Source organism: Strix aluco, chromosome 15, assembly GCF_031877795.1.
Source record: "Strix aluco isolate bStrAlu1 chromosome 15, bStrAlu1.hap1, whole genome shotgun sequence".
NCBI lineage: Eukaryota > Metazoa > Chordata > Aves > Strigiformes > Strigidae > Strix > Strix aluco.
In genome coordinates this window covers 8,148,773-8,372,118 of record NC_133945.1, presented here as the reverse complement: position 1 = coordinate 8,372,118, position 223,346 = coordinate 8,148,773, and the positions used below count along the sequence as shown (strand labels likewise).

The window sequence follows — 223,346 nt, the reverse complement described above, 5'->3', positions numbered from 1 at the left end:
CTGAGAAGAGCCATTGAGATAGTTTATGTGGGTTTAAGGGGAAAGACTTAAGCATGAAGAGTTGGGTATCTCAGGGCTAGATTTCTTCATGCCTTCCCCTTGATACCTCTGATACAAATATCACTTGGTCCCTTCTATTTCTAGCTGTCACCTTACACTTCAGTTACTTGACCTCGTCATTTCCTTTCCAAGACTCCCCATGTCTCCTCCAAGCTCAGCACTGGTCTGTTTGACAGCTGCATGCCTTGGAAATGTTATCTCATCATTCTGGCCATGATATGTCCATGATAAGTCTTTTGGCTTGTTGCTATCTTCTGCAGTGAGCTAAAAAACTTTATCTACAGGGTCCTTGCAGGAGTCTCTCTTTTCTCACGCTCCACAACTACATCCCTCCATCCTCCTCTGACAGTTTACTGTCATGGGTCTCTTCCATTTCCATGCCATGCTGGAGCATTTTTCAGCCATTTCAACCTAAGTCCCACCAGTCTGAGCCCTGGGGAAGCCACTTCTCAACTCCACTTGGCCAAACCAGTGCCAATCACATTGGTCTGAAGAGACCCACCACTGCCTTGTTTGAAGTAGCAACGGAAGCCGTTGTCACCTTCATGGACAAGGAAAGACTGGAGCTTTGCAGACATAGGGCTACAAGGATGCACTGGATCACCATCTCTTGATTTCAAGACATCGTGGATACAACATGATCCTCCCCTGAGGCTGATGGGCACATTTGCACCCCATGTACTGCCCTGTTGGGCAGAGTTCAGGTTGAGCAGCAGGAGCCCAGCTGGATGGCATCAGTGCAGGGGTGCTGTATGTCCTGCCTAAGCTCAGCAGTCACAAGAGAGGACTGATGACAGAGCAATCAGGTGTTAAAAATCGACCAGAAAAAAAAAAAAAAAGTTAAAAAAAGTGGCAGAATTGCTGTTGACAAGTGTTGGTGTAATTAACACAAACAAGTGCATCCACAGAGATTAGATGCATTAAACCACAGACACATGCCCACAGAGAGGAGATGCTACCTTCAATTAGTGTCAGAAACTCTGGAAAACAGAGATCAGAGAAGTCTGATTTCCTTCACTGTGGTAGAAATCTGCTGAAACCTGAAATCTGCTGAAAATCCCCAGAAATCCATTGACTTGCAGCCACAGGGAAACACAGTGCATGTTGTCTTTGTTTTGGTTCCTATTATTTGAATATTTTGGTACCTCTCAAGGAGTAAATTATGAAAATAATGTATAAAGGGGGAAAAAAAAATCAGCAATGAAAGGCAAGCAACAGAGTCTTTGAAACTAGCAATTTGGAGTCTTAGTCTGGGGCCTTAAATACAAATGAGAACAAAAAACTCCACATAAATCAGGGGCATTCAAGGGAGAACAGCTTTTCTCCCTGAATTTACCCAGTCTCCCTTTTTTCTCAGCCTTTCGGATGGACAGACCTACTCCTGGACACCGCGGATTCATGCTGAGCTACAGGAGGGGAGTGAGTGCCTCAGGAAAAGAAACCCTGTGGAAATGCAAAGTTTCCTTCTCCTGTTTCCTTTGTTTTTTCCATTCCAGCATTCCTGGGAGTCTGGATTGTTCAGAGAGAGAATAGCAGAGTATTCCTGCTCCAGAGAGCCATCTCTCCAACCCTCCCTGGGAATCATGCAAAGCCACCATGCTTTCACCTTTCCCTCCAGCATGATGATTAACAAATTGCTCCCAAGAACAATATAAATACGGGTCCTTTGGGACAACCTGAATGCTCAGGACCTGAGGGCTTCAGTTAAAATCCTTTCCTGGGAATTCTGATAGAATTGACTGCATGGAATGTTTTCCTGAGACCCTCGTATAAATTGTTCATAAGGATGAGTCAGTGGAAACAAGAGATCTGAGTGTCGGTTTCATCAAAGGCAAGAAAAATGACCCTAATTTTTGTGGATTGGGTATCACTAGATGGGAGGGAATCTGTTGCGGAGACCACTGATACGGTCTGGAAACATGCCCACCCTTCCTATCCTCAGCTCACAACACTTTCTGCTACCACCTCTGCTCCACAGGCTCCTAAATACAGGAAACCCTCTTCCAGACCATCCTCCTCTCAAGGCTGCAGGGGTGCATCCCCCACCCCAGCCCTGGTGGCAGGAACAGCTCTTCCCCCCACCTCCACGGCTGCCCACCCGTCAGGACAGAGGTGCAGCAGGAGGGGGGAGCGGGAGCCAGGAGGGGACATGTCCCCATTCCCCCGCACTCACGTCCCCTGTTATGTGAGTGATCAGCATCTGGAGTCCTCAGTGAGAGGAATATGATGCTCATGGTGATGGTTTCTTCTTCCTTACTTCAGGATCCACTTGGGGTCATTTTTAGATATTTGCTAACAGTTTTACACCTTGCGTTTTCTCCACTGGTCTTCTGCTCCACGTTAAATCTGAATTAAATATATGCTGTGCCATTTATGTATGTCAGATACCATTTCTTCGTTCTCCTTGTTACCCCTAAAAACAGTTCTGCATGTCCTTCACTGACCACTGAGTTGTTTACAGCCACGGGGTCTCCACTGCTCATCCTGGGACCCCAGGTCTCACCATCCCATGTCTGTGCTCCTCTACGCCACATCCCACATCCCCATTTCTCACATCTCTACTTTCATACCAGGTCTGTATTTCTCTATCCCACATCATTATATTAATCAAAAAAAAATCTCATTCTACATGGAATAACTGCTTGCTACTGTTATGTGTAGAAAACCAGGGCTGTACCACAGAAACAGAAGTAAAATGAATCAGCCATAGCTACCTGCTCAATTAGAAAAAACACTGTTACAGCTAAACCAGGTAAAAAAGCTGTGGGAGCTCAAGAAAAGTTCGTACAGAGGAGGTCCACCAGGCCTCATTCCTGAGGCCTTGCAAACTCAGCGCAAGGCTTATGGCCTCGTACAATGGCAGCACCGTATTACAGGGCTGCAACTACCAGGGGTTGCATTGTGGACCCCCACCCTGTCACCTCCAAATACCCCAGGGGAGCAGCACTGGCACACTGGGGTGGGGACAGACACACTGGGGTGGGGACAGATGTGTCTCTCCACTGGTTCATTGAAGAAGTTGAGGTCAGGGTGGAGGATTATTGTTTTCCCCCCAGTCTGGGGGATAACCGCCCGGTGTCTCAGGCAAGGGAGCACAGCCCCGCTCGGGATCTTCACTGCTGTGTCCAGGCTGCTGCCGGGGGCCGGGGGATGGAGCACAGGCTGCTGGCTCACTCTTCTCTGCCTGCTTCATTACCTCCAAAATTACACACACAATAAACGCCCAATTAAACACTTACTGACAGAAAGGCATCTGGAGCAGGGGGCAGCATAGCTCTACAAGGAATATTCCTCCCCCTATCCCAGGGGCTGCGCTTCCAGTTGAATTCATGTAGATCACACATGAATACCCATAATTAATCGCTGCCGACCCCAGCTGCGCACGTGCTGGTGCGAGCGAGAGCAGACGGGGCGGGCGCACAGGGGAGATGGAGAGCTGAGCCCACAGCCACGCACAGACACCAGCTGGGTCAGGATGAGGCCAAGCCGGGTACCACGTGTGCCAGAGCAGCAGCAGTGGGGAATGCTGAAGATGCTCCCCAAAAGCCCCTGGCTGCAGTGAGATGGAGTCACCTTGGGCCTTTGCCAAGCAAATCGGCTTTTTTTCAACCAGAAACAACACAACCTGTCTGGTTAAGTCCCCATTGAGACATGCAATAAATTCACCTAACCCCAAAACGTGATCTGGCCCCAGGGTGGATGGAGCTTCTCTGGTGTCTCATAAAGACCAAGCAGCATCAGCACAAGCACACAAGTCCCCATCTCGCCTCCCTCCTCCACCAGCCCTGACTCCATGTCACCCATGGGAATCTGATTATCAGCAAGATCTCTGCCACCGTCAGATGGGATCAAAACCACAATTCAATTAAATTTGATTGGATTGAAAGCTGAGGGTTTCGAGGAGACAAGCACGTACGCCCAGAGCGGGATGCCGTTCCCTGGGGAAAGTGGGCTGAGACCTGCAGGATGGTCACTCCTAGGTGAAGGAAAAGCCAGGACGTGGCTCTGGCCCCAGGATGAACTCCATCCCTTGGGACCAGGAGCCTTTGTCAGTTCATGCATCCACCTTCTGGAGGATCCCAGATAGAGTAAGGTGAGCCCAGCCTCCCGGAGATGCTTTTAATTCTGTCTCATCTTTTGAAATCAAATAAAATTCTGAAGGAGAGACTTTGTCATCTGAGCAACAGAAGGGGGGAAAAAAAAGCCATGTCTGGAGATGAAAGGGAATTCTAGATGGGTATTTCATCTCTTGCTCTTGTAACGAATGTGAAAACAAAAAAGAAAGAAACAAACAAAAAATCCCAGACACGGTTAATGAGCTTTGCATTTAAATGTGGCACCAATGTCACCGCGCAGACTGTTCCTTCAAGGTCCCGCGTACCTGCTCACACTGGGCGACGGGCACGGCACAGCCCGTCGGAGCAAATATTGGATCAGATTAAATTTCACTAGTGTTTACTAAATAAAACATGCATTTCTAGAAATCAAGAAAAAGTTTGTTAAATATTTTAGTACATCTGGTCTCCTCTACCCCACCCATATACGGACTTACAAAATGCTTTGCATATTTATTTTCGCATGCACTAGATTTATTTAAAAATAGCATCACCAGCACTGGAAACAGCCCACTTGCTTTTCATCTAGATCTTTGCATTGAATCAATGAATCCAAAATTAAACAAGGTTGGGTGAACTAAATCTATACAAGGACCTATTTGCTGATCAATACAGAAATGGATGCCTGGGCTCTCTTTACTGTGTGAAATATGAGGACTTAGGAAAGAGATATTGCTTTTGTTATTATATTAAAAAAATCAGATTTAATCTCCCCACATAAAAAAATTATTTATTGGAGAGATGCTTTCTCCTAAATAATTCATGCTGGTTGTATAGTACCCAGAAGAAAGAAGACTCCCGTCTTACATTCCTAATGAAAAAGACCTCCAATATTTTTCTTGGATTCAGTTTTATCACCGCAAGAAACTGAAACTATCCTCAGCTTCAAGAGGGTGTCCTCCCCCACCACCACGGGCGAGCTGGCTCCCCCAAAACACAAAGAGAAACCCCAACACACTGCATATGGAGGGAGCAGAGCTTCAGACACATCTGGAGGCCAAACTCAGATCACCAGTAAGAGGCACCTGGCTTTGGCGTTGAGGTTCAAGGGAAGACGATGGTGACCAAGAAGGCAGAACTCATCTGACAGAGGGAAGAAGGGTCTCCTCAAGAAGCCACCTCAATATGGCCAAAAAAATAAATCCAGCCTCCTGTCTGTCTGTGGCTGGATGTGTTCCTCCAAAATAGGGGGGAGGCGAAGCCACGCCAGGCTGCACCAAGCACTGACCTCCCCAGCAAAGGAGGGCTGAAAGAAGACCAAAAGTCAACCCAGGACACTCCATATGAAGTACATGGGAGAACAAGCCACAAAAGTCAGTGGAAATCTCTCCTGGCCCAGAACAGGAACAGAATCAGGGCTGAAGTGCATGGATTTGAGAAAGAAAGATGACTGGCCTTTTAGCTCATCTTGGGGACAAATTCTGGGGCTGGCTTTGGGAACTGCCTTGCACGGCCGTGTGCTCAGCCACATCCCTTTCTTCTAAGCATGCTGCAATAATTGATCCATTGAGGGCTGTACCTGCTCTGCTCTGAATAAATCTGCATATCAGCCGCTTCCATGAATGAAAAATGCATGCACCAGTAAATTGGAGGTGAAATAATACATCTGTTGTCAGCACTCTTTTTTTCTCTTCCACAAGTTTCATTATGGAGAGACATATTATCTCTGATAAAGTTAACACCACGGGTTCACTAATTGTTCCTGACACTTCCCTGTTGCTTTGATGATGGATCGCTGCAGAAACACCAGCCCCAGGCAGGGAGAGATAAAGTCACCTCTTTGGGCTATTTCTGGAAGAAAATGTAATGAAGCTGCAGAGCCCATGCCAGGGAACGGCCCTGAGCTGTGGCGATGCTGGGGACATGGGGGCAGCAGGGGTGTCCCAGGAGCCCTGAGAGGTGCCAGCACTGGATTTGCATCCTGCAGTGTTCCAGCCGGCTCCCGACTGCTTCCTCTGAACAAGCAAGTGCATGAATGAGAAGAGGAATGAGAAATAGCTGACCCTGGCCGGACACATCATGGATCCTGGGGGCAAACTGAGTTCAAGGGACAATCACAGCCCCAGCTGCCCTGATCACCTTCATCCACCTGCATCTTTCAGCCTTTCTCCAGTCCCGGAGCTGGGCAAACCCAAAATGACTGGTTTTGAGCCCAGTGTCGTCTCCACAGGGTGCTGGAGCTCCAGCCCTTTGCATCCCTGTGGGGAGGGACTCAGCAATGTGAAGGACACAGAGGGGCCAGGTGCTCAGTTCCCACTCACACCTCAGATGATTTCAGCCCACCCATGGGCAAGGCAAGGGTGGTTGTAGCAGCCAGCTCCACTCAGCATCACCTCGGGGTGCCTGGAGAAGCCAGGTGGGACAGCAACAACACCAGTGACCCCCACCTGTGCGTGAACCCTGTCCCGTCCCCACACTGTCCCTCGTCCTGTCCCTGTGTGGCCAGTAATCAGGTTAGCAGCTTGCAACGCACTCGAGCACGCAGCAGAGAGGCAACAGCTGCTTCCCACTGGCCCAGATCAAGGATTTTAATTAAGGAGAAGATTTGGGGGAATAAAGGGGAAGATCCCTCCCAAAGCTGTAATTAAAGACACTCAGGGTGAGGCAGGACAGCAGGAAAGGACACATGCTGCTGCCAATGGTGCTCAGCTCAAGAGGGCAGTGGAGACCCCCACCATGGCCCCGTGGTGCTGGCACAGCTCCCCCCCTGAGCGGGGGTATCCCCCCACATGCAGGTTGCAGAGGCTACTCTGCACCCACAGAAACAACCTTTCAATCTTTGCTGAGGTCCCCCAGACCTCCAGCAAGTTTCACTGAACACAGAGCAAGCCACAACTCCAGCTTACATCAAACCCAAATTCCTGTTAATTCGGCTCCGAGTTATGGCAAAGGTTTGCCAGGTTGGCAAGGCAGGAGGGTTCTCATAGCACACGATCACGGCCCTGATTCACCCCCTCCAAGCTGAAAGGGGCCAAGTCTGAGTCTGGGAGGCCACCATGGCCTTTGGGAAGTGGATGCCACCGCCACCAGGACCCGCAGAGCCCTTCTGGGCTATTTGGAGAAGTTCCTGAAAAGCAGCACAGCTTGTGATTTGGCGTGCGCCGGCGCTCCAGGAAAAACACAGTTTCAATATGGTGCTGCTGAGAGCAGCATCGCCAGCCAGGGTGGGTGGCCAAGGGCACCAGACCTCCCACCCCATCTCCAGCGGGACGGGGGTGCCTGGCTGGGGAGGGTCTGAGAGCTGCGCCGGTTCCTGGTGTCTCTCCAGCAGCTGCTGAGCCAGGCACAACCGTGCCACCAGCCCAGAGTCAGCGCTGGAAACAGGTGATTTTCCCAAACATCTGGTGAACACTTTATTCAGCTCTTGGTGTGTCTCATCAGTTCTGGAGGAGCAGCTCAACCCCATGGGCAACATCTGCTCCCCAAAACCACCTTGTGCTGGAAGAAGAGACTGCGTGGCCTCCTCCAACACTCAAAAACCTTCCAGACTTCAGCAAGAAGGCACAAATCCAGCCCCAAACAGGGCAGAAGTGTCTGTCCTGGCCCTGTCCACTGCTTGGAGGGGTCTTGAGCCCCAGACCTGCACATGGGACAGACTTTGGAGATGGCTCTCATGGCTCAGGCAACCCCAAACCTGCTCAGGAGTCTCCCTGCTCCCATCACTACACAGGACCGCAGTGACAGTCCCTCCTGGCCACCTGCAAGGAGAAAAAGACAATGGGGCTTCACAAGCCCTGATGCTGCACATTCCTGCAGGGCTCTTGTGCAAACCAGCCCCTTTCCCAGCCCCATGCCTGCTCCCTCATGGTAGTACCATTAAAAACCACTTTCCTCTAGTCCCTTTTAACCTGAACTTTTGCTTTACATCTTTAGTAGACAGGAAAGAGAAGAGTAATGCAGTCACCCTGCCGGGCCAGTCAGCAGCAAGCCAGGTACTCGCCACAAAACATCTCTCTGGCACCAGATGCCGACTGTCCACAGAGGTGGAGGCTCAGCACAAGGCAGCGGGCAGGGAGGGGAGGTGGGGTGAGACTTTGATAGTGGGACGACCCCATAAAACATCTTTCCAAATGACCACAGACAACCCTTCATTAGTGGTGATGGCCACAGGAGCTGGGTGGGACCCCAGTCCCGGGACCCAGAAGCGCTGCAGGAACCAGAGTCACATCCTCAGATGTGCGAGTAGATGCAGCTGTGCCCAGGGCTGCGGGTCCCCCATCACATTAGGGGCCAGGAAAGGAGGTTTTGAGGAGAAAGGTGCAGAAATGGTCCCTTGTAAGAGGAAAGAGCTCCTGCATGAGGTGTGGAGTAAAGCAACAGACCCTGGCACATGACAGCCACAGCATATGTCTTCAAAAAAACCCCAACAGCCCTAAAAAAAACTATGGGGTGGGAAGACAAGCTGGAGGCACAATTCCCCCAGAAGCCCCACTGCCACCCCCACACCCTGCACTGGCAGTGCCCTGAGAGCCACCAGCACCCCTACATCCTCCTGGCTTACCCCAGACTCCCAAAATTGCACCCAACAACGTTGCCCATAGCTCCAGCCTGGCTTTGCCAGGTCACTCCCTGTCCCCAGAGCTGTGCAGCACCAGCCCATATCGATTCCAGTGAAGTAGCACCGGATTCACATGGCAGCTGCTGTGTATTTACACAGCGATTGTGAGGCCTGCGAGGGGGGAGAGGCAAAGAGCACCCCTGGGGCTCCCGTTCCCGGGGTTGGGTGAGCTGCACACAAACTAAACACCCTGCCACCAGCAAGGGCTCACCAGGCACAGTTTCCATTGCACAGTCACATCCCAGGGTAGCCTCAAGCTCATTCAACAGTTTCTCGTTGCTGACACTGAATGGGACCTGTTGCAGGCAGTGATATTCTGCAGGGCCTTTGCAGAGGGTCAGGACGACCTAGGAAATAATTAACTGCCTCGCTGAGCCAGAGCGGTGATGCTCAGAGAAGCCACGCACACAATGCACGCTTCATGGCATCAGGGCAGCTTCAGACCCAAGCTGGCGCTTTTGTCTGAAACCTTGGGTTTTATTTATGAAATCTCAGCTTCCATAAGAAGAAAAGAGCATATCACTCTAGAAGAGACATAAGCGGCCCTGAGCAGGGAATGACACCAAGGAAAACGCAGCTGATATCAAGGTAACTGCTTCGGTTTATCAAGGTTCCTGTCTCCTCCACTCCAAGCTGCTCCAAGATGTAAATCAAGTGCAAAAGCCACCCTGGCTCGCCAGGCTTCTCTGCAGCCCTCTGCCCACATGCCTGCAGCGCTCGCTGCCGCTCTCGGCGTCTGGAAATAAACAGCCTGTTCCAGCACCGCCTGGTATTTCGAGAAAGGTTAACGCAGCATGTGAGGGGCCAGAGCCACCACTCATAGGGGCTGGAAAGCCTCCAGGCCAACCTGCCAGAGGACTGGGGCTCCCTGTGTGGGAGGTGACCTCCTCAGCCCCCCCCCAAAGCGTTTGCTTCAAGCTTCAATATTTTCAGGCTTTACACTGCTCAGGCTTCCTTCTCCCACCCCCACGTTTCCCCACCTCTGAAAAATCAACAGGAATTTCAAACAGAGAGGGAAGCCAGGAGGTCTGCGTTCGCTGGGCAAGCCAGGAGTTTTCCCCCTGCTTTGGGGCCCCTGCTGAAGACAATAGAAAATCACCCCAGTTTTCCAGCACCACGTCAACAGGGAGTTGCCGTTGGGCCCTGGTGCAAGTCCTGGGGGAAGGCAGCAGCAAAGCGGCTGCACCTGGACCAGTCCCATCACTCACTCTATAAATACACACACACTGGGGCTGGATTTGCAAACCAGGCTGCTAGGATGGACAGAAAAGGTTTGGAGATGCTTTATCCCAGCCAGTGGTCAAAAGAGAGCAAATCTTAGAAACTCATATCCAGGGATGACCAATTATCAGGGAAAAAAGGGGGGGCAGCAAAGTACCTGGATGCTCATGATTAAAGCAGAGCCTGAGCTCTCCTCACCCCAAAACAAGCCACCTACCCTTCTGCTGGAGAGAAGAGCTGGGAGGCACCAGCAGCAGCTCAAAGACCTTCTCCACCCAAGTGCACCTCACTTAACCCCTTCCCTCTCCGAGGGGCTGCAGCCGTCCCTCTAGGTGCCAGCTGAAGTGATTTTAAAGCCTCTGGCCAGCCTGGCTGGGCCTGGGGAGGCTGCTCCTTATCCCTGAGGTCTCATTGGTATTCTGCAGCTTCAGCTCATTAGCACTTAGGTGCTACAAGAGTTGGAAGTTTCTGGGCGAGACAGCTATTAGGGGAGGATTGAACACATCTCGCACAAACCAATGGCCTGCGTGAACTCCCTAATTTAAGCTATCGATCTAGAAGGTGCCCAAGGGCCACCTGAACCGAAAAAAAAAACCAACACCCCGCCCTAGATACAGTCTCAGCCACCTTCAGAAAAAGAAGAAAAATTAAGCAAAATAAATAACCCGCAGCCCCAGAAAACTGGCTGCATCATCACACCCCCTGCTAATGCTATTAGCCAGCCCTCCTCCGCAAACGGCTCTTCAGGAACGACGTGAGCTCCAGCTCAGCAGCTCCTGGAGAGACCCGCCAGCCCACCATAGGGCCAGTATGACCAGTACAAACACCCACGCTGTACTGGGAGAGCTCATTTGGGGGTCTGCCCTCCCAGAGAGACCGCTCCCAACACATGCTGCGCAGCAAAGGGCTGGGAAAGCTGTTGGTCCTTAAAGCGAGGGGGGCTGAGCTGCTGCAGCCCTGAGGGTCCCCGTGTCCTCTCCCTGTGTTGGATGTGCTGAGTTTTCCCTTCTCTGCAGCAAGAGCTGTCCCCTCCTCACCCAGGTTTGGGCACTGCCTGTTTACACCTCGTGATAGACCCACGGGGAAGTCTCCAGGCAGAAATAACCTCTTTTTGCCTGTATTTGAGACAAACGGGGGGGAAAACCACCATTTCTCATAATAAGGGAACTCAAAAGTGATGAATTTTCCAATTCTCCTGAAGTTCTTTCCTCGGAGGCGCTGATGCATTTTTAATGGGTCTCGATGGTTAATTAAGCTGGAAATTGAAACGGAGAGCCCTCCTGCTCGTTCCTGGCCCCACGGCAGGTCGGGCCCCCTCCAACGCCTTCCCCACACCCCACGGGTGAGCCGGTGGGTTTTTCTGAGGTCCCTGCTCCCCCCCAGCACCACTGACCCCGCTTGGTCCCATCTCCAGGCAGAGCATCACCACCCAGTTCCCAGTGCTTGAGGGACCCAGTGTCTCCGGCCTGATCCTGCCTGGCGGGGGCTGACAGGGAAAATATTGGGGGGGGGGGGGGGGGGAGAAATTCCCCTTCTCCCTGTCCCAATGGGGGAAGTGTGTGTGAAATAACACCCCCCCCCCCGCTAAACCTGTGCTCCACCGCCCGTGCGGCCGATGCCCAGGCGTCGGCGGCCCCCCCGCGGCCCTAATCCCGGCCACGCACCCCCGAGGGGCGGCTGGAAGGTGCTGGGGAGAGGGGGCACAGCAGGTTCAGGGGTACGCGGGGAGGGGGCGAACCCCGCCGCGTCCCGCCGCCGGTGGAAGCGCATCCCCGAGCGCTGCCTCCCTCTCGCGGCCGCGGGCAGCCCCTGCCGCCCCCGGGACCCCCCCTCGGGGTGGGGGGGGAACCCCGCTGCCCTCCTGCCCCATGCAGCCAGACCCCGGCACACCCCCCGTCCCTGTTCCGGGGGGAAGCAGAGCCCTGGGCGGCCCTTGGTAGCAGTCCCGGGGGTGGGGGGGCTGCTCCTGGGGGGGGTTGCTCCCCCAAAACCCCCCCAATTGGGACCAGCGTTACCCCACGGAACGAGGTTGGGGGGGGGGGGTGTGCTCAGGATCCTGAACCGCTGCTCAAAGAGCAACACAAGAAGCGACAAGAAGCAGGTTTGAGGGTGAATTTTATTGAAAACGACGACTGGGTTTAAGGGGTACAGACCGTTCTCGAAAATACACGGCTAGAGGGGCTTCTGCTGCGAGTCAAAATCCTTGTTCACCTTAAAGCCAAGCTGGCTCCCCCCAGGGCTGCCGTTGCCCCCCCCTGCCACAGCCAAGGGGCCGCAGCAGGACAGGGAAGCGTGGGAAGAGGGACAGGTAAGGCCTGTGTCGATGAAGCAGATGGCACAGGGAGGTGGTGTGTTCGCCTCTTCAGCAAAGCCCTGCTTCATGCACAGGGGCCCAAGCCCACCCCAGAGGCATCTCCCCAGTGTTTGAAAAGGGCAGATACTCCCTTTCCCCAAAATACAGGAATCGGGACTTTCTCCAGGTGGAGAAATTCAGAAAAAAAAAAAATGCAAAAAAAAAAAAAATATCACCATTCCCCAAAGCACCAAAAAAGGGTGAGATAAAGAAAGGGAAAAAAACAAAAGCTCAACATCAAAACAAAAAACAATCCAAAGTAACCAACTATGAAAAAAAAAAAAAATACAATTGGTACATCTCAGCTGCAAAGTGTCGGAGCATCGGGTGGTTTGCAGAGCAGGACCGCAGAGGGAGACGTGGAGAACATCAATCACTTTCTTATTTTACATCAAGAGGTGAGGTGTGGGGTCAGGGTCGAACTGAAGCCCAACAGGGTTTGTCCAGCTCAGGCTGGGCTGGTTCTCTCGGGGTTTGTTGACTCAGGGAAGGGGATCAGAGCGGTGCCGGGAGGGAAAGCGCCGCTGCATGATGCCCTAGCACGGGGCACGGAGGGCTGAAAACCATCCGCCCTGAAGCAGCTTCCCTGGGAGCAGCTTGCAGGAATAGGTGGTGTCAAGCAGCCCCGCTCCCAGGCAGACGGTCCCCAGCGCCGCTTCAAAAACCCCAGGCTGTAGGAGGGGGGAGTGAGGAATTTCAGGGGACATCGTTCTTCATTGAGTGGGGGACGCCGAATGCTGGAAATGCACCCTGAAATCCAGACCTCCAGGGCACGAATTTCAGGAAAAAGGTCTTTAAAAGATTCAGTTAAAAAATAGATGCTTTTTTTTTTCTAAAAAAAAAAAAAAAGTCTTAGGCTAGGGTGTCTTCTAGTGACCCCTTCCCCACCACCCCAAATTTAGCCAGAAAAATGCTAGCCATTTCACCAAATTTGCTGGCCACATAGACATTCACACATTCATCACTGATTTAAAAATATATAATATATATACTGCGCACACACATACACACACAAATATATATTAGAAAAGGAAAAAAAAAAATCCCTCTGAAAACTCAATCTATTAAAAAAACCACAAAATCCACAGCTGGTGCGTTTATCCCGCGATCAGATACAGTAGAAGACAGAAATCCTTTTTGCTCCCGTAGCTCCTTGCAGAGCGCTCAGGCTGGGAGAGTGGGGAAACACATCAGGTTTTCACAGTGGATTTGTTAGCGGAGAAGGAACTGCTTCTCCCTCCTCCCACAGAGAAGGGCTTTAATTTATAGCAAGTTAGATTAAAACTAGGAAACGTTACAAAGTCCATTATATATAGACATAAAATGTACAACTGTCGGCAGCCCCCGTGCGAGTCACGGGGGTTTCGATCTCGGCTGACACCTCGGCGAGCAGCTGGAGGGTTTGAAGGCAGTTTGGGACACGAAGGGTGCAAGTACAGCCTCCAAAACGAGCGGGTGTCACAGTGCGAGGTCTTACACGAGCTCCAGGTTGGAAGGGAGATGGAGCAACATCTTCTCCAGGAGCCAGGGAAGGCAGAGGCGGGGGCTGCGAAAGGCCTTAGATGCCCGGAGCGGGGCTGCATCCTCCCAGCCCAGGGCTGGAGGGGAGAGAGGCAGCGCCCGGGGACCTGCTTGTCTCTCCACCACCTTGTGCCCTGTGTGCTGGATGAAGTCCCGTGGGCAGGCGTGGGGACAGCGTGGGTCACAGCTTGCGTCAAGGTGAGCCCATCGAAAAAAAATGTTTGGGGTTCTTTTCCCCCCTCCCAAGGGAGCAGCGTATCGATTGAGGGGACGCCTGGTCTGGTGCTGCCTTGAAGGGTCACTAAAACGTCAAGCCAGGCATTAAAACAGTCTGTGGTGTGAACAGCGGCGTGCCCAGGGAGCCCCACAGCCCCCTAAAAAGCTGCATAGGCTCCTGGGGGCAGAGCCAGGCACAAAGGGAAGGCGAGTGAGACCACACTGTGGGGCTTTGTGCAGGCAGTGGAGAAAAGTAGGGCAAGCACAGCAGCATTTTTTCCTTCTGCCTTCCCCAGGCAGCAAAGAAACACACCCCCCCTGTGCTGTGCACCAGGGTGCTGGGGAGGGGAGATGCCCTCTGCCACATTCTGCCCCGGCGCTGCTCAGGCACCACGGGCACGGTCCTCTCCCTGGGAGGGGTACACTGGCATCAGCGGGGAACTCCAGAGCCTTCGGTCTCCGTGGCTTAATTGGAAGGGTGTTGGCTTCAAAAGGCTCATCCTGGGGGATTTTGTTTACAGGGCAAAGAGAAAAGAGATTGCAAGGCCGAAAGGGGCCAGAGATGCCCACGGGTTGGGGAAGTGCGATTTGTGCAAACCACCGTTAACTCGAGTCCTCATTCGCTCTTCTGCGGGGAAGCCAGGATGGAGGGGACTGCACGAAGCGGTGAGGTTTGAGTTAGGAGTCTTCCCCGAGGATCTCTGTCACGAAGGAAGCCATGTCAGTCTCTTTGGTGTCGTGCAAGGTAAAGAAAGGGTGTTCCTGCCAACAAGACCAAAGACAACATCAGCTGACACCCACGGACAGGCAAGCCCAAGAGCAGTCCCTGGGGATGTCACGCATCAGGCAAGGTGCTGGGGGTGAGATGGACACCGATCTCCTCCCCAGACTCCCAGGGACACCATCCGTTAGCTTGAAGATTAACTAACACTTTCAGGTTTGGTGTTTCTAGGTTCAACCTCAGCGGGACAGCCCACCTTGGCAGATGTACTACCATCATTTGAAATCTAAACTCACCAAGAGCAGGTAGGACAGAGGGAGAAAACACCTAGAAACCCTGACCTTAACACCCATGAAACCAACACACCCTTCCACCTTAGACACGCTACACCCATCCCACTCCGTGCCTGAAAATCACCCACATGTCCTGTTGTCCCATTTCCCTAGAACCCGCTGGACCATTTGTTTGACTTTCAAAATTCATTGGGATAAAGACAAGTAGAAATGGCTCCACACTTACCATAAGTTCTAAATAGTTCATTCGTTCAGCAGGGTTCTTCCTTAAGCTGGAAGAAAAAAAAAAAAATAGGAGAGAAAGGCTATAGGACCTTTTCCTTTTGCTGTATGTGGTCTGTCACAGGGGATCTCCCCTTCCCAACCAACTCGCCATCCTTCTTGTGGGCAGCACCCACTCCTCTCCCTCCTTGGCTGAGCAGGTTTGAACCACCAGTGAAGTAGCCAGGCAGGTAACTGGGAAAGGACAACTCATAGCGTTTTGCCACAAAAAACACAAGCCAAGCAACTCCCTGCAGTCTGCCCCGCACAGCCTTGCTTGTCCGCACAGACCGGAATAAATGGGGAGGAGAGGAGATGGTTTCGCACCACCCGTAGGGCGAGCCTTGCCTTGGTGGGCTCACCCCCGTCTGGCAGCTCCAAGCAGTGCACAGGGAGCAGAGGAACACCCCGAGGGGAGCAGCTACCCACAAAACCACAAATCAGCTTTCACCCAGAGGCACCCAGACACTGCCAGGAGTTTGTTCTCATTTTATTGCCGCTTTGCCAGAAACCACCAAAATTTCAGCAGCGGTGGAGGCAAAAGGGGAAGGGAAACCTCTGCGCCTTCCAACCAGCCTGGGTGAGTCAGGCCGAGAGCAAAACCAGTTTGGGCAGAGAACCAGCCTCGGTACGGCGAGGTGGGGAGAAATGGGCTCCAAAAGGACGACAAACCCAGCCCCACGCTTTGCTCCAACCCCCACGGATCAGGGCTCCTCTTCAGCCAGGCTGGGAGAAGCCACCAGTCCCCACCAGAGACTCACCACTGTGCCGTGAAGTCCACAAACTCCTTGGAGAAGCGATCAGCAGGCAGCTGGGGCGAGGGCTCCTCCACCACTTGCTTGAGCTGTTGGAAGGGGGTCCCCCAGGACTCGTACGGGAAGCGAAGAATGGCCAGTTCGATCTGAGGATGGAGGCAGGCTGACGTGAGACACCGCGACGGGCACGACCCCACACAGCCTGCCTACCTCAGCCAGCTCAGACTCAAACTGAAAAACCTCTTTCCTTACAAACCATTTTCAATTTGGGTCACACCACTTTTTTTTTTTTTTAAATACAAAAACCCAGAGGCCAAAAATACTTCCTTTTGAGGTTGGCTCAGCATATTAATGCATTTACAGGAAGCCACCAAAGATATGTAAAATGGGATTATTTAAAAAGGTAATAATAACAGCACACCGTTTCTGTACTGGCTCCCAAAGTGCTTTGCTCGCCATAAGGCAGCCTCTGGGCTTCAGGCTAGTACTGTATGAGCTAGACACAAAAAAAAAAAAAAAAAAAAAAATCCACAAACCCAAGAAAAACCAAGTGCTAGAACATCACTTATGAAGATCTTTGCCAAAACCACCTCAATTATTGGGTCCTTCAAGTCACCTCTGCTCCATCACCCGTTCAAGCACGAAAAAGCCCATCCCAGCCCTTGGGCCATCGTCTCCTCGTGCCAAGGGCTGGCTCCCGTCTCAAAACGGGCAACATAACCTCCAGACCCGCCTGGTAGTGGGGGACAGGATGGGAGGAATGAGAAACCTGAAAGGACATGGGGCAGAGCCAGGTGACCCCACCTGCCTCTGTCTCAGGTCAGGGGAGCTCAGCTCCTGCTGCTGGAAGACTGAATGAAGTCACCAGGCCAGAAAGGCCTGGATTAGCCCTGCAACTCAACGGCCCTAAAACCAGCCAGTCTGAAATCAATCAAACCCCTTCAGAAATAAAAAAAAACAGGAAGCCAGCCCAGGAGGAAAACATTAGAGGGAATCAGACAGGTCGGGGCTCCGTTCAGCTGCAGGCTGGCAGGCTTTCAGTAAGGTCCCCTCTCCAGCTTTGGAAAGGTTCAGAGATTTCGTCATTCACGCAGTCTCCCATCCCACAGCTTCCTGCATCTCGGGAAGAAAGCCGGAGCTGATTACATTTCCAGCCAGCCAGCCCAGCTTTGCTCTGCACTGGCACAGGGACACCAAGGAGAGGGGTTTGGGTTTTGCACTGTGGACAAGACCAGCTGGGGAAGAGGGAATATTTACCAAGAGATCTGCCCAGTGCACACAAGTGCAGGGATGCAGCACCCAAAACAAAGGCCACGGCTAATAGGGCGCAGGAGAAATTCATAAAAATAATCTACCCGCAGAGAGACAGTCTCCTGGAAAGCGAGAGACACGTTCCCAGGCGGTATCCCCTTCGAGCCAACAGCTGGGATTTCCTTTGTCCTCTGGCGCCAGAAGATTTCAGTTGCTTTCTGCAAGATCCGTTTCTTGCAGGAGGTAGATAAACCATCCTGAGCAGCTGCGATTTTGGAACTGAAAGTATTTCCCCTTCCTGTTGGCTGCTCTGAGCTACCCTGCAGGCGGGACTTGCTGCAAACCATGCACAGCCTCCCGTCGCTGCAGCAGGGTGAGATAATTCACCCCGATATTCCTGCGAGGCTTTGCTGCCACAGGTGTGGGGTGCATGCAGGAAGGCTGTGACCCAGCTGCAGCAAACCCTGCTCCACTGACTACCTCTCCAATCGGCGCATGGGGAACTGCAGAGCAATTAAAAGCCAGACTCTTGGATGCCCAGCTAAGCTCACTGTCATCCAGATATTGCCCCCTGGGAGTCTGCCATCCGCACCGACATAGTTCAGAACTAACTGGAGCTATTTGGAGCTGGCATTGTACACAAGTAGCTCTGTGAAAACAAGCGGAAGGCTACAAGGGAACCACATGGAAATAACAGGCCTTTATGTATCCCCCAGGATCCATCAGGAACATGCAAAAGGGAGTGGAGGAAAGAAAAGGGGCAGAAATTATCTCCTGGCCAGCTTGCCAGCCGACTCAGTAAGAGCCACAGCAGTGGTGGCAACACTGGCTGCACGCCCCAGCTCACAGCTACCTGCCCCGGGGTGAAGAACCCCTACGTGCACAGAGCAGCACCAGCACCCTGTGCCCCGGGTAATTCATCTCGTGTTCTGAGCTATCTTGCTCCAAATTTAGTCCTGTTTGGTGGGCATCCACCCACAGGTGAAGTCACCAGCTCACAGCAGGGGTAGAGCCCTGGCAGCACAGACCCCATCCCAACCCCAGGACCAGTCCCAGCCCTTGGTGTTACCATTGTGATCCCCAGACTCCAGACATCCGACTTCACGTTGTAGCCCTTCTGGTTCAGCTCAGGGTTTATTCTTTCTGGCTGTAACAGCAAAATGGAAGATATTACAACTCTATCTCATTTTCCCAGTGCGAACCCCACACAGCAAATTTCTGGCTCCAAAAGCCAGGTTGGGTGGATCCCCCCGGCTCACACCCCCATGAAGGCAGAGTCTGAGGTTAAATCTAGCACTGATGAAAGCCACGTCTTGCTCCACACAACCCACATAAACTCTCCCCTCCAGCTCCTGAGTGAGACTTGTACTATCCCTGCAGCATGATCCCTGCCCCAGGAGCACAAGCTACCCACACAGATGCCACAGATGGTAGAAGGTAATTCATACTGTCTTAAGGATGAAATGAAATGATGCTGCCAAGAAAACCCTCAGCATTTTCTAACCAACAAGGAGCAGCCCTTCCAACTACCACAACCAGCACCAGCCAGTCTTTTACCCTACTGCTAATGGAAGGTGGCAGAGGAGGAGTCTGCTGCGGGATTAACACACACAGCAGGGTTTACAGGGAGGGTAATCCCCTCCTTGGAGGACTCTGCTGAGTCAGGAAGCCCAGAGCACTCCGAAGTGTCCCAGGACGGAGGTGAACCAAGACTGATTTCTAAGCAGCAGCCTCTTCGAGTCAAGGCTGAAGGCAGCTGAAGGCAGCTGAAGGCTGCCGGCTCCCATCCCACATGAGCACACTTACAGCCATGTAGGGTTTGCAGCCTGCGTCCATGGTCTTCGCAACCGAGTCCACCAAGTAGCCGCTGATCCCGAAGTCACACATTTTCACGTGTCCCTCCTTGTTGATCAGCACATTGGAAGGTTTCACGTCTAAGAGAGAGAACATGAGAGAGCAGATTGGGCCTCTGCAGAGGTATCACAGAGCCTGAGACAAGATGGCACAACTCGCCACCAACCTGGGAAGAGACCAGGCAGGCCCTAACACAAGGGAAGGGAGATAAAACCCCACTGGTCTTTTATTTCAATAAAAGTTGTTCACAGGTAAAACTATAACAATGCCCTCTGGGCAGGACAGGCCTCCTCTCTAACAAGGCAGGTCAAAAGGTTGAAATCAAATGTTGAGGAGTTAATGCCCAGTTCCTTAGGAGAGGTTTATGCACCCAACACAACCTTAAAAGCCCAACTCTACCGAATTCCCAGGATACCTTGTCTCATGCCCATCATGATCTATCCACAACTACACAAGGAACTATACCAGGATGAAGAGCAGGACCTGGGTGTTACAATTCCCAACTGTGATTTTCTAAGGTCTCCTTTAGCCCTCACCTGGCTAGAACTACCCAGATAGGAAGGCTTGAGGATTTTGTCCCCAAGAACTGCCTCAGGCACCTCTGTCTCTCTGAGTACATAAAAATACTGGTAGTGAGGAATTCAGTTATATTCAACCCTTCATCTGGAAAGGAGGAAGAGAACATCATGCAAGCAGATGCATAAGGAATCTCAGGAAGAAGTCTTGGGCATCTAGATCTGTCCACCACGAGCCTAAGTACCATCAGATCCCACTGTAGGGACACACCACACATTTCCTCACATAACTTATTTCAGGGCTACATCTCCACATCATGCTAACCCCATCCAGCACCTACCTCTATGGATTACGGACAGTTTACTGTGCAGATGCTCCAGAGCTCGTACAATCTGAGGACAAACAGAGCGAAAGAGCACCTGTTAGTCACACACAGCACCAGCCTTCCACTGCAAACACACCACCCATTTCCACACTGCAGGCCTCAGAGACCTTCAACAGGCTCAGGGGATGCACAAAACCACTTAAGAACCCAAGAGGCACTCACAGACACAGCCATTTTCCCCAAAATGTCTTCAGGGATGGTTTTCTTCTTCTCCAGTACTTTCTTGTAAAATTTATCTAGGGAGGTGTCCATGAGCTCCATGCAGATCCACACGTCACCCTGCAGATGGAGAGAAAGTAGTTGAGAGGGAATTCCCTGGAAATCCCCACGAGCTGAAGGGAACAGTGGGGATGGACAGACAAATGGACACGGCCACTTCCACACAGGGCAGGCCAAGGTCCCTGCCATGCAGCCACCATTGGCCACACCACCAGCACACAGGCTCCACACTTGATAGCGATGGGCACAGATGTCCAGGTACCACCAAGACTACCTGCACTGGCCTCCCTTTGAGGGTCTACCCCAAAGTCAGTCCAGGCCATGGACAATGTGCTTGGACATCTGCCATGAAAGTGAGGAACAGGACCTGGTCAACACTGGCTGAAGGAGACAAGCCTTTGACTTTAACTCATGGAAGCATCTTAAACAGCCCAGCTGTGCTGAAGAAAGCAGAAGTGGCTTGGGACAGTTTAGTGCCTTCAGGGCAACCACACGAGCCCCAGGTGCTGTGCAGCCCACCAGCCATCCACCAGCTCAGTACCTCACGGAAGAGGGCTCCATAGAAGGTGACGGTGTAGAAGCAATCAACTGTCCTCATGGAGATGTCCAAGTCCATCAACAACCTCTTCTGCTCCTGAGTGTTCACAGTTGCTCGAATCCTCTGAGTCAAATATGAAAGAAAAGGGGTTTGATGTAGGTGAGATAACACCATTATTTCTCAGCCTGACTCAGAGGACCTGTGGTTCTGAGGCCAGGGTAAGCGTTTTATGCTTATTTTGCAGCCAGTAGCACCCAGGAGATGCACAGATTCCCCCTTCCAGACAGCACCGTACTGAATGACAAACCTTTGGCAAGCTCTACAGCGGATGCAGGATCAGGCCAGCAGCCTGGACAGGCACTCTGACATCCAAACCTCACACTATGGAACTGCAGGCACCAAGCCTGGATTTTAAAGCCTGTTTATCAACCCCACAGTGCCCAGCCCGCATCAGCACAGAAGCACAGACCCTTCAACAGCCAAACCACACCAGGAATACAGGAGGCTGCCAAACCATGACAAGCCTGTCCCCATTTTGCCACGGCCACTGGAGCTCAGCAGGGTCTCTCCACTCCCTTGGAGCTGCACATCCTGATCTCCACCCGCCTCAGCAAGCAGCTGTCCTCACCTTCACGGCCATGATGGTGCCGCTCTGTGCGTGTCGGACTTTCTCCACCACGCCATAGGCCCCACGGCCCAGCTCTGAAATTGCCACCAGGTCATCAGCTTCCACCTCGAAGTTCTTTAGGGAGAGAGACAAAAAAAATCAGATACAAGCACACTTAACAAGGACATCAGTGTAGGTCAAATGCTTGCAGCACACTCATTCAAAGCATTTCCAAACGCGGTACCTACAGGACTCCACCAGCTCCTACACATACCAGAGGCACCACGCTTAGAGAAGGTGGGTATATTTTTTTGCTCTGTTGAACCAGAGCCCAAACCCTCTCACCCCATACTCACCGGAGCTCATTTAATTCCCCATCTGCAGCTACAGATCAGGACTTTCATCCTTTAAGCCAGGGCATGCTGCCACTGGAAAGGGCACCAATGGTTGGTGCCTCTCTGCCTGCTCGGGATTACCCACACAAGGGTATTTCTGCGGTTGCTGAATGACTTTCAGGATTTTAACAGCTCCTGTGCCAACATGGGCAGCAGTCAGGAGCCTCTGCCACAGCTCCAAATCCCTGTGTGCAGCCAGGGATCCCCCACCTCATCCCGAAACCCAGGAGATCATCGGTCACAGACACACCTACGTGTCTGGTAACACCTCCACCTGTGCAAAGCCTCTCTTAGATGGGATGGTGCACGCAGCAACCCAATTCCTAATTATCAGGGAGTTCAAAAGGGTTGTACCTGCTTTCAATACTTTCTCCCACCATCAGAAAGCAGGCAGCAAGGTAAAACGTGAGTTAGCGCCAACTAAGGAGCTCAGAAGAGTGCAACTATGTAAGTCTCGCTTCAAGATTGAAAAAACCCGTGGCCATCACTCAGACAAGTGAGTGCCCCATGCAGCAGGGAGCCAGCGGGCTCCTGCATAACCCACAAACAAGTTTCCCTAAAGACACGTTACCCTGTAATTGCCTGCTCTGCTGGGCAGGGCACAAACTGTTTGAGTGAGACACGGGCTATTTTTGGGCGCTGCGTTCATCACTCCTAATAAGTCACAGGCCTTCTTTTAGCCAGGCTTTATCCAGCCTCCAGTTTTCCTCCGGTCTCAGGGAACAAAAATAATACCAGGATGCCAAATTGCCCCAGTAGCCACAAAGGCAGTGAGGGTGGGAAACATGCACGGCACAGCGCCGGATACCGTGCCTGTGAGCTACGCCCAGAGCAGAGAGGAAACAGCCTTTGGCGTTAAGAAGCCAAGCTGGGAGATGTGGCTGCTGGGCTCCTGGCCAGCAACCTCCCCTCGGTGCTGGCCACAGCACGGACAGCAGTGACCAGCTCCGCCGGACCTTCCCGCCAGCCCCGGCTCTGTTTATTCGAGCCAGATGTGCCTGGCAGGCGGCCGAGGCAGGGAGCAAGGGAGGTCTGTGCTTGAGCTCAGCGCTGAGCTATGCACTGCCCAGCACAGGAAGGTGCCGGCCCTTTCCTGGGCAGGATGGTGGATCCAGAGATGAGGAAAGCAGGGCTAAGAGGGACATGTCCAACCCCCCACCCTGCCACCCCGGGCAGCAGGCAGAGGAGAAGGGCAGGCTTGCAGCTCCTGCTGGGGCCTCCAGGAAAGATCTGGTGGTGCTTCTCAGGACACGTGTTCTGCAGTTGTTCCAGGTTATTGTTTTGGGTTTTTTTTTCCTGGCATTTACCCTAAGGCTTCTCCAGAAGCTGGCGGTTCCCAGCACACTCCAGGAACCAGCATCACCCTGCCCAGCAACGAGAGGTGACACAGCAACAGAGCCAGCGCTCCCCTCGCCTGGTAACAGGACACACAGCATCCCCTGCACAGATCTGATGGACCTGAGGTCACCATCCACCCCCATGACCTAAAGCTGGCCTTTGGCCCAAGCCCTCTTCCTCCATCAGGTCATTCCAGAACACCTGGACCAGATCCCTCCTTCAAACACTGGAGTAGGCAGAGCAGGGAAGGAAGAGTGTCTAGAGAGCTCTCCTCAAGCTACAGCACTCTCCCCTTGCACACACCATGCCCAGGCTGTTAGAGAGCATCTCTCCCCAAACTATTAATACGCACAACACAATGGCCAGAAAACAGCACAGGCAGCAGGATTGTTCCTTGGACCCAGCCAAAGCTTCCACTCCTCTCCCCTAACCCTAAAACCTTGCACCGAGGCTGAAGGGCCCAGATCCCATCAGCCAAGCCACCTCCCAGCCTGGGAGGTAAGCAGCTAGATATAGGGCTGATCCAATGCATGGTATTTTTAGCGCACTTGCAAACAGCCTTCTGCAGCCCCATGAGAGCCCGTAACAAGAGAATGAAATAAAAGAGAGACAGTGGCTATTTCTAGCAGTGTTTTTCATCAGGTCACTAGGAAAGGCTTTGGAGAGCTGGAGAGAAGCTTTGTGCCCAGCTTCTCCTGGGCCACAGGGCAGTAACACAGCCCTGAGGGTAGGCAGGACAAAGGGGATTTTAGGGCAGCTGGAGAGCACGGTGAGGCCACACTGACTTAGGTCCATCCATTCAGACCGAGGTGGCTGGTGGGGCTGCCAACAGACTGCTGTGATTTCCCACTACAGACAAAACTGCACACCTAGCCTTTGATGCCACCCAGCTGCCTTGCAGGGACTGCCCACAGGCAGGAGAGACCAGTCAGCGAGTGCATGGGCTCAGAGACGAGCCATCTTGCAGGCGGGGTGACATGTTCAGCTCCCCAAGAGTCACTGCTTGAAATACAGACAGACACCCCATTGCTCCACAGGGGAAAGGTCCTGCTGTGGGATGTCTCATCCCTGCAAAGATGCATCCCATAAGGCAGCACCAAGAGGGCACCGTCTGAAATCTCAAGATCTGACCTGACAGGTTGTCAGGCATGATCCATAAAACTCTTCGTGCATGGGGCAAACAAAATTGGAAGCAATCATAAAAGAAACCACATTGACACGTACTTTATCTCCGATGGTAATGAACGCTCTGGAGTCCAAGTTCCTTGGGGGCCTGAAAGAAAAGAGAGAGAGTCAGGAGAAAGGCTCAGCTTCATTAACCCTCTTGGCCAGAGCCAGGTTTCACGTTCCTTCGAGCACTTTCAGCTGCATCTTTCCACCATGCCTTGTTGTCATGGGTTCAAACCAGCCCCCTCCAAACACTCACAAATGCTTTAATCATGCCAGTAACATCTCAACCCACACCCACCAGGCACTCGCTGCACGCAGGCAGTGAGAACCCCAGAGAGTCAGCTAGGTGAGACATGCATCAAAGCAACAGGCTATGAGACCATCCCTGCTCAGGAGATGAGCCCGAGGAGCAGAGACTGACAGGATGAGACGTTTCTGTGGCAGAGCAGCTCAGCTGTCATGTTTTGACAGGCAGGTGTTGTCACAGGACAGCCACGTAGCCCAAAACGCACGCCGAGAGAACAACAGGTAATTCCTCACCCGTGAGTCATTTGTGTACACTCGCAGGCCCGTTTCAGGCAGCGTGGCAGGCAGAGCAGGCAGCACTTCAGTGTCACGCTTTGCACAACACCACGCAGGCAGAAGTCTTCCTTTATGGCTTTTTTCCCTCATTGCTGCCCACTTCCCATTACGGGCAGCACGGTACTTTTAGAGCCAACACGAGTGTTTTGTCCCTCGCGCCTCGCTTCTCTGCTTCCCCCTTCCCCTGGAACCTTCTAAGAGTGAAGATTGCCCAACTGGTTTAACCTCTCCATTGACTTCAGAGCAATAAGACAACCTCTGGCTTCAAGGAAGTACTTCAGGCTCACAGCAAAAGCCTTGCACTGCGCAAATATTTGCACTGCAGCTTGAAAAGCACGGAGGAAAGGAGTTGTGGCTAGCTTACACCAGCCTCTGGGCACACAAGCACCCCACAAGATGCCTTCTCCAGGGGAAATTCTAACAGCGATAGGAGCAGAGAGAGATGCACCCATGGGGGAAGGAGGTGGCTGTTGCATGCAGGGCTCAGTGTGTGCATGCTAGGCTGCACAGCATTAGTGGGGGAGTTCCCCTGGTTCCCCCTCCGGCAGATCTGCCCTATCTACCTGGGGGTTTCGGTAGTGATATTTCCCCTTCGGGGATTTCACTGCTCTCCTGGAGCTGGGAGGGTCTCTAGAAAAGGTTTCTGGAGCAAACAAGGCTCACCAGTGGAGATGCAGCCCAAGGTGTTTTGGAAGAGCACCACGGAAAAGGAATTTAAGTGGTCTGCTCTTTGTCAAACCAAGCACCGCTACCCTGGGCTCTCCCCCACAGCATAACAAGGATCAGCTGCACAAAACAAACAGGGCAGAGAGAAATTCCAGTGCCCTGAGATATAGTCGGGCATCGGCCCCTGGCACTGAGCGGTGTGCGGCACAGCAATGCAAGACACCCATGTCCTCCTCGCACCAAGGCTGGGAGCTGCAAACAACTCAAACCAGCCCTGACACACAGGTCAAGGGGAAGATGTCCTGCCATGCAGAGCATCCCCCAACCCTCATCTCCCTGCTCCTGCCATGGTCCAGCTGCCACCAATTCTTCTCTTTGTTGCATTAAGAACCTTTCCCTCTTCCTCCCTCAGGCAGATTTGCCCCCTGGCATTGGCACAGCCATGGCAGGAAGACTGAAGAAAGTCTCCCAGCAGTCTCCTAGCCTTTGTCTTTTGGCCATTTCAAGTCAAACAGGCACCTCCCAGAGAGACACACGCTGTGTATGTGTGCATGCACATGTGCATACAGGTGTAATTCCTTTTCACCACCTGCAAGCCAGAACTTAGGAGAAAAAATTAACTATCCTGATTCTGTAAAGTCTACACAGGCCATTCCCCTTGACACAGCGTTGAATCCAGCTCCGGAGAACCACTGGCTGGCTTTAAGTAACAGAGACACTTACGTTGTGTTGGCAACGGGCTGTTTGATGGGGACACATGTTATCCTCAGCTCCCGTTTCTTCTTGCTTTTCACTGGAAGAGAAGATGCACACGTGAGCAACTGGCATTTTTGCTTTTCTTCCTTCATGCATCATCCTGCCTGCAGCCACCAGGTAGGGAAGGCAGGGCCTGGATCCCCTACACTGTGCAGCTACGGCAAGATGACAAGAAGGTCACAGTGCTCATGACCATTTGGCCAAAATTTCAGGCAAAGACACAAGTGAGTCTCAATGTCCCTGTTGAGCACTTGCCTCCAGAAATACCCAGGGGTGCACTGACAAAGACCAATTTCAAAGTCTTGCAGCCAAGCACCGCCTTGCAGTGCTCCTCAGACACCCCAAAAGTGCTCTTTACCCTTCATGGCCATTAACAGTCCCCTATCTTTGGGGATTTTAATTGCTGATGTTCAGGAAATGGGTTAAAGCTGCGATTTCTGCTGGGCGCTTACCTGGTTTGTGTGGTTCCAAGGATCCTTTGGAATCTGAAAGAGAGAAGGAAGACACCAGCTCAGCCTTCATGCTCCAGACCCATCGGGTACCCACCCTGCATCCCTCACGGTCCCACGCATGCCCCAGGGAGAGCTCTCCTGGCTGGACTGCAGGCAGAGGGAGGCAGACGGGCTGCCAGAGCCCAGCCCAGCCAAGCCTGGCCTGATCCCCGTTTCTCCAGCCACAAGAGGTCCCCATGCCATTAGCGATGCACAGGGCTCCCGAAAACACTCCCAGTCCAGCTCCTTCTGGCCCCACAGCCCCCGCCCCGGCCCCCACTCAGGTCTTCTTGGGAAGAGCCAGACCTGTTCTGCAGTGTGGGTCGGATCTGGTGTAGAGGATGACGGACACTGGGGCTCAAACAAAACCAAGGAGTCACTCCCAGCAGGAGAGGGGACACCCCACACCCAACAAAGGGAAACCAGGGCAAAACCAGACCAGAGCTGACTAGAACCAGTAGCGAACTGACCACAAACCCAGGCTTGCAGAGGCCGAGACTCTGCCAGGCAAGGCACGACCCCATCAGGAGTGACCGGTGAGAGGATGCTTTCTTCTCGCTCCTCCCCAACTCCAAACAGCACAGAAATAACACAACCCACTGCTGAAGAGGGAAACAGGGTTCAGGCAGATCCAGGGAAGGCCAAACACTTGCAGATGAAACTGCAGGAACAAGAGATAACCAGCAAGGGGGTCCAGCGGGCAGCAATGGGCAGAGGGGACCTGTGCAGGGCTGAGAACAAGCTCCCTGCGGTGCCGCGGACCCCAGGCTGCTCAGCAAAGCCCCAGCCGCTCCTCCATCAGCAAACAGCTCACCCACCTACCCCAGCTCGCTGGGAAAATGACCAGACCATGAGGGGCTGGGATGGGGGCTGAAGCAATACAGCTGAGAGCATTGAAGTCCTGATCCCCCCAAGAGAGACAAGGGAGCAGCTGCACTTCGCAGCCAAAGGTGCTTCTGGCTGCACAGACCTGGGAAATACATTAAAAAGCAGGAACAGCGAGGTGTGCTCCAGGTACTGGGCTGGGAACAGAGAGCTCGGTGTGGCCTTGGGCAGCCCTTTAAAACAGCTCCTACCTGCCCGGCTCCCAGGAACAGGTGTGTGGACAAAGTCCAGCACTCCCAAGGCTGCTGGGGAAGGGAGGGGAGAGGCGAGGAGCTGGGATTTCAGCAGGAGATGCAGCACCACGCGAGAGCTCCCGCGGCAGCAGTGAGACAGAAGGATGATACATGTCCAGCATGTGCCCAGCACAGACAGCCCCTGTCCCCATCCCTGTCTCCCACCAGCTCCAGATGCCTCAGCTAAGGCAGGTGCCCAAAACATACTTTTCCAGTCCTGTCCTGCCCCAAATGCAAACCTCGCTGCGGCTGCAGGTGAAAGCTGGTCTGCAAGATACTGTAAAGGACCCAGCAGCAGGACCAGCAGCATCCCTCCCTGCTGAGGGAATCAGCATGGAGCAGTCCATATCCCCATCTTATCTGTCACCTTTCCTGCATCAGAGCCAGCCCATAAGGTCTGGGACCAGTGCAGTTTCCATGAGCTACAGGAGCAATGTGAACTTCCAGCTTAATGAAACCAGAGAACCACTCCAGCCCAAACTGATCCTGCTTGGCTAGAAACCATCTCTGAAGAGCTGACCATGGCAATCACTGAAGCTTCCAATTCATGAGCCTGCAAAGTTTCCCTTCCCCATCGCCCACCCAGCAGGGCTGGAAGAAAGACTATCAATAGCCCAGCATGTCCACTGATGACACTTTGCAAAATACCTGGTTGAACAACGACAAGCGCAAACGCAAAACAGAGCCAAAAGTGCCATGTGCGGGTTCAGAAATGCCTTCCCTTCCCGCAGCCAGCCTCTCACTACTTAGCGAGGGGGGCCAACAACAGAACCTAAAACTGGGGTCCCCAGAGTCCTTCTGCAGCCAGGCAGTTGGTGAGCTCACCATGGGCACACATCTCATCCCATCCACAGGGATGGATTTAACTCACTGCTGAGCGGGAGCCTTGCACCAAGCATTTCTCCCCTGTGACCTGCTCCGAAACGCAGACAGCCCCCCCCGGCAGTTACCAGCCAGACCTCTACACGAAGCCCTGAAATGCCCCCCCATCCCAGCTGGTATTTTGCTTAATCCATTTGCTCTCCCTCTCCCCAATTGCCATAGTAACCCTGCAGAGCCGGCACAAAGCGCCTTCTGTGCCGCCAGCTCCCCTGGCAGCGCCGGCCGAAGCGCGGTGACTCACGGGGCAGGAGCAGGGTCCACACGCTCCCCGAGCCAGGCGTCCCGCAGGCTGCGGTGTCAGCCCTTCTTCAGCCCTGGCTGCAAAAGCGAGGCCGGAGGGAGCTGGGAGCACCCAGTCTCGGGTCAGGAATCAATGGGGTGCGTTGTTTGGTGGAGCCCAAGCTCGCAGGCAGGAGGATTTGCAAGCATGGGTTAGAGAGGCAGCAAGGGACACAGAGATTCCCTGTTACAAACCCCCTGCACCGTACGCAAGTCATTTAATGCCTCTGTGCACTGGCCATTCCCCACAAACTCTGCTATAACAGGGGCCCTGCACATCAGCCCACTTCCCTGTACCCCCAAACTGCTGCCCTTGACCTCCCAGCATTGCACCACCCCAGTCAGCGACAATCCCCTTCCCACCCTGTCCTGCCTAGCCCAGGAAAGTATTTCCTAGCTCCAACCTGGAAAAGCACTGATTAAACCGGAGGTATTCTGCCACCACTCCCAAGCTTTGGCTGGGCCACCTACGCTGGTGGAAAACCCAGCTCAGCCCATGCCTGCAGGAATAAAATCACCCGCAATGCTACCCTGCAGCTGGGGGAGCCAAGGCAGAGATTGGATTTGCCTGTTACAGCTCTCCCAAAATTTGCCATGAGCTTGCCAGCACCCTGCAGGCTGACCCAAAAATCATGCTTCTTGTTGCAAGTTTCTTCCGCTGCGTGTGGCAGGGCTGCGGGTCCAGCTGGGCAGAGGTGGAGTGGGCAGACACCACTTCCCCTTGAGCACAGTCCAGTAGAAAAAGGAAAAAAAAAAAAAAAAAAAAAGATAAGCAGTCCTGAAGCTCTGTACAGCCAGCTCGGGGCAGGCAGAGCCCCAACACAGGAGACAGGGGCATGGCACAGTCTCCCCACTATCGTGCTGCCCAGCAATCACCCCATGGCTGCTGGGCTGCCTGCTGCAAGCCCCAGAGCTGGATGTGTCACCTCCAGGAGGTGACCTTGTTCCTGAGCCTCTGCAGCCCCCCAGGGAAAGCCCACGCACTGTTTCAGGGTGAATGAGGGTGGAGGAAGGACTTGGGGGGGGGGGGGGGGAGGGGGGGGAGAAAACTAAAATGGAAGGAACAAAAAGGCAGTGGGATGGGCATGACAAGACCTTGCAATTCAAGCCCTTCTGTCCCAAGTGCATCCCAGGGCAGGATTTGCTTTTAGCCCCCGCAGGCAGCTGCTCTCAGCTCCTTCTCACCAGCGAGGCCTCAGCACTGTCTGTCCCACGTTTGGGATCCTGGTAGGGTCTGTACAGGAGGAATTGCTATAATGTGCAGAATGGTTTACATCACCTGAAAAATCCTGGAAACACGCTAGTTTCCCAGGGCACCAGGCTCTTGCAAGAGCAGCAGCTGCAAGCACAGAGCAACACAGCTCCCCTCTAGGGAGATCCCTCCACATGGGCAAAAAGTGGGACAAGGCAATGTGGGGACACATCCCGGTTGCCCCTGCGAGCCCCAGGGCTCTGCTGCCAGCCCCGAGCACACGGGACAGCTGGGTGCTGCCGGTGCAGTGCTCGGGCAGCGGAAGGGGCTGCCAGCAGCGGGGGCACATGGCACAGCGCCATGCACCCGGGCAGGGGAAAATTAGCTGACAGAAGTTCCTGGTGCGGACGAGATTGTAACCCACGTGATGCTGCAGGCACATAACTGCATCCTTTATGCTAAGAAAGGAACCATTTCCTCCTAAAGAAGAAAAAAAAAAAAGCCTAACCGTTTTTTTTTCTCATGCTATAACCTCCACCCGCTAAAAACTGACACAGACATTTCCTGGAACTGCTTCATTCAACATCTGAATCCTCGTCTTCCCCACCACCGACTTCAGTCCTATTAAGCTGCACCTCTCCCTGGGAGGTTTATCCTTCCCACTCCACTGGCGTGGGTGGAGAGAAACGAACAGGACAATCTAAAGAACTGCAAATAAAACTATTTGCCTGAGACGACCTTTGAAATTAAACCTCTCCGCTGCCTCGCCAAGGCTCTGGTTCCAGCCCCAGGTGAAGTCCTGGGGATGGCTGCGGCACAGGAGACTGTTTCTAGAGCCACACCGCTTTGTTAGTGCTGGGGAAAACACTCCGGATGCATCCTGGCTCTCCTCGATCCGAGGAAAGTTAAATGCCATGGATGGGGCAGAAGGCTGGAGGGTGGCTCCCTGCCCTGCTGCAAAGAAAGAGCTGGAACAAAAAAAGCATCAAGAAAAAATCGAAAAAAATAAATTAGGGGCAGGGTGCAAAGCAGAGAGGGGAATTTGGTTGCTTTGGTCATGAGAGCCAGCTCCTCACAGGCACACTTTGTGCTATTTTCCACTGTTGAGAGTGGAAAAAGCTATCTGTGGAAGTGGAAAAAAGGGCTCTCAACCCGCCGAAAGCCGTCACTCATCAGCCCACCAAGGTCCCGCTGCAGAGAGGGGCTCCTGCGGGTCATCGCTGCCCCACACTCACCACTTCTGCAAAAAAAGCGGGCAAGGAGGAGGCAAAAAAACACACTTCAGAAAAAGCCCCTTGCAGCCCCAAAACAACCTGTCAGCTTGCGCTGAATCAGAGCTCCTGACTGCCGCGGGTGCCCGCCTTTCCAACGCAACAGGCTTTTGAGCAGGGGACGACCATGCAAGAGCTGCTGAAAACCCCTGCCTCCATCCTAGGAATGCAACCAAAACCGGAGCCAGGAGCTAGCTTTACCCACCGAATATTTTCCTTTAGCCATGATAGATTTTTTTTTCTTTGCAATTAAGATGCCAGTGTTTCAATCCCACACAAAACATGCAAGTTTCCAGCTCTTTAAAAATAGATCCCCAGCTGCAAACACCAACCCTCCACCCAAGCAAGGAGAAAGAAGTAAAACTGCATGGATCAACCCAAAAAAGTTACACGGCCCCTTTTAGCACCAGAATCAGCCCTTCACTCTCCCCCACCACGTGTTTTGGAAATTGCAACATCTACCTTGCTTCTTGTCCATGGTTTCCCAGAAATGAAGAACAGCACCAGCAAGCCTGGCAGAAGAGAGGGATGGGGGCGGACTGGAGGAGGGAGGGGAAAAAAAAAATAAACCCTGCAGAATCCAGCGCACGGCACTTCTTGCAAGCACCAAGGACTATTTCTCAGTGGGAATGCATGGCCCAAAGCACTCGCTGGCTTCACGCAGCTCTCCTGGCCCAGTGTCCCCGGCTCCCGGGGGTCCGTGAGGCTGGGAGCTGCAGGGAAGGCAAGCGAGGGGAGACGGGGAAGGTAGCACCGCGTTCCCTCATCGGCAGCTGCCGAGGTTGGCCGGTCTCGTCTCTGATTACCCTTGAAAGCTCAACAGTTGTAAAAACTGCAGCAGCGAAATAGCAGATGACGTCAACAGGAAACTGGGGGGGAGCCAGCTCCATCCAGCTCCAGGAGCCATTGAAGCACTGGACTGCTACAGCGCATCCCGGTGGGACGCGTTTTCTTCCGACAAATTAAATCATTCAAACCCAGCATGCGGGCAGAGAGGCAGAGCCCGCTCCTGCCTCTTCCATCCCCTTCATCCCACCAGAGCAACCCTTGCTCGAGGACAGCCCTGCCACCACCCAGCATCAGCCGGTCATCAGAGCAGAGGAAAGCCCACGCTCGATGGTTTGGGCACCGAGGGGGTGCCGCTATAGAGAGAGGTCACATTTCTTTGTGCTGCAGGTGACACACTAATTGCTTTGCCACTAACAACTATTACCACAACAAATAGTAGAAATATTGTTCCATGACAATACCGGCAAGGAGCTTAGCAGCTATTCCAGGGTGACAACCGAGACGGTATCTCTGGTGGCAAAATATAAATCGCTGCATGGATTTGGCTGGTAAAACAGCAAGGGAGGGAGACGAAGGCATGGAAAAAAAAAAAAATCATTAATTTCTCTGCAAACCTGTGCAAGAAAAGCCATGGCAAAGTATCACTGCTCTTCCCCTTTCCCTCAAAACCAGCCTGGCAGAAGCCAGCACTGATGTTCCTGATCAAAGCCAGACTTGGCTTTGACAGGCTGCAGTTTTGTTTTCGATTTCCCTGTCAGCCTGGAGGGAAGATACTGTACCAGCTTTTTTACCTTAAACTAATTATAGAAAATATGCCTTTGGTTTGCTCCTGAGATATTCTCTAACTTGCAGGCTGTGCTGGGCCATACACATTTGCAGGCAGAAAAGTCAGAGGTCAAGGTAAATGCACATACCAACATAATGAGTGACTCTAATTTTAAATAGTGTTTATATAAGCCCCAGAAGGACTGCGGAAGATATTTTCTCAGGCACATTTCCACTCCCAGGGTATAGTTTCAGGCACAGATCATCAGCACATAAAGGATGCTGACGCAGGAGCTGCTATCACAGATGGCACCGAGAGCCACCGGCACCCGTCCCCGCACTCCTGGAGAGAACGATGCTGCCTTGTCCTCTGGCTTGACCACTAATTCCCTGACCCAGACATAAAACACTCCAAGGGTCTTTACAGACACCCACAAAGTCAGTGCTGCTTCAGAGCAGAAAGTCCCTAACCCCGCAGGTGGGACAGGAAACACAATTTCCTTTGAATCAGTCCTGTGGGGTTTCAGTGCCTGAGGACCAGGGGTGGTGTAAAGCAGAGCCTCCCAACATCTTTAAAGCATCCTTAAAAAAAAAAAAAAGCCAAAACAAACCCAAGCATCCTTTCAAGCCTCACGGTTGGCACCTCTTTCAAAAGTTTGCTGACGTAGTAGGAACAGCCCAGCCTTGAAAGTCACACACCATTTGCTATTAATCATCCAGGCCTTTACATGCTACAGGTAATCCCAGAGGAACAAAAGGCATCGAGTGTTTCACTGGTGTTAATGAAGCCTCCCCATGCTGCCTCAGAGCTGGGATGTCACCCCATGACAGGCAAGGGAAACCGGGGGAGCAAGTTCTGCCATGGGGAGAAGTCAAGGCCCTCACTGCAGGTCCAGGTTTGCCGGGGCAGAGCCAGAGACAAGGACGGCTCCCATCACTCCCATCAGCCTCCCGGCAGTGGGCTAGCTTGAATAAGTTTAAGAGCACACCCTTAAAAACAGCGATGAGCTCAAACAGTGCCCTGCCAACGCCAGGCCCCTCTCCCCACCCTTCCCCTGCGGACAGGCAGCACCCCCGAGGCCAGTTTGGTTAAGGCTGGGTCACTGTCGCAGCTGGCGACCAGGGAAGAGTCCCTTTGCCGTGAGCAGTGAAAGAGGAATCCCAAATTTAGGGTCACCAAGGAGCTTTTTATAGGTGTGTGTTTGGGACTGAGAACAAAATTAATGGCTTTACCTACCCCGAAAGTGTCATCACTGCCTAACCAGGAGGAGGGTGCAATTTTTACAGGATACCCCTTTCCCTCTGATCAGAGAAAAGTTCCATGCACCAGCCGGCCACGCCATCCCAGTGCCACACTGGCCAGTGCCCACTGTACCTCGTCGTCCAACTGGGAATTGCACCAGTTCCCTTAGCCAAGGCGGTAATGCAGCCACGGCCCCAAGCCCAGGATGCACTTGCCTTTCCATGAACGAGGTGCACGTGCCCGAGCCACGCACGGGACCTGCAGCCTGGAAACTCTGTGGCAGCTCTATTTTTAAACAAAGCCTTTGAACCAAATCCAGTCGGAAAGGGAACAGGGTCATCTTTCTCATTCCCTCAGATGGTGCTTGGGAACAATCAATCACCGATACGCGTAGGGCTCGTCTCCTCCAGCGGAGGGGGGTGTCACACCGACAGCGCCACCGGGGCTGGGTGATGGGGAGACGGATGCAAGGGAGAAGGGTGCAACCTCCTGGTACCCAGCGAGGGATTTGGAGACGGGCACATGAGCCAAAGCTACTGCCAGCCAGAGGCTGACGTTCAGCTGCCACCTCTGCTCCGAGCCACACCCGGCCTTCGTGCACTGGCCAGATAACGCCGCCGCGAGCTGCACCAGCTCTGCCGGCAGCTCCGGGAGGATGTCACCGCCCAGTTACATTCCAGTTGTATTTTTAGGTTACCTGCATAACCCCAAGGGCTGGAAAAAAAAGTTTGATTTTGTGTTTTGTTTCCAGGTGGCAGCTTGCTATCCTGCAGCCCCGTGATGATGGAGTACACAGGCTCCTCTCCGAGAAACCACACATGAGCAGCCTCACTTTACAAAGCTGAAAAGCACTGGCTAGCTAGCATTTGCACTATGTCATTATAGGACATGAGACATACGTGCCGTGAGTTGTGCTGCTTTGCACCAGAGCTTGTGCAAAACCCCGGTGCAAAGGTGGTTACGGCCATAGGGGCACCTCTTTAGAGCAGGCACGGAGCCAGGGTGCAGGCAGAGCATCCTCTGGAGTGGTGCCACAGGGCTGGCCACTGCCTCCTTTGCATCCATCTCTCCAACTGGATTTTCTCCCAAAAAAAGCAAGTGTCAGAGACCACAACTCCTCAAAGCTCAGCTGCAGCACAATGGACCCACCAAGGGTAGGCTAGGGGGGTGGTGGGAAAATGCTTGAGATGGGTCATTAACCCAACCCACAGCTCGTCAGAAACCATGGAGCTGGGGGGTACATGGGCCTGGCCAGCTCGCAGCATACGTGGCCAGCATGAAACCCACGGCCACGAGCCATCTCATGGGACTGGCACAGGCTGCACACACTGGTGTGCCACCATGAGACAAACATCTGGAAGCAATCCCAGCCCCAACACCTTAATTGTTAGGAGAAGGCAAAGGAGACAGTGCTTAGAGAAAAGCAAAGAGCATGCTAAAAAAGAAAAAAAAAAAAAATAACAAAAACAGAGAAAAAGGAAGAGGCAGAACCACCATCACTGTGCCTATCTCCCTGCCAGCAGGTACCCAGCCCTCCCCAGAGCAACACTCCCCCCTTTGATTTCTCAGCCCATAGGTGAAGCCATGAAAAAAATAAAATGTTTGGAATTGATGTGACCAGCTGGTGACAGTTTCCTGAGGGGAGAGAAAACTCAAACCGTTTTTTGGAATAGATCAGCTTGACATAAGGCATATGGTTAGTTAGTGGGAAAGGAAAGAGTCATTTGACTTTTTAAATTGTCAGCTGTAACTCAACTCCAGAGTCAACAGACACTCTTTTTCTATCCAAATTGGTGCAATTCAAGTACTTCCAGGTGTCCCCAAAACTCTGTAAACTTGGCAAGAGAGCAAAGTATTCCCTCTCTGCTTCTAATGCAAGTCTTAAAAAAAAAAAAATATTAGCTTTCTACCATCCTGCCTCCAATTTATTCTGGGCAGGGACAGAGTGATTTCATCTCTGCAAATGATGTAAGACAGAGCAGGCACCTGATCTGAAAACAAAATTTATGGAGGGGGGAAAAAAAAAAAAAGGAAGGCCTTGATGCTCGATGTCCGCAGCCACCTGCTGCAGGAGAGGGGCAGAAACAAGGGACCAACCCAACCCAGGTGCTTCCTTGGCCCAGTGACTTCAGGCAGGACTTTCTCAAGAGCAGCATCTGCGCTGGAGAATGGGGCAGGCAGGGATGGTTCACAGTGACATTACCCTCTGGGACCTGGAGTGCTTCCCCACTCCCAGGATGCCCCAGTGATGCAGCCGCAGCTCAGGCGGACAAAGCCTGTGCATCTTCAGAGGAAAACCTCTGATCTCCAGCACCCAGCACTGCATCTCCGGGGTGCAGGAGCGATGAAAACCTTCAGTTATTTCTTTTGGAGCTAGGTGCTGATTTGACAGCTTACATAAAGCAGCAGGCGAGCACTGTGGTACTCTCCCTTACGTCTCCTGCTGTCCCACACCAATTCTTTGCTCTTTTTGGTGCATCTTCAGTGCCATCCCTCCTCCCTGCCTCTCTCACCCTGTCCCCTCCCCACTCCAGGGAACCAGGCAGAAGACACAAGTGCAAAGGGCTCATCACACCTGAGAGCTGGTGCAAAGCAGACACAGCCAGTTGGAGTCTCCAGTTTCTCCACTGAGTTTTTCCAAGAGAAAAATCCACCCCATCACAAGGTGAAGGGGGAGCCGGGATGCCTCCCCAGGCTCAGATCAAGCAAAGGAAAACTGCAGGTTGAGAGTAGCCAGGGAATACAGACACTGCTCAATTCCTCTCAGGCCACCACTCAGCCTTATCTCCATGTAACCACACTCAAATCTCAGTGCCCAGCCAAAAAGCATCAGTCTTAACTCCTAATGATGCTCCCAAATCAAGAGAGGCAGCAGGTGACCTATTTGGTCCCCATAACCTGCTTGCAACACAGCTGGAAGTAAGGGCTGATGTAGCGAGGGGAGAGCTGGCTCCTGAAAGCCCCAGAATAGCTCAGCCGCAGCGAGCCGGACCTGCAGCCTCTTTTCCTGGCATTAACCACACCGTTGCTCTGACCCACACCGCGTACCTCTTGCTCTCCCATCGCTCCTCCTCTGCCCCAGAGGACAGACTACATCCACATTCCCAGAAAAAGTCCCACATCCAGGTGGTCTGTGAGATCAGCTCCTGCCACTCACTGGTTTAGGAAGTTAAAGATAGATCTATCTGTCTTATAAAGATGATAGATAAGAGAAGCACCACATACTTGCTAAGCTCCACATTTTGCAGAAATCGCCAGCAAACGTTTCTCCTTTGTTCCTCCAAACACCCTGCTGCAAAGCTTAAAAATCTCCCCCAATTAAAGGCTGCACCACCAGCACACTGAAAGCCACTGCCAGCCCCACTGCCCAGCATCACCCTGACCACCCCCTCCCACAGGCTCTTATCTGAGGCTGCAACAGCTCTGCGTGGGGAAAACACCTATTTTGTGGCAGATCTGCTCAGTACCCACAGGGCAGCTTTGATTCATGCCCGGGAAAGGCAGGGGCTCCGTGGGTGACGAGCCCGCAGCTCAGCGGAGTTTTGCCACCGCCGTCCCACGTGGCCGCCGGCAGGAAGGACACAGCCTCGCTCCGCTGCTGCCCTTTGGGTGGGCTTTATTATTTTCCCCCCTTTTTTTACTCCTCGCCTGCCTCTCTCGAATCCACCCACTGCACTGCAATTTTTCTGACGTTCAGGGGAAGTAAGCATCGCAGGCTTTTCCTAGTAAAGCCGGATTAAAGAGCCATCACTCTGTCCCAGGAAGCCAGCGGTCTCCGCAGAGGGGCCAGTCCCAACGCATCCGGCTCACGTACCGGCTCAAGAGCTCGCCGGCTGTGACTCAGGGCAGTTCAGCCTGCAGCTCCTCATGGGGCACACTTAAGGCTTCCAAGAACTGTTTCCATTTAAATAAGAAACAATAAATTTCTAAAAATCCCCTTTACCCCTGAAGAGCAAGCCTCACATCAGCGTTTTGGGGAAAGGAACAGAGAGGCGTGCGAAACGGCAAGGAGACGTGTCAAACATCAAACCTGTTTGAGATAAAGGGAAACGCAGGCTGGCTCCCTTCCCTGTGATGGTTACGCACCGTTTCCCTCACTGAGCTGCGACTGTAAAGCCCCATGGGGAAATCCACAGTTACCAAACAAGAAATTCTTTGTGGATCCAAAATTAAGGGTAAACTCTTGCAGCAACCTGGAATGTACACAAAGAAGTCACACGTACAGGAGAGTTGCTGGAGGAAAAGCTGATTCTTTTTCTAGCACCTTAACAAAGCACACGCAAGGCTGATAAGAGTTTCAATTAAAATTCACCCACAGTTTCTGCCTGGTGATTTCTGGAGGCGCAACCTCCAGCCTTCGCTTTACCCTCGTCACTCAGGCATCCTTCAACAAACCAGGCAGCGGCAGCTGTAATTAATACCTGCGAAAACCTTCTCTTGGGCAAGAGAGCAGCGCCTGCAGAGCACAAGAGGCAGCTGGACCACGGCACAGCCCCACAGGTATCCTGGGCTCAGAGGACAACCCCAGCTCTGGCCGATGCCAGCCATCCTCCAGCACCTGGTGCTCACCACTGATGCTCGAGACACCGCTGCTCACAGCCCAGCAATCGCAGGGATCGACCAAAAATCTGGAGGAAATGGGCTGCAGATGCTAACGAAGAGCGAACACAGGGGGCTGTAGAAGCAGCAGATCTAAAACACCCACCGCATCCTCCTTTTTTGGCAGCCTTAAGGCAGCATGCAGCTGCTGCCAGCCTGAAAGAAAACGGGTGCTGCCAGAGAGAGACAGCTGGAGCACAGCACCGAGGCTGATGCGGTTCCATGCCGGTCCCCCGGCAGCATCACCACCCACCTCCCACCCTGCCGGCACCCGCATCCTCCTTTCTGCACCATTTTTTCCTATATCATTTTTTTCCGAGCACCGAGCTCTTGCCCAAGCGGTTGGCAGGGAGCATCGCATGTGAGCTGGGTGCGGATTCGGCACAGGGTGGATGATTTTAGTTGCGGGGAGACCAGGGAAACCTCGAAAGCCAGCTGAGCACACGTGCACACACACAAAAATGTCTTGTGCTGCCCTGCCCGGTGCCGGCAGGGATTTTCTGGGTGCAGGCACAGGGTTTTACAAACAGGCACGTGGGGCTGGGCCTGCCACCTACCCCCGAGCACCTTTTAAAAGTGCTTGGAAGATGACAAAGAGCAGCCGAAGCAACATATCAGCACAAGATCGTTTTGTCTTTGGCTGAGGTGCAACTTGGCAGCACGTCAGGACAGAAACCACGCGGTCCACAGCAGCAGGGGATTTTTAACTATGCAGAGCAGCTTTCTTAAAAAGCCTTGATGGTGAGCACATCTGGCTCTCAGAAAAAGAGCCACGTCATTTTTAGTGACGAGCTGCAAAGACATCCTCATGTCTTCAGGACAACACACCCCCCTGCAGCCATGGGGGCCACATGTTCAGGACTGACTCAGAGGGACGGTCCTCAGGGCTGCACACTCTGCTGCTCCATCATCTCCCTCTCGAGCCTCAGCTTTCCCACTCCGACACCAAGTAAACCAAGATCTCCATCCTCCAGCAAAATACCCCCACCATGCTGTGTATTTATCCTTCACTACCTTTAATAGGGAACAGTCTCCTGCAGGAAGAGATGCCTGCAGCAGGAGATGACATCTGCTCCAGCTATGGCAAATGCCCTCCAGCAAGTTGGCCCAGGATGCTGCTACCTCCAAGGGCTGCTGTTAACACACACCAGTAAAGACAAAGACAGCCAGGGCAGGCTGCAGCCCTGCGGGGCCACAGCACCAGACGCACCATAGCCAACTCCTACAGCACAGGCAGGCTGCTTTGTCAGCCATCCCTGCGAGATTCAGGCTAGGAGGGAATTTATATACACACACCACAGAGCAGTATCTAACTGGCCTGCAAGCCCAGACAAGCTGACACTCCCTAGATAACCCTGTCATCCTCCCCTAAACCACCCCCAGCCCATCCACGTAACCAGCCCTGCGTGTTTATGATCTGTCAGACACATGACTGTCACCTGCCAAGCCCTGCAGACCAGCTTCTTCCCATCCCTCTGCCCTGCACCGCAGGGCCCACCCACACCCGTCACCGGCAGACAGCAAGGGAAGACGCAGCTCTCGGCACCCCCAAACAGATGCTGGCAGGACCGGCACACATTCCTTATTAGAAATCTCCGAGACCTTTATGGGAATGAAATACAATCATTAAAAGCTGCTTTTAAGTTTCCAGGCGATAAGACAGGCACTATCAAGGCAGGAGATGAGGCAGCACTCAGTGGCCAACAGGCAGCTCCTGGGAAGGAGAAGGTCTAAGCACCCCTGTCATCCTCAGAGAGGTTCCTCAGACACAAGCAGTCAGGCTGATGCCAGTGCCAAACCACAGCTAAGGTTAGAAGCCTCTGATGGGAAATTACTTGTATCAAGCACTCTGGAGGTTTCTTCCTTTCCAAAACTACATTTTTCTTTGGTGGTGGTGGTGTGAGGGGAGGAAGGGTGGATGCTCTACAAACAACTTCTGGTAAGTTTTGTCTCCTCCTCATCCTGCCTCCTCTTCCACTCAAATTATGCTTTTAACAGAAATTTATCTTTTCTTTTTAAAAAAAAAATAAATGAGCATTTCACTTGAAATGATGAACTTAAGGCTCAGAGCATGGGTCAGCAGTGACACTCCCAGAGCACAGTGCAGGCAGCAGGATGGAGGCTGTGACAGCCCGGTGGGTGTCAGACCCTCCCCAGCTCCTCGTCCACCCTGTCAGCTCCCAGAGGAGGCGGCGACAGCCAGGCCATCACCTTCACGCTTCTCCTTCCCTCACTTCCAGGCGAGTAGGGCTATAAAGCCGCTGCTCCCAGGGACACGAGGGAGCCAGGGGCAGGGCAGAGACATCCCGCTGCACCACACCCCAGCACACCAAACAGCTCCCCAGGGTCACAACACTCACATTTCAGAGAAACCAAGTTCCAGCACTGGATGTCTTTAAAAACAAGATCGGGTGTCTTTTTACACAATCTGACTTAATTTGCCCAAAAGCTGTTGGACCGGCTGCAGTAATTCCTGGAAGCAACGTCCTGACCTCCAGCCGAGCACGATGCTCGCCATTGTCCCTTCTGATCTTAAAACCAAAAAATTCAAGAGTTTCCCCATTTCCCCACATTAGATCCAGCAGCACATAAGGGCAATCATGTCACACACAAAAGCCCACCAGCCTCCGGGGCTTGAAAGGGATGTGTTCTTCCAAAGTGCTGCCCACCTTCTCTTGGAAGAGGTCGATAGAGCAGACAGTGCACAAAGGAGCCCTGTGGTATTACACCCGTGGATTAATTAAACCATGTGGACAATGCAGCACAGGATTAGTGGAGGAAATGATGCTGGAAAGGGTCCATCTCTCCCCACCTTCATCCCACTGCAGGTCCAGAACCTCCCGCAGCATTAGGCAGCAATTCCCTCCCTCCCCTACCCACTGGGACCACGAGACCCCCAAATCCTGCCCTTCCCCTTAGCCACAGCATAACCCACCACATCCTGCATGGGCAGCAACTCCGCTCCAGCCTTTTGCTGGACAGAGAAGCAGCTACAAGAGAAAGGTGCAGGCAGGGAGCCCTGTTCCAGCTCCAGAAAAGGGAGCAGAGACTCGGACCCACTGCAAACCGAGGCCAGCTGGGGCCACAAGACACTACCGTGGTATCGGAGATAGCTGCAGTTGTGCCCAGTAATTATGGTATTCCTCGGGGCGATGAACATTTAGACTCACAATGCTGCCACAGAATCAGTGCAGCATCGTTGTCACACAGATAAGGGGCTGTGGGGAGATGGGGTATCTCCCAGGCTGAAAAAAACCCAAAAATTTCTGGTTCCCACCATAAAAAAATCCTCTCAGCCCTCTCCCCCACTCAAAATCCCTGCCTAACCCTCGACCTGTGCTACAGAGTTCTGTCAGCAAGAGGCGGTGGGTAGATCTAGCTCCATATGTACCCACGAGCAATCCTGAGTCATGCCAGTAAAACCCCAAACTTTTTTGCTGGTAGAGTAAAATCACCTCCCCAGCCAGCACAAGTTCCTCTCCCAGCTCCTTCCCCAGCAAACAGCCTGCCTGGGCAGTGTTTTATTAACACCAGTGAAAACCATTTTCCATCCAAAAACCCACAGAGCCCCATGTCTGCAGCGGTGGCTTCTCAGGTCACAAAATCACCAGGACCAGAAACCCGCACCCATTCTCAAGCACCCAAAGGGAAGTTCTACAAAGCACATACGAGTTTCCTGCAGCAACGACCACCTCTGCAAATTACGGGGGCAAAGCAAACTCTGACTCAGCCCTGGACTGCAGCCCAGAGCTGGAAAATAAAAGCAGCAACCTTCAGGGAGAAGCATTATCCACTGAAAAAAAGCAGGGGAGCATCCCTCCAGAGAGGGAAACGGATTGCTGAAGCACAGCTAAATATTTATCACATCCAACATGATATTTTCCAGGCGCCCACCATTATGCTAGCAGAAAGCAGCACGAGGAGGAGGGCAGGAGCAAAGCGCTGTGTGCTCTCTCTCTCTGATTGTTTTAATTAATTGGATGCAAGCTCTGTGATGCTTCAACTAGAATTAAAATAAAAACCTGGCTCCGTGGGATCAGAGCTCCTACCCCTGCCACCCCCTGCCCACACACACCCAGGGGATACCAGGCTGGTGGCTGCTCTGCCCGGACACAACGGGAGCCCAAAGCTAAAGTCCTGCTTTCTGCAGGTCACGGCCCCATGTGTATTTTCAGCAGAATTGCCTTTTTTTGGGGTGGCGGCAGGAAAAGCGTGAATGGCACATGAGACAGTACAGGATTCACAGATGACTGAATTGCATAACGGTGGTGCGCTGCCGCGGAGGGCACGGCCAGGGCGCAGGACGGACACATCCCCACCGCTTATTTACCTACCCAGAATAGATGCACCACCAGAACAAATACCAGTTTATCCCCAGGTTCTGGCATTTCTCACCACTGATTTTTCCAAGCCTCAGTGTCAAAGAAGAGCTGCCTCCCCAGAAACACAGCCTGGCTTAGCTGGATCCTGCTCCCTCTCCCCAACAGCACCTCTTTGGGGAAGAGATCTTCCCACAGGAAGACAGAAGGACTTGATTTTGAATTACTCTGGCATCGGCACTGGGTGAGCCCAGGGGAGGCCACGGAGGTCTTCTCCCACCAGACCCCTCCCTCTCCACAGATGCATGGCTGCTTTCTCCAGCAAACTCCCCAGTTTTGGGAGACACGTACCTCCCCGCTGACACGCTCCTGCCTGTCCCTCCAGAAAGGGCTTCCCAAGTCACAGCCAACAGCCACGGTGACAGGCGCATGGATCTTCACACGGGCTGCACACGCAGGCAGAAAATATGCCACGAGCCCCAGGGGAAAGGGATCAGCAGGCACAGCCTAACACAAACCCTGCACCCTCCACCATGTCTCTGCACACACCCAGAGGCTGCAAACTCCCCGAGGTTCCATCCCCTCCTGCTTTAACCTCTTGGATACAACACCTCTCACTTCACAGCATCCACTTCACCAAAAAGGGGCAGACTTTGCTGGAAAATCATGCCCAGGACTAGCCACAGCAGCAGCTCCAGAGCTTTGTGCACAATTCCTTCCCTCGGTGGCACCCATTCGGTGAAAGGGAGCTTTGGTGACCTGAGACAACAGGGAGCTTTTTCATATTTTAGTAAACATCAGACTTGACAGTGCAAGATAACACTGAAACCAAGCGACATTTTCCTACACACCTGATCCTGCAAGATAATTTCGATCAAGCAGATACAAGCAATGGGAAGAGGAAGAAAGCCGAAATCCTTCCTAAGTAAGCTTCACATAATCCCCAGAAGGTGTTTATCTCACAAGCTATGTTTAGTGCAGAGCGAGGCAAAGCTCTCGCCCAGCACCATTCCTATCGCCCAGCACCATTCCTATCGCGCGTGTCACAGCCAGCCACGCGCATCCCCAAAAACTCCCGAGGCAGGAGACAACCCCGTGACTAAGCCAAAATGTTGGCAGGCAAGTTTTGGTACGCATCTATCATGGAAACAGCCAACCTGAGAGCTTCAACACAAGGGCCTCCATTTACGACCCTGATCAACTCAAGCCTGAGAAGGGAAAGCAACCAGCAAAAGGAAACGTGAGACTGCTCACTGAATTTCACTAAGGAAAATTAGAGAAATTTAGCTTAAATTCAGGCCGCCCAAAAGGAGAGGCAGAAAGAGCTGCCACGAGTGCTGCCAGCAGCGTCTGCAGTCCCAGCAGCATCCACACACACTCGGACCCGCGAGCATCCCTACACGGCAGCGGGCAGCCAGCAAACCTGCTCGGAGGGCTGGCACTGCGAAGGCAGACACAAAACCAAGGAGAGGCACGGTGGACAGCTAGCAGTATGAGAGGAGAGGGTTTTGAAGAAGCAGATGCATTACACACGCTCAGGATTGATCCCCGTGCTGAATGCTACCCCATGGGAGGCAAAGGAGCTCGGGTCAGATGAGGACCTGGAACTGCGGGTGCCAGCAGAGACCAGGCACACACATGCAACACCTCCAGCGAAGGGTATTAGGAGTAATCATCTGAATGAACCAGTTCAGTACAACCAACAGCCCCGTGCAACCAGAAACCTGCAGACACAGAAGGGTTCCAAATTTCCTCCGAGGAAAGCACCATGGTCCCAGGTGCTCCCGCAGGCATCGCCTTTTGCTGTCAGCTGGGCTGCTTCCCCCAAAATCCTTCCAGGCCCACCTCAGGCCTCATCTCCCATGGGGCACGAGTGGTCGCTTGGCCAGGCTCACCTTTTCCCTCCATCCACACATCCACACGTTGCCCACGGCACCCACGAGCCGAGCGAGAAGTCTGGGCTCGGGTATCCTGGTGAAAGCCTTTTTAAGAAGCCCAGTTGATTCCTTTCAACACGGGACGGCAGCCGGAGGCATGTGCTCCTACCTGTGAGTCAGCAGCTCCGCTCAGCAGCACCGTAAATCGCTGCTGATTCACACCCTGCTTACACAGCAAACAGGAAACTCAGGTCCACATTCCCTCCGGTTAAGACAAGGATCATTTAAAAGGGGGGGGGGAAAAAAAAGTCACGCCGAGGTGCGTTCATCTGCTCACATGGCTCCTGACTTCAAGTTTCCAGTGCATCACTCCCGAACAAGGAAAACCCCTCAAATTTTATTCCGGTGATAAGAGAGAGGCAGCAGCCGTACTCCGTGTGCTCCCTCCTCCTCCGTCCGGTCTGCGCTCACGGCGCTGATGCAACCGGCTCCCCGGAGCACCAAGACACCAGCGAAGCCATTTCCCCGTCTTCCTCAACGCCGGCACGCTGACGGTGTCATCCTGGGCCGATGGCTCCTGCCAGCCGGCGCTCACCTTGGGACAGCGACCCGGCCACCTCAGCCACGGCAACGCTCTATAAATAACACCCGCGACACACGGTGACGGCTGCCAGCCGCGTACGTCGGACACAACGGGGAAACTCCGCCGCGACGCTCCCGCCACACGCGCCGGCATCGGGTGGTGGCTCGGCCCCAGCCACCGACGCCGGGACACGGGGACCGGGAGCCTCGGCCCCGTCCTTCCCGCCTCACTAGGCCGAGACGAAGGCTCTGCTCATCCTCGGCGCGCGCTGCTCCACGCCAGCCACGACGCTTGCTGAGCTGCCACGGGTGGTTTCTCCGAGGGGGAAGAGACTCCAGCAGCAGTGGGTGAAACTCGCCTTTTTTTTTTTTTTTTTTTTTTTTTTTACCGCTTCCCACGCCAACAGGAGCTTCACCCCCTCCCTCCCCCGTAGGCCCCGCCGGCCGCCCGCTCCCTTCCCCTCACCCCGGGGCTCTGCAGCTCGGGGGGGGCGCGGGAGCCCCAGCCAGCGATGCCGGGCTGCGGGCGCGGGGGAGCAGCCGGGACCGGGGCCCACGCAGAGGAAGCCCGGCGGGAGCCCACGCCCGGCGGGTTGGGCAACAGCTCCGTCCCCGCGGGTTACGCCAGATCCGAGGACGCGGTTCCAATCCGCCTCCCGCCTCCCCCCTCCCCACACCGGTACACGGAACCCGGAGCCCCCGGGCGCATCCCCCAGTCCTACCTCTGGGCAGGGACATGGCTGGCAGCGGCACCGCGGCGCCCGGGCAGAGCGCGGCGCCCGGCGGAGTGCGGCCCAGTGCGGCGGCCGCCGGGGAACAGCCGTGGGGGCGGGGCGACGGCCGGTAGACCCCGCCCCACCACCCCCTTCGCGCGTCGCGATTGGTCATCGGCAGGGGGGAGGGGGCGTGGTTACTGCCTCCGAGGGAAGCTTCGCGGTTCTCCGGCACGGCTGTGAGGGTGAAACGAGGCGGGCGGGCGGTGCTCCTATGCGGCCGGGCTGGCCCCTCTGTCCCGGCCACCGGCGTGACCCCGGCGCGGCACCCGCAGGGCTGAGGTGGCTTTTGGGGCGCGGAGAGGGCCCCCGTGCTGCGCCATGCCTCACCCCACATGCCTAGCATGGAGGCACAGAGCATGGACTGGGATGCTGGTGCTGAGACCGACCGAGCTCATCACATCTTCCATGGGTCTGATCCTGCACACCGTGGGTCCCACTGGCGGGTCTGGTGGAAAAATCGATGGGGATTTATTCCTCTCCGAGTCCCTGAGGAATCAATCCCTCCTAGCCCAGCAATGTGCCGTGGCACATCCCAGGGCGAGGATGCTCTCCCAAACACCCGGGCTGGGCTGCAGACAGAAGCGGCTGAACAGGACATCAGTGATGCAGTTGAACAAGGAAAAAGGAGATTACAAGTGCCATTTTCTGGCTGAAATTCCTAGCATGATCCATACAGATACAAAGGAGGGGTTGGAGGGGTGGCAACTGCAGACAGCCCTGGTGAAATCACATCTAGTCTGTCCCAGCCAGTTTTCAGCTTTGCATTTTGCAGAGTATTTTGGATCAGTTTGAGGGCTGGAAAACCCGCCTCAAAACCAGACAGCTCAAGGGAATCACTGCAGGAGGGAAGGAGCTGGGCAGACTGGGGTCTGTGTCTGCCTGCAGAGGAGTGGTGCCTCAAACGGACCTGGAATCCAGCAGCGATGGCATAAGATCCAGCAGCTGCAAACTGAAGCTAGAAAAGTTCAAATGGGAAATAAATTACAGGCTTTTTGTAGGGAGAGCAATTACCCTCCTGAGAGACGTAGTAGATTCACCACCTTTCAGGTCTTTCAACACAGGCGAGGAGTCTTTCTAAAAAAACTCCTCTCCAGTTCAACCGCAGGGTTATTAGCTCTGATGCAAGAGCTGCAGATGTCACTGCCTGGGCTGGGCAAGTAGGAGGTGGGAGCAGAGTGGACCTTTCTGGCGTTTAGCCATACAAATCTCTGAATCAACAAAGGGGTTTGAACTCCAGCCCGGCTGATCCAAATGGGTTTGGGCTGGGCCAGGGTTTGGGTGCGAGATCTGGAGGGTGCTGCTGCAGAGCAGAGCATCGTTAGCACCTTCACAAACATGCAGCTGGACATGGGCCTGCGAGGACCGGTGGGACCGGCTTCGACACTTGGCCTTGATGCTGGCAGCACCTGGGGTGTCATTGCAAGCGCAGGGCACGACCCTGCTGTCCCCAAGTATGTTGCATGCTACACCATTCCTCCGCCTGCATCCCCAGGCATGGCTGGAGATCGCCGCCAGCCCTGCCTGCAATTACAGGGGTGGATGAAACAGCTGCCCGGCTTTTATTCACCCATCTTGAATCGCCGGGCACTTCACAAGTGGGTGTTTGTCTCCTGCTCCGAGGCCTTCCAGCACAGGAGCGCTGCAGAAGCACGAATGGAAACTGGGGTATGCTCTGCATCAAAATCCAACAGGGTGGGAAGGCGTGGGGCTGGGGAGGGAGCCCATGGACCCCTGTGGGCTGTGAGGAAGGGCCCAGAGGCAGCATATGGTCACCTTCTCGTCGGTGGCAGGGCATGAGGACCTCTTGGGAGCACCTCTCATTTTCTTCTGCAACCTCTCAGTGCCTGCACCAGGCTCTTTTTGCCTGCACCTCCTTCATCTGCCTGAGCCGCTGTCATCCGACCCGACAGACTCTGCTGGAGAAGTGTATCTGAAAGATGAGAGGCGGCTGTAACTGCTGGCCTGAGGCAGAGGGAATCATTGTGGGCAAAAGCACAGCAAAGCATCCCAGTGGAGCCTGAGCACTCTCAGAAATTTCAGCAAGGGTACTGGATTTTTGGCACTCCTGGAAAGCCTCTCTGTGTTTCCAGGCTGTCAGTAAACCTACAGGTTTGCAGGCTCTGAAAGGAAAGCGTGACAGAGGGAGAGGGAGGGAGGCGCAGGTGCATCCCGGGACCAGATCTCACCAGACACGCTGGGACTTCTGCCACTGGCACTCGATGCTTGATTCTTCCGCACTGGCCCCTTGCTGCGGGGCTGCACCAGGCCTGGTTTGGAAATGCACCCACAGCAGGACGGGGCATCCCCAGTGTCCCCAGCACGGCAATCAGGGGGATCGATCGCCGAGAGAGCCAACAAGGAGCCCCTCGCCTTTGTCTGTTCAAAGCCTGCTTCTCCTTTCCCCTCTCTCCTAAGGTTTCCCAGTGAAGTGTCAAACTTTCTCCTGAGCATCCCTGTTGTCCTAGAGGGCATCAGCACACCCTCGCAGCTCCAAGCAGGGTGCAGGATTGTGCCCCTCTCTCCACCTTGCCCCCTTTTGCCCTTGGGCTTGTGCCACTCATTTTCCTCCCTGCAAAATCACAGCAGTACTTGGCCCGGCTGTTTGCAGCGTGTTTGCTTTCCCCTGCATTCCCCTGCTCCTGGTGTTTTGCTGTTTTTTTCTTCCTGCACCACCATGCGGCGTGGGAGCACAGGCAGAGTGAAGGCTGCTGGGGGGAGGATGAGGAGGACAACATCTCACCACCAACATTTTCTAGCCTTTCACGGAGGAGGAGGGTAACAAAGCTAGCAGACACCCATTTCTACAGGCTGGTGGGTGCTGCAGGTGCCTGTGCTGGATGGGAGCGGGAAAGCATGATCCCAATGGGCACAACGCCAGCACCCAGCACTGGCACTGGCCGATGGAGCGGCACAAACCAAACAAATCAAGTGGGCTGATGAATTAATCAGCTGATGGACTCTAACTCAGGGAGCAGGAGCCAAAGAGATGAGTAAACAAAGGCCGAGCTACATGAGATGGTATTTAGGTGCAGAGTAGCTGCCAGTGAACTATTACAAGTTGCAGATTAATTCTAGGTGTTGCTGCTTTTCCTGTTGCACAGGCAGCCAACAGCCTGCCCCGCTGCACAGCTGGTGTGCAGACACCTCGGTCAGGCTCAGCTCCTACCTCTGAGAGCTTTCGGTTCAAATATATCAAGGTGTTGCTTCTACAGCTTCATGGACATGGAGACAAACACCCCTATTTCCTCCCCCAGTTTTGCACATGGTGGATACACCAGGGTTGTTGAGCAGACCCTGAGGTATACAGTGTGGTGTGTGGAATCACAGAATCACAGAATGGTTTGGGTTGAAGGGGCCTTAAAGATCATCCAGTCCCAACCCCCTGCCATGGGCAGGGACATCTTCCACTAGCCCAGGTTGCCCAAAGCCCTGTCCAACCTGACCTTGAACCCTTCCAGGGAGGGGGCAGCTTCTCTGGGCAACTTCTCTGGGCAACCTGTGCTAGGGCCTCACCACCGTCACAGGGAAGAATTTCTTCCTTATATCTAACCTAAATCTCCCCTCTGTCAGTTTAAAGCCATTACCCCTTGTCCTATCCCTACACTCCCTGATAAAGAGTCCCTCCCCAGCTTTCTTGTAGGCCCTTGTTAAATACTGGAAGGCTGCTATAAGACCTCCCCAGAGCCTTCTCTTCTCTAGGCTCAAGTGCTTCTGTTTTTGAGGGTGCACTTAGTGCAACCATCCCACAAACAGTGATTATGGCATGTCCCCCCCCCAGCCATCCGTGGTTTCCCTTGCTTTTAGGAACGCTGGGACCTCAAAGCCGGCTGTTCACACAGCAGTGTGGCCACCCTGATGAGCCTCCTGGTGCTTTCCAGGCTTTTCTGTGCTGCAGGGTGACAGGATATAGTGATGGGATGTGGTGACGGGATGTGGCATCGCCTCACAGTGAGGCACTGCTGGCCCCCTCCTGTCCTGGGAAAGGGCCTGCTCTGGGGTGGGGGGCAGAGCACGACATGGGGGCTGTGACCTGGGGCTGCGACCTCAGTGTCAGTGCAGGCCACCAGCACAGCACCAGTGCACCAGTCCCGTGTGCTGGTTCAATACAGAATCACAGAATCATCAAGGTTGGAAAAGACCTTGAAGAACATCCAGTCCAACCATGAACCTCACACTGACCGTTCCCAACTCCACCAGATCCCTCAGCGCTGGGTCAACCTGACTCTTCAACCCCTCCAGGGATGGGGACTCCCCCCCTGCCCTGGGCAGCCCATTCCAACGCCCAACAACCCCTTCTGCAAAGAAATCCTTCCTAAGAGCCAGTCTGACCCTGCCCTGGCGCAGCTTGAGGCCATTCCCTCTTGGCCTGGCGCTGGTTCCTTGGTTCAAGAGACTCATCCCCCCCTCTCTGCACCCTCCTTTCAGGGAGTTGTAGAGGGCGATGAGGTCTCCCCTCAGCCTCCTCTTCTCCAGACTAAACCCCCCCAGTTCCCTCAGCCGCTCCCCATCAGACCTGTGCTCCAGACCCTGCACCAGCTCCGTTGCCCTTCTCTGGACACGCTCGAGTCATTCAATGGCCATTTTGGAGTGAGGGGCCCAAAACTGAACCCGGTAATCGAGGTGCGGCCTCACCAGTGCCGAGTACAGGGGTAAGATCCCTTCCCTGTCCCTGCTGGCCACACTAGTGCTGATACAAGCCAGAATGCCATTGGCCTTCTAATACCATTGGCAGTACCAGTGCGCCCCAGTGCAGGACCAGTAAGCCAGTACAGGATCAGCACACCAGTGCAGCACCAGTACAGGACACTAGGCCCACACGGGCACCAGGTGAGCCCGTGGCCGCCCGCGCGGGGGCGCCGGGGCCCGCCGCTGAGGCCGGGCGGGGTGGGGGGTGTCGGTGGTGCGCGGCCCCTTTAAGAGCCGGGCGGCCGTACCAAAACAAAACGGCGGCGCAGCCATTGGCTGCCGCGCGGGCACGTGGCGCCCAGCTGGTTTCCTGCGGCCGCGCGCCGGTGCCCTCCCCGCGGCACCCGCCGCCCCGGCCCGGCCCCGCCGCCGCTGCTTCCGCCTCCCCTCACGCCGCTTCCACGTACAACCCACCCCCGGTGCCGCCGCCCTCGGGATTCCGGGGTGGGAACTCGGGGCTCCGTGTGGCCTCCGGCCCGGCCATGGCGCACTCGGCACCGCTCGGCCTCCTGGAGCAGGGCTGCCCCATCCAGGTGGAGCACGATCGGAAGCGGCGGCAGTTCACCGTGCGGCTGAACGGTAAGGGACGGGGCCTGACACCCTCCTCGGTACCTCCCCTGCTCCGCCCTCCCCACGGTTCTACCTTCCAGGGGGGTCCCAGCCCCCTTCTCCCCCGTTTCTCCCCGTGCCGCTGCCCCCCCCTACGCTAGCACCGTCCCCTGTACGTTCCGCCCTGCCACCATGTCCGTGTTTGTCCGTCGTCGTCCCCCCCCCCCGGTACTCTCTGACCCCCTCCGTACCTTCCCCAGTACCCCTAGTTCCTGCTGCTGCCCCCCCATCCATCCTGCCCCTCTCTAAAAGCTTGGCCCAGGAGGTCTTGGAGCCCCATGCTGGCATGGGCAGGTTTGGGAGGGGGGGGCTAGCTTGCCCCCCCCAGGAGCAGGTGCCTTTGGACAATGTGGAGGTGCTGCGCCAGGTCGGTGTTGGGGACATGGCTCAGTGTGGGAGCTGCTCAGTGGCTCTTCTGGGGGGATTCCGGCAGGGGAGCCCCTTGGGGGGTGTGAGCGGCCCACCCGGGTGCTGTGGGTGCTTGGCACCTGATTCAGGAGCACCCACAGCACGGAGCCAAGCTGCCACCGGTCTGGTGATGTGGTGACCCCCCGACAGATCTGTTACGTATTGGGTGGAGCGAACAAAAATGTAGGTGCTGCTAAAATTCCTCTATGGCATACTGATTCTTTTCCAGCCATCCTCTTCAGTTAATCCCAAATATTCAGTGATCCAAATGTCTCTTCTTTGTCTGTCTTGCTGAGAACAACTCTGGGGAAAACAGGCTGCCTCGCTGCCCTACAGAAATTGAAGGGTACATGCCTCTTTAAAAAAATGAATAAAATGGGTAGTTCAGAAATTACACAGACTGTAGGAGGCATCCTCAGTAAAACAACAGGAATAGTCTGGATTTTATTTTAGATTCTTCTTCCCCCCCACCCCATTTTCATTTCAACCACTAATTACAAAGTGCAAGCTGGAGGCTCAGCAGTGGTGGAGCAAGGAAGGAGGAGACGTGCGTGCTGGGTGTGGAGAAAACAATTTCACCAACTGCTTATTTCAAACAGAGAGAGATCAAACAAGGTTCCAGGTGACGGGTCCCTACTACCATCACGAGAGCTGTAACGCAATGTTGTCGCCGTCGGCAAAGTTTGTACACACACAGAAGAGAGGGGAGAGCTAAGGACCAACGGTTATTAGGGAAATGTAATCTTTTTATCGTGGTTTGCTGAATAAAACCTCTGCCACCCACATCGTGAGCCAGGTAGCGTTTGGCGGCTGAGTGGGGATGAGTTGGGTCTGGAGAGGGTGAACTTCGAGGGTGGGAGTCGTGTGTGAATCAGCACAGAACCTCCTGCTGCAAGAGGGGACCGCCATGGCTCAGGGAAGCCTCCCTGGCATTGTAGGTGGATCCCCGTGATCAGGGTTGGATTTTTTTCTGGGAGTTCAGGAAGACTGAACCCTCTTTTGTGAGTTCAGCACCAGCCACATAAGGAAGCTGAGCTGAGCAGCATCCTGGTTTGATGGTATTCCTGCTGCTGGGCTGACTAACGTCCATGCGGAGCGGATGATCCGTCTCTCCTTCTTGTTAGGCCTGTGATGATAACAGCCAAGCCCTGGAAGGTGGTCAGAAGATAACCATCTCTGTGGGAGTGCGTGGCAGGGTGTTTATTTCCTGGGCTGCTCTCTTCATCACTCCCACTCCTGGCACGATGAGCATCAGTGGTGCTGAATGCTTCAGCAGATTTTCCCTGCTGCACGCAAGTGAACGTCAAGAAACGGGTCAGGCACAGATTTTAGCATCAATGTGACCTGTGTGTCCCTCTGAGAGCACTTTTGTCCTGTGTTACTGCACTGTGGGGGCAATGAACAGCAGCCTGCGGGGTAAACCAGCAGCTTGCCAGTGAGCTCCAGGGTCAGCTTGTCTCTGGTGTCTGGGTCCTGATTTCAGCTAGATGTTGAGTGTGGGTGATGCTCTGGGAGAACACAGGTGCATTTGGCTCATGGACCAAGGAGCCAGGCTTTGCTCATCTCTAGTAACAGCTGGTCTCTGGGCTGATGGCTTGGTGGTTTATGGTAGCATGATGCTGGGTGGAAAACTTTCTGTGGTGATATTTTTATGGAAATCCCCGTAGCAAGAGGCCTGAGACTCTATGAAAGCTGTGAACTAGTTGTGAAAGTGTGTGTTTTCAGCATCATCCTGTGTTTGCCTCTGTGCACCCGCGTAACCTGTGTTGGGACTCCCCCTCGTACACAGGAAAGATGAATTGCATTTGGTATTTTCTGGGTTGCTCTTTCCCTTCTCTGCCCTCATTGCTGCACATGGCTGCTAAAACTCTGATAGAATGAGATGCTTCACTTTAACACATTCCCTTTTCCCTTGTATCCCAAATGCAGAAGCATTGTGAAGCTGAAAGTAAGGCTGATTATAACCAGAGCTCACCAAGCTTCATTATCCCTCTGAGAGGAGGGTAGAAAGAAGCCCAACTGGATTCATAATGGGTTAAGATGTGACTAACAGCACGAGCCAGCCAGAAGCCTCCTCATTCAGCGACTGTGTTGGAAAACAACTGTTTGTCAAAGCTAAAAACTTCCATGGGAATCATATAGGCCGGTTTCGTCAGGAATACTTGGGGTTTTTCTTTTGGATCGGAGATAAAATTTCTGGTCAAAACAAGAAACCCAAAGAGACCCTCCACCCCAAAGTAGTCGGCCCATCAGTCCAGCTGCTGGCACAACTGCTTGGGGCAGGGGGACAACACTTTTAGCAGTGGCCTCTTTGACTTCTTGATGGCCATCAAACACCTCAGGCTCTGTGGTTGGGAGATGGGCTCACCGCACACACCGAGCAGCTCCGGTTCCTTGGGGATGCACAGGCTTCTTGCACACCTGTGCTCCCATTCATTTGACGCATGGGTGCAGCAAGCCACACTTCCCAAACCTCCTGCTCCTCCCAGCTGGGTTTGGGCAGGATCCAGTCGCTGGAAGCTCTTGCTTTGCCCGTGCTGATCTGAGTCTCAGCAGCTCCTTGGCAGGAGTCCAGGCTCAGGTTTATTAGGAAAACTGGAGCAGGTTGTGCCTTGGTGCTTTCCTCCCTGCTCTCCAGGATGGGCAGATGTTCTTCAGGAGGGGAAAGCTGCCAAGTTTGCACTGGGGAGGAAGGGATCTGGTCGCTGGACTCTGCATCAAGATGTCCCCGCTCTTCCCCCGCGCCGCGGTCGTTTTGAGAGAGCTCCTAAACAGGAAACTGCTTCAGACCAGAGTGTCCCCCCCTGCTGCCGCTCCCACAAGCAAGGGCCCCTCCGTGATGGTTGCGCCGTCTCCGCTCGGCTCCGTCTGTTGTACTCTGTTGTGTTTTCTCTCCGTAGTAACCTGCCAGTGGCTCTCTGGGGAGCCAGGCCAGCCCGTGGCACGCAGCAAGCTCCGGCCTGGGATGCACGAGCAACTCGGGGCGTCTCGTCCTCTTGGCTCACCCCACGCACAGCTTTCGGTAGCCACCTTTTGGCTCAGCAGCCAGAAGAGCCGAGCTGCTGCCTGCCTCAGCTTTCCTGGGTCTGAGAGCAGGAAGTGCGGCTGGAGTCTGTTCTTTTCCCCCTTGCTCTCAGGGAATGGCTTTGCAGCAGTGCCCCAAGGAAGCTGGAGCTCAGGGGCTGCCTCCAAAGGCTGATGAGTGTAGAAATTGGCCTGCAGGCAGCCAGCCAGCCCTCGCCAGGCCCCTGCCCTGCTCCGGACCCGGGTGCACAATGGTGTATTGTGGGCTAGGGCCGACACAGAGGAACAGGGAAAAGGCCTCGGGCTGGAGGGACGGGTCCTGCTGTGCTGCCAGTGCTGCAGCATCCCCTCACCAGGCAGTGCATGCCCTGGGAGAGGGGGTCAGCGAAGGATGAAGTGGAGCAGAGTGCCTGAGTCTTCCCGGATGCCTGCCCTGTCCCTTCCTCAGCTCAGGGCTGGGGCTGGACTTGCTGCTTGTTCCCCCAAGGCTTATGGGTTGCCTGGCCTGGGGATCTGTGTCTGGCGGTGCAACTGAGCCTGTGGTGCCGAGACCTCATCTGCTGCCCAAAGCCGTCTGCCCTGCTTAGGTGGAAGCTCCGTGCCACTGGTCCTGGTGGAAACCCTCCATGGAGAGCAAGTCTAGACATGGTCCCTCACCCACCTCCTGGCAAAGCTTCCCCTTCTGCGTGCACCCTGCGATTCGAGGGAGGGAGGGCTGGGGACCAGCTGTGCTGCCATTGCTGCCATTTTTATCGCGGAGCCTCCTCTTGCTCCTCTTTCTTGTTGTGCTGATTTGCATTGACTCAGACTTCCTCGCTCGCCATGGCCTCGAAGCCGAGGCACAGTGCAGGGGAGTGTTTGCGAGTCAAACACCACAATCAGGCTCATGGGGCACTGCTCAGTCTGGCCGAGACCTGAGCATGTTTTGCCAAGCTCTGCCTGTGCAGGCTGGTAAAATCCCTGCCCCAAAGTCTAAAGGGATGAGACAGGCGGGAAGCCGGCTTGCGGTGTCCCTCTTATGCCATGTTTTGGTGTGGTTTCTGCTTGTGTGCCCTCTCTTTGCGGGGGATTGCAACAAGCTGAGGTTGGGCTGCTCCTGTGAGGGGTCAACACTGCTTCCAGCACCCCCAGCTTTGTCATGTTTCCTTTGCTGAGAGCAGCCCCCCATGTCCAAGGTATCACGTAGCAGCAAGGCTGTTTACTTCCAGCGAGGTGTCTCTGCTCCCCCATCTCCTCCTTCCAGCCCCAGAGAGGCTTTTTAGTGGGAAAATGAGGGTTACACCTGGAGCTGCTCATGGAGACCCCAGGAACAGTCCTGATTTGGGGGTACAGCATGCTTCACCCTGCTTTTCCCAGAGGCTCTGGGCCCTGTGAGGATGGTGTGGGGAGGATGCGCAGAGCAGCTGGTTTTGAAGGAAACAGGCTTTCTGCTGCCTGGTCCTTCCCCTCCCTTTGAGCCGTTGGCCACCTTCAGCCTTGCTCAGCCAAGGAAGGGGGATCTTGATCGCCAGGAGAGGCTGTTCCTGCAGGACCTGTGCTGTGAGCTGGCGTTGCTGTGGATGCCGGGCTGCCACCAGGACACAGTCCGACAGTGTGAGAATCCGGGTGGGATACCGTCTGAAATCCTTCGGATACCGGCTTGTTTCTCCTTTGTTGATCAGGGCTTTTTCCCACCTCCAGCCCCCATGCCAGTGCAGTCCTGTGTCCAGCCGTGCCCAGTGTACGGGTTTGATTTGGCACGTTCTTGCCCAGAGGGGCTGCAGGGGATGTTTGTGGTGACCTTTAAGTGTCACCACTCAGCTCTGGCTGTCCCCTGTCATCAGCTCCTCTTGCAGTCCAGGTGCTTGGTTTGTGGCTCTGCATCACCCACCATCCCGCAGCAGGGAGCTGGAGACAAGGGACTGGGAGATGCTCAGTGTAGCCCAGTCCAGCCCCGGGGCTGTGCGGGAGTGGGGACGCAACAGCGATCTCCTCCTGAGCCATCGAAAACCAAACCCTGTGGCATGAGTGTCCCTGATTTCATGTGCTGGGTGGCTCAGAGTCCTGTCACCAAGGTGGGCACATACAGATGCATTTATGTACTTGGCTGAACCAGGATGTTTTTCTGAACTGGGACTGGTTTCCCACAGCACTGGCTCTCTCTGCAGAGTTGGTTGTAAAATCCTTTGGGTTCTGCATGTGTTCGTCTGTACACTGGCAGCACCCTGCAGCTCCCGTCCTGGCTGGGGTTTTGTGGTGCTGCTGTGACACAGCCAGTAACAAGGGAAAGTCTGTCTAGGGCAGATCTGAGATTCTTCAAACACTGCATCATCTTCTGCTTTAAAATGTGTTTTTGTGGGTGATACTTCTATACTGATCATATACATATAAATATAATGTATAAAAGTGTGTTTTAAAAAAAACTACAAACTTTTGCTCTGTCATCACTTGGAGAAGGATTTAATTTTGAACTTATCAAAGCTTCAGGCAGAGTCTATGGAAAGTTTTGGCCTGGGAGGAGAGCAGAGTGGAAGGGCTGGCACAAAGCCACTGTTACAAGAGCGTTTTACAGCCTTCAGTGCTGCCAGCTCTGCCGACAGCACCTCTAAGAGAGCTGCCACCGAATGTGTCACTTCTGATGCGAGGGTGAGGGCACCCAGCTTTGCCTGTGCCCCAACCTGGTCAGACTGTCTCTGGAGTGAGACAGGTCTGTGCTGCTGGGGAAGAGCTGGGCTTGCAGCTGCTCTCTTGGCTTTTTTTGGATGCCTGGATCCACACAGGGAAATGCTGCAGTTCTTCCTTTTTTTCCCGCAAAGATTTGCAGCTGTAAAATGGGGCTATATGTTCTCATCTGCACTGGTCTTGGTAATGGGGAAGAGGCAAGCACCCCTTCAGCTCCTTCCCCACCCCGTTACCTCTGCCCGTCCCAGTGGTTCACCCCAAACCCTCTGTCCTGAGACGGAGGGGGGGATCTGGGATCTGTAGGGAGACTAAAAGAGCTTGGCTTTTTGGTGAACAAGAGGCTGACAGGGGTGGGACTGATGCCTGTAATACTCAGGGGGGATGGCAGGGAGGGAAATTATTTATGTCCACCCAAGAATAATGTTGGCACAAGAACAAGCGGGTAGAAACCAGCAGGAATAAGCTCGGGCTGGAAATGTGAAGGTTTCCATCCAATGTAGGAAGACTGAGTCTCTGCTTAAAAGGAGCAGGAACAAAAACTTGAGCTGCTTCTCTTGAAACACAAAATTCAAATGGGCTCATTTCTAGTGTCTCTCAAATACAGGGTTAAGGCAAACTGGGCTGTTGTCAGCTGAAATGCAATAAAATAAAGCGTATTGAGCTCAGCTATAAAGTATATAGTAAATGCAGGTGAACCTTGGGGCCCTTCACCCTCCAATAACCGTTGGAGGGAAAGGAAGGGTTTCCATTGTTTTAATTGAGTTTGTCTCTTTGATTGGAAGCTTGCATTTCTGAAACTCCCTTTTAAATACAGAAACCCTCTAGAAATGAAATGTTTGCTTTTGCATTGAAGTCAGAAGCTCAGGTTCTGCAGATGAAGCCAGAGGGGTGTTATTAGCTCTCCTCTGATTTACACGTGTGCTGAAACTTCTTTTTTTCTTGTAACTGAACCACTGTGAAAAAGGTCAGGGTGTTGCAACAGGAAGCCTGTGTGTGTGTGTGCATGTAAATGTATGTGCACAAACTGCCTCGCACACCTGTATGCACTTTCCTGTGTGTTTGTGGGATTTCTCTCTCCCAGCATCTTCCCCCAAAATGTGTCTATCCAAATGCTGCAGCACCAGGCCAAGGAGTCTTGTCCTGTTTTATATGCCACGACAAAAACTCTGTGCTGTAGAGAGCAAGGAATTGGCTGTTACCTGGGTCAGCTTAGTCCTGTTTTCCCCTCTCCTTTTTGCTCTCTCCCCCTCCATCAACACATGTCACCCCTCCTGCCAGCTGCTTTCCTACCCTAAACGTGTTGTGTTGGCATATCAGCGATTCAGGTCTGGGTAGAAAACTTGCCCCTGGTCCAGGAGCTTGGAAAGGACAAGCAGACCTGCCTCTGCTCACACCTTGGGAGGAAGCACAAGGACATCCAAGTGTCACCAAAAGCAAAGTCTCCCACCCAGCACCACAGCCGTTCCCATGGGCGCGAGGGCTGTCGTAGCAGTCCCAAAGCTGCCCGTTGCCCATCCCCTTCTGAGGGCTCCCCAGTGAACGGCTCCATCCCACAGCAGGTCGGGAGCCCAGGACTCCCCAGGGTTGTCCCAAGCCTCACCCTTCTCTCACATCCCCCAGGTTGCCATGACAAGGCGGTGCTGCTCTACGAGTATGTGGGGAAGCGGATCGTGGACTTGCAGCACACGGAAGTACCAGATGCCTATCGAGGGAGAGGAATAGCCAAGCACCTCGCGAAGGTACGGCCCCAGCCACCCCGGCTCCCCTGGGCAGAAGCTGTCGCTGTCCCAGCTGCAGCTGGAGACCCTGGCTGAAGCAAGGCTGCGTTGCACTGGTGTTGCACACGTTCCCCACGGGAACCGTCCCTGCTCCGATGGGAGATAGGGGCGGCTGGCGGGGCAGATGGAAATCCGTGTTCAGATATTCCTATTTCTGGCAGCGAGAGGGGCTGGGTGAGTGCCAGCATGTCCAGCCACTCGCCCAGGCTCGGCCCTTCCCTCTTCACAGCGAACAGCCTTCGTGTCACCTTGCAGGGTCTGATGCTCTGCCTCTCCTGGGGGCTGGACCCCCTCATCTCAAAGCTTCAAGGTTCTCGTGAGCCCTTCTCCTGCCTTGGGCCCTGCTTTTGAGGCCCACAGCCAGGCAGGGAGAGCTGAGGAGCTGCGAGCATAGTGGTGGTGGGGACTGCGGGGTGACGCTTTGGGGTTACAGCTGCTCCCTGGCCCTGTAAGCCAGGGCAAATGGGTGACAAAAGTGGCCTTCACATGATGTGGCTGGGTCACCTGTGGTGCAGCATCCACCAGGCTGGATGTGTTGAGTGTTACCCAGGGCGGTGGGGGGATCCCTGCACACCTCTGGTTAAACTGGGGATGCTGCAGCAGGATGGCTGTGGTCTCCCCCCAGCCCCCTCCCTCCTCTGCCTCGCACAGGGCAACTTGCTCTGTCCCCCAGCTGCATGTGGGGTATGGGAGTCTGGATCCCTGTGAGGCTTCAGAGAGGATTTTAGACTGGGGGTGCTGGTTGTAACCCATCTGTCCTCTCCGGTTGGTTGCAGGCAGCCCTGGACTTCGTGGTGGAGGAGGACCTGAAAGCTCACCTGACATGCTGGTACATTCAGAAATACGTCAAGGAGAACCCGCTGCCGCAGTACCTGGAACACTTGCAGCCTTAAGGCAGGACTGCTCTGACACCAGCGCGCCTGTCCCTGACTGTTCATCGCGGCCTTCGCTTCTCTGCGGTCTCAGGAAACCCCCCTCCTACACTCACAATTCCCATTTTTTTTTAAAGCGCGTCCATGTGGTGTGTGAGTGTGGGCACGACCTCCTCCTCTCTGCCCATGTGTGAGCATGGCTATGGCCCTTGGGCCGGGCTGGCTCTGGGCACATGTGGTGCTCCCTCAGTGCTCTTCCCAAGCCAGGGGTTGGAAGAGGATGATTTTTCCACCAAACTCCATCACAAGACCAGGGGATGACTCGCTCTGCACCTCATCCTCTCCCCTCCGCTTGGCGACAGCTGTGAACTTGCTGGGGGATGTTGGTTAGGGGTGGTCGCGGGGTACCAGCCCCCCTTTCCTCCCAGCAGCTTGGGGAGATGCTGTGGATTAAGCCTTGTGGGACAGAGGGAAGTGCTGGAGGAGCCCCAGCTCTGTGGCAGGTTCATCCCCTGCAGCATCTGTTGGGCACCGAGCCGTGCCCAAGCCCACGCAGGGCTCAGACGAGAACGTGTGGGCCGTGGTGGCACGTCGGGGGCTTTGCTGCACTGGCTGTGGAGACACTGGGACGGTGACAGCTTCGAGCCTAGAGACAGGAGCCTTGTGAGGAGCAGGCTGCAGCCAAGCGTGTGCAGCATGAGTGCGCAGAGGAAAAAAGGCAGCCGAGTTGCAGACGCTGCTCCCTGGAGAATCCAGCTCCTGCCCAGCCTCTGTACGTAGCCCCAGCGTGGCATTCCTGTCTCCGCTCCCTGCTATCGGTGTTGACTGTGCTGGAGTGGACACAGCCTGCCCAGGAGGAGAGCGCCAGCCCCCACAGCCAGCCCTGGCCTAAGCGATGAGGGGACATCCCCTGCTTTTGCAGGCACCGGGGTGGTTTCCTGCAGCTGAAGAGGAAGGCTCCCCTCCATCTCCCTTGACTCCAGCTCTGCGACCTGGATCATGAGGCCTGAGCCATCATCGCATCCTGAGAGCAACGGGGGTGAGGCCTGTGGGACCTGCTCCTGGCCTGTTGCCAGGGCTCCATGCTAGAGCCTTTGCGTGGATGCTGATCGCTTCTCCTGACAGCCTTTGGAAAGGAGCCCTGGCTCAGGGCATTACCCGTCTGCTCACTGGCCTCCTCGCAGCTCCCAGCCCAGGGTGCTGGCAGCATCGTGGGGTCCTCAGCCAGCAGCAGGAACACCCTCGTGGCGTGCTGTTACCTCCACGGATGATGACCCTGTAACCCAGCTCAGCGTTACCACAGTTGGATGTAGAGGTAACACCATGATGGCAGAGCACTGCTTAGTTCTGGCTTGCTGCCTGTCCTGCCTTGCCCAGGCTTTTCTAGGCCTGAGTTTAGATCCCAGAGCATCTTTCCCCATGCTCTTGGGATTTTGCAGTGTCCTAGGCGTGGGGGAGCCGGTGCTGCCAGCACACCAGCCCTGAGCAGCTGCTGGGGGCTGCAGTCAGGCAGAACAAGATAAAGAGCCTTTCACCTGGAGGCCAAATCCAGACCTAGCTTATCTCTCAGCAGGGACTAAAGTTTACAATCTGTGCCACGGACCGAATGAAGCCCCGGTCAAGAGGCAGCTCAGCCCTCTCCCAGAGCCCTGTGCAAAGTCCATGGCGGCAAAGGCAAAAGCTCCTACAACCTTCTCTCCTGGTTGGGTTGGTCAGAGATGGAGACCATGTGCCTGAGCTCAGCCGGGGAGGCCCTGAGCTGTTCCTCCTGGCCACTGGCTCAAGGCGAAGCCCTGCAGCCTGCCTGTCCTTTTGGGCTGCCCACCGCTGACATAACACAGCCCTCTGCCTGCAGGCTTGAGTAAAATCTCCCAAACTCCATCCCTGCCCTGCCACACCGCAGGCTGTGACACGCCTGCCTGTGTCCTCCAGCTTGTGCTGCTCAGGAAAGGCATCGGGCTCAGCCCTGCCACTGCCTCACGTTTCTGCCCTCTTGCTGCTTATTTCAGCCTGACTGCGACCTTCAGGATGGCTTAGAGGGACTGGGAAAGGGTCACAGGTAACGAACTAAAGAAAAAGGGCTGGAGAAGAAATCTGGGCTGCTAAATGTTCACTTTTTAACATGCAAAACACACTTCAACATCTAGTTACAGGAGCAAGGCTGGCTCTGTTACTGCCAAGTGATGACACAACTGTCCCTGCTCTTGATCCCAAGATGAAGCTGAACTGTCTCCTCTCTTGCAAGCCAAGACACCGTCATATCTTTGTCACAGCAGATCTGGGTGCTTGGAAGAGATGTGTGCCTGGTTGCCTCGTGGGAGCAATAGCGTGAGCGCAGCTCTGCAAGCCTCTGCCCTGGTTCTGTGCTCATTTCCGCTGTGTGACAGTTCCCAGAAGTACCTCGTCATGTCCGCTGCATGAGTGGCTTACTGGAGGGTGTGCTCCAGCAGTGTCCCAGCGTCCAAGCCTGGCTCTGGAGCCCTTTGTGCTGCTCTGGCAGGAACCTCGTGCTTCCCGGCACTGGATCACAAGTGGCGATTGCTGCCTTAAATCAGGCACAGCACACGGTTTTGCTGCTGCTTCCCTTCGAGGTGCTACAATCCCTCTGGTGTCTGACCTGACAGAGACATATGCCAGTGTCTGTGCCAACTGTTTCACTGCTGTACCCATCCTCTGCCCGGCCTTCCCCTTCCCTGTGGTCTTTGATGTCAGCCAATAGCAATACCCACAGGTCACCAGCGATGCCACGGTCCACGGTGCTCCTGTCATCTGGCACTGCCGGGCAGGAGATGGCTTGGGGTCCCTTGGTGTTGGGCAGCCCTTCCTCCTGCCTCTCCACCAGCTGCCCTTTCCCACCTGGTTTCTGCAGGAAGGAACTTTGAGTCCGGTGCTGCCCCTTGGTGCTGACTAAGCCTGGAGGAGTTGGGAATCCTGGACTCTCTCTGGCAGCAGGACTGTGGAAGTGGTTTGATTGAACATTGAGGTCCTCAGACCCATTTGAACTACAGACCTTGGCGGGTGGGGAAATGCAGATTGCTGTCAAACCTGCTTCCACATCACCCAACTTGAAACACCCCCTCCCTTGTCCACTTTCCAGCGTTGTCTTCCTCTGTCCAAGGTTTCCATTCTGTTGAATTCGGTGGTTACGATGTGCCTTTCCTTCTCAGGACCTGTTACAAATGACCTTTCTGCTTTTGTTTATGTCTAACATTTATCTTTATCCCTCCCTCTGTCATACTATAAAACATGAACATAATGCATGGAATACAATACAATAAAAAGTGTGGCATAACTGCCCCGCAGTGGTTTGCTGTGCCGTGCTTGGTGGGAGACAGGAGGAGGTGCCTGCAGAACCAGGAGACCTTGGCCATCCCCAGCTCTGGCACTGCTGGGCTGGGTTGCTTCAACAGGGAGCCCGTTTCATGGGTCCTGTCAAACAACTCTGCTCTCTGTTCCACGTCCAGGGTATGATTTTTTGCTGTCTTGTTGCTGCATATTCATTTTCTACATAAATGTAAACAGTCACCTTCTCATCCCCAAAAAACACATCCTCTAACACATCTCTTGAACAGTAACTACCATGTATCTGTCAGCATCTTGGAGAAGGTGAGAGAGAAGGCAGAAGCTGGCAGATCTGCACGTTGGTGTACTTAGCATCTGCTTTCCTACTGCCTAACCTTCCCTTCCAAAAAATGGAGAAAATACTACTTCTCTCCCTCATGAGGAAGAGGATCCTGTGCAAGAAGAAGCCCATTCAGGTGCTGAGGATGATGGAGGGTCTGTAAGACCCTCACTGGGTTCAGGAGTTGGTGCCAGGCCTGGTGTTGGCCATGGCTCCCTGTGACTTGCAGACAGCCACTCATGTCTTTTCATCACCTAACCTGCACTCCACCTGCATCACCCTTCTCCCATCATGGAGCACCTCGGAGCCAGATCCCAAGTGAAATCAATAGGGAGCCATGGGCTGAAGCTACTGAATTTTCTTTGAGGTCATCAGGCTGGCTGAGCTTGTGATGAGTGCGCAGAGCTTGGGGTGAGTGGGATCACACCTGGTTCCTCTCCTTTGCCGGCTGAGCTGCCCCTGCTCATGCTCACCAGTCCTGCCCTGAGATTTCAGGCCAAACAGTCTTCAGGAGTTGTCCTACAAATGCAGCTTCTCATGAGCAGGCACTTAATGCTTATGTTTGTTGGTTTAAGTTGTTTGAAGACATTAAGGCATGAAAATGTTTAAATAGCCAGCCGGTGGAGTTGTTCCCTGCTGTGCTTGTCCAGAGCAAGGCGGGCAGGCAGGTGACTCAGAGGAACACAAGCTGCTTCCCTCCTGGAGCCAGCGCTCCTCAGCCTTGGGAGCACAGCCCCAGCCTTCAAGCTCCCAGCACAGCATTTATGTCGTTTCCTGAAGCTGGGTGCAAGCTCCAGAGGGTGAGTCCGGAGTTTCAATAGCTGAAAATGCCAGGGCTGGGAGGGGGTGGGGGTGGTGGGGAGAAGGGGCACAGCTTATTTACAGTTATGATTTGATCCAACATGACAAGTGACAAATGGCCCCTGGGCTGCAATTTGAGCAGGCAGGAGCGTGGGTTTTGCTGCTCCCGAGAGACAGCACGTTAGGTTTGGGTTATAGCACGAAGCCAGGCTGTTGCTGGTAACACGCTCTGTTTACATTCCACATTCCAGACAGTCCAATGCTCCGGCCCGTCCCAGCAATGCCGCCGCTCAGCCACACTCTGCCAGGCTGGGCACGCTTCCCAAACGCCTCCTGTTCATGCAAATGCACCGTTTACCTCCACTGAAACAGCTGACCCCCAAATTATGGCTGAAAAAGCGGGGTACATGAGGGCCCTGCAGTCTGGAAGAGCAGCCTCGCAATGCCTGGGAAGGCAGAGGCAGTCATGGGTTTGTCCTCTTTAGTTACATTACATCACTTGGAAATAACGTTGTCAAAAAGAGGCTTTTTCTAGGAATGGGAGTTGCAAAAACAACAGCCACGCTCTTCTGACATGCACTGCCAGGCTGGAGGAGGGCTAGTGGTACTCTCTGATGGGTACTGGAAGCCAAGGACAGCTGACAGCGCAGTGCATCTCCAAGAGAGGGGGGCTGCTGAGCAGGGAGCTGCTGTTTCTTAAGGGAAAACTAATTCCTGAGAAAAAGGCTCCTCTCCTGGGAGGAGCCAGAACTGGGAACTGGAGAGGGCCCTGGAGAGGCACAACGATACCGGATATAGGCCATCCAAGCACCCTGGCACAGGTCCCCTTAGGTGACCCTGCTGTGCTGGGGGGTGGCCCCGGCGCTGGAAGCAGAGGACTGGGTGGGTCCTGGGACACCCCCACAAACCCTTCAGCATCGCCTGCTGCTGGATCTCCAGGAGCTGGGAAACCTGTGACAGCAGCAAACCTGCATTTCGTTTCTTAGTGAAGCGTTTGGCTATAAACTGTTATTCCTTCTCAGAGATGCAGCAGTGGTGGAGCATCCCATGCCCTGCTCCTCTTTCAGAGCCGATTAAAGGGGCTAAATTTACCCCAACAGAGCCCAGTCTCTCTTCCCCAGGGAGGTGCTGCTCTGAGGAGGTCCTCCATTCCTCCTCTGCCTGCGAAGGGAAATCATATATTTCGTTCCGAGTAGGAAAATAAGGCAACGCTCAGGCTCTGGAGGACTGTTGAACCTCAGCAAGGGCTGACTCCGCTCCTCTCCACAGCCGCTTCCACAGCCCAAACCAGGGCGCTTCGCCCGCGGCGGAGGCCGCACCCCCCCCTCATGGCGGGGCCGCGGGGCAGGCCGGGACTCACGGCCACGCTCCTCCCACGGCCGGCCCGCTCCCGTCGGAAGAGACCGGGAGCAGGGGCCGAGCCAAGGGCTGCGGGGCTGCTCTGCCCGCCGCTGGTGACAGGAGGCCGTGGCTGAGACCGCATCGGCGCTCCCGCCCTGCTCCTCACCCGGCCCCACACCCGCCGAGGGGACTACGCGTCCCAGAGGCACCCGCGGCCGAGTCCTGGCGCGGGGCACTCTGGGATTTGTAGTCCGCGCATGGGGCGGCCCCCGCACACGAGGTGGTCCCGGCGGCCCTCGCGCACTACATTTCCCGTCAGGCACCGCGGCGGGCCCGGGATGCGCTGGCGAAGACATTTGCGAGTCGAGAGTCTCCAAGATGGCGGCGTGGGGAAGGAGGCGCGCTGGCCCCGGTAGCACCAACAGCGGTGGCGGCCGGGAGAGGTGAGATGCGGCTGGGGTGGGGGGTGTGGGGTTACCGGGACACCTCAGATGGGGAGGGAGCAGGAGGAAGTGGGCTGCAGCCGCCCGGGACTCTCCGCGACCCTAGGGCAAGGGCGGGGGCCCCACTGAGGGGAGCGTGGCCAGGCAGGGCGGGTGAGGGGACGCGGCCCCGCTGAGGTGGGGCTGGGGCGGAGGGGCTCGCCGGCACCGGCGGTCTCCCGCTGTGGGCGGGCGCGGGGAGGGGGCCGTGCGGCGGGCTGGGGCCGGGGAAGGTCAGCGCGGCCCGCAGGGTGGCGGAGGCGGCGGCCGCAGCTCTTCCCGCCGCGGGGATGCGGCGCTCGGGGTTGGGGTGGAGGAGGGCCAGCCCTGGGGAGGCTCCTTCCACGGCTATTTATAAAGGTGGTAAGGGCAGCGGCGAGTCCTCCAGGGTGACCTCCTTCTGCGGGCGGCCGCGGCGGCCCCGGCCGCTCCGGGGGTCAGCGCGGAGCCGCTGCGCTCCCCCGATCCGCGGGGCCGGGGCGGGCGGGGGTTGCCGCCTCGGTGCTCGCAGAGAGCTCTGTAACGCGCTCTCTTTGCCTCTGTCAGGACGGAGGAGCAGCTAGGACGTGCTGGAGGTATCCACAGAGTAGCTGTAGAAGTTTGGGAATCGTAACTTTAAAACAGGAAAAAGAGACAGAGGAAAATCTTGTTGAGCGACTTCAAAATCTGTATGCACAGTTCTTTACCTACTTCAAATGTCTAGTTAAATCCTGTATTTCCTTACGTTGGCATTTTCCCTGTTTTGCCCCGGGGCTGACTGATGTAACCAGCAGCTGCTGAAAGTGGCTCCATTTTTATTGTGAGGAGTTTTCTTTTGTCCTGCTGCCTTACCTAAAGACTCTTAATATCTGTCTTAGTTTTTGCTGTGCCTTTTGCTTCATTTTGTTCCCTTGCTGCAATTCAACAATATTCTTTTTGGTGGTGTTGAATCTACATAGCCAAGGAGAACGAGCCACAAGTAGCCCTTAAAATTCTGGCGCTAATGTGAGTTGCAGGAATGCTGTCTGTGTTCAGGGAATTTAAAAGTAATTGAACTGGAAGAGCCGATGGAATTACTGCATCAGTGTAGTTTATATAAACAACTAAGAATACCACAGAGCTCAGTGGCATAGTGGTAAAGCTGTCTGCCCCCAGTGCTGGCATCTACCCCAGTGTTGAGCACATGAGGTGTGGAGTTTTCATGCGGTAGACCTGTCCTCCCAGCAGAAGTGAAGAAAAAAAAAAAATGCAAAAGATCACTTAACTTCAATGAAAATTATTCTGCCAGGGTGGAAACTGATGCAGACTTGAAAGTGAGTTGTTACCTTGTAATGTAATCTGTGAACAATACAATAATCTAATTGTAGTTTGCAGTGATTTTTTTAAAATTATGATTAATCTTACAATCAAAAATACTTATTCATAAACACGAGTTACTTCATGAACCTGCTGCGTGTATTATTTTTCCTTTGCTGATGAGAAGTATATAACTAAGTGTAAGAAAGCACAGAAGTGACATAGCAGAACAGATACACCATTGACCAGCATTTCACAATCTCTATCGAAAGATGGTGGTTCTCCCAGGTGTCATCCCGTATGAACGTGACAAAAGATCATACTTCTGATAGGTGTCGGGTGATGTCAGCTAGGTACTGCTTCTTCCTTGCAATTCTGGAGCTGGAGATATGCATGACTGGGCCTCGGCCTTCCCGTCGGTGTGTAATTCTAAATCACACCAACTGATCTTGTTTGGCTGCCAGCAATGCAAGTTGTGTAAAAGGCAGTGCTGGCAGACCTGACATCATCAAATGATGACATATATGCTTTTTATACAGTGAGTACAGTTTTCTTACACTGGGCAGGATTCTTGTCCAAAGACACATTCCTTTGAACTGAATTTGCTAATCCAGTTTTCCTCATAAATGAACTACTTGAAGGAGTTTTTACAGTTGTCAGCCAGCTAGTCTAAAAGGCATCTGTGTGTTGAGAGGTGATGCGAGGAGACTCAGTAGTGAATAAAATACTGTTTGCTAAGAGACTAGACCAGCTTTCATTTAAAAAAAAAAAAAAGTCCAGCAACTCTTATGTGGAGATTGTATCCCTTCATAAATGACTTTGTTGATACAGAGAAGTCTGTAATTGGTCAAAAAGTGGTTTCCTCAGTAGAACTAAATGTAAGGACATGAATTTCAAAGGATGTTGGCTGTGAACTCCAGCTGGCGCTCTGGTGGTAAAATAATAAGGTTAAACAAAATAACCCAAACCACTGAAGAGACCCAACTAAATATTTGTTTTTCTTCATTCTGGATAGACTCTTTAATGGAGACTGTCTAAAGAGAATTGTTAATCTGTAGACCAAAACAACTTTTTTATACAGAACAGACAGTGAATTGTACTTAGTGTTTTTGTATAAAATTCAGCACGATGACCGCCAGAACACAAGACAGAATGCCATTTGTTCCCCCGGGAGATGTTCTAACAAACTCTAGAAAGAACAGCTTTAATGTCATCACCACTGCTTGTATTGGTTTCTCTGTGCCCTTAAAGAGGTCTCTCCTTTCCCTACCTGCACTGCTCAGATTTCTGGTACTCTGTTTGCTTACAGCAATGATTGACCTGTTTCCATTAGTCTGGCTAATCATTAGTTGACTTAAAATTGACACCTCATTTTGCTCTGGTGGCTGGAGTTTTTTGTAATGGTCGGGTGCTGTTTTTCTTTGTGTTGTCTTCCCTTCCCGAGGCTACTTGAAGCTTTTTACCTGTGTTCTCGTGTTCTCTTTCCTATTTGCATTTAAGGTATATCTTTTGAATGGAAGTCTTGCTTTATTGCTACAACTTCCCTGTTCTTCCTCTGATTTAATGCATCCACTCACAACCTGTTGAGAACGGCCTTTAAGAAGCCATAGGCTTGACAGCTGTGACTGATGGGCTGAGATGGTAGATTGTGTGGATGTTCAGCAGAGAATCAAGTCGTCGGGTGCTTAAGCTCGGATCTGTTAGTACTTTCTGTACGTGATATCCTGGAGCTTTCCTGAGTAAAAGACACTGTTGAATATGACTGAGGTGGAGTATTTCCACTGAGAATGAAAGCCAGGCCCCAGCTAATCATGCCTTAATCTTGAAATTAAATTAAATTTCAAGGAGGATTTATGTTGGGGGAGGGAAGTTTAGTTGTTTAATTTGTTATGCCTTGGCTTTACTGACTTGCTCAAGCTTAGTTAGATGCTAATAATGACCCCAGACACTCTGCTTTGGCCATCTGTAATGTCCTTTTCCTGAAGTTCACTTGTGCAGCCAGCATGAAGTCCCTCTGCACTGCTAAACTAGATTTTGTGTGTGTGTGTGCTGCTTGTGACAGGTGTTACCACACTGCTGCAAGCCTCTCTTTTTTTTTTTTTTTTAATTAATAATCAGACTGGTCTTCATTTACAGTTCATCTGAATGTAGGTTTGGTGCTCCAAGCAATACTGTTGTCCAGGAACATTCTTCTTTAAGAAACAAAACCAAAACCCAAACCAAAAAACAACACTAAACTTGACCTACATGTTATGGGAGGGGTTTTGAAAGAACTTTTTTTGCACAGAACTCTACCTGTGCTTTGTGCAACTTGAGATTGTTTCTAATTGTGATTCTGAACGTTTTGCAGAACTGAGATAGTTGGATGACTTGAAACCCTCGCCAAAAGTCTATCTGGCAGATTGAGGAACACCTTTAGGCTGAGGGCAGCATGCTCGTGAGGCTCAGATGTTCTCCCCTGCAAGTGGACAGTGGTGGAAGGATGCTGGGGTTTCTTCCAGGATGTTGTCATCTGCCCTGTTTTCAGGACTCTGTTCATTTGTTTCTCTCTTTGCCAGTTGGCACCTGACAAAACTTAAGGTCTTTTCACGTTGAGTGGCATTGTACCTCCTCCTTAGGAGAGTATTTATTTGTTCATCCATACAGACTATCCAGTTGAAATTTAGATTTAACAGGCAGGCTGCTGTTTTCAGGAGGCAGCTCAGAGACTGCTTCCAAGCTGGAGGCAGAGAAATGGAGCGGCTTTGAGGGCTGTGACTGGGAAACCGCTGGAGTTGCTATTGTTCAGCCCTGCAGCACCCCTCTCCTGGTGCTCTCTGATATTCCCATGTTAGGAAGATAATCCAAATGTAATTTGAAGCTGCCCTATAGCTAAGACAGTCACTTCTGCCCCTCCTGCTGGTGGTAGCTCTGTTAACAACTGATTCCTTATTTATAACTTCAGCAATACCCAAATTTTACACCAGTGATTTTACATTATTTTCATCTTGCTGTGTTGAATAGTTGAGAGTACTGTCACATTCCCCCATCTGTGCATGCAATTGTCACCAGGAATCGGACATTTAAAAATTCTCAGGTATAGAATGCATGAAGCTCCAATAGAATAAACTATTTGGCTATAAGGCCCAGAACTATTCTTACAGAACAGCTGTACGACTTTTTAACTTAGTCCTTTTTTGGGGGGTGGGGAGACAGGTCCTGGAAAATCATTTGACTGAATAATATTTACAACTGCTTTTAGGTTCTGGGCTGTCCAGCAATTAGCATGCTGGGCTTCTGAACATGTGGCAGCGGTTTATGGCTTTTGGAACTGGATCCCCTCTGACACTGGTTATTTACTATTCTTTTAAGTAAAATGGAATTTATATAAAATCACCACACTTGATACCCAGTGGATGCCAGCTTGGAGTTGATTGCACAGCTCTGCATTTTTGTTTGTCATTGCTGGGGCGTGGGGGACGAGCTCCAAAAGGCAAGCTCCATAGCCTCCAGTGTTTGAGCAAATCCAGTTGCTTTGACGGGGTTTGTTCATGTGCAGCTGCTGTGTTCAATTGAAAGGCTGCGTCAGGAGAGATTGCCTCTGTGGATTGAGGTCCTCGGGCCTACTCTGCATGCCAGCAAGATCTAAAACATTCTCAAGCCCACGTATCTCATCTGTGTCTCTTTCTATATCGTCTGAAAACAAACCAGTTTTCAGCTTTCCATCCTCCAGAGGCAGCCAGTTCTTGCGTGAAAATAATATGTGATAAACCCCACTTCCTCTGTACGAGAACCGGAGGCTTTCTGCTTGCGTTGCTGACTCTTCATGTGTCCTATTGTTTGAGCAGCTAATTTTTTATTCTTTGTCCTTTGTTTTTGGATTGCCCATTTTGCCATTTGCAGCTTCAGCACTGATAGAGATTTATTCCCATATTAGAGGACTAATTGGGAGAAATGGCGTAGTTAAGGGGCCAGACTCTATCAGGAATTAAGCCTTTGTGCAGTTTATTTCCCAGTGAGGTTTTTCAACAGAACGTATTTTAAGATCTGCTTGTTTTGGCTTAGGAGGATTGTGCTTTTCTTGACTTCATTGTTATAAAACCCCAGAGCCTGGCAAGCCAAGAGATTCCAGAAGAGATGGACAGTACTGCCTCTGGCCAGAGTCTGCTGGATTCCTGCTCTCTGACAGGCAGCTGTTGCTTGTGGTACGGCTCAGTGTGTGTAAGTTATGGTGAAAGGAAAAACAGGATATCCAGAGTTAAGAACAGGCAGGATCAGAGTGAGGAGAAATGTGTCTGATAGGTTAGTGCCACCTGTCCTGATGCTGAGCCTGGAGAAATCCCCTGTAATGTAGTTACTTGGCTTAATTTCTAGAGTGAGAAGCCCAGTTCCCCATGGCTCTGGTACAGGCGGAGAAGAAATGGGCTTGCTTCACCCTTGTTTTCCTGGCGATGGCAGGGAGGTCCTAGGGTGACTAGGCTATTGTGCTGTTCCTAAGCCTCTGCAGAGTTCTTAGTTGAATTTGGATTCTCCTTCTCTGTTTTGCAGACTGATGCTGCATGCTCCTAGGTGTTTCAGAACTCTGAAAATGCTCCTTGGTAGGAAATACTAATTTTATCTGGAGGATTGTGTTAGCACTGGGTCAGCTTCCAGCTTGGAAATGCCTTTCAGCAATAGCTTATCCCTGAAGTCATTATGCCTTAGCAAGTGGTTTCACATAGTCATTGGTGGTGTTTTACAGAGTTACCTTAAGTCTCGGCATGTCTTCTGTCATGAAATTGGAATTTTTGATTTGGAAGAAGCTACACTTGGTACAGTTGTCATCAGGAAAAAAATTCTTGGCAGAAGTTGTTACCAGCTGTGTCTTTAATGTATCGGTGTAACACCTGGTTAACTGGCTCTGTTAGAAACTCCTTAATGTTAGCTGATACTTAGTTATATTAGAGATGTAGTGCTCTGTAACATTTTTATATAGGTGCTGTCCTTCAAAATTTTTCTTTAGATACTTGCCAATTCACTACAGAATGTCAGAGCCCACCACAACTGTGCTGAAAGAGTTAATTGTAACTTTCCAAACAACCTCTGACAAGAAGGTGGCCTTAAAGATGCCCCTGGCGTACACAACATTCAGGTGGATTTTTATTTTTCTTTCTACCTGTGAACAGGCCAAGGGGGAAATGAACTGCTGAGAACTCAGTAACTAGCTTGTAAGTTGAGTTTTCCTTGTAGTTTATATAAATTCTGGCTAGACTTTTAATGAAACTGCTTATTACTCTGCTTTGAGAAAGGCTGGTGCGTCTCGGGTCCTGCTGTTTGATACGTTTGCTGCTGTTCACAAAAACAGCTACTTCTGGCAACAGCTTGTAATTTAACAATATTCTTGATTACAGATGGCCACTGCACGATACCCTTTGCAGCGTGAATGGAGCTGCACATTAAGGGTAATGTCTGGTAACACAGCAGCTTGCGAATGTGTATTTTTCTCCCTTATTTTCCAGTGCACGCACATAAGTACCATTGTACTCATGGAGCAAAAAGTGCTAGTTTCATTCTCCATCTCAGCAGTGTCTTGCCTCCCAACGTCAGGAGGGTCTAAATGCTGTTGGGATGAGGTGGTTTTGTCTGCTGTGATTAGGTCAAATATGTGTGCAATTTGTTCTCTTTCTGCTAAAGGAATCTGCTAGATATTTTTATCCTTGAGAGGCCACATGCTCAGTTTTGCTCTGGTTAAGCACAAGTATGTCAGAAACAGTTATTTCTTCTCCTTAGAAGGGAGGATTTTGCCTTGTTCTAATGAATAGGTTTTTTTTATTCTTCGTAAACTCAGGTAAATGGTCAGAATCCTATTTTTTGGCAGTCTTACATTAATGGAGCTGCCGCGAAGGTGATGTGTGTGAAGAGGGTGGGGAGGATGTGGAAATTGATGTGACTTCAGGCAACTAAAATCTGCTCCTCAAATGGGGGATGTACCAGTCTTGTGAACCCCCTGTCAGTAGGGAGCGTGCTCCAAGGTAAAGCCAGCAGCTCTTTCCTCACTGTTAGAGCCTGCCTGGGTTAAAAAAATGTTCCTTTCTTGCTTTGCTGCATCCTATTTCAGAAGATGGAGTGAACCATTCTGTAACAGAGTGCTCTGCCACCTTTTTCACCTTCATGAACCATTCTGTAACAGAGTGCTCTGCCACCTTTTTCACCTTCATGAACCATTCTGTAACAGAGTGCTCTGCCACCTTTTTCACCTTCATTTCTGTGGATTTACTAGGTTGGGTTTACTATGGAGGACTAAACAGCAAGCTACATCAGTGGCGAGGAGGTAGTTATTGTGGGGAGAAGGCAAACGTTCATCTGAAAATGCTTCCTCTCTTAAAACCTTCCAGTGCAACTTGCCCTCTTGATGGATGAGCTGCCAGTTTTATTTTCTGTGCAAGCTCCTGAAGTCTGTGTGGTTCATTCACTGATGCGGTGCGGCCGCACAGGTGTGACACCTCCAGTGTCCCTAGAGAAACTGCTTGGGTATCAGGGTGAGGAAACAGTCTGGGATTGTTAACAAGATCTTATTTTCTCAAAATGTTCTAGCTCCTCCAAGTTAGGAAGAGGCAAGGAAAAAGACGTTGCCTTATTTTGGGATGATTTCATGTACGGCAGGTATAATTAGCTGATCTGAAATGAATCTTGAATTCAAAAAGCTGCTTGTTGTTGAACAGAGGCAGTGACTGACCTTGAGGGGTTGCCCTCACTTCGGACGTTTTTCTCTCCTGTTCTCACAGCTTGGGTGGGTGAAAAGTCTGTTTTTAAGCTCTGTAGTTTTAATTCTGTGTTTCCTCTTAACAGGGTCACCTTGTCCTCCACGGACTGTTACATCGTGCATGAGATCTACAATGGAGAGAATGCTCAGGACCAGTTTGAGTACGAGCTGGAGCAGGCCCTGGAAGCGCAGTACAAATACATAGTGATAGAGCCCACTCGCATTGGGGACGAGACGGCCCGCTGGATCACTGTTGGGAACTGCCTGCACAAGACGGCCGTGCTAGCGGGCACCACCTGTCTCTTCACCCCTCTGGCACTTCCAGTAGATTATTCTCACTACATCTCCCTGCCTGCTGGTGTGCTGAGCGTGGCTTGCTGCACCCTCTATGGTATCTCTTGGCAATTTGATCCCTGTTGCAAGTACCAAGTAGAGTACGATGCCTATAAACTTTCCCGCCTGCCCCTGCATACGCTCACCTCCTCCACTCCGGTGGTGCTGGTGAGGAAGGACGACCTGCACAGAAAGAGACTGCACAACACGATAGCACTCGCGGCCCTGGTGTACTGTGTAAAGAAGATCTATGAACTCTATGCTGTATGACTTCAGCAGGGAAGAGAGAAACCCACAAAGACAAGTGTATTAAGACTCCCACAGTAACATTTTGTTTTTCCTCTTTGAGAAGCAGTGGAGACTGGGAAGGAGTTGGTTTAATAGAGCTGTTATTTTTAAAATAACACATCACTGGTGCACCAAGGTTTTTCAGTTCTTCGTTACACTTAAGATGTGGATGTGTGGTGACTTGAGAGGTGTATGTTAGGCCATGGGAGTCCTATCCAGCAGTGGAATGTCGATGAAAGAAAGCTATAGAAAGAGGGGGTGTGAGAGCTTCTTTTTTTTTTTTTTTTGGAAACATTTAAGTATGTTTAATTGTATTACACAGAACCAGCCAGAAGTTATCATTGACCATTAAAGGATGAGAATTTCAAATGCTTTTGCTCTCTTGTTACTGTTATCATAGTCCCCTTTTATAGTGTGATTCCAGGGGATGGAGGCTTTGCGATGAGAACTCCAGCAGTGTGATAACTATTTATGCAGGCTCACACACAGCCCTTGTATTCCTCTTGTCCATTGCACAGCACCCATGTTACTTCACAGCAGCCGTCTGTTGAAGGAGTAGCTGTAGAGTGTTGCTTTCCCTCTTGCTTGACTAGTTGTGTTTCTTGGAAGAGGCTTACTTGTTACCTCACTGTTTATATCTTTTTGGTAATTAAACATTGATGGTTGGGGCTAAAGGTGTGCGAATCCTCTGCTGCCCTGCCACCTCCTGCCATTACTTCTCTGCACAATGGAGGGAACACTCTTTAAGTTTCCAGCTACAAACACATTCTGCTCAGTTCGCATATGAGTTTTCTGATGTGGATGCCCCTCCACGGAAGGGCGTTGTGCCACGTGCAGCCGAGCGCTGCCGAGGTGGGAGTCCTGCTGTCTTTCTTACCTTCGTGTTTTGTTGCTGCTGCTCGACGGCTGTGCCCTGATGGCGCAATTCCACTGCTCTTGCTCGGAACACGCGTTTCTGGAGCTGCCGGCTACTGCTGTGAGGCGTCCGCGTGATTGTGTCTTGTAACTGTGTTATCTGAAATTCTAGAATTCGGTCTTGCGCATTAATTCATCTTTTAGCTCAGAACTGTCAAAATCTTGTTCTTAGAATGGGAATTATTTACTGTTTTGCAAGATCTGCCAGTTACTTCTAAAAGATGGGGGCTTGCTTTCCATAATCTCCTCCTACCAGATGGAAAATAGGTGTGGTTTGCATTTACAAAGCCAGCTTGGCACAGCTTCAAGCCTTACGATCTGAACACAAGAGCAAAGCCCTGTAATAAAAACTGCCTGCATGCAGGTGTACTGCTTGCTTCTGTGGTAGCTGCAGCCTGACCTCCACAGCTGAAGCACTGACCTTGGAAGGGAGTCTCATGAGGTCAGAAACCAAATTCAGTAGTTCTATCTTTATCTTTCCAAATTGCAACAGCAGGCACCAAGAACTCCTCCTCGCCTCCAGACTGCAGCAGGCTTTTTTCTGGCCACGGTTCCAACTTGCGCTTTTCTGCTGATGCAGCTTTTGGGTTAGCGGAGCGTGCATCCCAGTGCTGTGCGTGCTGGGCAGACAGGGTTTGCTGGGAGCTCTAAGCAAGGACTTTTACCACCTGAGCGGGCACATGGGCTGGAGGGAAATTCTAGTGCCATCGAGACATTTCTAGGTGGCAACAGCCCTTTGCCTCTTTCGCTGGTACAGTGGCCGAGTTCTCTCCCTCCAAGGTTAAAAGAAGCTCCAGTGTGTCTCTATTTATAGCAACAATGTACAGTTGCCTTGGCAGAGAGGAGGGGAAGAAATGCAACTACTTCATCTTTCTGCGGTTAGGCCAGGACTGCTGGGCGGGCTGCCTCTCCAGTCCTGGCACTGTTTGTTTCTAAACTCCCGTCTACTGGATGAATTTTAAACTAGCAGCAGATCTGTCATAGCTAAGACATACTTTACTGTTGCAGAAGGCCCTGAGATACCCTTGTGCTAGCCACACAAAAGACATTCCTACTCTTTTTTTTTTATCACTGCAGAATAACTGTCAGGGCTGTTTGTTAGTTCCTTTTCTTGACCAAACCTCTGTGGTCCTGGTGCTTTTTGTGTTAAACTTTCCCTTGCCTGGAGTGATCGCTACGGCAGAACAACTATCCCTGGGTAGGCTCCTTAAACGCACGGCTTGCATCAAAGAGTCGAGTTAAAAGTGTTTCCTGTGGCCTCTTACTGCAGGAGGAAAGGTGAAAAGTCAGCTTAGCTGTCACAACAGGTGGGTCTGTTTTTAAAACACACCCTTCACTCCATTCTGAGGTGGAGAGGACATAGATGGGGGGCAGGGGGGCCTGTTTTCCAAGATATATTAGTAATAATCTAGCTAAAATGCTTGTTTATATCCTGGCTGTTACTAAGTCAGTGCTGGAACTGCGCAAGGTGACCCGGGAGAATGAATGGGGTCTGGAGGGGTCAGGGCACTGCAGGAGATGTTGGCTGTATCTGCCGTGTCCCCGTGCTGGCAGCTGTGGGTTACAGGGGCTGGGGACAAGCCTCCCTTTGCTGCCCATCCTGACCGGTATGGAGGCACTCCAAAACAGAGCGTGCTGCATTCCTCTCCTCACAGGGAGAGAATTTAATTTCAAAGGGGAGCGTGCACACTCTCACTAACCCCTGACTTGGAGCTGTAGTTCAGTCACTACAGTAACTCCCCACATGTCATGTTTTTTTTTTTTTTTCTTCAGGCTTGATGTTACACCCCTCAGCACCCTGGATGGGAACACAGAAAGGCAAAGCAGCCCTCTGGTCCTTCCTGGGTAGCCATGACCTGAAACACAGAGCAGCTGGCAAGACTGGCAGGAGCACCGTATTTTGCCAAGAAATGGAGGACCTGAACGTGCAAAATGCGAAAGGAAAAGCACAACTAATGCTTAAACTCCCCTTGTGGAGAGGGAGAGAAGGTAATGCCTTGGTTTCCTATCTTAACAGGGAAAAAAGATACAACTTGAAGCTTTCAGGTGTATGTAATTTCAACCCCAGGCCTTTATGGAATAAATCTTCAACCTCAGCCACAATGAAAATGGTAGAAGGTGTCCTGAGCCGCAGCGCTGTGATCGTTAAACATGTCCTGGTCATCAGCTGGGGTGGATTCTTAGAGATCACTTACAAATCTGTAGTGGTCAAGAAAAGGCTTTTTGAAGGAGAAGGTCCTGCTGAACCTGCACACCTGTATCAGTTTTAGTGTGACTAATCCTCTGTGTAGATTCACACTATGTCTACTGTAAGCAGGTGATGTGAAGAGGGCTGGGGATGAGTTATGTTGTCCTGCAGCGACTACTGGTACAAAAGAAAAGAAAAACAAACGCCTCCTGCTTTCCCTTCCTCTAATGTTACCTGCTGTGAGGAGCTGAAGTAGAACAAAAGGATTGATTTCATAGCACTGTAATTTATTTGTCATCAGATGTGCACTCACCGGCAGGACATACAAGGCAGTGGAAGATGCTGATAAGTGCATGGAGACGGCAGCAGGGGTCTGGACCTTGGCTCCTACTAGGCGGCTTTATTTCAGTTATAAGTTAAAAGAGATTATTTCTGTCCTTGCTTAACTATCTCTGTGCAGCCACTCCTTTTTTCCTGGTGGTGCTGGTACCCCTCCTGTGAGGAGAAGGGGTGAAGAACGCACCATGGTGCTCCTGCAATACATGAGCAGCTGCGTATCGTTCCCCAGCTGGATGTGATCCTAACGAGCATCTGTGATTGCTTTAAAAGAGATGGGAACTGAGGGTCTTGTCTCCTATACTGTCCACCCTATGTGCACAGATTCTCCTCTGCTTGCCAGGCAACGGTGTGGCTGATATCTACAGAATCACACCTACTCTGTGCCCCGGGACCCAGTGTGCTGCTACCAGCCGCACAGTATTCACATGAGCAACGTACCTTGCTGTGCTTTTTTTAATATTTTGTTATCTATATGTGCTTTTGTGTTTATCTGTTCAGTGCTTCCCCTCATTAACTTGTGCTGGGGTTAATGCTGTACTGTCAGGTAGCGCAGAGTTAAATGTCCCTGTACATCCGTAAGGCGTGATTCAGACAGACAAATTGCCAAATAAAACTTAAATTTTACATCTGTTACTTTAAAAGTGGCACCGGACTTGACTTTAGCTTAACATACCGGATCATTTGGCATGTTGACAAACAGAGGCTCTGTGAAGTTTCCCACTTCAAGCAACATGTTCTAGATCAGATTGGAAGGAGTGGGAAGGAGATGCTGATCACAACAGCTCCCGGCTGAGGACTGTATTTCACAGGGGCCGCGGGGTGGGGAAAACTAAAATCTGCTTTATGTGTGGGCAGAACAGGTGAGTTTTATTTGTAGCAGTGCTGAGCACGCCTGGAGTGAGGTGAGGTAAGGTGCTGTCTTCCAGCACATGGGCCTCCCCTGCTGCAAACCGTGTTCCCTTGAGCTCCCCCCACTTTCTCCAAGCACCCTTCTTCAGGCGAGGTTTAGGCGCTGTTTTCAAGCGAGTGGGCCTGCCCTCACGTGGGGGAAGCCGTCTCCACACAATGGTAAATGAGAGTATTTTGAGAAAAGTTTTTCCTGCAGGAGCACCTCCACTCGTGTCCCAGAACAAACTGCAGGGGGTTAGCCTCTCCCTACAGTTACTACTCGAAGGACCTGAGCTCTATGAGTCCTTTGCTTTTCTCTCCTTTTTTGCTCTAGTGGCCATTAAGGTGAAGAAGAGCCTGGGGAAGAGGTTTCGCAGGTAGACAGCCAGGGAGGGTGTCAGGCCAGCTACAAGCACTTCCTTCTTCTTCTGTCCCACTGCACTGAGAACCACCTGAGCGACCTCTGCGGCTGTCTGTCCTTCGGTGGTGTTCTTGTCCATCACTGCCAAAGGAAAGCCGAGTCAGCATCAACACCAGCAGGTAAGCCCACACTTCAGCACCTTTCCTAGGAATGCTCTGTTCTAACTGTACATGGCTGCTGGTATGGGTTTGGTTTTTACACTATGGGAGCACATGGTTGGGCTAGAAGTCAGTAGTTGGTGTCTAGAAAGGCTAAATTTTGGGGGTTGCTGTTCCTACCCTGCATTCAAAGTTGTCTTCCGATACTTGAGAGCTAATCTGTGACCCCACCCAAGGCCACATCTTGCAAAGCACACTCTGGAGTATCTCATGAGGTCGAGATGCTTTAGATACAGGGCACAAAATCAAATCTTACCTCCATAGCGAGATCCATCTGCTGTTATAGCATTGAGAGAGAGGTTTGTCTGAATGTACCCGGGGCTTATAACTGTCACATCGATGTTGTACTGCTTGACCTCTGCTCGTAGACAATCAAAGAAGGCCTGGGTAGCATGCTTAGAGGCAGCATCTGGAAAACAGGAAAACAACTATGCACTAAGGAGAAGGAGCAGGGCTGAAGATTCACTCCTCTGAATGGGTTTTTCACTGCAATGAAGCCACTTCTCCACAAGAACCCAGCAGCTGTTCTCTAACTTCTAGGTTGGGTTTGTTGTGGGTTTGGTTTTTTTTTTTTTTAGTGAATGGCAGCAACAGGTAGTGGGAGTGAGAGGCAATTTAGGAAGGCAAAATGTAAATACTCAAGTTGGAAGCTGGCTAGGATCCTGAGCTTAATATCACAGCCATGCCAAAGCACTATGGAGTGAACCCAAGCTGCCTCCCACTTGCGAGAAAGGAGCCGTGCAGCCTGGCTGGGAAGCATTTGCCAAGAGGGGCTGGGGGAGCGTGATGCCAGTGCAGGAGGGCAGAGCTGACAGCCCTGTGCCCTGCGGCCCTACGTGCGCCGAGCGGCGCAGATGTGTGGAGCAGCTTCAGAACTTGGCTGCACACAACTCAAAACCTGATCACACAAGCAGACGGACGGAGAAGTGTGGCCTAGGGCAGGATTTCCCTCTGTTAAATGGCTGAGCGAGTCCTCCTGCTCGCTCCCTTTCCAGGGATACTTGGTCACTGCCACCGTGACTGTCGTCACCTCAGCACGGCTGCAGGGTGGACCTCGGCAGCACGGAGCTCAGCGCAGGCTGCGTCCCTGCCCGAGGAGCGAGGCAAGAGCCAAGCTCCACGCTGTCAGGCTCGCACGGCTCCGGTTGCTGTTCTGAAGAGCTTCAGAACACACTGCTTGGTGCAGTCATACCCACATCATCTGCAAGATCAGGTGGCCCTGACGTTCCAGGCTCTCCTTCACTCAGCATCATGCCCTACTGCTCTTCTGCCATCACCACTGTATTTTTCCATTTTTATGTTTATTTTCAGTGATTTACAGATGCTTGTATGCTGAACGCTCTTCTGTTAGTTCCTCCATCTTTTATAAGGCTTTTTCCAGTAATCTCACCAATATTTCTTGTCACAGCTGATTTATCATGAAGAGTTTGCTGGATCAAGATAACGGTTTAGGCTTTTACTTTGGCATTGGCTGTACTATGGAACTTCATAACTTATTAAAACAAAGAGTTCCTACTTTCTTATAGGAGATTAACCAGGCAAACAGCACAGATAAAATGCAATAATATTATGGAATTAATCAGAAAACTTATAGGGACTCTCAAGTGTTGAGACAGGAATATCAAGCTGTTTTCAAAACACTGAAAACATATTCTCCTTTCCCATCCCTTAACAACTTTGGGACAGGGCTAAGACTTTTGTATTTGTGAGTTGAGTGCCTTCCTCAACAGCTGTCAGTGATTTGTGACCGCACTGAGAATGATGCACAGCTCTGCCTTCCCTGCATGCAGCCAGCTCTACAGAGAGCTAAATGTGGAAGCAGCAGCCAAGTATTCATTCAGTCTGGTGCCCCAAATATGTCTTCCCCATCTTCTGTGGAGGTACTTACATGCGGATCTGAAAGGAATGCTTATTTTGCCTTGGATGCTGCTGATGGCCACAATGTGGCCTTGTCTCCTCTTGATCATGGAGGGGAGAAGTGCTGGCAAAAGACAGAAAAGACCCATTCAGAATAACAGTCCTGCCATTACTGCTGTCAAGAATCAATGCTGTCAGAGCATTCAAAGATGCCTGAGTGAATTACAAGACCCTTGTTCAGTGCAGGGGTTGGGCAAGGGATAGTGCTTCGCATGCCTCTAACTGAAGCTGCAGTCTGGCTGGGACGTTCACCTGTGAGGAGACTCTTTGTGCCAGCCAGGCTGCACACAGGCTGTTAAGAGTTGCTGTGGTCTCCCACAGGCATGATGAGCAGGACTTGCTCTTTTCTGCCACCAGTATATCTTTCCATTTCCTGAAGCTGACACCCTTCAGGCCAAACTTTCTGTGTAACCAAAGAAGCTTCCTAGGAAAGCTACTGCTTCACCTAGAACCCCTACTGTGTTCTCTAGTGTTTTATCAGTGCAGACAGGCTAACCATATCTCTCTTCATCAGTTCCTGCCGGGCTAGAGTCAGGAGGTGTTTTAAACAAGATGGTATCTCTCACTGGCTACTTCCCACACAGTCATGCCCAAGCATCTCCTTTAGGCCTGACCATAAACCAAACCCTTCCTCCCCTCTTATACTGTACCAAATACAATTACAAAAATACAATTAAAAACAGAAATTAAGCTGTGTTTAGTTGTGTTGGCCTGCAGAAGGTATCAGACAAATCCACCACACCCCTGTAATCTGGATCATGGGTACCTTTGGTGAGGGCTATAGGACCAAAATAATTTGTTTCCATCACTTTCTTATCCACGTCCAGTCCTGTGTCCACAATTGTGCCTCGGAAACTGATGCCTGCATTGTTGATCAGTATGTCCACGTGACCCAAGTACCTCAGGATCTCTTCAGCAGCATTTAGGACAGTTCTAGTATCCGAGAGGTCAAAAACCACAGTGTGAGGTTTGTGTGTCTGTGAATAAACAAAAATTAGCAAAAGACCAGTTCAGGCTGTGCTGAATGTGCTGTATTTTCACACTCATGATGGGATTTCCCAGCTCTGGAAGCACAGAAGCAGGGCCATCCAAACCTCGTGCCATTACAGTGCAGCAGTTCCCTCTGGCAGGAATACGTGACAGAAGCAGGTTGTGCTCCTGTAGCCTGTTCCTATACTAGAGTCTAGGAAAGGGGCAAGTGAGATCCTCCTCAAGTACTAAAGTTTCCTATTGTCTTATTAAAGAAAATGCATCTGAAAAAGTCAAAAACTTAACCCATGTGTCTTCTACAGAAGCCAGCAATACCTTTCTTAGCCACTGTCAGCAGAACTAGACATCAAAAATAAAAGCCAAGAGAGGAAAGTCACTTCTCCAGGTTCAGTATATGACTGGGCAAGGGGTCTGGGCACTCTGCACTCGCATGCCTTCACTGCCATTACAAGGCAAGGAGTCCTTCATAGGGCTTATTTTTGTAGGGTTTTTACAAGATACGACATGTCAGCTCAATGTACTCCTATAGCAATATCTATCCCTAACCACAGAGTTGCATTTTTCCTATTGCTCAACAGAACAACCCACAAGCAATTCTGTAACTTCTGTAATAACATGAACAGAAATCCCAGCCAGACAACAAGCTTCTCCTCCTCCCGCACTTACGTTCTTTCGGTGGTTGGTCATGGTAGAAAGCTGCTGCACCAGGTCTTTGAGCTTCTCGCTGTCTCTGCCACAGAGCACCAGCTTGGAGCCAGCTGCATGGAAGGCTTTTGCACATTCTTTGGAGGAACCAAGGAAGAGAGAAAAGTCGACATTTGAATGATGGAGACAAACAGCAGATCCACACCATGCCTGGTGCTAGGCTAAAACTTCTTGTAGCTGCCAAGGGTCTAAGATGGCCTTATTACTCCTGAGTGATAGGCTGAGTTATAGATGCTGTTTTCCTGTGACTTTGGCAGATGTGACAGAGGTGAGGCAGCTGCTGTGCTCACTGTGCTGGTTATGCAGTTATTGTGCTGTTCATGCATCCTCCCCCATCAGCTGGTCAAATTTGCCTGTGCCTCTTAATTTTTGACTACATGCTCCTCTTAAGAGGGACTACAGTTACCTTGTGTATGTCATCGAATGCAGCGGGGCCTGGTCTTATGAGTTTCAGTTTTAGCGAACATCTCCAAAGGTTTTGGAAGTCTCTGGAGATAGAGGTTTCATCAAGATGATCCTCTTCATCAGGAAACGGCTGAAGAGGGGATGCCATGCTACTGTCCTCCTCTCAGTGCTACCAGCTGCTGAGGCAATCGCCTGTTCTACCCTACCCCTCTGTGATCCAGTGAGAGAAATTGCTCATTTGCACAAGAGATGACAGTGGAGCATAACAAAGGGTGTTTAAGAACACACAGTAATTAGAGGTGGTCTAGTATATTAATAACTGGGACTGAAGGGAATAGTGTAAGATCTTGGCAGTGAGTCAGTAAGTGGTGGAACTTCACTGTACAGTGGTGGAACTCTGTAGAGCCAACACCTCACAGTGCTTCATCTGCCCAGCCTGTCACAGCCAGAAGGTCCCTCCTGCAATACCAGTTCCATCTCTTCTTGATGTGAAATACAAATTCTTTTACCACTCCCAGCAGAGGACCATTTCATCTCCTTTGGTCGTTCGGTTACTGAACACCCCTATTCTTAAGGACAAACTCGCATGCAAAGACAGCATCTGTTTAGGCTTTATTTGTTCTATAAATGTACTTATCCTCATGAAAGGCCTTGAGAGCAGGGAGCACCTTGTCTTCTCTTCAAGAAGCTTTTAAAGCAATTACAGCAAACAGAATTGGAGAACCTATCCACTCAAAGAATAAATTTTATTTGGAAAAAAGCACACTCACTGGTGTTAATATTGCCAAGAGTTTGAATTTAGAATGGATGGATTTGTACCACAAGAGAAAAGGTACTTTAACATGAGGGTGAGGGGCAAGGAGAAGGAGTGGAAAATATGGCAGGGTATCTGGAAATATAACAAACATGAATGCAAAACACCAATTTTGGGAAGTTTTAGAGAAACAATTTGACTTTCTGGCTTTTTCAGGATTTAGACAAAAGACCCCTGACAGCACAAGAACGGCATAACTTGTTCCTTGCTTTGATGAGTTCCAATTTATACAGGATGACTAAAATCTTCCTTAACAAATTTTGAGACTTTCTTGCATCAAAATTTGCACTGGCTATAGTTGTAACTGATATGGCTATGCAAGCTGTGTCTCTCAAAATTCAGAGCAGTAGGAACTTTCCGCTTGTTCCTGCTTTATTCCAGGAGGTGCCCCTTCCACAAACCTCTGCCTGTCCTGCCTCTGGTGCCCTTTCAGTACCGACCTTTTCCCAGGCCCGAGGTAGCCCCCGTGATCACGACCACAGCTTCCTGGAGGTAAGCCCGCATCCGCATCCACTGCAGTAGCCGAAAAAGGGCGAAGATCCCCAAGCTGCCAAAAAGCAGCGGGATGATGACTGTGCTTGTGAGATCCATGAGTTTTCCTTTCTGAACAGTCTTCCTAGAGCCACAAGATGAAAAAAAACCAGACCATTTCACCATCAAGAAAATTAGCAGAGGCTTGAAAACTAGGGAGGTTCTTTTTCTTCACCCTGCTTTAACCACCAGTAAACCAAATCCCATACAGAGGTATCTTCAGCAGATTTCCTCATCCCTTCATTTAGACTTTCAAAAGTTCACATCAGTACCCAATTTTAAGCATTTAAATACTAATCTGAACATCCCAGCAGGACACTTGGCATTGGATCTTGTCAGCTGTCATGTAAAGAACTTGGGTTCAGAGACCCTGTTCCCACATTTTGCTCTAGATTCACTCTCTTGTACAAAGTGTATTTAGAGTGAAAACTCCTCAGGGCTGGGATATGTCGCTGCGTTTTTCTGATTGTAATAAAACCTCTTAGATTTCTCTAGAACAGCCCGTACCACAGGATCTGCATGCCAGAGACCAGTTACTGTGTATTATTCCAGATGGATATAAGCCAGTGTATCTTCTGGAGGCTCAGAGTAGATTTTCTCTCTGAGCATGTTATTTGCTTAATGCACTGAAACCTGCGCTTCCATTTCCAGTGTCTTTCACCACCTGTTGGTAGAGGCAAGTTACCTGATTTAAACGAACCGCACGTCCAATCTAGTAAGCTAAAGCCTACATTCGTGTTGTTTACTTTTATACCAATGTTAATTGTGCAGTTTAACAGCATGACCCTGTGTTCTAATATACTTAAATTAAACCTGTTAATGAAACCCAAGCTAAAGGTATCTGTGAGACCTAGCTCATCCTGGAATTGGATTCTGATACCAATGCACAGCCCTAATCTCTTTGCTAAGCCGTTGCCTTCAAGGGAGTAGTTTATGTTACAGCTTATTACATGGCCAAAGATTAAGTGATACTTCTGCTGTAAAAAAGATCACTAATTTTCTCACTGTATATACCTCCAAGCTCTTACGACAGTTACAACCCCTTCGTGGAATCTCTACAACTTTTGGGTCGCACATAAGGTCAAAACCAAATATTAGTATATCTTCCCTGTTGGGCAGACAGAGTTTGAACTCTTGCAGTTTGACCTGCAAGAGAGGCCTTTACCAGGAAGATGTTGGAGAAGTCTGGGCGCACAACTCATAGACTACTTCAAACAAAAAGACAGCATGAGTAGCAGAAAACAAGAGGTAACTAATAATGCTAAGCCAGAATTCAGTGTCATGAAGTAGGCTGAGCTTGTGTGGAGCTGAAGGGATGACAGAGGCTCTACGTGCCATGGAACAGAGCTAATGTGGAAAATGTCAGGTGCTTGCAGATTTCCATCGGGGGCTTGGACAGAATTCCTCAAGTAGCTGGTCGGTGAACAGCCTAGCTTGTTGAACCAGTAGTGAACTGTATAAAACAAGTATTTCTGGAGGTATAGCTAGAACACAACAAAATAACACATAAAGATAGCTGAGCCAGTTCTAAATAAGCTTGACAAGGTCTAAAAATAAAGCCATCAAGTTAGTACACCTCTCTTCTCAAGGTACTGTGGAGCTTCCCCTTCCTGAGCTAACTCATGTATCTACAAAGTACTTCACTGTGCTTAATGCAGCTGGATGTCCAGGCCCTGAGCTCCCCTGGGCACAGGGACTATGCCCAAAGTGGGAAATCAGAAACCCAAAAGGAGGATTAAACTCACTCCGTGGCGAAGCAGTGTGTGAGCACAGCACCCAGCTGCTCAGAGCAGTGTCTTACTGCTCCACCTCTCTGTGCTGAGTGCACACAGAGGGTGCGTTTTGTACTGATTTACAGCAGAGGCCTGGTAGAGTTGGTTTAACATAAGAGTGTGTATCACTCCTAAAATAATTCCTGGGAAAGAGCTGTTTAGACACAAGGCCACTGGCCTTTAGGCTGGATAAGCAGGAGGTTCTCCTTACTGGTTCATGTTCAGCTAGTCATTTAAAGCAGCTGCCCTCTTTATGTTGTCCTTTTTTTTTTTTTTTACTCTCAAAGGTCTCTTGAGATTCAGAAGATGAGATGTGGGCAGGGACAACAGGTGCTGTGCTGACATTGAGCAGCATGGCATACAGGACATTTTGGAATCAAAAATCTTCAGCTCCCATTTAGGACCTTTTGTTATTTCCAAAGTGGGAGCTGACAGGTGGAGCGGCACTTCCTTTATGAACCTGTCTTGAAGCTGAGGCATTTTAAAAATCTGGCCCTGACCAGCTTTGCTTCTGATTTCACTAAAATGCAGATAAATGTGTAAAGCAGATGAAAAGGTAACTGGGAAAAGGGGGCTCTTCTGACACCTTTTCTAACTAAACCACACTAGGAGATGGGAGGCAGTCCCATGTTTGATTACAGCAAGTTCTTTCACGTTCTTTGGCAAAAATAAAGGTTGAGTTTGCAAGGACTGAACTATCTGCCACAGGGACTGGTGGAAAACAGCCCCTGTCTTACCAACTAAAGCTAACTGTGTTTAGGTGAGACTTCCATTGCTCATCAATATGAATCAGTTATGCCTGCTTAACTTATTCCTTCATCATATCACTTGTTCATCTACTTTCTATACAAAGAAAGTCTGCCTTTAATTCTTTTTCACTTGAAAAATCTCTCCTAGCCTTTCACTGTTTTTCTTTCTCTTCCCTGCCCCCCCATATTACATACAGGGACTGGGCAAATTACCCAATCTCTGCCCTAAGGCTGCAGCAAGCCAATTTTGCAGCTTCCAGGCTAGGGTTTGAATCAACAGGTAACCACCTCTGATATATGGGGAGGGGAAATATGGGATGGGAAAGAGAAAAACTGGATGAAGGAGGAGAGCAAGAAAGAGGACTAGCTGGTCAGAGATGTAGATCCTTTTGTAGGGCATACGGTTGCAGTACCTTCTTCCAAGGAAGGTATTCAAATGGCCCCTTCAGAAGAGCCCCAGAACAAAGAAAATCTCAGTTCAGTCAGGCTTGAGAAGGAGGACAACCTAGCTGAACCAAATCGTTTTGGAAAGACAGAGTTCCTGTAGTACTTCAGACCTACAGCAACAAGATTTTCTTTGATTTCATAAGTAGCTTATATCACAAACCCATGAGTCCTTACTTTCACTTGTCATATTGAACATGCTTTAAAAAATCATTGATAAAATAAATATCAGTGGAAGAGAAGAACATGGAAATCATCTCAAGCCATAGAGCCACACTGCAGTATGTACAACAATATCGATCTTACAGAGCCCAGTGCCAGGCTACTGACACAACAGGGTGGCAGTTACATTCTGTTCAGTTTTCAGGGTTATTTGGTGGAAAGACCAAACGAAAGAATTACTGCAACCTGAAGGAGAAGTCATATTCTGTTCAGTATTAGGATTATTTGCTTCAAAAGCCAGAGGAAAAAACTGGTGCAGTCTGAAGGAGAATGAGATCCTAGATACAAAAGGCATCATTCACATCAACAAAAATGAGAGGTTGAAAGACAAAGGCTGGGAGAAGAAGATAAAAAGCATAAACCCCAACTTAAGATAGATAACACTTGGCAGTACCTAAAGACATCCCAGGGCAGATAACACCATGTCACATTAAAAACATGAGGGAGGGTGGGGAACACATGGGTTTTCACACCAAATTTGAGATGAACTGGATATCCTCAGACCCCTTACTCAAAGGTCTGAGACCCCACTAATCACCTTTGTTCAAAAATTTGGTATTCATGCCAAAAAACCCTGTTATTAATTCTTAACAGATAATGTTTATGACACCAGGTTATTGGCAGGAGAGAAGCCACTGCTCATAACTGGTTCAGATAAAGTCCTGTAATTCTCGGTTCTTCATCCCAAAAGGCAGGATTGGAACATGCAAGTTATTAGAGAGCAGAAATAAGAACACCAATAATGTGAGCAAATACAAGTGACTGGAAACTTTTTGAAAGGCTTGTCATAAAATAAATTACATATACTCAGTTATAAAAAAACTTTCCCCTTAAAGCAAAATCTGGATGTTATCCTGTAAAATCCAGGACAATGATTTCTGAAGGAACAAGGATCTTAGTTAATAAGGTCAAGAGTGCACTAAAGGCAGCAAAGATGAGATCAAGTCCTAAAAGAAACTAAACCCAAGATAGTTTCCCTAAACAACACCTATTCTCCTTTAGCTTCAGCCACCTAGAATCACATTATCCTTTATATGACAAATGGCAGCAACTGGGAGGCTATTTTCAGAAATCAAAAGGTGTCATTTAAAAGGTGGGGGGATAAAAGGAAGGAAAAAAATATTTTTTTTCTAAGGAAGCCCTCACCCAGAAACACAGCAGCTCTAAGCTTCACTAGCTACCGACTTTCGTTTGAAGAAAGCACAATATCCTACCTTTGAAAAGAACTCACTTGCCAGTGACTCTGTGAGATGGTGTCTCCCTCTGGTCTTTCAGCAGGACAGACCTTAACTTAAATTTGGAACTGGCAGCAGTCCAAGCAAAGGCGCTCTGTCCAATGCTAGCACAGCCAAGGACTGCCTCTAAAAACAAACCTCAGGAATATGGGCCGTGACCTTTGAAATGGGGGGGTAATTTAACCCCCAGATTGAAAAGACAGACATGAATTCAAAATGCTACACAATTTATGATGACCCTCTGATTATTTCTAGTACTAAACAAATAATTTCTAGTACTGAATCCACAGCATCCATGAAGACCAATCCTACTCTTTCCTTGCTCTAGATGGAAAAAAAAAAAAAAGGAAACTTGTGAATCAGTTGCAATTCTCTATTACTGTAATTAGTTTTGGGGTGTATGCTGTTATAGTGCATGCTCTAAAATAGGTTTCATGCTAATTAAAACAGACTTTTAATTTCTTCCCTTAGGATTCTTGAGAACTTTGAGCCCAACTGAACAGACAGATGAGTTTCTCATCACACTCTGCATCAACACCTGGTATTTACTGGGGAAATGAGCATTCTTTCCAGCAGACCAAAGTCACTAAATCCTGTATAAACCACGTTTGACAGGGAGAAAAGTGAGCATTGCTTTCATTTTATATCAGCTAAACAGTTGTACTGACCCAACAGCTTTAGAAAGAAACTGAAATCAGACATCTAAGCCAGAAAAAAAGTCATATAGCATTCCCTGTTAAATCAGTGACTTAATATAAGCCAATGGGAAGTTTGCTGACAATTTCTCTGATGCACGAGATCCCCATAAATGGTAAGTTAAACTTCAAAAAACTCATTCAAAACCCAATGAGAAAAAACAGTGATTACATTAATTCAAACAACTGAATTACTGAAATGCCAGTGCACTTACATGCTTACATAATCAGCTTTCATTCCAAACTTTATAAGCAGAAAATAATGTCAAAAATACACTGAGGTCATCAGAAACCAGTAAAACTCCTAAGAAGGAACAAAGGAACTAGACAGAGCTCCTCACTACAATACAACCATTTCAAACAGAAAACAGAGATGGGGTTCAGGAGAAGGAATACAATAGCCCAACTGGAATTCTCAAAAGAAATGATGGCAACTGGAGTGCCACAGAAGTGCTCTGCACTGGTAGCAGCTGGCAATAACGAACAAATATTTGAGCTTTGCTGAGGGGCATCAGCTGTAGTATTCTGAATTAACTTTTTCTAGTGCGATTTGAACAAGCTACCATCTCACAAGCATTACTTGAAGCAATGCCTAAGGAAACCATAGGTTGTGTTTCAGTAGTCATTCCCACAGCGACCTGCTTATGTATTTATGTAACTGTTATCCAGAACAGCCACCTCACCCCATGGTACGGGGCGGGTGTGGAAAATATGCTTCTAGCACTCAAAAACCATCTAATTAAAAGGACCTGAGAAATCATCTTCTCATAAATCTTCCTGCCACTTTTATTCAGTTACAAACTTCATTTCCAACCCTCCCGCTCGAAAATCCTGTTGGTGTGTTTGGGACACAAAGGTAAATCAAAGTGGCACGATTAGAAATTTAAAATGCTGTGCCAGAGAAAGTATTTTGTAGACGCTTACCAAATCAAAAATCGCCTAAAACACAGTGAGAGAATGAGAGTTGGCTTAATGCCTCGCCCCGCCCTGATTTATATGTAGATATGTATTTAACAGCTGTAACGGTGATGAACTATGTACTGGGGAGCCCAGGGTTTCCCCGCACACAGGTCAGGGCCACGTTCACCCAACCTCTCCCCCATTTGCCAGACCTCGATCTCCCGGAGGACCCGCAGTCCCCTCAGCACCTCCCCGGGGGGAGGTCACCGGCGGGGGTTGGCAGAGCCCAGGGCGGCCGCCGGTGGGAAGGGGCTGAGGGGAAGGGGAGGCCGCGGGACCCTACCTGGCTACCGCCGTCACCATGGCCACCGCCGGAAGTGCCGTGAGCGCGCATGCGTCTGAGGCGCCGCCGGGGAGAGGCGGGATTTCCTCCAGGGAGACCAATGACAGGCAGCTCCTCCGTGACGCCACCGGAAGTAGCTTCCGGAGGGCGGCCTGCCCTCGCCGGTCCGCCCCTCGGTGTCGTCCGGCCGGGGAGCGGCGCTCCCGGCCCGGGGTTCCCCTAGGGGGGTGCCTTTCCCACCCGCAGCGCTGAGGCCGAGGGTTTTCACCGTGAGCGGGGGGCTCCAGCCCTTCGCGTGGGTATCGCTTATCCCGTGTCTCCTTCCGGGGTCGCCTCCGGCCGAGCTGCTGGCGGGGTTTGCAGGATGGGGCGGGGAGCACCCAAACTGCCGTCGCTTGGGCGAGGGAAGGCCAGAAGTGGGTAGAGAAGGGAAAACGGGTAGGTAAGTGCAGCTTGGCTTCACCAGACACCTGCGGTTGAGGCTAATTTTGACCATCAGATTCAAAGCACAGAAATTGGGCTGTTCCTGAGCAGCTCAGTTGGGCAGACTTTGTCTGTGTTTTGATTTAGGGGAGTCTTCTCTAATTAGCAATTTGACCTCCAAACAGAATCTCTGATGAGGTTGGAAGACTTCCCATTTGCAATGGTCATTATTTTATGTGCACATTGCTGATTACACTGACCTAAATTCTGTTCTCTCCTTTGATATCTCTGCATGAAAGTTGAAGATGGAGAAACTGCACGCAACGGGACTGTAATGCGTGACTGTGAGGAACGATGAGTGAATTCCTGTAGAAGGAGAAAAAGAGACATTTATGCAGAGTTCCTTTCAAAGCCATGATCAGGGGAAATCTGATCTCTCCGTTTTAAAATGAGCTCTGTGCGGAGGTGCTCACAGACTGCAGCAGTGGTATGGAAGCGTTTCAGTTTGTGATGAAATGGGGCATGAATGTGCTACAAGTTCTGTAGCTTTAAATCTCCTCATCGAGGTAATGGCACTGTCAAGGGGCAATAGAGCGATGCCAAGCTTTAGCACAAATCTGACCAGGGCTTTGGAAACGTGAGGCCCCTGTGATCCCAAAGTCCCAATGGACTCAGTGGCATAAGGAGCTTTTGCCCTGAGGAAGGAAAGGGTGCATGGCTTCATCCCAGGACAGGGAGATTTTCCACCTACTTGTTACGGTGTGCGTGAGCAGAAGATAGATACGCTTACAGAGGCAGTTGGAAATACTTTAGCATTATCCAGAGACAAAGGCAGTTAACCCCAGATGTCTCTCCCTGTGAACAGCAGGAAGATAAAGGACAGCTTTTTATGACAGCTATTTGAAAGTCAGTTTTATCATAAGTTTTTATGATAACAGTGTTCGGCGCCTCTCTTCTAATAAGGAAAATAAACTGAAGCTGTGAATTCATTTCAATAAGTTTGCCATTAGTAAAGGATCGGTATTTCAGGAAAATGAAAATTCAAGATCTTCCAAAAAAATCACATTCTGGAAGGTCTGATGGTAATGTATTTTCTGGCTTCAGCACCAATGCAAAATGAAAGGAAAGAATCAATTTTATTTACACAAATGATACTGAAAAACAAACAGAAGAAGGTAATTTATGTTATGACAACCTTACTGGAAGCTGTAGTCAGTTCAGTCTTCTGAAAATCAGAAATGGAAAAAGCCATTTCAGACCATCTTTCCCACCAAAGTGGGGCAAGATGAGCTGTAGTCTAATGCATTCTCTTTCTTACAGGACAGTAGTTACCCGAGAGCTCTGTACAAGCTCCTGTGGTCATTTACCTGGTATCTGCCAGCCTATTTTTTTTATCAGGGAATAGTCTGTCACCAGACTGGCAAAGTTGATTGAAACAAAGTGCCCCGCAGTGATTGTACGAGTGGCGAGTCATATAGCAAAGGGTTAGATGAGTTGCAATTAGAGAAGGAAATTCATTGAATTAAGGCTTTGATGAGGATTCTATTTTCTTAGGTTAACCTAGTATAATTAGCAACAAATTCACCGTTGATTTAAACCTGCTGATTCACACATTGCACATTGGATGGCAGTTAGGTGACTTATGTCCACATGCCTTTGTTTGCGGAAACATTAGAGGGGAGTCTATCCTGAATCGAGGACTTCTGTTTTGGAGACCATACAGGCCTGACTGGTAAATGTTGGTATAGTCTTCTAAAACTATGCCTGTTGTTTTAATTAGCACTCAGTCTCCTCTTTTCTTTCTCTCTGTGTCAGACCAGAACTGCAAAGGGCTGGAATCCTTTTAGCATTTTAACACTTCCTTGACAAACATCCTGCTGTTTTATAGCTGCCCTCCTGAAGTGTAAGAGCTCTTTTTTTGTGGAGAAAAGAAATCTCCAAACTCAAGGAATTGTTTGCACTTGTGTTTGGTGACATCTGCTTTACTGCAAGCATCACTGAATGCAGATCTACAGCCTTTTAACCCTATTCTCTAGGGCAACAATTTTGTGCTCTAGTTCTTCCAGGCTCTTATTTGTCACCTTTTTTCAAGGAGTATAAGATGTAGCTTCTCTCTTAAGAAAAGCTTTGCTCTTACCCTAAGAGCAAAGATCTGTGCAGAAATCCCTACAGGGTAACAAAAACCTTCCCCAGGGACAACATCCTTGAACTAGTTTGAACTGAAAGCTCCCAATTTCACAGTGCCTTTGGCTGGAAAATGTAAAATGTTCAAAGGGCTGTGGCATGATTAAAGATTTTCTTGTCTCAGTCTCTGATGCAGGAGTGCGGACCCTTCTTCTCCCTGCTTGGATAGATTGGGTTTATAGGAGTGAATGAAAACAGACTAGGCTGTTAGGGGAAAAAACAGAGACCAAAGGTAGAAAACAGAGAAGGAAGGGCTTCTTGGGGCTTTTCCATCCTTTGCCACTGCAGCTCTGTGCTGATCAGTTGCCTTTGTCCCTTCCAGGCCGTGGACCCAAGAAGATGGTCATGATTTTTGTGCCAGTTGGAACAGGGCTCTGACTCAAGGACATCAGACTCCTTTCGGAGATCTCTTGCTGGACACCTGGTCACTAGTCTCTCATCTCTTCTCTCTGGGAGAATTTTGCTCTTGGTTCAGTTCACTGCACTCACAGGTTTTTGCACCACCCAAGTCCTTTTTTTTTTAAGTTAGTTTCTATGAGGTTTGGTTCCAGTTGTTTATAATTACTCTCTTCTCCAGACCCTGCACTGCAGCATTTCCAAGCTCAGTATGAAAACAGTGTAGACTTAGTGAGACTGCGTTTCTGATGTATTATCGTGCTGAAAATCCCTGATCTTTGCAGCTAACCCAAAAGCAGGAGAAGAGGGAGCAATATCCACTCCTCCTGCAGCTAAAGATCCTCAGACATACACCACAACCCTTTTAACTGTGTTGAACGCCTTCAGGGCAGATAGCGGTGTTTTGTCACACGCAGAAATAGAGACATGGCAAAGATGAGGTACCATTTCTGTTGCCTTAATTGCTGAGGGGACAGCTCAGGCACAGTGTATAGAAATATCTCCTACCTGCAGCTTTGCTGATCTCAGGATATCCAACCCCATCTTTCCCTGCTGCCTTCTCTCTTCGGTTTAGGGTGGTAAAAGCAGGTAAGGTGTGAGGGGCTGGGCCCCCAAGGGCTGTAAGGCAGCAGGCACATATGCAGAGAAGTGTATAGCTTACCCCTCTTCTGCTTTTTGGTGGGTTAGGAAAGAGTTAAATGACAACAGAGGGAGAGGCTGTGCTATTGTTCAGGCATCCCTGGGTCCAGGGTGGCTGGTCTCTATTCCCGGATCTGCCTCTGGCTTCCTGCATGACCTTGGACTGGTCACTTACCTTTTCTTTTCCTTAGCTCCCAAGTTATAACATGGAAATCATTCTTTTCCTGTGGTGCCTCATTCCCTGCGGGTTTCAGGGTGGCTGAGATTCTCTGGTGGGAGATGATGGGAGGAGGAGAAAACATTTGCAGTGGAGAAATATTTACACGGAGGGTAGCAATTTTGGGATGTGTTCTTGTTCACTCAGATACAGCGCGGGCTGTGCATATGGTGATATTTGGTTTTTTTAGTAGGCAAACCTGTGGTGAAAGTCAAATTCCATTTGCCGTTGATGCAGCTGCCCGAGAGCAATGCCAGCTGCAGTGATCCTTTCCTTCACTAGATGGTGCTTTTGATCAAAGATTTTAATAACGGCAGTTCTTTTCTGCACAGAATTTCCTAATTTTTCTTCCCCGGTCTCCATTCCTTCCCCTCTTCTTTCTGTGCTTTAACACTACGGGGGACACTTAATGATGCTGGATATAGAACAAGGCTAATCTGGTGGTAACAGAGGCTCCAAGCCACCCGCACCCACCAGCCAGCTTGTCTTCTGGGCTTTGGTTTTTGAAGCGTGTATCAGTGCTGCTGGGCTGTGGCAGAGAATTGAATTCTTTCCGTGTTTTCTATTCCCATAAGGAAAAGGCTTCAAAGAGCAGGTCCCCTCCCCCTCTCTGCTGGTGAAGGGCATTTAGGGAAGCTGGGAAAAAAAATCCAGCTCTGACAGATGCATTTATTTAACAAACCCCTGCCTTTCCCTACCTTAGCAGAAGATTGGTTGTTTCTTAAAAAGGGAATTGCTGCTTTTATATCCATCTTTGTATTCAGGAGATGGTTACCTAGCCAAGGTCATTGCTGCTGCATGCCAGTATCAAGCAGCGAGCCAGCTTCCTCTTCCTTGAACCAGCACTGATTTCAGTAAGGCTTCCCCAGGTAAAGAATGGGAACAGGCTTGAATCTGCCAGTGCAAGGTCCCAAGCCACTGCCGGGTAGAGGAAGCCACAAGAACAGCCTTTCCTTTTATAAAGGCAGCAGAGGAGATGAATGAAATTGTAATCAAACATTTCCTGTGCAGACATGCACGGGGATCGGTTAGGAGCTCGTACAGTATGAGGCACAGCAGGGTGTGTGGCAGTGTCCTGTCATCATCCACGACAGCGGGTGCGGGGCAAATCAGGCTGCCTGCCCCCAGCACCCCAGTCCAGCACCCGCAGACGAAAACCCTCCTGTGCTGGGCCCCTTACGAGCCTGCCCCGAGGCTCTCGCCCCTCGGGTCGCATTCCTGGGCTGGCAGGGCTACCTGCAGGGCTACCTGCAGCCCGCGCCTTCGTGCCAGACTGCCTCGCACCCCGCGAGCGTGCATCCGGACACTCCCATCGGGGAGGCTGCAAGGTTACATCACATACAGCTCCCTCCCCGGTGGAATTTTACAAACATTAATGAATGGGGCTGGATCGCTGCTATGACGCCAATCACCCATGCACAGATTTATAGTCTGAGGCCAGGAGAGATTATGCTTCTGCCCCTGGCACTGCACCAACCACAGCAATTTCGTGTGTGTGCTGACAAGCCCACAAGGCCGGTGCCTGCAGCGGCCCTGTCCTCACGTGCTGGATGTTATGCTTATGGCAGTGACGTCCCCGCAGCAGGGACACGAGCTATGCTAAACTGCAGTCTGACACAAAACTCCTCTCGGGACTGGGAGCTGACAGTGATTTCTTTGTCATTCCCCTGTTGTCATCTTCCCATTGCACATACATTTGTTCATCGTTAGTAAGATATTGCTGATGACTAAACTCTGGGTCTGCATCACAGAGAAACCGTTTGAAGGAGCAGCCCAGAACTGCAGGGTTCAAACTCATAAGAGGAGTGAGAAGTGGGGACAGCGCACTTCCTCGCATCTATTAGATCTGGAGAGCAAACCGCTCTCCCAGTCCCTCCTGGTTGACAGGGAATTGCATCACTGGCGTGTGCAGATTATTTTTTTTTCTGAAATGTGTTTGTTTTATTGTTTTCCTCTGATGGAATTTGCCAGCATGTTCCAAGTTATGTGGTTCTGAAATTGAAAAGCAACATACCTGTGTGGGGGAGAGAAAGAGTGGTTTTCACTTTGCAATCTGGCTCTTCCCTCCCTCCTCCCTTTTCCCCACATCCCCATGTGTTATGGAACCAGCTGCTCCCGGAATAGTTTGGGAATGAAATGTCACCGTTTGAAACTGGTGAGTCACACTTTTTGAGGGGAGGGGGGAGAATATTAAATCTTGCGGTGTGGCAGAGCGTCTCCTGGTGAGTACAGAGAGATTTTTAAAACCACAGACTCCCCAATGATGGAGTTGAGGGGCTTTGAATAAAGGCTGCTGGGTGTGTCCGTGCTGCTTTTTGCAGGAGGATCTCAAAACCCTCTGCAAACTTTAATTGTCTTCCTTAACATGCCCACTGCAGCTGGATCCTAGTGCCTCCTCCAGCAGGACTAGGCTGTGTCTGTCTGACAACACACCTACAGTGACTCTCTTAATTAAGTCTCCCCGCACTGCTGTGAGGTATGTAATTACAGTGAGACCTGACTTAAGCAACCACTCGAGGGACTAACAAAAAAAAAATTCTTTACCAGAGCAAGGAGGAACAGAATTTTAGTTAATACATTTTTTTAAAAAATATTTTAGAGGAAGTTTATTAAGCAGAGGGGGTTAATTATTCTGGTTTCTTCTCAGTTTATCCCAATATTAGGATGATTCCTTTAATATACTGGCTGTTTACATAATCAGGGGTTTTTTCCTTCCAAAAGGATACTTGAGATCTTTTGTCTTTTAACAGAGATTGCTATAAAAAAGTGTCAATTAGTGCAAATGGTGGCAATGGTCTTGCAAAATGAACTATTGTTTACCAGAAACTGAGCAGTTGTCCCTGCCTGCCCAATCCCTGTCTAGTGGTAAAAACTTTCAGCCAAAGGGCAAAATTCAGGATTCCTGCTCTAGGGCACTCTAACCACCTGTTTTCGTGACTCTATGAGGCAGCTCTGCCTAGTAGGTACCACGAATCATCTATCTTGAACTAAAGTCGTGTACTAAAGTGGTATCTCCCAGAGAGCTTTAGCAGTTCCAGGCGGACTGATTTTCGGTGTCGCTGCCCCAAGCCGCTGTCAGAGGTCTCTGCCCGGTACTCGCGGTGTTAGGCTGGACTGTGCGTCACCATTCACAGCCCAGCGTATTAATCTAAACTGCCAACTATTTCAGGTTGCATTACTATTCCAAGCACTGAACTGTGGTGGCCACAGAGAAGATATGCCACCCATTTTGCAGCCTCTGCTTCAACAGTAATGATCTCCAGCTGAAGGACAGGAAGAAGCTGGAAATAGTAATATCATAAATAGTCCCGGTATGGGCTGGCAGCCCTCCCCTTGAGTCTCACCTTCAGTGGCATTCTGACTACATGCTGTGAGTAAAACTCCCAAATTGCAAGCCAAGCTATGCAGCTAACTTGGTGAGGATTTTGCAAGCATAAGCCCTAGGGGGTTTGATGCCATCTCTATTTTATTGGGAAGACTGAGCTAGTAGCAAGATTTTATGAAGTGTGCATTTCTATCTCAAATTTTAGATAGCGTTAACTAGAAACCCACATACTCTATCGTCACTGGATTTGACAAAAATAATCTCTGGCTGCAGAAATTTGCTGCAGAGCCTAAGCTTTTGCTTAATACAAAATAAAACAACCTCAGAGAGAACCTTGAGAAGTCAAATCTGGGTGCCATTCCACATGCCTTTTTCTCAGCAGCAAAGCTTACTTATCTGCCCCACTCTTTTCTCTTTTGCGTATCATTGTTGCCCTTTTTTTCTTAACTCAGACTGTTTCAGTGATTTGGCTTACGCTGCGGGTCTGCAAAGAGTCGAAGCAGCCACACTGCAGGCAGGAGCTGTACGTTGCGGCAGCGACGTAGGAGTGAGCCAAGGAACCAGGTAAGAAAAAGATACTCCTATGGGTCTGCTACGCCATCAAGTTTGAACTTTCAGATATTCCAAACCAGTAAGAGATAGAAATGCCAGTGGATCATCAGTTTCGAAGCATCATGACAGTATTTTAGTGCTTGATATTGTTTTCTGAGCCTCTGTTTCTTCTAGCATAGGTTTCTGCCTGTTTATGGTATGTTTACCTCTCCAGATCCCTAATGGGGATTCCCTTTAGCTTGCAGTTTCCTGCAGATAACTCCCAAGATAACGCTGGGCGCGATCAGTACAAATACTCCCTATTGAAAAGTAGCTTTTTTCTTAAAATGAGGTTAGTGTAATTTCAAATTGAGTAACCAACGATGAATTTACTGAGTGTACAACTCACTGAAGTACTGAATTCAGTAAACATTTGAAGTCTCAAAGATAGGTGGTAATTTCTTTAAAACTGAATGGTTTTTTGCCCAAATCAAAGGATTTTGCCTCATCACCTACAATGGGATTTCCCAGGGTGCCTGAGTCCACACGTCCTCAGCCTCTTAGACCTTGGCAAAACTGATACATAATGTGTGGAAGTCTTCCTAACATGAACAGACATTTCAGTTCATTCTGAAAGGCCAAGATTACTACTGATTTGTTTTGGGGGAGAAAAAAAAAGGACAACTGAAATGACGTTGGACATTCATTAGCAAAGCATTGTCAGAACACAATAGAAGAACAGACAAAAGCCAGTCCAGATTCTGTGGTATTTCCTAAAGGGCTCCCTCTGGCACATGGCTATTCCCTGCCAATCCTTTTGTATTGTTTTTGATAATGAATAGAAGCTGAACAGATGATTGTTGCATTGTCCACTAAGTGATTCATTTACATTAAATAGTGCTCCAAAAGTAGGCTTTGGGTGGACTTTTTTAGTCACTTCAGTTATTTATTTGTACAGTTTAATTACCGTCTTTTAACTCTCCACTGTACATAATTGTTTCCTGATTGCTTCAGCTCCTCTGAAGTCAGTGGTCCAACAAGCCCTGACATAAGAAGCAGCATCTCTGCATTTTCAAAGATGCTGAGTTTTGAATGGTCACCTCTAGAAAACTGCTCCTGAGTTGGGAAGGTGCTGAGGTTCTTAAGCATCTGCAGGTCCCTAGTGTCCTTGGTCCCTGTCTCTGAAAGTTGGGCTATGAAGCACAAACCTTGCTGCATAAGCCATCACAGTTCCATTGATTTCCTCATTAATCTCTCAACTCCTGCTGCATGTCTGCACCAAGGTTTCTTTATTAACCTAGGGCTTCCATTACAATTTCAAGCTTTTCTTACAGAGGTCAAAAGTTTTGTTTTGTTGTGTTTTATTTTGTTTTGTTTTGCTTTGCTTTGCTTTGTTTTGCAGGGTGTGACAGATGTTATGTGCTTGAGGGCGTATTGACAGTATTGCAGTTAGAAGAGCTTCAGTGTCTGAAGCTATTTAGCCCCAAATCCACATCCAGAACTGCAGGTCCACTAATTTGGATGTACTAATGGGTGGGGGAGAATGACACGGTAGTGAAGGGCTTTTTGATGGTTGAAGAATCTAAGGAAATCAACACTCCAGGCCATCTCCTGTTGTCTGAGAAGCTGCATGACTTTGCATTTGTTGAATAGCTGCAGTTACATCTCAAAAGCCCTGATTTCCTAGTTATTCTCTGTTCCCCATTCCATGTACCGCAGAGGGGTTCAGTGGGGGCTTTTGTTCTGTCTGGGTGAAAAAGTAGAGTCTGGGACAAGGCAGCAAAATAGTGATGCAGAGAGGGGAAGGAACGGACCTAATAGTGTTGAGCTGTTCATGTAATATGGCTTCGGTTTCAATCTCCCAGGGCAGAGCAAAGCAGCCCTTGCAGTCTTTTCTGACATTTTTCTCAGTCCCTTCTCCATCCATTTAGGAAAAATGAAATCACCCATCCTCTGCCTAGATATAAAAGAAAGAAGTTTGAAGAGTTTATATGCCTGTACCCGCCAAGATGAGGCAAGAAAAAGATTGACTTTTTGCAACTGGTTTCCTAACAACTCATAAGCCAAATGAACAGGGAGAACAAATACGCTCCAGTACCACTGTAGCCTTCCAGCTGTGAAAGACATGGTGCTACAGCTCTGTGCCATTCTCTACTGCTTGAGCTACAGAACCTGGGCAGAAGCTGCTGCGTGGCTACCTGAGGTTTAGGCTTCTGTGTGTTACGCTTCTGTTACCCTGCTTCAGAAACTGGCTTTGCCTGCTCTGTGATTAAAGCAAACTATCCCCCCCTTAGGATCTCCTGGCACTTCAGCTTTCTTTGGGGTTATATGGCATCTTCATAAACCCAGATGAAACTCAGCAGACAACACAAATAAAACCAGCCCTTCCTCTGCAGAAAACCACGAAGTATGGCTAGGGTTTCCCCCACTGCCTTCCACTTTAACCCTCCAGCATTGCTATCCTTGTACTCTTGCTCTCCCAGGAGCCCACATCGCTCTGTGTTTAGTGGCAGGCGATGAAATCAAACCGTGCATTAGCAGCTCCATAATAGCTTTGCTCAGTGGAACCCAGCTTCCTTCATTAATCCAGAAAATGAGAGTTGTTTTCCTACATTTGAGGAGCTAATTATTTAAGTGCTGGGAATTAAGGCTCATCAGATACTAGAGACTGATTTTGGTTTTGCTTCCCAGGGGATGGAATGAGATGGAAGGAAGCTGGTTTTGCACAGGTGTGCAGTACACTAACTCACCAGTACTTGGAGCAGGGAACAACAGCGTGCAGATCCTTGTCTACCGTAAGCATAAAAGCCCCTCTCTTTGTACATCCCTTTTCTTCCAGACATCATCTGATGATTTTTCCCATTCAAATAGATTTTTTAAGTCACCACTGATGAAATAACTCTATAGCTTTTCTGCTATGAAAAGATGCACCCCACTTGTGGTTCACCTAACCTGAATATTTTGCAATAAAACAACAATGCCTTGTCTCAGCTGGGTTTTTAAGAGGGAAACCAGCTCACATCAGTTGTCCTTCTATAATCACTTATCCTTCAGCCTTACCTTTGCTCACCACACTCAGAGAGGGGTTTAGATAGATCAGCTGCAGTCTAACCTTGCAAGGGACCTTCCAGTGGCTTGGGAAACAGAAGATGAATTGGGTGAAAACCCCCCATGTCTGTGGGAAACCACAGACAAGGACAGATCTGTTGTTATAAACAAAGTTTTTACAACAAAATAACTTTCAACAGTAGATGGATGCTTTTGACATTCTTCCCGGAAAATGACAGAGAATTCATTGATGCTGTTGCCAATAACTATATGCTAAAGAAGGGGGATTTGGTTCTGATAGTGTCACTGGACGCATCCACTCTTTATTACAAGCAGCTTGCCAAGAACAAATTTTTCATTTTTATTGAGATAGCCAATGTCCTGTGTTGTCTTCAGAGACTGAGGGAGTGAACTTTTCTGTGTGTTCAGTTGAAGCCAGATGTTAAAGTATTGTCTGGATGTAATTGACTTGACAAATAGCAGGAGTGACATTTTAGCTCCATTTAAGTCAGTGGCAAAATTCCTGTTGAGTTCAACTGGGGCCAAGATTTCATCCTATGACAGTGCTGATGGGAAATCTAACAAATGATCTTCAGAAAAATAAGCGCAGGCATTCTGTTTTTCTGGGACTCTTTTCAACCTATGGGCCATGAATCCTTGGAATTCTATGCACTGCTTTGAAGAGGTCTGCAAAAGATCACAAAGACAAGAAAGCTTATTGTCAGTAGATTTAAGTTAGCTATACAGCATCCACGATTCCAAGGGAAAACTCAAGGAATCGATTACAAATTTCTAAGTCAGCTCGAGCCATTGAAATCCACCTATCTTTGTACTCCTTGGACTAACGAGCATCCTTCTGGCAGGACCTGTGCAGTTGAACTAACACTTTGTCATTGAATACTGTGGATTCAAGAAGCCGCTCTGTCCCCTACACTAGGACTGAGCCATGTGGAAGCCTCTAATCTGGCACCTACCAGGTGCTGTTACCAAAGGATTGGGTTGAAAACCCAAACTTTGTTTTAGAGAAGCTGGTGTAGCTGGGACTATACAACCAATTCAGTTTTGTAGCAAGGTCAGTATTTTGTCCCTGAGATAAATGAGCAGGTACACAGTGTTCTCCCTACAGACTGTGAGGTGTCTGAAGTATCTCAGATGAACTTTATTGGGAATTAAAGGCAATCAGCTTCAGGCAGAATCATGCAACAGAGACTATCTATGGTATCTCCAGAGGTTTAAGCCCGGTGGTCAGACATACAGCCTGATGTGCTTTAAAGGCTTTGGAGTAAGTTATGGTAGTATTGCTTGGATGGAAGTTCATAATGCTTAGATGAAAAAAGGCTTGAGCTAGGAAAAAAAAAATCACTAGAGATTTAAAAATAGAGTAATTTGAAAATGTTAGAAGTGCTCTGTTTAAGGTTTCATAAATTTTTCCATGTGGGTTTTGGTAAGCAGAGTTGTTCTGTAAGTTCTTTCCTATTAGATTGTGGGAGAATTTGTCTTTTTTAGAGTGCCTGAAAAAATGCAGGACAGGTACTGAGGAATCTTCATATATTATGTGTCGGTTATTAGCATGAAGAGTCCTTGTGCTGGCGGGAGCAAATAGACTCACTGTGACGAGAACAAGATGCCATAACTGGATGTAGCATTTTAGCCATATGCACACGAGCTAACTTCTCCATCTCTTACTAGAAGATGAAATGGTGTTCGCTTCTGGAGACCTGGGCCCAGGGGAAGGCAAAAAGGAGTGAGTGCTAGAGTCCAGCATCTATCACAGAATACCCAAGCTGTGCATCTCTCCTCTTTATATGGAGAAGTGCCTACTTAGGCATCTGCTTCGATTGCTCTACCAGAAGCAGGATGACACTTAACAAGTACTACTTTATGGCAACATATTCCTGAGTTCCTTTTTCACTTCTATCAAGTATGTGCAGAATCCACAACTTTGCAAGCTCTTCAGTCCTTGAGTTTCAAACCAGCAAGCAATGCAAGCTCCTGCATAGCCCCCTTCAAATCCACTTTTGGAGCGAGGGTCTTCAGCCTCTTGTAGGTTCAGATTTAAGACAGATTCACTTGTAATCCAAGTTTATGTGAGGAATCCTAGCTAAATCCTTGACGTTGCTCACACATCTGTTGAAGGGAAAGGTTCATGTTTACCTGAGAACTAAATTTTAACACATATTATGTGGAAAAGCATGCCCAAGTGATAAAGTAACAATTGATTCATGGCTATCCAGCAGAGTCTAGAAGTGCCACCTTGGGATGACATGGATCGAAGATAGAGTTGCTTTGCTTTTCCATGTGAAGAACGCTGCTTCTTCCCAGCTGAGTTATCGTGTAACGTAGATGACTCTCTGGAGGAAGAGTCTGCTGCACATTTGCGGTATGTTTTAGCTACTATCAACATTTATATTCCATTGGCATTTGAGGGTAAGCACTAATTAGCATAATCATCAATGCTTTAAAATTAAAAATTCCTCCAAGAGACACAGGAGGGATTGAAACTGTTTCCTGCCCCCAGAGGCAAATCCTTTCCCAAGCTATCTGCTGCACCAAAAGATTTTATTCTAGAAACATTCCCAAGCTATGCCCAAGAGTAAATTAAACTACAGCAAACTTGTAAACTCTCGTGTGTGTCTGTGTGTGTGTGGCAAGCAGGCCTTGATTTGACAATTACTAAGTGACAAAATGTTGTCACTATTTTTCACTCCTATTTTGTTTTGACTGTTGCTCTGTGCTGCTGTGTCACCTTTACTGTGTGGGCTGGAACAATCAAGAAGCATTTGTAGAGTCGGAAGTTTACTTCACAGGAAAGATTCTGGTGTCTTCACAAGACTGAAAGCAAGCAGTTTAATGACCCTGCCCCCTTCCAGAGCTTGTCCATCTCCCCAAGTCGGGAGCTGGCCTCAAAAAATCTCAAGAGCCATTCTTTTCTACACTATTTTAGAGTGAATTTTTACTCTGGCTCCAAAATGATTCATTGACAAGAACCTCAGATTGGATTTCTGGCTTAAAGAGACAAATATTGGTGGAGAATAAGGTGCCAGGAAAACCTTGGGGGAACTTTAAGTTTGAAAGGTAATGTTCGTACCTTGGAAATGTCCTCTAAGAGTCAATCTTTACATTTCTACATTTCTGCCTTTGGGAGGTGACGGTGGGCCTCAGCTCCCATTGACAGCGGGTGTGGTCAAGGATGGGTGTCCTGCATGTGGGTCCCTTTTGTCTCAAAAAATGCTTCTCACACCCTCAAGCAGGTCTGCAAGTGATGGTCCATGAAACCTCAGGGAGCAGGAATAGTTAAATGTTATCATTGTTCTTGAACTGGCCAGAGAGAAAAATTAGTGTTTTTCCAAAGGAAATATTTCTTTGAGAGGGAAACCCTAACAGATGCAGGTGTTTCTTAAAAGAAAACAATTGTGTTTCTAAACTCACAGTTCTTGTTATTTCTGCATAAGACAAACACCACCACACCCTACACTGAGTAAACATGGGGACTCTGCAAAAAAGAGTGGCACAGAAATCTCCGTGAGAATTTCAGAATCTGCAGGGCATTGAACATATGTATTGTCTTTTGGGTATCCTATTTTTTCAGAGAGATGGACTTAAATTTCATTGGCAGAAATTCTCTCTTTTATCTTTATCTCCTGTTTTGATGTGGTAGCCATGGAGAAAAGCCCAAGATTAGTAACAGTAGGTTGTTGCAGAATAAGAATAACTCTCTACTTGGATTTAGACTGTAGTAATATCAGGGGGTTTGTTTAGCTGGAAATACTCAGATTGCATAGAATAAACACTAGACGCTGTTAGGACATTAATCACCCATCCCATTCACTTCTATCCACCTTGAACTAAACACTGGTAATCCTTAACTTCTGTTTGTCTGAGGGATGCTTTTCACAGGGTAGGGGGTGGCTCTCCACAACTACTGCTTTTGAAAACAATGGTTAGTTGTCCTGAAGGTCAATGTGTTTATACTTTTGCCTTCCTACAGACATCTGGGTACCTGGACCCTTGGAACTTGACTCAGTTTGGCTGATAATGAATGAAATGGGCCATGTTCTGGAGCTGAGATGCCTTGAGCTTCACAAGAAAGCCAAATTCAAAAGTACTATTTTAACAGCAGTGTCTGGCAATGAGTTTCCAGCTTCCCTCTGGAAGCCCATAGTGAGAAACTTTAGAGAAAGGAAGGGGGTGGTGAGTCTTTTCTCAGAGAGCCTAGTTTGGTGGTGCTGTGGGCTAAGAAAGCGGGACAGCAGTAGGAACAAAGACACCACACCTTGCTCTTGGCAAAGCAGGGAATGCTTGACCATAAAGGTTTAGTTTCCCTAACACAGCTGATACCCGTGCTGTCTGGTATATGACTTGATTTGCCTCTCCTCAGCATCTCAGCACGTAGCCTCATGCACGTTTTGCAACTTTTCTTCAGAAAACTATTTTGCACTTTACAGCAACATACAAACCAGAGCTCTTGCAGCATACTTAGGAAGAAAGGAATTTACACTGCTTTTGCTGGGATGACATTCTAGGATGAGAGAGACACATAGTGACACACAGAGATACTATCACGTTAAGTTCTACCAGTTCAGCGTGCTTTTACAACATATATCTTGTTTCCAAAGGATCACAGCTAATGTCTTTGTTTGATTCATGGTGATGGAAACTAGGCGTGGATGACTAGCTAATTTTAAGGCCCAGAGAAAAGGCAGATTGTCAGAGACCAGGGTCTGCTTGAAGACTGGCTTCTGAGTTAAAACTAATCAGTCACTTCCTTTGATGGCCCTTTTGTATCTGGATGAGAAAGATCCAAGAGAACTCATTTTTATTACTTATTTCCCTCCTTAAGTCTAGCAGAGAATGTCAGAATGCCATCATGACTTAAGTACATTTTTTTGAGAAGATAAAATAGTTGTTTGATTAGTAAATATAAAAGATCTGTATTTTCTGCTGGTTTTTCTTTGCTAAAGATCTGGTAGATCTTAAGATCAATGTTATTAAAAACAGTTTATGACATTTCGTAGGTGAGACTCTTTTGAATATGTCTACAGTAGGTTTGGTGTTAAAACCAGAGTGATATTAAAGGGTATGTCTGATCATGGCATGTAAGAAATTTCTTTGGTATTGTCTTTGTGAAGAGATGACAAGTGTGCAGCATGTAGAGTACAATTCTGTTAAAACTGAAGTCAATAAGGAATATTAACATTGACTTAGTGGAAGTAGAAGGATCACTGAATCTGTGAGGCTGGTTTTTAACACCAGGAGAGTCTTCTCACATCTAAAAAGGTTTCACTTTAGCTCAGTTGTAACACCTCATAACCCCCACCAATCCTTCCTGGACAAATGCGGGAAAAAAAAAAAATATCTCTGCTCCAAACAGCTTAGGAGCTAAGACAAAATAAGACAGAGATTTTGAGAGCAGCAGAGTTCAGGGCAACAACCTACTAATCATCAGGTAGACGTTGGTATTGATATGCAAGTAGTTTAGTGAGCCTCGGCTTCTTTGTGCACACTGCAAGCAAAGGGTCCTGATGAGGGTTCAAAGGAAGGAAAGAGGAAGCTACACAGGTATCATCAGGGAGCTTGTCCCAAGCATGGGAGAAAATATGGCTTAATTGGTTCATACTGTTTCTTATGTTTATAAAAGAGCCATTCAGGCTGGGGAGAATGACTGTCTTAGCAAGACGTCCAGCCGTTCCTTGATGTGGGAAACGCTCAGCACTGGGGTCATTAAACTGTGTTCATTAGCATCAGGAAGGCGTCACGCATGTGCAACAGTCTTCTCATGCAGAAAGGACGAGGGCTTAGAAGTCCTGTTATGGCTCATAGTCTCTCTGATGCATTGGGGCGAGTAGGTGGTGTCAGAGCTGCAACACTCGAGTGTGGTTGGAAGCGTTATGCTGCGGTGTCACAGGTAACGATGCCTCTGAGGGTGACGGGTTAACACGTGGGAAGTATGTGCAGCACCAGTTCTTGTCACCTTTTCAAGAAGAGGTGTAGGTTGCCCACTTGCCATGATGACTTCATAGGTCTAATGATTATGTAGCATCAAAGAGAGGGTATAGCCTCACTCCGGATTTCACACATAATTTGCTGAAACATTCAGTGCAACTAGCAATACTAGCAGCGCAACAAGCAACCTCTACCAGCTTGTGTACACAGCAGGATAATCGGGCCCTTTCCTGCCTCTTGGCATCTTTTTTTTTTCTCCTGTGGGGTAATTCTAGTTCTATTGCTGGAGCTGTCATCCCCAAACTGCATGGAAGAGGGATTTCAGGGAGAGGCTAACAAGCCGCACGAGCCAGGCAGACTGAACAATCCGCGTTACTGTTACAGGAGGTCTCCCATATGGCACACAGCTACGCTGGCAGGACAGCGTGGCCTGCTGCTGCTTCGCAATCTGAGGGTATAAACTCAGGTCTTTTGCTAGCCCTGCATTCCCTAGCTGCTTTGCCACCAAACCTTATGGTTATACACAAATCGTGAAAAAACATCTCTTACTACCAGATCCCCCTGCTTTCTTTCTAAAATGGCAGCACCTCTAAAGAAAACGGAAGTGGTTCTGTCCTCAGGCGATAGTTGCAATTGTCTTTGATTTCTGCAAGTTGTAGGCCAGAGAACTGGACAGGGCCTCATAAAAATCTGCCAGGTAAAGACGTCAAGATTATAGCTGAGAAAGAATGTAAATAGGATGTATCCAAAAATGGCTTGAGAAAATAATGCAGTGGTATTTAACCACTGCCTTTCTTCTCGCAGTCCTTCCAGGGCCTGTGTAAGAACCCAGTCTCTGCAAAGCCTCATGCCTCTCTTTTCACAAATCATGGCAGAATTCCCATCCTTTTCCTCTTGCCTCACTCCACCATTATGTAACTCTGTAGTGTGTGTGGCACATAAGCTAAGAACTACAAACAGATTCAGAATTTTTTCACTGTCTTCTCATTTGTATAGTCATTTATAGGAAAAACCTGAAATAACACCAGTTCTGGCTATACACTACTTGTGTTTCTTCCCTGTGGAAGCATCAGGAGAGGGACCATATATGGTCCTCGGGGCAAATCGGAGCATTGCACAGATCTCCCCAGACCCCAACAATCTCGATGCTCGGCGAGGCCTGTTACACCCAGACCTGCCCCCACAGAGCCGAACTCGGCTTTTTGAACCTGCGAACGACCAGGATGGGGAAGGGCCTGCCTCTCCTGTTGATTTTGTCCCGCAATACCGGCTGACCAAACCGGAGGCCGCTGTGGCATTACCGGAGGCGCTCCCGGGCAGGAGCCCTGAGCCGTTACGGAGGCCGTTAACAGCTGCCCGGCGCGGAGGCCAAGGCTGCCGGGCAGAGCCTCTGCCAAGCACACAGGGGCACAGGCGGGGAGGCAGCCCTGCCCCAGGAGCGGGAGCCCTGCCCCGGGGAGCGGCCCGGCCGCCGCCGCCCCTCTCCCCCTCAGGAAATCACTGAGGGAGCAGCGAAACAGCCGGGACCAGCGGATGTGACAGCAGCGCTGCCCCCACAGCGCAGGCTGCTGCTGGGAGGGACCGCCCCCTCAGCCGGCCATCGCCAATCCCCTCTCGCTTCGGAACGTGACCGACGGCCCTTTTGACCAATCCCGCTGCAACATTCGCCACACAGTCCCCGCCCCTTCTTCCGTTGGCTGGCTGTCCTATCAATCGGTCGAGCCTTTCCCGCCCCTTTCCGGCAGGGGGAAATGCTAGGTAGGAAGGGTGGAGGGGGGAGAAGAAAGGGAAAGAAACCAATGAGACGCTAGAGACGGACACCTCCGCGGCGGAGTGACAGGCGGGGGGACCAATTGCCGCGCTCCTTCCCCCTCCGGCTCCCTCCCTGAAGGGTGGCGGGGCAGAGGGGGCGCACCTACCGCCCCTTCCCCGTTGGTCTGTCCCACTCCGGGCCTGGCGGGCTAGGTTGAGTTAGCGGCTCGGACCATTGCTCACGGCGGGCGGAGGGGGGTGCGGGCGAGGAGGAGGAGGAGGAAGGAGACGACGAAGGAGGCGGGGGGGACGGTTTAAAGAGACAAGAGCCGAGCGGGCGGCCGGCTGGGGGAGCAGGAGCGGCGGCGGGCGGAGACTCGCCCCCTTCCCCACACACGCTCGCTCACACCGCGGCCAGGGTCGCCGCCGCCAGCGCCCCCCCTCCCCTTCCCCTCCGCCCGCCGCTTCCACAGCGGCCTCTATGAGGTAGAAGGGAGCGGCGGCCACTCCGGGGGCGGCAGCGGCCGCTACAGCCGCCGCCTCCTCCTCCTCCTCGCCTCAGAGAGCCCCATCTTTGTGTGTGAGGGAGAGGGCGGGCGAGAGGGAGTGCGCGCTGCCCGCCCGTCGCCGCGCTTTGTTCGGAGCCGGGGGGCCGTGGCGGCGCGGAGCCCCGGCTCTATGTGCCAGCCGCTCCCCGCGCCCCCACAGCAGCCCCGGGGGGGCGGCGGAGGCCGCGCGGCAGGCGGCGGCGTGAGGGGCCGGAGCCCCTGAGGGCGGGCGCGCGGCGGCGGCGGCGGCGGGGGGGGGGGGGGTGGGGGGGGCGGGCGGCCGGGCGCGCGGCCGCCCCGGCCCGTGCCCGCGTCCGTGTCCGTGCGGTTGCTGCGGAGGGGGGGAAGGGGCCGGCTCGCTGCCCGCCGGCCCGGCCCGTTTGCGGGCGGATTGATGTGGGGGGGTCTGACATGAGTCCGCCGGCGGCCGGGTGCTGCCATGTGACCGGCTTCAAGGTGGAGAACTGGAAGCAGAACCTGCGGGCGATTTACCAGTGCTTCGTGTGGAGCGGCTCGGCCGAGACCAGGAAGCGCAAGGTACCGGGGGCGGCTCGCACCCCCCCCTCCTCCTCCTCCTCCTCCCCCCTTCCCTTCCCCTCCCTCCACCGACCCACCCGCCCGCCCTCCCTCCGCCGCTCACACGCACTCCGCCGCCTCGGCCTGCCCGCGGGCGCGGGGAGGGGACGGGCCCCCGCCCGCCCTCTCTCCTTCCCTCCCTCCCTCCCTCCTTCCCTCCCCACGGGGCAGGTGGGCCCGAGCCTGCCCCAGCCCCGTGTCCCCGCCCGCCGGTTGGGAAGGGGCCCGGGCTCCGGCATGCGGTCGTGGGGGGAAGGAGGGAGGAGGAAGCGGTCGGTGTCTCCGGGAGGAGGAGGCGGGCGGGAGGGGGGGGGGGGTGGGGGGGAAGTACAGCGGGGCCGGTCACCGGGATGAAGGAGCCAGCCAGCCAGCCCCGGCGCCCGCCGGTGGGGCCTCCCTCCCTGCCACCTGCCCCGGCGGCGGGGCTGGCTTTCCGCAGCGCGGTCGCCTCCTCCCGGGAGGTGCGGGAGGCAGCGAGGGTTTCCCGGAATACGGCCGGGGGGGGAGGGGAGGCCCGGGGCAACGGGCACGTCCGGCCTGCGGCGAAGCCTTCTGCCGCCGGGGCGCGGCGGGGAGCCCCGCGGGGGCGCGCCCGAGCCCGGGGGGCTGCGGCGGGGCCGCCCGGAGGCCGGCGGCGTGTGCGTGGGGGAAGCGGGGAGGCACAATGGCTGGGAGCGTGTCTGCGGGTCCCGCAGGCGGCGAGGGGGGGAAGGACTGGATTATTTATTTATTTATTTTTTCCCCTTAAAAAAAGAAAAGCTGCTCGTTCTGGTAATCCACTTGGAAAAGGGAATTCCTGCTGTGGTGGGGCGGGGGGAGAAAAGGAACCGGCTCGGTCTGGAGTACACGGAAGGGGAGAGGGGAGTTTGCTCTCGGAGCGTGTTGGTGCTTGGGGCATGCACCGAGCAGGCAAACACCAGGAAAAAACCCTGTTAAGGAGGCAAAATGCGAGAGGAAGAGCACTTTTTCCCACGTCTTCTAAAATTCCATCCCTACCCCATGCGTGTTTCTAGAGGACTTCTCTCTTAACTATGCACCTAATTACTGTTTTTTCCCCTAGAATCAACTAATTTTTACTTCAAAGTGACTTGGCAGATTTCTATCAGTCATTATATTCGTGGCTGAGGAGGGGAGCGCAACAGCTACACGTAGCAAAACTTGGGGTTTGGGACAGCACGGATTGTGTTTATGTTGAAGCAACCCATTGAAAACTTCCTGAATCCAGTTGCTTTGCATGAAGCTGCTCAGTTCGTTATTCATGATAGAACTAGAGTATGAAATATGTACTTCAGGGGTGAGGTGGCTAATCATTTTTCTGTGTTCTGTTCATGTTCTCGGGACAATCCAGTTTTCCAGTTTTTTACTTAGAGGCAAAAATGGAATCTGAGAATAAACATCTTTTAAATGTACGTAGTTACTTGATAGCCCTGCAAAATGTAGTCAAACTTGTTTTTGGTATTTGTAGTCCCCCACAAGTCAATATTATGATGAAGTATATTAGTCAAAATCTGGTTTTATTTAGCCTTTAGTGTCAAAATACAAATTGGTAGATAATACATGGTACTTAAAGCTTAAATGGAGGAAAATATTACATGTGTGCTGTGGAAGAAAAAAAATTACAAGTGAGATGTCTCAGAGAAGTATAAATCAAGTGTTACGTGAAAGAATGAAAATAAAATTTCATTAGCAAAATTACCACTTTAGCTTTTTTTTTTTTAAAAAATGTGGAGCATCCTTTGTAACCTGCATACCATTTGTATGCTGCAACAGTTTGGGCTTTTTCTTCTGAAATCTAATGGTAGTGATGGGTTCATCATTGCTTGAAAAAACATCTGGAAATAAATTATATTCCATTGTAATCAATCTGTTTGCACTTCCTCTTCGCACAGCCGGGCTCATAAAGCAGAACAGGATTGTTTCAGAATTATCTATCATCTCATGGAAAACATCAGTTTTCCAAATATGTGCTAAAAATGTTTTGGGTTTTTTTTTCCCCCCTTTTTTAAGCAGGTTACCAGTCTGAAAATAGTTGGATTCCTCAATTTATCCAACCTGAAGTATGTGGGAGTACATGATCACATATAGGGAAACATTTTGGCTAGCCGAATTTGGGGTTCAATTCCCAGAGTATATTCATAAAGATTGAAGAAAGTATGTAAAGGACAGTTACTACATTTACCTCTCCTGCATATGGACATGAGACCTTCCATGGAATTTTTCTTTACTAAAATTCTCTGTCCATATGTGTGCCTTACAGTTTTACATGTAAAATTTGATAAATGGTATTTTCTGTTTGGAGGCATGTTTATTGCCTAATAACTAGAAAACAGTCCTTTGTCCTTTAATATTTTATATACACATATATTATGTATGTGTGTATATATATTTTAGGAGCATAGCTCTGACTGCTTAAGAGTACCCGTTTATTGGTGAGGATTCTTGTTCTTAGTCCTAATCAAAATGATGAGGTCAAATTAAGGGTTTGGTAAAAGGTGATTTTCTTTTCTGTTGCAAAATCAAGGACAGTCACATCATTCATTTATCACAGAAAACATTCGACATATGTAGTTGATCGTTAATGGGAAGCATTGGTCGATTCAACTGTTAGTCAGACGAACCTAGCTGTGAAAAATGTCTTGGCTGTCTGGTGATAGCCAGATGTAAATTGTTAGGTTTCTAGAATGGCAACATACTATCCCTCCTAAGGCTGTTTTAAAAATCTAGATAGCAATGGGAACTGCAGGGGGCAGAAAGTGTCCATTCCTCCTCCTTTACTTACACTGCCTACTGCATTATGCTTTGGAAGACCATTTTAATGCTGCTTGCTATTCGTTTTTAATACGTACCTTTTCTGCGAATAAGCTTTTACAAGCTTCAGCTCTCGGTTCAGTATGCTTTACAGCCAGCGTTTTGAATAGAATGGCTGTAAAGCACAGTTTATAGTTGTAAAGCTATCTCCTGAACGTATATTTGAATTCTCAGTCAGAAGGAAGAGGTAATTATGTCTATATCTTATAGATAGTGGAATTCTGGTGAAGGTTTTAGGAGTATATTTCCTTCTGAAGCGTTGTCTGATTTAGCAGTCGTCATGGTGCATCGCTGTATCTACGTGAAGAAGCGAGGCTGTAGCTTGCCTCACCTCACTGCATCTTGGCCAAAGTAGTAAAGTGCAGCAGTCGTAGTACATGCTGTTCTAGGCAAAGGCTTTGCCGTGGTGTAAATGCGTGGTTGATGGTAAAACCTAAGCGAAGACAAAACCTGTCTCTCGCGCTGTTTGAAGAGTGGAACAGGAAAAGGGATAGAGGAAGAAATCTGAAGAGTGGTTCTTGAAATTGTAATAATTGTCATTAAAATTTGGCACCAGGTTTCAGGGCTCAAGCTATGTGTAAAGTGGCACAAAATCGGGATTGACTGTCTCGGCTTTAGGACTTTGACCTGTAACTCTTGATTTTTAATTTGTGATAGTTAGAATCTGTTTAATAAGCTGATGGCAAAGCTTATGTTTCTGTAGGTCATGGACTTTACCTTGAATATTTTGATGTGGAAATTACCTCACACTTAATTAAGTAACAGTGTGTGAGAGGTCCTTAGTTTGACACCACTACCCCCCATTCAGGAATTATGAAACAGACAGAGGATGCTAAAGAGACTTATGCAAGCCCTTCGTGTCAGCTTTTTCCATTTTTCTGTAGGGTCACGCTTCAAATGCTTTGCTTATTCCTTTGGAATTACAGATGAGAAAGTTCTGGTTTGCAGTGCTGAATGGAGTTTTTGGTCCCCATCAGTGAGCAATTAGACATGTAGATGCATCTTTGTGTCTAGGAGTTGGTAAATAATGGTGTTTCAGTGCTTGAAGGGCAGCTGAATTTACAATTAAATTCTGTGTTACTGGACTATACACCTTGGAGGAAAACTGTCTTTCTTGTTCTGAATGGTTCTTATTATCACTGCTCTGAAAAGGCTCTTGATGATAAAAGTAAACTGCTCATCATGACCACAGTCATGATCTGCACAAGGTCCTATCTGGAATTTCAGAATGTTTGTTCTGTGCTTCTGCCAATAGATCAAAGAATAATTGCCTGTCAGGGGTTGTACACTCTCATTGACAGCGGGTGCGTTCTAGCATATTTCTTCCTGTTGGAGAGCTTCTGTTGTTTTTTCCATTACTCTCTCTTTACATGGACCCTCCGGACTGATTGATGCTTTTGGATATGAAGAATCATTTTCTTTTATAGGTGATGACCTTTCCTCAGGTATCCTTCTCCCCATGTACTTGCGACTTCAGTCCTTTTTTCCTTATAATATTTGACAGATAATTTTAGAGGTACTTAAAACTCAAATGACTTCGGTTCATTTCCTGACTTTCAAAGTAGAAAAAGCTTAATAATATCCTAGCAAATAAATGCCATGTCATGTTTTCAGTAGCAAGTACTGTGGTTCACAGTCTAAAACCAACATGTGAAGTTCCTGCTAAAATGACCTTGCAGTCACAGGGTAAGCTAATGGTGGAACTTTTTCATCTCATGCCTGTTGAGGCATGCTTGCTCACTTGCTTTCTCCCTTACAGCCTTGCCTCATCTACCTGTCCAGGAACAGGGAAGTGTTGCTTAGGCTGTGCCACCTTCTCAGGCTTGGTGTTTTGATTGCTTAAATTAATAAGGAAACCTTAGCTTGTTTTTCTTTAACGTTTTTAGCATATGCACCAAACTTCTGGATTACAAATCCTGTGGAGAATTTGAAAGAGGAGTCCAGGATTCAAGAAGCATGTCTCTTTTTCAGCTGCATACTCTACTTTGGCTGCCTCTGTGAACTGTCTGATTCGCTCAGGAAGGATGTTCTTCTTTGCCGTGTGTTGTGGGGACTACCTTCTCCCTGAAAGCCTGTAAGAAGTATCAGAATCAACCGCAAGCTTCATTGTTCAGGAGGTCTCCAGTTTCATACCTGAACAATCTTCCTTAGTTCTTAACCTCTAAGGAGCAAAAAGGTCCTTAGACCTGCTGAAGGTAATGTTCTCTTTCCTCTTGGTGTGAAGACACGATCTTCGGTGTGAGAGATACCCAGACTTTAGCTCCATATTTTACCATTTATTACCCTGACTTTAGCTCCATACACAGCAGAGCCTTGCGTATGTGGAACAAGCCAGATTGAGAATGCTCCACTGAGCTTATGTCTCTGGCGCCGAAGGAAAATATAATACAAGATGTTCCTCTTCCTAGTGGTGTTAATCCCTGTTTTGTATCCTCTACCATGTTTTTAAATAAATGGTTGGTTTCTGGGCCAAAGGTTAGGAATTAGTCTTGCACCATGAACTCTAAGGTGGTGAACAGCAATTCTTGAGTTGTGGGGTCTGGATTGTTAGGACTTAACCAAACGCTTGCTCATATCTCTCAGGTCAGCACTTACAGTCTGATTTAAAGGTTATACAGATCTCTGTCATTGAAGCTGACTTGTGAATAGTAGTTGTATTGGAATCATTTCCTTCTCTATTTTCTTAATATGGATGGAAAGACAAACAAGCACAATAAATGCAACTTTCCCCATACTTTTGGTTGTTCCCTGTCGCAGAGAAGATGAATCTGCACAAGCTGATGAAGGGGAAAAAAGGGATATGCTGGACAAGAAGGCTTCTTTTTTTCTGTAGTCTTATCAGCAGTCAAGGTTTGCTAATAGCCAGGCTGTTTGTTGGGAGCAGTTGTAGCATCTCTTTAATTTTGTCTGCAGTCAACGGTCCTATTTGTTTGATGTTGAAAATGTTGAAAGCTTTCAAACTAGAATGACAGCTGGTAGTGTGAAGGTGAGCAGAGTGGAATGGCTTTGTCTGATTTGTTGGACTATCTGTTGAGCTTTATTTTAAGCCATCAAAGCTTTAAACCCCAAACAAAGGTTAGCTGATATCCTCATTTTTGTTTCAGGCCTTAATCTGTAGCGTTAACATGAAACCGGAGCTGCAAATCAGTTTCAAACCTTCTACTCTCCTTCTTTCATTTGAGGATTTTCCGTCTTAGTAACTGGAGTAACAAATCAACGGGCAAATGGTACTGACTGATAGTGGAGGCTGTCTGCTTGTGAATTGCTGACTCCCCTTCTCCTGACTTACTACTACTTGAGTCTGGGCAAAAAAAAGTATGTTTTTCTTTTGGATGTACTCTGGGGATCCTGCTTTGTAACAAATGCTGTTAGCTTGATTCCCAACGGTGGCTGTGGTAGCTGATTTGTTTTAAACTGGAGGAAGATTAACTCAGTTTAAAAGCTTGCATTTCTCACATTAAACATAGCTCCCATAGTTTTTCATGTTTATGTGTGATTGACTTGGTACTGTGGTTTCCTGACATCTTTTTCCTGGTACATGAAGGGCTTTTTTCATCGGCCAATCATTTCCATTTCATTGACTGATAGTTACTTGAAAACATTGGGTTTGGTTTTTTAATTCCTGTATTCTCATGGTTCTCCAAGTCTTTATAATGTGTCTGTAGCATGTGGCAGCATCTAAGGTGAGGAGATACATACGTAGTCTTGCTTATATATCAGTTATAGTGGTATCACAAGAAAGGCAGTCTGAAGGTGACCTATGCATTTTGCTGGATTTACTAGAGCTATATTATAAAAAAGTAATCTTTTTTTTTTTTCTTAACCATGCAAAGAGCCATCATTGTTAGAGCCTTTCTAGACTCGGACAGAAAGAGCTGCCTAGAGAAGCTATCAGATCTCTTGTTAACCTATGGGCAATGGAGCTAAGTGAGTGAAATGCCATGATGACATTACAGTTTATTATATTATCCTGGACTGTGTTGTCAGCAAGCAGTGCTGGAGCGTCGGGAGAGCCATATGTTATCCGAGAGGCCTGAACTGGGAACCTTTTCTTAGTGGAAGCGGTTCTAGAAGCTGATAGATCTGTCCTGACTGGATGAAGGCTCTGTCTTGGTTAGTTGTATTCTTTTACGTATTGATTTGGGAGTCCTTTATGTACGTTCTGCTTAATTCAAGAAAACAACTTTGCTGCACTAGCTAGTAATATAATCAATGTTGTAAAGAGTTACTCATTGCAAAATTAACCTGCATTCTGTTTGGTTCAAAACATGTTTTTTTCCAAGCAGTGGTACCACATTAATGCAACTTGCATAGCAGTTCCAGAATGATCTGTGGCTTGCTTCAGTGCTAGGACGGCTTCCACCATGCTGATCTCTCATTTAAGAAAAAGAATCATTTTATCTATTTCAAGACCTATTTGATGATCAGTAAAGCGAACTGTTACCAGACACCAGCTGACTCAAAAGTAACCTGAGATTCACTTTATCAGCTGGTAACTGATTAGCAGCAAGCAGTCTATCTTGTCACATTCTTTTGTGTGTGAAATACAGCAAATACTTGACTCTTTTCAGTTGTCTACTTTGGTAGAATGTTACTGAAGTTGGGTTTGTTTAAAATCTCTGTTAAATCTAACACTAATTTAAAATTCTTACATTTTTTTCTGTTCGTGTCTGCTGCTTTTCCAAGTTGGGAAGGATAACTTTTACCCCCCCCCCCTTCTCATTCTTCCTCTCCTGTGTTTAATGGAGCTTGAAATTAACGTGGCTGCTCTTGTCTACCTTTTGCATAGTATCACAGGTGATGTCAGCATCTCCCTGGGAATTATTTCTGTGAAGGTCTACAGCGTACTAAATTTGTCATTGAATAAAAAGAAATGGGTATTAGACAAGGTGAAACTAAAAAAAAAAAAGGTGGACAAAGTAACAAAAGTTGTTTTTAACACAGTTAAAATGTAGCATAAATATTTTGTATTTATAATATAAATAAATATCTTAGCATAAATATTGGGGCTAGTGCAAGTTCTCATGTCCTGTAACAAATTCGGACATTAAACATGTCAAATATCTTCATATTAAAAGTAGTAGTGAGGAGCAGCTTACTAAATGTGACATTGCCTTGGTATTAAGTCTGCAAAGAGAACGGTTTAACTACGCTGACACGGTCTTGTTCTTACCCCATTCTGCTTTTGCAGTGTGGCAGTTGGTTTGTGTGCACAGCTGAGTTCTGTGTGTACACGTAAAAATATAACTATTCATAAATTCAGTGAGTTGTATTTATGTAGAATTAAATTGTAGAGCTGATTAATCTAATTTCAGTTAAGAGATTATTAGAATATATCTCCTTTTTCATTAATGTCTTAATCTGGAGTTCTGTGTTGCAACTCTTGCCCTAGTATATTAAACCAAGTTTTCGTGTGTGTGTGTATATATGTATGCTAATCCACAGTTTAAAAAGTAGTATGTATAAGTCAAAAATGTAAAAGTTACAAAATCAGTAGTAACTTTATTTTTGCCTGAACACCTGAGAGAGCCTGCAGTATTTGAACATAGTTAAGTGATGGGGATGATGGAGTATCAAACACTGATGTGACACCGAGTTCCATTTGTGGCGATTGCCTCGCTTGTCACTCAGAAGTTCATGCATCCAAGTAGACTTTTTTAAATAGGATTTGGCTTTGGATTCATCTTACTGAATTTACTGCCAGGGCTTTTATATAAATGTTTTGCTTCTGTTTTTAAAGGGCTTTTGTTTTGCATAAAGTACAGACTAGAACTGTATTACTTCAGTGTGTGTTAGCACAAGGAGAGAAAACAGCAGCTTATAGCCTTTATTTTTGCCTCCCCCCTGCCCCAATTTTTGGTTTGTTTTTTTTTTTCTTTTTTAAAAAGATGAATCTTCCCCTCCTTGTGTCACAAAGTTTGTCTAATTATAATTTGTGCTTCTGTCCTGTGCATTCAGACCCGCTATTGCATGCAAGTCAGATTTTAAGGGACCCTCTTTAGAATATACTTGGTAAATAAAGGTAAGATTTATTGCACAGCAGATGTATGAGGACTTCATAAGTGAAGACAGCTGAGATAACTGACTGATTTCAGTACCTCATTTATGTTAGGTGAGCTTTTGTGACCCTGTGCTATCCAGTGACAGATGCAAAATTTGTCTTAAGGTTTTATGTTTTTCTTTGCTGTGCTTTGTTATCTTCATATTACTTCCCAGTTTTGTTCTCAAACTGGATCACTGTCGTTCTTGGCAGCTAGTGGCCAGGGTGAAATTCTCATATAATCTTGTTTTCTGTACATTTCTGACTTCTGTCATGCTCTCTTAGCAAGCATTCCCCCTCTAAAGCTTATTATTGGATATGTTTATCTGAATGATTAACACTCAATTCTTTGGTCATTTGTGATTACATTTTGTGGTTTTGGTTGTGGGATGACCTTAACGGTGATGCGGAGAACAGAATGAGGAAAGCAGGGAAAACAGTTTCAAGAGTAATTGCAGTTATGTGCGTAAAGAGGAACAAGGCGCTCTTCTGTCATTATGAGGCTGTTCCCGAAGGAAATTGATCTTACGCTTTGTCCAGCGTAATTTTATAGTACTCCTTTAGTGATGTGTTTCCTTGTCACTTAGTAATTCTGCTGCATAGAACTAAGTTCCAGAGTTACCCCAATAAATTCAATTTCTTTTCTGCATCTCTTTGCAATTTTTCTGCATTGATGCAGTTACCAGAAATGATTCAAACTTGCACATGCAGTAGAGTTGCTCTCAACCACTTGTTTGCTAATTGAAGGGGCCTAAATCACAAAGTGCAGTGGAGTGGTACCAGAGTTCATAATTATATGGAGTATATCACTGTATAACTGTGAAACAGTGCCAAGTGTGAAAATGAAAAATATACATGGATCATTAGAGGAATTGCTTTACGACGCTAAGTAAATCTTTTGTTCATCCATGTGGTTAAGTATTTTATGAAAAGGAAACTTGAGAGGAGAGATCCTGGTATGTTTGAGGTCACAGGGACATCTCATAATTGGAATGCAAGTTTTCAGGGACTTATTGAAAGATTTCAGGCAGTAGGGGGGGGGGGGGTGTTTGTCTGTGTTAGGCTGCATACTGCAAAAGTCTGACTGTAGGAAAACAGGACTCCAGATTAGTGGTGACTTGAAGAATTACTTTATTATAGCAATTCTTTATAAAGTAAGCAATTTAATTTTGTAAGCACGTTGTACTTGTAGGTTGAAACTGTTTTGCAGACAAGTTGTTTTAAGCAGTGGTATAAAGAACATAAGAAAACAACATTAAGGAGAAGGCGGTGAGTTAGCAAATCTGACAAAATTTAAAAGCTTGAATTCAAATTTAAAAACGAGTTATATATGTGGGTATTAGCGAGACAGAAGTATGTGATGGAATTGGCAAATGGTTTGGATGACAAAAATGCCGTTCAGAGAGGGGATAGGGCAATATTTGATTTACCAGAGGAGAGCAAGAGATGTGAAATCTGGACCTTTCTGTCCATCACCACCAAAGATTAGAGAGTGGGGAACATGAAATCCAACTCTTCAGCTGTGGGTGTGTGTGTCTTTCCTTAACTGTCAAAGGAATTACCAGCTCTTGGCTCCATGTTCTTGCTGTTGTACTGCATTGTGTTGGTGCGATTGTGCTGTGAACCAGAAAGAACAGATAAAGATGAAAAAGATTTCTTTCCCCTCTTAATAATATTTCACCTGAATTGGCTCTATGTTACGTGTCAACGTAGGGTTGAACAAACAACTGTAGTGTTGTAGTGCTGGTAGCTTGAGGGGAGGAGTTCCCCGGGTGATGGGAGAGGACCTGAGTGGTGACGCTTGGAGGCTGCACATGGCAGTTTGAGTAACAACTGCTGCCTTCCTCTGGACTTTGCCACTGACAGATTGACTGTGTTTGAATGTTCTCCACGTACTAATGGTTTCTTCTGTAAAGTGGGGCTAATACTGACTTTATTTGAAAGGTTCCATGGAGTAACCTCTGTATCTGTTACAGCTGTGTGATTGTACCTGCTATTTTACCGCAGGCTTTCACAGGTGCACTAGTGTGTGCTCAGCCTGATACGTGAAACTTGTCTTATGTTTGCAGTCATTAGAACTTATTCCTGTATGCAAATAATTGGCTTCTACTCCAGTTTCCTTGTGAAAAATAAATGAACCAGGGAGTGTAGAATGCCTGTAATCTGTGATCAGCTATTACAGAAAATCCCCTTTTCATATTGTGTTTAATTTAATGAAACGAATAGTGTTTTTCAAAGTAATCAAGTTATGAGCCACTTGTTTCCCTCTTTAGACAGGCCTATCTATGTTAAGATTTCTGTCTTTTATAATCAAACTCTCTTAAGATGTTTTAACTTTTTTTGAATTTTGGTTTAAAGCATCTGGTCACAGGGCATGTGTAGCTCATGATCATGCTGCATATAGTTGAGGATGATGGGATAATGGGATTGTAAATTAGCTCTTTATGGTGCTGGCTTTCCTCTGGCCTACTCCCTTGTGTAGTCTAGAGCGGCCCCAAGGCTGTTCCGAGCTGTGCCAGCTGGCTGTAGCCCTGCAGGACTGGTGTGCCAGATGGAGACAGCAGGAGAATAGCAGCACTCCAGTAAAACCCTAAATGCTTCCTAGGGTCGAGGAGAGGTGCTCGCTCAGCAGCCCCATCAGGGCATCCTTGGGCAAGCGCTTGTACTGGTGCAGCCATGGAAAGAACTGGACTAGGGGGTCTGCGGATCTTTTTTTTTTTGAGGAGATGCATAATACAGGATTCCGCTTTTGAAACATTTTGAATGTGTTAGCATCTCTTTTTTTTTCCTGGTTTTATGCTTCTGTACTGCATCTGTGAAATGTTAAATTCCTTAGCTTGTATGGATAATCAAATAGAAAAATATCTTAATGTTGACCAAGTGTGGTGTTTCCTGATGTGTTGTCCTGTTTTTGTCCTGATGACTGAAAAATGCTGTTATTCTAGAAGATAGCCAGTCAAGAAAAAGGTGCTTAATGCTTAGGGGGTTTTTTATTAAAACAAACCCCCAAACCCTTCATTTTACTATCAGAGAATGACAACTTTAAACATGCTTAAAATGGAAGGTATCAGAAGCTTTAATCCCTTCATTTGGTGAGTTGACTTTGTAGTTTTAACTGAAAGAAATTTATTTCTTAGAATACCAGTGAAGTCTGTTGGTATTACTGCGTTACATTCAGGTAGGCCTGCTGATCTACCGTAACTGTGTGTCCTTCTTTGTATTCAAGACCAAGCTTAGAGTAGTCTTCCAGCAGCAGCAGAATAGCCTCATCTGCAAAAGTACCACCCCACAAAAACCATGCGTGTGAAAATTTCCATCTTGTGGAGATAAGGACAGCAAATGGGTGAAACTTCTTGAAGAATTGTATTACCTGAATGGCTGCTCCAACAGTAGATATTTTCTAGAGGAGCTGAGATATGCCGATTTACCCAGTGTTTTATCACTCTTTTGCCACAGAAGACTTTGTTCTCATTGCCCCATTAATGCAGTTAACACTTCTAATCCAGCAGCCCAAAATAGCTGTCAAGCCTGGATTTTACTCTGGTGGCATTTGCTGCACAGATAGTTGATATAACCTCACATGCTGAACTCGAGCTGAAAAAAAAAAACCGCCCAACTGAGGCGCATAAGCCTATTTTGGTCAGATATTTCAAGTGTCTGATTTAAATGAGCTAATAAACTCAACATGATAGTATGTAAAAAGACCCTTTTCAGAAGAATAATTCACTTTCTTTGAGACAAAAAACCCCTCTGTCAACCTCCAGAACTGTATGGAAACTAGTGGGAATAGGCCAGGAAGGATGTGCCCTGTAGCTTCCTTGCTGCAATTATTATCTGTGCTGGAGGACTGAGCTAGAAGGAGAATGGACCACAGGACATGGTGGCTATCATATTCCAACCTAAATAATATTTATCTGTGCTCTTGAAGACAGAATGCTGGTATTTTTGTGATCCCACAGGACATTACACAGATTTGGAAGTCATCATTTTGTCATTGTTAGTAAAGATGAGTGATTTAAGGCTATGGCTGTCATGAAAGATATGCTAGCTTGAAGTAACAAACTACTGGGAAGAAAAGTATGGTGAGAAATAATTTACAAGCTGCTCTAGGGGAATTAAAACCAGAACTTTGTACTTGAGCCCTCTTGTAATTTCATGGGAGTCAGGGGATAATATGTTTTTGTTAGGATAGATTTGATTTGGTTTTTTGTTTTCCTGAGTGATCAACCATAGACAGCAGCAGTAAGTGTGATCTCTGTGAATAGGGTGGATTAATTAGTGTTTCAGAGCAGTCCAGTGGGGCTTATGTGGTAGCACTCTGCTCCAGAAGACTGGAGTCCAGTCTGTGGACACTTCACACTAAACTGTGCCCCTTGGGTGAAGGTTGGTGTTCCCAGGCAATGCAGCATTCATTTCATCATTGCAAGCCAGTGTTAAAACCTTTAGATGCACTTCCCTGATTTCTTTACAAAGTAGATTTTTCCAAACTGACTTCAGTTACAGCATCTGCTTCAACTCAGTGTTTACTCTTCTTTGCTAGACGTTTTTGCTACCTTTTTATTTAGAGTAGCTTCTAGTCTGAGGCAATTGGAGCTAATTTCCTAGCAAGATAGTAGATGAGTTGTAATCACTTCCTTAAAAAAATTCTCAACCCATGCTGTTCTTCTAATTCTCATGCTGTCATATTTGAGAGTTTAGAGGTATGTTATATCTAGTTACAGGTATGTGTTTGAAATAAAGCTTTTCAAGGAAATTGTACAATTTTCCTTTTGTCACACAGAAAGCTGTGTTCTATGTAAAACCATGGTGCTTGTGATGCCCACTAGACTGTTCCTGTCATTTTAACATAATTTTATATTCAGCTACTACTAATAGTTCATAAATTAGATTTTTTTTTTTTTCTCCTTAGGAGATGAAATCAGTTTGTCCTGCTTTTCCTCAGTGCTGAATCCCTTAACCTCACCTATTCATATGCTTCAACTCACACTGCTTAACTTCTTAAAGTATTTCCTTCAAGTTAAGATCTTGGACGTACAATGTGTAATCTGCGAAATCAATTCTATCAGCATTAATACTATACATTTCTTTTGGTTCATGAAGTAAAGCTGCATTAGAGGTGAAGCTGACGATGGATGGAATCTCCTGTGCTCATAGAAAAGTTTCTAGCAAACCAGATCAAAGAGCAGAAGTCATGCTTTATAATTCTATTAATTCTGCAAAGCAAAAGAAAGTCTATGGTGAGTGCTAAAGCAGGAAGGCGATTCCACCATGTTTTCTTCAGCTTCGTGGCTTTCTTCACTTCCCTCTACAGTTTTTATTTTAAGAAACTTGTGGTAAGGAGCTCTGTTTTCAGGTTTCTTCTTTTTGTGGTCAGTTAGCTGGAAAAGTGGAATGGGTGACCGTGAATCTGTCAAACAGAACTCCTCAGTAGAGTTGGTTTTGATGTAATGCCATCTCTGACCTTCCGGTGAGGCCAAAGCTGTTTTTGAATCTGCGCTTAACTCACAGCTAATGGCATGTACTATTGTGGAACACAAAAGACTTGACAGACTCTGTAACTCAGCACGACTAGCGTCCTAAGTTGGACTCGGTGGTAGCTTTTTTTCTACAATTTGCACCTAGCTTTGAGTAGCTTATTTCATGTCAGGTTGATCTGACTGGATACTTTAATGTTTCTGTGTTAAACATGGGAAATTTAGTGGACTGTTTTCTAATTTTTGTTCTTGTTCTGTACCTGTTCTTTGGAGCATGTCCTCTACAACAGGCAGCACCTTGTTTTCAGTGGCTGCTGCTTCTTTTTTTTTCTTCTTCCATACCTTGAGTTTCCCTTGGTGTTCCTACTTCTTTGGCTGTACATTGCCTTTTTCCCTAGAAATTATCTGTTTGTTTACAGTTTAGGCAAATGTCTGCATTTCTGTGCTCTTAATTTCTTAACGTGAACCCACCCTTTCGAGTCTGATCATGGAGCACTACTCCTGACACACTAGCTGAGCAGACTGCTCTTCATGCCAAGGTTGTAAGTGTTAATCTTGCTGCAGACTGGGGTGATAATTCATTGCTGTCACAGCAACACATGCTTAAAGTTGCTTCTTGCCAGATTTGTTGGCTATATGCTACACTAGAGAAAATTATTTCAAGAGTCTTATTGCATAGCCAGATGCTGTAGAACTAGTGCAATCAACTTCCCCTCCCCCTTTTTTATGACTGTTCTGACTTCAGGGAGGAAAAACTATTATATAGTGAAACACATTCCTCTGGAGCACTAGTAAAGAGGTAGAGGAACTTCTGATCGTGGCTAATTTTTCTGGTTTTGCTTGTAGGGAAGTTCTATTTTGTGTTCAGGTTAAAAAGGAAGAAAGGCTTTTAAGGGAGGGTGAGGGGAATTTAAAAAGGAATTAAACAGTGTCCTCCTTGCTGATTTGGTTGTGTTCTCTGCAGTAGTTGGGTGCTGTGGAGGTTTTATGTTTTCTTTAAGAACATGTGCTAATGACTAGGTCGACTTGGTTCTGAAGAACTGTAGCTTCTGCCATCTGTGTCTTTAGCGATCTTTCAAGAGGAGAAACTTTGTGAACTCTTGTTTGATAATGGCCAGCATATCTAGGCACTGGCCTGTAAGATGCTACAACTACTTTAGGTAGGTCAGGTGGTTATAATTTTATCTCACTTGGAATTTTTATTCTATGCTGCTCTAAATGCCCAAGGATACATATCCTGTTCCTGGAATTTATGGCTGTAACTTACAAACTCCTTGTTGTTTGGGCTCACTGGAAGATGATACTGGAAGCTAGATCACAGAGTATAGGTCACCACTGTTACTTGGTCACATCTATCCCTTGTAAGGCTTCTACAAACCCTTTACATCAGTAGCTGTTCTGTGTCTAAGATGTTGCAGAACTCTAAAGAGTGACTTTTTGGTACTGCATCTGGGGTCCCCAGAGCAAGTTAACATTTGCCCTCATATACATGCTGTAGAAAAGTGAAAGTTAGGTAATGGAAAGCTTCGGAAAAAACTACATTTTGTACACAGTGGTGTTTGATTACCAGGGAAGTGAGATTTACCGATTGTTTAGTCAGACATAAACTTGCATAAATCCAGCATAAATCTTGTAACGTCTAGTGGCTAGGCAATGCGTCACCAATAACTTTAGCCTCTCTTATATTTCAAGAGGAGTTGCCATAGAAGCTACATTATTATGAGTGTGTTCCCATAGGTCAAGACCCAGGCAAAAATGTGGTATCGGAAAGTTCGCTCTAGTTTCACCCAAAATGTGTGTCATGTAGCCCTTTCCTACTTTTCATTCTTTGTGTCTCAATTATTTGCACTACCGGATTATAGGAAATACTATCTTGAAAATCAGAACTAGAAAGGACTTTTTAGACCTGAGTAAACCGCCTCTTTATTTGGTAGGGACAGTTTTTAAGCAACTTGAGGTACTTTCAAGAAGGCCTGAGGCAGTACTCTCAAATTCTTTTTTTAATCCTGCTGTAAAGAGTAAAGACCATGTGTTTGTCCGCAAAACACTGCACATGTTTATAACCATAGAAACGGAGCAAGAGATCAGAACTAGAAATCTGTATGGGATCTCATGTAATACTTCTGCTTTACCGCTGAGATTACTGCTGATTTGCAATTGTAATACTTTCCTCAAGAATCCCCTAGTTTTGCTTCAAGCTCTTTAACTGGTTTTTCAAGTGACGTATGCCAAGGCAGTTCTGGTTTTTGCTCAGGTAGAAGTCTTGGTAATTCACATTCTCTCTCACTCCCATGTTTTCCTTTGCCACCCCCATCCCAAAGCTGTGGTTTGTGCATACATATTAGCCTTCCATTTTTCTGTGTAGAGGGACGTTAAGAGTCCAGACAACTTTATCCTGCTGCTGGGGTAGCCTGCACAGCTCTTTGGGGCAGACTAGAGAAAGGTTGGGTTCTACAGCTGAGTGAATGGTAGATTGAGGCTGAATCTGTCTTGCTGTTTGCGTTATAGATGTTGAATTTATTACTGGTACCACTTCTGTGAGTGCAGGAACAGGGATTTGTTTAGAACAAATGGCAAGACGTGTTCTCTGTTCTTACTAAAATGCAGATTGCACTGTGGTTATTTTTAATAGCAAATAGAACAACTTTTTTTTTTTTTTTTTTTGAACAATGCCAAGCATGCACAAACTTCTGCTATTATGTTAATTTTGATAAGGGGTCTGGAGCTTTAATGAGCTGTTAGTATCCTAGCTAATGCCCTAACCAGCAGAAAGTGTTGGTAAGTCTATCTTAGCTTTGGAAACAGGGACGAGATAGATCAATGGAAGTGTACTAAAAAGTATGTCTCATCTGCCAAAGAATATTTGTTAGTATGTTGGGAGCAATAAATTATGAGTTTTTAGAAACTGTTGTGTTCCTGTAGTATGGGGAGGAACAAGGGAAGCAAATAATGATAAATACCCTAGTTCTCTCTTTCCCAGTGAGACTGCAGTTTCGGATCTTCAAAAGCAGCTGTTCCGCCCTCCCAAATCCAATTGTTCAGTTGGGAGACAAGAAGCATTAAGCTTATCTTTATTATTTGCTTGAACTGATTGATTTCAGGCCTCGGTCATTTGCAGCTCTGGGGCAGAGCTTGTAGAGTCCTACCTTTTGATGATGTTTCCCTGTTGGAATGCAATGTGGTAACTTTTGAGATTGCATCAGATGAATTCTCTACTTAAGGGGAAGCTGTGGATACCAGCAGACCATCCATGTTGATTCGGGGAGAGAACTGAAATTCAGAAGAGAAGGCAGGACACACAGAACCCATGCCATCTGTCCTTTGGCTTGTTCAGGCTTCCCTGCAATTCAGTCTTCCACTTATATCCACTTGATATAAATTATTACCTTCTAGCACAACAAAAGACCTTTCAGTTTCTGTATGGAAAGTAAGTAAACTGAAAAAAATGAGAGATGGAAGCCCATACAACATGTAATACACAGTGAGGGAAGGTAGAATAGTTGGAAGCAAAGTCTCTTGTTTTGGGTGGGGAGATGATGAGGGAAGAGAGTGTTCAGGAGTACATGGACGGTTCAGGGAACCCCTGGTGTAAGCAGCGAGGATGCACCAGGGAAGTAACTCTAGTGACTAGCTACTCAAGCAGCGTAGAACAAGCCAGAGTGCTGTTCAGGTGTAACTATCCCTCTGTATCTCAAAGGTGTGAAATACAACTTCGGCTTGGTTCTGTCAGGATGGGTTTTGGTGGTATAGCTGATTCCGTCCATCCCAGCAGTGTGTTCTCTCATACACAATTGCAAACGTGAGGCCTTGGCACAGACACTGCTGGCCAAGTTTCATTTCCCTGAAGGACATTATGTCAGCAGAAATTATTGCATAAACTTAGCCTCCCTGTTTGCATGAACACAGCTTTTTCATATGGATGCACCTTCTTGCTTTTTTGTTTTTCTTTTAAATGCTTAAATTCTGTGTGAAGTCTGTGTAGTCGCATGTTAAACATAACTGATGACTTTCTCTGTTGGTGCATGCATGTCTTGAAATTCAAATTTAAACCCACTTAACAAAAGCAAATTTTTCTATCAGTCTGAAAACCAAGAACCTGTCACTTTCGTGCTGTGGTAGCACGTAAGATTTCTTGATTCTACTTCTTGTAGTAAGATTATATTGGCTGATGGGAAGCCAGTTGGAAATGATAACTTTTTTTTTAAATTGCAAAACCAAATGAGTATACTCTTAAGTCCCTCAAAAGCACTGCTTATGGTATCAAATGTCTGTTAATAATTTCTTAGAAGAAATTATGGAGATACTACTCAATGCCTAATTTTCTACAGCTTTTCTAATTACTCCATTGATTTTTGAAGCATAGATTTGTGCCAAGGTACACTAGGGTATATTTGAACAAAATACAGAGCAATAAAACTGTAATTGTAATTCATGTATGATCAACAAACAAAGCATTAATTTTATCAGTTTTGCTAGCAGTCTCTATGTTAGAAGTGTGTGGTTGGTTCTTAAGCCTGCGCTTCATTAAACTTTTTGCACCGTTCTGTCTCATCTGTCAGGCAGTGTCCCACATTGAATTGGTGCTTTATATGTAGAGGTATGTGTATCTGTAGGTAACTAATTAAAAAAAAAAAAGTCAAAGTGTATGTAAAGGCTGATTTAATGGTTACTTTTGGTAGAGCTTTTCCCTTCTCTATAGTATTATCTTAACCATAAAAGAAGAAAAATGTCACCTGGGTTGTTTCAGTCTACATTCAGTTCTTAAGTATTGCTCCACTGAACAGTCACTGTTCCATTATATTCTGTTATATAATCATACAGTGACCTCATCTATATTGTTTTACTAAAAATGCAAATGATTATTGTAAACAGTTTTAGAATTTATTTCTCATTTCGATCCCAGTGTGTCATGGAAGACTCTATTGAACATTATCTCATATCACGAGAGACCAGAACTGTGTGATAAGAAAATGTGTTTTGTTATTTAGAAGCCTGTAAGAACACTTACTTATTTTTTTGTGATGTTGCTGTTGGGTGGAGCTCAGGGGTGGTTTTGGCCAATATAAATGTGTTTCCAAATATTAACTCTTTAAAGTCTCAATTTGAATTTTGAGGTTTTAATACTTCATTTAATTGCATAGAATATCATTACTGTAGATTTTTTATTTTAATTAATTTTCCTCTGTGTATGTATATATATTAAAAAACCACACATATATAGTCAGTGATAATTTGCTTAACCTTGGGAAGGAAAAGTAGAGAATGGCAATATGAGATACTTCAAGGTGTGTGGTATCCAGTAGAGTAGAGAATCTGTTTCTTCTCTGCCTTTTTAAGGATCAGGTTCACTAATTTAACGATCAATTAAAGAGGATTCAAGGTCTGCTGTGTTTTGTCAGAGCAGCACAGCTAGACCATGTGCATAACTTTTTTTTTCCCTTTTATCTTCTTTGGTAATTTCTGTATGACTATCAGCGTTCCTGTCTGCTCTTGTTTGATTAAAAGAAGAATTTAGTATTTTTATAAATTAGGTACAATACTAATGGTTACTCTGATTTCCCCCCCCCCCCCCCCGGGTTTTCTAAGAGAATACTTGGCAGCCAAAGAGCTGCATAAAACCTTTGGAATAAAGAACTGCTATCCCTTGAAATAGCTGCTGTTTCTGACTCTTTTTTTCTTCAGTAGAAGCAGAATCTAGCCCAAGGAGAGAGAGTATCTTCTTTTGCTGTAAAGGTGGAAAGATGAAACTGCTACAAAGAACAGGTGAATGGAGACGGTAGTGTTCTTGTAAATGCATACACCATTCTCTGCTTTCTCCCCAAGAGGCTTGTTGAAGAATGATGGAAATAGTGGCCATTTTTGAAAGATTGTCACTACTATACAGTGCTGCTGTTTAGTCTCTTTCAAAAACATGTTAGGAGAAAAACCAAAGGAGGTGAGCAATCTTTCCAGGCCTGCTCTTTGTAATATTTTGGTCAACTTTAAGTTTGCAAAATCATTATTATGTTGACTGTTAGAGGTGAAGTCTGACCAATATGTCAGATATGAAAGGACCCACTTCTTTAGTTAATTTGAGACTAAAATAATGGAGGATTTGTTGTAAATTCTCCAAACCCCTATTTATACTGTCTGTGCATTGCAATGGCTGTGAGGATAGACTGTATTTTGAATGATTATCAAACATAACAAATCTGTATTTTAAGGTATTGCAGCTGACCAGCTTGTAATGCTTGCAAATCCTGAGTGGTAATCCTTTTTCTGAAGAACTGCAGAATGATTTCTTATCTCTAAATGGACTTCTGTTTATTTCAAACCATTATCTGCTTGCCCAGCAGTCTTGGGTAGCTGGGAGTCATCTGTATAGGACTGCTTTTTCTTCCTGCTTCTCTTTACCTAGCACCCCCCACCATCTCCCTTGCAAAGAAACAGGATTTCATTTACCTCTTTTGTTTACATACTGACCTGTGAGTTTGAACTTCTCCCTAAGGTGTAGCCCTTTGAACATCAGAAATGTTGAGCTAGTCCAGGAATAATTTTTGTATGAACTGTAAAAGCCCTTCTGTTTCAGATAACCACCTTACATTCTAAACCAAATAACAGAACAGCTTGTTTGCACAGTGGATTGTGAGACTTTACAGCTACTGTCTTTTTTTTCCAGTAATGCTTTTTGGGTTTGGTGGGGTTTTTTGTTTTGGTTTGGTTTTAGAATTTGTCTAGCTTTGTCTTTAGTTTTCAATTAAATCTTTTAATCTCATACTGCAGGCAGTTTTACATTGGTACACAGAATAGTTACACTGATACTGGTGTAACTATCTCCACATGTGCACAAGCATCATATTTTAGGATTATCATCAAGATGTCAGTATTTTCTACCATAGGCATGACAGTAATCTTTGTTCAAGTACGTGCATACTGGAGCCTTCTTTTCCCATCTGTTTTGGAGCATTGCGTCAAATCTGAAGCTGTACTTGGAAGGCTGCTTGGGTATTGTGTTCCTGTCCTGTTTTCACACTAAGCAGGTATTTCCCTCACAGCTCTGAGTAAGCTCTGCTGTCCTCGAGCAAGTGTCCTGAGGAACGGTAGGCTCTACTTCAACATTAGACAGACTATGGGAGTTCAGCTGGTGAAGAGGAGTCTTCCTTTTCTTGTAGCTTGTTTGAATTGTGGCAGCCATGTTAAAATGAGATTCCATTGAACAGATTTACAAGGTCACTGACTACAGCCCAGTCTGGTTTTGTAGATGCCAGAGACACCCAATCTCTGTTTGGATGATCAAAAAAGATTATTTGATTTTGTCATAATTGCTGTCTGCAAATAGCTCAATCCTGTTTGCCATAGGACTTAAAAAGCAATTTGTTCCCCCAATGCATGTTCCAATTTTAAGTTGTGTCTGTCTTTTTCAGTTGGGAATCCTCAGATCTATTATTTTTCTTTCCAAATAGATTATTTAAATCACAGTATTACATTTATACAACTGAAGTTGTCTCGTCTGTGTTCTGCTTTACATGAAAATGCATGTGTGCCCAAGTACCCTTAAACTTTTCTGATAAGATAAACTGTAAATTATATCTGAGTAGTTTTTTTCTGAAAGCATTCTGCAGCTTTACAGATGTTCTCTTGGTAAATGAAACACTACTTATCTTAATTATTAGTGTTAATGGACATGCTGCAGGCCCAGTACTTGCTAATGCCAGGTAGAATCTGTTACATCTTTTTATGCTTGACAAATGTGACAGTAACTGTAGTTCTGACTGTCTTGTCTGAATGAATCAATGGCATGTGCATGAGTAGTTGCTGGCAATCACCTGTAATGTGTAAGCAGACTATCTTCTTCCCTCCTTTCAAGTATCTTCTGCAGGCACTATTATTACTAGAATACCACATGCTACTAATTTGTCAGGTGCATGTGCTTCAGAAGACTCTGACTGATGAATGTCTTGTAGTTTCTCCTTGTGCTTTTCTCTCTCTTTAAAGGTCTCTGCTCTTACAGAAACCAGTATGCTCCTGTCCAGGTGTGATGCTAACTACTGAATGTCTATGGCATAAGTAGACATAAACAGAGCAAGGCCTCCACAAAAAGCCCTATCTTTTCCCATCACACAAACCGTACCTGTGTTCAGATAGTATTTTTGAACTGAAAATTTGCAGTGGCTTCCTGGGATCTCAGTTGTACTCAGTGTACGTAAAGTACATCCTGAAACCATCTTTACAGGAAATTGAGATTCAAATTCCCTTTTCTTCTAAGTAGAATGGTTACACTTTTTTAACATGTGTGTGTATATATGTACATAAGTTGTGTTTTCAATTGACAAGGAAGGTTCATATATATGGGATACTTCTTTTCAAAATGCAAAGTTTCCCAAGAGCCAGTGAAGGAAAAGGGAGACATGAATGAAGTGGGCTGCAACAGTTTTGATCTTATTTGCAATGCTCCTGTTTTGCAAGATATAGAGAGGAAAATGATGATTTTTTTTTTTCTTGAAACAAAAAATGAGCTGGCTTACAGAATTTGAAGGGATAGGTACAAATAGGTATTCCTGCTTACTTGTTATCATGGATGTTATTTGGTGGGTTACTGTCTTTGTTTTCTTGAAATAGTTTAAAGTTTGGAGGACAAACTGTATGTCTTACATAAAACTGAAGATGAATCTTTACATGAATGGTGAAATGAACTTTAAGCTGCATGAAATGCTCGTATATTTAAATTTTCTAGTAGTTGGACGCAGCACAGAACAGCATTTGTATGTACTTCGTGTTTCTTGTACCACCAGGTGCTGAAGGAGCTGCCTGCAATAGTGATACCTGAGGAGTTGTCACATTCACTAGAGTTTGGGTTTTCCCCTTTCTTTGTAGCGTTCCTGACCCATCCATTATGTGATTTTTTTTTTTTTTCCCCTCCTGTCTCTCTTCAATGTCATCATTTGACTTTTCTCTAGCGAAACTATAGTGATGAGTTTGCTGTGCAAAAACACTTGTCCAAAGGGTCATGTGGAGTATGAATATATTTGATAAATCTTTTAATTCATTTTTCTTAGGAGATAAGTTTTACCTGGGATTGGAGAACTGGGGAGTCCTAATGCAGATCTTGGGCTAAACACATGCAGGTAGTACTGTTCCCCCATTTCCCTCATCAGTTACCACTGCCATCACTTGATTATCAGAAATGGGATGTCAGGAAATTCTGCTCTGATTAAGTCTTTTGGAACTTTTATTCCACGAATTATTTCATTACTGAGAAAGAAATGCCTGGGCACAGATTCACAGTACTGATGAAAAACACTTGAACTTGCCTGCAAACTTTCTGAAAAATTTCCCCTCTCTTAGAGAACCTTTTCTCTGCATTCTTAATTTCTGTGTGATTAATCAAAGAATAACTGGAGTAGTTTATTAACTTTGACAGGCAAATTGTCTTCTACATCAGAGTACTGTTCTGGTTCTCTGGCAGTGGACAAAATTGAACCTTTAATAGAAATCTTAATGTCATCACCAAAAAAGAAGTGGAAAATGTTATGCATTATGTAGCATGTTACTTGCTTACAGGGCACAGACGTAATGGCTAGTAGAGCATCTGAAAGGGGAGAGTATTGTGTTTTGAATACTTCCACTGATCTGACATGTATAATGGCAGTAGTTTAAACTGCTGAAGGTGAATCTATTTGCGTTTCTTTTTAAAATCAGGTCTTTGTCTTTTGCTGAGATTTATAAGCTTTTTTTGGGCGGTATAGCTTTAAGATGTTCTTCAGCACCTTTAAAAGTTTTTCTTTGCTGTCTCGTAACTTGAGTTCCAGTATTTTAATTTAAAGAGTGTTCTGTTGTGAGAATGTGAAGCAACGTGTATATTATGTGTTCTGAAGTATTGTCAAAAAGATGCATTGTGGAATGAAACAATGGCGTTGTGTTGAAAGCATTCTGTCTTGACAGTTCCTGTTCTGCAGAACTCTGAATAGTTCCAAGAACTGGAATAGTTTTAGGACTTTTTAAAAAGTTGTTAGCCTCAGCTTTTCAATTACTTAAGAAGTAAAAACTGTGTCCCTTTCAAAAGGTTGCTAACAATTTTTTGGAGCTGGCTGCCAGGTACGGTTCTCAGAACTTCCCAAACGCTTTGTAAGATAAGTCTTTACCCCATAAAGTGTTGTGGTGATATTATGGTTTTTTGTTTGTTTGGGGTGTGTCCTCGTGTTTTGTTGTTAGTTGGGGGTTTTTTGTTTGTTTGGGTTTTTTTAACTTTTCACTCTCTTCTGAAGGTACTTAAAAGGCAGCTTATCATTTGCTGTATTTGGTAGCATGAGGGTGGATTGGTTTTTGTCTTGGCAGGATTGGGTAACACTTTGGCTGAAATGTCTTCTTCCTTTCATCTTTCGTATTTTAATAGGGGTATTAGAATTTTATGAAACCTAATTAATTCAGAAAGAAACTGGTGTTTACACAGACAGATTGTATAATGCTTATGACTCTGGATATGCTTTCATGCTTGATACCAAGGAAGGATGGGATGTTTTAGGTCCTGAAAGTAATGTTGTCTGCACTTAATTATATTTTCACCCTTTCTTCTGCAGCCCTTCCAACATCTTCCTTTGGAACAGTAGAGGGTAGGTGAAGCTTTTCTAGAGAGACAGGCTTCTCTTTAAAACATGGCTAGCAAAATGGCAAAAATGGAGGTGCCTTGTTTTTGTTTTGTTTTGTCCTTGAAAGAGCAGGGAAAATAGGAAGAAAGATCTGTTGTTGATATTATGAAACAGGCCTTCACTGTAATTAACAGCCTGGGAATTTTTCTGCTTGCTTTTCTTATCCCTGTGTTGCGAAAGCTTGCTGTCCTGCTGGGATTTCTTTTTGGAATGCAGAGGTGTGTTCTAGCTAAAAGCATGTGCTTTGCCTAATAAGCTTTCGTAGCCATTGAGCCCAGCTGGCTGCTGCAGTCTGTATTTGTTTGTCTTAACTAATTTTTATATCCATGCTTTAAATTAAACTAACACTTTTTGCATTAAGTGACAAACCAAGCACAATGTCCATAAATGAAACCAAACACTATAATCTACTAATTTTTGTTTTCAGTGTGCAGCATTATGTAATCAAGCAGCCTACTAAAAAGGAAGACGTGGAAATAATACTGGTGGCATGTAAATGGTGCTAAACTAAAGTGATCAGCTTGTATTGAAGGGAATGTTTATAAGAGTTAAGGGTTTAGCACTTCCTCTCCTAAATACAGAAGAACAGTGGAGAGAGCAGGGTCTGGCTGGTCAGCACAAAATGTTCTTGTTAAATCTTTGTATCTTTTGCTGTAGGAGATTATGTATGCCATCAACATGTAGCACCTAGCTGGGGTCTACTGATGGGTTAATTTTCAGGGATGCTGCAGTCTTGCAGCTACCTCTGAAGTTGATAAAAGTTCCAGGTACTCAAATTGTCTGAAATTCAGCCTCCTGTCTTTCTGGTTTGGTCCAAATTATGAATGACCAGAATAAATATTAGAAGATGAAACATGGAATAGAAATTCTATTTCAAAACAATAATGAATTGCTATTTACGAGTCTACAACAGTGACACTGGAATTGTTGGTGCAAGATTGTTCTTCATCTGTTTGTGGAAATTACAGATGTTTTGGTTTTTATGCCCCCTTTTCTTGTCAGTTTTTGTATTTGTGAGTGATGTGACATGTTTTCTTGTTAGGAAAACATTTGCCAATGGGAAAAGGAATACTTCTTTATATCTTCTGTGATTGCTCACAGGTTTTGAGACTGTTGGATCAAACGTCCTTAGCTGTAGACAAAGACCAGACTTACTGTGGCTGATACCTATAATTGATGCATTTTTGTAATGTGGGCTTCAGCCTCAAGAGACACAGAGCCTTAGCCACGAGGCCAATGCTAAATCATCTTCAGTGCTCTTTAGGTAGTGCTGTGTCTCTGCTTCTGCTCTCTGGCCTTGTGGGTGACAGCAGCTGGGTTCTGGCAGAGTGCCCCTCACCTCCTCAGCCCCTTTCACTGTCAGTTTGGGCTGTGCACCTTCCTTTCCTCTCCAGACTGTTCATGCCTGGCCCTACCAGCTGCAGTTTCCACACTCGGTGCAGTCGTTAAGTATGGATGAGAGGTGTAGGCTTGCCTCTTCTCTGGCTTTATTGCTGAATATGAGAACTTTTCATAGCGTACCACTCATGTATACAAATCTCTAGGTGCCAGAGGAGTTTTTTTATTAAGGTGGAGCAACTGCTTGGAAGTTAAATAAAAAAACCCCACCACCACCAATAATAATAAACAATAACGATGACAATACCTATCTTTAACCTTGTTTGGATATTTATTCTCGCAGTAGTAAGGACAGACTTTTCTTCTAGTGAATTCATGTAGTTTAAAGCTCTTATAAGTAGAAGTTTCTCCCTTTGCTGCTAGGGTGAGTGGCATCTGACCTGCACATAAATGCTCTCCTGTTTTCCTGTTCATTGTAGGCAAGCAGTCTGAGCTGGGTCAAGATGAGGATTTGAATTTATTTGATGGTTCTCCATGTTGCTCTTTGGAGAATTGCATTGCAGTGAGGCTCGAGACCTTTTTTTTTTCTTAACACAAATGTCAGTGGACAGATTTAGGGCCTGGATGTCAACTTCATTTGCTTACAGGTTTGCGTCATGTTTATTAAACTGTGACTGATCAGAATCAAAGTAAATTTTCTGAAGTCAAAACTACTGATGATGACACCTCAAAAAGATATAAGCAAATGCATTTGTAGTTACATTAATAAAGAAGGTCAAACTTTTGCATGTGGCTGAATAATTATTTATTTATTTATTATTTTCCCAATAGCACTCTTTTTAGTAATGTACAGAATAGACTATTAAAAATACCAGGGTGAATGTCTCTACACAGTTTAAAAATCTTAATTCAGAAATCTGTCTGTTTAGATCTGAACAAAGCAGTGACACTAATACATGAAATGTAATCTGTTAATGGCTTACAGGCATCTGTGAGAAGGGAATATATGGATTTTTACTTAATGCTATTGTTTGGTACATTAAAAAAAATTGTCGAGTGGTTGGATATTGTTGGAAAAAAGAGTATGAGAAGGAGATCTCTTTAGCTGTAGTCAACAAACTAAAAGGAAGAAAGAAATGAGAACTTCTGCGAGGTTGTCATCCTACACTTCTCAGGGGAATGTTTCAGCATTATAACTGGAACTTTGTTAAAATAATAAAGTAGTGTCTTTAACAGTCCTGACATCAGTGATGGAAATTCAGAAAGTGCTTCATAGCCACTGTGACCTTCACAGTATTAAACCTGTCCAAGGATTGCTATCCCAGCGTCTCAGTAGCACTCTGAAACCATCAAGAAGTGGTGGCCTTGCTTTTTTGAACTTGCTGCCAGGGTATACTTGAATTTCTATAGTATAGGAGGAATAGAGATTTCAATCACAAAATACAAAGATTGTATATTATACTAGATGTTCAGTTTAAACACAACTAGGTAAGGTTAGAGATGCTTCAAATGTAACAAACTTAAAATGCTCTTTTCTGTCTCAATGGAAGGTTGGCTTTGAGATAACTGACAAAGTGCTTGGTAGTGTGCTGGAGGTGGGGGAAAGGAGCAGACAGCTGAAACTTTGTAGTTCCCTGTTTCTACAAAAAAAGCAAGTATTTGTTACAGCAGCATTTTTTTTCTTAAAGTGTGGACAAGATGCTCTAAGAACTGAATCTTATTAGTGAAGTGCCAAACTGAAGATGTATTGTGATGTATTTTTGTTTTGTGTTGGGTTTTGGGGGGTCTTTGTTTTGGTGGGGTGGGGGGGAACAGGTTGAAGGGGTTTTTGGTTGCTTTTTGATTCCATTGAGGGGATTCTGAATTTTTCTACTTGGAAACCACCCCCTCCCCAAGCCCTTATGAAAACCAGGAGCTAGAGTTTCATGTGCCCTGATCTTGAGAGGCAGTAACAATTCCGCTGCACTCTTCCCAGTTCATTCTTTTGAGAGACAGGTAACGAGCTTATTTTGCAAAAGAAGTTAATGTTCCAAATGCAGCATGAAGTGTTAAAATGTAATAATTGGCTGGACATCCCATGTAAAAAGACAGCTCTTCACTAAGAAACTATCACCCACCTTTCTACACACATTGTCATTAATAATTATTCTATGGGACCGTAGCAATTTGCAAACTCTTTAAATGGATAAAGGAATAAATTTTTGTCATGAGAATGCTTATTTCCCAGGCTTTTTTTTCTGAAGATGCTTTCACTCATCTTGCCAATTTTAGTGTGAGAAATCCAAACTCCTTTTCTCTTCCAAAAGGTATTTTGTGTTCATATTGCTTTAATAACAGTTTTTCTAAGCTAACTTGCATGTCTGTAGAGTTCAGAATATCCATCTGTCTAAATCTTAAATCTTCGAAAGGGTGAATTGCAGTTCTGCCCTCTCTCTTATCTCCAGAACTTGAGGTTTGCAAGTTTGCATGAAAGTTTTTTAGTGAATGAAAGACCTCCTAATTTGCTCTAGTAAAATGAATTATTAATTTGTTTTGTACTGAGGTAGGAGGAAATTGTAAGCTCCATACTAGATATCAAAGCATGTTCTGTGTAAGCATATTGAGAATTTGCTTTCATTCTCTGGATGTTCCTAGGCAGTAATGCTAGTTGGCTTAGAGTATTCCTGTACACATCCAGCTAGATGAACATAAATGTGTCCTCAGATACTGATGTCTTAATATCATAAGCGGAACTAGACAAGCAAAATTTCTGGTTTGTCTATTATAGTTCCATTTTATGCTTCATGCTCATGAAAGCACTGTTGTTTGAGACCCTGTGAATGTTCTGTCTTATTTTCTCCGAAAGACTTGCTGTGTAATTTTAGAGGATGCACTTGTTCTGTGACGAAGACTATTTAGTGTGTATGGGTTAATGGTCGTTTCTGTGTCAGCACATTTTTCTGGCATGTTTTTAAGGGGGAATGTGCTGCTTGGGAAGTGGTTTGTGGTGCTTTGGGCAAATGGATCTTTGGAAGGAGAATCAGCAAATGTTCTGTATAGCTCTTGTAAAACCAAAAGGGAAGTTTATTTTATTGTTTTATAATGGTTTTTCTTGTAGGCACTGTGAGGGGACTAGAACTTGTCTTCAGCTCCTGTTAGACAAAGAGGAAGTTTTATTCTTATGGCACGAAGAGAGTTTGGCTTGCACGCCTTATTTGTTTGTTATATGTATCATCATTGAAACCCACAATTGTCAGAAAAGTTGTAAGCAATGGGGTTAATTTCTGTACTACCAGTTGGCTTCCTTTGCCCCAATAAATATAAAAATGTCATGTATAATAACTCTTAAAGTCTTGACAGAATGGTGCATAACTCGTAGGAAGCTTTTAAAAGCAGAAATGTTTCCTACCAGACCAATGCTTTTTGGTTAGGCTCAACAATGGATCTCTACCCTATTTAGTGTGGCATTGTGTTTTTTCAATTTTTTTAAATAAAACAAATAGTCACTAATAGATGCACTCTGTCACTATTGCTGCTCATTTTCTACTAGTCTCCTTTTTTGTTAGGAGTATTTGTCCCATAAATAAGTATTGCCAGGAGAATCTGTGCTGTAGCATCCTCCCATCCATCTTTCCTACTAGCAGAATTGCTTTGACTTTGATGTGGACTAATTAAGTTCACATATTTTTATGGACATCTTAGAGTAGTTAAAGAAAAGATAGCTGAAATATCTGTGCTTTTCTAAATGAGGCTGTAGGACTCGTTAAGGCTTTGATCCTACATATCCTGAAGTTTCTTTTTTCTTTCTGAAAGGATGCTGTCTAGAGTATTTCCATCAAAGCAGTATGGCAAACTTCCCAAGAGCATACCTGTTTTCATACGAAGAATCCAATTTCTTAGTTTTATGCAGAGCAAAATACAATCTCTGCAGCATGGGCAGGGTCTAATAAGACTGTACAGCATCAGGCAGGTTTGTCAGCTTAGCTTGCTCCTTGAATTGCTTCCCGAGTCACGTGTTCACAGATTAGATCAATACATTACCTAATAGGATGTTTAAAAACATTTCCACGATTTGCTGACGTGGGGGAATGGTGAGGTAGAGTAATAGATTTTGTACTAGATCTTAGAATACACTACTGCGGTCTTGGCAAGCCCCTTGTTCTTATGTGAAATTCGCTACTGCAGTGGTGCATTGCAGGAAATAGATAAAAATCAACACACAGAACACATCCATGCATCATATATATTTGGGGAAAGAAGCTGCTCAAGGTTCAAATGCATGTCTACATGTTTTCACAAGGCAAACATGCTTTCCACTTTTAAAAGAATCTTAATATAGAAGGACATGCGATTTAATTTGAACAAGTTCCATTATTTAAATGGTTTAAAAACACAATAGGCTCTTAAATGCATCTTTTATAGAGTACTTGAGAAATCATTTAGATTTGTAAATGCTAGTGGTGGGGATGAGCACCTACCAAAGGAGAAGCAAATAAGCAATTTCAGCGTAGTCATTTGAATTCTGGAGAATTGCTTTGTTCTTGTTGAAATACAGCTTTTTACTACTGTGACTGTATATGGGAAAACCAAAATTACATCTTTAGAGCATCTTCCTATTTTCTCCTCTAGCTTGTGCTGTCTGTCTTTTAAATTATGCAACACTTTTTTTTCCTCCCAAGTTTCAATTTAGCCTTGTACCTGCTGTGGAATTTGTGTGAAACAAGAATTAGAAAAGGTTAGTTTAAAAAACCAGTAATTTAATGTCCAGCTCTTGGCATGATACATCATGCAGAGTAAGGAGAGCAGGAAAAAATCTGTACGTAGAGGTTAAATGGTAACTAGTCAGAGATCTGTTTCACCCCCAAATATAATTCTTAATTTCATCAGAGTTTTCTAGTTTTAGATTGACTTGCACTGCTCTTTTGAGAAGAGCCATTGAACCAAAGCTGTGGTTTTTGTAGCTTGGATAGACTTTGGCTACAACATTGTTCTCATTTAAGAACATGTCTTCATTGCAGAGTTGATTCAGAAAAATGCGTTGTCTCTCTTCTGAGTATTGTCCATACCCCCTTAATTTTATTGTGTTGGAGCTTTGACTGTAATTCCCTTCAGGGTATGTACACTCCAAACTTAAGATAGCACAGATTGTCAATAGAAGTGTCTGTCCAGCTGCATAGTCTAATTGTTTTAGAGCAGGAAGGTGTGATTACTGCACAAACAGCTGCAAAGGCCCTAAATGTGTGTGTCTGACCCTCCTTTGGAGATGGTTCCACCTACAGTTGAGCCAGTGGAACAAATAACGTGGGTGCTGCTTGTCAGCATGAAGTGACCTGTCTTAGTTTAGAAAAATACATGTTAGGTGCAAATTGTATGAAATGAAGCAGAACAGTTTAAACCAGGCCCTTCTGGTAAGAAGGAGACAAATAAGATGAGTTTACTGCTGTTTAGAGCAGTATTGACAGACCATATTGACAGCAAGTCATTTTTGTTGTTCTGAATCCTTAGGAAAAAAGGACTTACTTGAAGTAGCTCACTTAAGAATGGGACAGGTTGCTTTAAGATATGATTCGAGTGTATAATAGCATATAATGTTATAAACTACTAGATCAGGTTTAATAGATGAGAACTAAAATATCTGTCCTCAAGAGTTCTGGTTCTTTCTGGAAGAAGGGCTCTAGGAAGGCTTTTCTGGCTCCTGTAGATCAATATTTGTATGTATTAATCCAGTATTTGTGGTTAAGGAAGGGAGGAAAAGGAGGTTGTCTTTTCAGAAATGACTTTCAGTGATTTTTTTTTTTTTTTAAATTTTTTTTTCTTTCTTCTCTCTCTACTAGTCTCAAAGCAGCTGTAGTATGTTTGGGCACAGTGGAAAATGGTCTTTAACACTATTCTCTAATGTAATGCACTTAAGAATTCAGAAAAGCATGTGGTGTCATAAAAAACCTACTATATTATCTGACACCTAGTATGTATAGAAGCATTTTTAAAGCTTTTTATGTGGAACCAGTTTGCTGTCTGTGTCTTCCTTTTTTTTTTTTTTTAATGGACTGGGCTATTTCAAACTTGCTTCTTCCAGTTCAGATCAGTGAGTCGTCTTATTTTATACTGCACCTTTTTCCAATGGCTCCTTAGTGAAAAGTTACTCATGTTTTCCTTAACAGTGATGGGGAATGAACCCCTGCCAATTTAGGGCTGGAACAGTACTTCCATGCAAATGAGGTATTAACATAACTACTCACTGTGCTCTAAAACTGCTCAGTAATATCCATTCCCATTTTGTGGTAGTTTGGAGGAGGAAAAGGAATGCTCTGGCTATTGATTCATAAATCAGTGGATGCTGGGATATTACCTGCTTTGTGAAAGTTTCTGGGATAGCTTAATCCAGATTTTTCATCCTTTAGCAGGATAGATAGTGTTATTTCAAGAGATGTTTGAGGTCCTTTCAGGTTTATTCTGAATGTCGTTGCTTCCAGCTGATACGTCTAGAAGATGTTTTTATAGATGACCTCTTTTCTCACGTTATGAAACAACCCCTCTGTATTGCTTATGCCCTATGAACTTGAAGGGTTTACCTGTGTGTTCCTCTTGTGTCTTGTCTATGGATCAGTGGTTTTAGTCTGTTACTGACAAATCACTCTTGTATAGAGTATTTTTCTGGTGTTCAGCTAACTCTTGAAAGCATGATACCTCTCTTGTCATCTTCCCACCCTTCAAGCAGAGCATAAAAATAATTGTTTACTATGTCCAAAGGCACAAGACAAAATACCATCAGGCTTCCACAGTCATTTTTGTGGTTAATTTTACACTTCAGAAAACCTGTTCAGGAACTGGAAAAAACCTAATTGGTCTCTTTTTTTTTCTTTTTTTAAAAACTCAATTCTACCATTATTATTTCTCTGGACGGGGATCCTGGTCCAATCAAAATATTTGGCCAACTGTGCTTTGGTTCCTGGTGGGTTAGCCACACTGCTGTTGTGGCAAGCCGTCACTCCTGCAGAAGGCAGCTCAGGCTGCTTTATTAATTAGGATAAACTCCCATTCTCCCCAGCCTCCAGAGAATTTGTCAGCCTGGCATCAGAGCACCACAGAACACTTAGCAGAGGCTTGTCGTTGCCAGATGAGGAAATTGAGATAATTTGTCAAAACAAAAAAATACAACTGAAAAAGCTTTTAAAACTTTTAGACCAAAAAGTACTAATTAAGCAGATCATTCAAAATATTCTGATATTGGCCTCAAAAACTGCAAGTCCTGTTTCTCTTCTGTGGTTGCCAGTGTGTCTTCCATGAAGATAAGAGGAGGGGGGGGGGGGGGAAATAAATACGGGGGGGGGGAAATTGCCTTGAGAATTTGAATTGCAGAAAATACTTAATTATTCTTTTCTGGCAGTAGCTACTGTGCAACTAATGCTTTTTCAAAATCAGGGTTAAATTCAGAGAAAACGATTCCGAGGTTCGAACAGGTGAGCTTAACGTACATGTTGTTTTGCCTTGTCGAAAGACAGGTAGTTTGTGCCTTTGTTGGGATGCAGCATCTTGAATAAGGTGTAATGAAAAGTTTTATCAGTTTGGAAGCAAAAAAAAGTTTCTTCAAGTTACTTTCTGGCATCTTTTGTAGCATGTTCAGTACTTTCATTTTTCCCTCCTTCACAGTTTTTTCACTTGTCGGCAGAAGTAGGATTCGTTGGAATTAGCCATGGGTTAATCTAATCTACAGAAGGACAGCAAGCTGCTCAGATGGTCATAATGGTATATTTTTATTTACACTCTGAGAACTGTGATGTTATTTAACAACTTAGGCTATTTCATCTTTAATTATGAATCGTGATATTGTTGTCTTCAAACTTGTGCTCAGATGGTCAGAGCTAAAGGTCCTGTTCACAGACTGGGAAAGCTGTGTAGACATCTCTGCTGCACCCCATGGCAAAGTGTGGGAGCCAGCAAATACACCAGTGCAGAGCAGGGGCCTTGGATTTAATGTTTGCTGTTGAACAGAGCTGAAATACTTAACTGTCTTTTTCTGCTGCTGTCTAAACAAACATTTAGAATAACCCAGTTTAAGTAGTTACTTGTACTTGGCTTGCTTTTTTAAGGTGCCTTTCTGAACCCTTACCAAACCACAAAATTCTCTAACTAGTCCACAGTTTTTCTAGTGCTAATAAAATCTTTACTAGTACCCCTGACCTTAGTGAGGCTGGAAACAAAATTAACAGTATTGATGACATATTCTTTTAAAAAAAATAATAGACATTTTTAATTGTCCAATATCATAATTAAGACTTGGTTGAAGGAAATGAGTGAACAATACTGAAGTTGATTTTTTTTTTTAAAGCTGATGTGTCAGAAATGTGCGCTGACTCAGAGTGACTCTGAATCATCCTATCAGCATGTGGAGGAGTTGATTTATATGCCATACCATGGAGAACTGTAGAATCAATTCCCTCTTTTTGTTTCTTGAAACCTAAGAACATGGCTTTGAGGTTTTAAGTATTTAAATTTATGAAATATGCCAGCCACTATACTAGTGGTGATGGGTCTGTGGCATGTCTCCCGTAGGAAAGCAGTACAGTGAATCTGGAAGTAAATGCAGACTAAGCGACAGAAACGTTGTAAGGCAGATTTGACCTAAATTTGTTACTCTTGAGGTGCAAAGAGTACTCGAGAGTAATAAATCTTGTCAGCTGTGGTTTAATATTGGCTTTCTCCTCCCACAAGGCAGATGAAATGCTGCTATTGGAATAGCCATAGGGTCTCTGTCTTCAGGGAAGAAAGAAGCAGTGGTCGGTTATATGACCTTTTGTGATTATCTGTCCTTTTCTCTTTCAAAAAAACAGGCTAAGAGAAGCATGCTGTTTGTCACTCAACATGTGCTGCTGTGTCTACATTACATTTGGACAAGAATTGCTTGCAACACAGATGGATAAGAACAAAAATAAATGTCTGTGCCTAGGCTGTGGTCTAGACATGGCAAGGTGAATAGGAGAGGCAAAAATTGACAAAGAGGCTTGACTGTACCTAAGATGTGCCTATTAAGACCAAGAACTCTGAATATGTGAAGAAATGTTTAAATTTCCCTTAAATGTCTTGATCTATGGCCCAGTTTGTACTTCATATCTGAAAAGTTTGTTGAAAGTCTCTGATTTTTCTGTTTTGTGTTTTTTTTTCCCCCCTATTCTGATGTTAAACTAATGAACACTGCAAACTTTAAAATCAGTCTCTTCACTTTTGTTCATGTTTCTGTAAGGGATTAAGAATTCAAGAAAGAGTTATTGGAGGAGCTGTTGCAGGTTCCTCAGGCTCTGTGCAAGTGGATCCTCATTTGTTCCTTTCTCCTTCTTGCCTCTCCCACCAGCGTGTGGAAGCATTACCACCAGGAAAAGGGGATGGGAATTGAAAGGATAAATACCTAGTTTTAACTCAAAGCAAGTTTAAGCATAAAAACATAAAATCGTAACAGGAGGGAGAGTATTGAGAATTACAGATGCGCTGCTTCTAGGCATCTCATAGCATTGCCAATTTTTGCCTCTTGACTTCAGGGCTAGCAGCTTCTGCCTAAACTGCTGTGGTGGCTGTACCAAGGTTAATTTTGGAATAGGTTTCCCAATTTATCACAGAAATCCTACTTAAATTCAACAGCCACGAGTGGGACTCTTCAGTATCCCCTTGTGCCTGGAGTTCCCCTTCTTTCAAATCCACTTAAGTACTACCTTGTAAGGAATAGTTTGAGCTAAAGTAACGTTTCTGGAGCATAAGTGCTGCTTCTTGGGAACCAGCAGATTATGGTGACGAATTTATGCACAGAGGGAGAATTTCCACATACACCTGTATTCTGTAGGTAGACATATTTAGAGCTGCGCAACAAACACCTTAATCTGTGTAGACTGAGATTAAAGTTCTTTCTGAAGAATTAGACTTGGTTTTGGGCTGGGAAGGGAAGCATACCCCTCCAGAGACTTTCAATAATGATGATAATGTATTAGAAAATGAAAAACTTTCTCCTCTTGTTTCTGATGTGTCTAAATTGTATGTCTGTTTTACCCAAAATCTTACTTTAAAAGGTGGGGAAATAGACTTGTATTGAGAAACTTTTACTTTCCTAATGCTAAGAATTTGTATGTGATCAAAACACTTGCAGGGATCCATAGCTAGTGTATCTGCTTTAAGAGTACCTTAAGAATCTGCTGCTTTGAGTTACTTGTGAACACGTACACTGCAGCAACACCTTCTTTATGATCTTTTAACCTCCCAAGCCTCCCACTGGCTTACTAGTGTTACCTAGTTCATCTTTTTCCGTGAACCTTTGTGGTGAATATGGTTTGCAGACTGTGAAAGGTAGGAGGTCTTTGGCTTATAAGCTTGTAACTGACAACAGCTCTGTTCTGAAAGTGCTTTGATATATTTAGTGTGAGGATAAGAGGCAAGACTCCTTAAGTACCCTAGTGGAAAACTTCTTTAAAAAGATGTTTTCCTCTCATGTACAATTAAATAAAAAATGAGCTTCTGAAGCTCCTTCTGAAATAGCTGGAAATACGGAGGATGGTTTGCAGTAGCTGAGGTCTATTGTATACCTCTCTGCACAGTTTGCTTTGCAGGGATAGTGTCTTGCCACTCAAAACTGCTCTTCATTGATTTGAGGAGCCAATATTATATGAAGTTGAAACAGGTTTGTAGGGTTTTTTGGAACAACTGATGCTATGTGCCCAGTGTGACCTTCTTGCTTTGGGTGGAGCCTGGGCTGAACCTGGAAAGGAGAACGGGAATGGGAGCTGTTGGACAGAGAACTGCTAGGGCAAAGCAATGCCAGCTGGATGCATTAATTTTCTCCACTGCTGTTTTGATGGTAGGATGGTAAACTAATAATAAGCTATTCTGACATTCTGGGAAGACTTGAAGTGTCAGCAGTCTGGTTTATTTGACCTACTGATGCCTGCTACTTTCTTTTTAACTCACTTCACATCATACCTATTAACAATATCAAGAGCAGGTGGCATTTTAGAGATGGACTCAATTGACCTGTGTTACAGGTGATTACAGCCAGTTCCCTTTTGTGTGTTGTGCACTAGTTTTTACATCCTCATTTTCTAGGTAGGCTGTTTAAAGTTCCTTTAAAGAAGGTACAGAACCAATGCTGAGGGTCTGGGTGTGTGAGTTACCACTGTCCTAGTAACAATAAAGGAGATTAGTAGAAGGAAGAACACTGAAGAGGGAACTGGGATACGTAATGTTGCTCACTCCTGCAGCTTTGTCAGAAATGTTGTCAGTTACTGTGTATGTGTGTGCGCATACATCATTTATATTGTGTAGGACCATTCTTTCCAATTTTCTATCTTGTAAAAAAACAATTATAATCTTCCGGAAAGAAAATGCTCAGGGCCTCTTCTGGTTTCTGTGTGCAGTTTGTTAGAATATCAAAGCAAAATTAAAGAGGATAAATAGACAGAGGTTCAGTGTGGACTGAAAGAAGACTGACTGGGGACATGAGGGAGTGAGTGTGTGGGGAGAGAGAATAGGGTTAAGGATAGAGAGTGGAGTACTTGAGGGTGAGGGGAATAAAGGAGATAAGCAAGTAGGGAGAAGAATAAAATGATGGGGGAAGCAGAATAATAATGGGAGAGGGTACGGAGGAAGGGCTTGACTCTATGTCTAGGAGGACATACCAGAGAAAAGGAGAAGGGACAGGTTGATTCTGCAGCTGAAGTACTGGTTGATTTCCGTAAAGCATCTGGACCATAAGCAAGACCCGACTTGCTTTTTAAAAAAGTTGGGTTGTGTTTTAAAGCAAGCTTGTGACTTGATGGATCCAACTGATTTTGATTACTCATTTGCAGTATTCTGTTTCATCTTAGACTGTAGCCTCAAGAGACGTGAGCAGGGGTGGGAGTATTATGAAACAAAGTAATTTGATTATTTGGGGTGGGGTGGGAGGGTGGCAGCTTTGTTTTATCTTAGCAAATTGTTTAAAAGCACAGACAGATGAAAAGGAGACAGCTAATCTAGTTAAGAATAGCCACTATGGTTTTTGATATTGATTTCTTTCCTCACTCTGTTGTCTTTTAACCTTGTTTTCTTACAATTTTAGAAAAACTATCATGCGCTATACTGAACAAATAGAGGATATGGATAAAATAGCTTCCTTTAAATAAATGATTGAACTTCTCTTTTAACTTACCACTAACTTTTTTTACATCCTTAGATTTCTCTTACTTTCATTGAAATAGATACTTGTGAGGAATGAATTTTTCTGCCTTTTAACCTAAAATAATCGATATTTACATGCTTGTTATGTCATCTGTTTACAATACATTTAATGCTAAAAGATCTATTTTTAGCTGGCTAAGTAAAATAGCTAGTTGCTGGAGTTGTTGTCATAGCAGCAATCTTAACAGATACGCTGATCCTATTTAGCTTTTGCAGCCAGAGAGCAACCGTTAGGCAACAGTTTGACAGTTCTGCAGTATTTTTCTAAAGATGGAAATTGTGCTGGTGGTGGTGAATTTTTTTGGTCCTACTTTAAAATATTTTTTTCTGTAGGTGTGTGGAGTTTGATTCAACCCATCTATTTTCATCGAACAGAACTTAGGAGAACTTCGAATACACAACATGTGAGATTCAGGATTTAAGTCTTATTTTGTAGAAGCTTGAAAATAAATTACATAGTGCAGCATATTGCAAGCTTCTTTCTTGATTATTTTTTTAACAGCCATAAGTATTCTGAAAGAAAAATGCCAGACTAGAGAACAGGATCATGCATCATTTATTCAGCACTAATTTTAAGTTGTGGCAGACTGGGCAAATATTACTGAAGAACTTTGGGGGTTATTTTTGATGAAATGCATTGCCTTGGTTAGAGGATAGCTTAGTATTTTAGAAAATCTGATTTTTTTTTTTTTTAATATGAAGAAGAAAAAGTCCTTCTATATTGACAAGCAAAGGAATAGTATTTTCAGATTAGTCTGTAAAATGAGATGTACCTCTAAGTGATCTCTAGCTCTGAGCTGTAACAGAAGTTCAGTTACTCTTAAACATATGTCTGAGTGCAGTTCCTGTTGTCTGAGGTGAAAAGTGAATTTCCTGGAAGGAATTTCTCCTGTCTGTATCTTCTAATCAGATGGTATTGGACCCAAATTGTTCTCGGTGTTGTTGAGCAAAAGACTTACCCCTCAAGCTCTCTTAAGTCTCTTACTAGACGGAGTAATTTTCAAAAGATTAGTTGAAGTACCTGAGCTTAATGCTAGAAGAAAGTTTTGGGTGTTGTTGGCTTAAAGAGTGCTTCAAATATGACTGAGAGTCAAAAAGTCTACTTAACTTTCTAATTGCCTTTTTTTTTTCTCCAGGCCTGCTTGTTAAAATATGTTGTTATCTTAGGAATGCAAATCATCATGTCAGGCTTACATGCTTATTAATTTCCAGTGAATCATGGTAACTTTCATCACATACCTCCCCGTTCTGGGTCTCTTCAGGGCACAGCACATCACTTTCCAAACTTGATTCGAAGCCAGTCTGAGAGTGGCAGAAGTGACTTCTGTAACTCTTTGACTGGTATGGATTTGATGTGGTGCTGCTATTTTGTGGGCTGGCATAAAGAAATCTCATCAATAAATCTGGCAGAATTTCCCAGCAGAGAAATGAAATGCCATGTACCCACAAATATTTTAATGTTCAAGTTATATTACAGCTTTTGAGTGGGTCGAGGAGTTCAGTGCTGTGGAAAAGCAGAGTTCTTGCTGTGGTCCCACTACCCGAAACTCCTGCTGGTCACCTGCTTTCCCTGAGCTCTGATGTTCATGGGTCTACTCCATCTCCTCCCAACCTCCCAAACTTACTAACCCAACAAAAGCTTAGTTTTAGTCTAGCTTCAACTTCCAGGTTAGCAAGCTGAACCGGCTCAGTGAAGGGGCTGTTGAGCAGCAGAGCCCATTGCTTCAAGGTAGGGACTGTAGGTGGGGGGTGATTCTGAAGAACTGAGCAAGAACAGATGCATCAAGACCTCGCTCCCCTGGTAATTGGCATCTGTGCTGCTGTAATGTTAAGTCTGTGCTGTGCTAGCCGTAACACCCAGAGGTTTTGCACCAGTGACGAATGTTTGTGTGGCTCATGGTGAGCTGGATGGAGGAGCTGATGCAGGTTAATCTCGGGGGGAGTGGCAGGTTCATCACACACATCTTTCTCCTGGCTTACACATGGCTGTGCAGGTCATTCTGCTGGTACACGGTTGGTATGGGAACAGAAATGCCCAGGTGGAGTGAAGGAATGGTGGGATGGATTGTGTATTTTAGCAGCAGTGCCTGCTTACCCCTGCTTGATGTGTTCATTAAACTACAGGCTGAGAGCTGTAAATGGGTTGACTATCATCTGCTCTTAGATGAGACCTGCTCCCTATCAAGACTTGGAAGTGTATTGGATGAACGGAAGAGTTTTCTCTGATAATATGCCTAATTGATGGTTTTGTTATGTGGGGGCAGAACTGTTTCCCCTGCTCATCTGTAGCGTTCAGAATGCACCGAGTAAAAGGGAAAGCTAGCAGTTAGATCTACGTCGTTTAGCTGGACTTGGAGATTTGTTTCTGTCATTCACATTCTGTGTCTGTTTCTCTATTTTAGGCAAAGTCGTGCATTTGTCATATGTGTGGTGCCCACCTGAACAGACTCCACTCTTGCCTCTACTGTGTCTTCTTTGGCTGTTTTACAAAGAAACATATTCACGAGCACGCAAAGACAAAGCGACACAATTTAGGTAAGCTGTCATCCTGATACACTCACTGGTGCTTTTTAACTCGCTGTATTGTCCCTGTCAATTCCAGGCCAGTAAGGTGTTTTTTTTCTTTTTTTGTAGCTACCTCATTAGAAAGGGAGATCAATTTTATTTGTGTTTTGTGTTAGTTTAGTGACATTATTTTAAACTTGGTGCTTAAGCTTCCACTTCATCAGAGATAAGTTTTTGTTCATAACTTAAAATTTGAATTATTACTGTTTAGTATCTCAGTATTTATGAATTAATGTCATATTTATGGAAAAATAATAAAAATGTGTGTAGACAGTGAAAAATGATGAGTTTAGTGCCTTGAACCAGAGCAGTTGAAGAGCCTTGAATTAGGAAGTCACATTCACTTTTTCTGTTCTTGCAAAGGGAAAACACATCATTCCCATCAGAAAGACTAATCAAGTAACAAATCAGAATTATTTAAACTTTTAAAGTTTTGTGGGTTTTTTTTCCTCTGTCTTGGCTTCTTGTTTTCAGTGGGGTCAATAACCTAAGAAATAAGAAAACAGTTTAACTGATATGGAGTACCTGTCCCTCAGCTGCCTTAAAATTCAGTTTTGGTTTAAATTACTTACTGCTTATAGTTTAGAACACTTTAGAGTTATAATGCAAAATCCTGATCGTTTTATATTAAAATTCTGGTTGTGTCAAAATGGATATATAAAATTTTGCTTAGTGTACAACACATTTAACTTTTCTTCAAATGAAAATACATTCTTGGTGGAGTGATATGAGAAACAGGGAAAAAGGCATTATTTCATGGAATAAATTTTCTCTTGACCAGTGTGGCCAGCATTCTCATTTAATTTATCCTAAGTGCTTATGGAACAAACTGTCTTTATTTTCCATGAAAACAAAGATGCTCCAGAAGGCCAACAGTGCTGTGTACTCCTGTGCTTAAGAAACTGGTGTGTAAGTTCTGCTATTTATGGAAAAGACTATTTAAAGCAAATCGTTACCGTTTCTTCCTCCATATGTGTCAAGAAATAAAAAATTTAGGTTCCATAGTGGTATAGCTTAAGTCTGTAAATGCTTTGAAAAGTAGAATACTGGAAAATAGAACTGAATATCCGTAATGTTTTATAAGTTGCTAGCCTTTGAGAGTGACGTGATCATAATTCTTGATGTCAAGGTGGGCTGCAATATTCAGTATGAACTGAAGCACAGATAGCTGTACTTTAAATGATAAGTTCAGGAGAAAAAAATATAATGTACTAGTATGAGAAGACATCTGAAATTGGTAAGTGCTGATAAGGCCACATCTGGAATCCCGTGTCCAGTTCTGGGCTACCCAGTAAGAGAGAGATTGGAGCTACTGGAGAGAATCCAGCAAAGGGCCATAAAGACGATGGAGGTACTAGAACACCTCGTGTGAGGAAAGGCCGAGAACACTGTGACTGTTCAGCTTGCCAGAGAGGTGGCTCAGGGGGGATCTCACCAGCGTGCATAAATATCTGAAAGAATGGTCAAAAAAGGTGGAGCCAGGCTCTTTTCAGTGGTGTCCAGTGATTGTACAATAGGCAGTGAGCATAAAATGAATCACAGGAGGTTCTCTCTGCTCATCAGGGAACACATTTTTACTGTGAGGGTGATGGAGGACTGGAACAGGCTGCCCCGAGAGGTTGTGGAGTGTCTATCCTTGGAGATATTTAAAAGCTGTCTGGACACGTTTCTGGGCAACCTGCTCCAGGTGGCCGTGCTTGAGCAGGAGGGTTGGACAAGGTGACCTCCAGAGGCCTCTGCCAACCTCAACCGTTCTCTGAAAATGGGAAAAAACAAACCAACACTGTATGACTATTGCTTTTTACAGGGTGTATTCTCAAAGAGCTTTTGAAGTCAATTCATTAGGTGAAATTATTTGGGAATCTTTACCAATGCAGAAGTACAAATTACTCTAGGTAAACTCTATCTAAGGATTTCTGGTAAAGCATATATATGTATAAAAAACGCTTTTGTGCCAATATAAGTTTATGGCCAGGTTTAAGGCTTAAAAAACTACAGTGCTAAATTGAGACCGTAACAATATTTGCCTGTTTATCTGTGGTACTGTGTAAACGCTGCAGTATTTTTACCACTAAGCTTACCATATTTATGGACAACCTTTTAAAAGAGCATTAATAATTGCACATGTTGTGAGCTACTGTTTATCTACGTATTTGGAAAGCCTAAATTCTTCAAGTTATTTTTTGTGCAAGGTAGAATTTGCTCATGTCTGCTGCAGTGAAATATCTTGTTTCCTTAAAGGAAAAACAAAACTGAACAGAGGAGGGAGGTTCTTTGAAGATGTTTAAAGACTGTTGTAATTATTGTCATGGTAGTAGACAATTAAGAACATGTCAGATAAGGTACTGCCCAAAAGGAATAGCCTTTAGATAAAAAGGGCAAGAGTTAAATATACAAGCCAAAGTACAGAATACAGTATTGTATCATCCCAAAAAGGATTCTTTTGCAGCTAAATATAATGTACTCAGTGCACAAATATACGTAACGCGAAGATTGTACAACTGACTACTTGATTTCTAGTTTTGGAGATTCCTTTTCTCTTTTTTTCTTTTTTAAAATGTATGTTTTGGTGTTTTATTTCCAGCTGCATGTGAAATGAGCTGTAAAAATATTTTTGTAGTTTTGCTAGTGCTTTTGGTTGCTTTTACTGCTGCAATTTTCGTTGGGGAAATAACATCTGATAGGCAAAAACAAGTTAAGTGCTTTGAAATTTCAAAACGACCAGGAATTATTTTAAAACACTTGGTGACTTTTTGCTGAGCCAACATCAGTCTCCATGGAGACTAGCAGGAACTGCACACTTAATCACAGTTCTAAGAAATAGCATAGATTTCAGCTGTAACAGCTGTCTGAGCACTGGAAGCGATGTTTTTGCAGCTCACTGCTGTATGTTTCAGGAGGCTTCAGGATCATAGTCCAGAGTGTTCTTAAAATACATCCCTTGTTATCTCTGCTTCCCTGAGCAATATAAATTAGACACGTGCCCTCTGACCTTACAGTGATACCTGTGCTCCTGCATCTGCTTGCCCTATTCAGTGTATATTAGTGATACTGTACTTATTTTAATACATTTCTTGAGTTGTGGGTGATGGGTAGGTGCAGTAAGATCCAGCTGTATGAGCTCTTTTTTTAATCTCTGCATTGCACAGTCTCTGTTAGTTGATCACCATGATAGGCTGACATTTCCACTTGGTAGGAAACTGTTAATGCAATGTAAAATTTTTATACAGGTGTGAAAACCTTTAGAAAGAGGTAGATAAGACTGACCTTTCCAGGACTTTGAAGACTTGGGACTATTCAAACTAGCCTTTTCCTGTTCTGTTTCAGTGCTGTTTTCTTACTGTGTAGGCATCCCTCATTACCCCCCCGCAAATACGTGAAAATGGTATCAGTTCTAAACACCTATGGGTATGTTCTAGCACTGCTCAGAGATGATCTGTGTCAAAATATGTAGTATGCAAAGGAGTTGTCAGGAACAGATAAGGTAGGGCTGTCTGTCCAGGCCCTCCTTGAGAATTGGAAGGTACTTAATCAGTCACTGCAATAGACATCTGGTTATAGATGCTATAGATCCGAAATCCAGCAGCCTAAGCTAAGTGATATCTTGGTCTGTGGGCGTTGTTACTTCAGGAAATAGTTTGTGCTGTTGCAATTTTAATAATGTAGAATCCTTAATTTTTCCTTTTTCCTCTCCTCCCAATTTCATAAAACATGTTTTGCTTCCCTGAAGTGGTTGTACTGGCTGAAGCTGTGTCAGAAATAGCCAGCCTTCTACCTGGTAATGGTCAACAGGGATAGCTTGGAGAAAGGCAGCAGTACAGTTATTAAGCATACTTTCCTTTGTTCTACTCTCCCTTTTTCTACTACTCAGCTCTTCAAAAACTTTCTGAACAGGAGACTGCTTCTAGGTGCTTGTGTTCCAGTAGCCTGTGCAATGTTAAAGCCTGGTTCCCTTTTGGCACCCACAACATGCAAAGGCAGCGAGTTCCATGGTTTTTCTGAGCTATATGAAAAATCATGTGTTTTTCTGGTTTGCTTTATAATGGACCTTGTAACTTTGCTCTGTATTTCTTTTGTGAGGAATTAAGAAACAGTGAGTAAAAAGTCCGTATTGATCTCTTCTGGGATTCTTGATCTCTTTGATATTGTCAGATGTTTGCTTTTCCCAACCTGTAGGATCCTGAACTATTTTTAGCTTGTCTTACTGAAACTGTTGTATGTTCTTCACCATACTCTTTTTTCTTTTTTTTTTTTTTAGTTCTAATGTGTCCATCTGTGGTGACAACTCTTTGGATTAATACAGTTTACTATGCTAATGACTTGTATTCTTAGTTAATACTTCCATGACTTCTATTTTGTGTTTCTTAATATGTTGTTTAGCAGTGAGTTGATGTTATTTGGGAGTTATACTCAATAACTCCAAAATGTCTTTCTTGGGTGGTAATTGTTACTCGTCTGCTACCTTGTTGGTAGTGATTAGAGCTTCACTCCTTATGGTATTGCCTGTTTGCTAACTATCTTGAAATCCTCTGGAGCTTTTGCAAACTTCAGATTTGGTTATCCTAAATTAATATGGCATCAGCACACTTTGTCATCTTCCTATATGATCTTTTCAAATGGGATTCAAGCACCTGGGGAATCTGCTGGTGGTTTCTGTCCTTGTAAAAACTCATGGTCCCTTCCTTATCTCTTCTACAGTTGGTCAGTGAAGGAAAATACATAGTAACTTAGTCCCGGAGTAGCAAGAACAGGAAGATGAGTGTGAACAGTAGCTGTAAAAGAGAGCTTAGTGCTGTAGGAAGAGTTCATCTCGAAACTGGAGCAGTGATTCTTTTACCAGTTTCCTGGTTGGGACTGAGGAATCCTAGGCAGCCACCAAATTAAGTTTTACTATTCTCTCTGAGTGAGTCTCTGTTTTTATTACATAATGAGTCTAAGTTTTTCAGGGGGATATCATATGAGAAAACAAAATTGATGGTTTTGAGTGTGGAATATTTATGTGACCTTGCTTGGTAGTTTCCCCCACATGCTTTTAATATATATCTATTTTTATCTTTTTCTTAAAGATATACATATATATATACACGCACATACACGCTTTACTTAGCTGCAAGAAAAATCACTGGTATGAGGCTTAGGAAAGTCTGTTACAGATAACCATTCTGAGTTAGGTTAGTTCAATTATGGTAGCAAAGCTCAGTGTAGACCTATTTAAACTCCTTGGTAAGGAGCCAACTCATGCATTTCAATGCTATGCCTCTGTCTGTTAGAGATGCACTCTTAACACATCAATAGTATCTGCAATAGCACGTAATGCAGTATTTGGTTGAAGTCTTGGTCTGCTCTGAGGCCCTGTTCTGGAGGTAAAGAATAGAGGTGGGTGAAATAGCAGGTCTGAGGTTCAGCAGTTAAAAGACTAAACAAGAAACAAACATCTGAAAGACTGAAGTGCAGTTCAATTTCTAAGGTGACTGGCAAACAGTTCATTTCAGAATTAGTTCTCTTAGAGCACATTTGTTAATTACTAGATCACAAACTGTTAGTTGAGGAACTGTGTTTTCTAAGTATATGCTGATGTAAGGTTCAGTCTCATACATTTGTGGTGAGAGGAACTGGGTGAGTGAGCATAATAATAATGCTCATAGAATAAGTTAGGAATTTTTGGTAGAAATCAAAAAGCTTCTACCTTCCCTAGGAAAAAAAACCCTAACTTTTTTCATCTAATTCAGAGGAAACAAAACGCTAAAGCTGGTTTCTGTACTTGAAGTTTGTCAGAGGAAAGAATCTAGTTACTCCTGTTAATGCATACCTGTCTGAAATTTAATAACAGAACACTTATGTAAGGGAATGACAGTAAAAGTTGTTTAATTTTCATTTGAGATGGAAGGTATCGACTGCAGTGTTAATTCTGCATGATGGCAGTAGAGTCGAGTTCTGCTGTAAACAGCGAAGTCTTTCATTATACTCTGTGTGGAAGGGGCAATTAAAGCGGTTCCCAGCACAGTGTACTGCAGTGCTAGAGTAGCAGTTTGGTTTTTCCTTTTGCATCTAGGCTCAGAAAGGGGTAGAAAAGGTCATCTGGGCATTTTACCAGCCTCTTGATTTGACTTCCAATGTTTTGCTTGGTGATGGTGTGGAGAAAAGGCTGTTAAGGAGATGAAGGCAAATGGAAAGCAGCATACAGTGTTTTATAGTTATGTCAGAGATGGATCGTGTCAGACTAATATGTCTTTTTGATAATATAACTGATATTCTTAGAGAAAGGAAATACACTGGACCTAATTTGTCTAGATCAAGTGAAGAATTTGACATTTTACCCCCTTGGAAATTATTACTTTAGGTAGAAGTGAAGGGATTAATATAAGAATTGTGGTGTATATGGGGCAGGATGAAGGGAGACTGATGATGAAAGCAGAGAAACTGAAAGCAGAGTAGAAGGCACGGACTTTGCTAGCAGAACCAGTCCTGGTTTACTGCTCTTTTCTAGTAATCGAAGAGAAGGAATTATATCTACATATGAAATTCATGACGATCGCAAAGTTCAGAGGTATTGCTTATACTGAGGAAGGCTAGGTAGTCCTGTGATAAGAATTAAATAACTTCATTGACTACAGTTATAAAAGTGAGATGAAGTTTGATAGTAGAAAGTACAAACTGTTTGTACTTAAACATAAATATCCTTGGGATGTCAACCAGATGATGACTGGTTTGAAGCGGAAGAAGAGGAGGAAAGTATTTTAGATATACAGGTCAGTTGTAGGGTATGGCTTTGAACCACCAATATTCCTCATAGCCATTAAAAATATCTGCTGTTCAAGGATGTATTATGCAAAGTATTGCAGGCAAATTCTCATTTGCTTATACGGTGCACGTTCCAGTGTGGCATTCCTATAGGTTGGCTCAAACTTTGAGCCAGATTGAACTCGTAAGAAGGCAGCAGGCATTTGTTCATCACAATTGTCGTCTTCTAGGAGCTGCTCACATAAGTGCAGGTAGTTATGAGCAAGCCATCTCTTAAAAGCTCCTCTTCGTATCAGAAATGACTCCTGAAGAGTTCCCTGTACACCCGAAATATTCTTAGCCCTCAGAAAGCCAACCTCCTGAATATTTACCTCCATATTGCCAACTCTGCATGCATCTGCTTGCCTCAGACCCAACTACTAACTTCTAGGCAGTTCTGGATCTTACTACTGCTTTTATTGAAAACAGTGTTTTGAGGTAAGTCTCCATTGCTGATCAAACGAGAATATGCAGATGAGTATAAGCAGTTTGCATCATACCATATGAAGCAGCACAAAACTTGGGGGCTGTGACTTGGGGATTCTTCCCCCAAATTTCTGAAAAAAAACCCAAGATTAAGTAGGTAGTGTTTAGCAGTTTCTCTCCTTTAAACCTGAATAATATTTTGTGGGATCAAGAAAAGGTGCTTTAGGCAGGAGGATTTCATTCTTTTCAGTTTTCAAAGGTTTGCTGCAAACAGGGGAACTGTTGAAGGTTGTAGGGTCAGAGAAGGACAGGGAGAAGACTGACAAAAGGCAAAATACAATTTATAATAGGAAGTGCAGCACAATGTAAGTATAGGCATGCTTCAGACTCCTCTAGTATTACTGGGTGCATGCACACATGTTTAAGTTGTGTGTGTATGACACTTGTATTTCTGAATGAGGTCAAGGAGCTGGAGCTAATATTCTGCTCATAATAATCTAACATAAAATGTTTTGACAGACCATGGTTTATCTAAATTAACAGTTAAAAACATTTCTGGTATCTAGATTCCATAGGGATACTAGGACATTTTTCCTTCATCTTACCTTTCCTGGCTTGAATTCACATGCTGATATAGGATGATACTCTAAACTAGCACAGAGGCAAGTGTATAGCATAGAGGCTGGCCATTTGGCTCCTAGTTTTATTGAAGTGGTTTGCAGGATAGTATTGGGTACTTGCTGTGTTTGAATTGCAGGCAGATCAGTCCCTTTAAACATTACAATTCTGGATCAGTATGGGGTCAGCAAGCATCTTGGAGACTTTAGAGCGCAACCTACAAAACCAGGATAGTGCTCTGGCTGCTGGTTTAAAAACAGTAGTAGTACTTAAAACCATTCTATTCTTTATCTCAAGTATTAGGAGAAGAAAATACCCTTTCTTTTAAATATTGAATGTGAGAGGGAAGGATAATGCGTAACTGTGGCTATCATTTTTAACATGTATTAAAGGATTGGGTATCTGATGCTGCATTTTTGACAACAAAAGAAGTTTGGTTTTGTTGTTTGGTTGTTGTCCGTCCCCCCCCCCCCCCCCCCCCCCCCCCCGAAAGTAAGTACCTGTAATTCTCAGTGGTTTCAATGGAAGCTAGGTTGGGTCACCATTTAGCAGGACTAGCCTTTTTTTTTCTTTCGATCTGTGACTAGGAGACTTGATAAGGCTGTGATCACCTTGATAGAGACTGAGAGGGTAAGAGAAAAGAATGAATAGCCTTTAATGTGCCTGCTCAGTAGTTTCTGGCAAAAACTAAGTTGATTGATGCATCAGATGAGTCTGCTAGTATGTTTGGCCTCTTTTTTAGGGGGCGGGTGTGTTTTTTATGTTCTGGGTTTTTGGGAGGAGTTTGGGTTTTTTGTTTCTTTCTTACTGAGATTAGTGTGATTTTCTTACTTGTATCAGTAAACCTTTATCTTACTAGTTTAGGAATTCTGACCCGTGATGCAGGTTCCAGGTGCCAGGAAAACAGGAGGAAGGCAATCAGATACTTGTTGTGTGCTAATAGATACAAGAACAACTGGAGAGCTGGCTGAAGCTTGGCAAATCACTTCTTGTGAACTTGAGACTATTATCTGAAACTGGTTTAATCATTAACGCTTAAAGTGAGAAATTAGGGAGTATAAATTAGCTTAGGATGTTGACTTAGAATACTGTCTAAAAGAATTACCAATTTGGTCTCCTTTGTTAGAGAAGTTGAACAAAATGTAGGTGACTTGCATAGAATATGAGTGTGTGTTATTTCAGGTTGATACCATGCCATGATTGAGTCACAGAAATTCACAGTGCAGTTAATTTCAGTAAAGGTAAAAATTAATCTGAATTCTGAGTTGCTGTGTGTTTTGTTCTACCTGAATGCAACCAGTGTTCCAAGGATGATGATACCAAAATAATGACTCACAAATAAGCCATGTCTGATGGAAGGCTGTCATATATTATGGTGAAATATCCCATTTTCAACTGAGCAATGTTAGTTCTGTTCACCTGGGTCTTTTGAAAGCCAAACCTACAGGTTTCTTAACTGGATGAGACGTGCGCGCACGCACATGCACGCTTTGGACGTGGCACGGTTCCCTGCTTTTTTACATATTGTTGTTATGTTCCCATCATCTCTGGTCTCTTAACATTTTCACAAGGACGTCAGTGGATATATTTGGCAAAGTAAAGCACTTGGGCTTAAACAAAACACTTAACTTGGCTCCCAGATGGAGAGTTTGAAGACCTTTTGCTGCTTAAATTTAAACTTTCACCCCTGAGCTGTTGTGTTTTGAAACTTATTGTCACTTGCACCAGTTGATAAAAGTTGCTCTGATTCCCACATGATCATCTGTGATGCCTCATTGTTTCTCCAGGCTGATACCTTATTTTTCATTTAAAAATAAGGTATTGTTTGACTTTCTCTCTTGTGTTGCAGCTGCATAGAATTTTGTATATGAAGGGGTATGAGGAGATCTGACTTTGAAATAAGGGTAGTCTATTGTCAGCATAGAAGGTATAAAAGCAAAGAAAAATGTTGCATTCCAAGAGGCCTTTTCATTCTTAAATTACTTTGCCTGTGATCCACAAGTAGGTATTTTGAATTACTAAACCAGGAAACTAGATTAATCAAATTTAATAAAATGACATTATGATTCTTTTAAATTTCTTCTGATTCTTCCCAATGAAAGAAAAAAAAGTATTTCTACTGAATACATGTTTTATTTTTTCAGTGCAATCAATTCTGTATATATATTAAGATAAAACTGAAGTAAAAGACACTGATTTTGCCCCCTCCGGAGAGGGGTAGTAGTAGTGTTAGGAAAAGCAGATACTGGAAGGTAGGAGTAGCAGCCATTCTGGAGGAGCCTCCTAAAAGATTTGTTCATTGTGAGGAATGTGGGGCATCACGGCAGAGTTGGCAGTGGATTAATGTGAAACATCTAGGCATTGTTTCTAGGTTAGTAGTTCCCAAACATTTTATGAATGAGGCCTGCTTGTGTTAGTTTTGTGATCCCAAATATTAATGCAAAAGATGAAATTCATTATATGTGCATTCTCATACTTTACTGTTGTGGTTTTTAATTAATTTTATGGTCACGTGTGTCATTTTGGGGTAGAGCTTTGCAGCAATTTATTTAAAAAAAAAAAAGTTTTAGCCTTTTGGTAACAGTGAGGTGAAATTTGTGTTTGAAATCCTTTGAGGGAGAAAGTTTTGTATGGACTTTGTCCTTTTGATGTGCTGTAAGTTCAGTTAGTGCTCATGAATTTCTTGCTTTGGAAGAACTTCTGTAAGGAAGACAGTCCCATCAGTGGTTCCTCGGTTGGGAACCCTCTGCCCAGTGCCTGCCAGGCCCTGCAGACCGGCTCTGCAAGCACAGTGGCTCACCAGAGTGACTTGGTAGTGGATATTTTACACTTTGCCCTAAAGAAAACATTCTTTTTGAGCTCAAGATGATGAGAATAAGAAAGTTAAAGTATATTTCAAGGGCAAAATTCAAATTATACTAATTTGAAACAATTAATTTACAAGCTGTACTAGTGGACTCTTTTTTTCCTAGGATCCTGAAATTGAGCAGCCGTGTTTTGGCTTTCATGAGAAACTCCTGCCCTTCCTTTGTGCTGTAACCAGGCCTTTATGGCCTCCTTGTCACTGGTGCTTGAGGTAATTTGTCCAAAACCTGTTGCAGTCTTTTTAATGACATTGAAAGTGTTGGCATATATACAACTGTATTGTTCACATAAGTGTGCTGGAGAGAGGACATTTTCTCAAGAGTCCTTAATCAGGCGCTGGACAATTATGGCTTTTACTCCACCAGTGTTTCTGTTAAACTTTCTGATTCTTTACACCAGAAATTCATTCTGCTCTGAATAAGTGGTTTGTGTAAGGTGGTCTCTTGTTGGTTTTGATCTTGACATCTATACTTCATCCCTCATGCATGTAAATCCAGAAAACTAAGAAAAGTAAAGAATCCTCTGAGCGAAACAGATGCCTACCCATTCCAATGGGAGATTGAAAGTATCAGCACTCAGTCCTATTTATTTAATATTCTGCCAGCCGTGTTCTATTATTTGGAGGGGAGGGAGGCTGTTTGTCAGATATTTTAAAAAATACATGGAGAACAAGATTTGATTTTGTTTTTTGAAACCAATACTTTGGATTTTCAACAATTCTGTGTTGAAAACTGTGCATAACTGGTAGTGAAATAAATAATGGAGTAAATATGGTGTAATTCTACTACTCTGTAGCTTGTGATTCCTCCCCGCCAATTACATAGTGTTTTATAGCTCCACAGCGACTAAGATTCTTATCCCCTTCTGTGATATTCTGCTAAAGGAGTTTATTAAGTCCTCCAGGCACCTGGGTGAAAATTCTGGTGTTGGGACATTACATAAGGTAACGCAAGAGTCCTTACCCTCTTCTGCAAACCGATTGTGGCCCAAATAGTCAAGATAGAAGAATGAAGCATGTAAGCAAGATGACAGCCAATAGACGTTATGTGAACTTGTTTAAAGTAATTGTTCTCTTTATTACATCATAGGAGAAGTGACAAACTTTGACATAATCATTGAAAAAAGTGATTTTGAAAGAGGAGGAGGAGGAAAAAAGGGTGCATAGGACTAAAGGAGAAGGGGTAGAGGCTGTGAAGGATGGATGAGCTGTGGTTAGGAAGAAACCTTGCCAAGTTTACCAACCTTACTGAGAAACCTTACCATGAGCAGTGGCCCGCTACCAGGGAGCACAAAGGCTTTACCTTTGTTGGCCTGCTGAGACCGACAGCAGAATTCCTGCTGCGTGGCATACGGCTTGGTTTATTTATGACTTCAGAGTAATCCAGTGCTGTTTCTTGCTGGCCACCTAATGTGGTAATGGTTTCCATTGTTTAAAACAAGTTCCCACTGTACTGAGACTATTTTAATAATGCTACTTATCTGGAAATAAAAATAATTTGGAAGTAAAATAAATGGAGGATATACTCTTGAGGGAGACTGGTGATGTGTTTCTCAGCTGTCAGCTAGATGCAGATTGTATTTTAGTAGCTGGCTAAGAATTTGTTAGTGCCCACTGATTTTTTTTTTTCCCTTTTGTGGCTTTTTTCCATATCTGTGTACTGAAAATCAGCAATTTGCTGTGATTAGTTTGCACTTCTTCCTCAGTATATGTTGAAGCAAAATGTCATTTCCCAGTTAGTTGATTTATTTAATTTCTTGGCTTTGTTTTGTTTAGGGTTGTGTAAGAAAAATATTTTTAACATTGCTCAGTGTTTATATGTCCATTCTAAAAGGGCGTGTGGAAGGAGAGAAATTGAGACACGTGTCACCTGTGGAATAAGCTACTCCAGAAAACCATTCCCCTGGACAAGTATCTTTTGAGTTTTCAGTGCTGTCCTCTGTTTGAGCCTTCACTTGGATTTTAAATAGGTGCTTTCTGATTATTTTAATGGCTTTAAATAGAAGTTCCTGAAGTCTTAGAAAAAGACAGTTCAAACTTAAATACAAAATCTTACAGTACTTGTTCTGCATGTATTCTAGTCAGTCACTGTAATTATGCCTTTTGGTTACTTATGTCTTTGAAAGGTATATTGTGAATTACAAATAACTTCAAGGCACCTAATGCTTTGTTGTCTTGCACAGTTTTCTTGCTGTGCCAGAAGCAACTGAATAACTCATATTGTACTGGAAAAATTTCTGGTTTTTTCTCTCTTTTTTTTTTTTTTTTTTTTTTCCCCTCCAGATTCTAAGGTACAGATTTTACTTTTTGTGGACTGCTGAGAAGAAAGAGTGCCTGACTTGGAAGCCTGCTTTAAAATGTCTTCTAGTTTATGAACTCACATCTTTTTTTCCTCCTCCCCAACTTCCCTTCTGTTTTGCAGCCATAGACCTTTTGTATGGGGGTATATACTGCTTTATGTGTCAAGATTACATATACGACAAAGACATGGAACAAATTGCCAAAGAAGAACAACGAAAAGCTTGGAAATTACAAGGTTTGGTTTTCCTGCCTGAATTTCTTGTTTCTGTTTTTAATCATACCTGTCCCTACCATTTGTCAATGGCAAAAAACAGTAAGGGGAAGAAAGAGGTCTTTAGAGATAGTAGTGCAGGCCGTGGGAGAGAGAGAGATGTCTAGCTATTACTTTCTAGGAGTTAGACTGTTAGTTTAACATGTGCGCCACACCTAATTGTAGCAAAAATATTTTATTTTTAATTGCAAAACAATATAAAAATATCTAACATTAATCCTGCAAAACTTGCATAATATCAGTCAGATTTGTATTAGGTAGAAAATGTAACAGTCTGCTCCTTTAGGCTAATTTAGGTGATACAGGCAATAAATCTGTTCCCCTCACATGAAATGCCACCTTTGTGTGTGATTTTTTTTTTTTAATAGAACGTGCCAGCTTGCTTACACACCTGTGCTTTCATGGTACACGCACAGTATCTATGTAGAAATATTTACACACAAATATATGTACACACATTTGTTTTATTCAGTTTGCTTTCCCTAATTTTTTCTTTTTTAGCCTTCACCCCAACAGTGGTTTCTCACTACCAGTGTACAATGACAGGTAAGAGGCGTGGGCTGGCGACGCACTTCACTAACAAGCGTCCCTTTGCTGATTATCCTGCCATTTTAGACATGAATCACAGTTAAGAATGCCAGTTTTATCGTGCAAATTGTTTTCCTCTTGTTTGGATATGTTCCAATGATTGAATAATTACAGCAGACTTGATTTCATATGCCCTTTCCTTGATAGAACTACTTCAAAACAAACCTTTTCTCTTTTTTTTTTTTTTTTGAAAGGAAAGGAAGTAGCATTTATCTTTAACTGAATAGTTTTTAAGCATCTGTTTTAAAAGCTTGCCATCTTCCATTTCCAGTGGCCTCTAGGGGGTATGTTTTCTTAAAGTGGGAAAGTCTGTATTTGAAGACAGACAACTTCTGTCTAGTAATGTCTCTTACTGAATCCATGGCATCCTGTTTCAATGTGACAGCCTTAGTCAGGGCTGATATGACTTCAAACCATTCTTAACCTCATTTCCAATTTTAAAAATAGCAGCTAACATTGTATTAACTAGAGCTTTTCTGATGGCGTTTCAAAAGTATGGCTGCTTTTACTTCGTTCCTACTGCAGATCCCATTCTATTTTCTGCTTACTGCCGATTTTATGGGAGTTGAGTCAGAGGAAAAGGAGGATAGTGAGATTGCCAGTGAGCCTTAGAACAAGAAAATAAAGTTTAGAATGCTTAACACAAAGCGCTGGTTTTCAAAGCGAGAGAAAATGGAAACGTTTTTAAACCTTTCATTTAGGTTTATGCATGTCTTCTGAAAACTCCTTCAAACCCTTATAAACCCTGTTGTTTTGGGCACCAGATTAACTACAAAAACATAACACTTCTTCATGATGCTATAGAAGAGGAAGGCACTCCAGTTCCTTATTTTTGAATATGTGAATTCAAGAGCAATTTCTTAACTGTTGTCCTTAGCAAAGATATGTTTGTGCTTTCTGGACTGAGATGCAGCCAGTTTGTTCTCCAGTGGACATCAGGCCTCTGTAGTTTATATTCTAGGGTAATTGCCACTACAAGATTGTTCATCTTGTTATCTTGGACCACAGAGTTGTGCGGTGAAGGGAAGAGTCACCGAGAGGAACTGCCAGGCGGAAAACCTTCTCTGTACTGGTTAACTGACTAATGAATGGCACATTAAACACATAAATATACATATAAAATTGCATATTTATATGCATATGCACATTGCAACTTCTTTCCCCAGAGAACAAATCTGTAGTGAGCAATGAAGATATAAAATGAAGGAATAGACAATAATACACTTTAAATTACTGCAGTACACAGTACAGAAATTTTTTTTTTACAGTCATGGCATAGGAGCTTGTGTTCTATGGCTTTGCTCTGTGAAACCACGTGTGTTTCCCTGCATGCTTATCTAAGGAGTGAGAAAGGGAGGTACAGGGGAGAAATAATGGAGAGCTATGCCTTCTTTTTTCCTTCTTTCTCCATTGCTTCAATCCATCCCCTCCTTTCCATAGAGACTCATGTGAACGATTATAAAGGGGGAGGGAACCCTTCTTCCTCCAAACTGAAGGTCAAGATGAGTACAAACCCCAAACTCAGTGTCTTGGTTCATTATTTCTACCACAGAGTGAGTTTACCTCAGATAGTGTTGCCAACTTAAAGAACTTAAGAATCCAGTCTGCAAAAACTGAGATTGGCTTAAAAATTGGAAGTGTCAATGTTGTATATTCTCAAACTTCTATCCACAGTGCTTGAAGGGTATTAGTATAGACTTCAGTAGATGCTCACATAACAACATGATGCCTGGAGAAAAAACTTTAAGAAAAACCCCAAATATCATGAGATTCATTTCATACTCTTGTAATATTAACTCTTAGTGTGATGAGTTCCCGTGTCCAGCTGTAGTTCAGGGTTGTATGATATAACTCTGAACAAGTTGCAACTCCACCATTTTTTTTCCTCTGGTATTGAATATTCTTTAATAATGAGGGAGGTGAGAATACACGGAGCCCTTCATTCCAATTAATGTTTGGCTTTTTGGGAGGGAGGAAAAAGGGGGATCTGGTAAAGTATAGCAAAATAAACAATCTATATTAATGATTACTTGCAAAATTGTGACTTTTATAAACCAGAGCCTTCATCGCCTTTTCCTTCACTCATCTATATATGCCTGATTGATAAATTCTCTGAAAAATGAAAATTTGTGTATTTGACCTAATAAAACTAATTCTTGGATGGAGATTTCACATGCTGACTTGAATCTCTGGCTATTTTATAGCATCATTTTTAAAATGATGAATTTTCACTCCTATAACGCTACTTTCCTTTAACTGTAAATTATAACCTGTGCATGTTTTGCAAATCTTTTGTTTAAGGTACTTTATATTGGAGTTTTTGGCATGTTTGTGGGTGTTATTAAACCTTTTATTAAACCTTTTTCCTTCTTTGTTGTTTGTTTTTTTAAACTCTTAAACACCGAACCATTCCTAATAAATGGTTCTGTCTTTTTTTCCCAAATTTTCAAGAGTAATAAAACCTCAGTATTCTTGTTAAATTATATAGCCGGAACAGAACACTTTTTAATTTCTGTTTCTGACTTAACTTGTGCTCTTTCTAGTGAAAGGCTTCTGTAAGAAAGTTTTCTGTCTGTTTTGCTGTGTTTGTTGTGGCATTAACTGTACGTGGTTTTCTGTCTGGTTTAATTTCTTTTTAATTGAACAATATTTGATTCACCCAGAATTGTGCAAAGTAATCCAGTCTGTCATGTTTAACTTGACGTCAAGAGTTACTCTTGTGAAATGCTTTGGTCCCCATCCTCTATAAGCATTTAAGCTATATAATTATATATAGATATATATAAATATATATGAATAGCCCCGCTGACATTATGTGGAACTATTGCATGCCTAAGTTGAGCGCACATGTGTTTCCAGGTGTGAAGTTTGTTATATTTGATTTAAACCAGGATTTAAACATATCCAAGGTTTTTTTTTATTATGAAACTTCATCCCATTGTCAGATTATACTAACTGTGTTTGGCCATGTCTAAAACTACAGTGAACCCAAATGCAGGAGTTCAAGTTTACAGCTGGCCAGTGCAATAGCTGGTACTAACACCGTGGTGAAAATTATTTCGAGCTTTTTTTACAAAGCAATTCATACAAATTTCTAAGGGAGTATTACAAATACAAAAAGGGTTGCTGAAGACATGTAATATAAAACTTGTTGCAAGCCAATGTTCTGTCATATGTGAACTGTCCATATGTGCGTCTCTAAAGTTGCTTCATCCGTTTGCCTATGCGTACTGTATAGTGTATTCAAAGCATTGCAGCTGTTTTATCTCATCAATCTGTTACACAGTAATTAGTTTCCTTTTCTGTTTTCCTGGGTGTGTAGCTTGATGCTGAACCTTGGATAAAGGAAAGGGACTATATGATTCTGGTATTCTTTCTTATGCTTCTTGCATAATCTATTGTTGAATCAAATAAAGCGAGAGATGGGTGCATCCATGTAAATAAGAATTTTCTAGTCCTCAATCTGAAAATGAGACCTTTTATTACTAGAACCTGGAGGGTCAGTAGTAACTATGACTTGAACATTTTTGGGTGGGTAGCTTCTGACAAGCATAGCTATTTCTGAAAATGAAGATCAAAGAGCTATTAAAATTTAATGTATATTATGCAGAATGTGTAAGCCTCTAGCTATATTTTCTACTCTCCTTTTCATATGTATGATTTATAATTTATTTTCTGTAGCACAGCACTGTTTCTGCTTCTCGCATTCTGTGAAAAATAACTCTTAATTGACTTTAATCCTCAGTTTTAGAATAGATTGCTTGTCATCTTATTATTCTTTATTTTTAATGCCAAGATGCTTTTGTGACTCACTGTAACTGACCTTGCATAGTAATTTCTCTGTGCTACATAGAATGCTGCAGCAGTGCATAGCTGGTCAGCACAAGTCGTCACTGTTGTGTTTCTCTTGTATCAGATTTACACTGAACACAACTCTGTGCTTACTTCAGATCTATTCTCTGTACTACTTACCTGACTCATTTCTACTGTGCTTTCCTTTGAACAAAAGAAATGTATTGGAAATACAGTGTTGATGTTTAAAGAGAATAATGATAGATTTTAGCTGCAGCTCATGAGAAGGGGTAGTTAAGTATTTGGAGAGTTTTGGTTGGTTGGTGGGGGGAGGGTTATGTTTAAACCTACTACTAATTGTATTTTTAGGTATTGTTAGATATGTCAGTAAAGTGAGTCTCAAGTATTAGAACTTGATAATATCCAGTCCTATGTCAGTGGTTATAAGGAGAGCTCATATTCTGTAGTAGTATATCCTAAGACATATAGTAACTGTTTAGTATATTGAATTACTAATTCTGCTGCTCGTCTGTAAAGATTAAGTCTGTATCTGTCCATTAAGTTGGGTCAGTTTTGATTTATTCAATAACTTGTCAAAGTTCAGTGATGAGACTGTTATCCCATATCTTCTCCTAAAATCACATGGTGGTTCTGTCATTGACCTCTGAGCACAAAGAAATGCATTTTTGAGTAATAGCGGATTTATTCTTGTGCTGGAATTCTTTTTGACTGAACGGAGGATTATAATCCAACAATGGAAAATTTATTTGGGCTAGGTATTCTTTATAAGTAAAGAAGTACTTTTCTTTTTTTCTTTTAGCTCTTATTTGTTGGAAGATTGGTTGATATCTTTCTGAACGTTATTTGTTGGGGGGTGTAAAAAGAAATCAGTCTCTTGTAGTTGTACGTAGATTGAATCTAACTTAATGGACAGCATGTTAAAAGTTTTTACTTGAACAGAGTTTTTAATCCTTTTACTAAACAACTTCCTGAAACTTTCTTTTCGTCTGCTTAGGCATTGGAGAGAAGTATTCAACATGGGAGCCAACCAAACGAGAGTTAGAATTGCTACGACACAACCCCAAGCGGAGAAAAATAACCACGAACTGCACCATAGGTAAGTTCTAGAAATCCTTTCCAAAGCCAATTCTCAGCCTCTTGTATGTTCAAATTTCTGTGTTGGTTTTCCATAAATGTTTTTACCCTGAGGCAATTCTAGAGGATTTCCTTAACCATTAGGATTACAAAATAAGTTTATTTTACACTTTCTTTCTCACTGTAGAAGGATATCTGCTCTGTCATGTCAGGTACTGATGATGTTTCATCTATTCAACAGCTACAAAACAGAACTTTTTTTGACAATCTGCATTTAGAGACTTTAATAGAAATCAGTGAGGGTTATCTCAATTCAGTCTTCATCAGATATCCCATGCAGGTGTATGAAGGGAAATCCTGTAGTTGGGATGTATCCTTAACTATTGCAGTCTATTGGCAAATCTGGTTTTAGCAGACAGAATGAGCACAGTGATGTCTTTCTGCTTCATTTTCTAAACTCTAAATGGGGTCTCTTCAATTTCATATTGACTCTGAAAAAATGCAATTTGTTCTCCAGTGTATGTCAAATAGCAGTTTTGAAATGCATATCAAATGTTGAACGTTTAGAGTTCAGTAGTCTGGAGCAAAGAATTCTCTGAAATGCGGGCATATCTACTTACAGCTGGAGAGTATTTGGGTAAGGGTGATGGAAATGAACAGCATTTTCCAATTTTTTTCTGTTGTTTTTAGGTTGGGGGAGTAGGGGGTTAAAACCAGCTTCCGGCCAAGCTCTAATGAAGATTATTGGGCATTTTCCTATACTGTTAAATACACAGTAACATTTTAATGGTGAAGATACAAGGTTGGAGATGTAGCTGTAGAGAGTGGAAGTAGGAAACTGTCTGGAAAGTTTTTTCCTGATTTTTAAGCTACTTACTGTTTTGAGTGCGTCACGCTTTCAGCACATTTGCTTTTGTCAAAATACGCTGAACATAATTGTTAAAACTTTCTAATGTCGTGTTTCTAATACAGTAAGTCATATTTAATCCAAAATATGTGTATATTTATTTTGAAAAATGGACTGAGAAGCACAGAGTAAGTTGTAGTAAGTTGAAAATGTGTATAGAATGGTAATTCCAAAGGAGGGACCTATGCATTTGCAATAATGGAACAGAAAAGACAGTCGGAAAACATCTGGACTTTGGAAACTTCAAGCAGCCTAGGAAAAAAATAACCAGGCAAAGATTGCTTGCATCATGCACACTGGGATTTTGTGTTTTATGAAACTCCAGTATATTTTGTAAAGACTCTTACAAATTACTTAAGATAATAGAACTGCGCAGGGAAAGAAAAGTTTGTTAGAATTTTGAAGGTGAATGTGACCTTTCTGAGGAATTGAAGCACATTTCTGTGTTTCTTTTTCCAATTTGAAGGAATGCCATGCCTGCTCTTAAAGGATTTTAAATTTTTCAGTCTGTTTAAAAAGGACATGTCTGGTTGCATGAAATCTCATACAACACTGCATGGGCGGGGGAGTGCTCATGAAACACAGGGGATAAGGGAAATGACTGATCTCTTTACTTCTGCAGGCATGCTTTTAATAATTTCTCCTACCGAGCCCTGGAGCTGTCTATGTGCTGAGATTTAGAAAGAGAAAAAAAAAAATCAAAGCACCCAGGAGACATAATGCAGTTTTGGGCTACAGTTAAAAGCAAAAGACTAGCTTTCTTTCACAAAAATACATTGGGGGTTTAGCTGAAGGAAGAAAAGACCTGCCATTGTCCTTGAGCCTTTTCTCTCCATCTAACCTGCTGCTAAATATATATCTGCTTCAGAGTCTTTTTCCCTTCACTTTCCTCACGTTGACTTGTCTGTTTGCAGTTTCAGATCAGTGAAGAGCCTATATGCAGACTGAAATGCTGCAATTATCTGGACATTCCCATTTCTCTTTTTTTGTAATACTCAATTCTTTTGACATCAACTTTTTATCAATCCCATAGCAGATATTAGTGAATCCAGTTTATCTTCTGAGGTAGGTAAATGGCTCAGAGAATAGGCATAATGTCCAGTTTTTATTGGTTCTGAAAATGAAGATGATGTTGATAACCGTCTGTAATAAGCATTGCACATCTGTTGATCAGTTCTGTTTACAAAAGAGTCTGTTAAAGCATAACCATCTGCCATTTATGTATAAAATGCTCTCTGCAAAGCTGTTTTAAGAGGAAGGCCAGGGGTGTTTGCTGCTCTCTGTCTTACCTCCAGAGATACACTGATGTCAGTTGGGAGACAGCATGTTTAACTGCTCTGCGATGACCTTCTGAAAGGGTTATGTGCCAATGCCTGTTTCAGCATTTGTGCAAGACAAGTGCATTAGTATTTATAACTAAAAGTAGGTGGGACAATACTCTGAAACCTTGACAGGCATGGCCTTGAAAGGATACTTAACTTGTATGTGAAGGGCTCACATATGATTGAGTGCTAATAATAAAATACGTTAAACCTGATTTTATTCATATCTAGAACACACTTAAGTGGTAAAATATGTTTTATAGTTTTCTGTACATCTGTATTATTTGCATGACACTCATTTAGGTGAATGTTTTACTCTGACAGATCTTTCTTTGTACATAAAGGGATTTTTTTTTATTCCAGATTTGTAGCAATCTCATGATGCTTCTCAAACAGCTGGATGTATCTGGTACTTTTTGAGCTGTTTGAACTTTTATACAGCTGCGGGATCCTTTGTCTTTCATTGGCACCATAAATTAAATCTGAAGAATACTCAGTCATGAAATGAATGTGTTATAATGGAGGATTGAACTGGTAGTTCATTAGAGGAAGTACTGTGCAAAACTCCTAGCTTTTGATTTAGTGAAATGAAATTATGTTTCCACTTACGCGACAATTTGAAACCCATTGAAGAAGGAACTTCTTGTTCACATTCTCAGAAAAAAAACCCCAAAAACTCAACAAAAAACCAACAACAAAACCCCATGAATTTTGCTTGGTTCTCTTTTAAAATGGTGTGTGTTTCCATCTCATAGATATTTTTCCAGCTAGTAAGAAGATAGAGTAGGTAGCTTTGCTTGAATCACTATTTAGTCATTGAGCAAATTGCTTTTAAATGAGAACTCGATCGGGCACTGCTACAGGCTATAGAAACTGTGCTGATTCCTGCCTGTCGGGATATACACTAAGGGCTGTTCCCAGCGTTGCACATAAGTGTCTTCAGAGTGACTCTGAACACACTGTTAACCTCGTGGAAATGTTGAGCTATCTACATGCAAGAAGTCATGATGAAAAATCCTCGCATAGTGTGAATTTTGTGGGGCATTTCATATTCTGATTTTCTATCAGACTTGAAAAGTTGATGGAGTTTCTGTACTTCAGGACATTCGAGAAGAGTGTGTAGTCTACTCAGACCCTAAACATATGCTCGTTGGTAGCAGTATCAGGTCAAGACATTCTCAGACCTTGTGCCCCAGGTGCTATAGCATGCTGCCTTTTTCATTGTGCTGGCATGGTTGTTTTCAGCTGAACTAGATCAGGCTGAAGGGATGGCATGTTCTGGGGAATGCAGAGGGTGAATGGAAAGTAAAAAATTCCTAAATTATTGTATGTTCTCAGCACCAGTACTGAATCATGGCCTCGACTATTCAATTCATAGAATATTTGAATTCACAGAAATGCTCATCTTGATTTTGGGTTGAAGCTGGTGTTTCAACCATCCTATAAACACCAAAACTTTTATATGGATAATTAGATAAGACTTAACAATTATTAAATTAGATTCTAACAGTGTAAAAGGAAAATCTATTTTTTTCAGTCTCTTCTTGCCTGTGAAGAGGCTGCCCCTCAGCAAGTGAGGGTAGTGACCCAGCTCTAAGTTCACAAGCAAATTTTTTATTATGGGGTTGGACTAGAAGCGAAAGTGATACAGTGTCTTTCGGGAACTGTTTTCCAAAGCTTGTCTTGCTCTGCTATCATTAATACCCCCAGCAGATCAGTTCTCCTGAGTACGTGAAGTATTAGCTTGGGATCAGCTGGTCTCTGATTAGCATATGAAGTGACTTTGTGGCTAAAGATTGGTATATTAACAATAGGAAGAATTAGACTCCCAAGGCACATGGGTAATTAGCAGGAGCCACCTGGGATTCCCATTTGCAGTGTTGCAAAAAGGCAGAGGGGATAGCCTTTATAGGAGACTGAGCAAATCCTTTTCAGAAAGAATGATGAGGTGTGGGGGAGGTGGCAAAAACAATAGCTACATGGGAGTAGCAGGTGGTTTTTGCAGCTGTGCAACGCTAAGCAGTGTGATGTGACAAAGAGCAGCATGAGTGGAATAAATATTGCAGCAAAGCTCCCATGTAAAGGTGGCAAGGGAAGAGGAACAGTGGCCTGGAAAATATTTCTGTTCTCTAGACAAGCTACAGGAGCATTTCCGCTTCTGTAGAAGTAGCGGTAACTTGAAGGTATTGAAGACTGCATTAGTACTTGGAAGATTTTTGTGAAGGTACCAGCTTTCTGGTGTACTTTCTCTAGTTTAATGCTACTGAAGATGGAAAAGTGGAATGAAAAACATGGTTTGGTACAGCACCAAATTTTTAGCTGTAACAAATTTAGAAGTTACTGATTTGGAAGCAGTAATACTTTTATATTTGAAATTATGACCAAGTGCACCTTGAATAGAAGTCTCCCTGATTCTTAGATTTTTTTTTTTAGTCTGCTGTGTGGTGAAGAAAAGGGAAACCACCTTTAAGACTACTCAGGTGAATGTTTCCTCTGTAACTATTTTTTTCATCATAATTAGAATGATAAGTTGGTTGGAAAACTGTTTCCTGGAAGGTTGGATTATTAAAATCAGAAAATGCCACCCTTCTATCAGGTGTTCTGTTCCTGTTTTACCTTCTCATGAGCTCTGACCACTGGACTGAGTTGTGTAATATTTTTTTCTAGGTCTAAAATTGATAAACCTGAGAGTAAAAATAAATTTAAAAAAACCCTTTCCTCTCAAAGCTCCCAGGGAATTTTAAGAAAAATTAAAGGGGCATGAATCATTTAAGAATTCTAAAACATAAGCTGTGACTTACTTGCTGAAGCTTGTAGAGATTTGCTTTTAGAAAGTCTTGCTATAGACGTTCAAATCTTACCTCTTTAGCAATATAAAATATAAAGATTTCCTCTGCAACAGACTTTTCAAAAGGAAATTCCACTTTTGATATTTCAGTAGCCTTTTTGTGTATTTTTGTTGTCTGAGAGCATGTCACCTAGTTTTCTAAAGCTGGGGCCAGAAAGCAGTTTGCATCACTGCTGTCATGTCACTTTGTATGGTTTATCTTCACAGCAGTCATTGATTGAGTTATCTATCTATGATTTAATTAGTCCTGGGTAAACTTAGGGAAGATCGTATTATCATCGAAGTCCCTACATGTTTACCTGTTTGGAGTGAGTAAACTTTTGTTATAGAAACTTTTGTTGTGGAGAAGTCAGTCATCTTACCTTCACATTTGGAGAGTTTACTAATTAACAGCACGTCCTCAGAATGCTTATTTGATTGACTTTTAGGCCCCCTCGCAGAAAGGACATGAGCTGATGTCTTTCGGTATGAGTTGTCCTGTTCATGTTTTCATTTCATGTCATAGTTTCGCAGAAGCATACTCTTTAATGAACATTAAGAGAACTGAACTCTAAAATGCATTTCTGATGAAAGCAATATGACTTTATTATCTTTCCCTCTCTCCTCCTTCCATGCTGGTGCTATGCTTTAAGCAAAAGGGTGAGCAGTATACTTCTCTCTAATACCTGCTGAGGCTGAAGACATATGCTACAACTGAGGTAGACAGCTTTCTTCTGTCAGGGGACAGTCCTTTTTTTTCTCTCCACCCTTGTGTACGCTTCTCCTTAATTCCAGCCACATGGTCCCACCCTCTCCTGGGCATTCACTCTTGTGCTGTCAAGCTGATTGCAGAGTCTGTTCAGTTCATTAACCTGGCAGAAAACATTGTGCTTTTTGGTGGTGGTGGTTTTACAAGAGCAATGTTCTCCTGTGTTACCGCACTCCACAGCTTGGCAAAGGTTCTGACACATGCACAAAGCTGGCGTGAGGAGGGGACGGCACGGGAACGGGGTGTCTGGCTGGGAGTAAGGGGGAACCTCCTTTTGCTGACAGCAAGCCACGCTGCATCTAAGCTGTAGTTTTGTTTATCTGCAGCAAAGCCAGCAAAGGTTAACTACTCCTGGATTGTCACCTTAGTAAGGCTTGAAATTAGAGTAAGCCAGGAAGTAAATTTTAAGCAGAAAACAAACTTTTCAGGCTTTTTTGGACCCCACATGAAGACGACAGATTCTTTGAGAAGCTGGCATCAGTGATAACGTGGCCTATATTGTTGCCTATTTAGCTTAATATGTTTTTAAGTAAATATTACATAATTACATTAATTCCTTCTTGTCTTCAGAGATTCTAAAATCAGTCTGTTATCTCATTTATCAATTTACTTTTTTAAAATCAATCAGTAGTAAGGCTGAAATCAAAATTACTTTTTTGGTTTATGCCATTTACTGTTCCTGCTGTATATGGATAACCTCAAAGTTTATGGTTTTCCTTTTCAACCTTTATACACAGCCCCCCTCCCCAAGTGAAAAAAAAGCTCTTTGGAAGTAACTAATATAAAATGTTTGCCTATCTTTTGCTTGATGATTGAAGAATAGTTGAAACTTGCAGGGCATGTTTTTCAGCTTGTAAAGATTAATGAAAGAAGGATACTGATTCCCTTTACAAAGAACTTTTTTTCCCCAAGGGTTTAGTCCTGCTTTCAAGTTAAAATACAGTAACAAGTTGAAGTATAAACCAGTTAACATCTCTTCTCCAGGGAGTAACAGGCGATAGTAGTGGGATAGCTTGGAAAATAAAATTATATATTCAAGGAAATCGTGGCTAGTTTTGGCCCTTGTTAGGCTTCACTGTATTTTTAAGTTGATCATCTTGTAGTAGTGTGTGGATTGTTGAAGAAACCACCAGCCTAACTTCTGTAGATCAGGAATATTCTTAGCAGCTTTCAGAAATATGGTACTTTAGGGTTTTTTGCAATATCTGTATACAGAATAAATCCCATGCCTTTGCTTTGTTTCCAGTACAAATTAACAAAATGTCAAAAAACAATTTTGAGAAGAAGTTACCTTGAAGCTTGAGCTTGGTGGTAGGTTGGCATTGGAAACAGCTTTTGCAGTGATGCGCTAAATGTGTTCTGGAGGAGATTCTCAGGTTCAGGGGTCTGCTTGCAGGCTTTAATTTGTGTGGCTTTATGTGGGAGCAGTTTAGTTTAAAACAGAATAGCAAGCTGAGTAGAACCTTTGGGTGTATTTGCTGTCTGAGGAGTAGTGTGTTTTCATAGAGGTTTTAGAAATCTTTAAAAAAATACATAAAAAAAATGTGAACGGTTTGTCTTTTTTCCTTCCCTGTAAAGCTTGTTTTGTGTGTTTTATTAGTGTGGAAATAAGAGCAGAGAGAGACACGAATGTATAGACGTGTGTGTGGCTGCAGTAATAAGCATCAAAGTTTATAAAGCTGGAATTCTAATCTCCAGGGATATTTACCTCAAATACAGCCTCTGCAGACTGTATGAAGTTAAAACTACTTGTATGTGAAATAAGCAAATTGCAGTCGGGGTTGAATTTTTCTGTTATCTTGTCTTGGAAAATTGCCATTCATATTACTTGCATAAAAAATACTTAAATTTTGTAACTCTAGGTGGCTCTTGGGGATTTGAGACAAAGGAAGGTACAGTGTCTGTGTTCACAATGTGAAATTCCTTAGAAGACAGGGTTCTTAATCCAAGGCTTGGATCGTGTTCCAGACTTCTAACTCAAACCTTATTTTTTTCCTCTGAACAGTGGATCTATGGTTGTTAATGATCCATATGCGTAATTTTTAGTTTACAGGTAGTGTTTCAATTTGACTTTTCTAAAATTGTGTTCTGCACTTCTTCAGGTGAAACTTCATCATTTGGATCCAGCCAGGTAGCAGCACAAAAAAAGCCTTTTTTTTTTTTTATTTCCCTCCTAGATGCTGATTCAACTTCCAAGTGTAAAATGTTTGCTGACTCAATTATTTGTCTTACCTATCTCTCTAATGGTAGTTAATTTTTTTCCTGTGCTGTGCTTTCTTCACTAAGTCATTATATAACTTCAATATGCAGTCAAAACATTAGGCTTTTAACATGAAAAATATAGTAAATGTTAGTCACTTGTCATCATCTGCTTGAACAGGTTTTTATGGGAACGGGAGGTTTCTTATCAAGAAAAACCCAACAGCAATATATAGCCAGAATTTGATTCTGGCCCTCTGAGCGAGATACCTTTATTTAGATAAAGTATTTTTTGTTTGTTTAAAATTCAAGAAAATTTATCAGGGCATTTCTTTAAGTAGTGGTTAACTGGCTTAAAAAATAATCAAAACAGTGGATGCTTACAGAAAAACAGATATGTTAAGTGCTTGGCTTTCTGGAATCTGTCAGAACAAAGAGCAGACCTTACCCTTCTTTGACAGCAAACCCTGAGGTCAGCAGGTATGTCTCTTCTTTTCTTGACCACACTACACCAAGCTACAGACTCTTGCTCTTTTTGTCGATATCGTGCAGTGATCCTCTAAAAACCAAAGCCTTTCTTGAAATGGAGGGTATATTTCTCTCTGTACAGTGGTGCAGTCAATGCAAAGATACTTTCATAATCTCTAAATCAAGAGGCAGATAAGGAAGTTCAGAATTAGCCTGTGTAGCTACACTGAGTACAGTCTTAACTTGTGCCTGTTGTATTGTCATGGGCAGAGACGCACCCTTAGCCTGAGAAGGTTCTTTTTCCTACTATTAATAAAACCCAGCCCAAATCAAAGAAACAAACTTTGGTTTACCGCTGTATTTTAACCTGATTAACTCCGTGTCATTATGGAGAGCATGGTATTTTCAACAAGGCCAGTAATCTCCATCTCAGTTTTGTTCTTTTGTGGATTGCTTTTGGAGTATATTTACTATGACCTTCCATTCTGCTCTTTCATATCTGCTTTCTAGGGTTGGGCTTTGTATGGACAGAAGGTAGATACAGTATATACTGAAACTAGGGATATGCATAAACAGCATGTGGCATGGTTTGTGTGTTGTGGATTGTTGGAATAGCTCTGTGCCAATTCATCAACAATAATTTGTGCATATTAATATATTTGGATGCATTTAATTTCATTGGCAGTTAGCCGGCTCCTTAAGTTATTAATTTGTGAAATCTGTTTTGAGGAAGGGTAAAAACTTGTAGGCAGCATATGGTGTGATATTGGGGGGAAAGGACGGCTGCGGGTGTGAATTTTATTTTGTCAGTTTAGTGGGAGTACCTCTTGTTCTTTAAAGATGCCATCTGCACAGGATTCTCACTGTAAGTCTTATGCTTCTGTGCAGATCATGCAAGATCTCACTGAGCTTTTAAGTTTGGCTGCTTTGGGGGAGGGCAAAGAGAATATTTTATTCTGTGCCACCTTTTGAAGTATTTTATTTTGTATAAAGGCTTTTTTCTTTGCCATCAAGTTGCCATATAAAAATACCTTGAAGGGTCTCCAACTTAACTAGCTTTTAAAGGCTACTTGTCATAATACCCTGTATCGACCATTCAGTCGTTTTGACAAACACAGTTCCTGTTCTTTGCCTACTACTGTTCTTTTCTTGGCGCTGAGTGTCTTCTATCTCTTCTCCTTGACCTTCCTGTAATTATCACATTAATCATTATTTTCATGCTCTGGTTCCTAGGACTTTAATGCCTTGAACTTTGCTTTGTAGGGTGTGTGAGACAGGGCAGCTTCTGTTTCAGTTATGTGGTTGCTGTAGGAGCTTCTCCATGCCTTTATTCAGCTTCTTTAAATTCATTCAGCTCTGTAGATCTGAGTGTACAACGAGTACCACAGTTGTAAGGGTCTGGCTTCATTGCTGAACTAAGGCATTTTGTGCAATGCATATACCTATATGTGGTATTTCATGTCACGTTTTCTGCTGTGAAGAAATAGGTGCCTTTTTGTTTCTCTAGCTCATGATGTGATGTGTGCTTGGAGTGCATCGTGTTTCATCTTTCTCCTCCAGAGAGATGTGTTACAGGCATCAGATAATCAAATCTTATTACTACGTATCAAAGCATTATGTGATTATTTCCAGTGCCATATATGAAAGATGTTTTCTTCTCTTGCGTGTTCTGAAAATTTGAGATCCAGATTGTATGTATGCATTCCCCAATGTGTTCGCTCACTGCTAAGAGATCCTGACAGAGACTGGATCAGGTTGAGGCACAACAGACAAAATTTGTTCAGTGGGTCTTGATATGCCAAGATAAGAATTCGGAGAAGTTTGGTACAAGTTCTGCTGCAGAACTTAATGTCTCTTTCAGTCTTACTCATTTCAGCTGAGAGAATCAAATAGAGATAAATGATTGCCATTGATACACACGCTGTAGAGCTTTCTGGTTTTGAGAATGTGATGCACTGGTTTCTTCTTGAGACACCTGAGAGAGAAAAACAATTCTGCAATGCAGATGGTCAGTAAAAATACAGAAGATAAGAAATTGTGGTTATAAGAATTTATATTTTCCATTTTCTTGAAGAAAAAAGAGGCCTTTATTTGCAGAGTGCTCATGGGTCCTCTCCCTGCTAGGTGACTTACCAAGAGGTTCAAAACTAATCTTGCATATTGCAGAGATCCTTGGCTTTAGTTCCCTTTTCCCCTCCTGCCCCACATTTATTTTAAACTTAAGCTTAGCTATGGGAGACAGTAAATTCATATAGATGCCTATTACATTTATATTTTAAAATCAGTTTTCCAACTTCACCTCCTGGCCAGGAGAAACTGCTTCTGGAATATTTTTTTACTCTACCTAGATGAAAACCCAACCCTTGTTGAACTTGTCACATGGAACTTTGTGTGGTTGTATCAGGATTGTTGCCATGCTCTGCAGCTACAAGACAGCAAAATATTTAAAGGGAAGTATTTTTATTCCAATTGTGATCAATTTGGGGACACATTGGCTAGGTTTTGCCCACAGAAGGCTTCTGTCTAGCCATTATCTTTTCCTCCTTGTGGGGAAGCATATGGAGAAGTAAAATGACTCATGCCACTCAGGTGCACAGAAATTTCTAGTGGAGAAAAACAGTGATACCACAGCATCTTGGACAAGTTGTCTCCTCCCTCATTTTAGGAGCTTTTGTAAAGCTATTGCTATTTGAAGTATTAACTACAGGTATTCTATTTCAGAAGCTCTAATACTACTAGTAGAGGAGCGTATGTATAGATTTCATAGTGTATGTATATCTTCCATATTAATGTTGTTGCAATTCTTAAACTCTGCATTAATTTATTGACTGAGATGACACTGAAACACTTCAGAATACAAGTGCATCAGGGCATATTGCAGGATCTCGTCACTGAAGAGTTTTAAGAACAATTCAGGGAAACATTTGTCAAGAATACTTTAGTAGTGTTAATTCTGCCTTGATGTAGCAGGATAGACCAGGTGACTTCTCAAGATCTTCTACAGCTATGTTTCCTGTGATTTTAGTGGAAGATTGAATGCGCTTTTCAGTGGCCTGGTAAAAAACACTCACTTTGTTTTGTTTGGAAGCATGTTTCTTAATTTAAATTCACAGGGAAGAAATAATTGCAGTCCCTTGTCTTGCTTGAAACAGCTTCCCTATTTACAGAGACTATATGAAAAATTAACTTTAAGAGGTTTGTTTGTTTGTATTGCCAGATATTTTAGGAATGCTGACTCACTTTACCAGGCCAAGGGTGTGCATACATGAGCCAATTGCCATCAAATCAGAAGGATGAGAACTAAAGGACATCTAGTGCTCCTCCCTCGTCTGTGTGCTTGGTCTTAACCCAAGCATAGAGTTACTGCAAAGTAAATGACAGGCTGTAACCTCACAGCCTGGCTTACCATGGCCACACCATTAAAAGAGATCACTTGCCTTGTTTGAAGTGCTTTAAGCCTGGAGAGACAGAAATAAAAATAAGCATAATTGGTCAGTTCTATTCTGGAGAATCAGAGGCACACAGTGCTTGCACACTGCTGAACTCTCAAAGTATCTACAGGTAAATGAAACCGCAGAGAGCGTGCCCTAAGGCAAAGAATGGAAACTCCTGTAGGCTGTGAAATGGTTCGTTGTTTTGGCACATTAGTTTGTGAATTGGTTCAAAGATGGACATATTGTAAGTATAGTTTAGAGAGCACTTTGTGTCTGGCACACTGTGTACACTCAGGAATCATTGTCTGGCTTGGGGGTTTTGTTTCATCTGTGCAATCATAATATAAAATGCTACACTTTTTGTGTTTGATCATGCTCTTGGTAACTTGTTTGATCCGTTTGCCCCAAGGATGTCGCTTGCCCTTAGGTTCTTCCAACAATACATGTCTGAGTAGCATGTGTGGAAAGGCTGATCTGTTGCTCCGAGGAAGAATCTATAGTGAAGCCGCCTTTGGTAGTCATTGCTTAGAGATGTGCATTTTTCTCACAAATCTGGCAAAGTTCAGGTAGCCTTTCTTGAATCTCATCTCTGTTTGTTGCTGATTATTTCTGTATCTCTACTAGAAATTATTTATTTAAATAAGCTACAAACATGTATCTCATGCTGAGTCGTTAGTCCAGTGTTGTTTAAAAGTTATGCGATTGCTTTTAATTGAAGGTACGGCATGATAACGATACAGGGACACTGCAGAGCTCCTCCAGAATTGATTTATAGCACTGCTGATAGCTGCAAACTTAAATTTTTGACACACACTAGCAGGTATGACACAAAGGAAATGAACTGAAATACCAGATCCAGACGATCTCTTTGCATTATCGTGTGACTCTTTTTTTGCATTACTAAAGTGAATGAATGATGCATTGAGCCACAAATACAAAAGCTCATATGCAGAATATATATGAAGTCTAAAAATGACATTGGACATAGTTAGCAGCCCTAATTGTAGCAGCAGCTGTTACCTGTTCTCCATCCCTTCCTGAGAGGCAGCAGGGCAGTTAGTTTTGGTTTTCAGAGCGGTGTGGTAGGAATAGGGATACAGGCATCAGGGCTATGGCTGTTTTGCTACCCAACCTATGGCTTTTAGACAACTGCCTGTGCTGGAAGGTTGTTACAGTAGAGGGGATATGAGGGCTGGCTGTCTCTGAGACACCCAACAGTTCCTGCATCCCTCTCATTCTGGCACTGGCCTTCTGTGCTGACCCACAGTGAGCTGTGTGAACCTGCTCAAACGGGTCAAAGACTCATCACTGTTTGCAGGTGATGAGTTCATCCCCTCAAGGTGAGACTACTTTTTCTGTCAGATGGGCAAGGTGAACCGTATCATGGTGGATTCAAGCAGATGCCAGCTCAGTGCAAGGGTAACATCCCTTTTGGCGTCAGTGAGCTGTTAGATGGGCTTAGCTGTCATATGAAAATGCCCTCACCTTCTCCATCCCTGTCAAAGCTGTTTCCTGTGTTTTGTATCACGCTGTAGTATTAATCTGGATGTGTGAACAGTCATGGGATGAAAAAGTGGAGGGGACGTTACACACGTCTTCAGAGTCAGGGTTAGTGGACTGGGCTGTTCCTGATGGCTGACAGAGCTGCTTTTGGAACCACTCCAACAACTGGAAGTCCCAAACTCCCTTGTTGCAGTGTTTTCTAACTGTGAGAATTATTTTAAATATCTAATTAAATTAAACTTCTTGTGAGCTCAGTCTTTTTTTATTATAGCTTTGGTAGGCCACAAGAGTTAATTACAGTCCTCTTTGCAGTGGCCTGTAACATACTTGAAAATTGTCAGCCTGGCTGTTCCTCCATCAGTACTATCTTTTTTAATTAACTCAACCAGTGGGTTATTCAGTTGTTTCTCCAGTCTCAAATATTAATTTCATGCAAATTTTCACTCATGTTCTTTGCTTCTTCTCAGTTTGCATAGATCTCTTTTTAAAATGGGTGCTCAATTCTAGACATCATCCAGCTGAGGTTTCCCTGTCACCAGGGCAGAATAATTACCTTCCAGGCCTTTTCATATTCCTGCTAAGTTTCAAAATGCTGTTTGTCTCAGAACTGCAGCACGGTATTAAGTCATTTAGGTTGAGTTGCAGTAGCCATTGCTCCTTATTTTGTGTTTGTCCACTTAATTTTTCTTGTTTCCTGCTTCACAATTGTTTTTATTGAATTTAATTGATTTCAGATAGTTTCTCACATTAAACAAGTTGCTCTTGAATTATTGTTCTGTCTTCCAATTACGTTTGCACTATCTTGATGTAGTTCGTCCTTTCTCTAAGTATATATTATGTGATGTCCCCAAAGCTATTGAATAAAAATAGTGAGTGCAATCAATTCCCCATTAACTAAGAGGGGTGGGGACAAACTAAATGCTGGAAAAACATTATTGGTGTCTCAATCCACACTAAGTCAATGCAAATTGAGCTTAGGCTCAGAGCAGCATGAATGTGCGCAGTGTCAGCGTGGGTCTGTAAACAGTATGAACATGTTCACATGGCGCTGTGCCCAAGGTAATGAGCCTTCCAAGAAGTACTGGGGAATGCAGTGCAGAGGCACTAAATCTGGTTGCATAAAGAATGTAACCACATTTGCTTGGTCTGGGCTACTTAATCTTGCCCGTACAGAACGAGTGCTGTTGTTTTTACATTGTAGTATGGGTGAACTAGATCATCCTCGTAGACATGCTAGAAAATATGTTCAGCTTTACTGCTGAACAGATGCTACAAACATTGCCATGCGTATATCCTGACAATTTAATGTAGGTAGGTTGTTACCTATTGGTAACTTTTCATGGGTGTTTTTTGGTGTTTTAAGGGAGAAAAAGAGTAAAAACAATGACTTTTGAACAGCAATCCTAACACAGCATAAAAAAGAATAAATCTGGAAAGTCTCCTGTGAAGTTGAGGTCACTCCAGCACTGCCCAGTTGCACACAAATATGCCAGAAATTACTGAAAAAGACTTCAAGTTGCCATGTGAGCCTGAATGAAGTTTGGGAGTGTTTAAGTGTTGCATTTAAGTCATAACACTTAACATGAGATTTTTCTTACTGACAGCAAAAGTGGGAAATATGAACTGACATGTTCTGGGGTTTTTTTGAACCAGTTGGTAATCTGAAAGGTGGGGATTTGATGCTCTTTTCTAAAAGTAAAACCACCCTTGACCAGGAATGAGTACCTTAAGAAAAATAAGTAAATGGCAGAGCATCTAGTTAAGGTTGCAACTTGCATTCAGTGCATGGGATGTATTTCCTGGGGTTTTTCAGTTGCTCTGCTGTAGAGCAAATTGTGTCTAACTGACCCATCTTTGTCTCTGGGTAAAGTTGTCTTAACAGGTAAACAGATCAGTAATGAGATTGAATTCCACTTACTCTGTACAGCAGTGACATACCTAAACGAAGAACTTTCTGGGTTTGGGTGATTCATCTGTCTTTGTCTTCTGGTGCTGGTGATACATCCGAGGAAGGATACTTACTATACTCTGTTTCTTTCAACAGTTCATGATTTTGCTATACACGTGCCATTCATGGCATATAGTTCTTTCCTCTGATGTTCCATCTTCTGTAGCTGGACTCCAGGATTTTCAACTAGAAACAAACTCAAGGACAGTTTCCTTTTGTACACATAAGCAAACTTTTCTCTATTGAGCAATCTGTTATTTCAATAGGAATGGAAAAAATGCAGTGATCCAGAATCCTTTTGCCAGAAATTGGAAGGTTAAAGATGGATTTTCGTTTAGAATGCAAATACTTCTTTTTCCTAAGATACTTTTTTTTTTTTCCTTCCAGAAAGCCTTTTCTGATGTAATTGCCTTTTTGTCTGTGTAGGTGTGGGTAAACTTGTAGTTTATGGTGCAGTGCATAATGCAGTGTATCTAAAATAGTCCTATAATTTATTTTCTCTTTATTAACAGGAGTTGTTTTTCATAGTCTTATACCGACTGGTTCTGTTTTCAGTGTCTTCTATGCTTTAAATTAGGTTTTTTTAATGCACCTTGGTTCTTATGTTAGAGTTTCCCGGAAGGGGAGGAGGGGGAACATGCCAACATTAGGTCAGTATGTATAAGGAAAAAACCCACCTCATTCTTGTGTGTTTGGATAGGGTAAGTGGTGGCAATAAATACAGATAAATTTACTTTCTATTCTAATCTCAGTACTCTACAGAACAGACTTAATTTATGGTTCCCCCAAATGATGTGTGCGCAGATCAAATATTTAAATTGAAGAATGTGTCTTCCAGCTGCACCAGAATGCATGTGTGTGTCTATTAGGACTTCTGGATGAAAGGGGCTGGCTTTTTGTTTGACTCCTGTCAGTGTCACATGAAAATATTTGTACTTAAAGCAGGAAAAAGAAATCCAAATTTTTATAATTATGTTATCTAAATACTATGTAGTCTGTCATCCTCCCAAAACTTCAGGATTCAGTGTGGCCTGTGAATCTTGATGTACACACACATATATACACATGATATTTAATAGGTATTTTTAGATAATGGCATAATATAATATCAGGAAAATATTAAAATATATAACATACATAGAAAAAGTGAAAACATGTATCACATGTTTTTATATTGTTCAGAAATGCTGCTCTAGAACTCACTTCTTACTTGTGATTTAAAAGGCTTCGCTTAAAAGTCAGGTAGAGCAGAAGAGTGAATGAAGTTCTCCAGGTTGTGCCTCTTGGTGACTGAATAGCTTGAGGGGGCAGGGAGAGTGGGTGGGTGGTGGTAGTGGTACAGCTCAGGAAAGGTGGTGTGTTTCGGAAGGGATTTATAATGATTCAAAATGGGCAATGACTAACCCAGCAACCTTGAATAACTGGAGAAAAGGAACCAAGTTAGAAAAATAAACATGGGGAACTTCAGCACATTTTCACCTGGTTCAGCAGTAACCCAAAGAGGAAAGATTATTGCCCTGAGTGTTCATCTTAATTTCTATGTTCTGCCATGTAATCCCTTGCTAACTGTTTTTGTCAAAAATACTCTGTTTAAAAAAGATTCACTGATTAACCAGTCTGAATCAGTGAGTCAGTTTGGAGAGCACTTACTCAAGCAGTGGCCCCAGCTTACTGCTGGGGATCCTTAAGTACCGAGGAAGAGGGTGGTAATAAGCAGTCTGGTTTGTAACCGCTGTGTACTGCTCAGCTGCAGGACAGAGCAGGATGCATTTGGTGAGGAAGAGCCTGTGGTGACTCCGGAAGGTGGTTTTGGTGGGAAGTCGGGGTGATAAGCCTGCTAGACAAGAGAGGGTCAGGGCAATGAGGAGCTGCAGCCTTAGATCAGTGTCCCTGATCTTACCGCTCAGAGCGGGTGGTCTCCTCATCTTTGTGGTGTTCTCTAATGTTACTGGGTTTGCTCTCATTAGGGGAGATTCTAGAACATTTGTGGAGTTCATTTATTATTTTTTTATGTATCTGGATTGCACCAGATCTTTTTCATTCGTTCAAGTGAATTGTTTTAATCTAGTCTTCCAAAGCTACGTAACCATTTTCCCTTCCTAGTACCATTTCTGTTTAGCGAGGGGTTTTTTTCTGTAGCTTGGTGATTATATAAAACTGAGAAAGTTTCAGTGTAGGGATACACAGTGTTTTCAAGCTTATCCTCTTGCAAATGTCTGTTTTCTTGCTTGCAACTCAGCAGTTTATAACTGCTCAGCATCTTGAGTGGTTCATTTTAGCATTATGCGTTTTCTTTAACAAGTTTCTTCTGTGTTTTGTATCTCCTGAATTTTTACTCTTTTTGGAAAATCTTTTGGAATGACAGAATAGTTTTGTCATTTTGCAGACTTTTTCTTGAACATAAGCTACTTTAACCAGCACCGTAGTAGCTTACTCCTATTGTAGGTATTTGGCAGGCCCACTATTAACTGATTTGGGGCAGGGGAAAGAGGTGGAGGTGGTGCCAAAAATGTATCATAAAAAAAACCACTGACAAAGATGACTACTGACTTATTGAACGAACTCTGTCCAGATTTTAATGTCTGTGTCTGTTGAAGTATCCTCTCACCAGCAGTAAGACTGCAAGGCCACCTCTGACTGCCTATGGGACTCACCACGAAGTTGAAACTTCTGCGTTGCTGTTGCTGACTCTATGGTCTTAGACCTGCAGTCATGAGAGACCACCTTCATTCCTCTTCGACAGCAAATTGTGTGCAAGTATGTAACTTGCCGCAAAACCATTGCTCTGTGGATATTGCCTTTAACTTGCTTCTAGGCAGAGCATATTCGTTTCAGGGTTATTTTTAGTAGGTTTTGTCCATATTCTGAATTTTATAGATGTTTCAAAGTTTGTACTTGCAGAACTTTTTGCTTAAATTCTTTTCTCAAACTCACTACATCTTCCTCAAGTGGTACTGCTGACGTGGCCTAAAAACCAACAGAATATTCTAGGGGCGTTTTTAACTCTTCAAATGTATGCAAAAGGGGGTGGGGAAATCCCCAAACATTTCATACAATTCTGTTCTATATACACTCCTCTAACAGGCACTGGAACCAAAGCCCGTAGCAAAGCCCTCCCAGTTGCTGCAGGCTTCCTCCTAGCAAAGCATTACAGTGGAGTCGCTGACGGGTGTTTCAGCTCAGCCATGTCCCAGGTCACGTAAATGTTTTCCATCCTTCTATGTTCTTCATCAAAGCCCTTTGGGATCTGTGTTATTTTTGAATATTATTTTTGCAGTGTTTAAAAACCCACCAAGCAAAACCCTCAGTTTCTCTCTTGATACTTCTCTGCAATATAAAGATGGCATAATACCTAAATATGGTGGCTTGTTATGGGAGGAATAAATTCATACTTTTGTATGTATGTATGGCTTGTATCTTAGAAATAGTGGAAAAAGGACAAGATGTGGCTGACAGAACTCAGGTTAATTTCAAGGTAACTTTATGTCAAAATTTTCCTATTAAAATATGAACTTAATATGATCAAACTGTTGTGCCCTTTAGGAATAAACAAAGGAGAAGAAATTTAATTCTTTACAAATTCTAAAGCAAAGCTATAAAATTTGAATTTAAAGAATGCAACTTATTCTTTTTTGGAAACTCGGGTTGTGCTCAAACACCTCTTCTTTTTTTTGTTCCCCCCCCCGATTATTTTTTTCTTATATGGTAGATTGCACGCCATGCAGCTGCTGGAGGTAGAGGTGTTGAATTGTTATGTTAGTTTTTAGCATCATGTGGTTGAAACTTTTTCATTTAACTTAGCTGCGGCAAAAGTTGATGTAGCTTTTTCTTAAAGTGTTGTCAAAATAGTTTAATAATGGAGTGTGTCATTGGTAAGTTTGTAAAAAATGTTCTGTAAAAACCTCTGAAAAAACCTTTTCTAATACATTTGGCTCAGTGTTCCTGCTTCTGCAGTTACCTGTGGGTTTCCTGCAGCCACTGAGAAGGGATGCTTCAGCTGAAGTGGTGTGGAATAAATTCACCAAAACAGCATGGTTATTTTTTTGATAACTCACGTGATAAATAGTTCCCCAGAATGTCATGCATTTTCCTGTGTAGACTTGTAATTTCATTTCAAAAAGCAGCAGTATGCAGATACATAAGGGATTTTTTAATTATTATTTCAAAAGGGATTATCTTTTGAGAACAATTGCTGTAAGTAACCCCATTAGCAAAACTATGCTGCTTCTGGCATGCAAGTGGAACAATAGTGTATTGGCCTGGCTGGGGCTGGTGTTTGTAACAGATACATTCTGGTAATTTGTGGTATGGTCTGCGCCTGAAACTTGAGAGCTGAGAGAGAATTTGGTTTTAGTTTTAGGTGTTAAGAAATAGGGCAGTTCTCCCTTGAAATACATTTTCCGAAAGATGCTCTTAAATGATGTTGCAATTCCTGTTGTATGAACATAGGATGAAAACCCAAAGTTGTTCTAGAAATTTTCATTGCCATGCTACACTGTTTGTTTCCAAGGGTTATGTTGAACTCTCTTTAAATATTTCAGTGAGCACTTCCTCAGCTTGCACTGACTTCTGATACTGTCTGATGGAGCTTCAGGGAAACATCAACACCAGATGGGAAACTGGGAGGGCTGGGAGTAGAGGACAAAAAATTGCTCTAAGGTGTTGCTAACCTGTGTTTAATGTAAAAAGGATCTCAAGCTGGCTATGCTTTAGTGCATCTGAATGATTTCCTGATTGGCTCACAAAGTTGAATTATATAGTCACCTACGTTCTTGCTTCCAGAACCTTCATTCAAATAAATCACAGGTTTCTTTGTGGTAATATTTGTGCAGCCTGGTTCGTTTGCTGTCTTTCCTATCCCAGCATGACGCCCAGGTTTTAGAGAAAAACAGAACCTCTTCCAGGAGAGCAAAATAGACACCTGATTGTTTTTTCTGTATTTTTGTATTCATGTGTGGTCCTCTCATTTCCCGCTTCCCCACCTCTAATAGCTGTGCAGTTGCATTTCACAGAGAAGTGGAATTTCCTTATCTTGTTTTGGTCTTTTCATCTCGCCTGCGTGGGTGGACTTGCAGAACCAGTGTTCTAGATCTCCCTGCATCACAACAAGTGTTGTTACCCAGTATTGCAGATCTATTACTCTGAGCATTTGAAAAAACAAAACCCGTTACTGGAAGAAGATTGAAGAACTGAAGCTGACAAAGGTAAGCCAGCTGCTTAGAACCTAGTTTTGAGACCAAATATACAAAGAATTTCCCAGATGGGTTTACCTGTGTTCAAGGCATTGCAGAAGTAGATTTCTTGCTTCTCTGCATACACCCTGCCTGTCCAGCATGTGACAGAATGAGAATAGTGGTCATACACGATGCATGATGGTTAAAGGGTGTTTTCTTCTTTACATGACAATTTTGTCTTGACAGAAATATTAATTTATTCCAATATTTACATTTACATCAGCAAGTAAACCAGTGCTTTTCTCCTAACTATACTACCACAAGAGCACACATCTGTGTATAGAATATATACATATCTCACTAATTACTCTTCCTTATTTCAGAAGCAGTTCATAAAAAACAGAAATAAAGATAATACTATGAAGCACAGCAGAAATGTGCCAAGTACCACAGCTTTATTACTAGAGATTGGATCCTGTCGGCAGTCCTTAGAGAGTTAGCCCACTCCTCTGTACAAATACTGTCCACTGATTAGATGCTAGTGGAGACAACTGTTGATGCTAGCAAAAGGGAACTGCTGCATTTGAGATTTTGGCACATTATTTTTCTGTTAATTTATGACCCACGTGTCACAATGCTGACTATTGCCATTAAATATTGCCGGGCTTTGTTAGTGGGGAGGGAATAGGTGTGGCAGGCACAAGTCTTTTACGTTCTTAATATTTTATTGACCAGGATGCTGTATAGGCTTTAATTTTTAGCTATTTTTCTTTCCAACAAAACTCATTTTTTCCTATAAGCACAAGAGGATGTGTTGTTCTGAGTTGTTGTCAGCTCTTTAGTTTATGTACATCAAGTTTTTATGTTTTCCAAGATGCTGCGATTAGTTACGCAGTATCTTAGCTGTAGTTCAGTGCATCATCCCTGTTTCATTTCAAACATCAGTTTAAGAGGCAGTATAGCAGCTGCAGTCATTGCCCCCGCGAGGATAAGCTTAATGTATGCTCCTTTATGTTTTTCCCTTTTCAGCCAAGTAAATTCTTATGTCTTGCTACATTCACCATTTTCTGATTTTTTTTTTTTTTTTTTTTATTAGGGTTTGGAGTATTCACGTTTCAGCCTTGTCTGTTTTGCAGGTTACTTTGTCTCGGTTCATTCAAGTGAAGTCATAGCGTATGAAGCACTCTGTTTAGACCCATGAAAAACTGACACCAAGAGACCAAGCAAGTAGAGTAAAGCAAGAGAACCTTCTGAGTCTGATGCCTGTAACTAGTCTTCTGGTGGCAACTTTGAAGAAGATTTGATTCTTGTGGTCACAGGGAAAGAAGGTCCAGCCACAGGCATGTAATAAATGATGCTTAATAAATGATTCCAAAAAGCTGCCTTTATGTGTTTGCTTTTACTTGTGATTGCTCAATTAGATATCAAAAAGTGATAGGCTGAGTCTCTAGATGTATTACCAGTTTTCCACTAGTCCTCTGTGCAGTGCAGGCTGACTTTGAATTCTGACGCTAACCAGAGGGACTGAGTTTTCTAGAAGAAACAGGGAGACTCTTCTTAGAATACGCTGGTGCATCTCAGGCGTGTCCAGGAAGCCTTACAGGCTTTTGTTTGCACTGTCTGATTTAAATAAAACCAGTAAGTTTTAAATGGACAATACGGGGGAGAGGTAGGCAAGAGGGACTGACCAAACATTTCTCCACTTGCACAGCATGAACACTTTCTGTTGTGATATTGTTTGCAGAGACATGTAGACTGGGGATTGAAATAGATAGGATTGTGTACAAAGTTGAAGCATCACACCGTATTTCAAGCTGCTACAACAAATTAACTATTTAACACTTCGCTAATGTTGTGCGTATACTTGTGGCCTCCTAGCATGAAAATAAAGCAAATAATTGCAGTAAGCTTCCTGCCCAGTAGAAGTTACTATAATATAATGAGAAACTCTGTCCTGCACTTTGAGTAAACAGAAGCAACCAGAAGCTGTCGGAAGGAGGATGGTGTTGCATTAGATACAGGGGGGGGAAAAAAAAACTTTTAAGAGGGCTCTGTGTCCATCGCCTACAGCCCAGTATGCAGTTCAAGCTGATGTAGTGCCGTTTCTCTCTGGTAACGTAGCAACTGGACCACACCTCCTCCTGCTGAAAGATGCTAAAGAGCCCTTTGAGCACTATCTGGTGTACTGCAAGGGAACTGCACCATTTTTAATTACCGCAGCATTGCCAGCTGATACTTTTTTTTTCCCCATGGAACGGCAAGGAAATTCTTCGTTCTCTGTCAAGTAATCCTGGTTTTTCGTTCACTGTTTGTGTAGTAATCCCATTTATGTTGCAGAAGAGGACTATGTTAATTTTAAATTAATACCAGAATTGTATCTATCAGTGCATTTTTATCTTGTTTCAAAGTAAGTTTTTGATTAAAAATAAGCATTCTTGTCCACCTGATGCTCTTCTCGTTTAGCACTCCTGTATGGTGGTATTATGTTAACATTTTGGAAGAATACTCAAGGATTTGAGCATGTTTTTCTTCTCGCTTAGACTTTGCAAATGACTGAAAAGCTTTCCCCACTCCTAACCTCTCTTCTGTTGTGCAACAAAAGAGCTTTCCTTTAAGCATCTTGGTTTCCAAGCACAAGAAATCGTCTCTGGGCATTACTGAACGTTTGACTTAAGGTGTGATGAATCCTCTTATGCCAAGTTGAATTTTTTGATGTATACTGTAGATTAATGTCTAACTTAGCTAAAACAAGTGTGAAGCTAGTATTGTTCAGAGTTTCTCCTTTAAGGTTTTGTTCGGACCTCGGGTTTTGTACAAAAAAAAGAATATGCTAAGTCTGCATTGGATGTCACAGCCTGACTTTGTTTTGTCAAGGCTGTTTCCTTTGCTTCTTGTCTTAGAAAGATGATCGTTGCATTACAACAATACAAAAACCTTATTCTGGCTTCGTGACCTGCATGAGGGAAAGCCTTTTAAACTATCTGAAAACTTATTTATTGATTTATTTAAATGTATTGGTTTCTTACTGTAGTGACTTACCAGTTGTTGTCATTGCACTTTGGTATCAGCCTGGGGAGGGGGCATGTTTTGGTGACGTATGGCAAAACAGCCATTGCAAAATAATGCTATTGGTGTTGCTGTACTTTGAGGTTTCTTTTTTCCTGAGAATTTAAAAACCAAATCCCATTGTAGTTCAGAAAGCTTATGGCAGCTTGTGACTTCAGTACATCAAAACCAATAGCGTACCTAAAACAATATAAAACTGTGTACTTGGAGCTGTGCATATACAGTAAATCTGTGGCAATATTGTGAAAACTATATAAAAATGCAAATATACCATTTTGTTAACTTGATAATGCTTATGCATCCCCTCCCCCTTCTGTCTTTATAGGTCTACGAGGGCTAATCAATCTTGGGAACACATGTTTTATGAACTGTATTGTCCAGGCACTTACCCACACTCCACTGCTGCGAGATTTCTTCCTCTCCGACAGGCACAAATGTGAAATGCAAAGCCCCAGCTCATGTCTGGTCTGTGAAATGTCTACGCTTTTTCAGGAGGTGAGTGCAGTCTGCCACAATCGCATTGCCTTTCCACAGATGCTGGCTCTTTCTTACCCCAAAAGGGGTTGTGTGCTATTTGCAGATGTAAAGGGAATGCAAATTACATTTCCCCTCAAGGTGTGGCAAAACAAAGCAGTAAAGTGAGACCCTACTCTCAAAAATAACCAACTGCTGAAAAGGAAATTATTGCCCTTTTAAGTCCTATTCTTAAGTCACCCTTGTTTAGGCAAAGCTGGTATTGGAAATAATTACAGTGCTGCCTGCTCTTCTGAGACTGATCTGCAAGTCTTTAGTCTTAAAAGCTGAATGTGTGCTTTAATTAAAGGTGCAAGTTGTAACTGGAAAATATGTCACAGACTCTTTAGGTGATAATGGGAGTGAGAATAAAGCAATAGTATACAGCCTTGTGATTTAAGGCCCTGGATTATGTAGGTCTGTATAAATATTTTAAAGATCTCGATTCAGTGCTTTCTAACAAGGAGAAACATCTTTGCTATCATCTCTTATGTGGAAACCCATTAATGGCCAGAAGGATGTAGAAAAATTAATGTGTTGGTACAGTTTGTACCTTCTATGTACAAGCTCTTCTTTCCCTTTCTCACTCAGGTGAAGGGCTTTGCAATGTACCTTTCTCTGTAGGTCTGGTCTGTGCTGTGTGACACAGGCACAGTCTTTTCCTTAATAAATAATCAAAGAGCTTCATTAACTATCTTAGTTCCACATCAGTAATGTAAGGACTATGGCTAGACACAGGCTTCTAGCTTTAAGATGAGTCTTTAAAAACAAACAAATAAATCCAGTTCTGTGCCTTTCCCTCAGTGATAGATCTGCTCTCTTGGTAAGGAAAAAAAAAAAACCAACCACCACCAAAACCCCCCCAAAAAGCTATAGAACATGCTGTCACAGAGCATTTAAGATAGCTGGAGATGTCTGTACACAGAGCATGTCTTGTGTACATGCTGTCATGGAAATTTGCTCAAACTGAGGCCAACCTAAAATGGCTTTACTTTTATCTTGTGATTTTTTTCAATTTGACTTCTGTGCCTTTCTCACCAGAGATGATTCCTTTTGGTCATTGCAGGTGAGTTAAACATATATGGAAGGTATAGTCCCCCTTAGCTATTCCAGTACAAAGTTGCTTTCTGCTCATACTTAGCACTAATACGAATTTGCAGCCTTTCATGCTGCTTATCAGTCATTAGTTGTATGTTATACTTCTTATTTTTTTATTTATTTTTCAATTATTCCCGAGTCTGTCAAGAAAGGAGGTAAAAACAAAAGACAGGCATACCAATAGGTAGCAGCTGCAGGATTATTGAAACCAGATGTGCAGTTAAATGGAGAAATACCACTCTGCCTAGATAAAAAAAATCAGTCATGGTATACAAATACCAGTTTCTGTATGCTGTTAATATAGAAACCTATTTATTTAAAAAGAAGGTACTATTATAATCTTGCCATCCTTTCATCAAATTGTGGTATAAAGTCTCATTCCAATGAATATCACTGCATTCTGTTTACACACATGCATTTTTCAAAAAATCCCTTGGGAAAGGGAAAATGAGTATTACATTACAGATTGAGGGGCTGGGGGAAAGTTCAAGACTGTCTAGGTAATTATTTTTATTTCCATTCTTGTATGTGGAGCCCTGTTGATGGCCTAGGAAGCCTTTTGCTAGACTGTGTACAAGCACGTAACAAAGAACAGGCTGTTATCCAAAATAGGGCTGAAATGCAGCATTCACATTAGTTTCAATTGTAATCAAGTTTAATTTCACATACAACTTTGGGAATCTCAGCCTTCATTTTCCCCAATCAAAATTCATGCTTGTGCTTGCATTAGTTCTAATAATTAATGTTCTGTGACATGAGAGTATATGAATGAGGGAGGAGCCGTATCTGTGATACAGACTGTGAAGATAGCAGCTACAGTAGTCTCTGTCCTTATTTCATGTTGAAATACTGCAGCGATGTGCTGTGGGAGGACAACAAAAAGTCTTGACCACCTTGAACTAAAACTAGAGCTTAGTCCTCCACAAGCAAAACTGTAGTGTCTGTAACCAACTCAGTATATTTTAACTTGCAAGCAGTAAATACCATGTTATATTTATAGCTCTGTCAGCACTCATTGTAAAATTCTGTTTCCCAGTGACTTTTAATTTCTCTACATTCAGAATTTAAACCAAAATCTTGCGTTTTTGGACCAGACTGGTTATCTTTTATGTCCCAACTACATGCAGTGGCTATGATGAAGATTCCTATGCTGTCTTTGCAGGCATGAGGTCTGAATGAAGGAAAGCTAACCAGTGGAGATTTTAGTGCTACGGTTAAGAATTCCTTTGTAATTGAATTACTGAGGAAACTTTGGTTCAGGTTCTGTCTTGTTTTTATGTAGCTTTCCCACCAGGATTAACTGATGTAGTTATCCCAAGGCATCTTACCCAGTGACAAATGATCAGGGCAAGGGTTAACTTCATCTCCCCTCCACCCTTCTTTTCTGAAGTTGTGATCTTAGGCAAATGGAATGCCAGGGGAGCCGGTGAATGCAAGCCAGTAAGAACTCTCCGGGAGAAAAAGAGACTGTTTTGAACATTAAATGAAACTTAATATACAACATAAATAAGCAAGTTTTGCTATTTTGCTCCTTAAACAGAAAATACTTGTCCCTTTTTTTGTCTTGCTTAAGATCGTTTAGTTATGTAGGTTGTGTGATTTCTCTGTGATAAATAGGAAGCTACAAAGTTCTTCCACCTTGAAGTAGGTTGGTGGTGAGTAACAAGTATCAGATGGTTCTCAGAATTGAGTTTTTTTCCTGGTAGCTTTTCTTGCAAATATGCCAAGCATTGATTTCTGTTTGTTTTAAAAATATCTGACTGCATCAATTAACATTCTCATTTGTGCTACTTGAAACCTATTTCTCAATAGAATCATGACATGAATTACACTGCATAAGAAAAGGAATGAAAAGGATTTGGGAATTACAGATAGTGGTGAAACTGGATGGAGGGAAGATAGAACACACAGAATCCGTTCATTGAGCCTTTTGGCTGAAAGGGTTTGTGCACTACTTTTTACCTACTGGTATTTGTGTTTTAGTTTTGCTTCGCCAATGAAAATTAATTTCAAGATGGTCCACACCCTAAGGTTTATCTAAATCCTTCACAGAATGACATTCAGGATGGTAGAATTAGCAGATCTGTATCTCTGTGTACTCTGTGACTGGAATAGCAAGAATACCTGGGAATATAGCAGAAAGCAGTGCATCCACTCAGAGATATAAAGAATAAAGCCTTCTTTATTCCCATCATTACTCATCCTCAGGAGCCTATCAAGGTGCACAGCACAACTATGTGGAGAGTTGAGAAGTGAGGACAAAAAGCAAAAAGAAAGAGATGACTTACGACTTACGTATCTTAAGATGGTACACTGTTGAAATGGCTTATGTATAAAATAAGTTCCAACAAAGGTACAAGAGGAGAAAGTAGTTAAGGCTCTTTACATGGTCAGAGGCCTTGCATTTTGTCACGGAAGACACAGAGTTTGTGCCAATTTAGTAAAATCTTCTCCCTGAAATAAGTATAGAATATAGAGTGCGTGCAAGCAAGATGGTTTTTCTGACTCCTTGAACCATCGCTGTTTGGTGGGAAACCTCTGGTAGGTGTTCTCTTACTCTGAAAGGCACATATTACCCACTCCCTTTATTCAGGGTAAACTTTCAGAATGTTTTAATTGAGAACCAATTTCTAAGTGGAGGTTTTAGCTTCTCAAATTAGACTGGAGCCTGGTACAGGATTTATGCCTGTAAATTCTTGATTACAAAGGTCGGAGACTGTTTAGTTGATACATATGCAGGATAGATCAAATATATCTGTTCACTTAATGGGGAAACTTCTGTGCATGTGTTTCTGGCAGGAGGAGGAGAAAGTAGTACAGATGTGTGTGGCAGTGATGTTTGTATGTTTGTTTTTTAAACCTGACTGGTATCTGTAATGATGATGCAAAATACAAAGCCTAGAATCCTCTAAATCCCCTATAGATTCTTCTTTTTTAGAATCCAAGAGCAAGTGTTTTAAGTGCAAAAAAATAAAGTTACTGTTACTTGAGTTGTGTGTAAGAACGGAGGCTTTGAATCCTAGTTTGGTGGTTTTTTTCTTTCTTTTTTTTTTATTTTATTTTTCCTGGAACAGCAATTAAACAGTGTATTACCAAGCATTTTCAAACTGCTTGAACCTAGTTCTCTCCAACACAAACAACTGATACTGCTGAATTGAAAACAAATTTAAATAAAAATTGTTTTAAATTATGTTTGGAGGAATTGTGCCATTGAAGTGTTTTAAAGGTGACTTGGAAATACATCATTATTTATATTTGCACACTTTAATGAAAAGGTTTGTATAATAGTGATTGAATAAGACTTTGCATGGACTTTTTTCCTTTTTGTGGATTTGGAACAGCTCTGATAGGCTGCTCTTCCCAGCAACAAGGAAATGACAGAGATGGGATGAATGCTTTATACAGTCCAGTTAAAATATTGCTATTGAATGCACTCAGATACTTCTGTTCCATTTTTGATCTATTAGATTAGTGAAGCTTTCCTTCACCCCCACATGTATTCAACAGCGTTTTAACTAGGTGTGTTTCTCGTTTCTGTGTGATAATAGCTAATAATTTGATAAAGCTTCTTGTTAGAGTCTTCTAATCCTAATGAAGCACTAGAGAATGTAAAATCTGCTGGCAAGTCTAGTGCCTGCAGTGGAGTAATTATGGAGAGTGCTGTTGGTTAAAATGACCGGAGAGCTCAGGGACTAATTGTAAGGAGTGACAGAACAGAGAAGTTTTATTGCTGCAGTTCCCTGAATTATGTTGAGCAGCAGCTGCGTCAGCAGATTTCAATTACCATACTACTGCTCCAGTCCCTTGGTGTCATTCTCGTTGGCATCAGAGTTAACTATTGATCTTCTTATTTATAGAAGCATTTTGTGTTGTTTGGCTGCAGAGGTATATCTTCTTGTTTGGAAAAAGCAGAGCTTGCAATGAAGAAATTTTTGCAAGGAAATAAAACCATTTAGAAAACCCTACAAATACGAGGACTAGATGAGATGGTTGTACTACCTCTTGCCTACGTGTCCCTTAAAATACTGTGTTTTATCTAGGCAGGTCTGTAGCACAATTGCCTGTGCTTGCACTGATATAAAATACTCACAGACTGACCAGGGAGAAACTTGGGGCTGAGGAAGGAAGCCTGCTTTTCCAGTGAGAGTGAGAAATGATATACTGCTAGGGTTTTAAGTCTTATTTTTGTTCTGTGTATTTGCTGCTTATTGTCTTGTGTTTGGGAAGAGTAACTGAAAATAAACCGCCGTAGATTTGATAGGATCTTGGCAAAACATGATTGCGGTGTTGCAGTCACCCTTTACTGGCAAATACCTTTTTCCAAACATTAGGGAAGGCAAAAGGACTTACAAATCTTTACTTATTTAACAAAGTAACATTTTATTTTTAATACAACCTGAAGGCCAAGTGAATAAACTCTTCTGGGCCTTTTCTGGCTCCCTGCAGGGACACCACAAGCATCTCTGCTTTGCTTTTGGAGCTGGTATCATGGTGCACAGTGAACAGACACAGAAGTCAGCTTGCTCAAGGAGGGGCTGTTAGCTTTAGTCTCAGACTGTGGATGCCAGAATTGGCAGCAGCAGAAGTGAGGACCCAGGAAGATGAAAGTAGAAGCGTTGGAGCAGTACCACTTGGATAGAAATGGAGAGGGTGAAGGAAGGAGCTGAACCTCAACCCAGGGAAACACAGACCCTTAGTATGGGGTGTTTTTTTGGCGTGGGTCTCTTGTTTGGGTGGTTGTGGTGTGGGTTTTTTTTTTAGTGGGACCTGGCTGTTTTTTAATTTTTAAAAAAAAGGCATGATTTTCTGTAGGCAGTAATCTGTCCTCCTCTTCTGTGCTGTTACCTCCCTAGCTGTGTGTCACCACTCAGGAGTGGTGTTTCACATCACAGTTTTGCTGACTGAATAATTTGTCCGTGCACTTTCTAATATGCTTCTGGCAAAATCACCTGGAGCGATTTCAGTCACTACTGTAGCCAGCTCATCAGATTCTGACTGAAGCAGATTAAGAAGCAGATGCAGGAGCTGGTCCAGGACCAGATCTCTGGGCAGTGACACCCTGCAGGAGCAGTAACAGGCAGCTGGCTTTGGGGATAGGTGAATGAAGTGGTACCTTTGGCTCTGCAAACAGCTGTGCTGAAAAAAGCCTTTTCTAAAGCCTTGTGCTGTCATAGCTATACAGTGAAAGGCCATTACTGGCATGAGGCTGCTATCGTGCTTATAAATTTTTCCATAAGATAGGACTGTGCACAGCCATCGGGTGCAGAGTGTTACCATGGCTTGGTTCAGGGGCTGGCTGACAGTTAGCATCTAATATTCTCATCTTCAGTGTTTGTCCTGATTTTGGAGGGCATGTAATTTGTGAACAAAGTTGCTGATCTCTTGCAATTGTAGGATTTCCACGCCTCCCCCCGCCCCAGCTATTTTAATAAAAGCCAGTGGTACCAATAAGGTGTTTAAGCGTTGTTTGCCCCCCCCCACCCCCCCCTTTTTTTTTTTTATTTTGGGCTAATCCATCACAAAATGAAGGAACTTCAAGGGGGAAACTCGAGGTGCTCAGTTCTGAGATCACTTCAGTAGTCTGTGATAAAAAGCTGTCTCTGTATTTTCTTAAGACCATCAGAATTAAATGGTTTAAATTTATTTGACTAATTGCGCTCATTTAAGTTTTTAATAATTAAATGCACTGAGGCTGTGTAACTTGTTAACAGTCATGTCCTTTTCTTTGCTTTGAGCAGTTTTACTCTGGGCACCGATCTCCTCACATTCCATATAGGTTATTGCACCTGGTATGGACTCATGCACGGCATTTAGCAGGGTACGAGCAACAAGATGCACACGAGTTCCTCATTGCTGCATTAGATGTGCTACACAGACACTGCAAAGGTAAGGCTTGTACTGAGTCTTCAATCAACAAGGAATATTGGATCAAAAGGAGGTAGAACAATCTCTTCTTAAATCAAGTGTAGTGTCTTCCAGTACAGCAGTCTTAACACCTTTTAAAACGTTTGGTAGACTTAAGGGAAAAGATTTATAAATAAATAAACTGTTCCCACTGTCAAAAGTTACCTAGGGTTAGAAGCAGACAAACCTGTACATTGGTTTGAATCACCATCATGTTCTTCTCTTATTGGTTGTGAGTCACTGTCTTTTCTTTTAAATTGCCATTTTACTTCTATTTATACTTGAGGCAGTTAGAAATCTTACTCAGTGTGTCATGGGACTGATGAAAATAACGTAGAGGAGTCTATGGCTGTTCTGCTTGCATACTATTCCACTGTATTTATGATACCAAACTCCTTACAGAAATGTGAATAAGAAAAGAGAGTATTGGTTTTTTGTATCTTGTTTTATTTGTAGATAAAAATACATAATTGTACAATACAGTAAAAATATTCAGTGACATGTTTTTAGAGATGAAGTATCTAAGTCTTGAACTGATTTGGTAAGATGATACGAAATTATGTATTTCATGTCAGCTGAACAAAAGCTGAACCGAAAATTTCACAGTCTGCCAATGTTTGATCTAGCTTGATTCACTTAAGCACAGAAATTTTTACTGTTCTTGTAAGGGGAAAAGTAGTAGGGTTGATACGAGCAAAACAAACAAAATCCTTAGTTACTAAAAATAAGGTTTAAAGCACTCAACTTTCCTTTAGTGCTCTTAGAAGAAGCACTTAGAGGTTAGTTTTTTGGCTTATCAGGACTATCAAAGGGAAGGCTGCTACTGCTTCTTTGAAACATTTTGAAGTCTTGCTTTTATCTTTGAGATTGTCTTACAAGGTAGATGTGCTTGTTCAGATTCATAATAGGTGTCCTCCAAAAGAGTCTTCTCCAAAAAGAGTACTTCTAAGGACAGGAGTACATAGAACAGTTCTTTTGTAATTATTATTTGTCATTTGACAGTCACTAACTGAAATTCAATAAGCTTAACAAAACTAGTGTTGAAGTACTGTACGGAACAGTGTCTGCCCGAATACTGACCTCTCACTTCTTAACACTGAATAAACTCCGCTGCAAACAGAAATACTTTCTGGTTCCTGTAAAGTTTCTGAACTGTTGATCTAATGAATCTTGATGCTTTTTCATCATCTTTGATATAAAATGATGTTTGTATTTCTTCTATGCTTCCCAGTTAGTTCATGAAGAAGCAGTATTTTCAGAATTATAAAGAACGAGCTTGCAATAATAAAGGTCCCCATGCTCTTTTCAACTGATAAAGAATCTGAAAAGAGTGGGTTGGTTTTTTTAAAAAAAAGTGTTGTTTGGCTTTAAATGAAGAATCTGTTTGTATCTTCTGGAATTACCAACAAAATCAAGCTTTCTCAACTTTTTTTTTTACTCTTGTGTTCAGCCTCTCCATCCTGAACAAAAATGAAACTGTGATCCATCCTAAAACCTTGAAAAAAATCATATGTTGGACTTTCTTTGTTGGAAAGGGTGTGTGCATGTGTATGGATTCTTTTACTGCTTGGTGGATATCACAGATGTGTTGCAAACAGACTGCTGAATTGGTATCAAGTTTCATAATGGTTTCAGCCAGCTTGAATTGAATTAGGAAGTTTTGCACCTTTAGTACTGAGCTTTTTTGGGTTGTGGGAAATGTACCGTTTACATTCAATACAAGGACTAAAATTCAGTTATTTAATGGGTATCCTTAAGTTTGAGTCTGCACGGACATAACTAAGCTGTTACAGTGCTACCGGTGGGAAGGCATTAGCAGTAGATCCTTGACATCTGTGCACCCAGGTTTTTAACTTTCTGTTTCTGAAGAAATTAAGAGACTTTTATTATAGAACTATGGTAAATAATCTATACCACATCAAGGTAATTTTAAAGAAGTGGTTGAGCAGTTGTGTGGGAACCAAACAAGTTAATCTACACCAGAATTTCAAGTACGGTCATGATAAACCACTTTTGGAATGAACTAGTCTGCGATGTAATGAGAAAGTTTTCCCACTTACATACTTATGTATGCACACACACATATGCATGTGAAGTATACATATGTAAAAATACTGTAACGAATAATGAGAATATGTCCTAAAGCTACAATAAGCAAATAATGCCTCCCCTGCCAATATTAAATATTTGTTTTTACTGAATCAAAAAAGCTTTTAAAGCTTCCAGTCAATAGTAATCAAGTTCTACAATTAACACACAGTGAAGTAAAATAAAGTCATGGGGAAAATGATCACCAAATCTTCAGGCACCAAAGTAAATGAAAGTGTTCCTTATGCTAAGAACTGTATAAATACCCAGTGATATTTGTGTGGCTGACTTTGGTCGTTTATCCGCTTTCCATTCCAGTTACCCAGCTTTCTAGGAAGTGTCCTAATGCAAGTCAGAGAAAGCTGTGAACGCTTGTAACTGATACCTGTCTTGGCCTAAATAAAGAAAAATACATGATTTTGATGTGCATTTAAAGATAAGTTTTGTAATACTACATCCTATGAAGCATAAATTTAACTGCCCTGTGAGACTATCATATGGGCTGGCTGGCCCAGGTAGTTGTTTGGTTTGGTTGGTTTTTTTAATGCTGGTTGAATATATACTTTGTTTTGTGGAGTTTTGGAAGCTCAGGATACCTGTATGATCACCCATGTAAATCATGTCTCAGGGGTGATGGCTCTCCTTGTGCTAGCACTGTTGTGTTGAGCTGTGACATCTGTGCAGGGCATATTCTGAACACTTAGCAGGGCTCCTTCTGTGCTGCTGGAGTAATAGGAAATGTTTTGGAATAAAAGGGATCGAGTCTGTCATGCCTATGCATCACTATTCATCCCAACAGCTGGAGAAAGATGGTCTAACTGGAAAGTAGTATTTTGGTGGGGGGGTGAGGAGGAAAAGCTAAGCTATTATTTACCAGTGTCTCTCTACCATGCACCCAAAGTGTGCGCAAGGTCTGTCCTCAAATGCATACTCCAACTAAAAAAGCGAGAGCTTTCTTAAACCTGAATTCTTTTTCCGACATTGCTGCTATAAATGACATTTAAAATTGTACCTGCATTTTGTGCTGTTCTGGTCTCTCTTGCTGGGTTGATAGTGCTCACGGTTCTGCAGTGTCATTGGTATTTGTGGTCCTTCTCACCACAGAAGCTTCCAAATGAGACTCAGTTTACTCTACGTCGGGTAGTAGCTTCTTCACCAGAGTAATGCTATAAGCAGCCTTGCTGTGTAGGGAATGGCCACCTTCTTTGTACTAGTGTGGAACCATTTGCTTGGACTTCGGCATGTATTGCCTTTGGTCTTTAAAATGCACAAGAAGTTCGATTTTTGGTCTCCGAATATGTTTGGATCATAGAAGATGCTGAAAATGATCAGACACTGATCTGTTGCTGCTTGCGTGTTTTCTTAGGATCTTCTACGAAGAACAAGTACAAAGTATACCCCACTCTTCATGTGGGATCCTTCAGGAGTTCCAGGGCTCTTCATTTGTTAGAGGAATACAAATAGGTGTTTCTGCCCAGTCTGTAACACATTAGTTCAGCTTTTAGTCAACCTGAGAGATACATCTTAATTATCAGTGCTCTAAAAGAAATTCAGAGTTCTAATTCTGCAAACTCCCATGACAGTGAGGTTCCAAGAAACTTTGTAGTTTACTCACTTTGTCTCAGACATATTCAAACTTAGACCAGAATTATAATTTTCTTGTATGGAGCAAGACTGCAATTCAAAAGTTAACGTTCAGCCTGTAATGTTAGTTTTTTATTTATTGCAAGAGCAACAACAGTCAAGCAGCAGGGAGTGGCAGAGATGGGCATATGTACACAAAGGGACAAAAAGCAGGATAAAAAAAATTGAAGTGATCCTATATTTTTAACCCAAACTTTATTCAGTGAATGTTACTCAGTTGTCTAACAAAAGAAGAGTAGTACTTTAAAGCTGATTGTTCCTCATTTATCTGGTTTTCATGAAGCATTTTGCATTCATCTTTAACAAGGACTGCTACAAAGCAAATTTGAAGCCTGGTGCTTCATGACAGAAAAAGAATGCTGTGCTGAGATTTGGGAGTAAAACACTACCCTGCTCTGTGAATTCTGCATGATATTCTTAGGAACAGATAAAGCATATGCTTGTGAAACATGTCATCTGCTATGATCCATATAAATTTGTGTGTACACTGCTTTGTCATAAAGAATAACAAGCACGTGTTCAGAACACTGGGGGCCAAAGTAAAGCAGAAAAGTTAACATTAATGTCTTGTTTTGATAAATGCCCCTTTTAAAATCAGTCAATTTTTTAATTCCTTTTTCTTATTTAAAATGCATAATGGAAGTTGAAGGCAAAACTTCTTTATTTTTATTTCAAAACCAAAAGGAATGTTAAAAAGTAATCTGCTCTTAAAGTTGCTATGTATGATTTACCTTTAGTAGTATATTAAATGCCTAGTTACTATGCTTAATTATTGCACAGATGCAGTAGTAACTTATGGGGTTTTTTTAAAGAGAATTGCATTTAATTTGAATCCAAACTTTTAAACTCAATCTTCTGCCATTCTCATAATTACATTAGTGTATACATAAATGTATTTTCAAGTTTGGTTTTAGCTTTGTGCTGACAGCCTCTTACAAGAAGCTGCTGATTTCCCCAGTAGGAATTATGACCAGCTTTAAAAACAAAAATGTATGAAACTAAAACCTACTTGGTAAGACAGAAATGTTGAAGGGAACCTTAACTTGAGCACAACAATCTAGCAGCTTCTAGTTCTCAGCTGCATAATATACCTCCTCTCAGCATCTGTTACATATTGACAAGTGTGAGTAGGTGGTAATCTTACTTTTTTTTTCCCCTTCCTCTCCAACCAAATGTCATGGGAAATAATGTTGAGTGGGTAATGCCATTCTGTTTTGCTGGGAACAAGCTCACAGAATATTCTTTTGAGACCCTCTCGTCACTGATCCTAATTGACTTGTATAATTGAAAAGGGAGTATGCGTTCTCTCCCGTAGGCGGAAATGGCTGTCTATTAAAGCTGTCCAACAGGGATGTTACCTGTGGCCCAGTGAAAATCTCTTAGACACTGTTCTCTGCTTCTGCCCCCCCCCCCCCAAACCAAGGGGAGATAATGATTCAAATGGTGAGATTACAAGGATGTGGCAGTTGCATGTTGTTCCTTTAAAAAGGAAAAGTGGACTTTTAAAAACAAGGATAAAAACCATTAAATTCTTTTTTGAAAATCCACATGTAGTCTTTAAGGTTTATAAGTGATCTTTTTTTAAAGGTGAAGAAAGTCTTGTACAGTCTCTGTACTGTATGCTCTATTCATTAGCTTAGCATAATTGAGACCTTAGAAAGATCTTAAGTTCAATAAGATTTAGCTGAAATTCCCATCAAGAAGTGCCTCAGACTGGGTCTGATAACCCCCAACTTGAACCTCGTACATTTGAAATCTAATTTTAAAGCGTTTTGTTCAAGAGCCATTTCAAGGAAACAATATGCTTTTCTTGACAATTCAGACAAAAGTTTCCAAAGCAGGCAGCTGAGTGAGAGCTTTTCTGAGGCATTTAGGATCTAATTAACTGAAGTGGCCCATTGCAGCTTAGTAGGTATCACCTATGTCTGCTTTTCCCCACTTAGTATAAAGTGGAACATTTGTCAGTTTATATAGTATTTTTCAACAAATTTACAAAGCTTAATTGGAAAAAAGTCTTATTCCTTCCTGCTGCAAGAAGACTCCAGCTGGAGCACCTTAGACATAAGAAAAGTGGTGGGGTTTTGTCCTCTACTTCTAGATACTTCAGGTGTTTTGGTTTTTTTTACATACTTAACTAGAAATTAATTGGTTTTAAGTAATAGCTGTGACTTGAGGAGTCAGTTTCAGAAATTAAATACTTCCTAGTAAGTTAAAGATACTAGGAAACCTGGCAAAACTTAATTATGTCTTAGCAGTTTGTTGTAGGAGATTGGAAGACATCTTCAGATGCACTTTACGAAATAATTAGCTAGTGCTGTGAAATAGTTTGTGTGTGCATCTCTGTTTACAAAGCAAAACCACGTGCATCTATCCTACCCAAGGAGAATAAGCAGCACAATCTTGGAAATCAAAGCAAAAGTGTATCACTCCTAGTTCACCTATGAGGAATGGAAGGAGAATGCCTCAAAGCTGAGAGCTGCGTCAAGAAATTTTTGGCTATTTAACGCTCTGGTTAGTCTAAGAAGGCTGAATTGGCCTAATCGCAGCACTCAAATCACACAAAATCGCTGTGCTCCTGAGACCTGCAGTGGCAGTTGATAATGCCTAGAAGATGGGTACGGGCTCATTGTGCCCTTTGGGAATTTAGAGGATTGCCATGCCTCTGGAGAAGGTGGAGGAAGGCACAGCACTTACCTTCCCACTTCAGATAAGGGCATCTTTCATTTTCTCACTGGTGAAAACTTTGAACAGAAAGTACATGTTTATGTGGAAAGGACAGGATGCAGACAGGAGGCTGGAGGTTAATGGGTCTTAACAAACCTCCTCCCCTCACTCTCGTCTCAGAAGTTGACTGGCGTAGAATTAAAAAGTAGCGTTTGCTGACGTTTCTCCTCTGTTCATTTAGGAAAATAATGTGCTACTGAATACTCTGCCTAAGCAGAAACTAGTGCTTCTGTGGTGAAGAACTGGCCATTTGTTTAGGTACAAATGTTGCACAGCGGTGCTTCAAGTGAAGTTTAAATATTAATTTTCATGAACCACCTTGGCCACTCCTTCATCTTGGGAGCTGATCTTTATACCAGATAGTGCAAAGGGAGATAGGGCAATAGATACCCTGAGAAAGGGTTTGGCTAACAGCCGATACGCCTTTAAAGCTTCAGCTCTACAGAAGTCGACTGCATTTAGTCACCTTCTGATTACCTTTTATATTTTTCCAGAGTTCTGTTCTTGTTTTCTTGTTCTTTCTTCAGTGCACAGCATTTTCAGGGTTCTGTAGTGTTTATGTGAACTTGCAGTATGTTTATAAGTTCGCGTTATAAAGAGTTACTGGAGACACAGTCCAAGACAAACCACTTGGAGGATTTTTGACTTCTGAGTCTGTGTTTGCATTCCTCCAGGTGATGATAATGGGAAGAAGGCCAACAATCCCAACCACTGTAACTGCATCATAGACCAAATCTTCACAGGCGGACTGCAGTCTGATGTTACCTGTCAAGTCTGCCAGTAAGTAACTTTTTTTTCTGATTCTGAACTCTGATTTGAATCTCAACACTTCCCAGTGCAACAGCGTACTGAATCTTTTCTTTCTTGAATACCAATAAAATACCAGCAAAACTCCAGCAAGGCAAGAACTAAATGCAATCAATTACCAGTTAACTGTTGTATATTAAGACATATCAAAAATGTTACCTGGAAAGTACCACAGGCTTATGGGCACAAACTTTTTACTAGTCTGTAAAAGGTTGTTCTTTTCCAAGTTCATGAGGAAAAGACTTCCAAGATCTCTCTGGTTTTGAAAGTATGTTAATCATCAGGAGAGGTTTCAAAGAGGCTGATACCTAATGTAATCTCAGGTACTAGCAAGTAAATGTTTTACAAGAGTAAGCAAAAATGTATTTGTTGCTCTACACTTTGTACTGGAGCAAGTTGACTTCTCTTTCAAGATGTTTGGTGTTGCCATAGTGCAGAAGTCAGAGTTCTTGTTTTTTGTTCTGTCCTGCATTCTTTATAATTACGCACACTGTCCTGCAGATGGACTGTTGTGCTGTGCTTGTTTGAATCTGCTTTTATTTCCAGTTTCCTGGAGAGATTTGCAGAAGGTTTACTGTAAGGAAAACACATGAAATTTTATTCTTTGCCTGGTAGAGCCACAGAATCCTTATATGATAATGAAAAGCTCGATGCGTTATGACACAATACTAGCATTGATGAAACTTTAACAAAAGTTTTCTTTTGAAAATTGACAACTTTTGCACAAACAAATCTGAAAAAAAAGTAGAATATTGTAGGCTTAATTAGATTGCAGGGTGAGATGCTAGTTTTACAAAAAGAGAGAACTCAAAAAATAAGCATGAGTACAAACAGAAAATGCTTCCAAACTAGGAGCTTAGACCCCTGGAGTTCTGGATTTCTCTTAAAAATGTAAATGCTGAAAGAAAATATTTCAGTCAATACAAGTTAAAATTTTGAGAAGCTTTTTCTGTAGTCTAGCTGTTGGCTTGTCTTCAGCTGTCTTGTAGAGAAATCTGATTGAGAACATACGCTACTTCTTGATGCAGTTGTTCTTTGGCCTCTTAAATTCCAAATGGTGTAGGAGATGCATTATAATATGAACTGCAAAGCTTAATTCAGTGCACTGCTGTATAGAAAAAGTATTTGGAGCTCTCTTTATCGAAGTACCCTTAAGCACCATCTTCCGTGTCTTGACCAGAGAACCACGCTTCTAAACTAGTTGGATTGCATGTAGCTATGGTAGAGGTTAGCTGGTTTATACTGGTCGGTAGTATGGTCAGTACCTCTATCTCTGAGTAACTCTACTTGTTCACTTTGAGTTACAGGGCTCCAGTGAGTGGGAGAATGTGTTAAACATATTTTGCATTTAGTACATCACATACATTTCCTAAAACACAGGGCTTTTAAATACACAAAAAAACAATCGGTTGTGGGAAAACACTCTGGAGCAACAGTATTTTCTGTCATCTTTGAGTGCCCTCTAGGGGTGATGTAGATCCCATAGTTCTTAAAAGTAATATCTGATGTGCATCCTAAAGTGAGCAAGACTTAACAATACTTCCTTTAAATGTGTATTAAACTGCTTTCTTTTTCATAGTGGCGTTTCCACAACGATAGACCCATTTTGGGACATCAGTTTGGATTTGCCAGGCTCCTCCACCCCGTTCTGGCCACTGAGTCCGGGGAGTGATGGCAGTGTCGTAAATGGGGAAAGCCATGTATCAGGCACCACCACTCTCACAGACTGCTTGCGAAGGTATGAAACGAGACAAATATCATTTTGGTGGGGTAAAAAGAATTTGGCTTCATTCTGTTCTCCAGGTGGCACTGAACAATGGGAGTAAGTGATGCTTTTTCATGGCGTTATCCCCAAACAGGATTTTTATACATATTTTAATTTTTTGCATAAGAGAAAGCGAGAAGGCAAAGAAGGCTCAGAGCAACAGTAGGCCTAACAATAAGCAATCAAAACCAGTTGCCACGCGATGCAAAAGGGAAACAAATTTTACATTGGCTGCTTCCAGGCAGTGTGGATTTAAATGATTTAAACCACTAGTGTCTGTCTCCATGTTCTTGGTTGTGTCAGCTAAGCAAGCACATAAAAAGAGTTCACAATGCATTTAATATTTGTCTAAATTAGACACCAAGTATCATCTTGATTTTGCTGTAAACAGCCGAGGGTCGGCTACTGCCAGCTTAGTTGCGGGGATGGCATTAAGAATTAAAGGAATGGAGCTTTCAAGAAGAAAAGATAATTCTGAGCAGGAAACTTAGGCATCTTGGAAACAGGTAACTGGAGAGAATGTTATGGCTTCGCATACAGTTAACTTGGATTTTTCAGCAGATCTGAAAGTCATTCTTTTGTGGCAAATGCAGATATTTGTCAAAGATATTTGAGGAAGAGGTTACCTGTAGCCTGGGGCAAAGCTAATCCTCCTGAAATAGAAATTCATAGCCTCTGACATCTGATTTCTAACTTTCTTGATACTTTTAAGATCAATAATTTTAAGAAAACAAGGGAATTAGTACAAATGAGAAATTGCTAATGCAGGGGTGCATCGAGAGGCAAATCTGGTCACATTTTGGTGATTTTTGTTCAACATAGGGATTAGTAGAATCAGAGAGAGATGATGATAGGGAAGGAAAAACATCCAGGTTCAAAGATGCTCTCAAAGAGTATGGATTTTGGAAAGAAGTTGAACTCTAATGGATAAAGAGGATGGGTCTACATTTTTACCCAAAAGTTAGCAAGCAGGTTGAATATTAAATTCAAACAAGGAAGGTGTGTGACTTCCTATCAACTCGTATGGCCATGTGACTTAAAGTTGGCTTCAAGAAGGAAGGATTGAGCAGCAATATGACAAAAACCAGAAGAACATAGGCACTCCTGACAACAATAACAACAAATTTATAAGCCTTTTTACAGTCTTGAGAGAAGAAAAAAAAAAATCAAAAAACAAAATCAAAAACATAGGCTAGGTAAAGAAAATCTTATTAATCAAACAAGAGGGGAAACCAAGGGCTGTGATGATTAATTAATGCTGGAGGCTGCATTGGCCGTAAACAGAATGAGGCCAGGTAGGGTGAGTGACGAGCTGATACCACGTTGCCCTCACGTGCTTAGTGTGTGCATTAATATCAAATGTTCAATTATATTTCAAAATATTTAATCTCAAAAATCCTAGTTGTAAAGCAGCTTCTGGGGAGATTATTTATTTGCCCCATGGAAGCCTAAACTTGGAGGGAAAGACTTAGCAGTCCATCCTCCTAGCCTTCTCTGTGCTGACAGTTTCTGAAAAAGTGAGAGAGATTTTGCTTTAGTGTGTTGTGAGAACACAGAGGTAGTATATTTTCTCTAAGCAGTCCCCTGTTCTGTAACAGTCTCTTCCTATAGCTCCCTTGAGCAGTTCTGTCTGAAAATTTTGAAAGAGATTTTTCTAGTTGTCAACACTTGGGTTTTCTTGGAAGATGTCTGTATTTTGAAAAGGACTTTGTGTTTACAGCCCTTTCCATCTCAGAGCTTTGATCCTAGCCCTGGAGGGCTACAAGCTTGAAGACTGTCCTGCAGATAGCATGCAGCCGAGCACAGAAGTCATGTCATCTTGCTTCAGAACATCCATATCAATGTTTTTGTTTTTTGAAAACAAAAGATCTTTGCTTTCTGAATGAAAATTAGCTGTTCTGTTGTAGGAGATGAACTAACATTTAGCTCCTTTCTCAGACACTGCTGTATTTCAGTGCAATGTTCCCAAGTAGAGCGATGATAAATGTCAGATTTGGATACCTGAACCATAGCAGTTTACATTATTGTAAGTGTTGGGTTTTTCAAAATGACACTTAAAAGCCATAAACTCTGTCTCTTGTGGTGCCAGTGACCCACAAGGAAGGGAAGTGTTTTCAGCATGTGTGGAAAAGGGTCTGATCGTTTTGTGCATCCCTTTGCTTTTTAATATTTTTTTCAGGTTTACAAGGCCAGAACATCTAGGAAGCAGTGCCAAAATCAAATGTAGTGGTTGCCATAGCTACCAGGAATCTACCAAACAACTCACTATGAAGAAGTTACCCATTGTGGCCTGTTTTCATCTCAAAGTAAGTTCACAGGGGGCAGACAGAGCAGAGGACATGTATTTCTCTCTGCGAGGATGAGCTAAATTCCTGGACATGCTTCTGGCTTTCACTGGCTTATCTTTTAGTGATACAAATTAATATAAAGAACAGCTTGCATGCCCAGATCGATTTCCTATTAAGATAGTATTACATTATCTATAATGTAGCTTTGCGGTATGTCTGCCGGAACCTAACTAATCAGAATCTAGAAACAAAAGGGAAGGCTGGTACAATACCCGAACCAATCTCCAGTAACACCCATCCTGCATGGTAAAATTTTTACCTTACATTTTTCCTGGAAGAATGCCACACAGGAACTCTGTGTTGAAGGAAAAGCATGAAACAGTTATGGGTTGCAGTGGAGAAGGTTTCTTGTATCTTCCCAACTGTGATGCAGTTTTAAACACTTCCAATCCAGATTGTCAGATGCAACGATGGGAGATAATGTCACAGTTGGTGCCCTCAGATAGTTTAGTCCTGTACAACTTGTCTTAAATATAAAGAGTATGACTGTGGTGCAAGGTAGGGAGCTATTGGAGATGATGAAGGTCATTCTGTGTCAAGAGGCAAAGGGTCCTTGAAAAGTGATCCCCAGGCCTTTGTAGAAGCAGCCACCAAAGTAATTTAACTGCATCTGTGGTCTGCTTGCTTAAGCTTTTCAGCTGCAGACCTCTAAGGTCTTGAGTATCTCCTGGGACATAACAACAAAATCCTCTCACTGCTGGGCAGCAAATGATGATCACTGGCCTCACCTCTTCCGATGACCAGTGTTTCAAGAAACTGCTTATCTGATCATGATACTAATGTCACTTAAGCTACATAAAGAAAAGCAGCATTTTACCTACCACTATGGTAACTGGAAACAGATCTTAAAACAGCAGCCTGTATGCTGTGTATACAAACGAAGGCTGTATTGTTTCTCCTTCCAGCTGGAGAATGGTGAATTGAAAGAACACACTCTCCAGCCTTTTGCTTCAGAGGCTTCCATCCATTGTTCAATTCTTAGATGGTTTCTAGGCTTTGAACTTTGGTAAAACACCTGGGTAACTTTAATGTTGGAATTAGACTTTTATCTTGTCATGGCAAAGTGAATGCTGAACTTTGCTGTAGCATGCAGGCAGTTTTTCTGGTTTATTTTCCAGTAGCCCTCTAAGCTAGGTCAGTACATTCATAGTGGAAAATCTAATCTGTGTAACTATAGTGTCATGGTCTCACGGAGCAAGTCATGGACTGTGTTCAGAAATTATTGTCGTTTGAAATTGTTAAATTACATAGCAACTCTGTATCCAGCGTAGCAGCAATTTAAAATTTATTTTCAAAATCTGGCTTGTAGAGAGAAGCTTGTTAATGAAATGCAGAGGTCTTAACATGAAAACAGAATGCCATAGGAAGGTCTGTATTCATGAGAAAAGATCAGTTCTGCTTTCTACTGGAAAAAGGTGTTACAGGCGGAAGGATTTCCCTCTTGTAATTTACAGGCCTTTTCAGACAGTCTGGGACAATCATGCCTTCAGTTGTTCACCATATACCAGCAGTTCTTCAGTTGCATCTTGAGTATTAACCAAGATGATAAGCGATGTTATACGCCAAAGATATTCACCTGCCTGGAATAGATAGTAGCACAGTTCCTTTGCTGTTCTTTGGCTGGTTTTGGTCTTCCTAAAGAGCATTTTTGCATGACTGACTTCAGGTTTCAGGAGTGCTTGGCTGGCTGCTTGGCTTCTGGGGGGAGTTTTGGGGATGTTGGGCTCTTGGTTTTTATTTTTGTTTTTATTTTATTAATGCAGAGTAGTTGGCAAGATATACCTAGGTGATTCTGCTCTTTGGGCAAGGCAATGTAAATGTGCTCAACCCTTTTTCTACACTCAGTTCAGTGTTTGTGTTATCCAGAATGGCTGAAGATTTTTTTGAAAATAAATTACTTTTCCTAAGCAATTGTGTTGTCCTGTCCATGCAAAATGCAGATTTCATTTCATGTGTTAGAGCAAAAAAAGAAACACAAAAGATAAGAATTACAGAAGTCTCAGCTCTTCACGTCTGGATCTGTTGCTAGGGAATTGTTATGGCACCACGATTGGAAAATAATTAACTTGAAGTGTAAATAGAGCAGAATTTCTGAGAAATGGGGAGAGAAGCTGCCTTTAAATAGAAACTCATTCATCTCTTTCTGGTATTTGTTCTTGTTTCCATTTAATGTTCAGTCGAGAAGATGAGGAAAGGATGGTGGGTATTGCAGGCTCCTCTTTTGGTGGAGGGACAAGGCTTTTTTATTATCATATTCCATTTTTGCCTTAATTTGAATTCGTATTCCTGTGTAGGCTTGACTCCTGTCACTTGAGATGATTGGATGGGTGGGTTAGTGTGTGAATCTGATGGCAAGCTCTCATTGTCACCAGTTCGGTGTGCTAGTGTAGGCAGCAGCCGTGTATTTGAATAGTGCGTAGTACAAATTCACACTGGTTTGGGTAAAGGCTGTGTGTGCTCTCTCTGTTTAATATATCTTTTTTCCTTAATGTCAGTTGGGAATAAGTTTCAGTGTATAGATATTAAGGTAAACAATCTAATTAATACTGTATTTTTCCCCTGCAAATTGCTGTTTATTTTCCTGGTAGAAATGTGTTAGTGTTTACGCAGGGGTTCCCAGCCCAGATAGTTGGTAGAAAAAAATCTGGAGATGTCCCTGGATACTGACTGCTAATATGCTTTCATGTTACTGTTCCTAAGCTTAGGACATTTATAAAAGACAGAAAACTTAGTCTTTCTCTAAAGAAAAAAAAAATTCTTCCACTTTGTCTCCAGCGGTTTGAACACTCAGCCAAACTGAGGCGAAAGATCACTACGTATGTCTCATTTCCGCTGGAGCTGGACATGACACCATTCATGGCTTCCAGGTGTGTACCAAGTTCAAAATCCCCCAAAGACCTGGACAGAACTGTTTACCAGTTCATACATGTGCATCATGAAACATGGAACATCCTTGAATCAAGGTTATAGAACAGTATGTATAATGATACTTCTGCTGTAAGCTTCTCCTTGAAATGTGCGTCTTTTCTAAACTAATTTTTAGATAAACTGTTGGGTTTTGTGTGCCACAAAAGACTTTTAAACGTTAATTTTTTTTTTTTATTAATGTGTGTTATGTTTCTGGTTGCATGTTAAATTTATAGACTCAGATCCACCGTGCCTTCAGATCTCTGCTTTGGTCCCATCACCTGAGTCCCCACCCACGAGTCATCTTGTGTAATTAGGCAGACTAGACACAACCCAATGCCTAACCTACTATTTCTGAAGTTATAAAAATCCTTCCGCTTTATTCCTGCATACATGCAAATCTGGGTTTTCAACAACTTCTTTAGAGAACGCTGCAAGAACTAAAAACATAGTCCAGATTAAATACCAATTAGAAATACCTATTTTAAACAGAAACAATTAAGACTTCTCCCACCTCCCAGGTTTGTGAAAGACGTGACATTTATATAAATATACCTTTATAAAAGGAGTTTAATCAGCTCAGTTAACGAGTATTTGTCAGGTATTCCATTCAAATATACAAGAGGATATTCAGATTTAATTTATATCTGAAGCAATGCAGAAAGCCCCAAAAGGTGGCATCTCTTAACACAGGGCTCTATTTGATGTTAAAATTTTACTAGTAATTTCAAGCTTCACCCACCCCACCCCCCCTGGAGAAAAGTGGATGCTTCTGCCAGGAGAGAAAGGAGAGCCCTGAAGCTCTGTTAAATAGTGTTATATTAAGAATATATGGTTTATTCCAGTATATTCTGGAGATTTTGAGACTTCCCTGTTCTATCCGGGGAGAATTCACCACAGAGGAACAGGCTCTGCTGATGAAAGGTATCAAGCATAATGGAATAGAGATGGGATAATCAGCAGGCATAACTCAGTAATCTGAATTTCATCGGCTATGAAATCAACAGCATAATCCTGTTGCTGCTGTCAAAACACAAAATGAATTTACAAGTCAGAGCCAGGATGATTGACCCATCACAGGATAAAGGATTGATGTAATTAGATATTTTTCCAGGTTTAAAATACAAATCTTTTCTTAACCTGCTTTTAAGCTTTTTTGGATAGGATATTTGACACAAACAGATCTGTATTTGCAGCACTGAAGCCTTGACCAGGAGGAGGAAATGTTGTTTCTTATGTAGCATTGCTGTGAGAACAAATAAAGCATCTTTAGCATCCTAATCAGCAGCCCTTCGCTGCTGCTAAGCAGCATTGTGCTTTTGAATAAGGACCTGCATTTGGCAAACAGGCTGTGTCATGTAAAACCTATTTCCTCACTTTGGGAAGCCACTGCTTTAAGTGACTGGATTTTTGTGTGTGTGTGTGTTGCAGTAAAGAGAGCAGAATGAACGGGCAATACCAGCAGCCGACGGATAGTCTAAACAATGATAATAAGTAAGTGGTACATTCCATGACTCCTATTGTGAAAGGTAGTTGGCTTCTAGAAGGAGATATACAGTCTGCTGTATATCCTGCAGTGCGAAGTGCATTACCATATTTGACAGCACAGTAGGTCTGAACTGTTGCAAAATAAAGCTTCATTCACCACAACTGCCTTACCCTTCCGTGGGTTTGTGGCAGCTGACATTCAGAGCTGAAGGTGATAACCCCAGCAGTCATTCTATAAGCAAAATTAAAAAGTATGGTTACAGTATTAAAAGGGATGGGGGTTTCCTTTACATAATTGTATTTCTGTTGCAATAGCAAAGGGACTTCCAGAGGACCAAAAGAAAGTTTATAGAACACTGACACTCAAAGTCCCAAGTAGGTGACCCCAGTAATTCTGGGGGCTCTTAGTCAGGTGTTGATTCCAGTCAGAATAAATGACAGGCTGATACGGGACTTGCTCAAGAATGTAAAGGGAGTGTAACTGAAAGCAATATCTGTAGCTTCATGGGCAAAGAGGTGGTCACACAAACCTTACTTTTTTTTTAAATAAGTTTACAAGTTTGGTTGCTACAGTCGTGCTGATGTTGTGTATTTAAATTCTTCAAAGCACTTTATTTGGCACGAAAAGTTTCATTAAGAAACTGGAATTGCACAATAGGTAGATTAAAAAACTAGGTCTTAGTGCCATTGGCATACAAGCAGATACCAGGCAGGTGTTAGCGTGTGGTCCTATAGCGACTGATTCCTTCGATGTATGGTGTTTAATAGTGTTAGCAAAGATCTGAAAGAAAACAACTGATCACTGTCGAGGTTTGCACATGACTTAAATTGGAGAAGTTGTTAACAATGAAGAGGATTAGGTAATGAGAGCAGAGGCATCTGCTCTTAGAATCCTCCATCTAGGACTAAAGAGAGGTGTCCTTCCTAGTTGGCTTAAAGGACTCCACTAGGAAGAGGGTGACTTTGTAAATCAGTGGCTCTGTAGACAGTCAACTGAATAGGTGCCTTGTTGTGGCACCACTCTGTCAAAAGAGCTCAGTGAATTTTGAACATAAGCAGGACAACATCAAGTGAGATTAGAGATTATTTTGCCATTGTGCAGCTGTGTTTGTATCCCATTTTGAGGATAGCATTTTAAGAAAGAGTTAGAGTGGAGAACATTTGGAAAAGAGCTGCAGATATATTTTAAGACTGGAAACAGAATCTTACCTTAGAACAAGAGAGCCAAGGACTTCAGTCTTCTCCTTTTTAAGGGAAAAAAAGAGGTGAAGAGCAAGTTGATTAGTCTATCAGTATCTTTCTTTGGAACAGAGATGTGTCTGCTAGTTTTCAGGCTAGCAGGCGAATGCACAGCAGCATCTGAAAGCTGGAAGTTGAGGCTGAATATATTCAGTATTTTAAAATAGACACAGACTTTCCAGATTAAGGACAATTAATCAGTACAGCAGTTTATCACTAGAAATACTTAAGATTAGCTATATTTAAGATTACCTCCTTCCCCATCCCCATACTTCAAATGCATTTTTCTGGTTCACTAGAGTGACTAATTCAGGGAAATAGAAGATCAGACTAGATAATCAGTGGTCCTCTTCAGGAATATATCAATATTGATCCATTTTAGAAGAAAAATCTTTGGTAGCCAGTATTGGTAAAGCTGACGGCTCTCCTCAGACTGCAGTGGTGCAGTAATAGCGAAACAGAAAAAGAAAAATGTGGTTCTTTACTATTGCTATATATGTTTATGAACACAAGCTTCTGCTTGTCTAAAATGTTGGTTGTTATTCCCCTTTTGATCCACATATTCATTAACTCTTTTCTGTACCAGGTATTCCTTGTTTGCAGTAGTTAATCACCAGGGAACCTTGGAGAGTGGGCACTATACCAGCTTCATCCGGCAGCACAAGGACCAGTGGTTCAAGTGTGATGATGCCATTATCACCAAGGCTAGCATTAAGGATGTGCTAGACAGTGAAGGGTAAGTTGGGAACTGGAAAGGGGAAAGGAAGGGAAACTTTGACCTTTGTTGGGTTTTCCTAACTTCCAGTTAAAAGACCCTTTCATCATAGAGAAGACTTAATTTCTCTTTTTGAATATCTAATGTCTCTCTGTGTATGTATCAGTGCTTCAGAATGTTGCTTTATATCCTGCACTTGTTGAAGGAAGAAGAGGGGAAGGATGAGGGACATCAGCTGACTCCAGTGTCTGTAACTGGTGCTCATGTCCAAGCTCTTGCTTCCTAATGGAAGGGACTCTGCAAACCAAAGTGATACGATCATCAGTGTAGGAGCAGTATTTACCTCCATGACACGATCCAGTCTTTGTCTGCAGAACCTTTGGATTACTATGAGTGTAAAAGATTTAAAGAAAAGCCATTAAGAAAATCCTGTGAACCAGAGTGGGAAGGCTGTATGGGAGGCAGGTGTAGAACATGAGCTGTTTCTTAGTTTCTTAGCTCATGGCTTTAAATTGATTTCAGATTGACATTATGATGTCAGATATTTGCATTAGACGAGTATTGGGAGTGCCGGGCAGTAGTTTGCAAGGGAGACATCTTGGTGTTCCCCTTTTGAGGGAAGCACTGGGGACTGGTATATGTTTCAAGAATAAGGTAACTTAGAATCTGAAGTCTTCATTTTGCATTTTCAGGAATAGACTTGGTACTGGAAAGATAAGCCTTTATTATTCTTGTTTTAATTATTTAATTTTTCCTGACACTTGCATGGATTGCTGCAGGCATGTTCAGTTTGTAATTTTTTTTAACAAATTTTCCCACCTTTTCATTTTTTTGAACCAGGAAGCACAAAAATCTATAATATCTGAATTTTAGATTTGACAAGGTAACTTCTGCTTTGAGGCCAGCAGAAAAATGAGTTTGTTTTTCTTCAATACCAAGTGGCTAGCTCTGGTCCTCAGATGGCGTATGTCTGTGGCAGAAACTGCCATAGGCAAGGAGGAGATACACACCACAACTGCTGCCCCTCCGTCTCATTAACGGCTGGTTTGAGCTCTGATCCATTTTCCCCGGTTCAGATAAAAGGCTGACACTAAGTAGATCGACATTGTATAAGGGAAGCTCCATAGGGCATGAGATGGAACGATAATAATTGGAAAGTCTCAAAAGTGCTTTGAAGCATTTTAAGAGAGTCATGCAGTGACCCTGTCAGTGTGTGGTGTGTAAAGAGTATGTAGAGATGAGTCCACTTCCCTCTGACATGTAACTGCTTGAGGGCTGGGCTCACTTCTGTAGCAGTACACAGAAAGTATTTAAGGACAGGAAGAATTTCATCCTATTAAAACACCAGATTTGAGTACAGATTGAGACATGAGAGATTTGAGTTTGATTTGATGGGGACACATGAGTTTTCACCCACGTGCCTGGTTCTTTGTTTTTGCTTCTGTAGCAGTAAATGGCAGACAGTTTGCAGTAATCCGAAGTGTCTGATGCTTTGGTAACGTGACTCCAAAGCAACAGTTGCATCTTAAAGCACCTCTGTTGTATTTTGTGTCTTGATGGTGTTAAAAGGATGCTGCCTGTGCAGGCACCGACGTGGTCGAGTCTTCTGGAGCTTTTGGGTTCTGAGGAGATTCTACAAGAAGGTTTGTTTGGTGCACGACTGTTCGGTTTCCTGAGTTGTTGGTAAAATTATGTCAGTTGGCTTCCCTCCTTCTCATCCATGGTTACTGCAGGGAACTGGCATGTCCCTGGAATCGCTTCAAATTGAAAAGAAAAACAAAATTAATAGTCCTCATTTTTTTACGATCGCATCAATGGAAATACGAATCTGCTCCAACGCATAGCAGAAAGCTGAAACTCTACCTCTGCTTTCTTGCAGATATTTGCTGTTCTATCACAAACAGTTCCTGGAGTATGAATAGCCTTATCCAGCAGCTTGTCAGATATAAGCAAGGAAGAAAATAAGCAAGCCTTCTGAATCGACACACAAACCTACCTGAAATGAAAAGACCCATTAAAAAACAACTAGCACTGAGCTGTAACAGGACCTACTTGACACTGACTCAAAGCCTGGCGGAGTAGGAAATGAACAATGTCCAACGTGTATGCAGTCCCGCAGGACAGAAAGGGGGAAAAAAGAGGCTACAGTCAGTCACTTAACAGAGGAAATCTAAAATGAAAGGAATGCTCTGGGTGGGGGAAATGGGAGCAGAGGAGTCCGGGCACTGGTACATCTCCTATGTTCCTCCAAAATGTGTGTGGGAAGGCAAGGGGCTATACCCTCATCTCCATAAAGCATCTTCTCCATTTGGTGCTTCAGCTCCAACGACCAATCATATAACAGTTAAAATTAAAAATCCAAGCCCATTTTTTATGCATATGGGTCTGAAAGCAGTAGAGTGGAGGAGGAGGGGATGACACAACTAAAGGACTTTGCAAGTATCTTTTTATTTGTGAATTTTAGTTATTAAATAAATACAGTATGAAACTATTAGGCTCTTTTTTTTCAACAACCATAAAAGAAATCCTGGATTGTGGAACTGAAGCTACAGTACTAAGACAGGTTTTCAAGCATGCCTGCTTGCACAGGTAATGTTTAATGCCATCGGACTGCTCATCAAAAGCATCAGCACAGATTCTTTTCTGTTTGAGCCCTTTTTTGTTTTGTTTTCTATAAATAGCTATTTTCTTAATTTTTTTCCTTTTATTCCCTTTTTTCACGAGAATGAAATTCATAAATGCAACCATCAGTAAAAATGAATGAATTGGCGTGTTTATACTGTAAGAGTGGTCTTGGTTCTTTTTTTAAATCTTGTGAATAAGTTTGAATTTCTCAAAATTGCTTGTTTTGTTGTTGCTGTTTTTGGTTTGTTTTTTTCCCCTGCTGCCTTCCAAAGGCATATATATGACACTTGAGAGAACCTCAGTATCAAAAAATGTACCATCTGTTAGAAACGGTTGCTGCTGGGGGCAGCATCGAGCGATAGATCTGCTGCTATTGAGCACTTCTGCAGTGCACTCGGTTTTTAAGTAAACAACACATTTTCCTGGTATGTGCTAGGCTGGTATTGGTTCCTTGTATC

At 44.8% G+C, this 223,346-nt stretch overlaps 6 protein-coding genes across 32 annotated transcripts; 4 read left to right on the top strand and 2 right to left on the bottom strand.

Moving 5' to 3' along the window:
- Window positions 1-12,052: 12,052 nt before the first annotated feature.
- On the bottom strand, window positions 12,053-46,574 carry MAP2K3 (mitogen-activated protein kinase kinase 3). 2 transcript variants are annotated; one of them, XM_074840767.1, is made up of 13 exons: window positions 46,481-46,574; window positions 26,804-26,836; window positions 26,319-26,388; window positions 24,402-24,450; window positions 21,466-21,579; window positions 20,841-20,960; window positions 20,243-20,359; window positions 20,036-20,087; window positions 19,132-19,259; window positions 18,395-18,472; window positions 16,081-16,220; window positions 15,285-15,330; window positions 12,053-14,806 (listed from the first exon to the last, which is right to left on the bottom strand). In XM_074840767.1, the coding sequence occupies exons 1-13, from the start codon at window positions 46,494-46,496 to the stop codon at window positions 14,723-14,725; spliced, it is 1,047 nt and encodes a 348-aa protein (XP_074696868.1). In that variant the 5' UTR covers window positions 46,497-46,574; the 3' UTR covers window positions 12,053-14,722. The 2 variants fall into 2 exon arrangements, with proteins under 2 accessions (XP_074696868.1, XP_074696869.1); XM_074840768.1 differs by lacking the exon at window positions 46,481-46,574 and adding an exon at window positions 32,047-32,499.
- A 4,948-nt stretch (window positions 46,575-51,522) lies between these two features.
- On the top strand, window positions 51,523-63,869 carry NATD1 (N-acetyltransferase domain containing 1). Of its 2 annotated transcripts, XR_012625280.1 has the most exons (4): window positions 51,523-51,799; window positions 59,543-59,661; window positions 60,477-61,887; window positions 62,720-63,869. XR_012625280.1 is itself a non-coding variant. In XM_074841062.1 (3 exons), the coding sequence occupies exons 1-3, from the start codon at window positions 51,703-51,705 to the stop codon at window positions 60,591-60,593; spliced, it is 333 nt and encodes a 110-aa protein (XP_074697163.1). In that variant the 5' UTR covers window positions 51,523-51,702; the 3' UTR covers window positions 60,594-63,869. The 2 variants fall into 2 exon arrangements, 1 of the variants encoding a protein (XP_074697163.1); XM_074841062.1 differs by having other exon boundaries at window positions 60,477-63,869.
- Window positions 63,870-66,656: 2,787 nt separating this feature from the next.
- On the top strand, window positions 66,657-75,807 carry TMEM11 (transmembrane protein 11). Of its 2 annotated transcripts, none has more exons than XM_074841321.1 (2): window positions 66,657-66,779; window positions 74,901-75,807. In XM_074841321.1, the coding sequence occupies exons 1-2, from the start codon at window positions 66,715-66,717 to the stop codon at window positions 75,415-75,417; spliced, it is 582 nt and encodes a 193-aa protein (XP_074697422.1). In that variant the 5' UTR covers window positions 66,657-66,714; the 3' UTR covers window positions 75,418-75,807. The 2 variants fall into 2 exon arrangements, with proteins under 2 accessions (XP_074697422.1, XP_074697420.1); XM_074841319.1 differs by lacking the exon at window positions 66,657-66,779 and adding an exon at window positions 69,145-72,277.
- A 2,997-nt stretch (window positions 75,808-78,804) lies between these two features.
- Window positions 78,805-92,140, bottom strand: DHRS7B (dehydrogenase/reductase 7B). Of its 2 annotated transcripts, none has more exons than XM_074841312.1 (7): window positions 92,067-92,140; window positions 85,616-85,791; window positions 83,918-84,033; window positions 83,028-83,238; window positions 82,233-82,325; window positions 80,601-80,753; window positions 78,805-80,267 (listed from the first exon to the last, which is right to left on the bottom strand). In XM_074841312.1, the coding sequence occupies exons 1-7, from the start codon at window positions 92,084-92,086 to the stop codon at window positions 80,062-80,064; spliced, it is 975 nt and encodes a 324-aa protein (XP_074697413.1). In that variant the 5' UTR covers window positions 92,087-92,140; the 3' UTR covers window positions 78,805-80,061. The 2 variants fall into 2 exon arrangements, with proteins under 2 accessions (XP_074697413.1, XP_074697412.1); XM_074841311.1 differs by lacking the exon at window positions 92,067-92,140 and adding an exon at window positions 90,108-90,178.
- LOC141930462 (uncharacterized) lies at window positions 80,240-107,836 on the top strand. 18 transcript variants are annotated; one of them, XM_074841317.1, is made up of 5 exons: window positions 80,240-80,305; window positions 90,579-90,939; window positions 99,703-99,814; window positions 102,473-102,576; window positions 106,818-107,836. In XM_074841317.1, the coding sequence occupies exons 2-5, from the start codon at window positions 90,891-90,893 to the stop codon at window positions 107,144-107,146; spliced, it is 594 nt and encodes a 197-aa protein (XP_074697418.1). In that variant the 5' UTR covers window positions 80,240-80,305; window positions 90,579-90,890; the 3' UTR covers window positions 107,147-107,836. The 18 variants fall into 18 exon arrangements, 5 of the variants coding, with proteins under 5 accessions (XP_074697418.1, XP_074697414.1, XP_074697416.1 ...); XM_074841313.1 differs by lacking the exons at window positions 80,240-80,305; window positions 90,579-90,939 and adding exons at window positions 92,210-92,508; window positions 92,789-92,976 and having other exon boundaries at window positions 94,996-99,814; XM_074841315.1 differs by lacking the exons at window positions 80,240-80,305; window positions 90,579-90,939 and adding exons at window positions 92,210-92,508; window positions 92,789-95,164 and having other exon boundaries at window positions 98,304-99,814.
- Window positions 107,837-111,373: 3,537 nt separating this feature from the next.
- On the top strand, window positions 111,374-223,103 carry USP22 (ubiquitin specific peptidase 22). Of its 6 annotated transcripts, none has more exons than XM_074840427.1 (14): window positions 111,374-111,609; window positions 152,510-152,642; window positions 165,782-165,895; window positions 166,433-166,477; window positions 171,327-171,428; window positions 195,349-195,518; window positions 202,373-202,520; window positions 209,669-209,774; window positions 211,381-211,539; window positions 213,746-213,872; window positions 216,690-216,781; window positions 218,253-218,315; window positions 220,135-220,284; window positions 222,143-223,103. In XM_074840427.1, the coding sequence occupies exons 1-14, from the start codon at window positions 111,484-111,486 to the stop codon at window positions 222,183-222,185; spliced, it is 1,578 nt and encodes a 525-aa protein (XP_074696528.1). In that variant the 5' UTR covers window positions 111,374-111,483; the 3' UTR covers window positions 222,186-223,103. The 6 variants fall into 6 exon arrangements, with proteins under 6 accessions (XP_074696528.1, XP_074696529.1, XP_074696525.1 ...); XM_074840424.1 differs by lacking the exon at window positions 111,374-111,609 and adding an exon at window positions 116,437-116,651; XM_074840423.1 differs by lacking the exon at window positions 111,374-111,609 and adding an exon at window positions 146,863-146,881.
- The last annotated feature ends 243 nt before the right edge of the window (window positions 223,104-223,346 follow it).

Coding starts and splice junctions, on each gene's coding strand:
- MAP2K3 (XM_074840767.1), bottom strand. Junction 20,961..21,465: donor GCACCATCATGGCCGTGAAG/GTGAGGACAGCT, acceptor TATTTGACTCAG/AGGATTCGAGCAACTGTGAA. Junction 16,221..18,394: donor GGAGTCTGGGGATCACAATG/GTAACACCAAGG, acceptor CTCCATCCTCAG/ATCGAACTGGCCATTCTTCG.
- NATD1 (XM_074841062.1), top strand. CDS start 51,703: ATGGCGCACTCGGCACCGCTCGGCCTCCTGGAGCAGGGCTGCCCCATC. Junction 51,800..59,542: donor GTTCACCGTGCGGCTGAACG/GTAAGGGACGGG, acceptor CACATCCCCCAG/GTTGCCATGACAAGGCGGTG. Junction 59,662..60,476: donor TAGCCAAGCACCTCGCGAAG/GTACGGCCCCAG, acceptor GGTTGGTTGCAG/GCAGCCCTGGACTTCGTGGT.
- TMEM11 (XM_074841319.1), top strand. CDS start 72,210: ATGGACAGTACTGCCTCTGGCCAGAGTCTGCTGGATTCCTGCTCTCTG. Junction 72,278..74,900: donor ACAGGCAGCTGTTGCTTGTG/GTACGGCTCAGT, acceptor TCCTCTTAACAG/GGTCACCTTGTCCTCCACGG.
- DHRS7B (XM_074841312.1), bottom strand. CDS start 92,086: ATGGTGACGGCGGTAGCCAG. Junction 80,754..82,232: donor CATTCCTTTCAGATCCGCAT/GTAAGTACCTCC, acceptor CCTGTTTTCCAG/ATGCTGCCTCTAAGCATGCT. Junction 80,268..80,600: donor AGATGGATCTCGCTATGGAG/GTAAGATTTGAT, acceptor TTCCTTTGGCAG/TGATGGACAAGAACACCACC.
- LOC141930462 (XM_074841313.1), top strand. CDS start 99,615: ATGCCTTTTTCTCAGCAGCAAAGCTTACTTATCTGCCCCACTCTTTTC. Junction 99,815..102,472: donor GGAGTGAGCCAAGGAACCAG/GTAAGAAAAAGA, acceptor TTTGCTTCCCAG/GGGATGGAATGAGATGGAAG. Junction 102,577..106,817: donor CGTGCAGATCCTTGTCTACC/GTAAGCATAAAA, acceptor GCCTTCCTACAG/ACATCTGGGTACCTGGACCC.
- USP22 (XM_074840427.1), top strand. CDS start 111,484: ATGAGTCCGCCGGCGGCCGGGTGCTGCCATGTGACCGGCTTCAAGGTG. Junction 166,478..171,326: donor CTACCAGTGTACAATGACAG/GTAAGAGGCGTG, acceptor TCGTCTGCTTAG/GCATTGGAGAGAAGTATTCA. Junction 195,519..202,372: donor TGTCTACGCTTTTTCAGGAG/GTGAGTGCAGTC, acceptor TGCTTTGAGCAG/TTTTACTCTGGGCACCGATC.